Source organism: Tribolium castaneum, chromosome 1 (assembly GCF_031307605.1).
Source record: "Tribolium castaneum strain GA2 chromosome 1, icTriCast1.1, whole genome shotgun sequence".
Taxonomy (NCBI): Eukaryota; Metazoa; Arthropoda; class Insecta; order Coleoptera; family Tenebrionidae; genus Tribolium; species Tribolium castaneum.
The window spans coordinates 11,649,062-11,873,162 of NC_087394.1; the positions used below are offsets into that span (position 1 = coordinate 11,649,062).

At 30.1% G+C, this 224,101-nt stretch overlaps 5 protein-coding genes, 1 long non-coding RNA gene and 1 other non-coding gene across 28 annotated transcripts; 4 read left to right on the forward strand and 3 right to left on the reverse strand.

Annotated features, from left to right (window-relative positions):
- Nucleotides 1-1,610: 1,610 nt before the first annotated feature.
- LOC656503 (uncharacterized protein) lies at nt 1,611-3,248 on the reverse strand. Its single transcript, XM_963029.4, has one exon. The coding sequence runs from the start codon at nt 3,145-3,147 to the stop codon at nt 1,642-1,644; it is 1,506 nt and encodes a 501-aa protein (XP_968122.1). The 5' UTR covers nt 3,148-3,248; the 3' UTR covers nt 1,611-1,641.
- Nucleotides 3,249-8,427: 5,179 nt separating this feature from the next.
- LOC656419 (uncharacterized protein) lies at nt 8,428-50,149 on the forward strand. 6 transcript variants are annotated; one of them, XM_015978447.2, is made up of 19 exons: nt 8,429-9,019; nt 9,070-9,256; nt 17,209-17,374; nt 17,432-17,621; nt 17,674-17,849; nt 21,696-23,017; nt 23,072-23,412; nt 25,792-26,048; nt 31,046-32,788; nt 36,113-36,917; nt 40,460-40,638; nt 40,694-40,886; nt 40,943-41,116; nt 41,167-41,500; nt 45,821-45,973; nt 46,033-46,222; nt 46,742-46,753; nt 49,300-49,467; nt 49,517-50,149. In XM_015978447.2, the coding sequence occupies exons 1-19, from the start codon at nt 8,873-8,875 to the stop codon at nt 49,887-49,889; spliced, it is 7,110 nt and encodes a 2,369-aa protein (XP_015833933.1). In that variant the 5' UTR covers nt 8,429-8,872; the 3' UTR covers nt 49,890-50,149. The 6 variants fall into 6 exon arrangements, with proteins under 6 accessions (XP_064215995.1, XP_015833934.1, XP_015833935.1 ...); XM_015978445.2 differs by having other exon boundaries at nt 21,696-23,412; XM_064359925.1 differs by lacking the exon at nt 49,517-50,149 and having other exon boundaries at nt 8,428-9,019; nt 21,696-23,412; nt 46,668-46,753; nt 49,300-49,442.
- Nucleotides 50,150-50,194: 45 nt separating this feature from the next.
- On the forward strand, nt 50,195-60,237 carry Srp54k (Signal recognition particle 54k). The gene is made up of 7 exons (XM_962796.4): nt 50,195-50,403; nt 50,456-50,632; nt 50,681-50,910; nt 53,460-53,610; nt 53,660-53,808; nt 53,866-54,127; nt 59,700-60,237. Exons 1-7 carry the CDS (start codon nt 50,326-50,328, stop codon nt 60,177-60,179), a joined length of 1,527 nt encoding a protein of 508 aa, XP_967889.1. The 5' UTR covers nt 50,195-50,325; the 3' UTR covers nt 60,180-60,237.
- Nucleotides 60,238-63,653: 3,416 nt separating this feature from the next.
- On the reverse strand, nt 63,654-66,290 carry LOC107397628 (uncharacterized). The gene is made up of 2 exons (XM_015978425.2): nt 65,670-66,290; nt 63,654-65,624 (listed from the first exon to the last, which is right to left on the reverse strand). Exons 1-2 carry the CDS (start codon nt 66,238-66,240, stop codon nt 64,645-64,647), a joined length of 1,551 nt encoding a protein of 516 aa, XP_015833911.2. The 5' UTR covers nt 66,241-66,290; the 3' UTR covers nt 63,654-64,644.
- Nucleotides 66,291-88,339: 22,049 nt separating this feature from the next.
- On the reverse strand, nt 88,340-221,574 carry LOC656174 (ankyrin-2). Of its 17 annotated transcripts, none has more exons than XM_015978437.2 (31): nt 221,261-221,574; nt 184,617-184,724; nt 180,347-180,479; nt 180,002-180,165; nt 175,335-175,490; nt 174,953-175,279; nt 168,004-168,280; nt 167,785-167,945; nt 164,010-164,213; nt 163,662-163,952; nt 163,444-163,599; nt 158,993-159,289; nt 158,751-158,934; nt 154,883-154,975; nt 149,012-149,143; nt 148,836-148,956; nt 145,240-145,257; nt 144,761-144,985; nt 144,545-144,705; nt 140,889-141,100; nt 140,626-140,830; nt 138,121-138,132; nt 135,097-135,260; nt 134,748-135,047; nt 134,502-134,688; nt 128,975-129,430; nt 99,980-100,246; nt 98,494-99,684; nt 92,466-92,486; nt 89,085-89,160; nt 88,340-89,031 (listed from the first exon to the last, which is right to left on the reverse strand). In XM_015978437.2, the coding sequence occupies exons 1-31, from the start codon at nt 221,363-221,365 to the stop codon at nt 88,902-88,904; spliced, it is 6,534 nt and encodes a 2,177-aa protein (XP_015833923.1). In that variant the 5' UTR covers nt 221,366-221,574; the 3' UTR covers nt 88,340-88,901. The 17 variants fall into 17 exon arrangements, 16 of the variants coding, with proteins under 16 accessions (XP_015833923.1, XP_064215968.1, XP_015833920.1 ...); XM_064359898.1 differs by lacking the exon at nt 145,240-145,257 and adding an exon at nt 145,566-145,652 and having other exon boundaries at nt 89,085-89,157; XM_015978434.2 differs by lacking the exon at nt 145,240-145,257 and adding an exon at nt 145,566-145,652.
- Nucleotides 108,190-108,296, forward strand: Mir3868 (microRNA mir-3868). The gene has a single exon (NR_038722.1). It is a non-coding gene; the product is annotated as a microRNA mir-3868 (primary transcript).
- Nucleotides 151,393-153,800, forward strand: LOC135267931 (uncharacterized). Its single transcript, XR_010336338.1, has 2 exons — nt 151,393-153,089; nt 153,677-153,800. It is a non-coding gene; the product is annotated as an uncharacterized LOC135267931 (long non-coding RNA).
- Nucleotides 221,575-224,101: the final 2,527 nt, after the last annotated feature.

Sequence of the window (224,101 nt, forward strand, 5' to 3'; positions counted from 1 at the left end):
AAAAAGCTCATAAAAATGCCATACTATTATGCAATAAAATATTTTGCATTTGAAAAAATCAAGTTACCATTTTGTAATTTGTCATTTTCAGAAAATCTTAGTAGGCGATGGAATATCGATTCCGAGTTAGCCTTCATTACAAAAGATGCCCTAAAGCTTTAGGGAATCGACTGGAAAAAAATGGTTAAATTATCTTGAATGGTTCTGAAGTTAAATATTTTTATGGGTTTATGCTCGATGCTATTTTCACATATAAATTGACATAATAAGTCAAAAACTATGACAGATAAATTTAAGAAACCCGGGTGCGTCTGATCTTTCAACTTAGACGCGATTGTAAAAATAACAAAAATTTGAGGTTTTTATTAAAAAAAAACAGAACTTAGTTGGGTATTTTATTTTGGGACCCCTATATATAAAAATTGTCATATTTTTAGAATGTTATGGAGCTTGCACGTACCCCTGTATTTGTAGGAATTAATTTTTTTAGACGGTTTTCCAAAATTTTCTAGTTTTTTTACGTCCCTAGTTAAATTTGACGTAAAATTGTCATTTTATTTGACAAACATAAAAACCTTGTCAGGAAATTTCATGGCGACTTCGCAGTAATTTTTCAAATGTTTTTTTTTAACGAAAAGTTAAATAATTCTGAAACTAGTAGAGATAGATCCTTAATCCTTAGAATCTAATTATGCAAAAACATATAGGGCGTTTCATTTAAAAAAACATAATTTTGGTTCATCAGCTGTGTATAATATGTCAGTCTATCGGACAATGAAAATGGCATAAAATATTTTGCATTTGAAAAAATCAAGTTACCATTTGTAATTTGTCATTTTCAGAAAATCTTAGTAGGCGATGGAATATCGATTCCGAGTCAGTCTTCATTACAAAAGATGTCCTAAAGCTTTAATGAATCGACTGGAAAAAAATTGTTAAATTATCTTGAATGATTCTGAAGTTAAATATTTTTATGGATCAAAATAAGTCAAAAACTTTTAAAAATAAAAAAATTGGGGGTTTTCATTTAAACAAAAAACAGAATTTAGTTGGGTATTTTATTTTGGAACCCTCTATCTACAAATTGTCACATTTTTAGAATGTTATTGAGCTTGCACGCATCCCTGGGTCACCCTGTATTTGTAGGTATTCAATTTTTTTAGACAGTATCCCAAAATTTTCTAGTTTCCTACGTCCCTATGGTTAAATTCGACGTAAAATCCTCATTTTATTTGACAAACATTAAGGCTTTGTCAGAAAATTTTCATAGGGACTTCAGTTTTTTCAAATGTTCTTTTTTTAAAACGAAATAATTCCGAAACTAGAAGATAAAGTAATAATATTTTATAACTATAAAGTTACATTATTTTTTGCATAGAATTTAATTATGCAAAAACATATAGGTGTTCCGTTTAAAAAAAATATAATTTTGGTTCATCACCCTGTATACAAGACGCTATGTGTAATAAAAATATTTTTAATTTGTGGACTTTAAGTCAATCTATCGGATAATGAAAATGGCATGGCAAAATTTCAAATAGCAAAAAAGTTATAGACCGATTACATACCCCACCTGGGTCACCCTGTTTAATACAAAATTGAAATACAAGTTAAAATTAGTAATCCTTTTATTTACATTAATTACAACATATTGACACCTCCGACAATATTAACAACACGTCCTTTGTACCTCTTGGAAATATCCTGCTGCACCTCCTTTTGCAACTGCTTGGTTTTCTCAATTAGAAGCCTAATAGCAGGCTCAAAATTCTTAATTTCGCTTTGATACTTCTCGATCTGTTCCTTCAACACCCCAATACTCTGCCTCATCCTCTCGGTCAGCGTCAACTTTTGCTTCAAATTCGCGGTCAAAATATCTACATACTTGGGCGAATGCTTGATATTGTGCAAATGCAGCGTCCGCTTATTCATCAACTCAGCCAAAGCCACGTTCACACAATCGCTCATCGACGTGATCGACTCAACCGTTTGCATCTGAAGCATCGTTGGCGCATTTTGCATTTGAGACATCGCCAAAATATCGGAATCGTTCGATAACTCAAAGAGGCGCATTTTGAGGAACGAATCCAACTCGAGCAATTCATTTATGACCTGATCGCGCATTTTGGGGTTATCGAGGACAGTTAGGGCTTCGGAGCCCCTGGCCACCCCTCCGTCCATTCCCGACTTTTCAACGACAATTCCCGACTCTTCCAGGGATAAATCAACGTCGGTGTGTTCAACAATCTCGAACTCTTCGTCAGTGCTGGGAGTCCCCCAATCGATTTTCGACTCTTCGAGCTCGAAGTCGGGGTTTTCCCCGAAATCGATTTCATTATCACCGAAATCAATCTGTTCTTCACTCTCACTGTTCTTCTCAAGAGTGTCTTCCTCTAGCTCGATTTTGAGCGGTTTTTCCCCGTATGTGTACTCATAAGTGGTGGGGTTGCCTTTTTCGGCCACAAATCTCAACAGGGGAAGTACCTCAACCCCTGTGTCTTTCCCAGACAAGTACTGGTTAAAGGCAAGGTATAGCTCGATGGCCGGTTTAACCAACTTGATTTTCCCAGCTGCGTTTTCGTAAATTTTGGGTAGTTCCCCCAGGAGTTGGATTAGCTCGCTCTTGATGTTTTTGCCCGTGATTCCCAGCTGTTCGCACGACGTGTTGAACTCCTTAAGGGCCAGGGCTTCGTTCTTGGAATAATCCTTGATTTTTTTTTCGGCGTCTGTTTGGGATTGTTCCAGTTTTGCCACCTGTTTTTTTAAGCTGGGGATTTCGTAGCTGACGTTTCGGATCAGGATTTGCGCGGCTTCGGCCAAATAGATGTTGTCTTTTTGGTACATGGAGACGATTTGTTGCCAGTCTTTCATGCGTTGGGAGCCGTAACGGCCGAATAAATTCTTACTGTCCGCTTCAGTTTCTTTCAAGATCTCGATGATTTTTAAACAGTGGAAGTAGTTGATGTGTTGGCCGGATAGTAGTTTGATTATTCCTTCGTGGGCTGGCATGTCTTGGATCGCATTGTTGATTTTTTCGCGGACTTGGAGGATGCTGTTTTGCCAGTCTTTGGTGACGTGACGCCGACTCACCAACCAGTCCAGGAGCTTGTTGTTGTTAATATCGATTGGAATGTTCTGTTCATCCATTTTCAACAATTTCTTATTCCTAAAAATGATTAAACATATGTTGAATTATTTTGAGTGTTTTGACAGTTGTTTGACGTTTGACAGCACAACTGACACAACACGTGATATGGCAGTGGCACCACAAATGTTATACTATTTTTTTTGTTGCAAATGTGGCTAATAGTTTCTGGCCTACATTTTTTTTATAAACTAGGGGGTCATCGTTTGTATGAGTTGTATAAAAGTGCAGTAATTGTTATTTTAGGAATTTAATAATTTTCTGACACGTTAACTTAAAAAATAACTTTCTCTTAAAGGCATTGGGAACCTAAAAAAAGCTTAAAAAACCTTAGATTATAAAATAGTATGATAGTACTGAAAACGCTCATTTCAGTAGAAAAAATCGTTTCTCTGTATCTTTTTCCTAACTCAAGTTATTTCGATTTAAAGTTGGAATTATGGCGTCATAACCACCTCTGAATCGTTTGTTGGTCTATAATTTGGTCTAATTTTAAGATGAAATAGATTCACTGGCAGAATTTATCAAAATTTGACAAAATTTCTCAAATGTTTTTGCGAAGTTCGGGACAAAAAAGTCAAGAAACTTTCAACGGACTAACAATAGCTTTTTTTAAACTCAAAGTCCAGCTATAGAAAAAATGTTTATAGTGTATTTGTGAAATAATCTTTTCACTCGTAGATATGTCTTTATCGTCTTGTATAGTAAAAAACAATTTTTACTAGAAATATTTACTTTTCAGCCGGCCAAAAATTTTGGAATTCCCTGTATGCATATTTGTTTGGTTAATGATTTACCATGCGATTTTCAAATTTTTTTATCTAGTTATCCATGACAGTTACATTAACCCGATGTACATTACGGAAATAAAATTCCAACTTAAATTTTTTGTGTTCTTTGGTGAATATTTTAGACACATTGACAAATAAAGCGATGTTGAAGTTATTTACGCAATACATTTCACTGCTGAGGTAACTGTCATGGATAACTAGATCATGATTTTGAAAAATCGCATGGTAGGTCTATATGTTACATATTTAGTTTTTGAAAAGATGCGTTTCTGAATGTACACTCTGTTCAAAAATGGTTGTTCTTTAAAATTACCGATGAAATGCAAATGCAATGTGCCGCTTAATTTAAATTTTGCATGTTGTTATAAGTGAAATATCGGTCAAAATAATGCAAACAGGCAAACTAAAAAACGACAAAATACACAACAAAAATTACGGAAAATTAAATAAAATAAATAATACACCTGAAACAACTTTGCGGAAAATTGCAATTTTACTAAATTATTTTTTCAAATAATGTAGATAAAAATGTAAAATAGTTATTTATGATTGGATTTCTTATTGAAACTATAAATTACATTAGCTATTATTTTTTTAAAGTGCATAAATAATTTATAACAGTTAATTTTTAGAGAAAATGCGACGTTGGCGTTTTTATAGTTTTGAAACAGCTAATAGACGATGAACAATCATTTTTGACCAGTCTGTAATTTAAAATCGGATATCAAATATTCTAGAACATTGTTAATTTGAATTCAACACAAAAATCTTGAAAGCTAAAACCTTTATTGGTTGTAGTACGGTGAAATCTCTTTTAACGGACACCTTTGTTAACGGACATTTTTGTTAGCTAACGTATTTTAAATGGTATAGTTTTTCTTTTAAGCGGACACTCCAATGATTCGGATCAATGAAAACAAAAAATATCTCTTTTAAGCGGACAGTAGGTCATGCGCGCGATGTTATTATTACTTATTAGTTATTATTGTAACAAATCGGTAGAAAATTCAGGGAATCACATAAGCGGGTATACATATTTTGTTTCAATGTTAAACTGATTCATATTCAAATCTTTGAACGGGTTAAAGTTATACGTGTTATTATTGCACTAGTTCTTACTTGCTGTAGGTCTTACATGTCCATATGCATTTGTTAGTACATAATTTATTAATTTCATTCTTTATACATTGTTTATAAAGCATTTGTTAAAAGAAAAAAAATCTGGGTCAAAATAAACCGAGTGTACGAAATTTTCAAAGAAATAAGAAATAGGAAAATCCAATAAAGTAGCAAATGTTAAAAATAAAAATGAATTGGTGAAGAAATGGCGTGGAAGTGGAAACGTTTGTGAAAAGTTTTTTAGAGACTGACGAGATTGCAAAGGCAATTTAAAAAATTAAATTTTCTAAGGCAATTGAAGGTTGGCTAGGAAAATTAAAATTCGTTTTCATATAACTATTTTTATTTTTTCAAGAAATAGTTGATAAATGTTGATATCGTATCAGATAGTAAATTATCGTTTAATAAATTAATTTCATTTGTGACCATTATTTCTCTTTTAAGAGGACATCTCTATTAACCGGACAAATACCATGTCACCGTCGATGTCCATTAATTGCAGATTTCACTCTACTTCCACAGCATGAACACAAATTTAATCTTATTATCTACATTTAAACAAATAACTAATTGAAAAAGATTGGTGTCTATTATTACTTATTAGTTATTAACGAGATTATTCAATTTTCTACTTAAGCTGATTTGTAGGTTTTTTTACTAAACCTTCTTTCAAAGTATTGTTGAGTAAAGTTGATTTTTTACATCATACTCTAGTATTCCATGGTGACTGTGGGCGTCTCTTTGTCAATAATCCGCCCAAAGTTTCAGTCTTTGAACTTTTCAGAATAACGAAGTTACAAATACGAATACTTAAAGATTTCGCTAAGTAAATTGTTTTGTCTGAAGTTATTTGCTCAAGAAATGAGTTTCAGCGAGTGGACCTTAAAAATGGAACTGTATGTTTTTCAGATAGGTAGTAGATTCCTCAAAAAACTGTTGAGTCTTAAAGAAAATCAATAATGAAATGAATCAGACAAACGTCTTTGTTTTATACCTTGTAACAATTAATCTCACACCGATTATATTTTTTTGTTGGTGACATATTGTCACACATGTTACATTTTTATTATATTTAGTGTTAAAGATTTATTTATATTTAAGATTATTCACGGTAGTCATCGTATGATTCATTAGTTTTTGTTAATGCGTTACCTAACTGATATGCTTCGACCCTCTCTATCTGCGCGCTTTTTCCGATCACCTGAAGTTTTTTGTTAATGACGATTTATCGATATTCTTACAAAATTTAGCCAGTTTGTCGATCACCGTTGTCTCGAACGCGTACCAATAAAATTATCGAGTGAGAATAAATGCACAAAAATCAAAATTTTGCGGTTTAAAAGTTTCAAATTCGTTGACTGGTGGTGCGTGTGTTGTTGTGTGCTACTGGAAAAAATTACCTGGGTGAAAAGAAGACACCAATCCGAATTAAGGGTTAGTCTGCAATGCATTTTTTTAGAAAAACTGTAACATTTTAAATTAATTTAGTGACACATTATTGTTCTAATTTCATTGTTTTTTTATTTCAGTAAATCTGTTCAAGATGATGCGATGGGACTTGTATTTTTAATGGTGAGTGCATTTTTGTCTATTTTAGACTTAGTTTTTAATTTATTATGTCTTGTTACGTTATTTATTTTTTATATTTTTTAGAAACTGTAACAGAAAAAGAAATGATGGTACTTAAGTGCATTGTATTTTTTTGTTATTTTCGCTATTCAGTTGGCACAAATTTTTTGATTTTATTTTTAGTTTTTACAAACAGTATCCATAGATATGATTTATTTATTGGAACCTAGTACCAGTCAAATAGTTTGCAACCCAAAATTAGAGCCACATTTTTAAAATTTGAAATACGGGCAGGATAAAGAAACATAAAACACCTTATATTTTCATTGTTGAACAATCGTTTTAAAATTCTGTTAATTTAAAGGACACTTTGAAACTTTTAAAACCACAAAACCGAAAAATAAGGCAATGTGCAACGACTTCTGATTAATTTACTTTTTGTTTACACATGACGGACGGGACAAAAAAATCTTGTATGCGAAAATAGCTCTAGAATATTTATTCAGACAGGTTTTAATATTATTATATTATTAAAGTCTTTAACAATGTTAAAATTAGCAGTGGAATCAAAAAACTTTTGGTTTTGTTTAACAACGTAAGAAATACGAACAACTTTTTATGTTTGCGGTAACGGACGGGACCACAAAAGTTATAAAGATAAAAAATATTTTTATTTTCTAAACGACCAGAAACTAAAAAATTTTTTTTCAAAAATACTCAATAGTTTTGTAATACGTCATTGAATTTTAGAATCCAATGATTTACTTCAATTTAAATGATTTTTTATTTTTATTTTGAAAGAAACAACTACTAAAATAATTTTGAAAATTCGGTGTCATGTTTTATTTTTCTTGGAATGGCTGATTTATCGCTAAGTGAGTTGTATTTTGTATTAATGTATTTTATATACAGGGTGTTTTATAGAACTTTATGAGGCCTCTGCTTAATGTACCTAAATATACAAAAATCATAAAGCATTTAATACAAAAAATACACTTTTAATGATTTAATCATTAATCAAACTAATCACTGTCTTATTAATAGTCATGAATTGTTATTTTTTAGATTCTAATCTGAATTATTTGAATTATTTTTTTAAATAAAGATTGATAAAATTGTAAAACAGATCTTAATGATTAGGTCTCTCATTGAAAGTATAAATTACATTAGCTATTAGTTTTTTAAAGTGCATGAATAATTTACAACAGCTAATTTCGAGAATAAATGCGACGTTGACGTTTTTATAGTCTTGAGACAGCTAATATCTATCTTAATCACTAACTACCCAAAAACGTTGTAATTTTTTAAAGGGGTGAACAAACTAGAAGAGACTTATCTACATTTTCGAAATTTATAATCGAGTTCGTACTGGAATATATGTATTCTTGGTGGCAGAGGCTTCATAAAATTATGTGAAACACCCTGTATTTTTTTCTGACAAGATAGTTTTAAACTTTCACCTGGTTTTTGCTTTACAAATTAGCTATTAATTGCTGGTTGCATTTTGTAAGCGTTAAATGTAGATGAGATTCCTGACTTATCAGCATTTGAATATCGTAGATAATTTAAACAAATGAGTTTTTGGCTATTAAAAAACCAAATTTATTGCGAGATAACAAATGCGTTTTGGAAAAAGTTGTTTTTTTTTGCTGTATGTTCGAAGAAACATCTTTGTAACCGCAGTTGGAGCAGTTTTTTTATAAAAAAAATCACCAAATTAATATGGTGTCTAAAATTACGGCTGTAAAATGGATTTGAGTTTGAGAATCGCTGCTTTGCTTCGATTGTCATGCGCGCGTAAGAAAGAGACAGATGATTGTCATTTGTTGTGAAAAAGATGGCGAAATGTCATAATCACAATAAAGATGTGCGTTTTAACAATTAGAAAAATTTTAGTGCATCAACGAGCTTTAGTGAGATGTTACAGTGGTGCTAGTTTACTAGTTTAATGCCAAGACTAGGTTTGTGAGCGGTGAGGGTGTACTGATGCGACTTTAAATAGCACTCTGAACATAACCTCTCTCCGCTATCCCACTTATTTCATTTGGTGAAGATTGATTTTAACAAATGGTACCGAACCCGGACTTGTAAATAATTTAAATTGGTGTGGAATCATTTAAAATCGTCGACGGAATAATAATAGTTCTACAAATGTCAAATGTCAATTATTAATAACCAACAAGTGTGAATAGCAAATTGGGTGAAAAAATATCGTCTTTTGTGCGTGTTGTTTGTTAAATTGAGCAAAATGACGAGTACTGCGATGGAGGAGTACGAGCTGATGAAAGACGCCAAGTATCGCATGTATGTGGCTGCCATTGATAAGGCTTTGAAGAATTTTGAGTACACGTCTGAATGGGCCGACCTTATTTCGGCCTTAGGGAAGTTAAATAAGGTGCACAAGGGGCGCAAAAGTCGCATTTTGGTGCTAATTGTCCCTTTTAGGTGTTGTCAACTTATATGAAATTTCCTGTAATTCCTAGAAGAATTAAGATAAGCAAACGTCTTGCACAATGTATGCATCCAGCTTTGCCTTCTGGCGTTCATCTTAAAGCCTTAGAGACGTACGATATCATATTTAGATGCATGGGCACGAATCGGCTTTCGCAGGAATTGTTTATCTACAGTGCTGGTAAGCCCCTTTATTGATTATGCGAGTTATTACCAAAACTGTGATAACAAGGTAAACATCGTTATCTTGCTGTTTTAACTTATTTATTACAGAAATAGTTTTGGTTAATGAATGATTTATATTTACTGTGCTAAAATTATACAGCTTAAAAAATATTTCTTATTCAAATATTGTCATTCCGTGATAAAAATAATCCTGTAGTTTCAATAATACGTCCTTATCTTTGGGTTTATGAAATCGTTCAATATTTACAAGAGGGAATGTGCATCAGTGTTTCGATTTTTAAACCTTTTAGTATAACAGAAGTGGATTTGTTGTAATTTCATATTTATGATTGTAGGTGTTGGGTAATAACTCACACCAAATGGTTTTGAAACTTGTTTAATGAGTTAGTAAAGTAGACATTTATTACAGTTGGAAAATAAGTCAATTGGATCACATGGTTGAGAAAATATATTTAGATTTAATTGACAACACCTGTATTTATTTTTACTCACATGCTTTCATTTAAAGTAAATAAAATACGTTATTTTTGGTTATTTTAACGGAAAGTTTTACATTATATTTTTTTTTATTTTACAGTTTGGTGTAGTGTGCTAATTTAACGTTAATTATGCAATAATCATAATAATAACGAGCTCATAGAAATTATTACTGTGTAATGAATATGTGAGGCAATAAATTTTCACCAAGTGCTGGTAGCATGCAGTAGCGGTTCGTCAAAGCCGTATTAATTAATTTTAATAAAATATGTTATCATTGAAAGGTACATTAAACACACAGACTGCACCAAAAGTAAGGCAAGAAATTTATATTTTTCTTATGCGTCATAAAAAAATCTTATTATGTCGATTTTATTCGTTTTAAAACTATATTTTTACACTATTCGGAAATAAAATTAACTAGACGCCCTCTGGTGATGACTTTTGAACTATGTCGAAAACAGTAAAGAAATTTTCGTAATGCCACATTTAACTGACATTTAATGAATTGTTCAACAATTTTGCGTGTATAGTGTTAATTACTTACAACAGAAAGAATTACTTTAAAAGTACGTGGTGGTAAATACTAGCGTTGACTTTGGTTCTGTAGTTTTTCGTGGTATAAAGTGTTTATTGTTGGAACTAGAAAGTGGATAAAAAGTGAAAAATATTTAAATTTTGATTACAAAGTGTTATCAAACAGTTGTCTAATTAAAGATTATAAGTAATGGATCACAGCGAACACAAAGTTTGGCTCAAAAAACCAATAAATTAGTGAAGTGTTATGAATTTTAGGTTAGAATTTTCCACTGAAAAAATCATGAAATGCTGCGGTAAATCTACAAAACTACAATAAAGATTAACAACTGCTGATACATTTAAACGTAAATTATGCCAAAAGGTAGGCTTTTCAATGTCTTTGTAATAATTTTCCAATAAAGAAAGTGAACCAGTCATTCGTTATTCGTGTTTTCCTCGTCATCTCTCATTTGTCAACATAAGTTTCTTGCATCAAAGATGCAATAATCATTCCGCATAGGCAATGTAATAATTGTGAAGCCTCAAAATTCGTACAACGCTCAAAATATCCGAATAAACATTTTCCCGCCATTTATGGTTACTGTTTTCGACCTAGCTCAGTGGCGCCCCCAACGGTAATTTTATTTCCGAATATTGTCTGGCTTGTCTGGCGTCATTTGTTTTTGATTAATGACACCATTTTTAATTTTTTAAATGACAACTGACTTTCTGTTTAGACTAGAAAATTTAGAAAATAAAATATTTCAAAAAAATTAGGAAAACAAAATAAAATCATAAAAGTTATTACACAAACAGCTTTATCTTTTTGCTATTACTTTATTTTATAAGGGGTGATTATTTTTTGTTTGTTTTTGTGTTTAGGTGTCATATTAAGTGTTTTAATGTAAATTATACAAAAAAATATAAAAAACAATTTGTCGCTTATATATAAGTCTAGAAGAAAAAAAGTAAAGCCCAGTATGTTTAATTGTCAGTTTTTTTTTAAATTTCATTAAATTTATTTGTTTTCTTTCCTATTACTAGAAAGGTAAAGATCTGTAACTATCTAAAACAGTGAACAAAAATGTCGGTTGTTATTCAAAAAAATTAAGAATGACGTCACAACACAAACGAATGACATAAATTTCATTATAATATCAAAAAGTAACATTTAAAAAATAAAATTGACTTGTTTATGAATTTCGTGCATTACTATTGCTTAAGTCTGTATAAGATAACAAAATATTCTGTTCGTTTTAACCTTATTTTTAATTTCGTTGTTGGAAATTTTCCGCTTTATAGCAGGAATTTTTTTAAATCAAGTGAGTTTTTACTTCAAAATACCGTAATTTTTATGTTATTTCTTGTTTTCTGTGTGTTTTAACAAAATTTTGGAATAAAAGTTTCGCAAAATTTCACAAAATAAGTGAGTTTTTTTACCTATTCTTACGAAATTGTGACATTTTTCATTGACAAACTTGTTAAAACGCCCGAAAGAGGCCAAAGTAAAGTAAGTCTCGACATTCATTGGTAATTTATCGATGTATTTGTGCAAAATTTTGTGAGGAAAGTGATTTTTTGCTGAACAGTATGCTCAAAAAGTACATAATATAAATTTGAATCAATTAGGTAACTGTTCAGCATTTTTAAGCAATTTTGCAAAAATTATTTGTTACCTTATTAACGAGCTAAGTCCAGCACAACAGTCATAAATGACCTAATTTTCGATTTTTATTTTTTTTTGTTTTTTCGAAGAATAATTGAGTATTTATCTCAAAATATCGTATTTTTTGACTAAAGCAATTTTTGTCTGTTTTATCGAAAGCAAGCTTAAAATTAATCAAAACCACTTAAATTTCTATTTAATTAAATTAATAAATTTAATTTAATTTTCTTCTTTACAAAATTTGTTTCTTACTCAAAAGACAAAGACACAAAGTTACTAACGTAATTTTCAAAATGATGCTAGCCTAATATGCTCGTAAAAGGTGATAGTAAAAAATTAAATAACATTTTAAGTTTATTTTTTGGGAAAAGTGTCTTTTTAAAACTTACGAATGTGCTTAGCCGTTTGAAAAAAACAAAATAATGACTAAAGTTATTAAGAGAGTTTTCATCGTTCTTGAGGTGATTTTGCAATAAATAATTACTTTCTCTCTTATAAATCGAACTTATTAATTTAGCGAATCAATAAAATAATAGTTATTTATTTAATGAGTTTGAGTGTAAATCGGACGCTTTATTTCACGAGTGGATTTTTAAACCACGAGTGAAAACGAGTGGTTTATCATCCACGAGGCGAAATAAATGAACCGATTTACACAAAAACGAGTTGAATACAACATTTTATTCTTCGAAATAGACACAGGAAGGCTTAAAATTGTTTTAAATTTGTTAAAAATAATCTGACGTTTCGTACTGAGAAATGCCAAACAGTTGTCAAAACTTCCTTACACAGGAGAAAAACCGTAAATTTTGACAGTGTCGAAGAATAAATGAGTTTTTAGTTCAAAATGCTAAAATAATATCATTTTTGACTTTCATTTTTTGCTTGTGGTTTTTTGTTTAAAAAGGCAAAAATAAAGATTTTGAACAATTAGGCGACGTAGTTTTCTCACTCATAACAGTCATAACGAACTTTGGGGGAATTAGTTAGGTCAGGTCAGGTCAAAGTCGTTTTTGATTTAAACTGGAAAATTTTCTTCGTGTTAGAAGTGGATTTTAGTTGAAGAAAATATAAATTTCGACATTATTAGGTGATTTTTCGGTTTATTTTTTAACGCACTTAATTTTTTGGTATCAGAGATATGAATGGTTAAAAAGAAAAATTTGCTTTGTGAGTTTTGTTTAGTTTTTCATCTAGCTTTGAACCCACGAGCCGCTACTGAATCATGCAGCGTAGGTGATTATATCTCTGATTCGAAATAAAGAACTGTTTGATGTTTTATGGGTGCGTTTTAATCAAAACAAATATGAAAGTAATATCAAAGTAATTATAACCAAGACGTTTTGCCAAATAACTTTCTTATAATTATGTAACAACCAAAGCACAATTTGCGAAAACACGATTTTTCAATTAACGTAATAATTAGAGAGAGTTTTTATTATTTCATCTGTAATAAAAAAATACATATTTCAATATTTTCAATTCACAATAAATTGGAATACTGCAACTTTAATAATGTTTATAATTCATGTGCAGTCTTGATTACCAAGGTTTATTAAAGTTAATTGCTTGCTCGTTTTGGAAGTAATTGAGTGATACATACATAACACAAGAGGTATTAGTTGCTGACCTTATTAATCGGTTAGAATTTGCAACAATTTAAGTGTTAGCCAATCGAACGAAATCGCCCTTTTTTTCTATTAAATAATTTTTTTCCTGAGCTGAAAAGTTGTGTTTTTTTATAAATCGTTATTCTGCACCATTTTTATCGTCATAGCGTGTGTATTTACAATTTGCTAATAATTGTTTTGTTTATCTTTGATATTTACATAGTCCTAACACAAATGAGGAAATAAATTTCCGCTACTGCGGTATTTGCATGGTTGGTTTTTTATATAAGCATATAAGAACTGAATTATTTGTTAATTACTCGTACTAGCATTTTTTAATTTTTGAAACACTGTATTTAAACAAATAATGTGAGAATTAATTTTTAGAATTTTTTTACTTGGTCTCGATATTTTGAAACGGTCACGTTTTCTAAGTTGATTTATTGATATTTTATCGATTAGTAAACATGTGATAAATGATAACATAACAATAGTTGCAGTAATTAAGGTACTCATACCCCAAATCAAGTTAATTTACTTCCCAGAATGTAGTGAAATCAAATTAATTAAACACCTATTCCATTTTAACGGACGGAACACTTTGCACATATTTTTAGATTTTATTTTCGGTTTTTATGAACAGTATCAGTAGAAGTGAATTTTTCTTTGTAGGAACTTAGTGCCAGTCAAATTGTTGCAACCTGTAATTAGAGTCACATTTTTAAAGTTTGAAATACGAGCAGGAAATAAAAATACAAATTGGTGACAGATGGGACACAAAACATTTTCTCGTTGAACAGTCGTTATAAAATTCTGTTAATTTAAAAGGCACTAATTTCAACAACTATTTTTAAAGTAAAAGGTGGAACCTGTTGAAACTTTTGAAATCACAAAACCGAAGAATAAGGCAATGTGCAACGACTTCTGATTAAGTGATTTTTTGTTTACACATAACGGATGGGACAAAAAAATGTGTGTGAAAATCTCTTTAAAAAAATTATTCAGACAGGTTTTAACAAAATTAAAATTAGACAGTGTTTAACAATGTAAGAAATAAGAACATTATTTTATGTTTGCGATAACGGATGGGACAGCAAAAGTTATAAAGATAAATAAGTAATATTACTTATCAATTTTCTTACTGATTTCCATTTTCTAAAATGACCAGAAACGAGAAAAATATACTTTAAAAATATTCAACAGTTGTGGTACGTCAGTATTTTTTGTTATCGCCTACAAGGCAATGTATGTAAATTTTCCAATCCAATGAATTCCTTCAATTTAAATGATTATTCTCTTTTAATTAAACTATTTTGTTGAAAAATGCATTAAATAAACTGTATTTTGAAACAGACTTAACATTTCTAAAATCATTGCATTTTTCCTGGAACGGCTGTAAAACTTGATTGCATTTAAATTTTCTTCAAATTGTTTCTTTTATACTATGTTGAAACTTATTTTTACACAGTTAGTTTGTTAGATTTTACTGTTAATTTTATTTGGTATGTTTTCTTTAACCAAAAGAACTTTATACAGGCTGTTCCGTCTAAACCCTACATTAAAAGTATTGGGAGTTCTGATAATGATAGTCATCTGAAAATTCGTGTAAAACCATAATCTCTTAGGACCTGCACAGTGAAAATATCAACTTCCTTATTTTAAATAGAAAGCTATATTTTTAATGCGTTTTTGAATTACTAGAGTTATTTTAAGGTAGTCTTCATAAGCATTCCTTATACCTAAATTTAGCCGTTTACGAAATACTGCATGTCCGGAAAGTCGCGCACCGCCGTGACACTACATCATCGGCCGATGCCCTAGACAACCAGAAAAATGTTAAAAAAAATCTAAGTCTTTTATTGATGAAGATATGATGAAGTAAAGATTATAAATTCTTTGCTAAAAATGAAGGTGTTTGCACTACCACTTCGAATCCAAATTAATTTGTGGTATAAATGACATTACATAAAAGGACGTAGTAACAAGAACTGAAGAAACTTTCTCAGATTCTTTAAGAAATGTTAACAAAATTTTTGAGTCAACAATGATAATAAATCTGGCAACACTTGGCACAAACCATTGTTGTTCAGATGAAACCATGGTTACGGTGATTGCTTATAATGTCATTAAAATTTTTGTTTCTTCTGTCAGCGGTAATTTTTCAGTTTCAAACAGTGTCAGTGAAGGATTAAAATGTGTTCCTACTATGAATATTGTGAGTTGTGTTTGCTGTTTGGTGAATACGCTCGAAATGCAAGTGAAGCCGCTCGTCAGGATGCCGATCCAGACGAAAACGCGAATTTCCATTGACTGGACCAAAGAATGCGATCAACTGGTCGTTTGGATCTTTTACGAAGGAAACTTGGTCGGCCCAGAGTTACGAAAACCTTTACTGCGGAAGAAGCAATTTTAGAAGAACTCGTGAGGAGTTGGTGAACCGAAATCATGCCGTTAGTGCTACGATCACTCCAGAAACATTACAAACGGTGCAAACCAAACCTTTGAGCATTTGTTATAATTTTTTAGTGCATTGTTTGTTCGGTTTTTAAGTTGTTTAAAATATTATTACAATAAATAAAGCTGTTCTCCGCTCAGTTGCATTCAATAACATAATTAAAAATTACGATAATGCGCGAACTAATCTGACTAACAACAATGGCGTAACCATGGTTTTAAAGACTTGAAATTAAATATGTTCAACATCTTTTAATGGTATCCAAGACTTTAATTATAATTTTTAATGTCAGTTTTCACGTGTATCTTTGCGCAATGTTGCCTTTTTCCATAATTTGTTTAGGCTCTGATATAAAAACAGAGCATGTGGATTTCTTTTAAACATTTTTTTTGTACCCTGGGGGATTATCCAATTACCCCCCTTTAATGAGGTGCGCGACAATTTTTTTCAAATGAAAAAATGAAGTTTTATTTCACTAAATGGTAGAGAATTTAATTTTGCATCGATCTGTGTTAGCATTCCCTATACTTATGTTTAATAGTTTTCAAGTTACAATAACTTTTTGTTGGGATTGAGAAATGGGTCTATTTTCATATTTTGCCATGGAAACGAATAAAAAAATGTGAGAAATTATTTTTTTTTCAATCAACATTCAATGAAATTATTTTGTTTTTATAGGACGGACAACACAATTTTGAACAGGGTGTCGTTTAAGTTTAAACAGAAATATTTTTATGACAAAATTTTTGGGTTTATTAACTTCATTTTCAATTTTGAACACACTGAAGAACAGATATAGGCTTTCTCATTTAATTCTCCAATTATGATTTAGAAATTTCTAAAACTAAGCGAGTTACCGATTTTTTAAGTTGATAGTTGCTAATCCAAAAAATTTCAAAAAATTCAAAATATCTCAAAAACGGTTAAATTTGGGTATAGGGAAAGCTGATAAAAACTTTCTTAAAATAACTTAACTAATCCAAAGACGCAGTGAAGAACATAGCTTTCCATTTAAAATAAGAAAGTTAATTGCTACTTCCAGTATAACTGGAAGTGCTGCCATCTTGAAAATATTTATTTAAATATTTATTGAGCAGAACTCAAGGGATTATGTTATGACTGAGTATCAACTTTCAGATAAATATCTTTATGAGACGTTTCAATACTTCTAATGTGGGGTTTAGACGGAACAGCCTGTATTTATGTAACTTTTTTTCTAGGATTGTTTCCACTATTGGGTCACGCCGCCATGAATATTAGACCTACTTTACTAACAATTTACGAAACACACTTTGTACCTTTAGGAGAGAGGTTACGTCCAGCCCTTAGTGGTTTTCTTAGTGGCGTTTTGCCTGGTTTAGAGACGGGTTCAGATCATTTTGATAGGTACATTTTTCTATAATAGAATTTAAATACAAAATAATTAATAATTCATCTTTACAGAACTAACACATTACTAGAAAATATTTGCGATGGGGTTGGTTCTAAATATTTCTACACTTGCATATGGCAATGTGTTACCAACAACAGTCCGGTGAGATTACCGGCCATTAGTTACGTATTGGCCCATTATAGTAGAAAATTGCCAATGGATGATCAGTTGTATCTGATGGGACATGATATTGATCTTATGGTTTGTAATTTTTTTGTGTGTTTTTACAAAGGTATTGAATTGTGTTTTTAAGGTTTGTGGCTTGTGTGCCGCAGTTCAAGATTCGAGTGTTTTGGTTCAAAGATCGGCTTTAGATTTATTAATGGTATGCTTTCCTATGCATAATAAACAGCTCCTGTATGCGGATATGGTCCGGCTTGTAACTGCTGCTTTGTCAACGATACTGAGACGGGATATGTCACTAAACAGGTACGAAAACTTTTCATCTGGTTTTAGCTTTGAAAATATGTTTTTATTTGTTTATGAAAAGTATAATGCTTCAATGCCAAACATTTTAACACTGCGCTTAAAAATTCATAATTTCGGATCTGGATTGAGTCATGATTTACGTTACGATGGGTTGGAAGGCTAAAATTATAATTGTAAATACACGAAATTTGAAGAATACGATCTTAAAAGCTTTATGGTTATTTGTGGTATAATAAAAACTAAGATACTGAGACTTGCTTCTGGTGCCAAATAAAAGTCAACATTATGTGCAATCGCACAAACATTTTTAAGGATCTTATATTTTTCTATTTTTAAGAGGTTTTTAAGAAAGGGAGAATGTATTTCTAAAATATTTAATTGGAATAATAAACGACTTGTAAATTTGGTTGTTGTGAATTTTTATATTTTATCGTTTGTTATGAAATTTTGTTGTCTTATTGTTGTTTTTATTATCTTTATGTTTGAATTGATAAAATTGTTATTTTAATTGTTTCCAACTAATTTTTTTTTATTCAGGTCCACACAAATTTAAAGCAAGGTCATTGTACTTTTGATTTAGTTTGTTTTAGTTAGATTGTTCTGTCTTTAAAAAATGTTTGTTGTTTAATTACAAAAATAAATTATGTGTTTAGGGTGAATTAATTATGGTTTATTTCTGAAATTTTCAATTTTTATATTTTATTATGTTTTATTTTTTTATTGGATTAGGAAATTGTATATTATTATTAAGTTTTATAAGAAGTTCTATTGTGGCACGAATGAGTGCTCCAATAGAATGAGTGCCATAATTAAGTCCTCTAATTCGAGTGTATACACTATTTTTTCTACTTTCTATTTTTGTTTGTTTTTGTTTAGTTTCACTTATCAAAATTTGTTCAAATTATTTCCTCTTAATTTTGTTAATTATTCGAGGTTTATCAACGCTGTTGACAGATCACACACTAAATTACAGTGATGACTTATGACAGTGATGCTGATGACACTCAGCTCACCACTGCCAATACAACTCCTAAAAATTTACTAAACGGTAGCTAAAAGGTTACAAATGAACAATTTTGTGAAACCAAAGAAGAAAAAAAAATTTTTTGTAGTTATAACTGTTTTTCGTAGTTTTTTAAAACAAGGTAGTGTTTGTTTGTTTACTGAATGGCAACGTCATAACTCATAACTTTAGAAAAGACTTAGTAAAGTTAATTGATTAATGATTACTCAAAAGAATACGAAAAATTTTGTGTCTAACTTAATAACAAAAAAAATTACAACAACGTTTCATGCTGCTTAACGTTTGCATAAATATTTGCATTTTGACAAAACATAGACATGACCTGAAAATTAACTTTTGAATATTTAAATATCATATTTCAAGGATGGAATATACAATATATTTGTTTTATTTTGTTTTTGAAAGACTTATTATTTTTTGTTAAATGGTATAACTATGTTTGTCAATAACAATTAATTATTTTGTCTGAAAGATATGTTGTTAATAGATTCTTTTTCATGACAATAATTTTTATTGGGCAATTGTAAAGTCAAACAAAGTAAAAATGACGCCTCAATAAAAAAAGCTCTTTCTGTGGATTTTTAGTTTTCCTATAAAATTTATTTTTATAATTGTGATACTTTTACATTAAATGAAAATGTTTCGTTTTTTAAATAAACAATAAAAAATAATATAAATAAACAATTTAACAAAAACTATTTCATAAAGAGAAGTATGCATTAATAAGATAAATTGACAAAAAACAAATTATTATTAATATATTTTTTGATAAACTATTTTCCAAAATTAAATTAAGTAACATAATTTTTGTACGAAGTAGGCTTTCTTTATTTTAAACTTGATTTTATGTAAAACAATATTTTAAATTATTTATGAAAATTAATAACTTAATTAATTTCTTTTAATAGATTAATATTCTTTTTCATGACCTAATAATTTTTATAGTAATTTTGTTGTTTAAAAATTGTATTTCTGCTTTATTGGGCAATTGTAAAGTCGAACAAAGTGAAAATGGCGTCTCAATAAAATAGCTTCTAATGTGGATTTTTAGTTTTGCTACAAAACTTATTTTTTATACTTTATTGTAATATTTTTACATTAAATGAAAATGTTTAGTTTTTTAAATGGTAAACAAGTTAACAAAAACTATTTCTTGAAGAAAATTATGCATTAATTAAATAAATTGACAAAAGATAAATTATTATTAATATATATTTTTTGATAAATTGTTTTTAAAATTAAATTAAATTATGTGTCATAATTTTTGTACGAAGTAGGCTTCTTTTATTTTAAACTTGATTATATCTAAAGCAATATTTTAAATGATTTATGAAAATTAATAATTTATCTATTTTTATTTTCTGAAATTTTTAAAATGCAATTATTCAGAAGTTGTTTTTTAGGTTTGATATCGAAACAAAATAAATTTGAATCAGTTTATGTTAGATTTGTCACACTACAATGTGTTTTTAAATGATTCTCATCTAGTCGTCTGTGAATTTCCCATGTAAAATCAGAAATGCCGCTTTATAGAATTAAAGACAGGCATTTAGACACCGAATATTAATTACCATTCTCTACTTATTGAGTCTTCAATTCAGAAATAAGCTTCAACAATAAAAGTGTTTTCTTGCACTGTATAACAATTTAGTTGCATTTTAACGAAATTTTTAAAATTAATTAATTGACAGTTTGTGAATTCATAACTGACAGTTTTGACATTTATTGACAGAGACTTCTAATGACCAGAGCGGCACAATTTTTTTTACATGTAAACACATTGTATTATGTGGAAACTATAATTTTCAAACATTGATGAATAAAGATAAACACAAAAGATTGTATTATGATAATTAAACTTTTCATTAAAAAAGTTACATTTTTATTAAACTGAACGTTTGTCAATGCAAAATAAATGGCAACTTGATTCGAATTAGTTTAATTCTGAATTAAATTTTAATTTTGCTTTCTGTAAACTGATTTTTTAAGGAATTTATTTTGAAACTACGTGTAGTTTGCAATGCAATAATTTACAGTCCTGTTTGTGATTAAAAGGATTGGCATCCACAGAAGGGGCTGGTTTATAGAGGTGTCAATTTCATTTTGTTCGACTGTACATAAACGGTTAGTTGAGGTAAACAAATACCGCAGCTTCACTTACTTTACTTACACTTTTAATCACTTTAGAATCAACGACAACTGATTATTACCGAATTTTCACCGGTTTAGATAGAATGTGTTTTGATTTAGTATTGTTTTAAAATTTTGTCATCACAGTAAAAGAGAGTAGTCAACGAAAAAATGTAATCAAGTCGTTCGTTAATGGCGATTAATAATTTAATTTATTGATGACACTCATTCGCTATCGTTCGTTTGTGCTTTAATTTATATCCATTATTTCAATTAGTTTATTAAATAACTCTTAAGTACAATGTGTTTTTAAAAGAGTCTCATCTATTGGAATGTGAATTTCTCATATAAAATCAGAAATGCCACTTTATAGAATTAATGACAGGTGTTTAGTCACAGAATATTATCATTCTCCATTTCTCGAATTCGGAAATAAGCTTCGATAATAAGTGTTTTCTTGCACGGTGTAACAATTTAGTTACATTTTAACGAAATTTTTAAAAGAAATTAATTGAATTTCTCAACGGACAGATTTGACATTTATTGCCAGAGGATTCAATTGAGCAGAGCGGCACAAATTTTTTTATTTGTAAACCAATTTCGAAGTTAACTAGATGAGAATCATCATTAATTTTGTACCAAATTGTTAATGATTTTTTGAGCAATATTGAAATTGAGTCAATACTTTTCAGGCGTCTTTACTCCTGGCTTGTTGAAGGCGACACAAACACATCCAATCAAGCAGAAACCGAAAACACTTCACTAACCGAACCTCACAGTTCAATCGCTTACGATTTACTTAACGATGCTATTAGAATAATTTTACGTAAAAGTAGCACAGAGGTGCCCTTAGATATAAAACCTTACCGACTTTTAACTTCTTTATTCGACAAACCACAAATCGGACCTGTCATTTTAGACAGCATTTTATACGATGTCTTTCGAACCCTATACCTGTCCTGTTTACAACAACAAAAGCAAAAAAACAGCACCGTCAGGTGTGTCTCGTTCAATGGCGATTTGACGAGTCTAAAAAACACGGACGAAACCGTTTTAAACAAACAATTTGTGACGAAAAAGTGCCAAGAATTGGTAAAAAACGCAAATTTGTTATTCAACACCTTGCAGAATTATTACATCTGGTCGTACATTGAAAAATTGTACGCCAACGCGGTCGAGAATATAAAAAATTATAAAACGAGGGACAGGTGCCAAGTGAACGAAATCGGAGCTGGACCTCCGCATATTTTAGAAATTTGCATTCTGACGGAATTTTTACTGGAAGTTATCCCGATCGAGTCGTATGCCGAGACTACATCCAACATTTTACCGAATTTATTTAACAAAATTGTGACCACTCTTAAAATGAACATCGAAGTTGTGAATCAGCACGAGATCGAGCACAGTTTGCTCCTGTGCACGAAAATTTTGACGAAAATTCAACCAGTCACAGTGACACAAATCAAAGAAGTTGAGCTCGATCTGGAAACTTCGAATGTTGTCTCAGAAACGGAAAAATCACTTGAAACTTCGGTTGTTATTGTGAGTGAGGAGCCGAGAACAGCGCTTGAAAAAAGCAAATCAGACTCGAAAATCAACGAAAATCTTAATAAGAATGAGTTAACGATTGACGATTCAAGCCGCGAGAGGTCGTACAGTAACCAAATGTTGAAGAAAAAAGACAAGACTAGTCCAAAAATCGAGAAAAAATCCAAAAACAAAAAATCAAAATCCAGTTCAAAACTGTATGAGTTGAACAAGAGTGAGATTGAGTCGGAGGTGGCGTCGGAGGAGCCGCCCCCAGAGCCCCCGAAAATTATCAAAACTGCCAAAATCGAAAATAAGTATTTTTTGAGTTGTTTGGAGGAATATAAGCAGTTTTATGTGATTTTCATCGCGTCGAAAATTTTGCCTGAGGTCGAAATGAGCGCCTTTTTCGAGCACTTGCTCTGCGATAAAGATGAGAGAACGAATCGTTTGATAAAACTGCTAGAAGAGTGTTTGCAAAAGAACAGTGAGTTTAGTCCAGTTGATTTTAGTAATGTAATAACGAAAAACGAATTAACAGTGAAAAATATAGCGAGTGAAAATGCAACGTGCGAATACGAGTCGGCAATGAACGTTGCCTCGAATGTTTTGTTGGAGTTTTCAGCTTTTCCCAACTTGATTGGTAGTGATTTTGAGAGGGTTATGCCGCAGTGGTTGCAGGCGTTGATTGTGGCGGCTTGTTGTAAAGAATCTTCAAGGGAGATACAAATTACTGCGATGAGTACGCTTTTGGAGGTTTTTAGTTTGGCGAAAAATCAAAATTTTATGAAGAGGGATGATTGCAATACGAATATTGTCATCACGGGGATTTTGGAGTGTGAGCATGTGTTGTTCATTGAGGAGAATACTGTTGTGATAGAGGTAGGGGCGAAAATACAGGGTGATTCACAAGTGTCGGATAATCTCTCGGATGGTGATAAAGGGCATCAAATTGTATCAAAAGTTCCTATAACAAAAATTTGTTTAAGTTTTTTTCACGAGATATAGCTCTTTAAAGTTCAATTTTTAAGTTAACTTTATGCCATTGCAACATTAAACACAAACTTGTTACATATTACCAGTTAATGTCATACGATGTCCGGAAAATCGCGCACCTCATTGAAGGGGAGTAATTGGATAATACTCCAGGGTACCGAAAAAATGTTTAAAAAAATTCCACATGCTCTGTTTTTATATCAGAGCCTAAACAAATTATGGAAAAAGGCAACATTGCACAAAGATACACGTGAAAACTGAAATTAAAAATTATAATTCGGAAGTAAAATTACCGTTGGGGGCGCCACTGAGCTAGGTCTAAAACAATAACCATAAATGGCGGGAAAATGTTTATTCGGATATTTTGAGCGTTGTACGAATTTTGAGGCTTCACAATTATTACATTGCCAATGCGGGATGACTATTGTATCTTTGATGCAAGAAACTTATGTTGACAAATGAGAGATGACGAGGAAAACACGAATAACGAATGACTGTTTGGTTCATTTTCTTTATTGGAAAATTATTACAAAGACTTTGAGAAGCCTACCTTTTGGCATAATTTACGTTTAAATGTATCAGCAGTTGTTAATCTTTATTGTAGTTTTGTAGATTTACCGCAGCATTTCATGATTTTTTCAGTGGAAAATTCTAACCTAAAATTTATAACACTTCACTAATTTATTGGTTTTTTGAGCCAAACTTTGTGTTCGCTGTGATCCATTACTTATAATCTTTAATTAGACAACTGTTTGATAACACTTTGTAATCAAAATTTAAATATTTTTCACTTTTTATCCACTTTCAAGTTCCAACAATAAACTCTTTATACCACGAAAAACTACAGAACCAAAGTCAACGCTAGTATTTACCACCACGTACTTTTAAAGTAATTCTTTCTATTGTAAGTAATTAACACTATACACGCAAAATTGTTGAACAATTCATTAAATGTCAGTTAAATGTGGCATTACGAAAATTTCTTTACTGTTTTCGACATAGTTCAAAAGTCATCACCAGAGGGCGTCTAGTTAATTTTATTTCCGAATTACAGTTTTGGATACCATTAAAAGGTGTTGAACATATTTAATTTCTAGTGTTTAAAACCATGGTTACGCCATTGTTGCTAGTCAGATTAGTTCGCGTATTATCGTAATTTTTAATTATGTTATTGAATGCAACTGAGCGGAGAACAGCTTTATTTATTGTAATAATATTTTAAACAACTTAAAAACCGAACAAACAATGCACTAAAAATTATAACAAATGCTCGAAGGTTTTGCTTGCACCGTTTGTAATGTTTCTGGAGTGATAGTAGCATTAGCGGTATGATTTCGGTTCACCAACAACTCCTCACGAGTTCTTCTAAAATTGCTTCTTCCGCAGTAACGGTTTTCGTGCCTCTGGGCCGACCAAGTTCCCTTGGTAAAAGATCCAAACGACCAGTTGATCGCATTCTTTGGTCCAGTTAATGGAAATTCGAGTTTTCGTCTGGATCGGCATCCTGACGAGCGGCTTCTCTTGCATTTCCAGCGTATTCACCAAACAGCAAACACAAGTCACAATATTCATAATAGGAAAACATTTTAATCCTTTACTGTCACTGTTTGAAACTGAAAAATTACCGCTGACAGACGAAACAAAAATTTTAATGACATTATAAGCAATGACCGTAACCATGGTTTCATCTGAACAACAATGGTTTGTGCCAAGTGTTGCCAGATTTATTATCATTGTTAACTCAAAAATTTTGTTAACATTTCTTAAAGAATCTAGGAAGGTTTTTTCAGTTCTTATGTTACTACGTCCTTTTATGTAATGTCATTTATACCACAAATGAATTTGGATTCGAAATGGTAGTGCAAACACCTTCATTTTTAACAAAGAATTTTTAATCTTTACTTCATCATGTCTTCATCAATAAAAGACTTAGATTTTTTTTTAACATTTTTCTGGTTGTCTAGGACATCGGCCGATGATGTAGTGTCACGGCGGTACGCGACTTTCCGGACATCCTGTACAAAACATTTAAAAATTACGCATATTCGACATTAAATTAAATTAGGTATCATAGGAAGCAAAAGTGCAACAATTATCGCGTTGCTAAAGAAAACAAGTTAAAAAAATATATACCTAGCATTAAAAAATAAGTATCTGATTCTGTTTTTGTTCTTAATTGAACGTCTTTTATCATCATGCGATAGTTTCTTTGACACTTTTGAATCAGCCTGTATTATGTCTAAATGTTAATGTTTTGTGTTTTAGGAAATGGCTCAAATTTTGTGGAATTTGTTGGGGATTTTGAATAACCAGAAACAGCTACTTTTGTGTGTTACATTGTTGTATCAGATACATAACACTTTTGATAATAAGCCGTTTGTGGAGCAAGTTATTAGCAAGTATCTGACGAATGAGCATATTTGTACGGATTTTATGAAGAGGTTTTTCCTGTTGTGGCATTTGGGGAGAGACTTGAATATTAAGGTTTCACCCAATATGACAAATGTAAGAAATTTTGACAGGTAAGTAGTCTTTGAACTCTTCGGAGAATAAGGAAAATATGGGTGTTCGGTAAAAAGTCACCACACCAGATTTATTATTTCTTATAACTATTTACGGAATTAAGTTTATACATTATTTTACTTTGAAAAATGTTTAGAAAGGTGTTACGACACTGACGCTAACGAGTTAAGTTTATTATTTAAAGATTCATTAATAAAAGAAATCATATTTTCTACAATTACTTAAAAGTGCTTTTGATATTAAGCATGCAAAGCAACTGTTTTATTTTATTTAACGTGAGAGTTAATCCGTTTTTTTTTTGGCATAACCGAAGATGGAGGCTAAATTACATAATTTATTTATTTATTTAAAATGAATTATTCAGAATTAACAGCTACATGCATCTAAACATTAAAAAACTAGCTTTTCGACAGCTTTTTTTGTGTGGCTGAGAGTTTTTTTACCAAACATCTGTCCAAATAGCGTAAATTTAAAAAAAAGTGGTTTGTGTATTCATGTAGAAAATAAATTTTCTGTAATAAAGAATTGCAATTTTTACTTATAGTTAACAATTTATTCACACGTATAAAAGTTGCTTATATTTAGCAACACAAATACTTTGAATTTTCTTTTTTCATATTTCATACTTTTATTAAAAAAATTTTTATACTTTTAATTTGAGAGTTGAAGAATTTTTAAAACAATCTAAAGGTGAGTAAACGACGGAATAAACGTTTAAACTTTTTGGTGTCAATATTGGTATCAGTTTTATTCAGTGGTTACAAATCTTGTCTGTTCATCTAAAAAATAATAAATTAATCAATTATCTCCTTCAATTATTATTTTTAAGGGTGGTACTAATTTTAAGACTGCTTGACGTTGCTGTTTAGTCGGAAAGAATTACGAGTAGATGTTTGGAACACAGTTTCAGATTTGCTATTTTTTGAAATGAATCCAAAGATATTTTCCATTATAAAACAGAAATGTTACAAATAAAAATCCTACAACAAACTTCGCGATTAAATATTGAATGTCCGAAACGATTATTTTTAAGGTGAGAATATGCTATAACGTTCAGACACTCTAAAAGACAATTCGTTAATGATAAAATAATTAGCAGAAATATTAAACTTATTTGTTCACCCGATAAACGAAACCTTTTCGGCTTTTTGCTCTAGTGTAGCGTAACCTGCTATGATTGATTAGATCATAATTAAATCAGAAAATCTGACGTAAATGAGTAATGAAGTTATTTGTCTTTCATGGAATTTTTTAATGATTTTTTATACGTTTAATACGTTTTGGTATAATATAAAATGAATTGGGATTAAGCTAATCAGAGATTTAACCTGACATAAATTTTACATTGTTAAAAGAAAATTAATCACGATAATAAAATAGTAAAACAATGCTTTGTAACCTGTGTTATAAAAAATTAGCTTTTTATTTAAATGATTGTAATAAGAGTGTTTTTTTGCTTTATTAAGCTAATACAATAATAAGTACAAAATATTCGTTGTACAGGTTGAACCTGTTAAAAAGTTTTACTGTATCTCAAAAATTTAATCACATAGAAATCTTTTTTATTTTCATCTCTGTGCGTGTAAATTTTTTCAGAATTTTTCTACAATGTCTTGTGACAATAATTAATTAATTAATTAATTGAATTGTTTAAATTGTTTTAATGAAATTTTGAAACAAACAATGTTTAAATATTATCCTGTTCAAAAAATGTAAAAAAATGTCGTTAGTTTTTAATGGATTCAGTATATTTGTTGAGTAGTTCACATTTTTAAGCTCAAATTTAATTCTATAATGAAAATTATAGAATGAAATTCTGATAAATAATATTATAAATCAAAGTTTTTCATCTTAAAAAATTAAAAACTTTTTTCAGTACATAACTGTTTGATACGAAATAATTTTAACATCAAAATTTGAATTTAGAATTTTTTTAGTTATGTTATTACGATTAAAATTGATCTGTTACTACACATATTTCAATAGTGCCACCAACTCAAATTTGAAAAATTCAAAATAAAAACATGATCAAAACCTTCATATCTCATGAAATAAATTTCAAACAAATTTTTGACATAGGAATTTTAATTCATACCTTAGATCAAGAACTTGTTCGACACATCCTGTATATATTTTTCAATTTGTTTTTCTTAGCAATCGTGCTAATTTTCATTGTTCTCAAATTTAATTTAATATCGAGCTTGTGAGTATAATGTTTGATTCACCGTAAGTTAATAATTGGTGTTTTTTTTCAGTAGGTTACTGTTTAAAATGTTGTAAGATCTCTCATTTCTGCTAACTGCATTCAGAAAATATGATCTGAAGTTCCAAAAACTCCCCTTAAAAATTTTTGAAGAGCTGTATCTCTTAAAAAAAAGGCACAAATAATTTTTTGTTATAGGCACTTTTAATACTGTTTGATGTCTTTTATCACTACCCCATAGATGGTCTTTTGATGGACTTTTGCTTCACCTTGTATAAATTATTAAAAATTATTGTGCAATTATTTTAGGAATGGGTGATTATTATTTATGTAAAGTTGTTTATTACATAATTTTCTCACTCATTTCTTTCTTCTCATCCTCATTTGTTATAATTCTGCAAAAAAAAAAATTATACACGGTGTCCTACGAACGAGTGCAATTTTTTCAAAAAAAAAGTGTTTTCGATTTATTTATTCTCTTTAAAATGGCCCTCAATTTTTATGAAATTTGGCATGCGTACACTATTTTTATTTGTTATGTGACAGTGTAATATGCATTTATGTAGGTGCTTCCTTGGAATAAACTTTTTAGCACAAAATAGTTTACCTTTTGCCATTATTATCATTTGAAATCCTATTCAATTTAAATTTTTTTTGTCTCTTGCAATTTTTTCTTAGAATTAACGGTTTACGATTTTTAAAGCAAAGTTGATTAATATAAAGAATGCTTTATGTAGAATGACTAGAAAGAGTTCTGGATAACCTCATAGAAAAATAATGTCAAAACTCTTAAGTAGCTGTAACTAAAAATGTAATCTTTGACGCCTGATGATTTAAAAGCACAACTTTTATTGTAATGCAGTATACTTTTTTAAGAAACTGATCATTAAAGTGAAAGACACTTTGCTCCTGCTTTGAATAAGCGCTGATATGTCTTGTAATGCTGTTAAAAAAATTACCAGCTGCCGTTGCTTTTATAAAAGTAATTTTATAATTACCTTTTTAATTTCTGTCGTTTTAGCTGATTTTGCAATTTAAAAAATATGGATATCATGTTTTATTTGTTTATTTTTTACTTTATCGTTGATTTTGTGTAATAGTGATAGTTACATTACGTCGAAAGTTTCATTCTGAAGGTGATGAGTTATTTTTTAATTTTACTAGTTGAACTTTTATTGGGTGAACAAATAAGTTGCGATAAAATTATTTTATTTATTCGGCACTTTATGAAACTGTGATTTCGTACTTTCAACTATTAAACTGTAAATAAAAATGTAAATTTTGAGGTCTAATGATATAAAAGCACAACTTTTATTGTAATGCAGTATACTTTTTTAAGAGGCTGATCATTAAAGTGAAAGACACTTTACCGCCTGCTTTGAATAAGCGCCGATATGTCTTGTTATGCTGTTAAAAAAATTACCAACAGCCGTTGATATTATAAAAGTAATTTTTTAATTACCTTTTTAATTTCTGTCGTTTTAGCTGATTTTGCAATTTAAAAAATATGGATATCATGTTTTATTCGTTTATTTTTTTACTTTATCGTTGATTTTGTGTGATAGTGATAGTTATGTTACATTACATAGAAAGTTTTATTCGGGAGGTGATGAGTTATTTTTTAATTTTACTACTTGAACTTTTATTGGGTGAACAAATAAGTTGCGATAAAATTATTATATTTATTCGACAGTTTCTAAAACTGTGATTTAGTACTTTTAAACTTGTAAACTGTAAATAAAACGTAAACTTTGATGCCTGATGATTTAAAAGCACAACTTTTATTGTAATGGAGTATACTTTTTTAAGAAGCTAATCATTAAAGTGAAAGACACTTTACCGCCTGCTTTGAATAAGCGCCGATATGTTTTGTGACGCTGTTAAAAAAATTACCAGCAGCCGTTGATTTTATAAAAGTACTTTTTTAATTATCTTTTTAATTTCTGTCGTTTTAGCTGATTTTGCAATTTAAAAAATATGCATATCATGTTTTCTTTGTTTATTCTTTTACTTTATCGTTGATTTTGTGTAATAGTGATAGTTACATTACGTCGAAAGTTTCATTCTGGAGGTGATGAGTTATTTTTTAATTTTACTAGTTGAACTTTTATTGGGTGAACAAATAAGTTGCGATAAAATTATTTTATTTATTCGGCACTTTATGAAACTGTGATTTCGTACTTTCAACTATTAAACTGTAAATAAAAATGTAAATTTTGAGGTCTAATGATATAAAAGCACAACTTTTATTGTAATGCAGCATACTTTTTTAAGAGGCTGATCATTAAAGTGAAAGACACTTTACCGCCTGCTTTGAATAAGCGCCGATATGTCTTGTTATGCTGTTAAAAAAATTACCAACAGCCGTTGATATTATAAAAGTAATTTTTTAATTACCTTTTTAATTTCTGTCGTTTTAGCTGATTTTGCAATTTAAAAAATATGGATATCATGTTTTATTCGTTTATTTTTTTACTTTATCGTTGATTTTGTGTGATAGTGATAGTTATGTTACATTACATAGAAAGTTTCATTCGGGAGGTGATGAGTTATTTTTTAATTTTACTAGTTCAACTTTTATTGGGTGAACAAATAAGTTTGAGCTTTTGTATTTTGTATTTCATAGTTGAACAGGGATAAAATTGTTTAATTTATTCGAAACATTTTGAAACTATGATTTCGTACTTTTTCGAACGCTTCTTTATTATTAGAAGATTATTCTCTATACGAATATCGTTTAATCTCCTGCCAAAATTTGAATTATTTTCACCTAATTTAAAATTCATTTTCAAGATCTCTGATGAAGGTCCTCGACAATTTGCAAAACATCGAAAAACCCAACATCCAACTACTCGCCGAATCCTTCCTCACACACAGTCTCCTCCACGGCGACATCCCTCGCATTATCAACCCAATGCTGGTAAAACTATTGGCCTCCAACACTGCCCGCGTGTCCATACGTCACGTCAACATCAACGACTCAGACGTCCAAAGCGAAATAACAATCCCCGACAATCAAAAAACCGAAGAATATCAAACGAAAAAAATCTACGCAGTGAGCAGCCAAAACGGCAACATCATGTACCACCTAGCCAGCGATCAAGACCAAAAACCGGCCAAACGAAAATGGTTCACGTTCTCAAAAGGTGGCAAAAAATTCTCACCAACAGTCGTCAACATGACGACAAGCGTTGTCGACGATTTGAACGTCGTCACACGAAAAAATAAGGATTATAAAAACGTACGGACAACACCCAAGTTGGACAAAAGCGCCAAAGGCAACATGAAAGTGATCATAAACCCGTTAAGTTCGAAGGAAATTTACTCAGACGGACTCAACGGCTCGTACTCCAAGCTTGACGTTAATCGGTCGTCAACCGAAAGTTTGAGTTCGAGCAACGACGGAACCCCGGATTCGCCCTTCAAATCGTTGCCTCCGGAACCGGAACGGGACTCCGGGTACGAGTCGTTCGCCCGGAGCAAAACCCAACTCGATTTAATTTCGAATTCTTCGAACAAACTGCTTGAAAGTATCGAACCTATTTCGGACGGTATTAAAGACGATAGTTTGGTCAACGGTGTGACAACAAAAATCCCCAAATCGCAGAGTTTTGACGAGAAATGTTGCAACGGAAAAAGCGACGAAATGGAAAATTCGTTGGTACACAGTTGGTCGTACTGTATTTCCGACTCTGATAATTTAAACGCCGAGCTTGAAATAAGCACAAGTGCTGAGGAGTTTTTCAATAAGAGTGATAACGCGGTCGTTACGGAAATCCTGAACGAAGTGTTGGATAAAGTGTGCGAATTGATCGATAATCACACGCCGACTAGACCGACTGATCTCGATTTGAGATCGAAAATTAACGTTCATTCGTCGAAAAACTGTGTTTTGTATCCGATTCATTCACATATTTGTCTGTACTATGAAGTTTTCGACTCGAATCAAATACTTTACGCCCTCCAAACGCTCAAAAACTGCATCTTGTGTAACCCGCAATTATTTATCAAGTGTTTGGCGACGAGTGGTGTCAAAGATTTGAAAAACAACGATGTTTTGAATTTGCTAGCAAGACACCGAAAGTCAGTCTTGGGTTACAGTTTTTCCGGTAAATTGAACCCGGAGTATTTGAATTTTTACCGTGGCTATATGTTTCTGGACGTTGTTATTTTGATTTGTTTGAATTATGCGCGGACGTTTTATCCGCATCTGGATGATTTGAATGTGACCAGTGAGGATTTGGAGAGTAATTTTAAGATTCAGTTGGAGAGTTTGGAAATTTTGGATGTGATTATACGGAAGTTGATTACAATGGTTAGTGAAAATTCGAAGGGTTTTGCCAGTTATATAGGCGATATGTTGATTAAGTGTAAGTTGCAAAAGGTTGTGTTGCATTGTTTGTTGACTTCGGTGCGGAATTTTGACGAAGAGATGACGTTTGCCGAAGAAGTTTTGTTGTTTAATAATTTTCAATTGTATGATGCCAATCATAAAGTGGGGGATCATGTGGAAGCCTATCAAACGCGGCTTTTAAGGTGAGTACATTTTTTTTCATAGGGCCAACTATAATTAATTGCAATTCCAAAAAAATTTTACGCAAATTAAATTAAACGTGGTTGCATTTTTATTAATTAACTAATTATTTCATTTAAACTTAATTCTTTGTAATTCAAACTTAATTTTTTCGTAATTCCAAATTCCAGTATAATGTCTGTAATTTCGATAGTTAAAAGAAATTTATCGTAGTAATCTCGAATAATTCTAAAAGAAATTTTACTCATTCCAGAGAAACTCCAGTAGTTCATAAAATAGTCCCAAACAGCCAAATATTCAGTTAAATTAATTCCAAAATAGTTTTTCTATTTTCAACTTAAAATAACTTTTGTAATTCCAAATTAATTTCGATAGTTCGAAGAAATTTAAGATAATTTCCATTTAATCTCGAAACTTTTCAAAAAACTTACAGTAAACGTAAAAGAGAATTTCAGTTAATCCAATAATTCAAATTATTTGCTCTAATTCCAACAGTTTTCGTTATTATGAAATAATTTTTGTGAATAATTTTAGACCATTCCAAGAAAAAAACAGTAATTATAAAGGGCAATCCACTGATTCTTAAAAGAATTTTAGTAACTCTAAAAAAGTTTTAGCAAAATTCGAGTAATGCCAATCGTTCATAGTAACACAATTATTCCAGTTTAGTTCTAATAATTCCAAGCAGATAGTTACAAGTATAAGAATTTCAGTAATTTATAAAATTAAATAATTTCAGCAACCCCATAAATAATTCACCAAAATTCTTATAATTCCAAGTTAATTAATAATTTCTGTAAAGCCATATGAATTTTTAAATCCAAATGAATTTTGATAGTTACAAAAGTTTACCGTAATTTCCATTTCCTAAATAACAGCGTAGTGATCTCAAATTAATTCCAAAATAATTTCTCTAATTACAACTTAAAATAACTTTTGCAATTCCAAATTAATTTCGATAGTTCTAAGAAATTTGACATAATTTCCATTTAATCACGAATCTTTACAAAAAACTTTCAGTAAACTCAAGAGAGAATTCTAGTTAATGCAATAATTCAAATTAATTGCTCTAATTTCAACACATTATTCCTTATTACGAAATAATTGTAATTGTAAATTTAATTTTTTTCTGAATATTCTTAGGCCATTCCAAAAAAAATCCAGTAATTACAAAGGGTATTCCATTGATTTCTAAACAATTTCAGTAATTCTAACAAAAATTTTACCAAAATTTGAGTAATGCCAATCGATCATAGTAACACAATTATTTCAGTTCAGTTCTAATTATAAGCAGATAGTTACAAGTATATGAGTTTCACAAATTTAAGTAAAATTTCAGTAATTTATAAAATAAATAGCTAATAACTCAAAAAATAATTCACCAAAATTCTTATAATTCCAACTTAATTCTCGTAATTTCAAAATAATTTCTGTAAATCCAAATGAATTCTGATAGTTATAAGAAGTTTAACGTAATTTCCATTTCCACTAATTTTGGATAATTTAAAAAGAATATTAGTAATTTCCAAGAATGTTTCATTAATTTCAAAAATTATTTTTGAAAACTATTCCAATATTTTTGGATAACTTTATCAAATTTTACGACATACTAATAATCCATAGTAGTTCTAGATTACTTCCAATAATTTTAAATTAATTTCTTAACTTATTTTTCGTAACTTCTGTAATTACAAATTAGTTCAACTACATTCGATTCCCAGTAATCTCGATTAACTCAAAAAAAAATCTACAAACTCTAAATGACTTTTAGTAATTCCATCCAAATTCTTGTACAAATTTCAATAATTCATAGCAGTTCCAGATTATTTTTAATAATTTAATAATTCCAATTTACTTTCGGTATTTTAATCTAATTTTTGTAATTCCATAATCATTCTGATTAACAATAAGGTTCTGTATTTTATTTAGTATTTTTTATATACTACTATTAGTAGCACGTCATAAATCAGCGTTTGCTAGTAAATACTTAATTTTGCCTTCGAATAATGTAAATTTTTTTAAAAGTTTTCGACATTTTTTTAATATAATTGAAAATATTAACATATTAATTAATTGAATTTTTATTATTTCCAGTGTCATTCTAAAACAAATGGTGCCAACGTTTTGTGTAAAATATCTTTTAAAAAGTTGTAACAATCTCTCAATTGACGTTAATTTGAATGTTAAATTTTTACTTACCAACTAATAATTATTACCTTTTGTTCCTAGTGACATTTTTTTACGTGTTTTTTTTGAAGAAAACAATATTTAAGCATCGTTTGCTTTAGGACAATATTTTAGATGCAACGACTTAATACTATTTAATTAATTAATTTTTATTCTAAGAATTGAAAAATTGAGAAAAAATGTACATGTATTATTTTTTAAAAGAAAACAGACATATTTGTTTACTGTTTTTGGTAGTGCTATACTCTTTTATCTTTCTCATAAAAGATAGAAGTATAAAGTAAAAAAAAGTTTAAATAAACTTTACAAATCTCAAAAGGCTTTATTTTTCTGCTCTCTTAAAAAGGATGATTGTTTTTTTATTTATATTTATTTATATTTATATTTATTAAGTCTTTTAATTAAATATTACTTTTCAGAAAGTTAAAATAAGAGTATACTATCAAAAATTCTAAACAAAAATGTTTGTTTTTATTTAAAAAAATTAAAAATAACGTCAAAAACAAGGATATCATAAATGTTGCTATGGTGTCAAAATTTAGCATTTTTAAAAATAAGATCGACTTATTAGGATTTTTTTGAAAAATGTCTCATAACGTAAATATGAATTTTATTTGTTACTTTAAACTCACCCTGTACCCTCAAGAAAATAACGTAATTTCTATTCCTAATAATATCAGATAATTCTACAGAGAATTCCAGTAATTTACAAATAAGTCAATTTCTATAAATTCCAAACACAGTTTTAATAAATACATATTGATTAATAATTACATTTTAAAAATGTGTAGAACTAATTCCAGAGTTAACGGACCCTCGTTTTTAAATTCAAATTAAAAAAAAACACATTACATGTGTTACACAATGAGAAAATGTATCACATGTTTTTTGAGATATTTTTTTATCGAGCGCGTTTTAAATTATATTTTTTATAATTTTTTTCTGAATTTTTATGTTAGTGATCCTTTATTTTCATACTGACAGTGCTATAAAGTTGCATTTTTGTAACTGTTTTTTGTTAAAATTGCGCCACAAAAGTTGTAATCATGAAATAGAAAAAATTAAATTTGAAAACTGGCCTTTTGCTTTTAAAAAATTAAACTGCCAACACTACATAATTGGTGATTCTTTGGTTTCAGATTGATCCACTCGTTGATAATTTTGGAGTATCACGTTTTTTCATCCGCACCACCTGTTAGTAGTTCTTCCCAAGAATCAGTAACGCCCTCCACTGGCGAACACTTGAACTATACTCCAACAATCCTAATCCCTCAACAAAACATATTTCTATCGGCTGTAATGAGCGCTTTACGGCACACTCACATGAAAAATTTGCACGAAAAGTGGCTAAACATGATTACATGTTGTCTTCCCTACTTTGGCGAGAATATCAAACAAATTACGATCAGCGTGATTCACCAGATTTGCAACAATATCGAGGAGATAGCGTGCAAATATACACAATCAGAAATCCACGGTGAAATTTGTTCGGATTATGCCGTAACACAGCTCGAATCATTGACGATTTTATGTCACTATTGTTTGCTGGATTCGTCACAAACTGTGAATCAGTTGAATATTCCCGCCAGTTCGAGCACTCCGATCAGTAATCCGGGTGAAATTTTTAATAATTTGGTTAGTGCGTTTTTTGCTCCGGTTGGATTGGATAATTCAACATCGAAACAGAATTCGGATCATTATCAGAATGCGCGAAAAACGATTTTAAGTCATATGCCGAGGATTATTTCCAGTGTTGCAAAGTTGTGGCAAACTATAGTTAATTTGGAAAATGACAATAATGGTGTGTATGGGAGTTCAAAGGTTGTCAAGCAACAACTGTTGGAGTTTCTTAGTCCCATTTCTGTTAATCATGGAGCAAGTTTCTTGGCTGCAATTGCAGTGGCTTGGTACGAAAGGAGAAATCTTTTTACGAATATCAAAGCGGTAAGTTTTTTATTTTGTATTCTGAATCTGATGTTTTTTTTATTTGAACTTATATTAGCAAATAAAAAAAATGGAAGACAAGATAAAAGGTTTTGTATTTTGATCAGAAATAATATTAATGGCTTTGCTGTTTCAAAATATTTCGATCAGTTTACTAGAAATAAATTAGTCTTGAGACAACAAATAAACTGAAAATTTATTGTAGACTTTACAACTACAAGTAACCAAACTGCTTGTAATATTTAATGCTCTTACCTCAGGGATATAAATGTTATGCAGAACTGTTTTTTATTTATTTTTCGAGTCCTTAACTTTTTTGGTGGAAACAGAACTCTTGACCTTTTATTAAAATCTTGAAAGAATGCTTAATGTTGGATTAAGGAGAATGAAAAGAGCACTAATTAAAATATGATTTTTTTATGACATTTCATTAATTTCACTTAAACGAGTAGTTATTAATTTTGCCCGGCGCATCCACCATTTCGACATTTTCTCATAAGCATATATTCTAGCTTTGAAAAATAAACACGTGTATTTCAAACTCAATTTGTGGTGAAAATTTACACAAGTTATGTACGAGTACATTATACAAGGCTTTTTTTATACTTAAAAAAATAACAATTTTTCTTGTATTTCAAAAAGAGTCATTTGTAAATAGTATCATAATCAATCTTTTTTGAAATACATTTGATACTATGGTATACAACAAGTCTAGATTAATTTGAAAATTTTTAATTAACTAAGTTTTAATGATTTCCTACAAAAAAAATGTAAATTTAATTTGCCCATTTATTCGCACTTTCTTATGTTTCCGTTGCGTAACTTGACGGTTCTAACATCAAAGTTTTTCCATCTTTACCTGCTCTGTTGTTTCACAAAATTTTATGAATAAAATCACCAATAAGGTCTTCTCTTTTTTTTTGAAAAATTGTTACGACTAACCGTTTTTCTGTCCCTAAAAAATAAGTACTTCTAATTACCTAAGGACAAATTTTCATAGCGTAAATAATAATTTTAAATGCCCTTCAGTTATTTGCTTTATTGTTATTTAAAATTCTTTTGATAATATTCTGGAACTTATCTTTTTACTCCGATATTAGAACGATTAATAAAATAAACAAGGGAATGAATCAGCAAAGAAATGATGTAAAAATAAAATACATAAAATTTGACAAATTTATCCAACTCACAAAATACACATTGACAAAATTTTATTTTATTTCATTTACAAAAAAATGCGGAAGTTGAGATTTTTAGCTTCTTTTTGTCTTAACTATTTTAACCTAATCAGTAACTATTAATTTATGCAAACTACAGAAACACCATTAAATTTTTACCAAATTCAACTAAAAGTGTAATGGAAAATTAAGAATTATGCTGAGTTGAAAATCAAAATTTATTGATGCTTTAACGGAGTTAACATGATTTACTCAAATAATAATGGGTATATAAAAATTAACGGGAAATATAATTACATTTAAGAAACTCATGCGAGCTGTACAAAGCTTTTTCTAAAAAACCTAATTTTGATTTAAACATATAAAAAAAAATCTGTCGTCTACCGGTAAATCCTAAAAATTCTTTCATTATTTTGGGTACAAGTTTTTATTCTAGATATCCTGTTATACAAACGTACAATATTTTTATTTATTTATCATCGCACATGTTAATCATGATGACTTTTAGAAAGAATTTTTTTTTTCACCAAACAAAGTAAACCAAACAAATTGTAGCACGATTTTCTATTTAAATATATTTTATTTTTTCATGCAGATAAACAAACTGTCTTTAGCTGCGCTTTTTCAAATGGCAATATATAGTTGATTTTTTTTATAATCAACTGTCTAAGAGCCGTCAGGTTGGCATTATCATAAACAGTAATTTTTTTTGAATTAAGGTTTGTGTAATTTTTTACCTAGCAAATTTAACTTCCCAATTTTTCAAGTGGTCTCCAATTTAATACATGTACAACAACATATTTAGTTATTTTAGACCACCTTTTCGGAAATAAAATTAACTAGACGCCCTCTGGTGATGACTTTTGAACTATGTCGAAAACAGTAAAGAAATTTTCGTAATGCCACATTTAACTGACATTTAATGAATTGTTCAACAATTTTGCGTGTATAGTGTTAATTACTTACAATATAAAGAATTACTTTAAAAGTACGTGGTGGTAAATACTAGCGTTGACTTTGGTTCTGTAGTTTTTCGTGGTATAAAGTGTTTATTGTTGGAACTTAAAAGTGGATAAAAAGTGAAAAATATTTAAATTTTGATTACAAAGTGTTATCAAACAGTTGTCTAATTAAAGATTATAAGTAATGGATCACAGCGAACACAAAGTTTGGCTCAAGAAACCAATAAATTAGTGAAGTGTTATGAATTTTAGGTTAGAATTTTCCACTGAAAAAATCATGAAATGCTGCAGTAAATCTACAAAACTACAATAAAGATTAACAACTGCTGATACATTTAAACGTAAATTATGCCAAAAGGTAGGCTTTTCAATGTCTTTGTAATAATTTTCCAATAAAGAAAGTGAACCAAACAGTCATTTGTTATTCGTGTTTTCCTCGTCATCTCTCAGTTGTCAACATAAGTTTCTTGCATCAAAGATGCAATAATCATTCCGCATAGGCAATGTAATAATTGTGAAGCCCCAAAATTCGTACAACGTTCAAAATATCCGAATAAACATTTTCCCGCCATTTATGGTTACTGTTTTCGACCTAGCTCAGTGGCGCCCCCAACGGTAATTTTACTTCCGATTAGAACAACAAATTAACGATTAACACTGACGTCAAGTTTTCAAAAGTGTCAAATTTGGTGTTCAAAATGTCAAATACAGAATACAGCCAGTTTGAAAAGTGGTTGGACATGAACTTTTAGGGTGATATAGTCAGGTTTTTATCAGAATTTTGATACTGACAGTTGAGATTATATAAAAAAATTAACTATAAGTAATTTCAAAACCTATTTGAATAATAAATACTTATCCAAATATACTACAACTTGAACTAAAAGTGAATTCTTATCCGGCGTTGAAGTATTTAATCTCAAAAATTATGACTTTTCTATTAGTTTTCTTATATAAGTTATTTTCTAACAATTTCTAACACCTGGTTCCAGGCGATTGGTTCGTCTTTAGCGAATTAAAATATTTCAACATAATTATTAGGAAAAGCGATTTAAGTTATTCTCAATTTTGTTTAGGAGCAAGAAGTTGTTGAAAATCAGTGTAGGTATTTAAAAAACATTGGTAGGGAAATCAGTTTGAGTCATACTGAAGCGGTTTGGCTTTTTTGTTTTATTTAGTTTTTTTTTATTTTAAAGATCATGTTTATTCAAATCCCCTAAAGATTTTCGTAATCAAATGACATTAAAAGTTCAGAGCTTCAGAATTCTCACTTTAAAAATAGAAGATAATTGATGTAAAAATAATTTGAATACATTGCATATATTATTTTTGTGAACTTTACTCCTTACATTAGCCAATAAAGTCTTTGTTATTTTTGCAAACAACAAATATTTTATTTTAGGTTTTGCCTGAACCCAACGCCGGCCAGAATAATTTAGTTTACCTGATATCAGCTATAAGAGTCATTCCACTTGATAATTTAGTACAAACTGTAACTGCTGTGATAAAAAACCCTCCTCCCACTGAAGGTCTCAGTGCCGACATTTGTTTAGATGTCTCCGTTTTAGAATTGTTTTATTGGTAATTCGAATGCAACCAAACATTTTATTAAATCAACTAATAATAATTTCTACAGTTATATGCGCAATGCCTCACCGACTCAGTTAACAGAAGCTTGGAGTTCACTACTTGCCCTAATAAGAGAAGGTTGTTCATTGAGTCCTCCTGCACAGTTCCTCCTAGCTGCTTTATTACACGAATTAATGATAAAATGTTGTCCGCTTGAAGAAAGAAAAGATCAAAAGGACTTACAGGACGTCACAGCCAAAGTAATAACTCATTTTTACAACAAAAAAATATTTATTGTTTTTTCTTTGCATTTTAGTTGATCGAGTGTGTTTCACAAGTTTGTGGTTCCTGTTTGGAACAAACAACCTGGCTGAGGAGAAATTTAGCTGTAAAGGAACAAGATGAAGATTTGACTCCCGACACTAATAGTTTAACTGGATCCAGTTCTGATATTGTCGTTGGGAATAGTCACAGTGTTCAAGCACAACTGGTTTGTTCCTTTATTTTTCTTTTAATTTTTTTATTGCATTCAATTTGTAGGTTCTATCCGAAATTTTGGCTCCTATTTTAGATATTTGTTTCGGTTCTTCGGAAAAAGATAAAGTCGTAACAATTTTAACATCTCTCATGTATAACATCGTTCCGTATCTTAAGACACACACAATGAAAAATATGCCGAGTTTTCATGCGTGTTCCAAGTTATTGGCAGCTCTTAGTAGTTATCAGTATACGAGGAAGGCGTGGAAAAAAGATGTGTTTGAGTTACTTCTCGACAATTCGTTGTTTCAAATGGATTACAATTGTATAAAGTATTGGAAAATAATTGTGGATAATTTGATGACGCACGACAATACCACCTTCAGAGATTTGATGAGTAAGTTGATGTATTGTCTTTATTACACTGTATCTTTTATAACATATTAGCTGTTTCAAAACTATAAAAACGCCAACGTCGCATTTTTTGATCTGATCTGATCATTAATAACTATTTTATAATTTTATCAATCTTATTTAAGAAAATAATTTGGTAAAATGCAACGTTGGTTTTTTTATAGTTTTGAAACACCTAATAATATTATACAAAGTTGTAGTATGATCAAAACCTACTTCGAGATTTTAAATAATTAGTTAGACTACACGGCGATGACACTATACTTTAAAAATTTGGCTTCCAGATTATTTATTAATTATTACAAACACTTTACAATTCATCAACTTAACATTTTATTAAGTTTTCCAAAATGGAACTCATCAATTATTCATAAATTAGACGTTAATGTTTAATAAAGCTTCGAGACAAATGACAGAGACTTAACATAAACCCCATTGTAAAAAACTGATTTAAAATTTTCAAGTCGGAAGTTAAAGTCCCAAGTCCAAGTCATGAGAATATTATTTATTATTATTATTATATATTATTATATTCATATTATTATTATATCTGAATAATGATTCAGAGGTACCGTTTAAAAATAACATTTATTAGATTATTAGAAGTGTCGAAATTTATATTTTTTATCTCTATCTTGAACAATAACCGTGTTGTTTACTTTGTATTGGGTATTGTGATTCTTTCTTACTACTTTTGATAACATCTTTCTGTTAAGTATAAAAAATAAAGAAAAAACAAAGCAAAATAACTCAAGAATTTAAGAAAACAAAATAAAAAATTAAAATAAGTTGTCGATAATTCTCTATGTATTCTCTTGATTTTCCATTTTAGTTCTTCAAGAAGAAACTAAAGTATTGTCTAATTTCTATTGTCTTCTATTTCCGTAATCTTTGTTTGATGTTTAATTACTACTTTATTACGTTCAGATGTTTCTCTTGCCATATTACTGATTTTTAACGTTTTTTACTTTGTCAATTCAAAGAAAACGACAACTTAATTGAAATTAGTTTAATTTTGAATTAAATTTTAATTCGTAATTTTTGTAACAATTCTTTTGTTGTGTTGGAAATCTAAAGTGTGTTTATTAAAATAAAAAAAAAAAATCTTACTTAACTTAAAATCTCACACATCAATACTGCCGTGCTAAGCAAGAACGTCTAACTGACTTTTTTGTCAAATTTGAGATAACAAAAAATCTGAGATCAATAGTGCAATAACTTTGATTCTAAATAACTTTAATAGATATTATCCAGAAATTAATAAGTACGAAATACGTAAATAAAATTGACGTAAGTGGGGTTTGTGCAATATTACTAAGCAAGAAACTCGTAACTATAAAATGTATATGAAACCCACTCATTAATGAATCAAAAATTGTATATTTTCTAAAATTAATCAAAAACATTAGGTACCACCAAGTTTGGTTGATTACCAAGTCGAATTACAATTAAAAAAACAAAAAAAAGTGTATGACTTTGACGATTTTGTTAATTCGGTTGGATGGACGGGTACAAGAACTAAAATTAAACAAATGAAAATTGAAAACTTTTTCAAATGGTAAGACTACAGTTCACAGTACAAATTGACCAAAATTATTAATCGACCTTACCTAAGCGACATGGTTAACGTTACGTTTGAACGAGAAAAAAAAACATGAAATATAGATGCAGTTTTGATAGTGACTTTATAGAGTTAAATTTCCTAACATCAATAACATCATATTCAAAAAACCCACTCAAAAACACACAACAAATGGCATAGATACAGAAAGAAAACAGGAACTCTTAAAAAAATTTAAAAATATTCTACCAGAAAACCGATTGATTTTTTGGCAAAATTTGCTTTTATTTCAAAAGTATCGTACGCTAGGTGTAATTTCTTGGGTACATTTTTTTATAAATTTCCTGTTGTTACGTATTACTTAATTTGTTTAAAGCCGTTAATAAATATTTTTGTAGTTACGACTTTTTTACTTAGTTACTTTTACTTAATTAAAAAAATAAATAAAAAAATTAAACGTCGTATGTGGAATAACAGCGATTTGGCAAAATAATGGATACAATTGCATACATATTTCCTTTTTACAAATAAATTGTTAGGTTGACTTCAATATTCCATGTTACTAGCATTTAAAATAACAGTGCACTCTGAAAATGTAGAAAACAAGACATAACTCAAGATTCATATAAAATCAGTTACGACGTTCTTGCTTAGCACGGCAGAATACATCATCTAATTTACGTAAAACAGCTTTAACGAGTGAAGTAATAAAACTTTTAGGACTCGTTTACACAACATTTAATTGCAATGAAATTTTAATTTATAAATTAGGGCTCAGAAGCCAACCAGCATAATAATAAGTCACTTTTCGTCAAGTAACTTTTGTGGTTCAAAAGTCACTACATTATTAACTTTTTCCGAAGTCATGTCTTTCCATAATGATTCTGTTTTTTACTTTTGCAAGTTATGCTATATTTTTATTTTAATAATAAATATTTGAGAATGGTTAATTATTATCTTATTTTTTTTTACTGTGATTGGCTTCTGAATCTTTCATTTGTCATTGCAAATGACATCTTAGTTCAAACTGGTTATTTTCTCAGCTAAATTTTCGGTCTTCAATAAATCAGCTTTTTTATTAATGGACAACACAGCTAAACAAATAGTCAGTTGGAAAACAAAAAGAAGTATTTTTTAGGAAATTAAAACCTTAGGTACTTTACTTAAAAAAGCTGACACAACATAATTGTTTTTTATATATTTTTATGTAAAATTAGCATGAAAACATTTAATTTGACACCTAAACACAAAAAATGCATAGTGCGTAATTATTATCTTATTTCTATACTGTGATTCGCTTCTGAACCCTTCATTTGTCAATGCAAAGTAAATGACAACTTAGTTCAAACTGGTTAATTTCTCAGCTAAATTTTCAGTCTTCAGTAAATTAGCTCGTTTATTAATGGACAACACAGCTAAACAAATACTCAGTTGCGTTGGAAAACTAAAAAAAGTATTTTTAATTTAATTAGAAAATTAAAATCTTAGGTACTTCTACTTAAAAAAAGCTGACACATCATATTTATTTTTTATAAATTTTTTTGTAAAATTAGCATGAAATCTGACACCTAAACACAAAAAATGAACAAAAAAACCATCATTTCTTAATCTTAATAATCCTTTTGTGTAATACTCTCAATAACTTTTTTTAATTTTATTTTCTTTTTTTTTAATTTTTTGCTATATTTTTTTGAATTTTTTGAATTTTGAATACCAGAAAGATAACAATGTGTACTATCTAAAACACAAATGAAAAATGGCATGTGTAATTGCAAAAATTGTAGCATTAAAAAAATAAAATCGACATGTTTAAGGATTTTTTTTGAAAAATTATCAAAAAAAAACGAATTAAAGATATGAATTTTGTGTGTTAATTTTGGTTCAGTCTGTATATTCGGTTTCCAATCTTTCCAATTCCAATGTAAATTTTTATAAATATTTTTCTCTTTTATTTAATGAATTTTCATTGCACTAAATTTGCCCCTATGATCCAGAATAACCCATAACTATGCAATTTTTTCCTATTGGCAATAGCTGTTGGTGTTGTCATTTTTTCAATAGTTTGAAATAGAATTTTCATAATTATTGATGGACGCGATTTTCTTGGTACTAAATTTATCAGTGGGTTTCTTTTTAACATTTGTAACACAGAATTCTTCTATTATACATTATGTTTAAACTTGTTTCAATTTTATTCTTAAAAATGCAATTCCGTTGTTGCGGATGTGGACTGTAAAAATTATGTAAAATTATATTTGGAAGTAGCTATAGAGATGTTTTTATATTATTGTTTTTATATTTATTGTGACAAATAAATAATGAACTTTTGCACTATTTGAAAATTTGAAAAACGGAAATAAAAGAACTTAAAAAAATTATTAATGTAGACGGTACGTATTTTCAGAGCACGCTGCGAACACGGTTGAAGATTAAAAAATATATTTAGAACAAAGTTGTAGTGAATTAAATTTTATTTAAAAAGTCTTTGACATAAGAAATTTATTTTACTACATTTTTTTCCTTAATTTGTTTAATATCGTCCTCTGTATTAATATAGTTTTTGATACAATTTTTTGATTAACTTTATTTCCTTCTATTGATGCTTCATATGTCTGTATTTTTTTGTGCTCATGGTTACTTAAATTAGGTATTATAAATTAATCATGAATCGAATTGCAAATCTAATTTCAAAACTGGTTAAATTGAATTAAATCATCTTGACAAAAATAACAAATATTGTAGGTCGAGTGTCTTTGACCCAAAGCGGCAGCTTGAGTATATTTTCATCTCGAGAACAGGAGTATGAACAAAGGGCGCAGCTCTTGAAACGTCTCGCGTATGTGATATTTTGTAGCGAAATGGACCAATATGCCAAATACATGCCGGACATACAAGGTAACAATAATTTTTTTTCTAGTTAAAACTCGCTAAACCAAAATATTTAATTTCTTTAGAACAATTGACAAGTAGTCTAAGACTGAATGTGCCAGGTGTACAAGCACAAGTTTTTCTTTGTTTTCGTGTCATCCTGATACGTATGAGTCCAATACACATTACATCACTATGGCCTATTATCATAAGCGAAATGTTACAAGTTTTTCTCCAAATCGAGCAAGAACTGTTGACCGACACCGAGGAATTTAGGTGAGGTTTTTCAGTTTTTTTGTATGTTGGGTATTGGATTTTATGTTATTTGTCAGACATGTTCATTTGTTTTGTTACAGTAGAGGGGTAATTAAGTAGTCGAAAAAACTGTAGCTAAGTTGGCCATTCGGCAAAAGGTCTGTTTTTTGCAATTAACAGTTTTGATTATTTTGTAGAACTTTTGAGACTAACAAGTGTAGTACAGTAAAACCTCTATAGTTCGAATCAATTTCTGTTTCGTATTAATTTTTTTATTAACAAATAAAAAGTGACAAAAAAATTAATAAAAATAATTGTTTGGATTATAAGAGGTTCGGTAAAAGTCGTGTACTGTAGTAGTTTGACCAACTATAGGTTACATTTTTTTCGATTGGGGTTTTGTTGGGTTGTTTTCTTAGTGGTGGAATATTTTGTATCTTAGTTATGTCACTAATGAGGGCTTTAGTAGTTTTCTAGAAATGCTATTGGTATATTCTAACAAAATTTTGTTTGTTTGCAACATGTTGGCTGCGATCGCAGGACGGGCAACAGGTAATTAAAAATAATTGTAATTAATTAAAGCATGCTTTTGTGTACTAACATTTCTAATTAATTATTGTAATCCGTTTGCATGTTTTTGGATAAGGTTTTTTTTCAAGTTGAACAAAATTTGATTGTTTTTATTTATTTTTTCTTCTGTTGACTGTTAAGGCTATGTTTAAACTAAAAAATTATTTGTTCGTGAGATTTTGCTAAACCTGGCTGAAAAATCAAGGAATTACGTCTAAAATGATGTGATTTATGCTTTTTTGGGCATTCTGGCTTGTTTTTTATTGACAAACTTATAATTATATCGGGCAATTTCAGCTAAAAAAGCTGAAAAATTATTAATATTTTGTTGCTTTAAGCTTTTTCTGATTTTCCGCAACATTTCGCTGACTCGAACTAATTAGAAGAAATTACTAAGTTATATTGGACATAAAATTGTTGTTTTAGCATGTTTTTTTTTAAACTAAAACTGTTGAAAAAATTATTAAAAATGTGAAAAATGATTTTTCGAGAATTTAGCACATTTTTTCATCCAGAAATGCAATTATATTTTACGAAATTTTGTCGAAAATAGTTGAAAATTTAGCAAATTAGTTAGAAAAAGGTGTAATTTTTTTATTTTCAAATGGGCAAGTATGTTATCGAACTGAAAACCCGGCTTTTTCGAAATTTCGGCTAAAATATGTTACATTTTGTAAGTTTTGGTGCGTTTTTTAACTAGAAACGCAGTTTTTCAAAATTTTATTAAATGGACCAAAAAAGTTCTTAATTATTACTGATTTTGCGAACGCCATTAAAAAGTAACACAAATTGGTTCAAAGTGTCATGTTTTAATATTTTTGATCGACTGTTTTAGCATGTTTTTCAATTAGAAAAGCAATTATTAATGAAAATTTTGTTAAGAGTACATCAAATGATGGTAGAATTGGCTAGAAATCGTGTTGTTTTTCTCTTTTTCATGTGTTTTATTACGTTTTTCGTAGCAAATGCAATTATTTTAGGAAAATTTGCTGACGAAGTTGAGTCGCAAATAACATTATTTTGCTTTTTCAGCCTTTTAACCAGCAATACTCAATTAATGACTCATAATCTTTAAGGTTTTCGTAAAAAAATAAGCACTAAAATTAAGAAATTAGTTCGAAAGTGATTCTATTTTATCTTTTTTGAACGTGTAAGCACGTTTTTCACTAAAAACTGCACTTGTACTGGATTTGGCTAAAGAGTGTCCAAAAATTTTGACAACTACGTCTTCAAGCTTTTTTTCTTTTAGAGAATTGCTACGTTTTTCAGCTAAAAACACAATTACGTCGCGAAATTTTTAATTTTTTTGGAAACTACTGTATTTTTCTACAGTTTTTACAATTCTTAAAATTGGATCACAAATGATTTGATTTTTTTATGGTGGTGTTATCACAACCACTAATTTCTAGAAATTCCAGCAAAAATAAGCGGAAAAATTACTAAGTTATTAAGTTTATAACATGTCTTTTTCCTTGTTTTTTTTTTTCTCAAATAAGTTAAAAACATGTTCAGGCTTGAAATATTACATAAAGTTGGTCGTTCTCGAGAGTTTTTGTACGTTTTTTAATTAGAAACGCAATTATTTTGCAAAATTTTATTAAAAAGTATCCGAAAAACTTTTTAGTTACAAGGTTGAAAATAGTGTGGTTTAAGCACATTTTTAAACCAAAAATTAGCTCTTTGGCGGTATTTCGCTTAACTGTGCTGAGAAGTCACAAAATGTGGTTAAAAATGATACATACTAACCTAACTCATGTCGAAAGTGTTTACACTTTTTAGCCAGAAATGCCATAATATTATGTGTAAAAAAATTCTAGAATATTTTTCTTTTTAGTGTTGAGCGCGTTTTTGATGTCTTTTTCTGACATTTTACTAACTAGGCCGAAAATCACTGCATGTCCTAAAAGTGATATTATTTTGTTTTTATCGGCTGTTTTAGCAGATTTTTCACCTAGAAAACGCTTTTATTTAAGGGAAATTTTGATAAGAATGGGCCGAATAATCGCCGAATTGATACGAAAATCTTTTTCATGTAGTTAAGTTAAAAAAAACATATATTCGGTTCACTTTCATAAAAACCATTGTGGTGCAAATAGCATACCCTTGGCATTAAATTTTATATGAGTTGTCATGGTAACAGCTTAGTCATTTGCACCACAATGGTTTTTATTAAAGTGAACCGAAAATAGGTGCTTTATGAAATTTTTTATACTTCTCAAAAATCGGTTAAAAATGAAAATTACATTTTTCGGGATTTTTATTATGTTTTTTAGCTAGAAAGCCATATTTTGAAGAATTTCGTTAAGTTCATTAAATACTTCAAATTGGTGTTGTATTTCTGTCTACTAAACACCGTTACATTAACATTATTTAACTCTAAACTTTTCTTTCATTAAAAAAGGTTTTTAGAACATTGACGAGTATAAATCCTTTTTTAATAAGATCAGCATTTATCATCAGACTCCCATGGTCAAGCCTTATCCAAGAACATAATTTTAGTGTTTTTTATTATATTTGGATTTTTGTAGTTATCATATAAAGCTGTTATCAACCCTTGACGCAAGTTGGTCGACGAATAGCAACAACGGTTTGCACGCCTTGGGCCACCCTCATTGGTTGAGACTACAGTTGGCCACGGCTAAGTTACTAGATTTGGCGTTGTTGTTGCCAGCTGTTACTTTACCCCAGTTTCAAATGTAAGTTTTTTGTGTTTTTTTTCTTAAAACAAAAAATGATTTTTTTTAGGTATCGGTGGGCATTTGTGGGGGATGATTTAGAACGGCTCCACAGTTCGGCAGGGGCTTCATTTATCCCACACGTGGTCAGGATAGCCAACCTGATGGATAAAAAATTCACTGATACACAAATCGAAACTCTGCCAATGAAACGAAATGAATTATTACTAACTATGAACAGTATTAACCAACTAAAGGATCTGCACAGCTTTTTCAAAACTCTTAGTCTATGTTCTAATCGACATAGGACAGAATGTAGCAAAATAACAACCAGCGATCATCACACGTTAAATGATAGACAGTCTGATAAAAAATTGATCATGATCTTGGAGAAAATCGACAAAGTCATTGAAATGGATTTTCTTGATAAAATTCCGCGATAAGTGTAATTTTCAATTTCCAAAGAGTTCAGTATTGAAATGAGTTGTGGAAAATGTCGTGACGTGGCAATTATTTTTATTGTTTTGTTATTTATTGACTTGTTTTTTGTCTTTGTTATTGCGGGTGTAATTTTATTGTAAATATGATAGCATTTAAAAGATTGTGATTTTATATTGTGATGTAATAAGATGTTAATAGCATTGCCTAAATGTAATTATTTGTATTTAACTCTGTAGATAATTATACACTTTGCTACAATGGGTTCAAGCGCATTTCATTCAAATCTGGCGCCACACCCACCATTGCCAACCAATGCCAAGTTTTTTTTGGTGGAACCTTAGCCACATCCCACAACCAGCATGTCACCAACTTGTCAAAATTGTTGAAACATTTTTAACAACAAATAAAGCATTAACTGTGTGAAACGAAGCTTCCACGATGGTTTTAGCAGACTTAGGTCGTAAAATAACGACTGCTTTGCAGTCGTTAAGCAAAGCAACGATAATAAACGAAGAGGTAAAGTCTTCCAGATGGTGTTGAGGTTAGGTGAGCCCCCAATGTTTTGCAGGTTCTCAATGGAATGCTCAAGGAAATATGTGCAGCTCTGCTTGAAGCCGATGTAAATATCCGTCTCGTGAAAAAACTGCGGGAAAATGTGAGGGCGGTTATTGATTTTGATGAGATGGCAGGGGGCTTGAACAAGCGGAGGATGATCCAGAGTGCCGTTTTCAAAGAGCTCGTTAAAGTAGGAACAGTTTGTTTGTCGAATTTTGGTTATAAGTGGTGTTTATAGCTTGTCGATCCCGGTGTCAAGCCATACCAGCCTGTTAAAGGCAAACCCAATGTTATTATGTTTGTTGGGCTTCAAGGCTCAGGGAAAACCACAACTTGTACAAAGCTGGCATATCATTATCAGAAGAAAAATTGGAAGTCGTGTTTAGTGTGTGCGGACACGTTCAGGGCTGGTGCCTATGACCAGGTTAAACAAAATTGCACAAAAGCAAGAATCCCGTTTTACGGAAGGTAATGTTACAGATTTTTGCACTAAGGAATTTGTTTTAATCATTTGAAATATCAAGGTTAACTAGTTAAAAACATTGGAGTGACCTATAGTTTTTAAATTACGTTGGTAACAATGAATGAAATTAACACCTGTGTGATTGAATTAAAAAATGCGGTTTCGTTTTAAGAAAATTTGTTAAAGAACAATTTACACAAACTGATAATGACGACTTTATACTCAGTTCCAACAAAAAAATTAAGCAATATGACAATAATTATTGAAACCATTTGCAGAAAAATGGTCGAACTACGTTAATTCCAAACAGATAACACCACAGATTTTAACACTTAACACTGTCTTACCTATTACCTATTACCCTATGGTCATAAATTTATAAATAAGACTTGCATGTCATTAGTGGATAATTTTTCTTATTCGGTGTAACCGAATATGATGTTATTTCAATATTATTAACAACTTCAATGCTTCATGTGAAGATAAAATTTCTAATAACTTATGAAGTAACTACATGAACATGTAGATAATAAATTTATTATTTAAATAGGATATTTTTTCAAATAAACTGTAATTTTTTAATGTTATTCTTCTAAAAAAAAAAAGGTTTGAAAATTGGTTTATCTAATTACAAAGTTATAAGTTTGTGTTCCAGTATTTTTAAGCTAATAGAACTACATGTTTTCCAATTATAGTTCAGGACAGTAAAATCATTTGTAGAAAAGATGAATTGTAATTAAAATTAAGTATCCAAATAACAACATGTGTAACAAAAAATAGAAAATTTCGGTTTTTTTACACCATATACCTACTACAGGATGTTTGATTCGTTTTTTGTAGTTCAGTTATTATTTAAGTTAGATTTTTCATTTTTTGTAGTCGCTATTTGTATTCTAAGACACATTTCAGGAAAATATTTTTCATTATACAGATTGCCCTAAAAAACTGTGACATTTTTAATGGTATGCTATTAATTTTTGTGATAACTTTCATTTCCCTAAGAAAAATTCAAATCGGTTCAGGAATTCCTGTTAAAAAAATAACAAAAAATTGGTTTTGCACCCGTAATTTTAAAATATGGATAAAAAGTACAAACATTAAAGGTACCGAAAGAAAATTACAATCAAACTTGACTTGAATTACCATAGTGTTCACAATTAAGAAAAAAAGTTTGATTTTTAATTTAGCATCGAATGATAATAATTAAAAATAAACAGAATAAGTCTCATCTTCAACTTTTATTCAGTAAAAATCTGTCATTAAATTTTGTTTACAAATAACTTTGATTGTGTTAGGATTTACGGTAGGGTGGTACGTATTAAGAAAGTATGTTTGTTTCTTAATTCCGCATAAGCTGATATAAAAAAAAACATTCTTAAAAACTACTTAAAAACTAAAAATGCCTGAAGTTCAAAAAGTTCTATAGTAAATTATTATGTGGCATAAATACCAAAATCTTACCATAGAATATTTTTTTTAATTATTCTGCATAAACACAGATTGAGTACTTTAAAAAAATAATAATATAAGTTGCTTCCTAGATCTACCTTTGTGCATTTTTATCCATTTTTGACAGTTTGTTGGTCGTAACTTGTTGAAACTGTATTCAGTCTTTTTTGTCTAACTATTCATTTTACGAAAATTATTTATTATAATTATTTTAAAAATGTAATCTTTTTTTAAAAACTGATTCCTTTTATGTAGTTTTTTAATTATCCTAAAAAATATTTTAAATGCCAGAATGGCACCATACCACGACAATTTTTTTGGTTAAGTATGATACTCTAAAAATGACTTCTAGTTCATTAATACGAGTACTGATTAAATCAGTATTTTTTAAAATAAATTATCTAAGTTGCGTAATTCTTTTTTTTGTAAACACACCCTCACGTTATGACTTACGAGTTATGAGACTATTTTCATTGTGAATATCTTGATTTTTTACAATATGAAACATCTTCGGTCAAGTTCGAAAAATTTATGTGATGATTTCGGAACTAAACTTCAATAATTCATTATTTATCAAAAAAAATAACTCTGGTAATATTTTTATCTTAATTTTAACTTAAATCAAAACATATTTTTTTACATAAAAAATGATAATATTTGATAATGTATAAATTTTATTTTTGTGTAATTTGTGAAATTGTAATTTGGTTCCATACTTTTGTTCTGTAACTTTTGTTTTGTAACTACTCGAAAGTGTAATGTATAATTTTGGAAAATTTTTTCTAATTCATAGGTTTTAATAACTACTTAGTTTTACTTTGTATAGAATTACAGTTATAAACACATAATTTATGATATTTCTGTAAGATCCGATTTATTGATTTAATTTAATTCGCAATTAAATGTGTTATAATCTTTTAACAACGAATTAAATTTTAACAAAGCTTTATATAAACCGGTCCTAGTATTAATTAGTGTATTATTATTACTATAAAAACGAAAAACCTAATAACACGGGCATTTAACACACTAACAAAAAACACAGTATTGTGTACATCATTAAATATTTCCAACTTAGTTTCAAATCACAATGAATTAATTTTAGTTACACTGAGGTGGACCCAGTGGTGATAGCGCAAGATGGTGTCGACATGTTCAAAAAAGAGGGTTTTGAGATTATTATTGTGGATACGAGCGGAAGACATAAGCAAGAAGAATCATTATTTGAAGAGATGTTGGCAGTTTCAAACGCCATTGTATGTGAAAATTTCCAATTTAAATTTTGTGTAATTTTTGTGGCTTTAGCAACCTGACAATATTATTTTCGTCATGGACGCCACCATAGGTCAAGCTTGTGAAGCTCAAGCGAAAGCTTTTAAAGAAAAAGTCGATGTAGGGTCTGTAATTATCACAAAATTGGACGGACATGCCAAGGGTGGAGGCGCCCTCAGTGCGTAAGTCGAGTATTTTATTTTACAAAGACGGAAATTTTAATAGAAAAAATCAATCAGGGTGGCTGCTACCAACAGTCCGATTATTTACATTGGTACAGGGGAACATATTGATGATTTAGAGCCGTTCAAGACCAAACCTTTCGTCAGTAAATTGCTAGGAATGGGCGATATTGAGGGTCTCATAGACAAAGTAAATGAATTGAAACTAGAAGATAATGAAGAATTGTTAGAGAAAATCAAACATGGACAGTTCACACTTAGAGATATGTACGAACAGTTTCAGAACATCATGAAAATGGGACCCTTCTCACAAATTATGGTATGTACTTCTTTTAGTCATAATAGTCATAACACACAAATGAATTATTTTTTATTGCGTTTTTCACACCATAAATATGTACCATTAAAAAATCCTGAGTCAAAATGTATGTACAAAAATTTCGACGAAAAGCCGAAAAGTCACGTAATAGTTTTTCTTTTTCTTTTAATGCTTTAAGTTAGAAACGTCAATTTCGTGCGAAATTTGCTTACATTAGACAAAAATTTGCAGTGAAGATGGAAAATGACTTCTTTTTTGTTAGGACTACACTTTTCAGCAAAAAACTTACAAAGGAAGTCTCGGAAATTACATTGTTGTCTCCTTTCTAGTTAGATTTATCTTTTTGAGTGAGGAATTTTGCAAAATTTAAAATTGAATCAAAAATTACAGTTTTTTGGTGTGTATGGAATGATTTATGGCTCGTTTTTGCTAAAAAATGTGGGCATTTATATTTTTTAGACATTATTTTGAGGTAAAAAATTTCTTTTACGGTATATCCCTATAATGAAGATCGAAGACGAGATAATTATTTTTTTTTGATCATTTTTTGCACAAAAGAAACAATCTTATTTTGTGAAATTTTGGCAAAAGTTGCACAAATTATTATGTAGAAATTTAAGTACAATCACCCAAAATTAAAATGACGCGCGTCCTAGTTCGTCAAGACGTATTGTTACTTTGTGAGGTCAAAAAATTTGTTTGCAAACTTAATTTACTAAATAAGATTGATTATTTCAACTTATTTCCCTTGGTTTAATTTGTTTAATTTATTTTTGGATTAAATACTCATTTATTTTTCAAAATTGATCAAAAAATGACTAAAAACTACAAAAAGGTTGAAAAAAAACACAAAATTCTGTTATTAAAACGTGTTAACCTTTTCCTCCTAGTTAAAAAATCACAAAATTAGAATGGAGATATTTTATTGGGCTTATTTTTCTTGATTTAGCTCGTTTTTGAACAAGAAATTGTTGTGGAACTAAGTCTTCTGCGAGATTTCGCTAGAGGAGGCTCAAAAAGCGCCAACTTAAGTCTAGCCCTACATAATTTTTGTTTTTTTTGAGGGTTTTAGCACATTCTTAAATTAGAAACTTAATTTTGTTAAGATTAAATAAGCCGATAATGGTACTATTATTTTTATTTTTTCGAGAGTTTAAGCACATTTTAAGGTCACAACAAAAGTCTTTTAATCTTTTAATTAATTTCGCTAACAATGGCTGGAAAATCACGAAATGTTAATCCAAATTGATTGCAATTGCGCTTATTTGATTTGTTTCACGTGATTTTTCAGCGAAATCTCTTCGAAAATAAACCGAAAGAAATTATAAAGTTTTTTTAAGCTAGTAAACACGTACTGATGTTATATTTTTAGTTTCTTATTTTCTTTAGTTTTAGTTTAGTATTTAGTTTCTTTAGTTTAGTTATTTTTTAGTTTCTCATTTCTTTACAGCCAGAAACTATCTGCCACAGTTTTATAAAATACCAACTAAAGCTGGACTGAAAATTGTATAAATTCTGCGTTTTTCGTAGTTTTTTTTTTTAGAAAAATTTCGCTAAAAGTGGTTGAAATTTATATTTTTTCAACCAGTTTTCAACCAGAGATTTATTTACGGTACAAGTACTTATTACAACAACCAGTTTTGATCAAAGTAATGTTATTTCTACGTTTGAGCAATTAAGCACGTTTTAGAGTGAAATTTTTTTTTTGAGATTTTGCTAGAAGAGAGCGAAAAATCATCAATTATCTTATGTTATTAGCGCGTTTTTCGGTCAGAAATGCAATTATTTCACAAAATTTAGATAAAACACCGGAAACTCATCCATTTATACTGAAGTGGATGTTATTTGATTTTTCTCCAAGTCTTGTTGAGGTAACGTCTAGTTTTTTCTCGAAAATGTTGTCTAAGATTGGATGAAAATCACCGAATTTTTGTTATTTCTACTTGTCAGAACACACCGAAAAATTACAAAATAAATTTTGAGCGCAATTTCGTGAAGAAACTATAACATTTGGTCAAAAATCATGTTTTGTTTTAGTCATAAAATTTTATGTTTAGAGGTGTCGCTATAACAAACCGAAACATCACCAAAACAAATATAAAGTTACTTAATTTTTGCCATTAAAAAAACAAGTTTATGTTGTAGCTAATTTCATCCTACATACTTGAAAATAATTTTTGGTGAGTCAGTGGGTTAGTATGGACGATTTTCGTAAATAAAGATTAATTTTCAAACATTTAAAGGTCCATAATGGACTTTTCACATCGCTGGGACACACTGTATATTTTAACAACAACAGACTGTATACTTAAGTCAGTAGTTTTTACTCATTTAGAAAATAAAATCCCAGGTATTGAAGCCATGTTTCTAAAAGTTGGTATTTCTTGCTTGCCCAGTACAACTGCAACCGTCGATCAAGATCTTTTCTTACATCTTGAATTTCTTTTTCATAATTAACAGACTATTATAGTGACATGAAGTGGTCGCAAACAAGCACAGATTTACCAACTTCTCTTACTCCCTTAGTTAACTTTCTACCTAATACTCAAGCCTCACAACTTTTTAACTTGAAATTTATTAAAGGAATTTATTAGGTCATAGAAAAGGATGGGTAAATAAAGGTTATTTAAAAAGAACACAAATTGTTGAATTGAATTTGTTGAGTTCTGTTGCCTGTTAAAATTAAGACACGTATTTCTGATACACCCTGTATATTTGGGCCATATCACCCATGGTTAGTGTCAGGTGTTTGGCCCAACACCTGATTTTTTTGTTATTTTTTTAAAGAAAACTTTTCGATAATAATTTGTTATTTACCTGTATTCAATAGAACTGTAGTTACGTAAGAAATATCATATCTGTAGTGTCAAAAATATTTTTTTTTGTAAATTTTTTAAAAGGTATGTCATATCTCCCTGAATTACCCTAACGTCTTGATTTATTTAAAGTTGGACGCAAATGATAAACAAAAGACTTTATTACAAAAGACTCTTTAATAGGCAGATTATAAGCACAGTCGGTTGTGAACGTTGATTTTCAGTGGAATTGAAATACCATATTATTACCACCATTATTTTTATTCTAATTTTGAGCAAAATAGTCCCGACAGGAACTCTGCTCTATAATCTTTTATAATAATAATAACAAATCTTTTCCGGTCATATTTTCGGGGACATAAATGCCATTTCAAAATATTAGCTGTTTTAAAACTATAAAAACGCCAACGTCGCATTTTCTCTCAAAATTAACTGTTATAAATTATAAATTATGCACACTAATTATTAATAACTATTTTACAATTTTATCAATCTTATTTGAAAAAATAATTCGGTAAAATGCGACGTTGGTGTTGGTGTGTTGGTAACAAATTATACAGCGTGGCCCAAAAACAGGCGCACCAACTCAATGGTGTGTGGTAGAGAACTGGTTACATATAAAGGTAGAAATAGTAAAAAAAATTGTATTTGTAATTTGTATTCGGAAATAAAATTAACTAGACGCCCTCTGGTGATGACTTTTGAACTATGTCGAAAACAGTAAAGAAATTTTCGTAATGCCACATTTAACTGACATTTAATATTTTGCGTGTATAGTGTTAATTACTTACAATAGAAAGAATTACTTTAAAAGTACGTGGTGGTAAATACTAGCGTTGACTTTGGTTCTGTAGTTTTTCATGGTATAAAGTGTTTATTGTTGGAACTTGAAAGTGGATAAAAAGTGAAAAATATTTAAATTTTGATTACAAAGTGATATCAAACAGTTGTCTAATTAAAGATTATAAGTAATGGATCACAGCGAACACAAAGTTTGGCTCAAGAAACCAATAAATTAGTGAAGTGTTATGAATTTTAGGTTAGAATTTTCCACTGAAAAAATCATGAAATGCTGCGGTAAATCTACAAAACTACAATAAAGATTAACAACTGCTGATACACTTAAACGTAAATTATGCCAAAAGGTAGGCTTTTCAATGTCTTTGTAATAATTTTCCAATAAAGAAAGTGAACCAAACAGTCATTCGTTATTCGTGTTTTCCTCGTCATCTCTCATTTGTCAACATAAGTTTCTTGCATCAAAGATGCAATAATCATTCCGCATAGGCAATGTAATAATTGTGAAGCCCCAAAATTCGTACAACGCTCAAAATATCCGAATAAACATTTTCCCGCCATTTATGGTTACTGTTTTCGACCTAGCTCAGTGGCGCCCCCAACGGTAATTTTATTTCCGAATTAAAGTTACTGCACAGCTTCCTTGATTAGTGAAGGGAGGTACCCTTTACACGGCTGGTCGCATTGAACAAAAAAAGTGTTTTTTGAGATCTTACTTTATTGTAGCGCCATCTATTAGTTGCTGCTGAAAAATTCACTTGGTGTCAAACGTGACAGCCGTCATATTTTTTACAAATTTAAGTTTTCAACCTCTTTTGCACAAGATTTATACAAAATTTTGCTAATAGGAAGGCAAGACAAAGCTTAGTTTCATTTTTTTTCCACAAGTTTTAATCTAAATTTGAAATGCAAAGCATTTGGACACTAATTACATTTTGTACAGTTGGTTGCACATGCGTTCCAACACTCTTTTGATCATTTTCGTGAGCATAAAAATGTTTGTTTACCATTCGGCAAAATGTTCAAGTTTGTATGATGCTTTTTACGTTCGTTTTGTGTTTCGCAGTTCGCTCTTGGCATAGGCTGTTGGTCACTCACATGGCAACATGCGCTTTTGGTTCCTCATAGTAAAAACACGTGCCAAATGTTTGTAGAATACGTTTTCTGCAACTATACAGCTAAAACTAATGCGTTTTGCCTTAGAAATCTTCTGCACTGACAGCAGTGTGACAACACTTAACCTTACAACTGTCAGAATTGTTTTACTTTATAGTGGCTCCCTCTTAGAAACAAAAATATGCCAAGGAACTAAGCAATGCGGCCAGCCGTGTGAAGGGAAAGTCCCTTCATTAATCAAGGAAGCTGTGAGTTACTGATAAATAACAGATTTTAGATAAATGATATGTGGCAACGTTGTCTAACAGTCATGATCGCAATAGAATTTGAGCAACAATAAAAATAAATTATTTTTGAAACGGTTTCCTAGGAAATAATTTCCAGTGTTGGCACATATACACATTGTGATTTTTTGTATGAATTTTAATTTTTTTTAATTAAAACAATTGTTAAAGTCTGAGGGTAAATTTAAAAATAATTATTCATCGTTTTGTTACGGAACGATTACTTAGTGCGAAACATAAAAACATTAAAAAATAATGAAAACTGAAGAAGTTAACAAAATAAGTTTGTAGCTCCAGATTTTTTAAAATATGACTTTAGGAATTTTTTCAACATTTTTCCCATAATCTGCACTTGCTTCTCAATAACGTACCACTGAGTTGGTGCGCCAGTTTTTGAGCACCCTGTATTTTTGACCTCGCAAATAGATGAAATATCGCAACGAACATAAAATTGTTTTATGTGTTATTTGTACTATCTAATCATTTCCAACAATAAAACCTTGATTATCAATCGCCACTCTTACAACTTGAAACGTTTAATTCTTTTTTTTTAAACAGGGAATGATTCCGGGCTTTAGCCAAGACTTCATGTCGAAAGGCAGCGAACAAGAGTCGATGTCGCGTCTCAAACGCTTGATGACCATCATGGACAGTATGAACGACGACGAGCTCGACAGCAGAGACGGTGCAAAAATTTTCTCTAAACAGAACGGTCGTGTCGTACGAGTAGCCCAAGGCTCAGGCGTTACCGAACGTGAAGTCAAAGAACTGATCACCCAGTATACGAAATTCGCAGCAGTCGTCAAGAAAATGGGCGGTATTAAGGGCCTTTTCAAAGGGGGCGACATGGCCAAAAATGTCAATCCAGCACAAATGGCCAAACTCAACCAACAGATGGCCAAAATGATGGACCCCAGAGTATTACACCAAATGGGTGGAATGCCAGGTTTGCAGAACATGATGCGACAGTTGCAAGCAGGCGCTGGAGGAGGATTAGGTAATTTAGGGAATTTGATGGGTGGTTTCGGGGGAAAGTAATTTAGGGAGTTGTAACTATGTGAAGTTTTTATAAAAATAAATTTATCTTTTATTTGAGGGTTTGGGTTTTTGTAGTCCTGTGCTTTGAAGGTGAGTAAAAATCGGTTATTTTTCAAATAAATATAATTAATTATGAAGCAACCATTTCTACACTATGTATTTTATTCCAGACAAGCTTAATTATTTATATTAAATATATTAAAATCTATTTGTATAATAATCAAATCTTACAAGTAATCAACTGGTGGAAATGCTTAGTACCATAAGATAAAACAGCTCTGCTCTAAGTAACGAAACAAGTATTCAGTAAAATTTTTGCTCACATCAAACTGACTGTTTCAAGTAAAAATTCCAAGAATCTAGGCACTAGTCAAAAGCTAAAATAATTACATAACTGGAATTCAACTGCTCTTAAAATTACTTAAAGCAGGAATGCGTAATATATTACGAAACTTTAGTTTAGAACACTTTTTTCGCAAGTTTAACTCCTAATTATAATTATTACAACTCACAACGCTTAAAATTGGTCATTTCAACTGGAATTCTTTACACAATAAAATAAAATATCAGTGGATAAAATAACACCTGTGGGAATTTAAAAATGCCAATTTAAGTATCAATAAAATACCTAATTACTACTTGAAAGAACGCTCAATTAGGATTCTTTTCCTCAGACATGAACTGGTCTAAAACGTTTTGCATGGATTGGCGCATTTTTTGCTCACTCTTACCACCAGGTGAGGTCACAGTTTGAGACACAGTCCTGATAGTTCGAGTGATTCCAAAGTTGTTAAAAAATTAAAAATCGAACAGAAAATATGACAGGAAAATTCACTTTGCTCCAGTTGTTGGATCGATTTTTTCTGTTACAGTTTCGGTGCATAGGAGTTAGTTTTGTTGGTATAAATCTCTTACGGTAAGTGATAAAATCGACATAAATCATCATTTGAATAATAATTTGTGGTGTGGTTTATACCGTACATAATTTATGGATACAGTCGTTCCAGGAAAAATGCAACCTGACACTGAAATTTCAAAATGATTTTTGTAATGTAAGGAAAATCTGGAGAAGATTTAGAAAAGAATGAAAGAAGATTTCAGAGATTAAAGAGAAAAATCGAAATAAATCCACATAGAAGTTCAAAAATTTTTGGCGAAACTTGACTCAAAAATAATTTACAATTAAATTTCTGTTTTAATTGAACTTAAAACACAAAACATAATTTTAAGAAGCGTACGATGATGGGTAAAGTTGGTGTGTTTGCGTTTGTTTCGACTTTTAGTTTGGGAGTGGATTGGAGGTTTGTTAGTTGGTGGGTTATTTCTTCGAGGACTTCGTGGTTGGCGTTGGGTGAAGTGGTTCTGTTGTCTAGTTGATTTTCGTATTAGTGTTTTTTTTTATTGAGTTGGTCGCATTTTGTTAAGTGAAAAAATCTAAAATGAATGTATAAAATCTGCACCTTTTCCAATTGTTGTTCAGATACTAATTTCGGAAATTTTAGAAAGTATCAAAGTTTTTTAGATTAGTCAATTGTATTTTCGGTTTTATCTATTAAGTGTAGTTCAGTTCTGAAAAAATGATTTGTGTTTACAAAGGATTCTCTGAAATACTAACGAAAATTAATTTTTCTTAATACTTGACTTGACACTTTCTGCATTTTGTCATCATTTTGGAGTACGAACTTTGTAAGGTATAATTCATTACCAAGTCGCTCATCTTGATAACTTGGATATTTGGAAAATTGAGAATACGTAAAGAAATATGCAACTAATAGGTTTTTTCATGTTTTTCGTAGCAGCAAAATCCTTAATACAAGCAGCTAATTTCTAATAATCGGACCCACCATCTACATATTTTATTATTAATTATTGTTATTTTTATTATTTTGATCACTTTATGAAGAAATTTTTACACAATTTTGCTGAAAAAGGAAAGTTAAGAATAGAGTTTAGGAATATGTCTATATTACATTTTGCAAAAAACATTCATTACAATTCCTGCCATTCTTTTTTGCAATTTTCATGCAATCACAAGTTATCACGAGACTTATTTTATTCACTTTTCTTGTTAATAAATGCGAATAAGCATTTAATATAACCTTTATTTCAAAGTTTCCTACATTATGTTCACTTTGAATGATTTAGATTCCACTTTATTAACAGTTTGCATTTAATCAATAATTCAGCAAGTGTGGGGAGTAATTTACTTTGGGTACAAATTAAATGCACAGTAAAAATAATAACTGCAGAGTAAAAATAATAAATGCACAGTAAAAATAATAATTGCACAGTAAAAATAATAAATGCACAGTAAATAATATCATCTGAAAACTAGAGAGTGTAGAATTCCACATTTTGAGTTTTACGTTTTCAAGTTTAATCGTTCGAAGGGTATGTTTCCTTTTAGTTCACTGAGACCAAGCCCCAGCCTGCAAGCTAGCTACTGAGCGTTTATTATTTAAACTGTGCAAACTGAAACTATATACTGTGCTTATGCGATTTTTTACTGGGCAAATTTTAATAAAATACTGTGCGTGATTTACTTGTCATTTAAATTTTTTACTGTGTAAAAATGAATTAAATACTTATCTTTTATTATTTTTTACTGATCAAAATTACATTTATTACTGATCGCTTTATTACTACCCATTTATTTTATTGTTTTTGTAACGAAAACATGCTACTTTGAAGGTAAATTAGTTCTTCTTCAGAACTGTAACAAACGAAATTTCTCGCCAAAAATATCAACCAATTTAAGGAGGAAAAAACTGTGGGACCTGGAGATAACATTACACTACTGATTAATGGTTATTATAGTTGTAGGAAACTTACCAAAGGAGAATGAAACTGTACAGAAATTTGTCGACCTGTTATGTGTATGATGCTGAAGAATGCTTTCAAATTTCTTTATAAAGTAAAACCGCCCTTAATGTGCACCTCTGAGACACATTTTCACAACGGACATTTTTGTTGGTACATAACAAAAGCATTGGAAAATAATGAAAAAAAATCTTTTTACTACGGGCCCTCTGTATAGTGGACACGGACAAAAAAAAATCCTTAATTACCATGATATCATTTAAATTTACTCCTTACAATGGACGGATCGAAAAAATGATAGTGAAGTACGAGCATTTGTTTTAAGGATCTTGTAGAAATAGTGTATGAAAACTGTTTTAGAAAAACGTGATAAAAAGATTGTTGAAACCGATTGTGATAAAGAGAAAACTTGCCTTAGAACCACAGTAAACTCATGATGTCATATTATTTTGAACCTGTTAAAAGATAGCTGAAATTATGTGTCATGTAAAAAAATATTTCAAAAAACACGGGTTCTTAAAACAACCAAACAAAAAATAAGGATTTTAGGTAAAAAACTGTTTATTTCCTTATTTAATAATTTTATTTTGGAAAAATTCTTAGTTATAAAATACATACCTAAAAATAACAACTTTTTTTATTGGTACATTTTAAGCCTTCTTTTTAATATCTGAATATTAGATTATAAACACTGTTATAATAACACGCTTCCTATAGCTTCCTATAGCGTTTTGTTCAAACAAAAAAAGTTTTGAATAAGACTCATGCGAAAACGCTTAATGTTTTTGGGTGTTTATGCAACTCGCTGAAACTCGTTGCATCCCCGACACCCCTCGAACTTTAAGCTTGTGTTTTCGCACTACAAAAGTTATACAAACATATTTATTCATTCACTTATTAAAAAATTCTGCGTACGAGTAAAACATTTTTTTTGTTAAATATTTTTTTGCTGCTGTTCTAAATTTGAATTATTTAAAATCGTCCACCTCTCATTAGTGGACAACTCTCTACACCGGACAATTAAATATTTTCCACCGGTGTCCGTTATTGAGAGATTTTACTGTAGCAGAGTAGCATTTAGGTGAAATGGCATAATTATTAATTATTTAATTAGGTATGTGGAACCTCTTAAATACAATTTTTTGCAGATCAACCAAAACTTTTTGAAAAATCTGATTCTGAAAGGTGTTGCAATAAGTTGTTAGCCTCAGAAGGGACAAATATTTAAGGTTAATTTGACGTCATACTTAAACATTTTGTAATGCGTTTACAAACTAATGGATCAAGAATTATTCCATTCAACCACGTCAAACTTTTCTCAATTATTTAATGTGCCCCATCAAATATTAACTTCAATGAAAGAGAAAACTGCCAAACTTCTGAATCATAATATTAAAAAAACTAAGTTCCTTTAAACAGTTTCTATACTTTAAAAACCACACATACTAGAACTGAAACATTCTGCTTTATTTAATCATGTCTCTGTAAATAGATATTCTGCATCATAAAAATTTCAAGAGTTGTTCTGACCTACTTTTTTATTTTAATCCCTTTTTATCAACCTGGTGAAAGCAATAAATTTGAGCAACTGTGCCAATTTTGCCTAAGTAATGATTAAAAATTATACAATATCGACGAATGTGCTTTACTTTCTGTAGCGATGATACAAAACTTCAGTAATGAATACAACAATGCTGACTGTTAAACCGACCAAAAGAATACAAAACTGTATTGAAAATTTATCAGATTGTAAAACATTCGAAGAGCTTTCTCTTGCATATAATAATTTATCTTCAACCGTATTAAATGAAAGTTCATAGTGTTTCATAATACCAGCACTTTGCAGTCTTTGATAAACATCAACGAATCGGTCATACAAAGGATATCCTTTAGTCAAATACAAATAACCGTAATCAAACGCCACAGTTTCTTTGGTCAAGTAAACTAGCATCTTGTATCCTTGCTTGAGTAACTCTCTTAACATACCCCTAAAATATTTTTCTCTAAAAGTGGTTACAAGTTTTTCCCCTCGTAGAATTCTTTTTAAAATTTCAACTCGCTCAAATTCCGACGGTATAACCTTGCATTTGTTTACGTATCGACTCATATCGTTCGACAAAACGTAGAGTTGTTTAATATCTGGGTAGTCATAACACGGCAAATTGTATTCCAATAAATCATCAAGCGTTTCAATCTGATGTTCGTACACACGACTTGTGAAAACTCGAATCATTTCACTTTTATACACCGAAGAAAAAATCAGAAATATGATTAGTGTAACGCTGGCTAATACTCGCGACGAGCTTTTGGTAACTTGCAAAAGATGTGCATTGCTGTTTTCGACCAGAATTTGGAAGTGTAGTATTATAGACGCAGTCTTGAAATTTTTCTCAAAGCGAGTCCAAACTATCGTTAGGATGCAAAAAAATGCGGCGAATAAAAGCCACAAAGACAGGCCAAAGCACAGAAGAAACAGCTTCCAATAGGGGACAAGTGTGGCCTTTGGGACCACCCACAGTCGGGAATGCACCACATGTAAGGGGACAAGGTCGAAGTGAAGGTGTTGGTCTTCATTAAGCAAAAAATGATTAATACTTAAGGAAAAGTTCCGCGAACGTAAAGCGTCTGAAACCGAAAATTTGCTCCCAGTTTTGGACTTTGCACACTCACCTAAAGTTTCATTATTTGCACCAAAAGCCCGCCCATTTCCTTCTTGAATCAGAAAGCGAAAACCTAGTTTCTCTTGAACGATTTGGGGGCAAAACATTGAGTCATAAGTTCGCCCTTGTTTCTGGTGGTGCAAAAATAGACTTGCACGCAAAGCTGCAACTGTTGTGTTTCGCCAAAACTTTGGTAATTTGTTCTCAAAAAAAGTCTCCACGTGTTGGCAAGGCCCTAACAGTTTTGGTGTGGTATTTTCAGCTGACACATCTTCGTATTTGTAGGGATCATACCCATAAATGTTATGCCCATCATCTAGCAAAATTGTATTGTAGATAAAATATTTTGGCAATTGTGTAAAAATTTCTTTAGGATTGTGGTTGCTAAAAATAATGATAAATCGGGCCCTTGAGTTAAACAAATTGAATTTTTCTAAATATTGTAACACATTTTCCAGATTATCGTTTTTTATTTCAATGACATAGACGTCTGGTCGACTAAAGTCGAAAATTTTGATTCTGTTTTTAGAAGTAGAAATGCGAATGACTGGATAAGAAAGTCGCAAAGTTGTGTCAATCATAATGATTTGGTGTGTCGATGTGTTTGTTTTATGCAAAATTCTTTCAACACATTCACAATGCACATTTTCAGTGTGAGAAAGTGTCAACTTAGTGCAGCAAAGTGAAAATAAGTAAACGATTTTGAAACTAATTTTCATTTGAATGCACATTTGAGTGACTTTGTTACTCCTCTAAAATGAATGTTTAAAAGCCATTTGAAAGTTTTTTTGGGGGAAGTCGAACAATATAGTGGAAAAGTTGTATGTAATGTGTACATAATAAGAGTGGGAAGTTCCGAAGATGTATTTACTTATCTATTGCTTTTAAATTGCTATAAAGCTATTAGAAACATTTTAACTTTTAATGACATTTAGTTTTTGTGGGATTTTTTGTGGAAACACTAAGCTCACAAATAGTAAAAGGAAAACTAAAAATAGTTTTTGGTAAAACAAATTAGCCAAAAAATTGCTTAAGCAAAAAATGGAGTAAAAAGCAAAAATTGACACAAAAAGATGCTTGGATTACCAAAAAATGGAACAAAAAATTACTGGCGAGAGGAAAAAATGGAGCACTTTGTGCGAATTAAAAGTTAAAATTTAAGTCATTAAAAATGTACAGTTTAGTTTTTTGTTGAATTTTTTGTTAAATTTTGAGTTCACAAAAAAATTGAGCAAAAACTAGCTTGCGGAAGCAAAAAAATGGCTCACGGGAGCAAAAAATGCCACAATAAGTAGAGTGAAAAAATAGCTTGTAGGAGCAAAAATAAAAGGTTTTTTCGAAATTTGAAAACACCAAATATTCAAAATTTGTTGTAGTAGTGCATTCATTTTAAAGTGTAATAGTAGAGCTCAAATGAAGTGATAGTAATTCGACTAGCTTTGTCTTATCCGAATGTTTGTATAATGGTTAATTATTTTGATGCACAAGTATTAAGCAAATTAAGTAAAATTTTTATAATTAGTTTCTAAAAAAATATTAGTGTACTTATTGTAAGTATGATTTATAATACTTTATTTTAATGAATGTGTGAAAATAATCTTGTCCTCAGGTGTTTAGCGTAATAAAACTGAAAAACCAAAAACCAACATAAAAAAATCATTTGTTTAATTTTTACTTTAATTATGGTAGTTTTAGTCGTATGGAAACAGAGATTACACAGAGTTATTCGAAAATATGCAGCGATATTCTAACCAAAATAATAATACATCAACCACCACTCAAGTCAAAAAAAAATTAAGTGCCATACTAAACTATTAAAGTCTGTAACAAAGAGAACAAAGAGTAAGTAAATATTAACGTTAATTATGTATTCGACATGTTAACATCAAAATATTTTGAGTCATCTTGTATTTTAACTTACTAACCCGGCGCATCCACCATTTTTATAAAACATACAAAATATTTTAAGATCCAATTATCAAATGTTTTTTGTAGGGATAATTCACTTTATTAGTCGCGACTAAAATTAAGACTGTTACGTTTTCTGGTGGTCGACTGTTCTACAATATAGCAGGAAATATTTTGAATTAACTCCAAATACCTCATTGTGTGTAAAATAAGTTGTATTGTTGGTTGTTTCTTTAAAAAGGTTATTTGATTTTTGTAAAAATATAAATTGAGGCAGTAAACAATTTTTTTGTATAGTAACAGATTTGCAAAATTTATTGAGTAATTACAGCCGTCCAAGTAAAATTTCGCAATCGAGCGGTTGAGAATCTTCACAGAAAACATAGAGTTATTACTTTGATGGACAATAGTATATTAAGTATCAAGGAGAGTTTACCGATCGAAGAAAATTATCCAATTATTGTCTGAGATAGGTAATCCTTAACGTTCGTGATGCTTATGGCGTTTTTTGCACGATCCCTAAATTTTTTTAAAGATTTAAAACGATTTTAAAAAATAGCCTTTATTGCAATTATCAATGCAACCAGAATACAAGAACATGTAAGGAAAAAAAATACTGACATAACCAATACATTTTCTTCTTTCGCTTCCCATATTCTTACTTCCGGTCATTCCTTTTCGCTCACAGATAATGTCAAAATTCTTTATATTTGCAACGAAGCCCATTTTTAAATTTTTTTAGAAATCCTCAAATCCACTATGACCCATCTAAACTCGACCTTAATGATCAAATTACCTTTGTATGTCCAATTTTATCTCCACTTGTTTAATTTACATTAGTATTTTTGACTAGAACGTTTAACTCTCTTTCTTGCCCACTTACTTAATTTTTAATTTTTTATATTTATTTTGTAATTTTAATTCATTAACTTTTTATACCTCTTTTTACCTCTTGTTACGCCTCCCGTTAGAGGTCGGGATTAAAAAAAATCATATATTTCTATTGCTTATATAAAAAAACTACTACTCGATTAAACGCATTGTTTAATTTTTTACACTTCGGAAAATTTTAAGTAACTATATTATTTGTTATTTTTAGAAATTTTTGCGAAAAATCGAGAACAAACCACATTTTTTAGAGGTGGACAAGCAAAAAAAATATCCAACATTTCAAAAATTGTATTTGAGTTTGTATCGAACTATGTATTGTTGTCCGCATCTTATAGGTCTTCTAAAATGATGTTTAACACTCTGTATACAATTTTTATTAATTAAAATCAATCATAAGGAACTGTGGAAAAAGTGGTGCAACCTAAACTTTAGTGTTGAAAAATTCATCAAACAAAAAAAACAACATAAACGAAGTTTGCGTTTTGTTGAGTAATTTATTCCCAAAATAACGAGTTATACAGCGTGTTACGGAATGGTTTAGCAAAAATTTAAAGATAGATGCAGAATGGTAAGACAAATCGATTAAACAAAATTTATGTAAATTAGAAATGCATAGTTATCTCAAAAAATCGTTCTGAAATTTAAGTCTCAAATTTTGAGAACCGCTGAACTATAATTATAAAAATATAAACATGTTAGCCACAATTTTGAAAAATTCTCAAAACGCCCATGCGACACCATCTTCATTTTGTTGATGAAAAAAACAACTGCTAATAAACCACCATGACCACACAGTGGCTCTCAATAGGTGGGTTAATAAAAATTTCTGAAGAAAAGTACGCACTTTTGAAATAATAATATAAGGGTTTTTTTATCTTAATAAATTAGGCTAATGTTTCATTTTGCGTATCGTTTCAATACTTTAGAATTTACTTGACTTGAAAATTACTCCGTAAAGACGAGGTCCCTTAAGTGTTCATTATAAGTTACTGTACCTGATTATAATTCCTCTTTAGTTAAAAAAATGGTTAAGTAATAATTGCGCAAGGTTGATGAATAGTTAATTTATTGTTTGCTTATTCTTATAAGAAAAACATGCAAGTTCGAGGACAAACACGACAAAACTGATCACCAAACCTATCACAAGAATGTAAAACTGTACCGAAAATTTATCCGCGTTTAAAATATCAGACTTTTCCTCTTTCTCAAGTATGATTTTCTTATCACTCGCGTATTTTTGAAGACCGTATGAATACCTGATATACGTGGTAATACCAGAAGCTTGCAGTCTTCTCAAAATTTCGCGAAATCTATGGTAGAGAGGATAACCTTTAGTGAAGTAGTAATAACCATACTGGAACGTCACAATTTGTCTAGTCAGATGTACTGGAATATTTTTATGGCCCTTTTTACGCAAGTCATGCAAAACCCCCCGAAAGTGAAAATATCTGAACGTGGTGACAAGTTTCTTGCCTCTGATGATTTCCTCCACTAGACTTTCTCGCTCATTTTCCGAAGCTATGATTGTGCATTTGTTCACATAACGGCTCATTTCCTCCGACAAAATGTAGAGATACTTTATGTCTGGATAGTCATAGCAAGGCAGATTGTATTTTACCAAGTCGTCAAGAGTTTCAATTTGATGTTCGTAGACATGGCTGGTGAAAAATCGAATCATCTCGCTTTTATAAACCGTGGAAAAATTGATAAAACCCACGAGTGCAACTCCTGCCAAAACGCGAGACGATGTTTTGGTGGTGTTGAGGATAAAAGGATTGCTAGACTCGATCAAAATTTGGAAATGTAGTTCTAGTGAGGAAGTGGCGAAATGACTTTCAAACAAACCCCAAATAATTGTTAGGATACAGAAAGTCACAGCAATAAGGGTCCATAAAGTTTGTTATTTTTAAAAATCCATTTTTATCATCTTTACAGTTACCTTTGTAGATTAACACTAGAAGTATGGGTTTTTTCAAAAAATTATTCTGTTGAATAATGCTTTCTACTATTCAACAGTTTTAATGTCAGTTTTTTACAAGTTTTTTTTTACAAATTTTCAAAAAAAATTCTTCTCCTCTATGGCACTGACGAAAACCATTTTTTCCATCTGTGTAGCTGATTCCTTTTAAACTCTCATAACAGGCACTGATAATGAGACAGACGAAGTCTCAAAAGCGCTCTGTCCTTTCATACATGTAAATTCGATATTAATTAAAATTTGTGGGATCGACTTTGGTTTTTCACACTCTTATCACTTGAAAAAATTGGTCCACTTTGAAATAAAAGGATGTTTCCTTCGAATTACGCATTATTTAGTTAACTTTGAGTTTCTAAAATGATTGAATCGCCTTTAAATTCACTGTCGTTTCGTCAAAATAACTATTGGAGATTGTAACTAACTAGATGCCTTCTGGTGTTGTCATTTGACATAATCGAAACTAGGTGGTAAATAATTGCTTATTAAAACGCCTGTTTTAGCAAAATCAAGAGATAAGTAACACCACATTTGGCAAAATTTTGCCTTATTTTTGCAAAAATCTAGAACGAGCTACATTATTTAGAGTTGGACAAGCAAAAAAATATTCAACATTTCAAAATTTGTATTTGAGTTTGTACCGAACTATGTATTGTTGTCCGCATGTCACAGGTCTCCTAAAATGATCTGAAACACTGTGTATACAATTTTTTATTAATTAAATCCAATCATAAGGAACTGTGGAAAAAGTGGTGCAAGCTAAACTTTAGTGTTGAAAGATTCATCAAAAAAAATACAACGTAAACGAAGTTTGCGTTTTGTTGAGTAATTTATTCCCAAAATAACGAGTTATACAGCGTGTTAGGGAATGGTTTAGCAAAAATTTAAAGATAGATACAGAATGGCAAGACAAATCGATTAAACAAAATTTATGTAAATTAAAAATGCATAGTTTTCCCAAAAAATCGTTCTGAAATTTAAGTCCCAAATTTTGAGAACCGCTGAACTATAATTATAAAAATTAGCGTAAATTTCAGTATTTTTGACAAAACAGCAGAGGTAAATTACCTTCTTGCTCCACTACGATATTCTCTTTGTTCAACCAGTGTTTTGTTATTAAATTTTACGAACCTCCCACACAAATGATCATGTTAGCCACAATTTTGAAAAATTCTCAAAAGGCCCATGCGACACCATATTCATTTTGTTAATGAAAAAAATAACTGCTAATAAACCACCATGACCACACAGTGACTCTCTGTAGGTGGGTTAATAAAAATTTTTGAAGAAAAGTACGCACTTTTTGGAATAATGATATGAGGGTTTTTAATTCGTGTGATCATGACAAATTCACATACGAAATATTGCTAAGCCATTCCCTAACATCCTGTATGAATTAAATAAAATTTTATTTACCCTGCTATTTTTTGGTATACCAATGTAATTACGTATCTTAATAAATTAGGCTAATGTTTCATTTTGCGTATCGTTTCAAAACTTTAGAATTTACTTGACTTGAAAATTACTCCGTAAAGACGAGGTCCCTTAAGTGTTCATTATAAGTTACTGTACTTGATTATAATTTCTCATTAGTTAAAAAAATGGTTATGTAATAATTGCGCAAGGTTGAGGAATAGTTTAATTTATTGTTTGCTTATTCTTATAAGAAAAACATGCAAGTTCGAGGACAAACACCACAAAACTGATCACCAAACCTATCACAAGAATGTAAAACTGTACCGAAAATTTATCCGCGTTTAAAATATCAGACTTTTCCTCTTTCTCAAGTATGATTTTCTTATCACTCGCGTATTTTTGACGACCGTATGAATACCTGATATACGTGGTAATACCAGAAGCTTGCAGTCTTCTCAAAATTTCGCGAAATCTATGGTAGAGAGGATAACCTTTAGTGAAGTAGTAATAACCATACTGGAACGTCACAATTTGTCTAGTCAGATGTACTGGAATATTTTTATGGCCCTTTTTACGCAAGTCATGTAAAACCCCCCGAAAGTGAAAATATCTGAACGTGGTGACAAGTTTCTTGCCTTTGATGATTTCCTCCACTAGACTTTCTCGCTCATTTTCCGAAGATATGATTGTGCATTTGTTCACATAACGGCTCATTTCCTCTGACAAAATGTAGAGATACTTTATGTCTGGATAGTCATAGCAAGGCAGATTGTATTTTACCAAGTCGTCAAGAGTTTCTATTTGATGTTCGTAGACATGGCTGGTGAAAAATCGAATCATCTCGCTTTTATAAACCGTGGAAAAATTGATAAAACCCACGAGTGCAACTCCTGCCAAAAGTCGAGACGAAGTTTTGGTGATGTTGAGGATAAAAGGATTGCTAGACTCGATCAAAATTTGGAAATGTAGTTCTAGTGAGGAAGTGGCGAAATGACTTTCAAAGAAGCCCCAAATTATTGTTAGTATACAGAAAGTCACAGCAATTAGGGTCCATAAAGTTGGGTTAAAACATACGAAAAATAATTTCCAGTAGGGGATTTGAGTGGCTTTTGGTGCCACCCAGAAACGGTAATGAACCAAGTGTAAAGGGACAAGATCGAAGTAAAGATGCTCTTTATTATCGAGTAATAAATGGTGTACGATAAAAGATGAATTTCTTGCACGTAAATCGTCTAAAAATATTTTTAACCTCACGTTTTAACCCACATTGACTTACTCAAACTTTCGACATTTTTGCCAAAGGCTCGTGTCTTTGCTGCTTGAAATAAAAACTGAAATCCTAGTTTTTGTTGAACAATACTGGGAAAATCCAAGATTCCCGTTTTTTTCTTCGGTAAAAACTGGCTTGAACGTAATGCCAAAACGGTGGTGTTTCTCCACAACTGTGGTAATTTATTCTCGAAAATTTTCCCCAAACTTTGACAAGGTCCAAGCAGTGTTGGAGTTACCCCCCGACCTGTCACATCCTCAAACTTGTAGGGGTCGTAACTGTACGTGTTACCCTCTTTATCGAGGAAAATTGCATTGTAAATGAAATATTTGGCCAATTGCGAAAAAATTTCTCCAGGATTATTGTGTGGGCCTATAATGATGAATCTAGCTCTTGAATTGAAAAAATCAAATTTTTCCAAAAATTGCAACATTTCGTCAAGTGTTTTATTCTGTAAATGGATAACGTAAATGTCCGGTCGTCTAAACTCGAAAATATCAAAAGTGGGTTTTGAACTTGACTGGTAAACGACTGGGAGAGGTATTTTCACTGTTGTGTCCACTAAATAAATTTGTGCTTCAGCAGCACCGATTTTTTCAATAATTTTTTGAATGCATTTGTTGTAAAATGCGTCTTCATTGACTGTTGGTTTTGCGGAACTTATCGGAAGTAGAAAGAATGTTATAAAAATGTGTTTCATGTTCATGTGGCACTGTGAACACGAAATGAATGCAAGATTTTCTTTTAATAATCATGGTCCGAATTGGAAAGAAAAAAAATCAGATTACTGGGAGTTAACTTGAAGTTACACTTAAACGTTTTGTAATACATTTCGAAGCTAATGGAAAAATTGGGCTACATTAAGCACTTTAGGCTTAATACCTCATGAAATATGAATTCAAGAGCATGAGCATTTGGATTTGAACAAACATCTGAATGAAATATTAAAAAGATACTAAAACACTGAAAAATAGAAAAACGCATAGTCAAAAAAAACCTATTGGTGTTAGTTTTTTACGCTTTCATTAGCTGTTTTAAAACTAAAAAAACGCCAATTAGCTGTTATAACAATTATAAAATTTTACGACTTAGGACTGGTTTAACTAATGACAAATAAATCATCAGTTACATATTTGACTAATAATTTTTGTTTATTATTATTAGTTAAATAAATAATTTCGTTTCACCAAACTTCTGTTTAATATTATCCAGTTAGTAAGTTGAATACAATATTTTAGTAGTGACAGTACAAAAAAGATTTAAATTTGGAATTTGTCCGCGTTAATTTTCTTAAAAAGAATAATAATTAAATTGAGCAACAACAGCAAAAAAGAAAGTATTTTTTGTGATTTTAAAATAAAAATGTCAGAAATTGACAATCGAATAAAATTTATCGGATAATTATCTTACTTAAATGATAACAATACAAAATATTGCTAAGATAACACCCGGTATTAATTTGCTTTAAATTGTTACACAGATCTTAGAAATATTTTGTTTTTTGCTGATTTTGTAACAGAAAAAGAATAGAACAATAAAAACCATATTCATGATAAAATACTCCTATAATTACACTATAATACAATGAAATTTTTTAAAATTTTGATTTAGTTATCTATGACAGTTTCGTCAGCAATGAAACAAATTGCGTAACTAACTTCAGCATCGCTATTTATGTTCACCAAAGAACATAAAAAAATTACGTTGGAATCTTAATTCCGTAATGGACATCAGGTTAACGTAACTGTCATGGATATCTAGATCAAAATTTTAGAAAATCTCATGGTAGCTATTTATTAGTAAGGCACTAAAGCAGCTCTGTATTAAACAAGTTTAAAAACTGAGAGCCGAGGCGAGCTACCACACAACTTCCATAAAGACTTACAACTTAAAACAATAAACAATGTTCATAATTTAGAATACGTCACTAAGCAATTAAAAAAATATTCAGTGCCTAGGCAAAGTTTTGCTGCCTGTCCTTGAATACGGATGATAAAATACTACTTTAGAAAAATAAAAATAAATAAATAAATAACTAGTCCTACTCTTCTAACTTAAGCGAAAAATGGTGGAGGCGCCGGGCAAAAATTCTACAATTATTGTAAGTTTTTCAAAATAGTCTGTAACACGAACAGTGTTAGTTTAACAATTAACTGAAATATTCTAATATTGTTATACACCTAGCATATTAAGCATATTCAATGAGAGGTTTAATTTATCATTTTCCTATTTTTGTAAGAAAAATATGCAAGTTCGGGGATAAATACAACAAAATATTGTCTGCGTTTAGAATCCAAGATTTTTCTTTATATTCAGGTGTTACTTTCCTGCCACCTATGAATGTCAAGTGAGAAAAAACGTCTTCAGTGTCATTGTGAGAGCCTAAAATGATAAATTATGCTACAGTCTAATTTAACAACTGTAACTGTTTTATTTTGAATTGTAGAACATAAACGTGTAGAACTTTAACGCATTATCGTCATACAGAGTGTCCCAACTAAAATTTGCACCCCCTGAAATCTCCAGTCTCATCCAAGTTTGGAAAAAATGTTGAAATCGGTCAATTTTAGATTAAACTGAGATCAAATTTTATCTTAGTTTTAAAGTTATTTGTGCATCCCTCTTGAGCCCAGAGCTACCCCATAAAAAACTTTAAATGGCAAAAAGGGTCTAGTGACCCATCATTTTGAAGCTGCTTTCATTGTCAATGCAACCATGTACTTTTTTCAGTTTTGAACGATTTGTTTTTTGAGTATTATGATAAGTTCAAGTCTCAATAAAATTTTCAAAATTATCAATCCAAAATGCTCTCGCTTAGATTTTGAAGAAGTTTTTTGGTATAGATAGACTCACAAATGCTATCTTATCTGGACTACTGTTTTTAAAAATCGATGTACCATTTTTTGGAAATTGGGGGTGGACATTTTACCAATACATTAGTTAAAATGATTTAACTACTTTTATTTCCTCTCACAGCAATCTAATCAATCTTCTCTAAAAGAAAGCGTTTAAAAATGAAAAAAACATAGTATGCTATTTACATATTTCAATTTTTTAAATGGGTGGGTTTGTTACTTTAAAGTAACAATATTAGCGCAAATATTATTTCTGAATCTGTTCTGGGCAAAAAAACTTTCAAAATTTGAACGAGAGGATCAAGATTAACAATTTTCGAAATACCAACGATCACAAATCAATTTCGTGATTCTCGACAATAAATCGGTCAAAATTAAAAAAAAACTACATGGTTGCATAGACAATGAAACCAGCTTCAAAATGTTACCACTCGACGCATCTTGCCATTTAATTTTTTTGAAGGGATAGTTCTGGGCGCAGAAAAAACTTTGAAACTAAGATTAAATTTTGTTCCCCCTTTAAACTGAAATGAACCTGTTATAGCATTTTTTCCAAACTTGGACGAAATTGGATATATCAGGGGTGCAAATTTTAGTTGGGACACCCTGTATAGATATGTATTGCATTACGAAAATATATCTTTCATTTTGCACCTCAAAGTTTTGAATACGATCTAACGCAATGATTGAAATGTAGAAAAAAAACTGGCATAACTATTATGCTAGTAGAAAGCAAATTAATTACAATTTTACATTGTTGGTCCACGTTAGTCCAAATCAGTGTGTTAATAACATTTTGAAATGGCAAATAATGATGTCCATTTTGCGGTTGTTAAGAAAAAAAATGAGTTTTGAACAATGCTGCCCTGTTTCCCAACTGGTTATTCCATTACCATCTATTATTCGATTTTAGTATTTTGTTAGGCTATCAGTTTTATTGTTTTTTTTTTTCATTTTATAATGTGGTTGATCGAATATAATTTGCTGATGTAAATGCTTCATAAAATTAAAGAAATAAAATAAAAATGTTTTTGCGTAAGTGCCTCCTTGATTATCACACGCAGCTACTTCAATTATTAGAGGTTACAACAGAACACTCATTAAACATGTTACTTGCGAAAGTAGTAAGTGTTTTGCTCCTTTTCATAACAGTCTACGCAACGAGAAATCACTTTAAGTTAAATGTTGGACCAGTTAGTCCAAATGAATGTGTTAACAAAATTATGGAACAATATTACATCGCACCTTGGACAATAGTATTAATAGATACAGACATGCAACTTCCATATCCTTGCATTTATCAAAAAACATCACAAGAAAATTTTACAAAAATTATTCACCGGCCTGCCGACTTCTATATCATTACTCTGGCAAATCGATCAATTGAAAATATTTTTGACTTGCTCCAAGAATTCGACATTTTTGACCCTAGAGCCTATTTCTTAATAATTCTAGCAGAGCCTTACAATCCTTACATTTTTCAAATCCTTGCCCAATATTTTATTTACAAAGTTGTTGTCCTAACCCTTGCAGATGATTTAATCACTTACGATCCGTTCATTTATGAGGATGTTCGTGCAACTGGAATAGAGCCAACAGATTTGGGCAAATGCTCTACTTTTGATGTCTCAAAGAATATTTTTAATAAAACATTACCATTCTTGTGGAGAAATACGACAGTTTTGGCAACATACGTCACTCATTTGCCTTACATGTGGAAATTCCCGAACAGGCCACCAGATGGTCAATTTTACAGAGTTTTTAAAGTCGTAGCCAAAAAACTGGAATTTGAAACGGCCATCAACTCTATAGAGGAGACAACAAATAAACCTTATAATGTCATGCTAAGTAATGTTTGATTTACGAATAAGTTTAAAAAGTTTTCATCAGATTTATTGCAGAGTAAAAAAAGCCACATGATGTTAAACTTTCGCAATTTAGATGTTCACAGTTTTGGCAAATTTGATTTAATTGGAACTTATATGGTTTTTGATTACTACTGGGTTGTTCCGGGATGTAATAACTTGGATATTTGGAAAATATTTTTTGGACTGTTTGATTTTTTTTCAAACGTATTTATTTTAATATGCTTTATCATATTAAGCATCATTTTGCATTTCCTGTCAAATAACAACGACTTTACATTGGCCGTCATGTTTAATTATCAACTGCTATTGGAGTCTGTAACTTCAAAACTAGTCAAAATTAAAAAATATTCGACTCGTATTTTAACAACATTTACGTTGTGTGCTTTTTTGATTATTTCAACTCTTATCAAAAGTAAATTGATCGATTCTTTTAGGACTCATACAACCGAATGTCCCATCAATACTTTAGAAGATATCATGAAAAATAATTTTAAATGTTACGTCCGTGAAGATATAAAAGAGTTGTATCGCTTTGATGAGAGTTACAGTCATTATGTGTCAAACTGTGTAGAGCTTCAGGAAAAGAGTGTCTTTATGAATTATTTTAAAATTGCTAAACAAGTATCAATTGGTAGGGACTCAGTATTTGTCGCTGAGGCCGTAGACTACAAATTTTTAAATCGTTACCTTCAAGACTTACTTGGATTTACGGAATTTAATGTGTTGCATCGTTTGAAACCAAAAATCATATCCGAATTTTTGTTTGCGCATTTCACCAAAGGTTATCCATTACGTGACAGGTTTCAGGATATTATTCTAAGGATGTTTTCTGCGGGATTAATTCAGAAATTTGGGAACCCATTATATAGACACGGTACAACTTATCTTTTTCAAAATGAAATTCTTTTTTCGAAAAACATTACATTTCAAACAATCTCATTTTCTTTCTATATTTGGTTGATAGGGATTGTTGTAGGCTCTGTTGTTTTTTTTATTGAAATTGCATTCGCTAAACTACAAACAAAATAAATGCACTTTGCACTGGACAATTATTTATGTAATATGTGTTTCAAATGCTGAGAAATCATTGACTTTATATTAAATTTGTCACGTAAAGAATTAGGAACCACTGTATTTAAAAGGGACACTCGAAAATTTATTAATTATTTGCCTGGTCAGAACAAACTACTTTTAATTTTTGCAACAGTTCGAAATGATCAAAGTTTTGTTGTCAAATTGTGAGCCTTTTAAAAGCAAAATGCATAGCAAAATTTGAGAAATAAACTCATACATTTCTATAAATAAATTTAACATCTTGATCTTTATTTCATTTCTCTCAAGTGTCGAATTTAACTACATTATCCAAATGATAATTTCGATTTACACTCAAACTGGTTCAATAAATAAAATATTAATTTTTTTCGTTGTCTGTACAAGTCTAAAATTTTCGAGGAAATTTTCAATGTGGGCGTGCGGGAAAATGCACCAATGCCAGTAAAAATTCTACTACCGTAGCTGTCGGAATTGTATAAAAACGTCAATTAAAAATTGACAAGCCAAAAAAATTAAAAATAAACAACTTTCTTAATTAAGAACAAGTTACTAAGCACGTAATAAAATATTTTGTGTGCAACTGTCAAGAAACGTCACTTTCTTTGCTTGATTTTAAGTCGTGAAATAGCACATTTGTTATAGTAAAAAAACGCCTTAACAAGTTAAAAAAATACTTTTTTACGGGTCATGATATTCAATGAAATTACCTTTTATTAGATTATTCGAACGTTATTTATTAATATGTGGTTACATATTAATTACATATTAATAAGGCCTGCGCCCCGCCAAATAATATTCATTCTCAGAAAAAAAGTCTTACTTCACGGCCTTATAGCATAAATAACTATTAGTGCCTAGGCAGGCAAAGTTTCGCATTTTATCATTGAATAGTGACCACAATACCCTACTTTAGAAAGGAATAAAAAAAATAAGTAACTTCGGAACACGTGTTCACTTATCAAGGTTTTAAGTTAAATGAAAAATGGTGGAGGCGCCGGGAAAAGCAACTTCTGCAATTATATTGTAGCTATTTCATAAATAATATGAAATATCACACCAACAAATATGTTGTTTGGCATAGTATTAACTTAACATTTATTTCTTTATTCACATTTTATTTTTCGACTTGAATCTCTTATGTAACTGAAAAATACATATTTACATTTTAATCACATTTTAGGTTTAAATAATAATTCTGAAATAATTTTAAAAACAGGTTCAATTTATCAAAAAATATGCAACTTCGAGCATAAACACGACAAAACAGTAGTGAAAATTTCTCTGCGTTTAAAATCAAGAAATATTTTGTCTTTTGCTAATTTTGTAATAGAAAAAGTATGTCACAATAAAAACCGTATTTTGCTTTCTGCCATTGAATACGGACGATGAAATGCAACTTTATAAAAATATAAAAGTACTCCTTTTCCATCTTTCTTAGTTAAGTGAAAAATGGTGGAGGCGCCGGGCAAATAAAATTTTCCAATTAAGTTTTTGAAAATAGTCTGTGACACAAACAGTGTTACTTTAACAGTTAATTGAAAAATTTTAACATTTTTATACCTAATATATTAAGCATATTCAATGAGAGGTTCAATTTATCATTTTCTAATTTTTGTAAGAAAAACATGCAAGTTCGAGGATAAACACAACAAATCGGTACCAAAAGATTGGCAGCGTTTAATATCCTAGACTTTCTTTTTAATTCAGGTATGATACCTTCTTATCACCTGAAAGTCAATTGAGAAAAAATGTCTTCAGAGTTATTGTGACAGCCTAAAATGATTTATCATTTATTTATTAATTTATTAGGCTTTCTGAAATATCGATTTTTTCTAAACTGTACCTGTTTTATTTTCTAAAAATAAAAATGTAGAACATGAATGTCTGGCTAAACTCAAACTTTAGACTGTTCAAGAGAATTTATCGTAAAATAATCGGTAGTCAGTTATGTGTTAGTTATTAAAAAAGGAACAATACTACAAACTTTTATTTTGCGCCTCGAATTTCTGAATACGATCTACCGCAATCATTGAGATGTAGAAAATTGATTTTCATCTAGTCGTCTGTGAATTTCTCATGTAAAATTCGAAAATGCCGCTTCATATAACTAATGATAGGCATTTAGACATCGAATATTACCATTATCCATTTATTAAGTCTCTAATTCGGAAATAAGTTTCGATAATAAAAGTGTTTTTTTTGCACGGTGTAACAATTTAGTTGCATTCCAACGAAACTTTTAAAAGAAATTAATTGAATTTCTCAATTGACAGATTTGACATTTATTGACAGAGGATACAAATGAGCAGAGCTCATGAGAATTATTTTAAAACACATTATACTAGTAATAGTATAAAGCAATTTAATTTCTATTTTAACACTCTTGCTTCCGAATCAGTCCAAATCAATGTGTTATTATTATTAACGTTTTGAAATAAGTTTTAAAAAGATAACGATAACCATTTTGTTTAAAAACAAACGTTTGGTGTTTTTTTTCCTAACTTCTGTGTTGTTTTATTAAACAACAACACCAAGCGGCCAAAGACAAAAAGTGAAGTTTTGATCAAATAGGCACAACATTGACCTTATTTCTCAACTGGTTATTTCATTACAATGTATTACTCAATTTATGTTTTTTGTTAGGCTATCAGCTTTATTGTTTTTTTCATTTTATAATGTGGTTGATTGAATAGAATTTGCTGATGTAACTGCTTCATAAAATTAAAGAATTAAAATAAAAATATTTTTGATTGGTGTGTCTCCTAGATTATTTATTACACACAGCTACTTTAACTTTTAGACGTTACAACAATCCAGCATGAACATGTTACTTGCCAAAGAAGTAAAGATTTTACTTCTCCTGGCAACAGTTTACGCAACCAGAAATCAATTTAACTTAAATATTGGACCCGTTAGACCAAATGAATGTGTTAACAAAATTATGGAACAATACTACATCGCACCTTGGACGATATTATTAATAGATACAGACATGCAACTTCCATATTCTTGCATTTATCAAAAAACATCACAAGAAAATTTTACAAAACTTATTCACCGACCTGCCGACTTCTACATCATTACTCTGGAAAATCGATCACTTGAAAATATTTTTGACTTGCTCCAAGAATTCGAAATTTTTGACCCTAGAGCCCATTTCTTAATAATTCTAGCAGAGCCTTACAATCCTTACATTTTTCAAATCCTTGCCCAATATTTTATTTACAAAGTTGTTGTCCTAACCCTTGAAGATGATTTAATCACTTACGATCCGTTCATTTACGAAGATGTTAATGCAACTGGAATAGAGCCAACAGATTTGGGCAAATGCGCCACTTTTGATGTCTCAGTGAATATTTTTAATAAAACGTTACCACTCTTGTGGAGAAATACGACAGTTTTGGCAACATACGTCCCTCATTTTCCTTACATATACAGACTCGCACAACGTCAACCAGGCGGTCAATTTTACGACGTTTTTAAAGTCGTAGCCAAAAAACTGGAATTTGAAACGGCCATCAACTCTATAGAGGAGACAACAAATAAACCTTATAATGTCATGCTAAGTAATGTTTGATTTACGAATAAGTTTAAAAAGTTTTCATCAGATTTATTGCAGAGTAAAAAAAGCCACATGATGCTAACCTTTCGCAATTTAGATGTTCACAGTTTTGGCAAATTTGATTTAATTGGAACCTATATGGTTTTTGATTACTACTGGGTTGTTCCGGGATGTAATAACTTGGACATTTGGAAAATATTTCTTAAACCGTTTGATTTTTTTTCAAACATTTTTATTTTAATCTGTTTTATCATATTAAGTATCATTTTGCATTTCCTGTCAGATAACAACGACTTTACATTGGCCGTCATGTTTAATTATCAAATGCTATTGGAGTCTGTAACTTCAAAACTAGTCAAAATTAAAAAAGATTCGACTCGAGTCTTGACAACGTTTACGTTGTGTGCTTTTTTGATTATTTCAACTCTTATCAAAAGTAAATTGATCGATTCTTTTAGGACTCATACAACCGAATGTCCCATCAATACTTTAGAAGATATCATGAAAAATAATTTTAAATGTTACGTCCGTGCTGATATAAAGGAGTTGTATCGCTTTGATGATAGTTACAGTCATTATGTGTCAAACTGTGTAGAGCTTCAGGAAAAGAATGTCTTTTTCAATTATTTTGAAATTGCTAAACAAGTAGCACTTGTTAAAGACTCAGTAATTGTCGTTGAGACGGTAGACTATAAATTTTTAAATTATTTCTTGCCACATTTACGTGGATTTTCGTATTTTAATGTACCCACGTTGCACCGTTTGAAACCAAAAATCAAATTTGAATTTTTGTTTGCGCATTTCACCAAAGGTTATCCTTTACGTGATAGGTTTGAGAAAATGGTCCTAAGGATGTTTTCCACAGGAATAATTCAGAAATTAAGCAAACGACGCTACAAACGGGGTAACAGAGTTCTTTTTACAAATGAAATTATCACTTCGAAAAACATTACATTTCAAACAATCTCATTCTCCTTCTATATTTGGTTGACTGGGATTGTAGTAAGCACTGTTGTCTTTTTTATTGAAATTGTGAGGGCCAAAATACAAACAAAATGAGTGCACTTTGTACGGCAATTATTTATGTAATATTCGTTTCAAAATGATGAGAAAACATTTAGCTTGTAATAATTGTTGTCAGTCACGTAGAAAATTGGAACCACAAAAATTCTCCAAACACGTTATTTTCTTACCTGTACGTACAAATTGCCTTTACTTTTTGTACTTTTGTACTTTTGTAATACGTGGAAATGGTTGAAAATTGTCCTACTTAAAATGTAAATTGTTTAAAATTTCGTATAGAAGTTGATTTAATGGCTAACTTCAAATGAATAGCAAATCTCAGTATTTTAGTTAATCCAAAATTATTTTTCAACACTTTTTATCCAGTGATTACACGCCAAATTGTTAAAAATTTGACGAAAACAATGATTTGTTAGATCAAATCTTAATAGGAATGAGCACGTCATTTGATAAAAACAGAATATTTGTTACTGATTCTCCTAAGTTTCATCGAGATGTGGGAGCAAAACTAATAGAGCCTTTAACTGTACGTCATAGAAAAAAAGTAGTTTCGAGAGATATTACTTTTGAAAGAATATTATTCGCTTTCTATGATTGGTCACTAGGAGTCATTCTAAGCATTATAACTTTTTATTGAGATTGTTAGAATGAAGCTAAAGTAATTTTTGTACTGTATATACTAAGTTAATACGCACATCACCCAAATTCTTGGACCCCCTGTCTAATCCAAGAATCATTATTAAGAATTTCAAAACAAAATGTTTATCCTAAAGTATATTAAAAATAAGTAAATAAGTATGCCACCAGCTCAAAGTTTGCATTTATTTAATAACTTTGGTCTTCTCTGTTTGCGAACCGTTCCAATGCCCTTCATTATTAGAATCAAAATATTTGACTGGGGCCATATAACCTTATTCGACTGGGAATACAATACATCTGCTCCAAGTTAAAATGCAAGGTGGAAAAAAATTAAAAGAAATATTTGGTCAAAAACTTAATATTCAGTAATTTATTAAAAATGGGTAAAACCACACAAAAAAGTAAAACAATAGAATGTGTGTGTCTTCCTCTATTCTCTAACAATGCCATGATGCACCTAGGCATTGAATTAAATTGAATTAAATTAGATAGTCCTAGGTACTCTTAGAACTCTTCTAGATTACAAACTTTAATAATGAAGCCTTCGACTTCGACAGTTAACTCATTGTTACCTCAGTATTGGAACGATCTTTTTTCTGATGAAATACGGTTTGGATTAATTAGTGATTGTCGTCTTTTAAGAAGTCCGGAGAGCACCGGATATGCAAGAAAAACTTCGTTTTCCTAGAGAAGTAGTGTTAAGAGTTCCCCTCCCTTTACGCTACCGCGACAACGGGGTACCGTCGGTACTTTGTAAATATTGTAAATAGAGATTGAATATAGCTTCGTAAGAGTAAACAGCTTCCTTGTGAAATCCCCCTAAATTCAGTCTCCTGGTCCTTCGATATACATATTTTTGGTCCTTCGAGCCGGATTACTCAACCCTTCATTTTCTTCTTTAATTTTCTTTGGTGTTTTAAAACCGAATCCAGTGTAACTTTCTTCCTCCGATTCCGACTCTTTCTTCAGCACGCCATTGTTACCAACCACGTAACCGTTCTTTTTCCCAAAATTTGCCATACTTTTTTTTTAAATTATTTTAGATTCTTTTCAGCAACAACATTCTTCATTTTAAGATAGAATTATACACTGTCCACATGTGCACCATCTTAAATTAGTGTTCCGTCCATGGTTTGGGTTGTTAGTGTTATTCACAGAACATTTATTTTCATTATTCGAACACTCAGGTTCGTACTGGTATGGTTCAATTGCATTCATAGTAAATAGTTTTTAATAAGACAAAACAACAAGCCTAATCCACAGATCTGTATTGTACGCACACGTTCACACGTATAAATAAACAGATCTCAACTATCGGTGGCGCTCGTCTGATCTAGTTGGGCTTGAGTGACGTCACCACGGCGTGCAGTGAATTATAAAAAAAATATATCTTACCCATTTTTAAAGATATTGAAAAAATTCTTGCGCCATATAACTCCGAAAAGTTCAAATTTATCTCATATTAAAAAAAATTCATTTTGAAAGTTGGTCTCTTTAAAAAGAAATACAAAACGTTAATATATTAATAAATACATAAATGTTGGCCCTTTTCGATAATTCGCTACATTCAAAAAACGCTCATTATATAAAACGGAGTTCTGTATCAAGAACTCCAGAAAGTATGCGGAGAATAAATTATATGTTCCTCAAAATGCACTGCTACCATTGCTTGGTACAATACTGTAACATTCAAATACGCTGCATTAAGAAATTAAAATCATTTATCACAATCACTTTTATTGTTTTCCCATTTTAATCAAATTAAATTTGGAGTTTTTCAGTACGACTTAAACTGGTTTTAATTTATTGCGTCCTAAATTATAGTTATTATGCATAGACATTTTAACTGTAAACAGCTTAACTGAGTACTTATAAAACTGGAAAAGTTATATTTTTTTGTAAACCAACTTCAGCATGTATTTTGAAAATACAGTAAGTCTTTTGTTGCTTTTCACCGCAATTTATGCAACAAGGCATCAACTTTATTTAAATTTGGACACAAGTGGTCCAAGTGAATGTGTTAATAAAATTATGGAACAATACTATGCGGCACCTTGGACAGTATTATTATTAGATACAGACTTGCATCTTCCATACCCTTGCATTTATCAAAAAACATCACGGGAAAATTTTACAGAAATAATTCAACGACTTGCCGACTTCTACGTCATTACTCTGGAAAATCCATCACTTGAAAATATTCTTGATTTACTCGAAAAATTCGAAATTTTTGACCCTAGAGCCTATTTTTTAATAATTCTAGCAGAGCCTTACAATCCTTACATTTTTCAAATCCTTGCCCAATATTTTATTTACAAGGTTGTTGTCCTAACCCTTGAAGACGATTTAATCACTTATGACCCTTTTATTTACGAAGACGTCCTCGCAAATGGAATAGAACCAACAGATTTGGGCAAATGTGCCAACTTTAATTTCTCGTCAATGAATATTTTCAACAAAACATTACCATTTTTGTGGAGAAATACGACGGTTGTGGCAACATACGTTGAACATTTTCCCTACATACAAAAGCATCACACATTTGAATTCAACACGGACAACGAAACCCTATATGGCTCCTATGCGTCTGGGGTGTTTTATTCCATTTTTGAAATTGTAACCAAAGAAATACAATCTGAGACGAATTTAACGGATGTAGAGTATCAGAATAATTCTACTGAGGATATGCTAAGTAATATTTAGAGCTAGAAATATTTTAAAACTTTTAGACCAGATTTATTACAGCTCAAAGAAAAACACCTAATGTTAAACTACCGACAATTTGACGTTTACAGTTCTACCAAATTTGACTTAATTGGAATACACTTAGCGTTTGATCATCACTGGGTTGTTCCCCAATGTGCAGAGAAGGATGTTTGGGAAATATTTTTAGGGAAGTTCGATTTGTTTACACTTATTTTAATTTTATTTTGTTTGTTGCTATTAAGTGTCTTTTTCCATTTTCTAACACACACAACCGATTTTGAGCTTTCAGTTGTACAAACTTATCAAATGTTATTCGAATCAGCAATTTCCACATTGTCAACATTTCGCCAAAATTCAATACGAATCTTAATAGCATTTACATTGTGCGGTTTTTTGATTATTTCAACACTTATCAAAAGCGAGCTCATTGATTCCTTTACGACAAGTACAATCAAGTGTCCCATCAGCAGTTTACAAGATATTGTTGAAAAGCATTTACAGTGTTACATCAGTAACGAAATAAAAGAGTTTTATAATCAACTCGATAATATTGACAGTTCTTACACTTCAAACTGTTCAGAATTGGAGGAAAATACTGACATGGTAAATCAATTCGTATTAGCACTAATCATGATATATGAGAAAAATATAACATTTGTTACTGACTCACTTAAATTTGGATACATTTCTTATCTGACCGCAACTGAAGAATTTTCACTGCATCTTATCAAACCACAAATAAAATCTGATTTTTTGTATGCATATTTCACGAAAGGTTATCCTTTGTGTGACAGTTTTAACAAAGTGTTGCAAAGAATGAATTCTGCTGGCTTAATTCAGTTTCTTAGAGATAGGGAAATAAAAACAATGGAGCTTTTAGCTGTCCATACAGAACAACTAATTACGAAAGATATTACTTTTGAGAGAATATTATTTGCATTTTATGTGTGGTTACTAGGAATTATTATTAGTATTATAACTTTTTTTATTGAGATTGTTAGAGTGAAGCTTAAGCAATTTCTAATTGCTATTATTAGTATTAATTACTAGGTAAGTCACTTTTGTTTTTTCTATTCTGCTGCTGTTTCAAAGCTATAAAAACGACACCGTCGCAATTTACCGAATTATTTTTTAAAATAAGATTGATAAAATTGTAAAATAGTTATTAATTTATTATTAGATCCCTCATTGAAACTATAAATTACATCAGCTATTATTTTTTTGAAGTGCATAAATAATTTATAACAGCTAATTTTGAGAGAAAATGCGACGTTGGCGTTTTTGTTGTTTTGAAACAGCTAATACATACTCCTAAGGTAAATTTTGTTAAAAGGAAGGTTAAAATAAAAATGAGAAAATGGCACTTTTCAGTTTTAATTAGTCTTTTATTACAGACAGTTAATTCAGTGTATATCTCCATACAGAGTGACCTTTTTATAAAAATAAATTTATCTTTTATTTAAGGGTTTTGGGTTTTAGTCCTGTACTTTAAAGGGGAGAAAAAATCGGTTAAATAAATACACACCACGTTTATTTTTCAAATAAATATAATTAATGATGAAGCAACCATTTCTACACGATGTATTTTATTCCAGACAAGCTTAATTATTTATATTAAATATATTAAAATCTATTTGTATAATGATAAAATCTCACAAGTAATCAACTGGCGGAAATGCTTAGTACCATAAGATAAAACAGCTCTGCTAGAAGTAACGAAACAAGTGTTCAGTAAAATTTTTGCTCGAAACAAACTGACTGTTTCAAGTAAAAATTCCAAGAATCTAGGCACTAGTCAAAGGCTAAAATAATTACATAACTGGAATTCAACTGCTCTTAAAACTACTTAAAGCAGAAATGCGTAATATATTACGAAACTTTAGTTTAGAACACTTTTTTCGCAAGTTTAACTCCTAATTATAATTATTACAACTCACAACGCTAAAAATTGGTCATTTCAACTGGAATTCTTTACACAATAAAATAAAATATCAGTGGATAAAATAATACCTGTGGAAATTTAAAAATGTCAATTTAAGTATCAATAAAATACCTAATTACTACTCCAAAGAGCGCTCAATGAGGATTCCTTTCCTCAGACATGAACTGGTCTAAGACGTTTTGCATGGATTGGCGCATTTCTTCCTCACTCCTACCTCCAGGTGAGGTCACAGTTTGAGACACGGTCCTGATGGTTCGAGTGATCCTAAAGTTGTTAAAAAATATTAAATGAAGTGAAATTAAGACAAGAAAACTCACTTTGCTCCAGTTGTTGGATCGATTTCTTCTGTTATGGTTTCGGTGTATTGGGGTTGGTCTTGTTGGTATAAATCTTCTACGGCAAGTGATAAAATCGAGATAAATCATCATTTCAATTAATGGTTTCGTTTGTTTGGTACGCAATTTATGGATTACGAAAATATCACTTATTATTTTGGGGGCAAAATAGTGTGACATACAGGGTGAGTCAACAATAAACCAGCTGACGAAGTATTTCCCATAAAATTTATTCTGGGTATAATTTTATTAAATATTCAAAATCGAGAGAAGAAAATCTACTTATTAGAGAAGATCTAAAGGAAAGTAAATTTGAAGAAGAAAGAATCTAGTGACAATTTTGAGTGGAACATGTAACAGAACCTAGAGAACAATTTGGAAAAATGAAACAAAATCTCAAAAATAATTTTGAGAAATATTGTAAGTAACATTTCGAAAAGAATCAAGAGAATAGTGTAAAAATAGTTTCAAAGAAGAATACCTATAGAGAATTTATATAGTGAACATTTTAAGTAGAATCGAAAGGAAAATCTGGAGAAGAATTAGGAAAAGAATCAAAGAAGAATCTAGAAAGAGTGTAGAAAGTAATTCGAAAGAAGAATTCAGAGAAAAATCCAGAAATAAATAAATCCAAATTAGGAAATCATGCGTAGACTCTAAAGGGAATATTTGAAGAGGAATTTAGACATTTACAAGAATTAGAAGAATGTAGTTTTTTTTTTCAAGAAATTCCAAAATTCTAGTTCAACCGTTGGCTTTTATTCTGGCGATACTTGATTCAAAATTAGTTTAGAGAAATATCTTAAGAAACATTTCTAGGAGAATCGAGAAAAGAGAGAGAAAAAAAATCCATATTCTATAAACCAATCTTCACAAAAATGTATAGAAAAATTTAGAAAAGAATGAAAGAAGAATTGAATGAATAATGTAGTAAATAATTTCAATAGAGAAAAATCTACACATAAAAAAATCTAACTAGAATCCTATGGAACAAAGGAACATCAGAAGATTGTGAAAAAGATGGAAGAATCTAGGGAAGAGTGAAGAAAATATTTCGAAAAAAGAATCCAGAAAAAAATCAAGAGGCAAATAATGTAGAGAAGATTCTGAGTAAACTTAAGAGGAGGTCTACACAGAAAATTCTATATTCGGTCCACTTTTATAAGAACCACTGTGGTGCAAATAGCGTACCCTTAGCATTAACTTTTATGAGTTGTCATGGTAACAGCTTAGTCATTTGCACCATAATGGTTTTTATCAAAGTAAACCGAAGATAAGTAAAATCTTCAGAAAAATCTGCTAGAGAATTTGGAAAAGAATAAAAAAAGAATAGAGAGAATAGTGTAGTAAATAGATTCAAAAAAAATATAGAGAAAAATCTAAATGAAGAAGACTAACTAGAATCTTAAGCAAAAGAATTTGAAAAAGAATGAAAGATGTATCCAAACATAAATCAAGAGATAAATCAATCCACATAGAGAAGAATTTAAGTATACTCTAAAAGGAGAATCTAAAGAAGAATTTAGAATATAGAAGAATTTGACGAATTTAGCCTTTATTTAACAAGAAATTCCAAAATTCTAGTTCAAATATTGCCCTTTTTCTGGCGATACAGAGAAATTTCCAGAGAAAAATTTTCACAAAAATGTACAGAAAAATTTGGAAAAAAATCAAAGGCAAACAAATCTAGGGAGGAGTGTAGAAAGAAAATAATTCCAAAAAGAACCTAGACCAAAATAAAAAACAGATAAATACATACAGAGAAAATCCTGAGTAGACTATAAAGGAAATTCTCGAGAAGAATTTAGGTTGATTCAACATGAAATTCCAAAATTCTAATTCTGGCGATACTTGACCAAAAATTAATTTAAAGAAATATCCTAGGAAATATTTCTAAAAGAATCGAGAAAAGAGTGAGAATAATTAGAAAATAATCAAAGAATTGAGAGAGTAGTGTAGTAAATGATTTTAAAGAAGAAAATACAGAAAAATCTACACTGAGAAGAATCAAATTATAATCTTAAGAAAAATCAGAAGATTGTGAAAAGAAAGGATCAAGGGAAGGGTGAAGAAAATAATTCGAAGGAAGTTGCCAGAGAAAAATCAAGAGGCAAATAAATCCACATAGCGAAAGAAGATTTTGAGTAAACCTCAAGGGGAATCTACACAGAAGATTCTAAGTAGAATCTTACGAAAAATACGAACAAGAATTTGGAAAAGAATCTAAGAAGAATCCAGAGAAAAATCAAGAGGCAAATAAATCCACATAGAGAAAGAAGATTCTGAGTAAACTTTAAGGGGAATCTACACCGAAGATTCTAAGTAAAATCTTATGAAAAATCTGTAGAAGAATTTGGAAAAGAATCAAAAAAGAAACGAGAGAATAGTGTAGTAATGGCGTCAAAGAAGAATAAAGAGAAAAATCTACATAGAGAAGACTTTAAGTAGAATTCTTAAGGAAAGTCTGGAGAAGAATTTTGAAAAGAACCACAGAAGAATCCAAACATAAATCAAGAGATAAATCAATCCAAATAGAGAAAATTTGAAGTAGACTCTAAAAAGATCTGGAAAAATTAAATGAACTTAGCCTTGACTCCACAAGGAATTCCAAAATTCTAGTTGAAACATTGCCTTTTTTTCTGGCGACACTTGACTCGATAATAATTTAGAATGTTACGTAAGAAACATTTTTAGAAAAATCTAGAAGATTTTTCTAGAGAAAAATTTTCACAAAAGAGTACAGAAAAATTTATAAAAGAATCTTGGACAAACAAATCTAGGGAAGAGTGTAGAAAATAATCTTAAAAAAGAACCTAGACAAAAGTTAAAAGATTACGTGTACAAAGGGAATTCTCGATAAAAATTTAGATTTGTTTCAACAGGAAATTTCAAAATTCTGGTTTAAACATTGCCTTTTTTCTGACGCTCTTTGACTCACCCTGTACCCAACACGTTAGGAACAGTAGTTAAATAGGTATTTTATTAAACTGGAGTGTTAATAAAATAGACCTTAACCCATAAATTGTTATGTAAAATTATCGTATTATGTGTAAATATCACAGTCATGCTGAGTCTGTACGAAAAGAACTAAAACAGGGTAAAAGCGCAGTTTATCAAGCTTTAAAGCTGCAAGCGAGTAAAAAAAGTAAATAAGTATTGATAAGCGATGAAACTTTTCGAGCAGTTCTTTGCATACAGATATTGAAATGTTAAATGCAAGCAAGTCTGTAAGTGTCAAGTAATAACAATCATGCCTCATTTTAATACGCATCGACCAATTAATAGTTGAAATAGTTCCAAACAAACACTAATCTGGAAATTTTGCAGAGTCTAATTAGGAAGATTTTTGTAAAATAAACTTACCTAAGAAACGCGTGTTTCTAACTGAAAAAATTCGAATCGAATTTATTATATTTTCGAGAAATGATGGAATGATTCGAGACACCACTTCGTATGTAATAATGAATATGAATATAAGTGTAACTGCAGTGTATCGATGGTAGAAAAAATGCAATTTTTGCATACCGTGAGTCAGTCAGTACTGTGCGAGCAGTGCCAACACGATCATGCTGGTTGCCAATGCAACAACCGACCACACAAGAGGGGAAAGAACATGCCAGGTCTCTAAGGAATTTTTTGATGCTAGGTAATAACACAAAGTTAATGAAGTTGCATTATTGAAACCATCGAAATTAACATTAAACAAAACAAAAAAAAAACGCTCGACAAATGAGGCTCAACTCAAGGTAGTTATTGGTTTAGGTGTTAGAGTAAGTTGTAAGAGTTAATGTTAATTTTAATGGTTAGACAGTAAACAAAAGACATTTATTATTGTAAGAAGTTATGCAAACAAATGCTAATCATGCAACAAGTGCAATACGTCTATTATTTGGACACAAAGTGCTCCTTGGGCGACATTGCATTAATTCACATGTTGTTAATAAAACGATAAATGTTAAACATGCTTCCGTATCAAATAATTTTCTAATTTATAAATTTGCAATTTAAATATACAGTATGTCTTGCGAGGAAGTGCAAATATTTTAACCACAATTAAGGATTAAAAAAAGTATGTTTTTTCTAATAAAGGTTGTTTGTGGAATTATTAGCCACCAAAAGTTATCTTTATTTCTAAAATTTGAAAGACCACTCAGTGTAGAATTTTTTTGGATTTTTTTTGTAAAATGGGTCTATCGTTTTCGAGTAGTTTCAGCACAATATCACAGTGATAGAAAATGGTTTATAGAAAAAGATCTATAGCCAAAATATTTGCACTTTCAGGTGAGACACCTTGTATTTAAATTTTAGCTTTGTACACCCATATTTTTTTTTAATGAAACAATCTAAATATCTCAATGTTTTTGAAATCTTTGTTTAAATGTTCCTACAACTATTAGCGAACTCCTAATTGAGCAATGTTTATTTATTTTTTCATCCTTTTCTATTTTCATTAGCAACTTGTCATTTGTTTAAAACAAAAAAATTATTTGATTGCAATTTAAAACAGATGTTGGAACTACCATGCCTTCAATTAAATTTGTCACCAAAGTGATTTGTGGCTTTAAAATTAAGTTGGTAACACTTATTATGATAACAAAACGATTATATAATTGTAGACCGTTTTGTCATGATATGATTGTCTTCAGATTCCATTTCAAATCTTTAGAAAAAATACCAAAACTATTAAATTTTCGGGGTCAAAAAGGTTACAAATTTAGACTTTCTGTTTCTGTTATGATTGGATTCTAATGACGAATTTAGTACCGACCTATATATCAAGTAAAAGAAAAAAGGAATGCCAACGGACCTCAAGTTGGTAACCAATTTACAATAGTATTAATTTTGCAACCTGGACTATCAAATTCAAAAATATCAATAATTTTATACACAATTACTATCACTCACTTCTGATAAACAAACTTACTAGTTTAACTAGAAGGAAGGCCAATAACTCAGTGTTCCTAATAGATTTTTATCAAAATAATATGTCCCGTGTAAAAATTAAAAAAAATTGCAAATTTTATCTAGACATTAGTAAGTCTTAGGTCTAGTTTCTGGTAATATACTTAAAGGAAAGATAAATTTAAACCCCAGTTAAAACATAGCGACACCTATAAAATAAACATTGTTTTATTATTAAATGCGCTTTAACATTTTTGGTAAGGCTTTTATTGTTTTATTTATTTACTTATGTGGTCTTCACTGGTTAAGTGATTTCCTTTTGCAACTTGTAGTTATAATTGTAATGAGAAATGAGTTGGGTTATACATGTTACGATTTATTAAGTATGCATAATTTTTTGTTTTTTACAGTGGTTTTGTTGTGTGCAGAAGCATTTGGAATTTGCTTTAAATACAGGGTGTATCAGAGATAAGTGTCTTAATTTTAACATAACATAAAACATCTTTTCTATTTGTAATATTTCAATAAAAAATTCGCATATTTACTTAAAATATGGAAAAAGATAACATACTGAAACGTGTACCCGCCTATGGGTACAAAAATAAAAGAGCCGAACTATTTTCGTTGTGATAGAAACGGACAATTTAAACAATATAAAACAACAATAAAGATTGTTGCTATGAATATAAAACTGATCATTAAACATTGAGCGGCTAGTGTGAACAAAAGAAAAGAGGAAATAAAGGAAAATAATAATTAAGAATTTTGGAAAATGTTATACATAAAAGTTGTTGTATTTAATGAGTTTTATTACGTGGTGAAATTAACACAGGTATTTCTGATACACCCTGTATAAATCACATCTTCACCAAAAATTAATTTACTGCCACTTTTCTCATTGCATGTGGATATCAAAAATAAAAGAAGTTACGTTAAAAATGGTGGAGGCGCCGGGCAAAAAAATTTGGTATAATTTTGGAAACACTGTAAGTGTCTAGATGTCACACCAACGACAAGAGCGATAGTGTTATTCCAACATTTATTGTTTATTCATGTTTCATTTGTTGTATTTGATGAGTTTTATTACGTAGTAAAATTAACACAGGTATTTCTGATACACCCTTTAGAGCTTTATAGGTTTAAATAAGGACGCTTTGTTTGTATAAACAAAGTTGAAGCAAAATCAGATCAATTGAATGATAATAAACGTCAAAGTGTCAACTGCTATTCATTTAAAAGTTTCGTTAAGAAGCGACTAAAATATAACACTGCAAGAAAACACTTTTATTCTTCGACAATGTCAAAATTTACGGTTTTTCTCCTGTATAAGAAAGTTTTGACTGAACTATTTGGCATTTCTCAATATGAAACGTCAAATTATTTTTAACAGATTTAAAGCAATTTTAAGCCTTGTTGAGTCAAATTTGAAGAATAAAATGTTGTATTCAACTCGTTTTCGTAAAAGTCGATTCAGTTATTTCACCTCGTGGACGTTATCACTGGACGTTTAAAAATCCACTCCTGAAATAAAGCATCCGATTTACACTCAAACACGTTAAATAAATAACTATTATTATCGAAGCTTAATTTTTAACTATAGTCGATTTTTTTTATAATCAACTGTCAAAGAGCCGTCAGGTTGGCATTATCACAAATAGTATTTTTTTTCAATTAAGGTTGGTGTAATTTTTTACCTGGCAAATGGAATTTCCAAATTTTTCAAGTTGTCTCCAATTTAAAACACGTACAACAACACATTTAGTTTTTTAGACCACCTTTAGGCTTACCAATTAGCGATTAACACTAACGTCTAATTTTCAAAAATGTCAAATCTGGTGTTCAAAATGTCAAAACCAGTCTACAGCCAGTTTCAAAAGTGGTTGGACATGAACTTTTAAGGTGAGATAGTCTGGTCTTAATCAAAATTTTGACACTGACAGTTCATTATTTAAAAAAAATGAACTATGGTTAAAAAGTGGAGAATAGTAATATTCGTTGTCTGAATGCCTCTCATTAGTTCTATAAAATAGGATTTCTGATTTTACATGAAAAAATCGCAGGCGAAGGACACCTTGAATTTTTGAATCAGTTTAATTTTCGATATTACCAAATGAAGACCTCGATAAAATAAATTCGATTTTTTATTCCTCCAAAAATACATCTAACTTAAAAAATTCCAAAAGTCAAATTAGAAAAACGATCAAACGCAAAATTAAAAATTAACAAAATAAGTAAGACACTATAGAAATAATTGCCACTTTTAATGTGTTACTCGTGGCCGACGAAAATGACATTTCGCTTCACTCATGTGGCCGTTTCACTGGACATGAAATTTTGATTCAGGTCAGAAGGCCTTGAAGCCTCTACAGGGCAGTATAACGGAATAAAACCGTAAAATTCGAAAAATTCCACCATTACTTAGTTACTGTTAAATAATATACATTTGAGGGGCATTGTTGTGACTGTTCAGCTCTTGACACTTTTCAGGCACTTTTCTTAATTTCTCGGTCTGAGTTGTTTTTTTTTTTCGTTGTTTCTTGTAATTATGTTTTTCCTTACATTTTATTCAATGGTTAAACGTAAGTGCTTCGCCTGCAGTAACCCGAATAAATCTTTATTTAAAATCTCAACCAACTATGAAGATTGTAATAAATGTGTAATTAACTTTCTTTGCACAATACTGTGGTATTCTTATAGTTAGGTTATTACTTAGTAGAAACAACAATATACGAGGAGTTTAAATATAAACTGGAATTTGTTTATAGCTTTTTAATGAAACAAAATTTTAACAAAACCTTTTAAACTACTTTTCCACAAACTCTTCCTCTGCATCTGTGCACATACGCCATTTCTTTGATAGTTTCACAAAACCTTCTTTACAGCAATTTTTTAGCCAAGTACGTAAGTACGGCATATGCGCAAAATTTTGAAGCTCATCGTCATTGGGGAATATAAAACTCTACCTGGTGTCCCAGTGCCTCTTTGTAAAATCACAAGATGACAGATCAGGACTATAAGGGGGATATGGAGGAATCTTTCAGTGTACGTTTTCCAGAATCTTTGCCGTCAAAGGGGCAGTTTGCGGTAGGGCGTTTTCTTGCAACAAAATAACACTTCTTGCTGAAAGATTCTATCTTTTTGATCAAAATGAAGACTTAATTTCTAGATTAAAAGTAGTAAAGAGCATTCATTTGGACGTTTGGTTTCCAAAAAATCCCTGTATTTAACCCCATAGGTGTTCCAAAATAAAGAAATCATGTTTTTTCTATCTGAAACCACAACTTTGATTTATCGGCTTTAGAAAAATATGGGTAGTCACTTTTTTGAATTGGATTAGATTTATTTGAATTCTGGAGTAAAATGACAAATTCAAGTTTTATTGTACGTAATAATGAATTGAAAAAGTTCCTTTTGAAGTGTTTAAGTCCACTGAGAACATAAGAACCTCGGTAGAACCTCTTATACATAACTGGCAATGCACTAAGCCAAAAAACTTCAACAAAAAAGATATGAAACTACCAAAGGAATGGTGTATGTGCATGGAGGTAGAGGAAGAATACGTGAAAAAGTTGTTTGAAATTAAAATTCCAGTTTATATTTGAACTCCCTAGGTATTTTTTAATGTATTTTTTCTTTTAATCAAAGGCTTAACAGATTACGTAAACTACTAAACTTTGCGTAAATCATTTTCACAGCAAATTACTGACTACTTATGTCTTTTTTTCTGTTTTACTCATTGCAGTAAGTGTTGTACGTACTTAGTATTTACTCTTCCAAATCTTAGGCGTATTACATCAGTCACTGGAAAAGCTCATTATTATAGCGTCTCGGAGTGTGATTCTACGTACTCTTTATCGTAATGGGATTCAATTAGACATTTCCAAAAGAACAAATTTAACTTCCATCGCTGAAAAACTTCTTTGGAAGCTATTTCGACTCACCATCTTGGTCTTAACGCATATATGAGCAAATTATTTAATTTTTTTAACAGATAACATTTAGTATGACGGCGAAATGACAACGCTTGGCAGCTAAAATTTTAAACTCAAACGACGGTAGAGGTCGTGATCTGCCGTGAATTGGAAATGTCAAACAGAATCAATTTCAACAATGGAAACTAGGCTCAGTGGAACGGCCAAATGAGTGAAGCGAAATGTCATTTTCGTCGGCCACGGTGTTACTTGGCCGCCCCTTTTTGCACCCAGCAAGCAGGTCTTCAACAATAATTATCAATTTGTATGCTGCTAACTTGAAGTTAGTCAACAGAGAGTCAAAATTAGAGATACAAATCTGTTACCAACTTGGCAAAATAAATAAAGTTGCCAACTTAATTTCAATACACAGTCCACTTCACAAGAACCAACGGCTAATAATTCAGTATCTCTAAAACAGTGCAAATATCTCATGTTGGAGCATTAGTCGCAATAAACACAAGCCTAACTCTAACCTAGAAGAGCAAGAGCAAGCTTTTGACAAAAGACCAACATACCTGTCTCACTCTCACTCAATTCGGCGCCTTCTTCATGCAGCGCCACATCCGAACCGCTCGAACTCCCCACAGTCTTCTTCAAAATGCCTTTCAAAGGCGGACTCCTCGGACTATCTTCGTCCGAGTCCGAATCAAGCGTGCTACTCTTCGTCGAAATCTTCGACCCTGGCGAAACGACCGTCGTTTCGACGACTTGCGTCGGCGAAATAATCGTACGTTCGACGAAAGTCGTTGTCTCAGGCGACGTTATTCTCGTCGTTTCGGTTCGCAAAATCGGTATCTTACTCTTTGGAGACACCTCATAGCGTTCGGTGATCTCAGTCGGCGAGAGCGACTCAGTGTGAAGCACCGGAATCTTACTCTTTGTTTTTTCTACAACCGGCTCAGTGGTAGTGATGCGAGTGGGGGTGGTTTTGACGATGGGGTCACTGGTGATGTCGTCACTGTCGTCCCAGTTCACTTCCTGGGCCAGTTTGACGAACTCTTTAAGGGGGTCTTTCGAGTGTTTTTTAATCGTTTTGACTTTGCCGCCCTTAATCGGGATTTTGCTCAGCAAATCGTCATCGGTTGGCGACACTGACTCGCGCCCATTCAGCGAAAATAGCAAGTCTATATCTTTCTCTTTTTCGACTTTTCGTGGCTTCGCCACCGGGATTGCACTATTGTTTCTGTTCGATTTATCGAACTCTTCTGAAAAAGTTACGAATTTATTTGACTCGTCATGGTCTTTGACTGGTGTTGGAGGACTACTTATTTCGTTTTCAAGGAATCTGAACGCTTCCTGAGCGTTTGAAATCGAGTCGTCTTTCAAACTGTCCAAATTATCTAACGAATCTTCCGTCGCATTTTTACAATCGTCCAACAAACTGTCGGTTTTTTCGGTTAGTTCGTTGACCACGCATTCAGCCTTTTTAATAACGTCGTCCACTTCGCTTTCTACCACATTTTTCAAGTCGCTTTTCTTCTGATTTTTCAAATTAATGCTATCAAGGTTGATTTTACGCGAAATGTGGTCGTCTTTGCGACTCGGAATGATAATATCGTCCTCTGGTAAGAAATCGTTACGTTCCTGGTGCAAAAAAGTCAAAGTATCACTGACGTTCTTTTTAAGAACGGCGATTGGATCGACGAAATCGTCGCATTGATTCGTTGTTTTCAAAGGTGTGGAAGTTATGATTTCTTCGTTGACTCCTTTCGAAATAATTAAACATAGTACAATCTACGAGAAACTGAAGGCTATTTATTGGCTAGAGTTAAATGTGAATGCAAATTAAACAAAAGTGTGCTAATACAGTCTAAGCTAACCCCAGTGCAGAACGAGAGAAGCGAAATATTAAAATGGGCATGACTACGTGTTATTGTGACACGATAACGTATTAGACAACTCCTACACTTATTATGCGCCCAAATAAATTTCTGGAAATTTAGTTGGGCTTAAAACACAAAACATAATTTTAAAAAGCGGACGATTTGATGAGTGTGTTACCTTGGGTGAAGTTGGCTTCCTTGTCGAAGTGGAATTCGGCAGGGCTTGGAGGAGGTGTGTTTGCGTTTGTGTCGACTTTTAGTTTGGGAGTGGTTTGGAGGTTTGTTAGTTGGTGGGTTATTTCTTCGAGGACTTCGTGATTGGCGTTGGGTGAAGTGGTTCTGTTGTCGAGTTGATTTTCGGGTTTGTGGTCTTTTTTCATTGAGAGGTGGTCGCTGGTTGTGTCGGTGAGGTCTTTGTCGGTCGAATTCTGATTGTGAAAATCATCTGCAAGAGAAAAGAAAAATTAATACAAAGGAACGAAATTTGCGGGTTTTGTTTAAGTATCTATCACATTGCCGGTGATAATTCGTAAATTTTTTGTTTACAATTTATTATGTTGCTGATATCGACTGATAAAGACAAAAAAATTCTAACATGAATGGGTAAAATCTGCACCTGTTCAAATCCTAATTTCGAAAGAAAATACAATACTAGCAACTACATTTTAGGCACAAACTTTTAAGTCAAGTGATAACTGGTGGAGGCGCCAGGTTTTCAATTGTCAGAAAATCGTGTGTTAATTTTAACAAGTAACAGAGCTCAACAAATAAAACATTTTTTCTATTAGTAATTTATCAATAAAACTTTTATCTCAAATGTTGCTTAAGATTACTCAATTTTCGAATTACTTAGTGAATTTTTGGTTTATTTGTGACGCTATTTTGCTGATTATTCCTAGTTCTAGCCGAAAAATGTGCTAAAGACTTCAGCGATCGAAAAAACTTCCAGCAAATGCATGACATTTACAGTGCGTTGTTTGATTTTTTCGTGAGTTTTTTTTATCGTGGACGAAGTTTTTGAGATTAATTAGTTTTTTGGTAGGGGACGTAGTAAGAGGTTTGAAAAAGAGATAAACACTTTCATTTTTGATTGATTTTTTTATTCCATTTTTTCAAAATATTGCTAGAAACTTGTTCGTTCGAGCTCTTGGAAAAGGCAGATAACACCATTTCAACACTAATATTTGGTGTTTTTTTTTTAACAAAATTTTGCAAAATAACATGTTTTTCGAGCTAATTCAACTTATATTTTTGAATATTGTTGTATATTCGGTTCGAAACGAAAATTATTAAACATGTGACAAAACAATGTTTTTTCTGACCAAATTTACTGAATTTACATACATTTTTAGTAAAATTTGCACAAAATCTGCATTTATTATTTTTAACGTTGTCTAAAACTGTTTAATTTTGTTTAACTTTTTGGGGTAAATTTTCTGTTTATTTATAGTGAAATTTTGTTAATCAATTGGAGTTTCAGCTGAAAAATATGCTAAAAAAATGTACAAGTACATATTATGATAGTCAGAATCTGATTAAAAACTTTAGCGTTTTTAAATGTTCTCCAATAAAAAAAATCATACAGCTAGGAATTAATTAATTTTTGACTAAGAGTGGATTTTACAATCGTCAGATAAACCCCGGATAAGTTATTTCTAGTATAATTACTATGCTTACAACTGTTACAACAATGTATTTTTCAAAATTTATCCCCAGGATAAAGTTATCCTACGACTGTAAAATCCACCCTTAGTTTCTCAAATTAATTGCGTTCTTAACTGAGCAACGTAGTAGAAGATTTGAAACAGAAATAAATACTACAATTTCTGACCTAGTTTATTTTTTATTCAATTTTCACAAAATCTTATTATGAGACTTGTAGCTGTTTGAACGCTCAAAAGAGGCAAAAATAACAGCATTTCCACCGAATTCGATGAATTTTCGTATGGGAACGAAATTTTCGGGTTTTGTTTAAGTATCTATCACATTGGCGGTGATAATTCGTAAATTTTTTGTTTACAATTTATTATATTGCTGATATCGACTGATAAAGACAAAAAAATTCTAACATGAATGGATAAAATCTGCACCTGTTCAAATCCTAATTTCGAAAGAAAATACAATACTAGCAACTACACTTTAGACAACAATTTTTAAGTCAAGTGATAACTGGTGGAGGCGCCAGGTTTTAAATTGTCAGAAATACGTGTGTTAATTTTAACAGGTAACAGAGCTCAACAAATAAAACATTTTTTCTATTAGTAATTTATTAATAAAACTTTTATCTCAAATGTTCTTAAGATTATTCAATTTTCGAATTATTTAGTGAATTTTGGGTTTAATTGTGACGAAATTTAGCTAATAAGTTGCGGTCTTAGCTGAAGACTGTGCTGAAAAAGGTAAAATAAAATAAGTTTAAATCTGATCTGATAAAGAAGTTTAGCGTCTTTTTGTCCCGTTTAATTTTGACCAAAAAGTAACGATTTTTATTATTATTATATTATTACACATTTTTGCATTTATTATGTTTTGCGTTCATTTTAACCGAAAACGACGTTTTTCATACATGTTTTTCCGACGTACATACAGGGTGCATCATAAATACGTGTCTGAAATTTAACAGGTAACATAGCTCAACAAATAAAATATTCTTTTCTATTTATAATTTTTCAATAAAAAATCGCTAATTTACTTAAAATTTGGACAAGATAATATACTGAAACGTGTCCCCGCCTATGGGTACAAAAATAAAAGAGACGAACTATTTTCGTTGTGATAGAAACGGACAATTTAATCAATTTAAAACAATAATGAAAATTGTCGCTATGAATACAAACTGATGATTAAACAATGCGCGGCTCGTTTGCACAAAAGAAAGGAGGAAAACATTGAAAATTGTAAATAAGAATTTTGGAAAATGTTATATAGAAAAGTTATTGTATTTGATGAGTTTTATTACGTGGTAACATTAACACACGTATTTCTGATACACCCTGTATAAATCACATCTTTACCAAAAATTAATTTACTACCACTTTTCTCATTTCATGAGGATATTTAAAAATAAAAGAATAAGTTTAAGTTAAAAATGGTGGAGGCGCCGGGCAAAAAAAAAATTGTTATAATTTAAGTCAAAATTGACAACATAGTGAGGATATTTAAAAATAAAATAATTAGTTTTCCGCTACCAATTTAAAAAAATAATCAAGATAAAAATGGTGGAGGCGCCGGTCAAAAATCTCTAACAATTTTTAGATCAAAATTGTCAACACTGTAAGTGTTTAAATGTCACACCAACGAACAGTGCGATAGTGTTATTTTAACACTTATTTTTTTATTCATCTTCCACTTGTTAACATTATATTGCTCAAAAGCTGTAACTGTTTTATTTTGTAAATTTTGTCTAAACTCGTATCAAGAGAAAATTTTTTACACTGGGGAAGAAAACACTTTTATTATCAAAGTTTATTTCCCAATTAGAGACCAGAAAACTAGACTAGATGATTTCTAGTTCATTTCCCAATTAGAGACCAGAAAACTAGACTAGATGATTTTCATCTAGTCTAGTTTTCTGGTCTCTAATTAGGAAATAAACTTTGGTAATAAAAGTGTTTTCTTCCCCAGTGTAACACTGTAGTTGCATAATCAATTGGCAACATGTGAATTTCACAACTGACAGTTTTTACATTTATTGACAGAGGATTCAACTGAGAAGAGCGGCATATTTTTTTTATATGTAAACCAATTTCAGAGTTAACTATGAGAATTATTTCTTAATACTACTACTGATTATTATTTATTAGTATTAATTATATTATTTATACAATGTGTTTTTAAATGATTTTTATCTAGTTATCTTTGAGATTGGTTTACATGTAAAAAATATTGTGCCACTATGTTCAATTAAATTCTCTGTCAATAAATGTCAAACCTGTCAGTTGTAAAATTGACAAATTGTCAATTAATTAATTTTAAAAATTCCGTTAAAATGCAACTAAATTGTTACACTGTACAAGAGAACACTTTTATCGTCGAAACTTATTTCACAATTGGAGATTTAATAAATGGAGAGTAGTAATTTTCGACGTCTAAATTCCTGTCTTTAATTCTATAAAACAACATTTTTGATTTTACATGGGAAATTCACAGACTAGATGAGAATCATTTAAAAACACATTGTACTTTATACCACTGATCGAAAATAGGAACAACATTACGAAAATATCTTTTATTTTGAATTTCGAACTTCTTCATAGAACTAATGCAATTTCATTTCAATTTTGCTGACTTGGTTCAAATAAATGTGTAACGTGTTTTAAATAAAAACAACCGTTTGGTGTTTTTTTTTGGTGTTTAGTGTATGTTATTTCTTTTACAACACCAAGTGCTCTAAAGGGAAAGAGGATTAAATTAAATTCTAAAAAAATACTTCGCTACTTCTATTTCCCAACAAGTTATTTCATTATCAGGTATTACTAGGTTTCCATTTTTTCGTTACGCTATCAGCTTTATTGTTTTTTTTTAAATTTTGTAATGTTGTAGATTGATTATAATTTTGCTGATGTAACTGCTTCATAAAATTAAAGAAATAAAATAAAAACGATTTTTGAACAAGTTGGGTTTCCAAGATTATCACACGCAGTTACGTCATTTGTTAGATGTTCCAACAGATCACTTATTAAACATGTTACCTGCGAAAGTAGTAAGTGTTTTACTCCTTCTGACAAAAGTTTACACAACGAGAAATCAATTCGACTTAAATTTTGGACCCGTTGGTCCAAATGAGTGTGTTGACAAAATTATGGAACAATACTACATCGCACCTTGGATAATATTATTAATAGATACAGACATGCAGCTTCCATATCCTTGCATTTATCAAAAAACATCGCAAGAAAATTTTTCAAAAATTATTCAGCGGCCTGCCGACTTCTACATCATTACTCTGGCAAATCGATCACTTGAAAATATTTTTGACTTGCTCCAAGAATTCGAAATTTTTGACCCTAGAGCCCATTTCTTAATAATTCTAGCAGAGCCTTACAATCCTTACATTTTTCAAATCCTTGCCCAATATTTTATTTACAAAGTTGTTGTCATAACCCTTGACGATGATTTAATCACTTACGATCCCTTCATTTACGAAGATGTTAATGCAACTGGAATAGAGCCAACAGATTTGGGCAAATGCGCCACTTTTGATGTTTCAGTGAATATTTTTAATAAAACATTACCACTCTTGTGGAGAAATACGACAGTTTTGGCAACATACGTCACTCATTTTCCTTACATGTGGACATTGTCAAACAGGCCACCAAGTGGTCAATTTTACAAACTTTTTGAAGTCGTAGCCCAAAAAATGGAATTTAAAACGGCCTTCAACGCTATAGAGCAGACAACAAATAAACCTTATAATATCATGCTAAGTAATGTTTGATTTACGAATAAGTTTAAAAAGTTTTGATCAGATTTATTGCAGAGTAAAAAAAGCCACATTATGCTAAACTTCCGACATTTAGATGTCCACAGTTTTAGCAAATTTGATTTAATTGGAACTTATCTGCTGATTGATTACTACTGGGTTGTTCCCGGATGTAATAACATGGACATTGGGAAAATATTTCTTGGACTGTTTGATTTTTCTTCAAACGTATTTATTTTAATATGCTTTATCATATTAAGTATCATTTTGCATTTCCTGTCAGATAACAACGACTTTACATTGGCCGTCATGTTTAATTATCAAATACTATTGGAGTCTGTATCTTCAAAGTTAGTCAAAATTCAAAAATATTCGACTCGAGTCTTGACAACGTTTACGTTGTGTGCTTTTTTGATTATTTCAACTCTTATCAAGAGTAAATTGATCGATTTTTTTAGGACTCATACAACCGAATGTCCCATCAATACTTTAGAAGATATCATGAAAAATAATTTGAAATGTTACGTCCGTGCTCATATAAAGGAGTTGTATCGCTTTCATAATATTTACAGTCATTATGTGTTAAACTGTTTAGAACTTCAGGATAAGAGTGTCCTTGTCAATTATTTAGAAATTGGTAAACAAGTATCAATTGTTAAGGATTCAGTATTTGTCCTTGATACGCCAGACTATTTGTATTTAAATCATTACTTTCAAAAGTTTCTTGGATTTTCGGATTTTAACGTACCCGTGTTGCATTGTTTGAAACCAAAAATCAAATCCGAATTTTTGTTTGCGCATTTCACCAAAGGTTATCCGTTACGTGACAGGTTTGAGGAAATTATTCTAAGGATGTCTTCTATGGGATTCATGCAAAAAATAATGAACGTAAAGTACAGATACGGTAACACTACTCTTTCGCAAAATGAAATTCTTATTTCGAAAAACATTACATTTCACACAATCTCATTCTGTTTCTATATTTGGTTGATGGGAATTGTTGTAAGCACTGTTGCTTTTTTTATTGAAATTATAAGCGCAAAACAACAAACAAAATGAATACAATTATTGGCGATTATTTATGTAATATACAGGATGTCCGGTAAGTCGCGCACCTCATTGAAGGGGAGTAATTGGATAATCCCCCAGGGTACCAAAAAAAAATTCCACATGCTCTGTTTTTATATCAGAGCCTAAACAAATTATGGAAAAAGGCAACATTGCGCAAAGATACACGTGAAAACTAACATTAAAAATTATAATTAAAGTCTTGGATACCATTAAAAGGTGTTGAACATATTTAATTTCTAGTCTTTAAAACCATGGTTACGTCATTGTTGTTAGTCAGATTAGTTCGCGCATTATCGTTATTTTTAATTATGTTATTGAATGCAACTGAGCGGAGAACAGCTTTATTTATTGTAATGATATTTTAAACAATTTAAAGTACGAATAAACAATGCACTAAAAAATTATAACAAATGCTCAAAGGTTTGGCTTGCACCGTTTGTAATGTTTCTGGAGTGATCGTAGCACTAACGGCATGATTTCGGTTCACCAACTCCTCACGAGTTCTTCTAAAATTGCTTCTTCCGCAGTAACGGTTTTCGAACCTCTGGGCCGACCAAGTTCCCTTGGTAAAAGATCCAAACGACCAGTTGATCGCATTCCTTGGTCCAGTCAATGGAAATTCGAGTTTTCGTCTGGATCGGCATCCTGACGAGCGGCTTCACTTGCATTTCGAGTGAATTCATCAAACAGCAAACACAAGTCACAATATTCATAGTAGGAAAACATTTTAATCCTTCACTGACACTGTTTGAAACTGAGAAATTACCGCTGACAGACGAAACAAAAATTTTAATGACATTATAAGCAATCACCGTAACCATGGTTTCATCTGAACAACAATGGTTTGTGCCAAGTGTTGACAGATTTATTATCATTGTTGACTCAAAAATTTTGTTAACATTTCTTAAAGAATCTGGGAAGGTTTCTTCAGTTTTTATGTTACTACGTCCTTTTATGTAATGTCATTTATACCACAAATGAATTTGGATTCGAAGTGGTAGTGCAAACACCTTTATTTTTAGCAAACAATTTTTAATCTTTACTTCATCATATCTTCATCAATAAAAGACTTAGATTTTTTTAACATTTTTCTGGTTATCTAGGGCATCGGCCGATGATGTAGTGTCACGGCGGTGCGCGACTTTCCGGACATCCTGTACATGTTTCAAAATGTTGAGAAATCATTGACTTTATATTAAACTTATCACGTAAAGAATAAGAAAATACACAGCATTGAAGATTTCCCATTTATTTATTTATTTATTATAGGTAGTATTAATTATAGTAGGTAGTTACATGTGTAGATTAAACTGTCGTTCATTTAAAAATAAAAGGTTTGATAAAAAACTATGTTTTTGGGTCACTGGAGTCGTGGAAAAATAGTGTACTTGGGGTCGTTTGAAAAATAGTGTACAAAACTTGATGGAAAGTGTCTATCGTTTGCTCGTGAGCTCACTTTCCATACTCGTTTTGTAATATACCAATACAGGCTGGGTCATTTTTATTTATAAACACTGCGTTTAGCGTTTCTCCATGTTTTCAGGCCGTCCAAAAGTATGTTTTTAAAGAATTTTTAATTTGGTATTTTTCCAGCAAACCATTTCTTTATATTTAGAAACAGAAAAAAGTCGCTGAAGTTGAATGCATGTAGCATTTAAACATTTTTCTCATGAAAACTGTAAAGGTTATGTTATCTGGACGGAAGATCACTTTTTGCTTGGCCACTAGTTCGTAATTTCCATTAGATGAATTTATAATGTAATCAATTTCACTACTTTTTCATTTTATTGCTGTTTATCATTAACACTGAAAGAAAAATTGAAATAAAAACGATTTTCGAAAAACTGTTTTCAATTTATTGCAATTACTTCACTGTAAATAATTGAAACGAAACAGTAAACGGAATTAAAGTACCAGCACCAGTATGTATTTTGTATGCATTCTTTTTACAACAATTTATGCAACAAGAAATCAACTAAAGTTTAATTTTGATTCTGATGGTCCAAATAAATGTGTTAGTAAAATTATGGAACAATACTACATCGCACCTTGGACAATATTATTACTAGATACAGACTTGCAACTTCCATACCCTTGCATTTATCAAAAATCATCACAAGAAAACTTTACGATTATGACTGAACGACTTCCTAACATCTACATTATTACTCTGGAAAATCGGTCACTTGAAAATAGTTTTGACTTATTCGAAGAATTCGAAATTTTTGACCCTAGAGCCTATTTCTTGATAATTCTAACTGAGCCCTACAACCCCTATATTTTCGAAATTCTTGTTGATTACTATATTTCTAAAGTGGTCGTGCTGACACTTGAGGATGATTTAATCACTTATGACCCTTTCATTTACGAAGATGTTCGTGCAAATGGGATAGAACCAACAAATTTGGGCAAATGCGCCACTTTTGATGTCTCATCAGTAAATATTTTCAACAAAACATTACCATTTCTGTGGAGAAATACGACAGTATTGGTAACATTCGTTGACCATTTCCCCTACATAAATGAGGGATACGACAAGTGGAATCACTTATGGGAGGAAATCACCGGAAATTACACCACTTTCAACGCAAGTGGATTGTTTTATTTTATCTTTGAAATCGTAGCCGAAAAAATGCAGTTTGAGACAAATTTAAAAGCTGTAGAGTCTGCAAATAATTCGGCTGAGGATATGCTAAGTAATATTTAGAGGTAGAAATATTTTAAAACTTTACGACCAGATTTATTACAGCGTAATGAAAGACACGTGATGTTAAACTACCGATATTTTGACGTTTACAGTTCTAGAGAATTTGACTTGGTTGGAATACATTTGGCGTTTGATCAGCACTGGGTTGTTTCTCAATGTACTGAGAAGGACGTTTGGGAAATATTTTTAGGGAAGTTTGATTTGTTTAGTCTTATTTTAATTTTATTTTGTTTGTTGGTATTAAGTGTCTTTTTCCATTTTCTAACAGACTCAACCGATTTTGAGCTTTCAGTTGTACAAACTTATCAAATGTTATTCGAATCAGCAATTTCCATATTGACAACTTTTCGCCAAAATTCAATCCGAATGTTAACAGCGTTTACATTGTGCGGTTTTTTGATTATTTCAACACTCATCAAAAGCGAGCTCATTGATTCTTTTACGACAAATGCAGTCAAGTGTCCCATCAACAGCTTACAAGATATTGTTGAAAATAAATTAGATTGTTACATTAGTGACGAAATAATGGAGTTTTATGATCAATTCGATAATATTTACAGTGATTACACGTCGAACTGTTCAAAACTAGACGAAAATAATGACTTGGTAGAGCAAATCGTAATAGGAATAACCACGGCATTTGATAAAAACAGAACATTTGTTACTGACTCACTTAAATTTCGATACATTTCACATTTGACCGAAGTTGCAGCAGATAATAAGCTGTATCTTATTAAACCACACATTAAATCTGATTTTTTGTATGCATATTTTACAAAAGGTTATCCTCTGTGTAACAGTTTCAATAAAATCTTGCAAAGAATGAACTCTGGCGGCATAATTCAGTTTCATAGAAATCTGGAAGCAAAAACAATGGAGCTTTTAACTGTACGTCATAGAGAAAAATTAGTTTCGAGAGATATTACTTTTGAAAGAATATTATTTGCTTTCTATGCTTGGTTATTAGGAATCATTGTTAGCATTATAACTTTTTTCATCGAGATTGTAAAGGGTAAAATAATTTCTAACTAATTGCTATTATTAGGTATTAAAGTATAATTATTAGGTTAACAATAATAATATGTTATGCATAGAATTTAATTACATTTTGTTAAAAAGAAGATTAAAATGAAAATGTTACCGACTTTTTAGTTTTCATTTATTTTACACAGTGATAACTGTATATTGCAAAATACTGAGTTGCATTAAAAAAATGACTATGATCACTGTCACTTTTCTCATTACATGAGGATATTCTAAAATAAAAGAAATACTTTTTCATTATTTTTAAGTCAAGTTAAAAATGGTGGAGGCGCCGGGTAAAAATTTCTATAATAATTTTTAGATCAAAACACTGTGCGACTAAATGTCACGCTAATAAACAGTGCGACAGTGCTAACTAACTGCTATTATTATTAGGTATTGTAATACGTATCAATATGGTCTCCATAGAATTAAGTTACATTCGTTAAAAGGAAGAATAAAATAAAAATGTTACCCAGTTTTTTTTAGTTCTTTAGTGCAGATAAAGATTAATTACATACCTTTTAAAAAAAATTCGCTACAAGTAGGTGAAAATTAAATTAGTAATTCAATCAGCTTACAACCAGAGTTTTATTTATTGTACAAGAACTTTTTACAACAACAAATTCTGGCAAAAGTTACGTTATTTCTCCTTTTCTTGAGCATGTTAACAGTCGGTTTACAGAATGTGCAATTAAAATTTAATTTTGAATTCAACTAATTCTAATTAAAATTTCATTGCGATTAAGACGTTTTGTAACTGGCTACCCTAAATTTTTCTCTAGAAAAATTTCGCTAAATCTGGCTGAAAATCACCAAATTTGATCAAAATTGATGTTAATTTAGTTCGTTACATTCAAAAATACGCTTCTTATCCAAAAAGGAGTTCTGACTCCATTGAGTCTGCGCAGATTAAATTATACGTTCCAAAAATAAAGTGCGATCATTAGTAGGTACAAGCTTGTAACATTAAGAAATTAAAATTATTTGTCACATAATCAATTTTATTGTTTCCCCATTTTTATCAACTTGAACTTGGTGTTTTTCAGTAAGAGTAAAACTGTTATTAACTTATTGCGTCCTAGATTATTATTATTATGCATAGATATTTTGACTGTAAACAGCTGAAATGAGTACTTCTAAAAGTAGAAAACTTATATTTTTTGTAAACCAACATCAGCATGTATTTTGAAAATACAGTAAGTCTTTTCTCGCTTTCCATCGCTATTTATGCAACAAGACATCAACTTGATTTAAATTTGGACCCTGGTGGTTCAAATGAATGTGTTTATAAAATTATGGAACAATACTACACAGCACCTTGGACAATATTATTACTAGATACAGACATGCACTTTCCATACCCTTGTATTAACCTAAAAACATCGCAGGAAAATTTTACAAAAAATATTCAAAGATTTGCCGACTTATACATTATTACTCTAGAAAATCGATCCCTTGGAAAAATTCTTGACTTACTCGAAAAATTCGAAATTTTTGACTCCAGAGCCTATTACTTAATAATTTTGACTGAGCCTTACGACCCTCATATTTTCGAAATTCTTGTTCATTATTTTATTTATAAAGTGGTCGTTCTGACCCTTGAAGAAGATTTAATCACTTATGACCCGTTCATTTACGAAGATCTCTTTGCAAATGGGATACAGCCAACAGATTTGGGAAAATGCGACAACTTTAATTTCTCATCAGTGAATATTTTTAACAAAAGATTACCATTTTCGTGGAGAAATACGACTGTTGTGGCAACATTTGTCGAACATTTTCCCTACCTACATAAGGATTATCAGTCTGAATTCGACAATTTCTGGATCGAAAGCATGAATGGCTCCAAGTTAAGTGGATTGTTTTATTACATTTTTGAAATCGTAGCCGAAAATATACAATTTCGGACGAGTTTGCAGGCTGTAGCGTTCACAAATAATTCTGCTGAGGAGATGCTAAGTACTATCTACAGCAAGAAATATTTTAAAACTTTAGACCAGATTTATTACAGCTCAAAGAAAGACACGTAATGTTGAACTATCGACAATTTGACGTCTACAGTTCTACCAAATTTGACTTGGTTGGAATACATTTGGCGTTTGATCAGCACTGGGTTGTTTCCCAATGTACAGAAATGGATGTTTGGGAAATATTTTTAGGGAAGTTTGATTTGTTTACACTTATTTTAATTTTATTTTGTTTGTTGGTATTAAGTGTCTTTTTCCATTTTCTAACACACACAACTGATTTTGAGCTTTCAGTTGTACAAACTTATCAAATGTTATTCGAATCGGCAATTTCCACATTGACAACATTTCGCAAAAATTCAATACGAATCTTAATAGCATTTACATTGTGTGGTTTTCTGATTATTTCAACACTTACCAAAAGCGAGCTCATTGATTCTTTTACGACAAGTGCAGTCAAGTGTCCCATCAACAGTTTACAAGATATTGTTAAAAATAATTTAGAGTGTTACATCAGTGACGAAATAATGGAGTTTTATGATCAATTCGATAATATTTACAGTGATTACACGTCGAACTGTTCAAAACTGGACGAAAACAATGACTTGGTAGAGCAAATCGTAATAGGAATAACCACGGCATTTGATAAAAACAGAACATTTGTAACTGACTCACTTAAATTTCGATACATTTCACATTTGACCGAAGTTGCAGCAGATAATAAGCTGTATCTTATTAAACCACACATTAAATCTGATTTTTTGTATGCATATTTTACAAAAGGTTATCCTCTGTGTAACAGTTTTAATAAAATCTTGCAAAGAATGAACTCTGGCGGCATAATTCAGTTTCATAGAAATCTGTAAGCAAAAACAATGGAGCTTTTAACTGTACGTCATAGAGAAAAATTAGTTTCGAGAGATATTACTTTTGAAAGAATATTATTTGCTTTCTATGCTTGGTTATTAGGAATCATTGTTAGCATTATAGCTTTTTTCATCGAGATTATATTGAGTAAAATTAAACTATACTCAAACTAACTGCTATTATTAGGTATTAATTAATACTTATCAATATGTTCTTCATAGAATTATTATTACATTTTGTTAAAAGAAAGGTTAAAATAAAAATGTTACCCATTTTTTAGTTTTTAGTCATTTATTGCAGACAGTGATAACTGATGTATATTACAAAACACTGAGTTTCGCTATAAGTTGGTGAAAATTAGATTCAGCTTACAACCAGAGTTTCATTTACTGTATAAGAACTTGTGACGACAATAAATTTTAGCCGAAAGTAATGTTATTTCAGCCTTTCTTAAGCATTTTAAGCACATTTTAGAGGTAAAATCTCAGTTTTCCCCCTAGATTTCGCTACAAGAGCCCGAAAAATTACAAATTTCAATCAAAAATAATCTAATTTTCGCCTTTTTTACCTTAAACGTCGGTTTACAGAAAGCGAAATTAAAATCTAATACGATTCGAGCTTAATTGCGATTACAACGTTCCCGTCTTAAGTTTTTTTCTCGAAAAATTTCGCTAAGACTGGTTGAAAAATAACCAAATTTGATCGAAATGGATGTTTTTTTTTTAAACAGAAACTCATTTCTTTTGTCAGATTTTAGATCGTATCAAAATTATGAAAATAAAATGAGACAGATGTTACTTTGCCAGTTTCACTTAATTTCGTTTATATTTTAGTAAAATTTTGTCAATAAGCAGAAAAATGACATTTGCTCGAAAAAAAAACAACCCTTTTTTAAGCTGTTAACACATTTTCTGAGTTCTTTTGCTACAAAAATCAAGTTGAAAAATCACCACCTAACTGATTCGTAACTGAAAAATAATATTTTTCAATTTCTGCGTTTTTTAATGCATAAATCTAATTATTTCGCAAAAAATTTAACTAATATCCAATTTTGTTCATAAATTGAAATTGTATTCGAAGCACAATGAGATTCCATCAGTTATGCTATACGCCAAATTTTATTTGCATCGCACATTAAATAAACCTTCTCTTAAAATGTATAAACTTCTGACAAATTGTAAAATTGTTTTCTTATTTGTAATAACCAACGATTTCTAACAAAAAATCTTCAATCATTTCAATGAATAATAAGCGAAATGTTAAACTTTTCGTAAAATTAGTTTCCGATTTCTGATCGTTTGTGACAGGAGCTGGTCCTGATTAAGAGACTACCAGGTAAACGTGCATTGACGGGTGCGTCATTTTAATCTTGGGTAACTGTACACAGATAATTTTCCATTTTGGAGAAGTTTCAGTGTACCTATGCGTTTTGAAATTATAATTGGGTGAAGAAATTAGTTACCTGATATTAAAAAGAAATACAGAACGTTAAGTTATTAAGAAATTAATTTTTTTTTTCGATAGTTCGTTACATTCATACGCTCCTTATACAAAATGGAGTTCTTCTGAACCATTAAGAACTCCACTGAGTCTGCGCAAAATAAATTATGCCATCCAAAAAATATACTGTGAGCCTTGGAATCAAATATGCTGCATTAGCAAATTAAAGTTATATATTATAGAATGAAATTTATTGTTTTCCCATTTTAATCGAATTGAATTTGATGTTTTTCAGTAAGATTAAAACTATTTTTAACCTACTGTGTCCTAGATTATTATTATTATGCCTAGGTATTTTAACCGTAAACAGCCGACTTTGCTACTTCAAAAACTGAAACACATATATTTTTTGTAAACCAACATCAGCATGTATTTTGAAAGGACAGCAAGTCTTTTGTTGCTTTTCACCACTGTTTATGCAACAAGACATCAACTTGATTTAAATTTGGACACTGGTGGTCCAAATGAATGTGTTTATAAAATTATGAAACAATACTATGCGACACCTTGGACAATATTATTACTAGATACAGACATGCACTTTCCATATCCTTGTATTTATCTAAAAACATCGCAGGGAAATTTTACAAAAATTATTCACCGACTTGCCGACTTCTACATTATTACTCTCGAAAATCGATCCCTTGAAAATATTCTTGACTTACTCGAAAAATTCGAAATTTTTGACCCTAGAGCCTATTTCCTAATAATTCTAACAGAGCCTTACGACCCTTATATTTTCGAAATGCTTGTTTATTATTTTATTTGTAAAGTGGTCGTTCTAACCCTCGAAGATGATTTGATCACTTATGACCCTTTCATTTACGAAGATGTTCGGGCAAATGGAATAGAACCAACCGATTTGGGAAAATGCGCCAACTTTAATTTCTCATCAGTGAATATTTTTAACAAAACATTACCATTTTCGTGGAGAAATACGACGGTTGTGGCAACATTTGTCGAACATTTTCCCTACCTACATAAGGATTATCAGTCTGAATTCGACAATTTCTGGATCGAAAGCATGAATGGCTCCACGTTAAGTGGATTGTTTTATTACATTTTTGAAATCGTAGCCGAAAATATACAATTTCAGACGAGTTTGCTGGCTGTAGCGTTCACAAATAATTCTGCTGAGGATATGCTAAGTACTATTTACAGCAAGAAATATTTTAAAACTTTAGACCAGATTTATTACAGCTCAAAGAAAGACACGTAATGTTGAACTATCGACAATTTGACGTCTACAGTTCTACCAAATTTGACTTGGTTGGAATACATTTGGCGTTTGATCAGCACTGGGTTGTTTCCCAATGTACAGAAATGGATGTTTGGGAAATATTTTTAGGGAAGTTTGATTTGTTTACACTTATTTTAATTTTATTTTGTTTATTGGTATTAAGTGTCTTTTTCCATTTTCTAACACACTCAACCGATTTTGAGCTTTCAGTTGTACAAACTTATCAAATGTTATTCGAATCAGCAATTTCCACATTGACAACATTTCGCAAAAATTCAATACGAATCTTAATAGCATTTACATTGTGTGGTTTTCTGATTATTTCAACACTTATCAAAAGCGAGCTCATTGATTCTTTTACGACAAGTGCAGTCAAGTGTCCCATCAACAGTTTACAAGATATTCTTAAAAATAATTTAGAGTGTTACATCAGCAACGAAATAATGGAGTTTTATAATCAATTAGATAATATTTACAGTGCTTACACGTCAAACTGTTTAATTTTGGACGATAATATTGACTTGTTAGATCAATTCTTATTAGGACTAACCATGGCAAGTGATAAAAACACAGCACTTGTTACTGACTCACTTAAATTTAGATATATTTCTTACTTTTCCGAAAGTACAGATTTTCCACTGCATCTTATCAAACCACAAATTAAATCTGATTTTCTGTATGCATATTTCACAAAAGGTTATCCTCTGTGTGACAGTGTTAATAATGTCTTGCAAAGAATGAACTCTGCTGGCTTAATTCAGTTTCATAAAGATAGGGAAACAAAAACAGTTGAGTCTTTAACTAAGCATAAACAATTAGTTTCAAGAAATATTACTTTTGAGAGAATATTATTTGCTTTCTATGCTTGGTTGTTAGGAATCATTATTAGCATCATAACTTTTTTCATCGAGATTGTAAGGAGTAAAATTAAAATAATTTCTGACTAACTTGCTATTATTAGGTATTAATTATTACTTATCTATATGTTCTTCATAGAATTATTATTACATTTTGTTAAAAGGAAGGTTAAAATAAAAATGTTACCCACTTTTTAGTTTTTAGTCATTTATTGCAGACAGTAATAACTGATGTATATTACAAAACACTGAGTTTCGCTATAAGTTGGTGAAAATTAGATTCAGCTTACAACCAGAGTTCCATTTATTGTACAAGAACTTGTGACAACAATGAATTTTAGCCAAAAGTAATGTTGTTTCAGCTTTTCTTGAGCATTTTAAGCACGTTTTAGAGGAAAAATCTCAGTATTCCTTCCTAGATGTCGCTAGAAGAGTCCGAAAAATCACAAACTTCAATCAAAAATCATCTTATTTTCGCCATTTCTTCCCTTAAAGGTCGGTTTGCAGAAAGCGAAATTAAAATCTAATTCGAAAAATTTCGCTAAAACTAGTTGAAAAATGACCAAATTTGATCAAAATGGAGGTTTTTTTTTTGAACCATAAACTCATTTATTTTGTCAGATTTTAGATCTTGTCAAAACACGTATTAAAATTATGAAAATAAATTGAAACAGATGTTACTTTGCCAGTTTCACTCAATTTAGTTTATATTTTAGTAAAATTTTGTCAATAAGCAGAAAAATGAAAACATTTGCTCGAAAAAAAAACTTTTTTTAAACTGTTAAACACGTTTTCTGAGTTTTTTTTCTAAATAAAATCGAGTTGAAAAATCACTACCTAACTGATTCGTAACTGAAAAATAACATTTTTCAATTTATGCGTTTTTAGAACAGTTTTAAGGCAGAAATCTAATTATTTCACAAAAAAATTTAACTAATCTTCAATTTTGTTCATAAATTGAAATTGGATTCGAAGCACAATGAGATTCCATCAGTTATGCTATGCGGCAAATTTTAATTGCATCGCACATTTAGTAAACCTTCTATAAAGTGTATAAACTTCTGACAAATTGTAAAATTGTTTTCTCATTTGTACTAACTAACGAATTGTAATAAAAAATATTCAATCATTTAAAAGAATAATAAGCGAAATGTTAAACATTTCTTAAAATTAGTTTACGATCTCTGATCGTTTGTGACAGGGGCTGGTTCTGCTTAAGAGACTACCAGGTAGGCGTTCGTTGATGGGCGCGTTATTTTCATCTTGGGCAACTGTACACAGATAATTTTCCATTGTGGAAAAGTTTCACTGTACCTATGCGTTTTGAAAATTATAATTGGGTGAAGAAATTAGTTCCCTGATATTAAAAAAAATACAGAACGTTAAGTTATTAAGAAATTGATAATTCCTTTTCGATAGTTCGTTACATTCATACGCTCCTTATACAAAATGGAGTTCTGAACCATTAGAACTCCACTGAGTCTGCGCACAATAAATTAAGCAATCCAACAAATACAGGGTGGCTAAAAAGTATGGACACAGTTAAATATTATAAAAGCTATTCATCAAAACTTATTGAAATTTGGTGTATGCTAAAAAGTATATAAATTCTATTGTTTTAGATGTTCATTAAATTTCTATCTCCATTTATTCTTCGGATACAAGTTTAACTTCACTTTTTTTTTAATAGCAACAAGGGTCAAATTTAATATTTTTGAGAAGAGCATTTTTTTCTGATTCCTATGGTATAATATGGTATAATCGAAACTTAAAAATTTTGAAAAATGTAAAATTTTGTTAGCCTTGAAAATGTCGTCTTTATCTATCGTTAGCTCTCTGCTGTTTAAACATTGACCCAAAAATAAGTAAAAGTTAAAAGAAATTGTTTAAATATCACTATTAACTGAAAAAACACGTATTAATTAAAAAAAAATTAAACACGAAATACTTGATTTTTATGCTATAAAAGATGATCAACATGAGAATTTTTTTCGCTCAGTTTTACTTAAATGTACCATTAATTAAGTAATTCGTGCACCTAAGTTTAATTTTTGGCAAATAGACGAGTGACAGATATTGCTAATAACAGTATTTTCAAAGCTAACTCAGTTTAACTGATAAAATTTTTGAATTTTCATTTTTTTACCTTTTAATAAAAGTAAAGGTGGGTATTATGTAACATCAATGAATTTAGGAAAAAACGCTCTTTTAAAAATGATTAAATTTGACCCTTCGGGCTATTTAAAAAAATCAAGTTTAGTCTTGTATTTTCTAAATAAATGACAATAGAAATTTGAAAAAGCTCTCAAGATTCTCTGTTAAATCGTTCTGAAAATATTTAACTGTATCCATACTTTTTTGCGACCCTGTATACTGTGAGCCTTGGTTGGTAACAATCATATTTAACATATTAAAATTATATATTATAGAATCAAATTTATTATTTTCCCGTTTTAATCGAATTGAATTTCATGTTTTTCAGTAAGATTAAAACTATTTTTAACTTACTGTGTCCTAGATTATTATTATTCTGCCTAGGTATTTTAACCGTAAACAGCCGACTTCGCTACTTCGAAAACTGAAACATATATATTTTTTGTAAACCAACATCAGCATGTATTTTGAAAATACAGCAAGTCTTTTGTTGCTTTTCACCACTGTTTATGCAACAAGACATCAACTTGATTTAAATTTGGACACTGGTGGTCAAAATGAATGTGTTTATAAAATTATGAAACAATACTATGCGACACCTTGGACAATATTATTACTAGATACAGACATGCACTTTCCATATCCTTGTATTTATCTAAAAACATCGCAGGAAAATTTTACAAAAAATATTCACCGACCTGCCGACTTCTACATCATTACTCTGGAAAATCGATCACTTGAAAATATTCTTGACTTACTCGAAAAATTCGAAATTTTTGACTCTAAAGGCTATTTCTTAATAATTCTAACAGAGCCTTACGACCCTTATATTTTCGAAATGCTTGTTTATTATTTTATTTGTAAAGTGGTCGTTCTAACCCTCGAAGATGATTTGATCACTTATGACCCCTTCATTTACGAAGATGTCCTTGCAAATGGAATAGAACCAACAGATTTGGGCAAATGCGCCAACTTTAATTTCTCATCAGTGAATTTTTTCAACAAAACATTACCATTTTTGTGGAGAAATACGACTGTTATGGCAACATTTGTCGAACATTTTCCCTACCTACATCAAGACTATATGTTTGAATACAATTGGGACAACCTCTGGAATGAAACCTTAAATGAGTCCTTTAAAGCAAGTGGATTGTTTTATTCTATTTTTGAAATCGTGGCCGAAAAAATACAATTTGGAACGAATTTGAAGGCTGTAGAGTTCATAAATAATTCTGCTAATGAGATGCTAAGTAATATTTAAAGCAAGAAATACTTTAAAACTTTAGACCAGATTTATTACAGCTCAAAGAAAGACACGTAATGTTAAACTACCGATATTTTGACGTTTACAGTTCTACCAAATTTGACTTAGTTGGAATACACTTAGCGTTTGATCATCACTGGGTTGTTCCCCAATGTATTGAGAAGGATGTTTGGGAAATATTTCTAGAGAAGTTTGATTTGTTTACTCTTATTTTAGTTTTATTTTCTTTGTTGCTATTGAGTGTCTTTTTCCATTTTCTAACACACACAAATGATTTTGAGCTTTCAGTTGTACAAACTTATCAAATGTTATTCGAATCAGCAATTTCCACATTGTCAACATTTCGCCAAAATTCAATTCGAATCTTAACAGCATTTACATTGTGTGGTTTTTTAATTATTTCAACACTTATCAAAAGCGAGCTCATTGATTCTTTTACGACAAGTGCAGTCAAGTGTCCTATCAACAGTTTACAGGACGTTGTTAAAAATAACTTAGATTGTTACATCAGTGACGAAATAAGGGATTTTTATAATGAACTCGATAATATTTACAGTCATTACGCGGTAAACTGTTCAAAATTAGACGAAAATAATGACATCATAACTCAAATCTTAATGGGAATAAGCACGGCATTTTATAAAAACTTAGCTTTTGTTTCTGACTCACTTAAATTCAGATACATTTCTTATTTGAGTGAAATTGCAGCTTCGCCACTGTTTCTTATCAAACCACAAATTAAATCTGATTTTTTGTATGCATATTTCACGAAAGGTTATCCTTTGTGTGACAGTTTTAATAAAGTCTTGCATAGAATGGACTCTGCTGGCTTAATTCAGTTTCACAGAGATGGGGAGGCAAAAACAATAGAGCGGTTAACTGTAAATACAGAACAATTTGTTCCGGGAGATATTACTTTTGAGAAAATATTAATTGCTTTCTATGTTTGGTTACTGGGAATCGTTATTAGCACTGTAATTTTTTTCACTGAGATTGTAAGAGTAAAATGATATTTTTAGATAAATATTAATTAATAGGCATCAATATGTTTCACATAAAATTAAGTTATTTTTTTGTAAAAGAAGATTAAAATAAAAATTTTCCCTACATTTAGTTTCGAGTCATTTACTGCAGACAGGGATTAAATACATACCTTTTAGAAAAAATTCGCTATGAGTAGGCCAAAATAAAATTAGTTTTTCAGTCAGCTTACACCCAGAGTTTTATTTATTGTACAAGAACTTTCTACAACAACAAATTCTGACAAAAGTTACGTTATTTCTTCTTTTCTTTACAGAAAGCAAAATTAACGTACGGCCTTAATTTTTAGATCTTTTACCTATAATGCTGTTATACTTTATAATCATATCGAAAACTATTTGAAGTGAAAAGCCAGTAAACCTTTATAAAAAACAAACAAAGTTAAAGTTTCTATCACTTGAATAATTATTCTTTTGCTGTTTCGTTTTCATTTTGTATTATTACTTTTTATATTATTATGTTTTACATTTTTTCAATAGTATTCAAAATATATATTGCTAGTTTTGGTTTATATTTGAAAAATGTATGTTTTTGTTTTGTTTTAGAGAGGCTAAGTAGAGTAGCGTTAGTTAGACTTCGCCTCCTCACATTTTTTTCTTGAATAAAGGTTTATTATTATTATTATTATTATTTATTTATTATTTTTTATTTAATTGCGATTAGGACGTTCTATAAACCGCTCACCCTAAGTTTTTCTCTCGAAAAATTTCGCTAAATCTGTCTGAAAAACCACCAAATTTGATCAAAATTGTGTTAATGTTAATTTAGATTGTTCGTTACTTTAAAAATACATCCCTTATCCAAAAAAGGAGTTCTGACTCCATTGAGTCTGCGCATATTAAATTATACGTTCTAAAAAATAAACTGCGATCAGTTCAAGCTTGTAACATTAAGAAATTATAAGTATTTGTCACATAATCAATTTTATTGTTTTCCCATTGTAATCAAATTGAACTGTTTTTCAGTAAGACTAGAACTGTTTTTAACTTATTGCGTCCTAGATTATTATTGTTATGCTCAGATATTTTAACTGTAAACAGCCCGAACTGATTACTTCTAAAAGTAGAAAATTTATATTTTTTGTAAATAAACATCAGCATGTATTTTGAAAATACAGTAAGACTTTTGTTGCTTTTAACGGTAATTTATGCAACAAGACATCAACTTGATTTAAATTTGGACACTGGTGGTCCAAATGAATGTGTTTATAAAATTATGGAACAATACTACATGCCACCTTGGACAATATTATTATTAGATACAGACTTGCACTTCCCATACCCTTGCATTTATCTAAAAACGCCGCAAGAAAATTTCACAAAAATTATTCACCGACTTGCCGACTTCTACATCATTACTCTGGAAAACCAATCACTTGAAAATATTCTTGATTTACTCGAAAAATTCGAAATTTTTGACTCTAGAGCCAATTTTTTAATAATTCTAACCGCACCTTACAATCCCAAAATTTTCAAAACCCTGCTTCAATATTTTATTTATAAAGTTGTGGTCCTGACGGTTGAAAGTGATTTAATCACTTACAACCCTTTCATTTACGAAGATGTCCTTGCAAATGGAATAGAACCCAAAAATTTGGGCAAATGCACCAGTTTTAATTTCTCATCAGTGAATATTTTCAATAAAACGTTACCATTTTTGTGGAGAAATACGACAGTTGTGGCAACATATGTTGAAAATCACCCTTATCTATACACGGACGCGTATATCGCCCCCACTTGGGAACAAATCTACAACGGTACCGTAAATGACACCATTGCAACTCATGTTGAAGTACTTGGACCGTTTTATTCCATTTACAAAACTGCAGCCGAAAAATTACAATTTGAAATTAGTTTGGACGCAGTGGAGGGTAGAAATAACTCACTTCCAATTATGCTAAGTAATTTTTTTCGTAGTACGGGAACACTTAAACAACTTTGATTAGATTTATTGCAGCTTAAGAACAGTCACGTAATGTTAAACTACCGGCAATTCGACGTTCATAGTTTAACCAAATTTGACTTAGTTGGAATTCATTTGGCGTTTGATCATCACTGGGTCACTCCTCAATGTGCTCAAAAGAACGTCTGGAAGATATTTTTTGGGAAGTTTGATGTTTATTCCCTTACTTTAACTTTATTATGTTTGATCTTGTTAAGTGTCTATCTTTGTTATCTCTCTGACGACAAAGATTTTACAAGTTCTGTTATAGTAAACTATCAAATGTTATTCGAATCAGCAATTTCCACATTTTGGTCATTTCGAAAAAATTCAATTCGGGTCTTGGTAGCATTTACATTGTGTAGCTTTTTGATCATTTCAACACTTATCAAAAGCGAGCTCATTGATTCTTTTACAACAGGTGTAACGGAATGTCCCATTAAAAATTTGCAAGACATTATTAAAAATAATTTAACATGTTACGTCAGCAACGAAATAAAGGAATTTTATAATCAACTTAACAATTCTTACAGTCGGTATGTTAAAAACTGTGTTCAGTTTGACGAAGACAGTGATTTGTTCGCTCAATTGGACGTGGCTGAAAAGACAGCGTTGTACAAGAACGCGGCATTTGTTACCGTATCTCTCAAATATAAATTCATCGTTTTTTTCATGGTGGCTTCAAGTTCTTCATTATATTTTATTAAACCGCAAATCAAATTCGATTATTTATATGCATATTTTACCAAAGGTTATCCTCTATGTGATAGTTTTAGTAAAGTCTTTCAAAGAATGGACTCCGCTGGCTTAATCCAATTTTATTATAATCAGGAAGTGAACGCAATAGACCGCTGGACCCTAACTGTGAAACAGCTAGTTTCAGAGGATATTAAAACGTTTGAGAGAGTAATAATTGTTTTCAATGTTTGGTTAGTAGGAATCACTATTAGTATTGCAACTTTCTTAATTGAGATTGTAAGAGGAAAGATGAAATAAAATTTGTGCACGTCGTAGTTTTTATTGTTAATGTAAATGTAACGTATTTAGAAAAACAAGCATGAAAGTCGTCATTTTCGGTTAAAATTAGTGCAAAACAAACAACAAACGGGACAAAAAAACGCTAAACTTTATTACGAGATTAGATCTAAAATTATGTTGTTTTACCTTTTTCAGCACATTCTTTAGCTAAAACCGCAACTTATCACAAATAAACTGAAATTTCACTAAATAGTTCGAAAATTGAATAACCTTAAGCAACATGAGACAAGATTACAGTATTACTTTGCCTTTATCAGCTAATTTTTCAGATATCACTACGGTCAATTAAAAAAATCAATTATAAGATATTTCCCTGCCTTTTTCAACACTTTATTAGAAACGCAATTGCTTAACAAAATTCCATTACAAATAAACAAAAAATTAACCAAATACATAGTTAGCAGTTCCAAAAATGTAGTTTAAAAAAGGACAAAAAAATTCATCGAATTCGGTGGAAATGCTGTTATTTTCGCCCTTTTTGAGCGTTCAAACAGCTGCAAGTCTCGTAATAAGATTTTGTGAAAATGTTTCAAATCTTCTACTACGTTGCTCAGTTAAGAACGCAATTAATTTGAGAAACTAAGGAAGGATTTTACAATCGTAGGATAACTTTATCGTGGGGATAAATTTTGAAAAATATATTGTTGTAAGAATTGTAAGCATAGTAATTATACTAGAAATAACTTATCCGGGGTTTATCTGACGACTGTAAAATCCATCTTTAGTCAAAAATTAATTAATTCCTAGCAGTGTGATTTTTTTATTGTGAACATTTAAAGACGCTAAAGTTTTTAATCAGATTCCGACTATCATAATATGTACTTATACATTTTTTCAAAATATTTTTCAGCTGAAACTCCAATTGATTAACAAAATTACATCATAAATAAACAGAAAATTTACCCCAAAAAGTTAAAAATTTTTAGACAACGTTAAAAATAATTGCAGATTTTGTGCAAACTTTACAAAAAATGTATGTGAATTCAGTAAATGGGGTTGGAAAAAACCTTGTTTTGTCACATGTTTAATAATTTATGTTTCGAACTGACCTTATTTAATTCATCAAAAAATGTAAGTTGACTTAGCTCATTATTTTGCAAAATTTCTTTAAAAAAAAACGCAAAAAAACACCAAATAGTGTTGAAATGGTGTTATCTGCCTTTTCCAAGAGCTCGAACGAACAAGTTTCTCGCAATACTTTGAAAAAAATGGAAAAAAAATCAATGAAAAATTAAAGTATTTATCTCTTCTTCACGTCCTCTACCAAAAAACTAATTAATCTTGAAAACTTCGTCCACGATAAAAAAACTCACGAAAAATTCAAACAACGCACACTTTAAACGTCATGCATTTGCTGGAACTTTTTTCGATGAGAATTTAAAGTCACTGAAGTCTTAAGCACATTTTTCAGCTAGAACTGGGAGTTATCAGCAAAATATCGACATTAATAATCGAAAATTCACTAAATAATTTGAAAATTGAATAATCTTAAGCAACATTTTAGATGAAATTACGGTATCACTTTGCCTTTATCAGCGAATTTTCAGTTATAACTACGATTAATTATAAAAATTCTAAAATATTTCTCTGTCCCCTTTCAGCACATTATTAGAACCGCAACTGATTAATAAAATTCCATTACAAATAAACAAAAAATTAACCAAACAGTTAGCAGTTCGAAAAAATTAGTTCAAAAAAAGGCAAAAAAATTCATACGTTTGAAATGCCGTTATTTTCGCCGGAAACTACAAGTCTCGAAATAAGATAATGTGAAAATGGAATAAAAAAATTAATACATTAGATCAAAAATTGTAGTGTTTATTTCTGTTTGAAACCTTCTACTACGTTGCTCAGTTAAGAACGTAATTAATTTGAGGAACTTCGTCAAAAATAAGGTTAAAAAATAAAACAAACAAAATAATGAACACATTAAACGTCTTAATTCCTAGCGGTATGAAATGTTTTTCTAATTAGAGAACATTTAAAGACGTCAAAGTTTTTAATCAGATTCTGTCTACCATAATATGTACATTTTTTCAACATATTTTTCAGCTGAAACTGCAATCGATTAACAAAATTTCTTTATAAATAAACAGAAAATTTACCTCAAAGAGTTAGAAAAATTAAACAATTTTAGACAACGTTAAAAATAAATGCACGTTTTGTGCAAACTTTACTAAAAATGTATGGAAAATCAGTAAATTGGGTCGGAAAAAACATTGTTTTGTCACATGTTTAATGATTTTCGTTCCAAACCGACCTTATTTAGTTCATCAAATATAGATATAAATATAAATTTTAATTAACTCGAAAAACGTGTTATTTTGTAAAATTTTGTTTAAAAAAACACCAAATAGTGTTGAAATGGTGTTATCTGTCTTTTCCAAGAGCTCGAACGAACAAGTTTCTCGCAATAATTTGAAAAAATGGAATAAAAAATCAATCAAAAATTAAAGTATTTACCTCTTTTTCAAACCTCTTACCACGTCGCCTACCAAAAAACGATAAAAAACTCACGAAAAATTTAACAACGCACACCTTAAACGTCATGCATTTACTGGAACTTTTTTCGATGAGAATTTAAAGACGCTGAAGTCTTTCATTTTTCAGCTAGAACTGGGAATAATCAGCAAAATATCGTCACAAATAAACCGAAAATTCACTAAATAATTCGAAAATTGAGTAATCTTAAGCAACATTTTAGATAAAATTACGGTATCACTTTGCCTTTATCAGCAAAGTTTCAGTTATAACTACGATTAATTATAAAAATTATAAAATATTTTTCTGTCCTCTTTCAGCACATTATTAGAACTGATTAACACAATTCCAATACAAATAAACATAAATTAACCAAACAGTTAGCAGTTCGAAAAAATTAGTTCAAAAAATGACAAAAAAATTCATAGAATTCGTTTGAAATGCTGTTGTTTTCGCCTTTTTCGAGCGTTTAAACAACTACAAGTCTCGTACTAAGATTATGTGAAAATGGAATAAAAAATCAATAAAATGCGTCCAAAATTGTAGTATTTATTTCTGTTTCAAACCTTCTACTAAACTGCTCAGTTAAGAACGCAATTAATTTCAGGAATTTTGTCAAAAATGAGACCAAAAAATTAACCAAATAAAATAATGAACACATTAAACGTCTTAATTCCTAGCTGTATGAAAAGTTTTTCTAATTAGAGAACATCTAAACACGTTAAAGTTTTTAATCAGAGTCTGTCTATCACAATTTGTACATTCTTATGGCAATTGAAAATATCATCATAAATAAACAGAAAATTTACCCCAAGGAAATAGAAAAATTAAACAATTTTAGGCAAAGTTAAAAATAAATGCAAATTTTGTGCAAACTTTACTAAAAATGTATGAAAAATCCGAGGGAAAATCAGTAAACTGGGTCGCAAAAGACATCATTTTGTCACATAATGTTTAAAGATTTTCGTTCCGAACCGACCATATTCAGGAAAAGTTAATGAAATATAAGTTGAATTAGATCAAAAAACGTGTTATTTTGCAGAATTTTATTAAAAAAAAAAACGCAGTATTGAAATAGTGTTTTCTGCCGCTTCCAAGAGCTTGAAGGCACAATTTTCTTGCAATATTTTCAAAAATGAAAAAAACGGAAGATCAATCAATTATTAGGTCAAAAATTAAAGTATTTATCAGTTTTTCAAACCTCCTACCATGTCCCCTAACAAAAAACTAATTAATCTGAAAAACTTCGTCTACGACAAAAAACTCAAGAAAAAATAAAAAAATGCACACTTTAAACGTCATGTATGTATTGCTGGAACTTTTTTCGATGAGAATCTAAAGACGTTAAACTCTTCAGCACATTTTTCAGCTAGAACTGGGAATAATCAGCAAAATGTCGTCACAAATAAAGCAATCCTAAGCAATGTTTAAAATAAAAACACACGATTTTATGCAAAATATTATTAGAACCGTATGGAAAATTAATAAATGGGTTCCAAAAAAACATTATTTAATGTTTTTGATATTGCAATATATTCCAATGTCATTTTTTCTACGAGAAGAATTTAACAACGCTTAATTTCTTACTTAACCAAACACGGTCTCAGATTTACAAATATTACTCTGCCTTGAATTACAAATTTTCATAAATATACACTAAAAGTTTACCAATAATCAATTATCCATATTCCGGTGTAAGGGTAAAATCTCCGGAATAAATAAGAATGAGTGGATAAATGAGTAATTCTGAAAATCACAAGCAGAAATTCTGTATAGGTAAAAATAAAAGTACAAATAAGTATAAAAAATATTGTTAACTGCACTTTTCGGAGAAGAACCTTTTCGGTTGCAGATTAATGTTATTGAAATTTATAAAAGCTTTAGAAGTCATAACACTACGCTTCCAAAGCTTTTATAAATTTTAAGATCTTAACCTGTAAGCGAAAATGTTCTGCGATTTTGAATAACTTTATTAATTAATTAATTATATACAAGAAAAATTATATCGTTCAATTTAAAAAATTCCGTGACGACGTCATGACGCCGCCATACTGGCCGCCATGACTGATGTAGTTAGGTAAAATTTGAGCTCAATTAAAACGCAAAGTTACCTGTTTTTAATTTTTTTTAATTGTTGAAAAATAAAATAATTACGAATTTTATACGTTACTTTAAACTCACTCTGTATAATATCTAGCGACTTGGCTCATCGAAAACTATCATTTCGGACCAAAATAATTCAAATCTGAACATAACTTATTTGTTTTTAATCAACGCAATATAAGCATTTGCTTGTAGATTAATCTATTTTAGCCAAATAAGTACTCGTAAAAAAATCCCTGATTCATAATAAAATTTGAGCCATTTAGTCCACAAATCAGCCGATATGATCTTTTCCCAAGCGCTTTGATCCGTCTTTAAGCGAAATTCAATGCACTATTTAAAGGAAACAAGTGCAAAAACGCTTGTTTTCAGTCAAAATAAAACAATTACAGTAGATAAATAAATTATTACATAAAAAAAATACCAATTAAAACCGAAATTCGTTCTTTTCGTATTTTGTTCACTATTACTTCAAGAAAAGAAAGAGTACTTACTGCTTCTGTCGCTTTTGTCCAGCTCATCCTGGCTGCCCTTAGAATACTTGCTGAGGCTTGCGTTACGTTTCAGTGATGTATCCCTGGAAGAGCCCAGTTCATCCTTCAGCGTGTCAAATCCGGACTGATCCAGACGCACTTTAGCCAAAGCCTTCTCCATGTCATCGGTGACGAGCTCGACGTTGCAAATACATTTGGCGACGATATCAGGTCGTCCAATTTTCTTCAAAGCCAATTCCAGTTTATTTCCAGTGGCTTTATTCGCTTTTTGTCTCAACCACAACCGGAACATTATCATCGCTTGTTGGGGATTATTATTCGGATACTCCTCTTTTATCAGTGAAATATCGGTCGGAGTTATGTCGAGTTCGGCGGCAAGCTTTACCCAATCTTCGTCAAGTAGGTTACAAATGTCGGATATTCGGAAGTCAGCTCGATGGATTGTGTCGGGTTTACCTAAGAAAATTTTATTATGAGTGGAAGGAAAATAACGGAACTTCAATTTCGATTAGTGTGTCTTTAAGATCGAGAACAAATTGTTTCATTACACAAAGAGCTTTGCTTCGAAATAGCACTTTGTGTAATTGAAGTTTGAACTGAAGTTAAAATTATGGCAACTCATAAACTTGGCTACAGATGGGAGTTTAGAACTTCACTATTTTGATTAAAAGCAAAGTTGCTTGAATTTATATTTAAAGGATAACTGTTAACTGTTTATAAATTTATTCTTCGTTGTATCAGATCCAAGTTTAACCCACGATAAGATGAGGATTCGAGAAATAGGTCTTAAAGAAATCTTTATTAATTATTGAAAAATAAACCAAATGAATTATACAATTATTTAAAAATACCTACAAGGAATTTTTTATTAGAATACTTAGCTCAATGTACACTTTAAAAAACTGTTCAGTCAATAAAAAATGAAATTAAAACACTTTTAAAAGTTTTTACAAGCATACGTATAAACAACTCAACACTTCGTTTGTATTAATTGTAGATAATTAGACCGAAAAACTCGCCATGTTAATTCTAAAAAAAAATTTTAGTTAAAAATTAAACCCAACTGAAATGTCCTAAAGTGTCAAGTTGTGTGGACAAGCGGTTGTTAAAATAAATATTAATAACATTATAAATTATTTGTTGTAAATGTTTTTTAGACAAAGAAAAGGATTGTTTAACATCGGAATTGCTTAAGGGCATAAAATTAAAATACAACTAAATCGGGAATTTATATTAAAAACAGAATCAATCTATTTTAAACCATCTCTAAAATAGCCTAGTGTTTACTCTGAGAAGAAGTTGAATTTATTGTATTTATAGTATCATTTTATCGTGATTATTTTATCATAATATTTATGGTAATAAGTAGTTGATCAGTTACTGATGCATTATAAACACACTCTTTGGCTCACATGCTCTTTCTTACGATACTTTTTTATTTTGTAATTGTTTAAATGATTTCCAATCAAATAGTGCAAAAACTAAAAACATGGACAGTTCAGAATCGGAAATATTAATTTGAAAGACTGGGAATTTAAATATAAATTTAAAAATTCAAGTAATTCGAGAAGATTCTTTATTAATTATTAATTAAATTATTTAATTATTTTCATAAAAAAGTAAATCAACATAAAGCAACATCTACTAAATATATAAAAAATGATTAATTATTAATAATAAATGATGAAAAATTTATTCTTTGAATTTGAAGTGTTGGAAGAGAGATACATCTCTAATTTAAGTAAAACGGAATGTTTAAACCAATTTTAGTTTTTTATTTTTGAGATATTCCAAATTAAAAAAAATCATAAAATAATGTATTACAAGAAAAGAATGCAAAGAAAAATTAAGATACATTTCTTTCAAAATTGAACTCGATAGAGTATTTTTGAAAACTTTTTCCAATGTATCCAAGTTTTAAATTCAAATTAAAAATGTAACAGAGTGTAGTCAGGAAGTGACATTATTCATTAAAACTGCGAACACTACATTATCACTCGAAATTTTTAAACATTTTTTTAAATCTGTACTCATATAAATAGTTGAAGAAGATTTAAATTGCGATAAGTTTTCAACATACAATAATTAATAAAACTTTTTGATTGTAGATCGTAGAATACTCCAAAGCTCAGTCTTATAACGCTTCACGAATTACCTTTACAACATACCTAATCTCCATTTACAAAATTGATAATTTTACTCAAAATCAAAATAATATGGATGTAAAAAATTTGTCTCTTCTTAAACATTGATAAGGATCTTTACAACGCAAGGACCCAGAATATGAGTGGTTTCGTCTAATATCATTAACAATAGTTTTGAAAATGTACAGCGTTCTCAAAAACTGGCGCACCAACTCAATGGTGTGTGGTAGAGAACTGGTTACATATAAAGGTAAAAATAGTAAAAAAATTCTTTGTATTAAAGTTATTGATAAATAACGGATTTTAGATAAATGATATGTGGCAACGTTGTCTAACAGTCATGATCGCAATAGAATTTGAGCAACAATGAAAATAAATTATTTTTGAAACGGTTTCCTAGGAAATAATTGCCAGTGTTGGCACATCTACACATTGCGATTTTTTGGATGAATTTTAATTTTTTTAAATTAAAAAAACTGCTAAAATCTGATAGTAAATTTGAAAATAATTATTCATCGTTTTGTTACGGAACGATTACTTGGTATGAAACATAAATACATAAAAAAATAATGAAAACTAAAGAAGTTAACACAATAAGTTTGTAGCTCCAGATTTTTCAAAATATGACTTTTTAAACATTTATCCCGTAATCTGCACTTGCTTCTCAATAACGTACCACTGAGTTGGTGCGAAAGTTTTTGAGCACCCTGTATATGTCGTAGGCTAATTGTAAAATTAGGCGCATTATAAAAAGCCTAGTCATAGTGTAAACGACTGGGCAAATTATAAATGAATGAATAAATGTCGGGTTTTTACAATGCGACTGAAAATTTTAGGCGTATTATAAAACCGAATATATTTACTGAATTTTTTACAAATTTTTCCACAAATTGTCTAAGCGTGAGATTACACAAAATGTTAACGGTTTTTAATGCATAATACAGGTCAGAATTAAATTTATCGTTAACTGGGAAGAAAATTTTTCATAAGAGGATTTTACGATTGTTCGCAATTGATATTAAAAAATTTAGAGCAGATCTGACAAACTATATAACTTCAAAGTTAAGGTCATTGTGCATATACACGTGAACACACAACTGAATGTAAAAAATAAAATTAAAGAATTTTTAAAAATAGAAATTAAAATAAATACGAAAAACTAAATTAAATTAAATTAAATTAACTTTGTACTAAAATGTTACAAAAATTAAGAGATTCTTGAAACACAATTAATATGAAAACTTTTAACACCCAAAATGTTGTCTTTGAAGAGAGTTGTTAAAGACACGCTTGAACGTTTAGGGCTCTGATAATTACTGTCAATAAAATAAATCTACAGGGTGGTCCAACCCAGCTCCCGTCATCTGGAGCTCAATTATTAAAACGGTTGGACTTTTGATGTTTTATAGACGTTATTAATTTATACTGTACGACAAATTTTTTTTGGATATATTAAAAGGGTGTCCTAATGAGAACAAAAAATAACAGCGCGCCTTTAAAAAATATATTATTACGATATGATGTCAACTTTTTTTGAGATACTCTGTATAATCAAAAATATTTTCCTGAATTGCGTCCTAGAATATACGAGTAAGTATATACCGTAGAGCAACAACAACCTAAGTCCATTTTATTTTTTCAAAAAATAAATAATTAAAAGCGAACATTTAACACACTTTCTTTCCTTTTAGAACAATGCATAAAATCTTGCAAACATTTACATAAATCACAGATCTTGAAACTTTTTGGACTTTCGTAGCATTTATTTGAATTCTAAGAAAAAAGTGTGGACGTGGAAGCCAATTCATATTATCAGAAGTTGTTTGCTTTTAAGTAAGAAAAGCAGAGATAGGAAAATTATATTTTAAAACAAATTTCACAGAAAATTTTGAATTTGTATATTTTAGAAGAAAACTACGAGAGCTTTTAAATTTGTCACAATCACTTCTTCAACCCAAAATGAACGCAAATCTTTACTTTTTGTATATTGAAAAAAACTGTATATGTTTAGGGCGTTCAAGTATTAAGTCCTTTTACTGCCTTTTATTTCTTATAAATCGAATTGAATCAACTTTCTCTTTGTTAACATGCTAGATTCACTTACAACAAAAAGTTCCACAACAAAATAACCGCTCATAAATGTAAAGTGAAACTGTGTGTGTTACTAAATAAAAATTTCGGTCTTAAATTATTTCTGAATGTTGAGCATTTTGGCTGTTTTTGCTCTCAGATACAGAAATTATTAGAAATTGTAAAAATTTTAATGCGGATTCAATGAAATTCGAAAACTTTTTGACTTTCTTAGCATTTATTTGAATTCTAAGAAAAAAGTGTGGACGTGGAAGCCAATTCATATTATCAGAAAAATTTTGAATTTGTATATTTTAGAAGAAAACTACGAGAGCTTTTAAATTTGTCACAATCACTTCTCCAGCCCAAAATGAACGCAAATCTTTGCTTTTTGTATACTGAAAAAAACTGTATACAGCGTGCTCAAAAACTTGCGCACCAACTCAATGGTGTATGGTAGAAAACTGCTTACATATAAAGATAAAAATAGGAAAAAAATTCTTTGTATTTAAGTTATTGATGAATAACGGATTTTAGATAAATGATGTGGCAACGTTGTCTAACAGTCATAATCGCAATAGAATTTGAGCAACAATAAAAATAAATTATTTTTGAAACGGTTTCCTAGGAAATAATTCCCAGTGTTGGCACATCTACACATTGTGATTTTTTGGGTAAATTTTAATTTTTTTAAATTAAAAAAACTGTTAAAGTCTGAAAGGAAATTTAAAAATAATTATTCATCGTTTTGTTACGGAAGGATTACCTGGTATGAAACATAAAAACATAAAAAAATAATGAAAACTAAAGAAGTTAACACACAATAAGTTTGTAGCTCCAGATTTTTTAAAATATGACTTTAGGAATTTTTTCAACATTTTTCCCGTAATCTGCACTTGCTTCTCAATAACGTACCACTGAGTTGGTGCGACAGTTTTTGAGCACCCTGTATGTTTAGAGCGTTCAAGTATTAAGTCCTTTTAGTGCCTTTTATTTCTTATAAATCGAATTGAATCAACTTTCTCTTTGTTAACATGCTAGATTCACTGACAACAAAAAGTTCCACAACAAAATAACCGCTCATAAATATAAAGTGAAACTGTGGGTGTTACTAAATAAAAATTTCGGTCTTAAATTATTTCTGAATGTTTAGCATTTTGGCTGTTTTTGTTCTCAGGTACAGAAATACTCGTAACATTTAAGAAATACCAAAAGTCCAAATTTTATAAGAAGAAATCTTGATAAAATATAGCACATATTACAAGAGTTCTTCAAACAACAGAAAACATTTCAAGTAAATAAAAATGTCTTACTTATGCCTCCATGATGCAAAAAGCTGTTATCAACATCAAGTGAAAGCAAGTCCGACTGCGAATCCCGATCTGGGAGTATCTCCTTCGGCAGGACGAGATTAAGAGTACACAGAGGCGTCTGATTTGGCTCTCCTTTCGCCACTTTGGAATCACTCATGAACACAATGCGTCCGACAGGCTCTTCGTCCTAATTAAAACAATAAATAAATAAAACAAAAACACTACAAAAAAACCGCAACAACTTACCGGATCCCGGAGTCTCATAGTAAAAGCGGATCGATTCTCCCTGAACGCTTTAAACCCTAGCCTTGGCTGTTCACCGGATTGCAAAACCGGCACCAAATTCCCCGCAAATTCCATAAAAACGTCCTTGTTCTCGAGCACTTCAATGTCTCGGCTTTTGGCAATTTCGACAAAATGCTCCTGATGTTCGAGCGTTTTGTCCTCTTTATCGTCAGTCATGCAGAATACGCGAATTCTCGATTCGAAAAGACTGACGCGTTTGGCGAAAACTACGAATTTGGCCATGAATGGGACGTGGGCAGCCTGTAATTTTCGTCAGTAAGTTGGACAATTTTTATGAAAAAATCATCACCTGGTTGTATAAATCGGTGGCCATTCGTGCAGCATCCGATACGTTTCTACAATCCATCAGCCAGAAACGTGCAGATACTGTGGTTGTGAAAGATACGCAATCTTTGACGAATGTAAGAGGTGTTGAACCGGTGACATCCTCCCAAACTGCTTTATTTTGGCCGCCTGTGTTGTAAATTTATAAAATAGTTACTGGCGTTGAATGCATGCAAAAAGCGCCAACAAAAGTAAATATTGCGAACATAACTTTATTTAAAGTGAAGATTATTAAACGAGAAACATTATGAATATTAAAAAAAGTACACTGCTGCTCAAAAACATTATTTTTTTTTTAGTATTTGAATACTTAATTTATTTTTTGTGTAAATTTTACTCAATCAATCAATTAGCTAGTGTCATAAAGGGTTTAGAAGAAATTTTCATAATTACATTGTACTTTTTGGGGCTACACCAGCGTTAAACCGTTTTCCTGTACTTTGAGATAACGACCATAAATTCAATTATTACGTTTTTTAGCCCAGTCAAATTAGACAAATCGGTGGAAAAAATTCCTAGAGTTGGAGTTTTTTTAAAAGCTTGCTTTACACTTGGGTAGACATATATCAAAAATCCACAGGGTTGGGGAGCGAGCTCGAGGAGAGGGAGGGGGTTAAAGCGGTCTTTTTTTGGTTTTCTGCTTATATCTCGGAAACTGTTACTCTTATCAATTTTTATGTTCTTACCAAAATTAAACCTGATAAAATTTACTACAAAATAGTTATTTGCATTTTTTTTGTAGGACTAACCATAAGCGAGTTATAGGGCTGGAACGAAATAATCATTAAAAAAAAGTGCTTTAAAAGAGAATGTCTTGTGATTTGAAAAACTGACAATAAACCGAATTTATTGGGTCCAACACTTCATTAGAGGAGAAAGGGGGAAACATGGGGGTCACAGAAGTATTCAGAGTTGTCTTCATATGCTGCATTTTCGTCTTCGTCTCAAACATTGAAAACTGAATTACAGTCTCGTTCAGTAGAATATTGATAAATAGATGATTTAATATAGATGTTTTGAATAAAACTTATAAGAAATTGATTGCACTGAGTCCAACAGTTCATTCTATCATATCTTCTGGGTCATCTTCAGATGCTGAATTGTAGTCTTCCGCTGGAGAGCCCGAGGGAAGAAAGTATTTTTCTCCCTTATTTCCCACTCATAGCTTAGGTGGGAGACGCTTTATACACACTATTTCCATATAAATGCTTATGACATACTAATGTATAGTTTTATACAGTGTCCTGTAGACACCAAACTTCAAAAGCTAGTAGCTCGCTTACGGTTAGTCCTACAACAAGAAGGCTAGGACCATTTTGTAGAAAATTTTATCAACTTTAATTTTGGTAAGAAGATAAAAATTGATAGGAGTGACCGTTTCCGAGATATAAGCAAAAAAAACAAAAAAGGACAGCTTTAGCCTTCCTCCCTCTCCTCGAGCTCGCCCCCCACTTTTGGGGACTTTTGATGTATGTAAAGGAAGCTTTTAAAAAAAATCCAACTACAAATCTAGGAATTTCTCCACCGATCGCTTTATTTTTGTCCAATTTGACTGGGCTATTTTATCAGATAACAGTTTGGGAATTTCTTGGCAAAAGAAAAGAGCGTCCCCTGCTGGTGACGTCAAATAACTTAAGAGTGGCACTGGAGGAAAAATGTTCAAATTCTTCAAGAATAGATTACCACACCCATCCAAAGCAAGCCATATCGTTTAATAGACGTAATAAGAGCTTTTGGTAGTAGCACCCGTTAGTAATCTTAAATTAGTATTTTTTTACATTTTTTTTTAAATGTTAATTTCTTAAATATATTTTTTTACATTTTTTTTAAATGTTAATTTCTTAAATGTCTTCTTGTTTTGGTAACTTGTTGTTTCATTTTGTTTTTTCACTGCGAAGATGCTGTTTCTTGGTAAAACACAATATAAAAGTTTTCATAATTTTTCATGCACCACACCAGAAATTTTGGAAGTGTCCGGAATTTTTTGAACGGCAGTGTATAAGAAAAAACAATTCACACAAGTGGAATAAATATTAACTTTCCAATACTTGTAATAACTATTGTGTTGCAAAATGCTGTGGCAAAATGTCGCAATAAGAAATAAAATTGTTTCTTATCAGCCATTCCATTTTAACGGACGGGACACTTTGCACATATTTTTAAATTTTATTTTCAGTTTTTACGAATAGTATTAGTATGAGTGAATTTGTCTCTGTAGAAACTTAATGTCAGTCAAATTGTTTGCAACCTACAATTAGAGCCACATTTTTAAAATACGAACAGGAAAGAGAATACAAATTGATGACGGACGGGACACAAAAAAGACCTCACATTTTTATCAGTAATAAAAGAACAATCGTTATAAAATTTTATTATTTTAAAAGGCACTGACCAGAAGAATTAATTTACTTTTTGTTTACGCATGACGGACAGGACAAAAAAATTTTGCGTGTAAAAATAGCTCTAAAAAATTTATTTAGACAGTGAAATTATATTATTTTATAATATTAAAATTAGACAGTGCAAATTAACAACGTAAAAAATAAGAACAGCATTTTATGTTTGCGATAACGGACGAGACAGCAAAAGTTATAAATATAAAAAAGTAATACTACTAATTCATTTACTTAAAGGCTTTTACTTTCTAAACCACCAGAAAGTAGAAAAATACTCTTCCAAAAATATTCAACAGTTTTAGGACGTCATACAAGGCCATGTATGAAAATTTTAGAATCCAATGAATTACTTCAATTTAAAATCTCTTTTGTCTCAAAATACATTAAGTATAAACTGAATCGTGTATTTTGAAACATACTTAACATTACTAAAATTATTTTAAGTCCCGGAATGGCTGTTAAAACCATATCCGCAGCAATTTGCAACAGGTAATAAGCATTTGTAATAATTTCTTAAAGTAGATGAAATGGTGTAAACAACGATGCAAAAACATAGAGAAAAAGCTTAATAAAAGTACTGGAACTAAATTTACCTGATTTAGTTCCTTTAGAAGCAGGAATGTCAAAATAATAGTTTGCAACAATAAGGACACAACACTGACACATTAATATATTCTTATACATGCTTTTACACATTTTTTTAAATATAGAATGATTGATCTGTTGTGAGTAATAGCACCACATGGATCACAAGACTTACCCAATATTCTAATCTAAGGTGAAAACTACTTTGAAAGAAGTGAGAACTGAATCAAGTGACAAGAACCGCCCAAACAGATTATATTTTTTTTATTATCACTATTAATTATTAAATCAAACGACTTGTTAACTTGGATGGTGCTTATTACTTTGCTCAGTTGTTAGTAATTCTTTATTATAAAGAAATATGTAAGCTTTAGAACCAGCAGTGGCACGTCTGCTGAAGCACTAATATTCTAGGATTAACTTCAGAAGAGATTCAACACTTAAAAATTTTTTCACAGATCTCCACGCACTTTTACATATGCATGGAAAATGCTTAGTAGTTACTTAAGAACGATATATCGAAAATTATTTCCCGAAAAAAATTTCACACAACAGGTATTTCAAGATAGAAATAAAAAAATTATAATTTTTTCATAAATTGAGTCAAAAAATCCAGAGTGTACCTAGAATAATGGTTAATGTTCAAATACTAATAATTATTCTAATTTAAATGAATAAATGCATTTTGGTAATAAGTAACAGTCAGAATTTTTTTAAATTGTTTAAAATGTTAAAAAAATATTCACAACAGCTTTTTTTTATTCAAAATTTTTCAATTGGAATTATAATAGTTGATGTGTTGGTCACAAAATAAACAATAACATAAAATTTGCAAACTAATAATCATACAGCAATCAGCATTTGCTATTACGAGTACTTAATTTTTTTTCTATAAACGTGATTTTCCCAGAATTTTTCCACAGTTCCTTATAGTAGTTAAATTAATGAATCACTATTTTTTATTACTTCTGATGAATGATGAGTTGATGACATTATGAAACAAACGACGCTTGAAGTCGTATGTTGTTTTGTCCAAAAATTTGTTCGTAAAAATTTTTTCGCAAGCTACAAAAAACTATTGCCAGAGTAATTCACATTTTGCAGTTAGTTCTGGGCAAAGTAATCCATTTTTAAGGAATTCTTGCACAAAACAACATCCAAACATCATTTGTTTCAGTGTCATTAGAAAAGAGTGTGTAACAATAGACGCAGGTTTCTGTGTGATTAATATTTTTTAATATTCAATAAAAATATAGTTTTAGCCGACCCTGTATTTCGGAAAAAAAGAAAAAGATTTTTTTGTATATCAGAGTATCCTACAATTACTACTGAAAAAGTAACAAGGAAAGATTTCTTAAGAGATTTTATAACACATTAAGACTTATTAAAAAAAATAAAAATTTAATGGTATATAGAGAATGACAAATCGAATAAGCAAAATTTATGTAAAAAAATGCAAATGCCCAAAGTTACAAAAATTAGCGTAAATTTTAATATTCTTAACAAAACAACAGAGGCAAATTAACTTCTCGGTCCACTACGTTATCTTTCTATTTCAATTTATGTTTTGTTATTAAATTTTACGAAAAAAAAAACAAAAACTCTTTTTTATCAGGACCGGGATTCGAACCTCCCATACAAAGGAACATGTTAGCCACAATTTTGAAAAATTTTCAAAACGCCCATGCGCCACCTCCATTTTCTTTTATAAAAAAATTAACTGCTAATAAATTACCATAAGCCACACAGTGGTTCTCAACAAGTGGGTTAATAAAAATTTCTGAAGAAAGTCCGCACTTTTTGGAAAAATGATACAAGGGTTTTTAACTCGTTTGATCATAACAAATTCACAGGCGAAATATTGCTAAGCCATTCCCTAACACCCACTATAAACATTCAGTCTGCAGATGTTAATTACATTTGCATTATAACGGTTTTTTCGCCTTATTGCTAATCTGCTTAAAAATTTCGTTTTAATATTATTTTCTTCTTTATTTTTGCTGGTTTTTCAAAGATATTAAAAAATTAAAAGAAATTCGGTTGAACCTCTTCACATTTTCTAACATACATGGTCAGAGTGATAAAAAAAAGTTTGAAGAATCAATCAATTTTCAAGGCCTTAGATATTAATCTCGATCTGAAACATGTCTACACTTATAAACATCCTCGTAGATTAAAAGATTCAATAAATGTGGAAATACATGTGGTTAACAAATATTAAACTTTGACCACAATAATTTTAGAGTCCCTAGTATTTAAATTAAATAACAAAATTGCAAACAAAAGCAATTTGCTATTTCAATTATTCTAACCGGAAAACAAACAATAACGATTTTGAAAACTAATAAACTTTTCAACTAATCTTACTTTTTTTTCTAGACCTTGTATGTTGAAGAAACACTGCATTAACTCTAACAGCAACAATTTCTTTATGACAAATAGCAGAGGTTTTGTGCTTTTAAGGAAAAATGAATGATGTGATCGTACGAAAAGACCAATAAAAAATCACATACCTGTGATAGAACACAACAAGCGTAACGTCGGTGCTGATCCAGAATACTGATTTATCATTCCTTGAGAGTGTGCCCTTGGTGCCGGCATACTCAAAGTGATGGCTTTGTGGAACTTGCGCCTTCTTGGTTCCACTGTAACAATCGGTGAAACCGCAACACCGTGACCTAGCAGTTTGGACACCAATTCGGGCTCAATTGCTTGCGCCTGAATTACAAAAAAAAACGTATAATTCTTCAACAAATTGAGTTGAAGAAAAGCTTACTTGAAGTCCAACTCGGATTTTTTTCGTAAGAGCGTTGGGTGGGAAGACAGCTTGAACAAGTGGAACGGCGCTGCTTGACACAGTGCCGCCATCTGGACCGATGGCATGAATTTCTTGTCTAATTCTGGATACGACCGCGAAATAGTGCGGGAAGTCGTTGGTTAAGATTCGTGTAATTCGGTTCGTGTGAAGATCTTCGATTTGGCTCAGTTCTGAAAGAATTGCAAAAAAAAATCTACTCAAAATTCGATCAAATTGTAATGTCTCTTTCAATTCGTTAAATAATAAAAAGCATAGAATTATTAATTTGGTAGAATTAATACCATAAAGTAAAAACGGAACAATGACAATAAAATAAACGTTACTTCATCACTGTTTTTCATAGATTGTTACATAATTAAAGTTTTTCCGTATTCCAAGTCTTTCACCGTTCTTTCTCTACCACATTCACTTTTTCAATTTTGTCATTCATTCGTCGTAATTAATACATTACGTAAATAAGTTTTTTCACTTTTTTATTGAACCTGTGACAAAACCAATTGTAACGCACAAAATCCATATCATTGTTATGGGACATTTTTCAAAAAATTCCTCATACAGACTAATTTCATTTTGGTTCATTTTGCTTCGTTTTGACTCGACTGCAACGTTTACGACGTCATTGGTTTATGAGTAATGACGTCAATTTTAATCTTTTGAAATGACAATCCACAAATGTTTCTTTACTGTCTTTTATAGAACACTTCTTTAATTTCTGGTAATAAAAAAGCAAAAAAGAAACAAAATAAAAACGTTAACTAAATCATTGAAAATTTTCACATCTTTCTGCTTTTTCTAATGAGAAATCATTCTTTTTGTGTAATAACTTTATAAAATAGGGCAAGAACAAAAAGATAAAGCCTTTAATGTGTAATTTATCAGTAATTTGTTTATGTATTTTTTCATTTTTATTTTAATGTTTCGGTTGTTATTTAAAAAACAAAAAATTACATTATTTAAAATTAGTTTGACAATTTTATTTTTGCAAAAAGCTTCAGCTGAATTGACCTGTGCAAAGATTATTTTTAAAATGACCCAAAACCAAGATTTGGTAAATTATTTTTGGTGCAATCTATAATCTTTTCATTTTTGATATTTAGGACCAGTTTTATAATCAAATTTAAAAGAGCATTAAATTTAATGTTGTGAATAATGTGCTGATTACAATGGATTTGTTGACAAAACTTTCACATTCTAAATAAACATTAACTTTATTTTCGATTTCGATTATGAAATAATTGGCCCTACGGATGTAATTTGAATATTTAATTAATTTTTAAAACAAAAACACGAGTAATTTTTTAAAATAAGGGTGAAATTGTTTGTTTATTTATAATTCGTTTTAAATAGTTGCACCTGTAGTTGCGACTCAAAAGACGGTTCTCAAAATTCCGCCAAGAAGACTTGGAGATAATTTTTTTATTTTGTGTTTTTTTAATTTTTTGTTTTCCTGTACTTTAATTTTTTTATTTTTAATGAACAAAACTGTTCATTCAGCTCAAAACCAAATAATGTTTAATCTTCGCATGCATACACCAAAGAAAAAATCCAACTTAAAAATGGTGGATGCGCCGGGATCAAAAAAAAATTAATATCAAATAATCATAGGTATTCTTTGTCACTAATGGCCAAATAGTCAAAAGAACTATAAAGTAGTAGTTTTAAAGATTGTATCAAGCAAATCTCTAAATTCTGTGTACCTGAAACAGTCAAGATTTTTTTTATTTTACATACTAACAATATTAGAATAAAAGAAATAAAAAATCTTGACTACAGTTAGTAAAAACTAAAGTCTAAAACATGAAAAATCTATACATCCTCGTGGTTGGGCAAATAACTAGAGGATTTTAATGTTTTAATATTTGAAGGTGAAAAAGAAGCGCCAAAACTATTGTGTTAGTTTTTTTATTAATTTTAATATCTATGTTATTTCAAGCAAAGTTGGTGCAGGAAGAACAACTTTCGTATTTTATAAACACAATTCTTTGTTTATTTAATTTGTTTAAGACCCAGATTTTCTTTTTTAAATCTGATTCCATTTTGTTATGAAGTAGGCGCTAAAATGAGTTATTTCCTGAGCATTTTTCAGTATTTTTTTAATAATGTTTAAACTTTTTTAAACATAAAAAAGCAGAAAATAAAGAGGATGCAAATATGGTGGATGCGCGGGGATAAAAACACTAAATTAACCCCAAATCAATCATAGGTATTTTCTGTCACTAATGAAGAAATATACTCATAAGTACTGTAAAGTAATAGTTTTAGAGTTTGTATCAATCAAATATTTAAATGTTACAAACCCAAAACAGTCAAGATTTTTTTTATTTTACATACTGACAATAGTAGAATAAATTTTTTGTTAACTACAGTTAGTAAACACTAAAGCCTAAAACATAAAAAATCTATATATCCTCATGTGGGTGGGTGATTAAGTAAAGGATTTTCATGTTTCAATATTTGAAGTTGAAAAAAGAAGCGCAAAGACCGTTGTGTTATTTTTTTTTTAATTTTAATATCTATCTTATTTTAGGCAAAGTTGGTGCAAGAAGAACAACTTTAGTATTTTATAAACTCCATTCTTTGTTTCTTGTAATTTGTTCAAGACCCAGAAGATTTTTTAAAATCTGATTCCATTTTCTTTTAAAGTAGGCGCTAAAAAGCATTTTTCATTTTTTTTTATAATGTTTGAACTATTTTAAACAAAAAAAGTAGAAAATATGGTGGGTGCAAATATGGTGGATGCGCCGGGATATATTTTTTGGAAACTCAAAATACATTCTATTTTCAACCTTTAAACTGACAATTTCTATAATTATTTTTCGTTTCCAATTGGTGGATCCTTAATAAATCTTCCATTATGGAATCCAACGTAACACAGAATTTTTTTCTTATACAGAAAGATTAATATGTGACTAATTTTACCAAAAAATGTAAATGCAATATTAATATAACATGTTATCAAATTCCACGTTGATCCAAAGTTAAAACTGCAAAAATTGATTTTTTTCTCTCAAATTGTCAATAACTCTAATATTTTCTCCTAGCACTTTTTGATCGTATAATATTATAATCACTTGGAAAAATGCCATATTTACCACCTCGCTTGTAATACGAACTATTAAAAGAGTTAAAGATAATTATTGCTATTTTAAAATATTCACCTGTATTTTAAGATTAATCGTTTTACGAATGATAATTTTTACAGGATATAAAACCAGTACAACTCTAATCAATAAAAAAAAATCACAGAAAAACATAAATGATTTTACTTTTCATGGTTCTGCATACTTTCCGTAAAATTCAATAATACCCCTATTTTTTTTCGAACAGTAGCTGAAATCAGCTATTTTAACACCCATCAGAATATAATGAAAAAGTTTTTTTTAAGTTGGTTTAGATAAAAGTTCGAGATTTTTTACGTGTTTTGCGTAACTTGAAATAGACCAAAACAATGTTTGTAAATGTGAAAATATCGTAAAATATCCTCCGAAAAGTTACACAATTAAAATTAAGCCATTAGATAAAAATAATGTCAACTAGTAAATTTACAGTGATCAAACTTTCGTCGAAATACATATTTAGTAAAATTACAATAAAAAATTGATTAAACAGCGTACCTTCTCCGTCAAAACTGTGATTGAGTACGTCCTGAATCGCCTCTTCGTTGGCCTCTAAAGTATGTTCTTTCCAAGTCTCACCGTTGTCGGAGCGCAAAACAACAATCTCCCGTTGTTTTCCCCTCAAAGACGCAAAATGCGGTACTTCGATAATAACCGGTCTAAAATGACCGATTTTTCACATACCTACTAATTTCAAATTTGCATAAAACTTACCCCAAAAATTTGGCACCGACAGGTCCCAACTCCAAAAGTCTGCTCGCCAAAGCCTCGCCCTCCATCAAAGGGGGAGGATTGGGCGTCTTTTGGGGCCGAATATACCGACACGTGATTCTTGTGGGACTCGAAGCACAACGAGGAGGGACAATAACACGAACGCCTGAATGCCGACATCCTCGCATTGCACCTCCTCGTGCATCAACCAAGAAAGACACCAAGAAGCTGCGAATATGGAAATTAATTAGTTCGGGTTTTTGCGCCAGGAAGTGAGTCACCGAAAATTGATCAAGAATTTTGAAATTGCATTCGCTGTTATTGTTACAAAACCACTAAGTACTCCCAAAACATGCCTGATGAATCGTAAAGTGCAAATAATACGAAGAAAATTTTAATTTCGACTCTTCTGCAACTGTTAATCAATCTACGCTACATACAAGGTGAAGCACATAAATATGTACACTGTACAAGTAACTTACTTTTTCCAACTAGGTACACTGAAGACATAAACATCACAACAAACAGTTAGTTTAATTTTCCGAGTGATATTTTATTGAGAGGTACAGGTTATATGCAGAGCATTTGATTCTCAATAAAATATAAGTAGCCAAAGCACGCCCAAAATCAACTATTTACAAAATTATTGCTAAATCCCCTCCAATAATGTGATCAATGTTAAATGGACCTTTGAGAAAATCCCCGCTAAATATATTAGAAAAAATAAAAATAAAAACGCGCACACATGTTAGTGTGGTGCTGCATTCAGTGCATTAATCTGGTACTGTTAGTACCATTAAAAAGGTACCTTTCTCTGCATAGACCCGATCCTTGACTTTTGGGACCCAGAAGATGCAATGAGTATTCTAGATTGGACCACTCTTGTCTGCATAAGCTTTAAATACATACACACTAACTACTAGGTCATACTAGCATTCTATTGGGATAATCAACCGACAGACATCAAGACAGTTTGCGTACGGGAAGAGGCATTCAAAGTGAATAAAAATGACAAAATCGTCTGAAACACTTTGTATACCACTTGTCCGACGGTACGCTAAGAAAGGGACAAAAATCAGGATTCTAGAAACAGATACAACATTTAAAATTTCTAAATCAAATGGCCATGACAAGTAAACTTTTGATACAATTTTGGGGTCATTTTAAAAAGTGTCGACACATCAGATATATTTTGCATTTGGAATAAAATTAAAAACAGTTGCGTATTATACTAGAATTAATTGAAATTGTATACACACATACAAGGTGAGTCTATTAAAAGTATATTTTTGCTGTATCTCAAAAACTAATAACCACACAGAATCCAGCGTTTGCTATGCTTTGTCAGAAAAAATTTGAAAATTTAAAAAATGAAAAAATGTCCTTCCTGCAAAATCTGTTGAAATTTATTGAACAGAATTTTTTTATTAAATACAAATTTTAAAGCAACATTTTGACACCATAATTACATTTCTGATTTTTTATTTCTTTTTAATGACATTTGTGATTAGTGATTACTGTACTATGTACTATCTAAAATTTGTATTATCTTTTAGGTAAGTATAAATAATTAAAAAAATTAAGCAAAAAAATCTGAAAAAATAAAATAAAAAAGTTGTAATAGATATTGAAAGTATTACACAAAAAAGTTTTATCATTTCGTTCTTGCTTTATTTGATAAAATATGAAAGTTTTTTGTTTAATTTGAATGTTTAGATGTCGTATTAAGTGTTTTCATGCCAATTATAAAAAAAAATATAAGAAACAATTGCTGCTTATGAAATGAGTCAAGAAAAAATCATAAAGCTCGTTATGTTTAATTGTCAATATTTTATCTTTTAATTTTTTTATTATTAATTTAATTTTTCTTATTACAAAAAGATAAAGATGTTTACTATCTAAAAATTAAATTAAAATTAAAAAAATTAAGAATGGCGTCACAAAAATAAAATCAATCTATTCGAGGATTTTTTTGAAATGACTAATAACGAAGATATATTTTGTGCGTTATTTTTGGTAGAGCCTGTAGACAAAATTTTAAAAGTAATAATTAAAATTGACTAGGTGGGTTAGTAATATTTTTTCTATTTAAATAAGTTTTAATTAAAAGAAAGAATATCAGTGAAAGAATTCCAAATAAAATTAATTTTTTCTACAATCGCTTTTTTTGAATAGGAAGTAATAACAAAGTTATGAATTTTATCCGGTATTTTTTATTCAGTTTGTATATAAAATTTTAACAGCAAATTGAGATTGACTAATTGGCTTAATAATAAATTAAGTTTTAATTAAAATAAAGAATTCCTAATAAATTAAATTTTATGATAATTGGTAAAAAAAGTTTGGTTGAATTAAAGTTTTTGAACATATTGCTCCACAAGAATTAAGGAAGTCCAATTACTTTCCTTTTATCTTTTTGCCTTTATCTTCATTCGTTTTATCAGGATCCAAAGCTCGTGATAGAATTTGCTTGATATTAAAATAATTAGACTTTCTTAACTTTAGTGGAGCAGTTGATTTTAGAGATATTTAAGTAACATTAATAAATCGACAAAAATTAATTTAATTTTATTAATAAAATAAATGTGAATGTTAATAAAATTTTAAAGGTAATATCAATTATTTGTTTGATAAATATTTATTATTTTTTCGATAATTTTAATAATTTTATTTTTAGATTGAATTGAATAGAAATACTATTGTAAAATTCAATTCAATTCAATTAGTGCTTTGGGAAAAAATCTTTCTAAGACTGTTTTAATTCTCTAACTTTTGTGGAGCAGTAGTTGATCTAAGAGGTATTCAAGTAACATCGAGAAAAAATTATTTAATTTTATTGATAAAGTAAATAAGGACGTTAATAAAATTTATATAATAAATTTGTATTTATATTTATATAATAAATCTAACTCATCTCATATTTTAAAACAAAGTTTAAAGAAGTAAATGTTCGTAATTTAATGGTCGAAGAAAATGGATAATGTTTATAGTTTATTAACAGGCCCTTCTTTTTAATATCTGAAGCCTAGATAATAAACACTATTTTAAAACATTTCCGACAGCAACGTGTTTTAAATGAAAATATCCCAACAAAAAAAAATTTGAATACCACTCATGCGAAAACGCTTAAAGTTCTCGAGTGTCTAGGTGTGCAACTCGCATAAGATCGTTGCATAAAGAGAGCCCTCGAACTTTAAGCTTTAAGTTGTAAGCACTCGTATTATTAGAACTATTATTAATGTTTATATAAATTTATATAAATGTTTATATAAATATATTAGTAAATCGAAACAAATTAATTTAATTCAATTAATAAAGTAAATAGGGGTTATAAAAAAAATTTAAGAGTAAGCTGAATTTGTTTGATAAATATTTAGAGAATATTTATTATTTATTTTCGATAATTTTAATGTTTACATTGGATTGAATGTATATAATATTGGCATATATTTTTATTAATTCGTCATTAGGAAGAAAAAATTCAGGTATAATTTTATTAATATTAAGAATCAACTAATAAGTTCCCATGCATATAGAAAAAAGTAAAGTATTTAATAGCAAACGATGATTTATGTGTGTTTTGATATAATAGTAAATAATACTTTCAACAGAACACTTTCAAACCTAGTTACGTTTCTACGATTCGTTTTTAAAAAAATTTAAAACAAAAATTAAAGCGTATTTACTGTTGAATTGCTTTTTGTACCAAAAAATCACAAAAAATTGTATTTTAAAAACAAACAGCAATGCAGTACAAGACTAAAAACAATAAAAAAATTAATTTCAAAATTTTATTCGCCATGGCACAAAAATATTTGATACCCGAAGACCCAAACAACTTCCCTTTGCACTAACATTTTTCACTGAAATTTCTCCAAATTTTTAATTTTGAATAGACCAAACTGTCTTGATCCAAAAACACCGTCTTCTTGTTTTCATTGAACCTATTCGAGTTATTAACTTGAAAGCTCTCAATTAGGTTTAGCACACTTCTTACTTAATAAGCACACTGCATTAAAATCATTAAACTGGTTCAAAACAGCTTTTCAACTTCGGTTAGTAAAACTTTTAAACTTACCCAACTGTGATTGGTTGTCGGTTTATATCCACATTGTCAGGAGCTGAGAACGTATTGCTGGTGTAATATTCCTTCACATGGGCGGGATTTATTATAAGTTCATTGCTTATATGTGACGGAGCTGTTGAAAAAAATCACTGTATGAAACAATTACTCTTCGGATTCTGTTTATTTACCCATTGAGTTTCTATAATCACTTTTTTCGTCTCGTGTTACGTCCATACGCATTGAGTCGTCTCCCAGAGATTTCATATCATCCACTGTCATGTATTTGTACTGCTGTTGATCACCAAGTATTGGGTCATCGCCTAAACGGGAGATAAATAGTGTCATTTGTTGCAGTTTTGACCGGCTAATCTAACATTTTACAAAAATTAAACATGAAAATAACATACCATAATATTAAAACATGTAGTTAAGATAAGCTTCTTTTCACTAACTTAATCTGCCTAAAATCCGTCTGTTGTGTTCTAAAATCTTAATGTTTTGATGTGTAAAAAACAATTACGAAATGAGCGAGATGAGACTAAAATGCTAAAGATAAAACTTCTTTTTAAAAATAGAATATTATTAGTGGCTAGAGGTTACAAGTTCATGTAATGTGGTCTAATCTTTAATGATGTAATTAATTATTGATTGAATAATAAGCTTCACACTAGACATAATGCGTTCTTGAGACGAATTATAAGAAAAAATGTCTCAATTTAACCAATTGTATACAGGCTGTTCACATTAGAAGTGTTGAGAGTTTTAATAATAAATGATAGTCATCTGAAAATTTGTAAACAACCATAATCCAGTCCTGTTCAGTGAAAATATTTTCAATTTCCGACTTCTGAAGTCGTAATTAACTTTCTTATTTTAATTCCTTGGGGAAGTTGAGGGAGTTGACCATCTCAAAGTTAGGTTAAATTTTTTCAAAATGAATAAATGGATAACTTTAGTTAGGCTTCGACTTTAAAGTTATCCATTTATTCTTTTTCTTATTTTAAATAAAAAGCTATGTTTTTACTGCATTTTTGGATTACCTGAGTTATTGTAAGTGAGTTTTTATCAGCTTTCCCTATACCTAAATTTAGTCGATTTCGAAATATTTAGGGTTTTTTGAAAATTTTTGGTTTGCGTCTGGGACTTCAAAAAACAATAACTCTGTCATTTTTTTTAATTTCAAAATCTTTTTTGGCTTATTTGAAAAAGAAAGTTTAGATCTTTTCTTCGGTGCTTTCAAATTTCTTAAAGAAATTGACAAACTCCAAATTTTTAAGACTAAATTTGCAGAACTTGAAAAAAATAAATCAAAATTTTCGAATTAAATGAGACAATTTTTTTGAACTAAATGTTACAGAATTTAACTCTGCATGGATCTGTATTAACATTTCCTATACTTATGTTTAACAGCGTTCAAGCTATACGAAGTTTTTTGAAGATTGAATATTATTAATAGCTCTTTTCTCGCATAGGTTTGCCATGAAAATGTGAGTAAAATATATAAAAAAAAAATTTCAAATCTAAATTCAAAATTTTGAAAAGAACTTATTCTTTATCTAATGAAAAATTCTCCATTTTGTGGTAATTGTCCTTAAAAATACAGGCTGATTCATTTACGGCCTTTAATTTAGAAACTTTTTAATAAATTCTGATATAGCTAGAGCTTTAAGATTTTGTATACAATCCAAATCGACCATTCTAAGTTCAACTAAATTACTTTCGAAATGGTTAAATTTCCGGAACTACGAGTAATTGGCGCCAACTTTGAAATTGATTCAAATGTACCCTAGTTGTTAGTATTTATTTGTCACAGTTTTTGACGTATGTCAATTTTTTTATACAAATTTTCATTTGCAGTGGTTCATTTAAAATATTACAGCTCGTGAACCCTTTACAATAAGTGAATAATTCTTTTTGCACTTGATAGCCAAGGGTTTGAAGGGTTTTCCCAAATCTTCAGGATTATCATTTGTCAAATCGCAAGGCTACTATGATTTTTTGAAAATGATGATTAAAAAATGATTAAAAAACAGTTTTTTCAAATGTAATGACCCTGTTTTTTCAATGACAATCAAAAGAACATCAATTTTCACACAGACTTATATTAACATCTTCTATATCTATCTCTTATAGTTTTTGAAATAATCGCAAAAACTGAATTTTAGCTCATTATTTTCATTTTTAATCAAGTAAACTTTGGGAAAATACGATAAAATTGTGCTATTTATTTAAAGAAATGTTCGATTTGTTCTCCATTTTTATTCAAGAAGTTTAAAACTCCATGGCAGACTGACTTGAGTTACTTTACATAATTCATTTACTTATAATAAACTATTATAAAATTATTATTTTATTGCTTATTCAATAATTAACCAGCTAAAAACTAAATAAAACATTGAAGTTTGACCATTGTTGACCATTTTGCAAGGTCTACTTGATTAACTATAAAATTTACGAAGAAAAATCCGTTTTTTGTGATTTTTTTCAAAAACTGTAAGAGACAGGTATAGGACGTATTGATAAAAGTCACCGTAAATATCAATGTTCTTTCGATTGCCGTTAAGAAAATAAGATTGTTCCATGTGAAAAAACTAAGTTATAGCAGTTTTCTGATAACCATTTTGAAAAAAATCATACTGTAATAAAAATAATTTGTTAAATTAACATTCATGATTTCATGTACTAAATTTATTAACCAATGATGTGTTTGTGTTTGTGAATCACATTAGTTTGTGCGTAACTATATAAAAATTATAATAAACAAATTATATGAACTTCAATCCTGACAAAAGCAGAACGAAGGCGTAAATTTGGTGAGTGTGGTTCTCACAGAGTATTTGTAGTCAATATTAGTAATGTAGTAAAAACTAGAACGCGTACTATGCCATGTATCATGAACTCCGATCACGTGTTGTTATAAACCAGGATTAGGGATGGTTACGTCCAACCCCTATTGCACAATCTGGTAGAGTGAGTTATCATTAGGCCAGGGTCAGATTGGTGGATTCCAATCTATTGCACGATCTGGTTGTAATGTTATGAGGTGTGTCCCGGATGGAGTCAGGGTAGTGACTGCCATCCGAAGACCAGGATTAGGGAGACTGTAAAGTTGACCTATTGCACAATCTGGTGGAGGTTATCCAATACTAATCAAGGGATGGTGGATTCCACCCTATTGCACGATTGAGTATTGAAGGAGCTGCAAGATCAGGTCGGCGTGGAGGCTAACCAGGTGGGGTTTAGCGGGCTGACCATTGCACGATTTGTACAGTTCAGTGTGAGAGATCTGGCTATACATGGTTCTTAAGAGTTATTCTTGAGTTAATATTAATTTACCTTTAATGTTAAGTCTTGTAGTTGTTGACATAAATACTCAACAACCCTTTTTACTTCATTACAGAATGAAGTCTGAGCTGGTTGGTCTATCCGCTGGAACGGCCTGACGAAAGAACTTCCTGACTTGTGATTTCAATTATTATTGAAATGTAATTAACGCCCCAAATAAAAATATCTATATTACAAATTATCAGAAGTGGGATAGACCAACACCAGACACCAGATAAAGAATTGAAGTTCGTATTAGTAGAGATTTCCGTTCTGTTATTATTCTCGTTTAATAATTTTAAAGTGAATTTGAAATTTGAAAAATTAAAATTGACAGCGTCATTAAATTATATTTGAGTGATGGACTAAATTTGTTATAAGTGAGATGGAAAGAGTTGGTTTGAAAACAGGTTCAAGTGTATTACATCGGAAAGAGGTGTTTCAAAGCAAAGGTTCAAAGTTTATTGAAAACTATGTTCATTATTATTATAAGAAATTGTCAATGTTGAATGAATTAGAAATCTTTGGAAAACGAGATGTTTCGTGTATTATCGGGGAAGTTACAGATGTGTTAGTGAGAACTAGTGCTAATGCAGGCCAGTATGAAAGTCCGGAAATGCTCTTATGTTATCTTAGGTGTTTGACGGAAACGCAAATTTTGAATACAGGATTTCAGCGCAAGTCACAGGAGACAGTTATTTGTTACAATTGTAATAAGCCAGGGCATAAGACGTCTCGGGACGAGCCGAATTTCAGGATGGCCGAATGTAATAAAAATAATTTGTTAAATTAACATTCATGATTTCATGTACTAAATTTATTAACCAATGATGTGTTTGTGTTTGTGAATCACATTAGTTTGTGCGTAACTATATAAAAATTATAATAAACAAATTATATGAACTTCAATCCTGACAAAAGCAGAACGAAGGCGTAAATTTGGTGAGTGTGGTTCTCACAGAGTATTTGTAGTCAATATTAGTAATGTAGTAAAAACTAGAACGCGTACTATGCCATGTATCATGAACTCCGATCACGTGTTGTTATAAACCAGGATTAGGGATGGTTACGTCCAACCCCTATTGCACAATCTGGTAGAGTGAGTTATCATTAGGCCAGGGTCAGATTGGTGGATTCCAATCTATTGCACGATCTGGTTGTAATGTTATGAGGTGTGTCCCGGATGGAGTCAGGGTAGTGACTGCCATCCGAAGACCAGGATTAGGGAGACTGTAAAGTTGACCTATTGCACAATCTGGTGGAGGTTATCCAATACTAATCAAGGGATGGTGGATTCCACCCTATTGCACGATTGAGTATTGAAGGAGCTGCAAGATCAGGTCGGCGTGGAGGCTAACCAGGTGGGGTTTAGCGGGCTGACCATTGCACGATTTGTACAGTTCAGTGTGAGAGATCTGGCTATACATGGTTCTTAAGAGTTGTTCTTAAGTTAATATTAATTTACCTTTAATGTTAAGTCTTGTAGTTGTTGACATAAATACTCAACAACCCTTTTTACTTCATTACAGAATGAAGTCTGAGCTGGTTGGTCTATCCGCTGGAACGGCCTGACGAAAGAACTTCCTGACTTGTGATTTCAATTATTATTGAAATGTAATTAACGCCCCAAATAAAAATATCTATATTACAATACTAGCCATGAATTTTGACAGTTGACAAATTTTGAAAATTCGAGAAGACTCTTCAAACCTTCGGTTATCGAATGCAAAAAAATATACACACTTATCGCAAAGGATTCAAGAGCTATGATAACTTATATAAATCCTAGCAAATGAAAATTTTAACAAAAAAATTGACACATGTCAAAAACTATGACAGATAAGTACCAACAACTTGGGGTAAATTTTACTCAGTTTGAGAAGGTAAATTCAAATATGCAATAAACATGTATGGTTACAATTTAAAATTTTAAACTTGGGGCCAATTTTTGGAAGTTTCGGAAACTCGGGTATTTTGAAAATAATTTAGTTGAACTCAGAATTGTCGATTTGCATCTTACATAAAATTTTAAAGCTCTAGCTATATTATAAGTTGAAAAGTTTCTGCTGCAAGCCCTAAAAAACCACCCTGTATATTTGTATGCTTTCTTCGAAGATGGTATACAGGGCAAAGGAAACAAAATCATTAATTTCGTCGCGACAAAACTTTTCAAATAACCCTAAATATTTTGTAAACGACTTAGTTTTAGGGACAGCAAATGGAAATCACTTTGAAATAACTCGAGTTATATAAAAACTCAGTAAAAATATGTCTTCCCATTTTAAATTAGAAAGCTAATACCGACTTCCGGTATAACCGGAAGTGCCGCTATGTTGAAAATATTTTCATTCAACATTCAACATCAATTTTCAGATAATTATTATTATCAGAACTTTCAATACATATAATGTGGGCCTAATTAGACAGAACAGCCTGAATAAAGACGTGGCAGGTGGTCTTTCACTACTTAGTACTTTCTCCGTGCTCTTTAAAAGGGAATGAGTAGGATTGGTTTTCAGTTTAATTTAGAACAGAAACTGTCATACACTGTACCTAAATTAAAAAAAACAAATGTAAAAATACGTAATTCTATCAACAAAATAAAAGTACATTTCACAAAAATATGTAGAACATAACAAAAGCAAACAACGCAATGAGACAAACTAGACAATGACAAATCTACAGTTGAGTAATAAGCTAAAAGAAGCTACAAGTGTTAGAGAGAAGAGACTTACGTGTGTAGGTCATGTGTCCCTGGTAGAAGGGTAGATAGACGTGCTGAGCATGCGTTGGTCGACCGTAAGCCACGGGCGGTTCGTCCACTCCGCCTGCATGCAACAACCACCACCACCCTTAGCGCACTCACGCTCTTTTTTATTTTCTCCTATTTTCATATCCCCATATTCACATGACCCTCAATTAATATATACCCACCCGAAAAGAATTACCACAAAATTGCAAAGTTTAGTAGCAAATGATCGTTAATTCTACTTGAGCAAAATAACAAAACGCCAGCATCAAAAGGCAATGCAAAAGAATCATCCAACAATATGTATTTATACATTATATAGCATGTTCCAGCGAGCTAACAAAATATACAGTATGTTTTTTAAATCCAAAATTGGTGTTTTTTGCTTTGTAAAGCAATTTTTTTTTTAATTTTTAATAACTAAAATTTTGGCTATTGCAAAGAAGAAAGTACAATATTATTAGACAGTCACATTTTAAGCCCATCAAAATCATGAAGATAGAAATTAAAGAAGTTTAGCAAAAATTGAATAAGTGGGCTTTATTTTCATATTATAAAGAGAGGATCAATTTAAATAGAATTCATAAATCCAAAATGTTTATTGAAATAACTGTCTTTAAAATTAAGGTGACCAAACGTCCTGATTTAGCCAGGACATATTTAGATTTTCGATATTTTGACCTGTTCTATATTTGTCCTGAGTCTGATATAAACGAACCGAAATGTCCAGATTTTAGGATTCTACTGGATTCTGCCACAAAACCAAATGTAACACAAGCAATAAAAAATTCTCTTATTTATAATCAACTTCTCATACGTGTAGTTCATTAAAAATTTAAATAAAACACTTACCTTTCTTTTCAGCAAAATTTTACAGAAAAGAAAGAGAATCTAATCAGAAAAAAATATGCACTTAAAAAATACATATAACATACAATAAATGTATAGATATTTAGCAAAATTATGTAAATATTAAGTTTTTCAAACTGCTTTTAAAATCATTTTTAATTTTATGACAATATGTATTTTACACTATGTATTTTTGTTATTATTAATGTTCAGATTATGAATTTTTTTAAGTTATCTTATTAAAAATAAATAATTGGTCTTAAAGTCTTAAATACACTCCATGTATTAATCTGCAAAAAATAATGTCCAAAAATTTGTCGATGAACTAACATTAAACATAAAGTATAAAAATACTCCTAAAGAAAATAAAAATGAATAGACACTAATAACAAAAGCAGATAAATATAATTGTGTTGTTATCATAAAGAAATATCAATGTATTAGTAAAGTACAAGAAATAATTAGAAAGATTCAAACCATTTTTTTCTACATTAAATCAATATTCCATAATGCATCTCATTAACCAACGACAAAATTAAACATTTACCTATGAGAAATAATACTCATGAGACCTATTTATGTACCATACATATCATTCTCCTCCTGTATGTTTATTAATCAAATGGTTAACTGTTACACTGAAAAACACAACACAGGGTGTATCAAAAATACGTGTGTTAATTTTAACACATAATAAAACTCATCAAATACAACAAGTTTTCTATACAACATTTTGCAAAATTTTTATTTATAATTTTCACTGTTTTCCTCCCTTCTTTTGTGCAAACGAGCCGGTCAGTGTTTAATAATTAGTTTGTATTCATAGCAACAATTTTCATTATTGTTTTAAATTGTTTAAATTGTCCGTTTCTATCACAGCGAAAATATTTCGACTCTTTTATTTTTGTACCCATAGACGGGTACACGTTTTAGTGTTATCTTTTTTCAAATTTTAAGTAAATTTGCGATGTTTTTATTGACAAATTGTAAATAGAAAAGATGTTTTATTTGTTGAGCTCTGTTACTTGTTAAAATTAAGACACGTATTTTTGATACACCCTGTATTTTACTTTTTAAAAACGAATAAGCTGTCACAAACTCAACAAATCTAACAAAAAAAATTAATTCTATCTAATCGTTTGATGTTTTAAACCTTTTAGAGAGCCTTTTACCTTCAACAATTAAAAAGAAGTCATTTTTTAATAAAATGTTTTGTTAATCAATAATTCACTAGTTTACAAAAAAATTACCAAAGATAGTTTATACTGACTTTGTTTTCTGCTTACTCACTCACTGGTATGTCACACTTGTCTATCCGTCTAGTTTTTTTAATACCACAAGTTCAAAAATGGTTGTTCATCAAGTCGGCAGTGGCATTCAAATTAAATGTGCCGCTTCATCGAAATGACTCTTGTAGTAAGTACTGTCATGTCTGTCAAATCATTGAATTAACTTTTTATTCTATTTTTTGCATTTTTCGGCAAAGTTGTTTCAAGTGAAGGGTTTGTATTTTATATTTCCATGATTTTTGTTGTGTATTCTTTCGTTTTTTAAAATTCAAAGTCTTTTGCATTATTGTGACGAATATCTTTCTTTGACGGCATTCTTAATTTTAATTAAGCGGCACACTACGTTCAAATTTCATAGGTAACTTGGTAAACGACCATTCTAGAACACATTGTATATTCTCTAAAAGTTTTGAAAATTTGTTTCCAGTGTCAAGTTTGGCATACGTTGTTTCTGTGATAAACAAATTGTTTATTCAAACAAACAAACAAATTGTTGTTCAAATGAACGTAGATTAAGCCCAAATATTTTTTGTTTTGTTTGTGGTAAAATTATCGTAATAAAACCTGGGAATATTAAGCGATCAAATAGTAAACGTTGTCATCAAGATTTAGGGCCGGTTTACAGAAGATTTTAATTGCAATTAAATTTTAATCGCGATTAACTTGACATTTGTCAATGCATTTCAAATGGCAACTTAATTCGAATTAGTTTAATTTTGAATTAAATCTTAATTTCGCTTTCTGTAAACCGGCCCTTAAAGTCTTATGAAGAGATGTATTAAGGTTTTTGGGATAAAAATATATTATTTGTTTACTACTAGTATAAATTAAGATAAACCGTACCTGATAGTACAAAAGAAGAAGCAATCTGTAAAATTTTTGAAGTTGCAAAAATTGTTACTTACGAGTATAATAATTGCTGGTTTATAATGATCTGTGATAATAAATATTTAAAAAAACTTAATTTAGTTCTTAATTTTTTTTCGACTTCAGTATCAGACTTGGTGTTAATTATTCTACCCATACACATAGGTTTCATCTATTTGTAAAAAACGTTGCTAATTAGTGTTAAGCAAATTCCCTAGCGAATCAAACTTAGGTCTCACAAATAAAAAATTTTATTTGGTTGATCTTTTTTTTTTATTTAAACGCAAACCACACGCGCGATTTATTATACGATGGTATAATTTTCTAACAAAAAGATCTCTTACCCGTAGCCGATGACAAAATTTAAACCAATAAGTCAACAATTTTAAAATGTAAAAGTGCATTTGAATTAAAATTTAATTGGTCTTAAAAAATTAAAACTTCAATTTTGGATCAAAAATTGCTTTTAAAATATCATTTAATAAGAAGTCCTGTTTATTTATAGATACGCAAAAGCGACGTCACAATAAATTACTTTGTTTTGGCTTTGATAAAAATTTACACGTACAAGACATCTTGAAATATTTTAACATTTAAAGTTCAATAATGCATTTTACCAACTCGCTAGAACACGCTGCATACGAATACGGAAACTTCGCATTAAAATTTCGATAAATATGTGTACGGAGATAATATTTGTTAAAAATGCAAGGTCTCGTTGATAAACTTTTGCAAAACCGAATGAACTAAAACACTGCAACAGTTATTTCCGTTATTTTTTCTCTCAAACTAAATGCCCGAATAGGTATATAATAAACGAAAGCCCATAAAAACAAAACTCGTACAAACCTCCTTCGTCCTCGGAGTCCGACATGAACGTTTCCTGCATGGCTTCGGGCGCCATCACTTTGTATTTCTCTTCAATGTTTACAGTTGTGGTGGTTGTTATATTGGTCTCGGTCACAACTTTGAGTTCCTCGACCACACTGATGTACCCCAACTTATTCGCAATGCCCAACGCGGTTTGTCCATTCTGTGCCAACAAAACCAATCATTCGTTCGGTTTTTCGCACCCCAGTTATATTACATACCTGTGTTATTGCATTCGGATTGGCTTTATTTTTCAGTAAGAGACTAATAACCAAAACGTGGCCTTGTTGAGCGGCTTGATGCAAGGGTGTGTACCCTGCACTAGTGACGGGATTCACTTCAGCACCTTGTTCGATAAGTAATCGCACCATATTTACATGGCCGTGGTGGCAAGCGACATGAAGTGGTGTGTATCCAGCTTTTGTTTGTACATCTTTTTGCGCGCCTGCTCTTAGCAGTAATTGAGCCACGGCCACTCGGTCTTCTTGAGCACACAAGTGTAAAGGGGTGAGGCCATTCTAAAAAAAAACAACCAGAAACGTAAAAAAATTTTCTTGCAAACAGAACGCACAAAAGGAGAAATTGATCAAACTTAGAAGTGTCTACTTTTGTTTATTTTTAGATTATTCGATGGAATAGTCAATACGTATTTGTGACCATAATTTATTAATAAAAAAATCACTGCTGTTGTGAACAAAGTTTGGAAACCAAACACCCAATCAGACTATTGTAGGAGATTGTTGTAAACTTTTTCTGTGTCGCCGCTTTCTGAAATTATAAATAATGTTGTAACAAAAGTAATAAATGAATCAGACAAACCTCCTTATTCACAACATTGCCAAAAGCTCGTTAAAAAAATTGTACGACAAACGACTTTCGAAGGTAAATATATCTTCAGAATTACAACCGACTAATCAGAAATAGATATGATACTTTTTGGAATGCATGTGCAAAAGGTGTACTTTAGTACAAATAAATCTTTATAGCCATACACACGATTTTTTAAACTGATCCAAAATATTTAACTGACTTCGAATCCGAAGTTCGATTTTCTGATTGGAATTGCCTTCAACATGAAAAAGACGTTCTTGTCATTTTTGTGGAAATTTTTTAAAATTTAAAATTGGTCAAATTTTGTGTTTACATCGGTATATCTTCCTTCTGGATAAAGCTAGAATTTTTTTTTTTGCACAAGATTCCTCAATGAATGTGCGTTCTAACGAATAGAACACAAGTTTTAGTTTTGATAAAATAAAGTTGTTCTCCAAATCGAGAAACTAAACTCGGATTCAAATTCAGCAGAAAATTTTGCATAAGAATAACTAACTGTTTAGTAAACGTGTCCGTTTTTAAGGTAAGTGCTCCCCGGCCATAACCCACGAAAATGAATGTACCACACTGATTTGAAGCGAGCGCACGACAGAAAAATCGTTGATATCATAGGCCAGTACCGCAAATTCGTTTTGAGACTTTTACCAGTTAACAATTGACAATTTCAAGTTAAAACAAAAGCAGCTTTATTCCACTACAGGTGCAAAAGTAATTAATTTTCCATTTAACACACAATGTTGGTAGGAAATAATGTACAAAAATTACCGTTATTTTTCACTTGTCAGTTTTTTTTTCTGAATTAAATAAAGCACTTAGAGCATTTTGAAACACTTTCGCATCTTCAGCCTACGTAGAAGAATGTATCCTGTAAATAACTTTCAAAAACGTTACTTACAACGGCTGTAAGACTACGAAGAAAACATTTTGGTGTTTGCTTAGACCGTATAATTATAATCATTTTATTTTTAGAATTCTCAATTTATTCAAACGAACAAATTTCTTTTTTTATAAAAATTAATTTATTAACAAAAGAGCAAAAAGAATAATAATAATTAATTAAAAAAAAAGAAAAACAAAGAGGCAAATTATTGGTTGAATGCAATTTAAAAACATCAGTAATTGAAATAATTTAAAAAATTATATTCCTCAAATTTTGTTAACCGTGTTTCGCTGCTAAACGATGTGAATTTATAATTTATAATAACATTAATGCATTAAACTTAAAAGACGACATTTAAATCTCTATCGCTGGCATAATTCAGACTTTATTTTAAGTAAAAAAGGGTTTTGTTTGGCGAAAAAACCTATGTATACAAACAAGAAAAAGTTATCGACTTTTACAAACTTTTAGAAAATATGATTTTTTTTTCAACAATACCCTAAATCAATGCAACAGTTCTTTTTTCAGTATTAATATAAACAGTGACCAGCAAAATCATGTAATAATGTTTTTAAAACTGAAAATAACATGTGATCATTAATTGGATTAGGCTTTATTACTTTTTCTTCTATGAAAATGCTGATTCTCATAATTAATCAAATCGAAGAGTCAAATAACAAAATTTCGAATGATAATTTTTTTTTCTTTCAGTTTCAGTTTCTCTTTCAGCACTATAGTTTATCAATCACAAAAAAATTCTAATCTAATTTGATTTCATGGTATTTTATTTTGATCGAACTGTTCAAATTTTTTTTAAAAAAAACTCGATTTAAAATTATACACATAATCGACAGTTTTTGTCGAATTGCCGAAAACATAAAGTAAAAACCATAATTAATGGAAATAAATTGATTTTATCACCTACTATTTAACAAGTTAATTTTTCATTTAAATCAAATTTTAGAAGTACCAGCCAGCAGCCCCCTGACAATCATACTTTTTACAAAGAACTTTCGGAATAATAATTTTCAAATCTTCTAGATGTTGTAATCTATTTAAAAGAAAAACGTAAGATTAATTTATTTAATAAACTGAACAAACTGGTATTCAATAGTTTTGTGACAAAGAAATACGTTTGACAAAAAGAAATTAATAGGATTTTTTTTCGAAATAATAATAGTTATTTATTTAATGAGTTTGAGTGTAAATCGGACGCTTTATTTCACGAGTGAATTTTAAACCACGAGTGAAAACGAGTGGTTTATCATCCACGAGGCGAAATAAATGAACCGATTTACACAAAAACGAGTTGAATACAACACTTTATTCTTCGAAATAGAATTTAAGCAAGGCTTAAAATTGCTTTAAATTTGTTAAAAATAATTTGTCGTTTCGTACTGAAAAATGCCAAACAGTTGTCAAAACTTCCTTACACAGGAGAAAAACCGTAAATTTTGACAGTGTCCAAGAATAAAATAATAAAATTGTATAATAATTTTTTGTCATTATTCGAATTTACGTTGTTATGTAATATTTAAGATCTTAGTATTGCCATTTCGACAATTAAAAAAAAATAAAATAAAAATAAAATAAAAAAATACTCAAAAACTAAAAGGTGTTTTTTTAAATTTGGTTGAGAATGATGTATTTAAAGAAATTTACCTGTTCAAGGTTCCAGCATTTTCAAACAAAATATTTTCATTTCTATTAAATTTTAAAAAATAATAATTAAAATTGATCAATTTTTTAATGGATTTTTGCCGCCCACTCTATTTAAGAAGACACACATTGATATTTCAATTTTTGTTAATTACCTATTTTGTTTCATTTTTATTTTCTTAAAACATTTAGTTTTGTTACCAAAAATATTATAACCTGAACTCTTTTCTACAACATTAATTTCCTTTTTTTGTGATGATTGGGTCTACAGACCTTAAAATTTCGACACAGTTAACTTAAACCGCCTTTAACATTTGCAGCAATTAGTTACCAAAACAGAATATACAGGGCTGTTCGCGAAGTTAAGGCGTTCAATTTAACAGGGATTAAGAGGCATTGTTCTTATGTATTTTAGCCTAAAACACCTTAGTAAAATGTTGATAACAAATGTTATGTTGATAACAAACTTCAGTTTTTTGAACTTTTTGAAGTCGGCTCTTACCAAATTTGCGAACTGACAAAAAATCAAAAAGCCACTGGCGTTAAATTACTTAAAAAGTCTTTTAAAAAAGTTGCAGAATAAGGCGAACTAGCAACTTATTTTACCTGTTTTATAATTTAACTAAAATGGAAAATATCGTTTTATACCAGTAGATTTTTTTTTTTAATTTCCTGCAATGAAAAATAAGCGAGATAATAGCTTCGAAAGAAATAAATCATGACGTCACAACCGCCTCTTATCAGTCATCGTCACAAAATCTTCTTATCAATGAACCTTCTCAGTCACTAAAAATTTGACAAATGTTTGAAAATTTTTCACACCTCTTCCTCAAAATAAAAAATTGAAAAATCAATCTTGTCTTGAACTGTGCAAAAACAAAAGGATTGGTAAATTCGTCATTGTCATTTAAAAAATCTAAAAATATTTGATCTTAAAATTAGGCCCACTCCAACTTATAACTTGAGTTAGAGGAGATACCAAAAAACGATCTTCACGAGTGTAATAAGCGTTTTTCAGTACTATCATTAAAGTAAAGTTGTTTTTTTAAGTTGCCAATGCGTTTAAGTTGCTGCAATTTCAAGTATGCCAATAGAATGAGCCACCAAGAAAAATCGCAGAAAACGGAAAAACTCAATAATGTAACAAAGCAATGGATTAAAGAGTCAGTGGACATTTTTTTTTCAAGAAAAAAAATTAAATTTGTACTGCTTTGAACTAATTTAATGACACATTGTACTGATTTTAATGAAATAAATACTAAAAACTTGAAATGCTCTGTAAAAAGACAATTTATTCCTCACCTTGGCTGTATGATTCGGATCAGCTTGGTGTTCCAGCAGTAACGAAGACATGTCCGAATGTCCCTCCTGCGCACTGAGATGCAATGGTGTAAACCCGGCTTTTGACTCGGCATCTGCTTGAGCACCATATTCTAACAAAGTAGTAGCAATATCCATCTAACCAAAAAAAAATAAGTATAAAAAACACTCCAATAAAAAAAAACACCCGAGTCACATACCTGATTTTTCCTCGCCGCAATATGCAAAGGCGTATGCCCGTTCTTAGCCACCGCATGTGGCGAAGCACCTTTATCTAGCAACAACAAAGCGACAGGCTGATGGTCATAATGAGCGGCTACATGTAGAGGTGTAACGCCGTTTTTTCCCTGTGCATCGGCCGGAGCGTCCCTTTGTAATAATAATCTGGCCACATTCAAGTGTCCATACTTAGCTGCTAAATGTAAAGGAGTAAAGCCTTTTTTTGTTGTTGCCGTTAAATCAGCACCATGATCGAGCAAAACCGAGGCGACCTACGTCAAAATCAGTGTTTATTATTGTATGTGTGTGATTAATTAAATTTGCAGTACTTCTTCTTGGCCTTCTTTGGCGGCGATATGCAATGGCGTGTAAAGGTCTTTTGTTGTGGCATGGGGTTGAGCACCGTGTTGCAAGAGTAACATAACAATGTCGACGTTTCCAAGCCGGGAAGCAACGTGCAGAGGAGTTTGTTCTTCTCGAGCTTTAGCGTCTACAGCGGCACCGTTTCGTAAAAGGATTCGAATTATGTCGGTCTACAAAGGGGTTTAATGTACTAGCGCAATAATGGACAAGTCTTCCGATAAATGGGCGACGCTGATGGAAGTTTATTAACTTATTTTACTCCAACAATCAACGAAAAAGTTATTTTCAGCATTCACGAATTTCAGTCAGTCTTAAACTGAGATAAATAAAGATATTCATTTCGAAATAGTAACTACAGTAAAATACATAACATTTTGAAATGTATAATAAAAAGTAAAGCTCCTTATCTTTTCAGACTTCGCAACTTCTGAAGAAAACAAGACAGTTATAAAACTATTAATTTAAGATCACCTAAACATAAAATACTGATTTTATGGCTGAAACTGAAGTTTCATTAAAATAAGTTTTCTATGATAGCATATTGCGAAGACATCAAAGGAACTACCTAGGTGTATAATCTAATAGCAATCATGCTCAAGTTAATACATTGTATACGTTTATAGCCTCTAGCCTTCTTATGGCAGGGAATAATAAAAATAAATCGGATAATAAATACACTTAACAGCAACTCCAGTAGGACTAAGTTGACCAAACGTCCTGACTGAGCTAAGGCAGGTTTAGATTTTTGATGTTTTGTCCTGTTTTACCTTAATGTCCCGATTTTGATACAAACACACACAAAAGTCCTGATTTTAAAATTCTGATAAAAAAACGAAATGTAACTCAAACTGTGAAAACATTCTCGTCGTAAACACTATTAATCCCTTAAAAAACTCATCAAAATAGAACAGTCACGATCAAAAAGAATGATAACCCTATCAACCCAGCCGGATAGCAAAAGTCAGATAAAAATTTTTTAGCTAATAAATTTCAACAAACCATCTAGCTAGTTTATCAACTGTAATATACCGAAAAGATTTGTTTAAAAAATGTCATCCCTTTGGTCGTGACTGTATCTTTACAAAAAAAACAAAAGCATTTAAACAAGTAACCATTTAAAAATTGAAACTAACATAGAAAACATATTTTGTTTACAAAAATACTAAAATTTTATGTCAAAATGTATTCTACTTATTATTAAATTATTAAATAGGAAACAATCAAAACACCAAAAATATTTCGCTTTAAAAAATTAAGGCAAGACAACTCAGAACTTTGTGTTCCAAGTGTACAAACCATATACGGGGTGTAACAGCGAGTTGGTACAGTCCCTTAAATTTAATGTAAAATGTTAAACTATTTAAAAAGTTTGGAAAAAAATTTCGGACCAATTTTCGAATGGTAATAAAAGACGTTCAACAATCATAAAAATGAATACAGATTTTTTTCCTAAGCGATAACAGTAATTGTTCGTTTGTTTCCAATGTTTTCAGATTTAATTTATTGTTGAATCCACGAGTTTGTTAAATGTTTTTTTACATCAAAAAACACTAATTGGTAATTTTTTCAATTGGTGTACCTGTTTAATATGCAAGATCTGCCGTTTCCGACAACTTAGCTGAAAACAAGATGATCAAAAGTTAACTCAAAAATCTAAAAATTATACCTTGTGAATTTAAACAATTTTTTATCATATAAACCTTTTCTTCAGTTTAATTCAGTCTTTTATAGTCTTTTTTAAATAAGCCGTAACTTTTGAATAATCTAAAATTATATTCAACTGTATAAAGTGTTTCAGCTTGGTTTTTTATAAATTATAAAACATACCTTTTTTTTTACATATACATGTTTACATTTTAATACTAATCTTTTAAAGCTAATTTACTTTTATTGGTCGATGTTGAAATATTAATATGATTTTTTTGACAAAAACGCACTCTTTTGAATAACTCATTCTACCAAAAAACCAAAAATTATTAAAAAAATACATTTTGCCAGCTAAAAAATGAAAATGAAAAAAAAAATTGGTACTAATTTTTTTTGGAGAGTAGCAGACGAGCAGTTAGAAAAATGAAAAGGTCTCATCAATGTTGAATAATAACTTATTTTTTGAAATGAAACTAATATTTTTTTATTTTTGTATCTGAAAATCTTTAAAAATGTCTTTCTAAAACCATTGATAGAATTCCTTATTACTAATCAATAATCAATTAAAAAATATATAACTTTAAACATTTACACAAAAGTTCAATTTTCAAACTGATAAATAACTTCAATTTAAAGGCCATTATTGGCCGTTTATTGCAGTAAAATAATTCAATTTTTAATATTTATGGCGGATGTTCAAATTCCCTATTTAGAATTAATAACACTTAAAGTCTTTTTATTTATTAATTATCAACGTTATAGGCATTTGAAACTATGTTTTTAGAAAAACAATTTAAAAAACTATGCTACGAGAAACAAAATCAAAAATTAGTGTTCCCTTTAATTTTGTTAAGTTATCCAACTTTTAACAAACTTTTCCTTTTCTTAAATGCAACGCAATAAACAACTAGTTTTAAGTTTGAACTTTTTTACTCTTTAAATTGGTAAAAACCTTATTTTGTATATTTTTAGTTTTTGTATAACACATTTAAAAAAACTGTTGCGTCAATTTTTTTTTTCAAAAACTAAGTCTATTAGCGAATAGATCAAGACAAAACCATCAGTATTAAAAGCAACGTCCCAAAATGTAATAAAATACAGTATATTTCATTTAAAAAAAAACTAAGTTTATATAAAACTTCATTTCTGAAACACCCTGCATAGTACTTGAAAACAATTTTAAGTGATGTAAGGAATTATATCTATTAATTTTGCATTATTTTTTTTTAATTCTTTTAAAGGTCAGTAATGTACTATTTATGTGCTTACTTAAATGTGAGAAAAAAAGCCCTAAAAAAACCTTTCTCTGTAAAAACTGCTTTAAGGATGAATTAATATTACCTTTCTAGGTAATTCTATTTGTAACTTTATGTTTTTACACCCACAATTTAATAATCTCTGATAAGCAAAAAATAGGATGTCCTATTTATTTCTTAAGTTATTAACATAAATTTAATTTTATTACGTTCTTAATATTCGCAACAACTTAACAATTAGTACAGTTTTAAGTTTGAACATTACTCTTTAAAGTGCTAAAAACCTAATTTCTCTAGTACTTCTAGTTTTTGAGAAAATACGTTTTCCAAAAAACTCACTTTTCGTCAAAAAAATAAATTATCGCAAAATTAAGCAAGCTCGACTAATAAAGTCAAGTTCAAGTCAAAAACATAAGTACTAAAAGATACGTTCAGAAATGCAATAAAATATGTTTGTATTATAATTATAACTCATTTCTGAAGCACCTTTTGAGTACAATTTTACAATTTAAAGAACGATAATGTACTACCAAGTCGCTGAAACTCCCTCCCTGTATTTACAAAAGTACTAGTCAGTGTACACATTATTGTTCTTCTGTTGTCAGATAAATCAAAACAACTTTCCCAACAGTCATCATTTTTAATACAATAAAAACATATCACGATGCATTTATTCTTGTTCTTGCACGTTTGACAAGGCGAGAACTGTGATGATATCAAACAATTCTCGGAATTTAATCCGAAGCCCCGTGTTAAATAAACTAGCATTGTTATGTAATAATTTCCATCAAGGTCGCATTCTTGTGGAAGACCCTTTGAAATATATTAATTTCCATACCTGATTAGCTCTCGCCGCCAAATGCAGTGGAGTTTCGCCCCGCACCGTCGGAATGTCTGGACTAGCATCGTGTTGAAGCAAATAAATAACGATATTCATGCAACCCATGAAACTGGCGACGTGAAGCGGTGTCAGACCGCTTTCCGTCGTCGCACCTATACCTAATAATCGAACGGTTCTCTTGCAATTTTCACGCAAACCTATTAGTAAATAACGTACTTGCACCGTGTTTGAGTAGAAGCTCGACCATCTTGATCCTGTTTTTCTTGCAGGCGATGTGCAAGGGAGTGAAACCGTTTAAGGCTCGAGCATTGGGGTCAGCACCACGGTCTAGGAGCAATTTAGCGACCCGGACGTGGCCACAATGGGCAGCTACATGAAGGGCTGTTAGGTAATCTACTGTGACTTCATCGACAGGAGCACCGTGGTAGAGGAGGATACGAGCTGCGTCCACGTGTTCGCCCTGAGCTGCCATGTGAAGCGGGGCTAAACCATTCTAAACAGGAAAATGATCGAGGAGTTGATAAAAATAAGCATAAAAATAACAATAAAAGAATTTTCCAATGTTTTTCAGCACACAAAGGCTGTGGTCATCAACATTTATTGTATAAATTTACTTGTTAAATACAGGCTGTCTCAACTAAAATTTGCACCTCCAAGAATGGAGGAAATACTGAAGCAGGTAAATAGTTTAAAGAGTGATACATCATTTTAACGCTGCTTTCATTGGGTGATATTCATAAAAAATAAAACATATTTTTTTAAGTATATGCTTACATCTACTTATGTCGATTTCATAAAATAGAGCATGTACTTATGAAATCACTAGTCTGCTATTCGTTAGACTTATGTTTCTGCAGAAAAGCCAATTTACTAAAAAACGATATCTTTGCCGGACTAAGAACTCCAAGAAACTTTAAAGCTAGGCGAGAAAATCCGGCCGATCATGATTTCAGTTTCGGCAGAAAGTGTGCAATGGTTAATGCAACATTTGCTGATGACGAAAGAAAATGATAGTGATCTGGTGGCATCATTTATTATTTCAATTTTTTTTTATTAAAATTGATACAGCAATTTTTGTATTACGCTAATAGGCTGAAAACTGTCGGCTGTAAGTAACAGAGTTTAGTAGATTAGAAATTTTCTAGATGATTTTTCGTAAATTTCAGTGGGTTTTGGCTGTCTCAGGGCTCAACATAACCACACGAATAAGTTTGGGAGACATTTTTATGAACTATGATGTCCAAAACAAAACTAGAAATTCCGAATTCTACCAGACAGGGAAAACTCGAGTAAATAGCTGGAGTTACAGATTCGTCTGCAGATACAAACATTAAAAAAAAACATATTACTCAAACCATTTATCAGTCTCAGATAACACTCTCTAGAAACTCTAGATGTTTTAATTCCTTAAACGATTCTACTCGTACATAGAATTTTGTTAATTCCGGACTATTCCGGGCAATTACAGGCTTATAAAAAGTAGAGTTCCTTTATTGGGAGAGTTGGGACATTGAACGTCAAACCGAGCCAATTTTGTATTATGTGGATAAGGTATACAGGGTGTTTCAAGTTTTAGTGCTAGTGAAAAAATAATTACTTCTTGTTGCCTAAAACAAAAAACTTATACCGCAAACGATAGTTTCCAAGACGCTTCAATTTTATTAAAATTTTTGTTAGTAATATATTCCAATATAGAAACTCTACTAGATGCTAAAGTTCTTATATTGGGAATAAATAAAGGAACTCTAGTAGACACTTTTTAGCTGTTCTCGGTAAAAAGCGACGTTGGTCTTTTTATAGTTTTGGAACAGCTAATATATGATGTAAGTATGTGCCTACAAGAATAACCAACTCTTCAAATGGATTCAAGTATTTACTTTTAAGCTGAATTGATACTTTTAAATAAATGCTAATTCGACGCCTCTTACTATTTAATTTGGGGGGAAAGCTTTGTTACTTTAAAAACTAGAAACACTAGCGCTTATATTAGCTGTTTCAAAACTATAAAAACGCCAACGTCGCAATTTCTCTCAAATTATAAATTATTCACGCACTTCAAAAAAAAATAGCCGATGTAATTTATGGTTTCAATGAGAGATAACTATTTTACAATTTTATCAATCTTATTTAAAAAAATAATTTGGTAAAATGCGACGTTTAATAATTTAACATTTAATTTATACCAAAAAACGTTGAAAATTTGAACGAGACGGTTCTAGACTGACAATTTTTAAAATATCAATAATCATAAAACAATTTTGTGATTTTCACCAAGAAATCTATCAAAATTATAAAAAAGTACTTAGTTGTACCGGGTTCGTCAAGTTTTACACTCAGGCACTTTACACCTCTGAGAAGAGAGAAAAAAAAGATGAAATAAATATATTCCACTGCACTGATATCCAATTTCGCTATGGGGAAAAAACTTATTTTCTATTAATTTATTTGTTCAATAAAAAAGTAAAAAACCATTTGACCAAAAAATCACATTGGCTGTTTTTTACATCAATGGATCGGAAATGCGAAATAAAATTATTCTGGAAAAATTTGACTTGAAAAAAAATCGTTTGAATTTGATTAAAAGCCATTTTGATTATTCATCGGGAATTTCAGTCTAATTTATGAGGGACAAGATTGAGTAAATCTCCGCTACAAAAGGACCCACTACCTACCCCAATAACAGTAATGACTGCAGAAATTTTACAACTAGCGGCAAGGTCCCATCAGGCGGTTTTAAAGCCAGTACCGGAAAAAGCACACTAACATGTTAGAAATGTTTTTATTAAAAAAATACATCAGATGTTCAAATTGATGACTATTTTGGTCTAAGCACAAACGAATTCTTCGTTTACAATTCGCATGAACCCTTGCCGCAAGATTTAAAGATTAACATTCCATTTGCAATAAACAGATAATATAAATGGGAATCCGGGCCCGAAAAATTCTTACCAGCTGCCTCAACCTTTAGACTCAACAATGATCGCGTACCAATTTTACGACAAATGCAATAAATTTTTGAAAACCACCATCCTGATAGAAACCTTTTGTGGAAATGATTTACAATTCTACCAAAATTCATGGGAAAAAAGCTGTTCCAATATCAAAACGCAAATTAAAAATCAACGACATATTTTTTTGAAAATTTAATTAGACACTTTGATGCACTACTTCAAAATATACCTATAGACAAAAAATCGTTGACATTAGACTATAGTTAACTAAGCGAAAGTAAAAAAACACACCATAAAAGTAAACATTTATGAAATAAACATTTTAAAAATTGGTCAAAACGTTCTTCTATACAATAAAATCATATACAATTTTTTTTAGAATTTCAGATACATAATAAAGGGGTATAAAGTACCTGAGTGTAAAACTTGACGAACCCGGTATATACAATAAAAACAGCTTGAAAATGATGTGTAACTTTAGGTGCCAGAGAGATGCAGAAATAACTTTGAAACTAACATAAAATTTGGATTCCCTGTATTATGACTACAATACGCGTATTTTATTAAAGTTTGAATGAAGTTCCTATAATTGTGAAAAACTGACGGAAATGCGTAATGGTCCTGACTCTATTATTAAAAACTGCAACGGAAGCACTGCAACCGGAAGTTCACTAGATTTTATCTGATTTTCGTAATTATCATCTGAAACGGAATAATTTGAACAGAAATGTTCACAGCTTCAAAACTTTGATTTGATAAATTTTGTTTAAAAAATACAGAATTTTTGCGTTAAAACCTATCCTTCGTTCAAACCGAATATCGTCTTCACTTGAATTTCACGTGATCTGATTTAGAAGAAAATAAACATAATTAGTTAATTACCTACACAAGTATCCATAAGACAGTTTGGCAATTATTTTTGTTAGCAGTTGCTTATAATATTAGTACTAGTTCTTTTTTTGTATTTATAATATCTACCTGCTTCCAAGATACTCATATGTATCCATTTCAAAAATTTATAATTTAATCAGTGTTAAATATTTTGAAATACATAGTATTTGGGCATTAGAAAGAAAAAACTTATTAGCTGTTTCAAAACTATGTAAACGCCAGTGTCGTATTTTACCAAAATATTTTTTTTAATACTCGCAGGGTTGATAAAAATGAAAAATAGTTATTAAGCTCTCATTGAAACTATAAATTACATTGCCAATTATTTTTTTTTAAAGTGCATAAATAATTTACAACAACCAATTTTGAGAGACAATGTGACGCTGCGTTTACTAGTTTTTAAACAGCTAATAGAAACCCTAATTATTGTCATTTTACTGCAGACTGATCACGTGATCAGTGATCACCTTCTGTTCTGAGCTGTATTGTTGTAAGATTTATAACTTTACCATACCGGGTGCTCAAAAATCGGCGCACCAACTCAATGATATGTGGTAGAGAATTGCTTACATATAAAGGTGAAAATAGTAAAAAAATTCTTTGTATTAAAATTATTGATAAATAATGAATTTTCAACAAATAAAATGTGGCAACGTTGTCTAACAGTCGTGATCTCAACATAATTTGATCAACAATAGAAGTAAATTATTTTGAACTGGTTTCCTAGGAAATAATTTCCAGTGTTAGCACATCTACTAATTGTGATTTTTTTGATGAATTTTATTTTTTTTAATTTAAAAAACTGCTAAAGTCTGATAGTAAATTTAAAAATAATTATTCATCGTTTTATTAGGGAACGATTACTTGGTGTGAAACATAAAAACATTAAAGAATAATAAAAACTGGAGAAGTTAACAAAATAAGTTTATAGCTACAGATTTTTTAAAATACGACTCTAGGAATTTTTTCAAGATTTTTCCCGTAATCTACACTTGCTTCTCAACAACGTACCACTGAGTTGGTGCGCCAGTTTTTGAGCGCCCTGTATAATTAACATGTTTTAACTGTTAACAACAAAAAATATGTCATACAAGATGTTTCAAAAAAACAGCATCCATCCCTCTAAATGCACATACAATTAATTTTAAACATACTTATTAGAAAATTTTTAGAAAAGTTTTTTTTTAATAAAAAGCATAACGTAAAAAACTCGTATATTTATTTTAAGTAACATAATTCAAAATTTTGTGTACAGCAAAAACATTTGAACACATTAACAGTATTATAAATTAAAGCAAAAAGTATTTTTAATAGAAAATGTTTAGTTTAATAAAATGTGTGGTAATAAATCTAGTTGTTATCATCTGTACCCCCAAAATTATTCATTAAAGGACAGTATAAGACACTAGAATAATTTTATTGAGAAATTCTCGAAAAATATCTATTTCAAGTGGCTGTAAAAAGTATAAAAAACTAAAAAATTCGAAGTTGCGCTTTAGATAAAATTAAAATCAGTAAATCAACAGAACGCATTTATGATGAAGTCTTAACATTTTTCGCCAATTAAAAAAATACGTTACAGGTTTTCTAACGTTTGATTTATTTATTTGAAACTAAAAGTACCGAAATCTTTTTTTTTAATTTCCTTTCTTGATAACTGTTTCAATTCCCCAGTAAAGTTGTACTTTAAACTTTTTATATTCTTATATTGAATTGTATTCCACAACTAATTTCTTTAAATCGTATCGTGAAACACAATTTAAGTACAAAGTGTAGTTCTATGAAAGCAATTAATTACATACTAGAACTGATGAGATTTAGTTATGTCAAGATGGCATCCGATAAATTTTATCTGGTGACTCTTTTCTTCCAAAAGTCGAATAAACAATAAACTATTTGTAATAAATTACAGTGAAATCATCAACAGTGTTAAAAGTTAAAAAAGATACTCTGTCACAAAATGGGTTTTAATGAAGTATTTTATACGCACATGCATATTTAATAATTTTCAAAAAACGAGAAAATTACCATCTTGGTCAACCTGTAATTATAAAATATTCTAGCTTGTAAATGCAACCTACAATTAAGTAACTTAAGTAAATTGTTTCACCAAATTTTTGTTGATTATGCTAATAACCAATAAGTTATGAATACGATATTTTTCGTAGTAACAGTACAAAAAGTGTAACATTTGTGTGCTGCGACGTAATTTGTTAAGAAATATAAGACAAAAAATAGTAATTAAAACAATTAAATTGGCCACAACCGCAAATGAAAAAACGTAAAAGTGTCTTAGAAAAAATAAAAGAATTTCGTAATTATTGTAAAAAATGTCAAAAGCAACAACCTAATAAAAATCAATAATTATTTAATTTTTTTGACACACCCACAATGTAATTGTTAATAATTAATATAATATAGGTACTTGTCTTTAAACAGTTGGTATTTATAATGAACTAATAATTATTATTTGAAGTATCAATGTAACAAGTTATTTACCCATATTACCGTATACACATTTATTTTTGCTGTTTTGCTATTTTTTCTGAAAAAATCAAGGAAAAATCAGACTTAATTACAACGGAACAGTCACTCACACTGACAATTTTTTCTTCTTTCTTCGTTCTTATAGATCGATTTTTGTTGTTCAATTAACAAACTTGAATAAAAATCATTTTAAGAACCTTTGTTTTAACTAAGTTGATCAAGTTTTTCACAAGCAATTTCATTAAAGTTTTGTTGAGCAAATTTATTGTTTAAACAACTTAAATCGACCCGTGAGGATTAACGCCCTAATAGATAACAATTTTTCGATTAAATTACAAATTTATTATTAATAAAAAATAATAATAATTCCTTTTCGGTTCAATTTAAAGAACATTAAAAACAAACCATTTTCTCGGTCAGTAAACATAAAAAATGAATTGGTAAAATAAGTAATGACTTATTTTCATTCAGAAAAGGTGTATCTGGGACTTTAAACTTTGATAAAACGCCGTTGAGAAACTGGTTGAAAAAAAAAATTTTTTAATTACCTAGGTAATTCACTCTCTAAGCTCTATTAAAAGAATATTCAAATATTTATTCCCAAACACAGCATTTATGCAGGTTTTTAAATATTAAACGAGTACCTTAGAATTAATTAACACTTCAAAACATTGGGGAGCCTCCGCTCAACAAAATTTTTTAAACGAAATTTAATTTACTTTTTAACCATTATTTGGAAAATTCCCAAGCTATTTTTCCCTAATGTCTAGGTACTTTAAAAATTATCTTCCGCCGCAGACTTGCAATAATAATTTTAACTCCCTTTGTGGACTTACCTTCGTTTTCGCATGCATCGGGGCCCCATTTTCCAGCAACATGTCCACAACTTGATCATGTCCGGACCGTGCAGCGCAATGTAAAGGTGTAAGTCCATCTCTCGTCTTCGCCTGAATATCTGCACCTTTAGCCACTAGTAACGTAACCATATTATTTTTGCCCCACTTGCTAGCCACATGTAATGGTGTAATATTATGTTTCGCTGCATAATTAACATCAGCCCCCTTATCATACAACAATGATGCCACTTTATCGTTGCCATAATGAGCAGCTATATGCAACGGTGTGAAGCCGCTTTTGGACGTTACGTCTGGATTATGTTCATTCTGAAATGTTTATGCATATGAGATTTCGTTACAGTGAGGTGTAATTAATCATTACTTGTAATAATAAAGCTGCCGCTTTAACGTCGTCTTTCTTTGCGGCTATATGCAGAGCTGGGAGTCTTACTTTTCCTCTTGTGTCGTTCTCGAGTAAAACGGCAACGACTTTGTCATGGCCTTGTTGCATTGCTACAGCAAGCGGTGTAAAACCGTCCTGAAAATTAACAAGTGATTAGTAAAACAACAAAACGCAAGCTGGATTAAATCTTGGTCGCAATATAACGCCCACGAAACGTCTTTGATTTCCAGTTACTCAACATTTGTGTTTACTACGCTGCTATAAATAATTTAAATGTAGATGCTTCTGGTAATCGTTTAAAAATATCGTATTGCTTATTATTATTGTGGTGTTTTGTTATCGCTGTCTCTTAAACATCGCAAACAGTCGTAAATTTCGGTGGCAGTAAACGGGAAAATTTGGGAAAATGCAACTATAAAAAAGTAAAAATATGTAATGTTCTGACTTCTTCAAGTCATGATATAATAAATGCACACTAAAAATTATTATGTATTTAGTAATTACCACGACTGAATACAATACATATGAAGGTAATTTTGCACTGGAAAGATATTTTACGAGCATAAGTAATCCAAGGTAACGTTACTTCCCAGCCAATTGAATTGCAGGATGCGTTTTATGCGATACATAAAAAATATTGGCTAATAAAAAATATATTTCGCTCTTCTGAAATGTAAGCACAAGATGACAGTTTTTTCATACTAAGTATTCGATCATAACTGCCTTATTTATTTACGAGTATTTTTATTTAATTATACAGGGTGTCTCAAAATTTGCAAATTCCGAGTTCAGTGCATTGTAGAAAATCGCCTTACAAGTTCAAACACAGAGAAAAATAAGATTTGGAGTTTCCCTACAGATACGTTGAATTGAAGATCACTTTTTCAACTGTGTTTTCTTTAAATGTAGGCTAAAAGTTTCATTGTTTATTCTGATTTATGGTGAAGATGATTGTGGGAAATAATTATGTAAAACAATTCAACAAAAAAATAGCTTTATTTTAAAGTAAAAAAATCTTAAATTTTGCCGTTTCATTTTTTAGGAAAAACTACAAATACTTACGATTTTTTTTACTCCAAAATGAAGATAATTTTTCAATTGTTTTACATTACTATTTTCCACAATAATGTACATCATAAATAACAATAAACACTAAAATTTTTAGCTAGCACTTGAAGAAATCGCTGTTCAAAGTGTACCTTCAAACCAATGTACCTTTAGCCACTTAAGTGACTGTCCACAACGCTCTGAATTTGGAATTCGCCAATTTTGAGACACCCTGTACACTTGGTTCAAAGTTCATCAAATGAATTCCCAAATAGACAAAAAATTATTTTTTTTTTATGTAAACATCACTGACATTTACTAATGTGTGATCTGAACATAGTGACAATGCCTCCAAATTTTCATGAAAGTTAAAATTTGAATCTAAACGTGAATTAATACAATCCCTGTTTACATTTTCAGAACAATAAACAGATCAATAATTGATTATACAGTTATACATTGATATTTTAGCATTAAATTAAATACCTAATATTTGCTGTTTCAAATTAAAATATTAATAATTATTAGTTCACTTCACCCGAGTGTTTACGGATTATCAAATTATTAAACAAATAAAATATTGCACAAGATCTGAAAATTCGAATTTATGAACATTTAATTGCACAAATTTTAATCACTCTATGTTTAAATTTACCTTTGACAATGCAAAACAAATTTTAACTTAATTAGATAAAATTTTAGCTTACTTTGAGTTAATTATTCCTAAATAAAATATCGAAATAAACAAATTTTTATCTCCTTGGCGGATCTTTTGATGAGGAATAAAGCTATAACTTCGATATCAAAACAGAATTTACTCTTTCTTTCAATTCCATTTGAGCAGTAAATTGACAAAATTATAAAAGATTCCTACAGAATAATTCAGAACTGGATCCAGGATAAGGTGAATGTGGAACACTTGTCTCAGTTAATCAGTTAAAATAGGCGCCAAATGATAAAGGATAGTATTAATAAAATGATACAAATTTAAACAACATTCAAGAATCAGTAACATAATGTTATAAGTATATTTCAATTTATTTTCAAAATGCATACTGCAAAAAATACAGTGATATTTTAGCATTTAATTAAATAATATTTGTTTCGAATTAAAATTTTAACGATTACTACATAAAACTTGTCCACTTCATACGAGTATTTACGGGTTATCAGATTATTAAACTAATAAAAACTAAAACAAGAGATGTTTCCAGATTTCTGTGCGAAAAACTATTGCACAAATATCTGAAATTGCGAATTTATAAACATTTAATTGCAAACATATTTTAAAAACTTTATTGTAACTTAATTGGATAAAATTTTAGCTTTCGGTTGATTATTTCTAAATAAAATATCAAAATAAAAACTTAGCAAATTTTTATCTCCTTGGCGGATCTTTTGATTATGACTAAAGCTAAAACTTTGATATCAACACAGAATTTACTCTTTCTTTCAATTCCCTTTGAGCAGTAATTTAATAAAATTATAAAAGGTTCCTACAGAATAATCCAGAACTGGATCCAGGGTAGGGTAAATGTGGAACACTTACCTCAGATGATTAGTTAAAAAAGTGCCAAATGATAAAGGATAATATTAATAAAATTATACAAAGTATTAATAAAATTATACAACAAACTTCAAGAATCAGTAACATGATGTTATAAACATATTTCAATTTATACAATAGGGTAAATCTACTAAGTATATTTTTATTAATATCTCAAAAATAAAAATTCTGCGTTTGCTACGAAACACTTTGTGTTTTTGTCTATGCACGTGAATTTTTTCAGAAATTTACTATTTTTATTATTTTAACTCCTATAGTTAAAATTGATATTAATTAATTAATTATTAATTAACTGCAAAAACAATGTTATTTCTTGTATCATTTGAGCAATACTTAGATGTTGTTTTATGATAAAAATCCGTCAAAAAAATGTCTCTAGCCCCAAAGATAATTAATTAAGTAAAAAATGAAAATTCAAATCAACGTAATTTCGGTGCTAACAAAATTTTTAATTAAATAAATTTTAAAATAAAAATAAATTCATTTAAATAAATTTTAAATAAATTTTTGCTCGGAAACATTTTCAGCATCGTTTTTTTTAGACTAACTAGTAAATCATAAAATTTCAATTAATTAATAATATCATACTTTTGATTTTACTGATATTAATCTTCTTAACAAATTAATTTTAATTATAATGAAGGATATAGCAAAATTGTGAAAAATTCACATGCATAGAGAAAAATATTAAATAATATAAAGAGTGAAATATACTTCTAGCAGACTCACCCTGTATGTAAAAAAATGTAATGCAGCAGCGCTTAAAAAAACAAAAAAAAATTGACCGAAAAGTATGTGTAAAAGACAAAAAGTCGGCTAATTTTTTAAAAATCTAGTGGTAGAAAGGTGGAAAACGCCAAAAAAGCTAATTTAATTATACAGCACATTCAATGAAGTCATTTTTTAATCAGATTAAAGAAGGAGAAGTAACAAAAATTTTAATATTTTTATTACCCTACTAATTTGTGGAATCATTTTATAAAAAAATTTCTACCTCAAATGAAAGAAATTATGGCTAGATCCGACCCTGCCATTGTTATTAAACAAGAAAGCAATATATTTTAAAGCAAGCTGTAACTTTTGAAAGTCACTGATTCAACCAATAATAACCGAAGCAAGTTATATTTACACTTAAAAATCAATAAATTTTAATACTTTTATGCAAACTGCTCTATTTACACAACAAAAATAACAAATCTGGGAAAGAATGCAAATGCAGTAGTTTACGGTAAAATTATCACAATTAACTTCTACATCTTATATCTACGTATAAAAAAAATGAAAATGGACAATAATTTTTAATCAGCCAAAATTAACTTTGCTTCTTGTTACATTTTATTAAATTTCCACTCCAATTAACGCAAGAAAAACACTTTTCCACTTAAATGATTTCATATTTATCATTTTGTTATTACTTATTATTAGTATTACACAAAGAGCAGAGTATCGATCGAAGCTTAGGTACACCAAAAATCATCAAAAAGCAACGAACATTTTGTCTGCAATAAACTTTGAATAAATTTTTTTTACAACTCGTAAAGTAATGGATTATTCTTATCAACAAACATAACACAGAATTAATATCTATGAAAAGAATCTCACTTTTTATTCTTAATAATTTGTGTATGTTTGTACAAAATTGAAGTAAGTAACCGTGTAATTAGCAAAGTTTGAACAAACATTTACAAAGGGTTTTAAATTAAAAATTTCAATCTTGTCTTAAAACTTAAAAAAGCTGAATTTCCAGCTTTAATCCGTTTAAGAAAGTGTGTTTTCTGCATACTGTTAAAATAAAACCCAGTTTAAAATAAATTGCGTAATTTACCACATTGTAGCACATACATTATGCTGTTGTTTAACGTACCATGAGCCATAATTCACTAAAACATGAACCTATAATTGACCCAATAAAGCTGATTTAATAATGCCTATTATGCCACAATCTGTCTGCAGGTTTAAACAGCCACTGATAAATCACCGAATTGTATTATTAGTCGAAAAGTCCCTGAAGACAATAACTGATGTAAATTACCTCAGTAGCTAACGTCTGATTTGCTCCTTTCGATAGCAAATACTTAACAACACCATCGTGATTCTCTTGAGCGGCCATATAGAGTGGAGTGAATCCATTCTGTGATTGTACATTAAGAGAAGCACCATGCTGAACTAACAACCTCACGATTTCTTCTTGTCCCGCTGTAAAATAAATTCATCGTCGTCAAATAAATAAAAGTCACAATTTGAGTGCAAGCGCACTGTTGTTTTTATGGTTAAAATATCGCAATTACCGCAACAACCAGAGCGCAACTTCCTGTCTTTTTTAAGAGAACACTCTCATTGAAAAAATACATCATTCAAATAAAAAAGCAGCGCTCACCCAATGAAGCTATGTGAAGTGCCGTATTTCCCTTTTTGGTGGCAGCGTCAACTATAGCACCTCGTTTTAGCAGTTCTCGGGCAATCTCGACATGACCATCTTTTGCAGCCAGATGTAGAGCGTTCAGACCGTTCTAGAATACAGACAATGCATTTAAAAAATATTATTGGTTCCCAAACTCTCTAAATGTAAAACAGCACGTTGTAAATTTGAGATGTTATGCAAGGGAAAGAAATTCTCTCATGGTTTTTCTATTTACAAAAATATTTGTGCGACACTACTGTGAAGTTTCTGTGTTTGCATAGCAAAGTATTTCTTTCGGTTTGGGAAAAAACGTGATGTTCTTTCCAAATAAAACGCAAAGTTGGAATATGTGTCATCTGTTGACAAACTGAAACGACTGAGCCCATCAATAATAACACTACACAAATAATTGAACTAGAATAAAAGTAACATCAACAGATGTAGACCTTTACATAATTAATAGCAACCGAATTTTTGGAAAGTTTAAAAAAAAATAACTTCTAAAAAGGTTGTGAAAAAACAGAAATCAGGTATTAAAAATCTAGCAATTTAGTATACAATTTAATTTTTATTAATTCTTACAGCAGGAAAAATAAAAACATAATCTCCACTGCAATCAATTCCATTACAAAAACTAATAAAATGAAGTACGCTTTGTAAAAAATTTCAAATTCTCTATTGCACAAAAAAGTTAATAGATCGTTCAACCTAAATATTGTTCTAACTTTGGTGCTTTAAAATTACTTCGTTTTCCAAAAAAATGAACTTACTGTATGTATATTTCTAAATACAAAGTGTATTAAAATAATTTTCATCTATTTACATGTAAAAAATTGTCAAATTCAAATTGTCAGTTAATTACATTAAAAAATTTTGTTAAAAAGCAATTAAAATGTTGTAAGTACTGATCAAGAAAACAGTTATTATCGAAGTTTATTTGCGAACTGGAGACTTAATAAATAAAGAATGACGACATTCGATGTCTGATAAAGCGGCATTTCTGATTTTACGTAAGAAATTCAAATGAATTTGAATTAAATGAATGAAAATGACTAAATGAAAATCATTATAATACACCTTGTATATAGTACTAAAATCAAGCACCTCAGTATGACAAATATTGTTTTCATTCAATTAATAAAAAAATTATTTTCAGTAAATTTTTCCATCAAGAATGTTTTTGTACACGGGTTCCTTAGTTTGTCACTCATTTTTCCACAACTCCAGGAGCATTCTTAAAAAATGTACAAGTTAAACTGCTTCAGAAAGTGACTACTGTTTCTAGTTTTGTTATGTAAGCAATTTACTATAATTTCAAAGTGAGAAAGTAAGTCATTTTTCAAAAGAGCTTGACTAAAAAAAATCTCTGAAATAATTTTATGCTTTTACATAATTTAATACACAACTAGTACAATGTGTTTTTAAATGATTCTCATCTAGTTAATTTTGAAATTGGTTTACATGTAAAAAAAAATGTGCCGCTCTGCTCAATTGTCAATACATGTCAAAACTGTCAGTTGTGAAATTCACAAATTGTCAATTAATTAATTTTAAAAATTTCGTAAAAATGCATCTAAATTGTTACACTGTGGAAGAAAACACTTTTATTGTCGAAGCTTATTTCCGAATTGGAGACTTAATAAATGGAGAATGGTAATATTCGGTGTCTAAATGCCTGTCATTAATTCTATAAAGCGGCATTTCTGATTTTACATGAGAAATTCAAAGATGACTAGATGAGAATCATTTAAAAACTCATTGCATTTCCAACAGAAAAGTGAAAAAATTAAAAAGCTGACATTAAATAACTTTAACGCTTCGAAAATAAACAGCTAAAAGACAAAAAAACTTAAAAACACTGAGATTAAAATTCTGAAGAACTAAGTAACTGAAAAACTGAACAAGAACTAGAAAACAGAAACACTAACAAATTGAAACACTTGCATTATAATTAAAAAAACAATACACTAATAAGAGACTTGAAAGCTAAAAAACTTAGAAACTGAAAGACTTATAATTTTAATTTAAGTGAGAAATTAAAAAACTATAAAACTGAAAAACTAAAATTTATAAGATTATATGAAAATAATGAGAAGTAAATGAAACTATAAGATAGTGAAACTATAAAAAATTGAAAAATTTGGGAATATGAAAATGAAATGAAAAAAAAACTGAAATAAGTTGAAAAACTTAAAAACTAACAAACTATAAGATTGAAAGAATGAAAGTCTGTGAGAAACAGAAAATCTCTAGATGTAAAATTAAAAAACTGGTAAAATAAAACATCTCATGTATTGTTTTTTTAATAAATACAATACATACTAATAAAAAATAAAAATAGCTGAAAAATATTCTTTTTAAATAAGAAAGGTTAAACACAACATTAGGATACTCAAAACATATTTAAAATGCAATTTAGCAATTTAGGAAAAATAATTGTCTCAAATATTTACCTTTTTAAAAAACAGATTTATTCCAAGTTTCAAGAAAAACCCTTAAAAATTGAGAGTTAGGAAAGTCTCTTAAGATCCGATCTCTAACAATAATTAATTATAAATTGATAACCATTCTAACATAATTGTAAATATACAAAGTCGCCAAAAATATGGATACAACTAAATATTTTCAGAATAGATTAACAGAGCACCTTAAAATTTGGGAAACAATTAAAAGTTTTCAAATTATGTTTTCTGAGAACTTTTTCAATTCTTTATCAACATTTATTTTGAAAATACGAGTACAAGGCTGACTCGATTTTTTTTTTTAAATGGCACCAAAGGTCAAATGTAACATTTTTTCTTGCATTCAGTGTTGTAATTTATACCCACCTTCATCCTTTAATAGGTAAAAAAAATGTTTTTTTTCACTTAAATGTAATTATTAATAATTTTTACTTAATATCTGGTCAATGTTCAAGCGGCAACGAGCTAACGATAGAAAAGACAACATTTCCGAGATTAACAAAATTTTACATTTTACATAATTTTATTTTTTCGATTTTTTAAAATTTCAATTACATTAAGGTATGCATGTGTAACTATACAGAACTCAGAAAAAAATTATCTTTCTAAAAATAGTAAATTAAAAAATCACATTAGTCTCATATCTTTAGAACAAATTGAGATGGAAATACAAGTATAAGGATAACTTGATTTTTTTTTAAATGACACGAAGGGTCAAATGTAACAGTTTTTTGTTACATTCAGTGTTGTAATTTATACCCATCTTTATCTATTGAAAGTTAAAAAAATGGTTTTTTTTTTCAGTTAAACGTAATTATTATCAACTTTTTACTTAATTTCTGGTCAATGTTCAAGCGGCAACGAGCTAACAAGAGAAAAGACAATATTTCCGAGGTTAACAAAATTTTACATTTTTGAAAATTTTATTATTTCGATTTTTTTCAATTTTATTAAAGTATGCATGTGTAACTCTACAGAACTCAGAAAAAAATGATAATTTATACCCACCTTTACCTTTTGAAAGGTAAAAAATGTTTTTTTTCACTTTTTCTAATTTTAATTAAATTACGATATGCATGTGTAAATCAACAAAACTCAGAAAAAAATGTTATTCTTAAAAACATTGAATGTGACCCTTCTGCCATTAAAAAAATCAAGTTAGTGTTGTATCCTAAGAACAAATTGAGATGGAAATTTGATAAACATCTTGAAACGTTAGAATTTATATACCAAATTTCAATAAGTTTTGATGAATATTTTTTGTAATATTTAACTGTATCCATATTTTTTAGCGACCTTAAATATAAATTTTATTAAAATGACAAGAAACAGAGAATTTCCAATTCTGAAAAAAAAATTGCAACACAAGAATTCAATGACAACAAGGGTTAAAAATACCTTTAAAACCAGTTTAAAATGAAGAAATTATGGATAATGTCTTCACTAATTACGATATCCAAGTCTCATTTTTTGTGAACGTAATTGATGGCATAATCATCTCCGTTTATGTTTAATGCAACGTTTTAATAGCGCAAAGTGCCGGCATTTGATTTAAACCTGATTGATACATTTCCGATATAGCATAATGTTATTGCAAGCTGATTGAAACACAACGCCTACAATATTTACTTCCACAATTAAAAATCTTTTAACGAAACGTTCAAATAATCACAAAGAATAAGCGAATATGATGTAAATGTTTGCGTTATTAAAATAAATTCGCTTGAGACTCGCATTATGCATATCCTGTCCATTTACTCCAACTATTTATAAAATTAAATTACCGCATTTGACGTATTAATATCCCTGACTGTCCCAGAATCCAAATATTCTTGAATTTTGTCCAATTGATTGGCCCTCGCTGCCCTCAGAAAAGCTGTATTCGGGTCAGTCTGCAAAAAACACATTTCATTAAAATCACAATCATAAATATTATGGTTCCTAAAGTTAGCCGAATCGACGATTTTAAAATTAGATCTTTTCTAAAATTAAGTACTGGAGTACATTCACACAGACGTAACAAATTATTGCGACATGCAGTTTTCGTCTTCCTCCTAATTTAAACACATGGTTGCTGTAATTCCTAGTAAATAAGGAAATGAAACGGTTGCGAAATAATTTCGAGCTACATATTTTAGAAGTGAAACTGAAAACATGGAATTTATTGAAAAACTTGCAGATTTCTATGTGGTGACTCTCTGATTAAAACTTCTTTGAAACTGTTTTCCATTTAAAACTTTCAAAGCTTTTTACGTGACCTTCTTGGCCAAGAAAATAACTTTTATAAAGCGCTTCTAAAGGAAGAAAAAATCCCACTTCCGGTGACACATAAAAGCTGAAACTAGGCTTTGCATTAATGACATCGTTTTGTATCACAAATATTTTTCACGTGTAATAGAAGCTCAAAATAATTCATCAAAGAAACTTTTTTTTACCAACATTAAAGTCGAAAGGATTTCCTCTGAGATACCGTTAAGTGATTTGGCAAATCCGATGCCTACTTATGTTAGACAAATATTAAATACCTAACTGCATGCATAAGTACATGATGGAATGTGGAATACGATGCCAATAACTGAACAACTTTATTACACTCATTTAAAACTATAACGAAATATCTGTTTCTTCATACATTGATTTATCTCTTTGCAGTTCACCACCTCTGAATTCCACCACGATTTTTTAGGACACACCCTTCTATCCAATACAGTTAAATAACCAAGCGAAAATCACTACAATCGAATGTTTATTGTAACAAAACCTAAGTGAAGATTTTTCTGGAAAATTATTACAGGTCGAATTCGCTCAAGCGTAGCGACGAACTTCGTCAAATTGCAATTACTCTTCATTAAGTCAGACACAAATACAACTTTATGGCAAGTTTAACTAGATTGCAAACCTCGAGTACTTAGTTATTAAGCTGTAATTAATTTAGTTTCAATTGTACAAAATAGTTCGAGGATAGCATTTCGTATATAAATTAAAATGTGAGGAGATAATCATTATCTGATTCAAAAAATATTTTCTCCAAACACTTGCTTGTAACAAAGAAAATTTGCAAATTGCAAATTAGCCACTAATTAATCCAAGTCACTTCCGCTCGCAATTATAACTGATATTTCAGTAGCCGGGCACTACAAACAAATAACAAAAAAATGCTTAAGCTTTTCTCAACTTGTCCATAAAACCGATATTTAACCTACAAAAAAATCTGTGTTATTCATTTTATCTCTTATCTGACTGTTTTAAACAGTTAATTTCATGATCAGCTTGACCGCAGAACTGCTATGGGTTAACCATCCTTTTTCGGGTTAACTCCATACGCAGTGTCTACACTTTTCTAACTTTTTTTCTCATTGATAACATAAAACTTTACCCTTTTCTTGAATGCGTTCTAATTTCTGTTTAATTTTATGAAACAGAGAGATGTGGGTGTGTTTTATTTTTAATAACAACAAAAAAGCAAGAATAAACCACAAAAAAGTAGTTTCCACTAAACATACGCACAGCAGGGCAAAATTGTAGTTAAGAATTTTAACTGTAATTTTAACCGGTAATGAAATACGTAACTACGTTAAGAACTTACAAAAAATCTGAATGTATTAAACAGTTAATTTCATGATCAACTTTACCGCAGAACTGCTATCCGTGGTTTTCGTGTTAACTCCTTACACAGTGTCTACACTTTTCTAACTTTTTTTCTCAATGATATCATGAAACTTTACCCTTTTCTTAAATGTGTTCTAATTTCTGTTTATTTTTATGAAACCGAACTGTGGTTGTCAGTTTTATATTTATTAGCAAAAAAGCATAAATAAACCACAAAAAAAAAAGTTTCCACTTACATACGCACACCAGGTCAAAATTGTGGTTAAGAAATTTAACTGTAATTTTAACCGGTAACGAAATACGTAACTACGTTAAAAATAAAAACTTAAAAAGCTCGTTTACAAACGAGATGAACTGTTAACTTTGTTAACATTTATTGTTTTGCTATTGTTAATTGTCAAGTATTTCTCCAAAAGTTTGCTTGTTACAAAGAAAATTAGCAAATTCCAAATTAGCCACTAATTATTTCAAGTCATTTCCGCTCGCAATTATAAACGATATTTCCGTAGCTGGACACTACAGAATAGCAGAAAAATGTGCTTAAACTTTTCTCAACTTGTCCATAAAAATCAATACTTAAGACCGATATTTAACCTACAAAAAATCAGTTATATTCATTTTATCTCTTATCTGAGTATTTTAAACAGTTAATGTCATGATCAACTTGACCGTAGAACTGCTATAGGTTAACCATCCTTTTTCGGGTTAACTCCTTACACAGTGTCTACACTTTTCTAATTTTTTTCATTATTGATATCAGGAAACTTTACCCTTTTCTTGAATGTGTGCTAATTCCTGTTTATTTTTATGAAACAGAGAACTGTGGTTGTCAGTTATATAAGTATTTATTAACAACAAAAAAGCATGAATAAACCACAAAAAAATTTACTTTTCCATTAAACATAAACACACCAGGTCAAAATTGTAGTTAAGAAATTTAACTGTAATTTTAACGGGTAATGAAATACGTAACTACGTTAAAAACTTAAAAAGCTCGTTTACAAACAGGAACTGTTAACTTCTTCTTATAACATTTTTTTAACTGAGTGGATAACTAAACACTGCACATCTTGAATAGAAAATTCTTCAGTATTTGTAAAACCTTTTTTCTCATAATTTGTTGAAAATACAAAAATAATAAAAATGTTCAAATTTTTTATAAAAAAAATTTATAATATGTAAAGATACAAAGTATAAATATATGTTTATGGTTATGGCAGTAAAGGTTTAAACAAAAATAACTCGAAATAAAATGAAAACAATTCTTTTCTTTAAACCTAAAACTGAAAAATAAGTTAAAAAAGTCTCACAAGAAAAAAATTTTACGTCTCAATTTTTTTTACTACAGTTTACTAATTTAATTTTAAAAAGAACGTAAAAAGTTCTTATAACTTTCCGATATATCGGAAATAAGAAATACGAGGTATGGAAGATATGGAATGTATGGAAGCTTACTTCACGACCGATATTTCAGTTGCAGGTTAAACCAAAATAATTGTGGTCACCAAATTATATTCTAGTTTTTTTTCTTTTTTTAGGCGTATTTTAGTGCTTATAGTTACAATTTAATTTTCGTTAAAAATTGACCCATGAAAATATGTCAGTTAACACCCTTTTTTCAGGGTAACTCATACTCATACAGTGTTGCCAACTTGATGAATTTTTCGCAGTTTTGGTGAATTCTTATAATATTTGAAAAACTTTTTGACCCGTTTCGAATTATTCCAGATTTTTAGAATTTAATTTAATTAGCAAAATTCTAAACAAAATTAAAAAAAAAGAGGAGGGAAGAATTAAAAGAGAATTTGGACAATGTAGAATAAGTGTTTACAAAATAATGAGTATAGTCTGAAAAGAATTCTAAAAAAGAATCTAGAGAAGAAAACTTTAAATAATCTAAAGAACAATACAGAAACAATGTCAAAAAACAATTTAAAAGGACTCTAAACAAAACTACAATTTTCAAAAAACGCGGAGTAGAAAACTACAAGAAAATTTGAAAAATGTAGAAATAATGAAAAAGTTTTCATAAAAAAGTTTTGAGTAGAGTAGAAAATATTGTAAAGAAGTATCAGGACAAGAATTTTTAAAAGAATTTAAAGGCGGGTTTATAAACTAATAATCTAAACTCAAATCCAGAGTTTAGGAGTATCTTAAAGAAATCTAAAAAAAAATAAAAAACAATGCTAAAAAATAATCTAGAAAAATTCTAAACGAAACTAGAGAAGAATTTTAAAAGGACGCAGAAAAAAATCTGAGAAAGAAGAAAGAAAAAATCTAAATAAAAACTCAGATTTCATATCTACACAGACGGGTTTAGAAAAATTTTAAGAAAAAACTAAGAAAAGTACAGAAACAATGCTAAAAAATAATCTAGAAAAACTTTAGACGAAACAAGAGAAGACTTTTGAAAAATACGCAGAGAAAAATCTAAGAAAGAATTTGAATAATGTTTATTTTTTATTTACGCTGTCGTGCAATAAAGAAATATATGTCTTTTGCCCTTATTACTTTTTTAAGTTTCTAAAATCAATTCTTATTTAACTGTGCAGAATTATGGTGATTCTAAAACAATTCCCAGCATTCAGGGTTAAATACTTGGGTAAGATTTAACCGCGATTAACTTAAATCCTGTATTGAAATATTGGACATAAGTGAGTTAGGATAACTTGATAATTTTTATATGATTATAATTAAAACTCGTTTACGAGTTCGCAAAAATAAAAAAACAACAAAAACCATCAAACGCTTCGACAAAACAAAATCCGTAGACAGCTTTCGTCACCATTACCACGATCCATTTCATTGCTCACGACTTTCTTATGAAATAATTGAGTTAATGACCTTTATAATAAGAGGGTCAATAATTTTGCATGGCTCTGAACCTCAAACGGAAACACTCAATTGTATTTCTTCAGGACATACAATAATACGTCTCCAACCTATTCAATTAAGCTATAGAGAGCCTACATCAACAATTTTGATATTATACCAATTTGTAGACGAAAGTATTTTTAGATGCAAATTTATGCTAATCTAGAACATTTCTGATTATCAGACGTAAATTTTATATTTTATTACGCGTTACATCACTCCTATAATAAACATTATGACTAATTAAGTGTCACATGATGATGGCTATTACAGCCGCTCGTACGACCCAGTTGTAATCATCTTGATAAACGACTTTTGACAAGTGACTAGAATTACAAATTGTTGCCTTTGCACAGATTTCGAAAATTTTTCGGCCACGCAAACAGAATAAAACATGCAATTGGTTAATAAAACTTATCTGATAACATTCCATTTTTTAACTTTTCAGACGCCAAATTTTGAAATGTTGGGGACTCCTGAAAAATCACTTGACGGCCCAAAAACCCGATGCTATTGAAGAGGATGTCGGCAATGAAGCAAAAATGTCGCAGGCAGCAAGTGGAACCAATTATCCAACTACAGTAATACAACTAAACCAGCCAAGCTAAACCGCCATGAACTCGACACAGTTATGTTTTAAGTGAATAAAGCGAAAATTTGAGATGGAAAGAATGCTGGTGATTAATTTTTGACGAAAAAGCGCCTTTTAATAGCGCAAGCTCACAATGAATACACAAATTAAATTGCCTCAGGAATTCTCGTTGCTGCTATCAAATGGCTTTCGCATGCTCGTCTTTGTTGGTTCAGTGTGAGTAGGTAGAGATAAATCCGCCCAACAAAGGGATAAATGCTTATTAAAATTTTCTCGCGATTGTTTCACACAGAAAATAACTTCCCAGTCTTCCTCTTTAATGCAAATGCTTGGCCATATACATGTTACGTGCTAGAGCTGATAACAACATATTAAATTACCTTTAATTAATTACTGAATTGCTACTACTTGTGTGGAAATTTAGCAAATGCCAATAAAAACTCGCTAAACATTTACCCAAACTGGTTAAGAAAAGTTAGTCACGCAAACTTATTGGATCGTGAGTCTCTTCACAGTTAGAACTGGCCTAATTTCTCTATTTTTTAATCTAATAGTGCAGAATTGGAACTGGAAATTATTTGAACATTATTCATTTGTGAATGATTTGTTTCCTCTTTATCACCATTTCCTCCTAAAGGCAAAACTCCATTGACCAAAATAAGTAATTTAGTCGTAAGAAAGGCGAAAGCAGAGTTTTATTAAAGTGTAGTGTTTCCTAGAGCCTCCAGTATCCTTTTTTTAAGCTAATAATAAATCTAACGCGGCAATAAATTAATGAATATCCTGTGGCTTTAACCACGTGCATATTGCAGTTAACGGTACGTCGTAAAGTAACTAAGAAAAACTATAGACGGCGTAATTTATTACCAACTTACACACCTATTGACAGGTATTATTACCTACTTTACGCACGCGATACTTGAAAATTTTTCAAGATTTTATTCCATCGGCAAGAAACGCACCAAAGAAGACTAGAAGAACAAATAATGAGACAAAATAATGAACAGTTGGGTGTTTGTATCAACTCATTTAAAATAAAAGTTATCTATCAAGTTAGCAAAAGTTTCTCAAAGTCAAAAAATTTCACAAAAAAATATATTTTGTGATTTTGCATGTAGTACCTATACAGGGTTAGTCTCTTATAAGTATATCTTTACCAAATCTCAAAAACCAATAATCATACAAAACTCAGCGTTTGTTATTTAAATACTTTGTACCGTGAGATCGAAAATGTACTGAATCAAAGCAAGCCTTGAAAGGGAAATGTAACTTAAGCTACATTTCTTTTCGAAACATCGTGTTGCAAAAGACAGTAGAGGAGACTAAGGTTTAAAAAATTCTTAGAGAAATTTCTCCCAAATTCCGGTAGCCATCGTTCACGATTTGAATATTTTCACTCCCCATTTTTTTTACATGTTAAAATAGCGTTCTACAATGTAGGCATTTTGTTGGATGGTAAACACCATTTCGGAATAATTTAAATTAAGCAAGGAATCAGTTATTGAAAAATCCTGATCTGGCAATTTTTGACATGTGGTAGCACGATCTGCTCTAATTCAGTTTATTTTTGGTCTCATGTTATTTTTCTCTATCCATGTAATTTTTTCAGATATTTTAATACAGATAGTTGGACAAACTAAACCAAACCAAACCAAACTTTGAAATCAGGCGCTTTGTAGCTAAACTATGTACCTTACGAAAAAAACAATCAGTACATCATCAAGTACTTCAAGAATAATTTTTCTCGAAATTTCTTTTGGTTTTGGAGATTAAAAAGAAAGTGGTTTCTTTTAAATAACACCCTACTACGGCGATTTTTTTTTGTAAAAAAATTATATGCTGTAAAAATTACTTCTAATTGAACAACTCTGTTTTTAAACCAGTGGTTTCCTTAAAATAAATCAATAAAATTGCTTTCCGAGCTTATTACCATCCATGGATGTTTTTATTTGCGAATTTACACTAGAAAGTGGTTGTTAAGAAAGTGAACCGATTTTAAATTATTCCAAATTGAATTAATTAATATCATTGTACAAAATTATTATTTCTTATGTTGACATTTGACTGCTGTTTTGTTCAAAAAATTTGTAAAACATATGTTCCTTCCATAAAAAAGAATTAAATAAAAATCAATTATCAAAATAATTTTAGAGCTAATAACAGTAATAACAATGATATTACTATTACAAGAAGAAGCATTTACTTAAGTTTATTCATACAGCGCATTGTTTTTAAAGTTGTTTAAAATATCATTTAAGCGTTGTTTGTCTTAGAGTAACACAACAAATCACAAAATTTCGACTACATAACTAATATTTTAATATTTTTAGTTTTGTTAATACAGTAGAACTTCGATAACCACAATGTGTTCAAAAATGGTTGTTTATCAAGTCACCTATGAAATTTGAACGTAATGTGCCGCATAATTTAATGCCTTCAAAGCAACAGATCTGTCAAAATAATGCAAAGAACCTAGAATCCAAAAACAAAAAAAACGCAACAACAAAAATGACAAAAATATAAAACATAAATCAAAGCAAATCCTATACTTGAAATAACTTTGACGAAAAATGCAAAAAAGTGAGTAAAAAGCTAATTCAAAGATTGAACAAGAAAACTACAATAGTCATTTAAACGAAGCGGCACATTAAATTAGATATCCATAGTCGACTTGATGACCAACCATTTTTGGAAACATTGCAGAATAGGCATTGCCAGCAAAATAAATCTAGCGAAAAGAACAGAGTCAAAAATTTGAGATCTAAACAGAAACGGAAATTTATGGAATAAGCATTGTACGAAAAATTAATACAGTTTAACAAAAAAAAAACACTACATGCAAAAAATATTTTCTATTATTTTTTGTCATCATTCTAAAACAAACAATGATTAATTGTTTTGTGCAAATACGTAAAAAAATATTACACCTTTTCCAATTTTATTGTAGTTCAGAAAATATCAAATATATTTGAGATTAATCAATTGTATTTCATTACAAATGTATCATTTGTAGCTCAGAAAAGTAAAATGTATTCCAAAAAAGACAAATTGTATTTTATAAAATAATAATAATTGATTTTCAAAATTAACACATCGACAATACTTGAAGGAGAATCACGAAAAGGCACGAACGAAGTGAGTGTCATGAGGATGTAAGATTTTGCAAGTCCTCAGACTCTTTCCCAATTTACAAAAAAAAATGCATGAAGGACTTTATTAAAAAAAAACTGATATACAATTGGAGAAACTGTAGAATCAAAATATAAATGTTAGGGTGTGAAAGTTCGACTTAAAAAGACAAACTTTAGTCTAGAGATCGTCAAAAAAGTTCGAGATATCAAGAAATTCAAGAAGTTCTAGTTATCAAATAAGTAGTATTTACATGTAATTATAAAAAAACCCTGGAAACAATTCACATTCAAAACAGTAATAGCTCAAAGTAGTAGTAAAAAATACCTAAGTTTTAACAGACTCACCTAGTACATGAATTTCTTAATTTTCCTTTTAAATACAAATTTTTTTCTGCAAATGACTAAATAGTATATATACCGTATATACTATATATAGTAGTATATATAAGTTTCTTATACTAAATTTAGGGCTTCTTACAACAGTTAGGTGCCATACTACATAAAAAATCTGATACGATGTAGTAATAAAGTATGTAAATAACTACCACAGAACATTTGTATTTTATTTTTATTTTTTTAATTTAGTTGCACAGCACGAGAAAATAAATAAACAACACAATGTACGATGAGCTGTAAAGTGCGGGAGCATGGCTCCCAAGTCGACACTAAGAAATCTTTATCTTTACATAAACAGAAGTTACGCTTCTCAAGATTTGCCCCTTTTTCTCCACTAACCTTTTTAATAAAAACTTATGAACACCAATGACATTGAAGGTGCACTTGAGAATACCAAACATACGCCTACAAACTCGTCTGATAATAAGCAATGTCAGATTCTTATGTCATCAAGAAATATTTATTTTCCTTAAATTAAGTCCCTGACCTATTGTATTAACCTGATTCGAATACCCACTGCCATAAATTCCCGAAGAATAATTTTACATTTTTTGTTGTAAAAATCTCTTTTGTTTTTCAATCCAATTAATTCATGTTAATTCAATTAAAGATAAATTGCTGCTCTGATTTCAACCGTATAACATCCTCAATCAGTGTAATTAAGATGTCGTGACAATAAGACGTCTCATACAACCCCTCCTAACTTTAATAAAGTAATGTACATTCGCCATTAATCAAAACTTAATTAAAACATGAGGACCTAAATCAACCACCTCTAGATCGAGATAGTCATTGACCCAGCTCCAAACAAATATACAGGTGTGCTGAAGTTTACAATTTTTCAAACTCGTACCGTACTTTCACTACTCATTCTACATCGCCTAGCTGGAAGCCGTACGTGATTCTCCGCAATTACAGAATTTTATTTAAAACCTTGAAATATTTACGACGGCACTGAAATTATTGTCCCACATTTATTATAACAGTAATGTCAATATCGGTGACTTTGTGCACGTTCCAATTTATCAGATTTGGAGACAGAGATAAATCGGCTTTTTGGTATTTTTCATTTCAAGTAACGCAACCAACTGTGAAACAGATGAAACTTGTACAAGCAATCCGTTCATGAATCTATGACAAATAGGCAAAACATTTATATGTTTACACGGGAAGACAGCATTGCTGTGTGGCGATGCAAACACAACATTTCCGACATTTCAAAATCCTTATTTGACTTACTCGAGTTATGGGGAGCATTGAGGAATATGGAAAGCAAAAGACTCAATTTTTAACAATATTTTAAAGACTCTAGAAGAACAAATTAACAAGTACCAAGCAATAATGTATACTGATTTTCTTTTCTGCTTACTCACTTGATAATCAAAATAGATGTCACATTTGTATATCACATATAGTTGCTTTAATACAATGTGTTCAAAAATGATTGTTCATCAAGTTGACTATGGAATTCAAAATCATTGTGCCGCTTAGTGCAAATGACTCGTAATTTTTCGGTCAAGTCTTTGAACTAAATGTTTACTCACTTTTTGGCATTTTTCGGCAAAATTTTTCAAGTGTAGGGTTTGTCATGATTTGTGTTTTATATTTTTATATTTTTATTGTTGTGTATTCTTTCCTTTTTGAATTCAAAGCTTTTTTGCATTATTTTGACGGATCTGTCACTTTAACGACATTCACAATTGAAATTAAGCGGCACATTTCGTTCAAATTTTAAAAGAGACTTGATGAACAACCATCTTTGAACACATTGTATATTCACTAAAAGTTTTGAAAATTTGTTTCTGCTTTCTAGTTTGGCATTCGTTCTGTGATAAACTAATTGTTAAACATTTTATTTGCTTCAAAATATCGTCAAGTGAATGTACATTAAGCCCAAACAACTTTTGTATCCATTAAGATTTAAAGTCTTATGAAGAGAGGTATTAAATTTTTAGGATAAAAAAACATGTCATTCGTTTACTACTAGTCAGTAGCGTGTTTTCGTAGAAGCCTAAGAAATCCGGGCTTGGGGCGCAAAAATTTGAATGAGCGCAAAAATGTTCAGAAAGAATTTTTTTCTTCAAAGAAATAAGAAGCAAAATAAAATTATGGTAATTATTTTATTTAAATATTTCCAATTTTTGAGCTCCTTGTCAGTTACGGGAATAAAAAAAATGCCCAAAGTCGGTTCAAATTTACCAAGATCTTAATCATAACTTGGAAGGCGAATTTCTCCAAGTCATAGACATATCGTCTTTCAACTAATTGTACGTTTACATCTGAGATTTCTCTCTAGACATTTATGTCAAGTGTCGGACAAAAAATTTACATTCCGATAGAAATATCTTGAATTTCTGTCATGGAATTCTGTCAGACATTTTTCAAAATGTATTTTCAGCACTAAATAAACGTTTTTCAACAAGTTTTTCTAGTCATTCAGACTGATTTTGTGTCGCAATTCTGTCTTGTTTACATTATGACACTTCAGTGACTGACATAATACGTGTACAGATGTAGTAACTACACCATAATGAACACTTGGACTTACTAAAAAATTGAAGATGAATAATATTGATACAGACATACAATTTTCGATTCTTGTAATTTTGTTGAAAATTTTCGCTTATAAATAATAAAGACTACCGCAGATCTACACTATCTGATCTTAATTAAAGGTTCTATTGCAGTAATGTGCATCAGAAGTAAAGTGCTTATTGTCTTCAGTTTTGACAAAATTATTAACACAGCATTTGCTAACAAGAAAGCCAGAAGAAACTTTGAAGACATTGTTGTTTTTTTAAATTTTTTAATTATGTATGAATGTTTAGTAATTATTATAAAGAGACAATAAGCATGTATTAGTGAACAATTTTACAATCATTGTAATACCTTCTCACCATTACTATTAGCAAAATTAATAAAAAAAAGCATCAACGAATGATATATCAATTAAAAAAGTATACCTTTTAAAAGATATAGAGGAAGATTCTACTCTACCAAATATATCTCTAAAACTAAAATTCAGCGTTCTTTTTCAAATACTCTATTTTACTACAAGCCTGAATTTTTTTTGATTTTTTTCTACAATTGCTTATAATTAAAATTAATTAAGTATAGCTGCAATAAATTGATTATTACACCTTATTGTGTCATCTGTAAACAATCAATGCTTAAGTAAATGTTGTTTTGCCATCAAAATCCGTAAAAAAATGGCGCTAGCCCCAAAAAAATAGTTAATAAAGTCAAAATTCAAATAAACACTCTGTATAGAAACAACGAGCGGAGCGAAATTTTCTTAGGGCTTTCAGCGCCAAAATAGGTTGATACACCACTGCTACTAGTCTACATTAAGATAAACTAACCCTGATAGTACAAAGTAAGAAGCAGTCTGTAATACTTTTGCTCTTGCAAAAATTGTCAAGTACTGATACTTTACAATGAATATTTAAAAAACTTGACGTCCTAATTTTTTTCCACTTCAGTATTGAGCTCCTTGCTAGTTACGGGAATAAAAAAAATGCTCAAAATCAATTCAAATTTACAAAGATCTTGATCATAACTTGGACGGCAAATTACTCCAAGTCATAGACATATCGTCTTTCAACTAATTGTACGTTTACATCTGAGATTTCTCTCTAGACATTCATGTCAAGTGTCGGACAAAAAATTTACATTCCGATAGAAATATCTTGGATTTCTGTCATGGAATTCTGTCAGACATTTTTCAAAATGTATTTTCAGCACTAAATATACGTTTTTCAACAAGTTATTCTAGTCATTCATTCTGATTTTGTGTGGCAATTCAATTGTTTACATTCTGACACTTCAGTGTCTGACATAATAAGTGTCCAGATGTAGTAACTAAACCATAATGGACACTTGGACTAAAAAATTGAAGGTGAATAAAATTGATACAGACATACTATTTTCGATTCTTGTAATTTTGTTGAAAATCTTCGCTTATAAATAATATAATAAAGACTACCGCAGATCTACACTATCTGATCTTAATTAAAGGTTCTATTGCAGTAATGTGCATCAGAAGTAAAGTGCATATTGTCTTCAGTTTTGACAAAATTATTAACACAGCATTTGCTAACAAGAAAGCCAGAAGAAACTTTGAAGACATTGTTGTTTTTTTAAATTTTTTAATTATGTATGAATGTTTAGTAATTATTATAAACAGACAATAAGCATGTATTAGGGAACGATTTTACAGTCATTGTAATACCTTCTCACCATTACCAAAATTAATAAAAAAAAGAAAAGCATCAACGAATAATATATATCAAACACTAAAATTTAAAAAACCTTTGGTGTGATATACAGAGAGATTCTACCAAATATATCTCTGAAACTAAAATTCAGCGTTTTCTCTATTACATACTCTATTTTCCTACATGCCTAAATTTTTTTCGAATTATTTCTATAATTGCTTATAATTAAAATTAATTAAGTGTATCTCCAATAAATTGATTATTACACCTTATTGTGTCATTTGTGAACAACCGTTGCTTAGGTAAATGTTATTTTGCCATAAAAATCCGTAAAAAATGGCGCTAGTCCCAAAAAATAATTAATGAAGTAAAAATTTATAGTATAAAAACAACGAGCGGAGCGAAACTTTCTTAGGGCTTTCAGCGTCAAAATTTGATACACCAGTGCTACTAGTCTACATTAAGATAAACTGACCCTGATGGTACAAAATAAGTAGCACTATGTAATATTTTTAATGTTACAAAAATTGTCAAGTACTGATACTTTACAATGAATATTTAAAAAACTTGACGTCCTAATTTTTTTTTGACTGCAGTATTAAGCTCCGTGCCAGTTACCGGAATAAAAAAAAATGAACAAAATCAATTCAAATTTACAAAGATCTTGATCATAACTTGAAAGGCAAATTACTCCAAGTCATGGACATATCGTCTTTCAACTAATGGTACGTTTACATCTGAGATTTCTCTCTAGACATTTATGTCAAGTGTCGGAAAAAAAATTTACATTCCGATAGAAATATCTTGGATTTCTATCATGGAATTCTGTCAGACGTTTTTCAAAATGTATTTTCAGCACTAAATATACGTTTTTCAACAAGTTATTCTAGTCATTCATTCTGATTTTGTGTGGCAATTCAATTGTTTACATTATGACACTTCAGTGTCTGACATAATAAGTGTCCAGATGTAGTAACTAAACCATAATGGACACTTGGACTAAAAAATTGAAGGTGAATAATATTGATACAGACATACTATTTTCGATTCTTGTAATTTTGTTGAAAATTTTCGCTTATAAATAATATAATAAAGACTACCGCAGATCTACACTATCTGATCTTAATTAAAGGTTCTATTGCAGTAATGTGCATCAGAAGTAAAGTGCTTATTGTCTTCAGTTTTGACAATATTATTAACACAGCATTTGCTAACAAGAAAGCCAGAAGAAACTTTGAAGACATTGTTGTTTTTTTAAATTTTTTTAGTTATGTATGTATGTTTAGTAATTATTATAAACAGACAATAAGCATGTATTAGGAAACGATTTTACAATCATTGTAATACCTTCTCACCATTACCATTAGCAAAATTAATAAAAAAAAGAAAAGCATCAACGAATAATATATATCAAACACTAAAATTTAAAAAACCTTTGGTGAAACTAAAATTCAGCGTTTTCTCTATTACGTACTCTATTTTCCTACATGCCTAAATTTTTTTCTATAATTGCTTATAATTAAAATTAATTAAGTATAGCTCCAATAAATTGATTATTACACCTTATTGTGTCATTTGTGAACAACCATTGCTTAGGTAAATGTTATTTTGCCATAAAAATCCGTAAAAAATGGCGCTAGTCCCAAAAAATAATTAATGAAGAAAAAACTCAAATAAACACTCTGTATAGAAACAACGAGCGGGGCGAAACTTTCTTAGGGCTTTCAGCGCCAAAATAGGTTGATAAGATAAACTGACCTTGATAGTACAAAATAAGAAGCAGTCTGTAACATTTTTGCTGTTGCAAAAATTGTCAAGTACTGATACTTTCTAATGAATATTTAAAAAACTTGACGTCCTAATTTTTTTTCGACTTCAGTATCAGGCTTAGGGTTAATTATTCATTGGTCTCTCTGGTGTTATTGCAATGTTTGCTTTAAATCAGCCATTATTTGCATAAAAGTGAAACCACTGAGTGATTCAACGAAGAGAGACAAGCTGACGTAATCCACACATTTACAGCTAAAACCACCATCAAATTTGAAGCGACCTTCACCGGCAATCAGCTCGATAATTTACTTTTTTTGCATGTATTATAACCGTAGTTTGATCCTTTGACAAAGTCTATTTCGATAAGTTTAGTTGGTTTTTCCAAAATTAAAAAAAAAAACATTTTTCTGATTTGATTAGTTAATACATTTTTTATCGATAAAATCAAGTGATTCCAGGTCTAAATGGGGCACGTTGGAAACTAGGTTAAAGAGATAGCCAGGTCAGGATGAAGGGTAAGAGTGTTACGGATCGATCCATTTGAATGACTGAGGGAAGGAGAACCGATTTTCCGGGATGTATGAAACTCGCTCTCGTTTGGAATGAATAAAACATGGATCACTTTACAAGCACGAAATTTCGAATGCTGCAAGCACCATTTTTAATGCGACATTTACAAATATGTAATCATTAAAAATCATAATCAATATAAGGTCAATTCAATTAGCAAATATGAGGTCGTTGCGTCACTGTTTATGAATATGACATAAGTATTCGGGAGATTATTAAAACAAAAATATGACAGAAATGTGCGAAATTTCAACGTAAATATGTAGTTTTTCACAGGAAAAACACCAGCTTTACCTCAAGTTTATACATAAATAATAAAGGGCGCAGCAACGAATCCATACAAGCAACCCTATATTTGGTGCGGAAAGAGTGTCCAAAATTATTTCCTGTCTAAATAAAAGGGGACTATTAAAAAGTTACAAATTTTGATTAGAAAAGAATTCAAAACTAGGCAGCTCCTTTATTGAACACAAAATTTTGTTTCTACAATTAAAGAAAAAAATACGACCATGTATGTTACAGTATTTGCTATTGAATTGTGCATATTTTATTTTTTTGTTTATACAATGAATTATTTCATAATTTTTCTACAATTCCTTCTAATAAATAATATTAATTAAGAATAGTTATTTCTTATACAAGACGATAAAAAGATTGTTTATCTACGAAATCCCGAACAGTTACCCAATCTTTATCTTCGTGTATAATACAACATTTCTTTCTATAGCAAGACTTCACGTTTAAGAGAAGAAAGTTATTTAAATCCTTTAATTTAATATGTTGGAATTTGTAATTTAATTGAATAAAACAAATTGAAAACATTTTATTTCCTTGCGGTTAAGTGCTAAAGATAAAAAATAGTTCATCTGTTACACAGACTGAACCAAAAGTAAGACACAAAATTCATGTTTGTTATTACGATTTTTCAAATAAATCCTCTAACAGGTCGATTTTATTTTTTCAAATGTTACATTTATAATGTCATTTAATTTTGAATAGACATTCTTAATTAATTTTAACGAGTTTTTTGTTCACTGATAGTACACGTCTTTATTTTTCGGGTAATAAAAAAAATTAAAATAAAAATAAAAAAACAAATTTAATAAAATTCAAAAAACATTGACAATGAAACATAATCTTTATGTCTTTGATATATTTTGTAAGAAGCAATAGTATTTTATATTTTTTTGTAAAAGTATCATGACCTCTAAATACAAAAAATAAACAAAAATATATAAAATAAAGCAAGAATGAAAAGGTAAAGCTCTTTATGTAATACTCTCAATAATTTTTATAACTTTTATATTATTTTATTATTATTTATTTTTTTGCTTTATTCTTTAGGATTTTTTATACTTACCAGAAGAATAAAGATGTGTACGAGTTAAAACAATAATCAAAAATGTCAGTTATCATTTAAAAAAACTTAAAAATTACGTCATTACTCAAAAAAATGTCATCAGAAATGTCAATATGGTGTCAAAATGTCGCATTTTTCCTTCGCATTTTTTTTTTAAGGACTCATAAAGATATGAATTTTGTGTATTACTTTTGGTCCATATATATATATAAAAAATAATTCATATTCATAAAATAAAAAATAATAAATACTATATATATTAATTAATCGAAATTTTATGATTTACACTGTTATTCTAAATCAACAAAACTTACAGAATGTTTAGAACAAAAAATCCTTAATAAAACTGTTGCTAGACCCAAAAAAATTAAAATGAAAAAATCATTTTTGCAACTTAATACAGAGTCCTGTGCCTTATAAAATTACGCACCCCAATAAACAGTATAAATACAATTAAATATTATATAAACTATTCATCAAAACTTATTGATATTTGGTATATGCTTAAAAGTAGTATTAAAGTTCTATTTATTCTGTTCTATGTTTATCGAACTATCTCCATTTGTTCTGAGGAGAAGAAAATGACAAGAAGGCTCAAATTTAATATTTTAAAATTATACAACTAATAAAATTTTGTTATCTTTGGAAATGTTGTCTTCATCTAACGTTAGCTCTTTGCCGCCTTTGACCAAAAAATAAATAAAAGTTAAAAAATAAAGTTAAAATACCACTTTTAAATAAAAAAACACGTTTTAATAAAAAAATAGTTAGATCCATACTTATTAGCAACACTGTATAAAAGTCACAAAACATTAGATATGGTATATAGGTATTATTATTTATTTTTTTAAAACTCAACAATTTTTTGAAGGAGTAAACAAACTAGAAAACAATCCAATTTTTCAAAATTTGTAATCGAATTTGTTTCGGAATATATAATATTTGTTGACTGCATTTTACAGACCTCATAAAATTATGTGAGACACCATGTTAATAATCACGAAATACAAAAAAATATGGACAAATTCACATGCATATCTCGTAATACTATAAGGTGTTTAATAGCAATCACTGAATTCTAAGCAATTAATAGTTTTTGAGATACCTATAGTAAAAATATGGGTACTTTTAGTAAACTCACCGTGTATATCATTCATTCTTTTTCCTTACGCAAAATTTTGAAACACATGTTACCACAATTACAAAAATTCAGTAGTACATATTTAAAAAAACACTCATCAAAGCATCATTAATGTTTTGTTTTTTAAAAATTACGTTATTTTTTATATATTGATTAAAAGATTATTTAAACAGTAACTGAAAGCTGAAACAGAACACTTACCAAAAACCCTCATTGTCACTTTCTTAAATAAAACATAGCGCAGAATATCTATTTCAATATCCATAATAAAAATACAGGTAAAAGTAAATACGGATAATTTAATTTGATTGCAATCATGATTGCTCCCCGATTTACGTAAGTTATTTATATTTATAGATATTTTTATTCTAAGAAACGTTTGCTGAGGCTCTGCAAGGTGCATTTACGAGTAGTACTATCACCATGTGAAAAGCAAGTTTAAATAATTGGAAAACACTGTTTTCACTTTGATTTATTTTTATTTTTTCCCTATTAAAACTTTTGTTACAGTTGAATAAAAAAGTCGTACAAATAAATTTAAAATTATGCAACGGTTATAACATCCGATATAATTTAGGTCCATTTGAATACGAGATTATTTAAATTGTCAACCAACACCAACGTAAAATAAGTACAGTTGAATAACTTGTTGAAGCCCACGCATGAAGACGTTTTACTACATTTTAGTTTCTTCTAAAAATCGCCACACCTGCGACACTGCAATGAGACCGTAATAGAAATTTATTTATAATACTGCATCCATAAAATATAAATAAACTTACAGTCGAGAAGGAGAAATAGAAATAAATGGCACTACCTACACCACCAACAACATATTTCTCCGGTAAAAAATATATCAATAATTATAACTAATGTATTTGATTAATAATGCCCTCGATTATACCAAATAAATTTTCACCAAAAAAACCTAAAGTTTTTCTAAAATAATAATAGTTATCAATTTTACGTTAGACTGTCATACTTATGCCATAAATTTTAGTTTGTTGTGATCTTGATGATTTTTTACTGATGGGTTGGTAAGGAAAATTTGTGGTACCAAGTTGTTTTACTCGAATTATTTGTACAATTTTGACTAGTTTGCCACAAAATCTTGCTTAGAAAGAAGTGATCAACAGTAAAAAGAGTTGCAAGTCGTTTTACATCAATTTCAATTTTTTTATATTTCTTTATTTTTTTAGTAGATTTGAAAAATTAAAAGCGACCCTAAGTACTTCGTCAAGAATCTCCAAAACTACGAATTATAGAACAAAAGTAAAGACAGATTTAGAATCCTAGAACAATTTTACGTTAGATCGGCTTACTTTTAACACAAATTTTGGGCTGTTGTGATCTTGGTAGTTTTTTTACTGATAGGTTGGTATTAAGAATAATTAGGACCAAGTTGTTTTACTCGAATTATTTCCACAATTTTGACTCAGTTGCCACAAAATTTTGTTTAGAAATAGATAACTAAAAGTAAAAAAAAATAAGTCGTTTTAGATAAAGACAGATTTAGAATCCTCGGACAATTTTACGTTAGACCGGCTTACTTTTAACATTTTTTTATTTATGGTTTCATTTTTTTTATTTATGGTTTAGTAAGGAAAATTTGTGATCAAGTTACTTTACTAGAATTGTTTGCACAATTTTGACTCGATTGCCACAAAATTCTGTCCAGAAATATAGTTAGAAGCAAGTAGATATGTAATTAATTTCTGCATTAAATGTAGAAAGTAATTCACTTATGTCAAGTAATTTTAATTAACAACTTAAAAAACTGAAAATTCTTCAATTTATTATCGTAATAGAAATTTATTTATAATACTGCATCCATAAAATATAAATAAACTTACAGTCGAGAAGGAGAAATAGAAATAAATGGCACTACCTACACAACCAACAACATATTTCTCCGGTAAAAAATATATCAATAATTACAATTAAGGTATTTGATTAATAATGCCCTCGATCATACCAAATAAATTTTCACCACAAAATAACTTAAAGTTTTCTTAAAATAATAATTATTATCTATTTGTCCCTAGGAAAATCAACCGGAAAAACGATTCCGGTGAAAAGATTTTTGTGTGTTTAACATTTTAAAAATCGACCAAAAACTGTGACTTTTCCTCTTCCCTTAAGCTGGATATAAAAGTAAGCTCAAATGTAAACTCTAAAAGATATTCGGCAAATATTTGACTAATATAAATCCAAGATTTTATGAACTAAGCCTCAAACATGAGTGCAAACAGTTCTGACTGAAAGCAAAGAAATAGATCCACCCGCCAGTTTGTGAGATTATTGATTTAATCCAGAACCATTTGGCTACTTCAAAGAAATAGGTGTTATTTGGACGAAGAATTTGAAACAAACTTCCACGTAATAATAATGCACCCTAATTTTCGTAGCTGCCGAGTAAGGCTATTATAACTCGATTTGGAAATAAGCGAGACCATTTTCCCTGCAACGACAACGAGAAAATCCAAAACTTTGTCGAGATTTATCACTTCTTTGCCAAACAACCCGAACTAATCAAATCAGCAACAAGGAAATTGACTGAAAACCTCTGCACCGTTGAGTGTAATCATGCAAATATCCTCATTCTCCCCTTTACAGACAAATTTTGATTGATGACTGTTCGATTGCTCAATCATCGATTAGCTTTCAATTAACAGACCCCGTCATAAAACAAGACACTCAAATTGGAAACCATAACTTTGAACACATGTCACGTAGTCCGTGTGTACACACACACATAAATGCGGCTAAAAATTATTATATCAAGACCTATAAAACTATACGATAACTATAAATAATGGAGGTCGTTGGATTGCACTAAAGTGAAAGTCAGTTTTTGACACTAGCCGAGAAAAGGGGCATTAGCCCCATCCGTAATTCCACAAGTGTTATATATAACATGCGTAAAGCCGGCTCACTTTTAGTTTCGGAACGAAACGAGACAATTCCATGACAAGTGAAATTTATACGAAACAATAGGATAATTTGTTTGCAGTCGTAAAGCCAACAGGAAATGAATGAATTAATGAAACAGGTAATACTTCCGTCATCAAGCATTAACGCACGTAATATGCAACCAATCAGTGATGTTAGAATTACTTTACAACGCGTTATTAACAAACTAAAACTAGTACGTAATTAATTAGTAAAAAGGACACAAGTCGCTTTAGATCAATTTCTATTTTATTTTTTATTTTTGGTGGATTGGAAAATTAAAATCGACCATATTCCTTCTAATATTTCCAAAACTACAAAATATAGACCAAAAAATACAATTTGGAATTCTCTACAGTTAATGGCTTTCTTTTGACTAAATTTTTGGTTATTTTGACCTTGATGATTTTTTTACTAATTGGTTGGTAAGGAAAATTTTTGAGCATGCAAGTCATTTCCCCAATTTTGACTCGATTGCCACAAAATTGTGCTCAGAAATATATAACTAAAAGCAAAAGGGGTTGCAAGTAGTTTTAGATCAATTTTAATTTTTTTATATTTTTTTTAATTCTTGGTAAAAAAATAAATATAAATATGCGTATGGTGGTAATGCCATCACCCAAGTGCCAGAGTTTTCAGGTCGCATCTACGAACAAAAACAAAACAAAAATAGAACAAAAATAAAGACAGATTTGGATTCCTTAGACAATTGTACGTTAGACTGACATACCTATGCCATAAATTTTAGTTTGTTGTGATCTTGATGATTTTTTACTGATGGGTTGGTAAGGAAAATTTGTGGTACCAAGTTGTTTCACTCGAATTATTTGTACAATTTTGACTAGACTGCCACAAAATCTTGCTTAGAAAGAACTGATCAACAGTAAAAAGGGTTGTAAGTCGTTTTACATCAATTTCAATTTTTTTTATATATCTTTAATTTTTTAGTAGATTTGAAAAATTAATAGCGACCCCAAGTACTTCGTCAAGTATCTCCAAAACTACGAATCATAGAACAAAAGTAAAGACAGATTTGGAATTCTCGGACAATTTTACGTTAGATCGGCTTACTTTTAACACAAATTTTGGGCTGTTGTGATCTTGGTAGTTTTTTTACTGATGGGTTGGTATTGAGAAAAATTAGAACCAAGTTGTTTTACTCGAATTATTTACACAATTTTGAGTCAATTGCCCCAAAATTTTGCTCAGAAATAAATAATTGATTAAAAATGAATAAAAGTAAAAAGAGTTGCAAATCGTTTTAGATCAATTTCTATTTTTTTAATTTCTTGAATTTTTTGTAGATTTAAAAAATTTAAATCGACCCCATATTTCGTCAAATATCTCCAAAACTACGAATCGTAGAACAAAAATAAAGACAGATTTGGAATCCTGAGACAATTTTACATTGGATCGGCTTACTTTTAATGCAAATTTCGGACTGTTATGATCTTGATAGTTTTTTACTGATGGGTTGGTATTAAGAAAAATTAGAACCATGTTATTTTACTCGAATCATTTGCACAATTTTGACTCAATTGTCACAAAATTTTGCTCAGAAATAGATAATTAAAAGTAAAAAGGGCTGCAGATTGTTTTAGATCAATTTCTATTTTTTTTATTTCTATAATTTTTTGTAGATTTAAAATATTTAAATCGACCCCATATTTCGTCAAGTATCTCCAAAACTGCGAATCGTAGAACAAAAATAAAGACAGATTTGGAATCCTGAGACAATCTTACGTTAGATCGGCTTACTTTTAACACAAATTTTAGGCTGTTGTGATCTTGATATTTTTTTATTGATGGGTTGGTATTAAGAAAAATTAGGCCCAAGTGTTTTACTCGAATTATTTGCACAATTTTGACTTAATTGCCACAAAATTTTGCTCAGAAATAGATAACTAAAAGTAAAAAAGAGTTGGAAGTCGTTTTAGATCAATTTCTATTTTTTTATTTCTTTAAATTTTTGTAGATTTAAAAAAATTAAATCCACCCTATTTCTCGTCAAATATCTCCAAAACTACGAATCCTAGAACAAAAATAAAGATAGATTTGGAATCCTCAGACAATTTTACGTTAGTTCGGCTTACTTTTAATGCAAATTTCGGGCTGTTATGATCTTGGTAGTTTTTTATTGATGGGTTGGTATTAAGAAAAATTAGAACCATGTTAATTTTACTCGAATCATTTGCACAATTTTGACTCAATTACCACAAAATTTTGCTCAGAAATAGATAACTAAAAGTAAAAAACGTTGCAAAAAATTCTATTTTTTTATATCTTTAATTTTTTGTAGATTTAAAAAATTTAAATCGACTTCATATTTCGTCAAGTATCTCCAAAACTACGAATCGTAGAACAAAAATAAAGATAGAATTGGCCCAAAATTTTGCTCAGAAACAGATAATTAACAGTAAAAAGAATTGCAAGTCGTTTTAGATCAATTTCAATTTTTTTATAGATTTTTTATTTTTGGTAAATCAACCCCATCCTCAGATAATTTTACGTCAGACGGACAAACCTTTGACATACATTTTGAGCTGTGATCTTAGTAAGTTTTTTATTGATGGTTTGGTGAGGAAAATTTGTAACCAAGTTATTTTACTAGAATTATTTGCACAATTTTGAATCGATTGCCACAAAATTCGGCCCAGAAATATAGTTACAAGCAGGATAGATATGTAATTAATTTCTGCATTAAATGTAAAAAGTAATTCACTTAGGTATAACTTCAAGTAATTTTAATTAACAACTTAAAAAACTGAAAATTCTTCACTTGATTATCGCAATGTTATTTTGAAGATCGGAATGACGAGCAAGGAAGTTCCATCACGCAAAACACGCCCACTTTACCATTAATACATGTGAGATGAATTATTTATCAGCGATTGTAAAAATGTTTGCGGTCAAGTACAAACGCACAATGGGATCATCATGACTCACATTTAGCTCAAATTTATTAATACAAAATGATGACCCACATAGTTACTGAATTGCTGTATCTAGTTTATGACGAAAACAAAAAATTCGGACGGTTTTATTTATGGGAAATCGGCGATTTTTACTACTGACCCGATTCTGATCTAATGTCCCGACACTTATTAATGTTTGATGAATATCGATCAGGTTGGAATAATTCAATTTGTGTCGCACTTTGGGAAAAATAACTCAACATCTCGTTAAATGATCGTAATTAACCCGTTTCTGAACTCTCACAAATACAATTTTAATTTTTGTCGAGTTTTTGTTGCGTAGGAGCTAAATTTTTGGCACAAAAACCTCCACCAACTAAAAATGTAAACACAATCTCAACGAAAACGTTACTTTTAAAAATAACTAACGCTTTTTAATAATCGCAAATATCAGGCGAATCAACTTACCTCCCAATGCAAGTTAGTTCAAAAATGTCTTTTTTTTTCAAAAAATGTACCATTTTTTATTTTTTAAAGTTGTTTTTCCTTAATTGTTGCTTTTTTGTTACCAATTTTGTCATGTAAAAAGACTTAAATTTTTTTTTTGTTATAGGAACTTTTAACGCAGATGGATGACTTTTGTCACTATCCAAAAAATGGTCCTAGAATTTTAAATCATTTTACATACAGGGTGAGTATTTTTACTATATTTAAAAAACTAATAAGTGGCAGAGAAATCGGACTTTGCTATTATGTAGTTTTTAATATAGTAGATGTTAAACAGTTTCTTTATCAACTCTTTTGAGTAGATAAAGTAGCACTTTAACCGCAAGGATAAATAAAATGTTTTAAATTTATTGTATTCAATTAAATTTACAAATTCCAACATATTAATTTGAACGATTATCATGTTAACAATACCTTTTTTCTCTTAAACATAGAGCCCTGCTATAGAAAAAATTGTTGTACTATAGACGACAATTAAGATTCTTTATCTACTCGTGACTTCGTCACTCTTTTTACTCGAAGATAAACAATCTATTTATCGTCTTGTATAATAAAAAACTATATTTATATCTAATGCTTATACTGTTAATTCAAAAACTCCAACCAAAAATTCCTCGATCGTGTCCACCATTTTCCAAAAGCTGAATTTGCTCAGAATTGTGGTGACAAAGATGACCCTCACAGAAAAAGTCATTCGGTCCCATATCAAAATTTGCGATTTAAAAAAAATTAAATTCGTAATTTGAAATTAATTTATCTGTTTTTATCAAGTTATAAAAGACACAAGACACTCATTTATGCTCGTTTTTCTGACTTTGTTTTTCAAATTCTCTGAATGAAATGAAACTATTCTGTTTCTACATTTTCTATAGATCCCAACATCAAATTTTATAAACAGAGATTCTTATAAATTGATAAAGGAAATTGCAAAATAAAAATTTTGTTGTATTATTTTTGCGATATTTTTAAATTGATGCTATCACAGGTAAGTCTCCTATTGTTTATAATTCATTTACTAATAATCATACAAAAACATTGTTTACTATTAAAGACTTTTATAGTTTTCTCTATGTATATATTTTTTTCAAAATTTTTGTACAATTCCTTATAATAAACATTAAAAATCTAAAAAATACAAGTGTGGTGAAATGACTTTAGTTGTCTATGAATTTCTTATTACAATTCATAAAACTAATGACAGATGTGTAGATATTGAATATTGTCACTTTCCATTTATTAACTCTCCACTCCAGAGATAAGCTTCGATCATAAAAGTATTTTCTTCTACAATGTAACATTTTACGTGCATTTTAACAAAATTTCTAAATGTAATTAACTGCCAATATCATAAATGACAGTTCTGACATATACTGACAGCGAATTCATTTGTGAAAAGCGCACAAAATTTTATACTTGTAAACCATAATCTCAAGATAACTACTACATAAAAATAATTTTAACACACCTTGTACTATTAAAATAACAATGAATCAAAAATTTTCATTCTAAGACAAGCAATTCTTGCATGATATTTGGAGCAAAAAATTCTGAAAAAAACTGTCAATATACCCAAAATTACATTTATCTGAATTTTTTATTTTCACATTATTATTTTTTCAAGTTGGTGCATATTTTTACACAAAACAACATTGAGGTAAACGTTGTTGGTTCAAAGAGAATCAAGAAATAATATCTATTGTTTGCAGCGACTTTTTTATTAATTACAAGAATATAAAAAATATATAGTATTTAATAGTAAAAACTGAATTCGTTGCAATTTTTGGTTTTTGAGATATACAAAGTGATTCAAAAGTGTCGGACCAGTTCTCAAATGGTGACGTGACGTTCATTAAAAAATGAAGCCAGATTTTGTTTACAAGCAACTTGATTCTTTATATAATTATTTCATATGTTTTCCTTAGTAACCGTTTTACTTCTTGTGCTTTTGTTTTCAATAATGTCATTTAATTCATTGTCTTACTGGCGAGTTTATTAAATGTTTGGAACATCATAAGGCACTAATTAAATTAAGTAATTAAAAATATCTGTTTAATGTTGCAAAATTTATCGTTTCCGCTAAATAATTTCAGATCAAAAGTCCCAAAAACTTTAAACTGAAAATCTAACTTTGAAGAGCGATTATATCTCATAAAAAAACTCCAAAAAATTTTGATATAGAAACTTTTAACTTTAACTTAGTTTGAATTCCTTTAACACAGTCAAAAGTTTTTTTTTAATACAGGATGATTCAAAAGTACGGGACCATGTCTTGGGTAGAATTTTGAATCACCGTGTGTTAAAAACACACTGTTAACTAACTCATCTTGCATAGGACTATTCAGTAAATGCACCGCAAAACACAATACAATAATTATAAAAAATTAAAGTTTATCTTGTTTTGTTGATTTTAATGTCGAACATGTGCATAACAGCATCATCCACATTTGATACGCACTAAGCACAATGTGGTTCAAATTACCCTTACTCCAGCATGGCAATTATTACAATATTCTCACTGATTGTTCCGACGTTTGAGTGAAAATCCAATCATATTAGCTATCAATTACAGTATTCATGAAACGTTGAATCTTTGCAATGTAATGAACATCAGAATTAATCACATGCTGAGTGCTTTTTCCACTCATAAACAAAGCTCACTCGCAACCCAATCAACTCATGAAAATTCCGTTACGAGACGCTTTCAAGCTGCAATAAAACCTACAATTCAAATGAGAACGAACGCGTCTGAGACACTCCCATTTAAATAAGCTTTAGTTTCATATGTAATTTTCTATCGGTGTGTAGACACCTGTCATACGACACCCACAAGTCAATTCAAAATGTGGTGACAATGTGTTCCTGGTTATTGAAGACCTCCCATTCATTCACAAGTATTGAAATTGTTCTTCGACCCGCATAGACAATCAAAAACAATGGATAAATTCCCAGCCAAAGAGACTCCACAATAAGAAACACTTGTTTAAATGAAGACGCCTACGAGTGCTTGAGATGCATTTATTAAAAATATTTCCCTGCCCACGTTGGGGTCAAAATGCAGGTAATTAACGCAGCAAGCTCAAGACTAGATAAAACATCAAACTAGGCACTGCGTATGTTAATAAAATTTTTATTAACTCGTGTTATGCACTCAAATAAAAGTGCACGTTAAGACCAACCGCTTTCTAGCTGACTGTGTAAATACAATTTTAATACGAGTAAAACGCCTAACATCTGTTGAACATCGTGACCGTCTTTTTTATAAATTAATGAAACAATGTTCATTTAGCACGTAATGGGGTCGCTATAATATTAACGATGATTAAAAGCATCACACCCCATTCGTGCCCAAATTCTCCACAAAAATACAACCAATAAAAATGCAATCAAGAACGTGTATAAAATTAACAAATTGAATTAATCGCATTTTACAGCGGTTTCTGACTGATGATATAATTACATTATCGGAGCTATCAAAAAGTAATTATTCATTGCGTAAAAATAATAAACAGAGATCCCATTACACCCGCTTTAAAAATAACAAACCGACATTGGATTATTTATAGGAGTAGTGCCGTACAAGTGGTAGCAGCTATTATCATTTTAAAATGTTAATTTGTTGTTTGCAATGATGTCACCGCGACAAAGTGCATAAAATTCGCATTATTGTTCTAGTGTCAGGTTATTTTTATCTATTAGCTAGAAACTGTTACATTTCGCAGTGGAAACCTTGACACGCAGATTTTAGTGCTTTTTCCACCCAGTAATTATGTAAAGTGCTTGGTAAGTGAAGCTTCAAGTAAGGTCATGCATGCGAATTTTTGCTCATCTGAATGAGCAAAAATTTATTTTTGAAATAATGTTCTGAGTCATTTCAGATCCTAACCTTTAGATATTCGTATTCGGTAACAAACTTAAAAAAGTCCAAAGTCTTTTTTAGACCAAATTTTGTCAAAATAAATAATAAATAAATATATAATAATAAAAGCGAGTAAAACAGGCAAAGTAACTTAAATTTCATTTATTCTTCGACACTGTCAAAATTTACAGTTTTTCTCCTGTGCAAGAAAGTTTTGACAACTATTTGAATAAATCTGAAGAATAAAATGTTATATTCAACTCGTTTTCGTGGAAATCGGTTTATTTATCTCACCTCGTGGTTTAATATTCCACTCGTGAAATAAAGCGTCCGATTTACAGTCAAAGTCGTTAAACAAATAACTATTAATTTTTGTGATTTTAAGGCATGTTTCAACAAGATGTTACAAAATAAATGAACTAAACTGACTGAAATAAGACACATTTTTTGTATAGATTTTGATCAAATTTGGTGATTTTTTAGCCAGTTTTGGGGAAATATTTCGAAAGAAAAAACTAGGAGCCGGTTTATAGAAGCGTCATTAATTAAATGTGTAATTAAATGTGTGAATATAATAACTTATAATAATTACAATAATTAATATAATAACTTTTAACAACGAATTAAATTTTAAGAGCTATCTATAAACCGGACCTTAGTGTGTTAACCACTCAAAAAAAGCAAAAATAACAATTCATTTCGGTCTAATTTTGTTAATTCTTCGGGTTGGTTTAAATAAATCAAGCAAATATTTCTGTTTCCAGCTGAAAAAAGTTCAAAACACTAAAAAGGCAAAAATTAAGTACTTTTTCATTTAATTTGGTTATTTTTCGATTTGTTTTTTTTTGGCGACATCCCAAAACTTACTTTTAACTCGAAAACAGAATAAGATTTTCGACTTAGTTTGACAAAAATCTAACTCAAAAACAAGCTAACTCTAAAAAAAACCAACAGATTCCAATTCTTTTGTGATTTTAGGTGTTCTTGTAAAATAAATCAGTCTCGACCGAAAAAAGATAAGATAATATGAGTTCTGATATAAGAAGTGATTTTTCATACAAAAAAAAACTTCAGACCCAAAAAAATAATTTGGTCACTTTTCAGCCTAAAAAAAGACTAATTTTGGGCTTGACTGCCCAAGAAAGGCAGAAATAACATTAGTTTTGACCAAAATTTATTTTGCAAAAAGTTTTCGTTGATTAGATGAATCTCTGAATCTATTAAATGAATCTTGAAATAATCTAATTTTCACCTACTTTTAAGAAAGTTTTTCAAAAAAACATAGTTTTTAATTCAAAAAAAATCGAAAAAACGCAAGAATTTACACAATTTTCGGTCTGACTTAGGTGCTTGATTAAATTTCGATTAATTTTTCATAAAGTTTTGTAAGATAATTCCTTTACTGGCTGTAAACCGTATTAGAACATTCTGAGAAGGAAAAAGAATATTTTATTAGTGATTTTTCACTGTTTCTCACAAAACACTGATAATATAACTGCAAAAACGTGTTTACGTGTTTGAAAAATAAAATACATAAAACTTTTTTCTACCAAACTAAGTTTTTTGGCGTATCTTTGAAAAAATTCGCTCAAAATTAAACTAAATCTAGTGAAACAAATCAAATAAAGCTTTAGTATAATCTTGCAAGATAAAGTTAACATACTATTAAATCGCACAAAATAAGCCAAAATAATGTGGATTAAATTTCGTGATTTTCTAGCTAATGTTTAATTAATTGAAAAAAAAACTAAAATAATTCCTATTTTCGACCTATTTTGATGCTTTTATGGCTTGCTCTTGACTAAATTTTGCGAATTAATTAGTTTTTTGGTTGGAAAATGTGCTAAAATACGCGAAAAAAATCAATAATTATGTACTGCTAAACTTAAATATCTGCTTTTTTCTTCGATAACGAAGTCTCGAAAGAAAATTTTTTGTTCAAAAACGCGCTAAGTCGAGTGAAGTAAGATAAATTAATTCTTAATTTCGAGATTTTTCAGCAAAGAGGCTTAAAAAGCGAGGGTACCACCATTATTAAACTAAGTATTTTTGGTTTATTTTTGACCCAATTGAAGTAAAACAATTAAAATACCACCAATTTCGTTGGAACACTTTTTTAAATGAAACTTTGTATCAATTTTCCAGGTGTCCGGAATTCGCCCAGAGCGCACCGGAACCGTAAAATTCGTTTGCTCACTTACATTAGTTCAAGACCACCAATGGATAAAATGTCTTTTTCACTCTCAGTATAAATAGTACTTACTTTCTGAACTTTACCTACCGGTAGAGAAGCTTTTAGCGCTCTGTAAATATAACCAGTCACTTTGTTACGATCGTAACTGTAAAATATTCTGTGAAGACCAATAAACGGCGAAAAAACTGATACTTTATTAAAATAAGAAATAAATTCGTTTTCTTGTTGTCAATACATGAAGCTAGAAATAAGTTCTTTCCCATCCAAAATTCTCATTAAGATTCAAATTTGGAGCTCAGGCTTTTTCAATTTAATGCAATTGAACTTTTTCGTGAAATTAAATTCCAGACATTTCATACGCGAAACAGCTTGGCTTAATACTGTCATAAATACCCTTTATGAATAACTTTTATTTAAACTCATAAAAGATTATGAAATTTATCTCGCAACAGCAAGAATGGTTGATGAAAAGTTTATATGTTTATTGTACTGTCTCCTCCAACATTTTATGACACATCTTTCAAGGTTAATTCAAATTCCTGTCTATTTGTTTACGTAAATGTTGCAGATTATCCATAAAATTGCATAATAGACCATAATTATGCACGGTTTTAATAATAGTAGTTATAAGCAAAAATAAACCCGTTGAAACGCTATAAATAATTACAAAAACTATTTCTCCTGAAAAAGACAACGTCATTGACATTCTTACTGTGGTCGCTTTCGCAAATTTAAACGATGAGTTATGGTTACCTTCATTTAAAACACACATATGGTCATGCAAATATTTTATCAGCAATCTAAAAAGAACATCTGTAAAGCGAAATTTCTTTCACCACAGCAATCCCCAAAAACCGCACTGCGGAAAAACCTTATTCTCAAAGAATCAAACACTGGATTGTGCAGACGGAATACAATTGAAAGAAAAGTATTTGCATGTATTGACTAGTTTTACATTAACTAGATATCGACTCAAGTTCAAGTCCAAAATCCCTTACAAACAAACAAGACGTTTTGTCGTATAAATCGATTTTCCGTTCAAAAAATGCAAATCATGGGCACACTATCGCTCTCTGAGAAGTTTCAGTTCATCGATGGACAAATAAGATAATACATTATTGTGTTTCAAGTCGTCCAAAAATATATCCATTTATAGTTTACAACTGCAACATACTCTATGTCGAGGATAACTTCCTTATACGCTTACTGAACCATATTCAATTCAAATTAATGCCCTAATAAGCGCAAAATGTTACCGTGAGTTCACATATTCAAAGGTATGTGTCTCGTAATTAGCATACACAAATTACAACTGTTTAATTGCATCAAAACTACAAAAAAGCCCAGTAATTAACTAGTTGCATGCTATTACTAATAATTTACTGTTATTAATTATCTCACACTCATTACTACAAAATTTATACAGGGGGGTTCATGCAAACTGAACCCATGCCTTGACGTTGACAGTGACATTCAAAATTTAGTTTCGTCATTTGATATTTAAATGACTGAAGAATTACTAAATTAGTATTCACGGGCGGTTACTTTGGTTATTTTAGCTGAATCACCTTGTATGTGTACAAAGCAGGCTTTCTTATTAACCTGTGCCGATTTTTCAGATTCAAAAAATTGATTACATGCTGAATACGATTGATTAATAATAATACAAAAAATACAAACCGGTTGAATTTCGATTTCGTTCCAAGGTTGGATTAGTGAAAGTTTGAAAAATGTTCGACACATTGATTAATAAAACAGAAAATTTATCTACCTGACGAGTAAAATTTACGACATAATAAAATTTAAATGCCAAAAATTATCTAAGATCTCAATTAGTTTTAATTAATTAATAATAATAGCCATGCCAAAGACGTAAAGTATAACTAAATTAAATTAAAAATTAATAAAACAGTCTGCGTCCGCAATAAGTGAACTAATGCAAAATTTGAAAGCATTACAATTAACTTTGTCCAATTAGTTGTAACATTTTAATTGGGTGTATGTAGTTTCAGGTCGTTCACATTGAACTATTATTAATTATTTCGTTAGTGACCTGTTATACCCTATGATCAAAAGTATATTTAGTGTAACTACAAAAGTAAACATTTTCATTTGTAAATTAAGTAAGATAATTGACAATGACGAAGTAGTAGTACACAACGTTTTCCCACTAAGGTTTAGCAATCAATAAGTCAACGAATCAACGCACTTACAAAACAACAAGTGCGTGTATTGAAAAAACGAAGTAATTAAAAGAATAAAATCTACAACAGACAAAAGTTTCAAGTTGGAATTTTACGATTATGTTGGTTGTAAAAATGAAGATTTGAAATTAAGATAGTGGTAAAGAAGAAATGATTTAGCATTTCATTTTCAAGAGCCATTCAAGCTATGTATCTTTTATTTTTACAAGGAACATTAACGTCCCATGTTTCACTGTTTACCAAGATTATTAACTTTCCGGTTAAATCATGCGCAATGTCCATACTTTTCTAACTCTACTTTTTTATGATACCACACAAGTTATTTTTGCAACTTTTTTTAAATGCTTGGTGGTAAAATGTTATAAGAAGAACAAAAAAAGATTTGTAGTCTTTGACTTGGTCAACGTATTCCTTTTAAATAAAACCTCAGATACACTGAAAATTCATACTTATTCATTGATTTTATGTGTGAGCAAATTTTATCTTATTGGTGGTTGTAAAACAATAATGTGATGTAATAAATGACTAAAGACAGTGACAGAAAATTTGGAAAGGAAGTAGAGCAACCGGAAATTAACCGGAATTACCGTAATTTCCAAAAAATTGCATAATTCAATTAGTAACCATACCAAATTCTATAATATTCGGTTGAACGGTTCCAAAGATATTAAAAAAAATAGCACAATCAACTTACGAGAGTTGCGATTTTTTTATCAGTAGGTAAAGTGGTAAAGATATAGATCACAGATTCTATAGTTTCATTATGAAACGAATTTGTAATACATACTGAATTATTATATGATACTTATTTAACTTTAGCATCACAGAAAACCAAGAATTTTTGTAACATCCCTAATACGTGTAACAAACATGATAAATTCAGTCAATTGAAATATAAACAATTACGGTTATTTGGCGGTTCAACTTTGCTAAGAAAATTGGTATTTATCTACTTGTTTTTGTTTGTTTAAAATAAATGAAAAGTGCAAACAAATTTTTTAATTCAACTTTTTTATTGTGTTAAAGTTTATAATTTCTATTTTGATGGAATATTATTGTTTTATCATGTTTTGAGACATCATGGTTCATGAACTTAAACCTAATTTTTAAGCTATTTATCAACTCTAAAGAAAAGTAAAGCAAAAGATAGAAAACAAGAAATCTTATAATAATAGATTATTTAGTTTTTTTTTTTTTGAATAGACACGACAGTCCTTAATTTTTCCCACCAGGTGACTTCAATACCTGAAAAAATTACATTCTTTCTTTTTCCCCTGTAGTTTTCAAAAACGTAAAAATTTTGATTTTTATGGATCTAAAAATAATAATTGCTTTCTGTCTCATTCATGTTAATTTTCGTCAATTTTGCGCTAAAAACTAGAGAATGTGTAGCCAGGGTATCTAACCGTGGTTAACACTTCACCAAAATTTTAATTCTTTGTGCTAAGATTTGATTTAGTACAAACTAGATTCCATAACCCGTTCCTAGAATGTCATAGGCTGGTGAAGTCGAAAAGTAGAAAAAATCACAAAAAATCACAAAATAGTACAACACGAAAAACATAAGTGTAGAAGAAGACAAAAACGATGCATGAGTTAACTAATCGAAAAAATCTAACCTCCCTCTCAGTCTTTACGCCTGGTATTTCAGTTGATATGACGGTTAAACCAAAAATAATTTGGCTACCAATTTATTTCCTCAGGGTTAATCATACTCATGTACAGTGACCTCATTTTTTAACCTACTATTTTGGCCAGATATCGCGCAATTTTGTCACTTTCTGCGACCCGTTTTTGGAGGCGATGTAATAATTATTTTATATAAAACATGAGTGGTGTAGATATCTATTGCATTTTAAGGAACAATAAAAAATCACCAAGAAATCAAAAAGCTGGGAATTTAACCCAATTTCTACTAATGCACTGAAATACGCATTCAAAGTTAAAATCTTGGGTAAGATTTACCATCGGTTAGTTACCAAAGAATTTACCCAAACGCTGAAATACCGAGCGTTATTACTTCTGGTTGGATTTTTTAGGCGTGGAAATTAACTTAAAAAGGTTTAAAAATTCGACACACCAGATGTTTATTTGAAACACGACGCGTTTCATCCTCAGGTGACAATATTATATCAAGTTAACCACCGAATTAACCCCGGTTAAAGCAACGAAATACCCCAAATTAAGAAATAAAATGGCAATCGTTTAACGAACTTTTTGCTGATGTTTAATATCATTTGTTTTAACTTTATTTTTTATTTTTTAAAGTAAGTAATGCAAAAACCGAAGCCTCCTTTTATTAAAACTGTCGCTAATGAATTTGTTAGTAGGGTCAATATGACATTACATCTTAATTAATTCATTCTGGTGCAGAATATTTTAACAAAGCATATTCAATTAGTAAACCCTGACTTTGAAATTAAGTTAGCAACATTACAACTCTTCTGACTTTACTCAATTATTGTGTAATAGTGATAGACAGGTTTACCAGAAATTTTTAGTTTAAATGTAAATTCATTGTTATTTAATGTAATAATAATAATAGCTTTCAGATCCTTTATTAAAACAATTAATATATTTATGGATGTTTCGGCATAAAGCATGTCATCGTCAGGTATTTTTCTTACAAAATATTACAGAATAGATTTTTCTGTACAAAAAAGAAAATTAATTTTGTAACTTTGTAAAAAAAACTTTATAAAAAAATAAGTTTTATGACAAAACGTCCATAAATGTACTCAATGCTTTAAACAAAGCATCTGGAAGCCAGAATTACATTACTGAATAACAACATAACAAACTAAACTATATGTATAGTCACAATCAAAAAGAATGTCACTCCAACCAACCAGGCTACATAGCAAAAGTCCGACTAACATCTTTTCCGTCATAAATTTTAACAAACAGGTGAGTTTACAAACTGCCCAGCTAGTTAGTTTATAAACCAGCCAAACGTACACATATTATTAACCGTACCACATCAAAAAGACTTGTAGCTGCGGTTTCAGGGGTGTCATTCTTTTTGATCGTGACTGTATATCTTACGAAAAACTAATTAGCACATCAAGTGCTTTAAAAATGTGATCATTTTTCAAGAATATTTTTTTAAAATTCTTTTTAGCTTTAAGTTATTCAAAAAAAAAATAATAATAGGCTGGGGCAATTTTTTTGGTTATGCTTTAAATTGACTTCTAATGCAATAATATTGTTTTCAAACCCGTGGTTTTATTTTAATAAATTATTATTAAAGTTGGGTTCCGAACTCATTACGAAAATTTTTGGAACTTGGTCAAAGTGGTTGTATTCATGGATGATTTACAACCACTTTGGTCAACTGCCACAACTCGAAAAAAGAATTTCGAAAAAAAAATTAGCATATTTTTCGTGATGATGTTCTAATTAATGTTTTCGTAAGGTAAACAGTTTAGGCACAAAACGATTGGTTCCATACTTTTCCCAATGTCTGTATAGATCCAAAATTGAACGCAACAAACTAATTTTTTTTCTCGTAATTAACTAAATTACTGATTTGTTATATCACACGTATTATTAAAATGCCAATAGTTTTACCTGTACGGAAATAAACAAACATCAAAGTGAAAATTCTTATCTAACTGATAACAAAACTGTCACAATTGTCTTACTTTTTTGCATTCATAATATTCATGATAAGGGTACAAAATACAATTCAAAAAAAAGCCATAGCCAACTAAAATACAAAAAAAAATATTAGTGATCATGTGACCGTTGTTAACACAGGTCACGTGTAACAAAAAGAGTAAAACCAAGAAAACCGACCTTGGCCGCGTCAAAATTGGAAGAGCATGTTTATTTACATCAATCATTAATTAATGAGACGCAAATATAAACAGCCATTTAAAATATTTGAAGCTGGTAGTGTAATAATTCGCGATCGTAAAACGACTAAAATCGCACGTTTATTTTATAGATCAGGAGCCACCGGCGAACTGGTTATGCCATTATTATTTAAATCTCTTTTTTCGCCCCGGTATGACACACAAATTACCAATTCGAAAAACAAGTCCATAAGCAAAGTTTACGTAATCGTCCATTTATGGCAGCAATTAACGCGTTAGCGCGCTTGGCCGCTTCTTCTCTGGAACATCTGTCTTCGGTTACCTGTTTTCCAGCCCTCGGAAGCGTTTCCATGTTGGTGCCATTGACGACGGGGGCCTTCTCCTGGGTAACACCCCCGTTCGGAGTGCTCCCGTTACCCAAAGCCATTATGACTCAGACCACTTTAACTTTGTCACTGTGGAATTTCGCTCACCGGTCACAAAACACTCAAACCATCTCAACTCGCGCCTTATCACTAATTAAATCACTCTGCCGATAAGTGAAGCTTTGCTTTGACTACACCCGACACAGCACAACTTCGAAGAACGAAGCAAACGCGTCGAATACCAACTTTGATGTGACGATTTTTTACCACCGGTCGCCGCATTAGATTAGAAAACGCGTAACAGTTATTCGCTGTCTTTGTCGCGCTTGTGGCGCGCTATGGTGCGAGCGTCTGTCGGGGATTTAGTGGTGCGGGTTGGAAGGAGCGCAAACGCGTTATTTCAGCGGTTCTCAACAAGTTTTTCATTGTGGGGGATTTACTTAAATTATTATTTTCAATAAAATTGGCAAACATTAATCGTTGAAACACGTTTAATTAAATTTTGGAGCCAAGTGGCTTTAATTTTCAGTGTTGCCGTAAATGTGTGACGTAAATTATTTGAATAAAACACACGGTGGAATAGAAATAAGTAAATAATAATAATTTACTAGAATAATTTTTTAGTTTTATTATAACACAAGTCAATTCCACTAACAACCACATTCGTTTTTGTCCACCTTTGAATAATAGATAATAGACGATTTGATGGATACGTTGCAGTTGTAATAATTATTCTTATTATCTGTGTTATTATGTTATTAAGTATGAATAATTTATTATTGAACAGTAGAAAATTAAAATTAGTCAACACCTGTAATTTTTTGTCTAAGATAGTCACGTAAAAAAATATGAGAAAACTGAGAAAGCTACCACTTTATTAAAGTTAACATGGTTGGTCTGTCTGAAGATGTCTTATGTTTGTAAAAAATGTCCATATCTAATCTCAATTTTTAATTATACCTGATACAACCTTTCGTTTTACGACAGAATATAAAAAAAATATTTCAGTGACGATAAGACGAAGCGTGATTTAATTTTGAATCGAAAAAACACAGTTTCAGTAAAATGAAAAAAAAAACAAAAAGTGTTTAATAAAACATTTTGCAAATGTGTGCATTTATAAAATTTAGAAGATTGGATACATATAGGTATTCAAATTCTTGCTAGTTACACCTTTCAAAACTACGTAAATGTTCTATTGTACATGTAAACATACAATACGTTATTAGCTAAGTTTTGTTTTAAAATAACAATTTATACATCAATTTCCAATAAGCTAATGAACAATTTAAGAAAGATTTTCTTCAAGTCAAATTAAACCTAAGTTTTAAAATTCATGTGGTATTTTATCATATATCACAATTCAGTTTTAGGAAAATTTATGGAACAAGTTTTTAAATCTGAGGTAAAAAATCCGGAGTTTTCTCACAAATGAGTTCAATTTAATAATGGCACACATACAGCGTGATTCTTAAATAGATCGACAAAATTTTATCACAGCTTTCCAAGGATAAAAAGAGACGATCTGTAGCATATTTAAGTTTTTTTTCCGAAGGGGTAAAAATCCTTTAATCAGTGCCATGAGTTTAAATGAGTTGTATTGGAAAAAAATATGCCCGTTTTCATCAAGAAAATCGATAATACACAAAGATCACTGTTGCATTAATCAAGTATCAAGTACATTGTCATCAAATAATTGTTATGCTTTTTACTAACTGTGCTAATACTACTTACGAACACATCAGTGGCGTACGGTTTATCTCCAAAATAACTTAAAAAAATTGAAAAAATTGAAAGCGGTTATACAATAATTTTTTTACTATTTTTCCCAGCATGTACTTATTTGATACTACCATGGGCAAAGCTGTGTTGGTCTATTTAAGAATCACGCTGTATGTAAACTGCTTTTGTTTTATTAAATATGTTTTTTGTTTATTTTTTTTTCACGAAAACTTCTAATTTATTGATTTAAAATTAAATCAAACTGAAACTAATTTTTTTCAAAAATCGTCGATGAAATATGTTTATTATTTTATATCCTGTCGTAAGCAGAAAGGTATCAGGTATAATTAAAAACTGATAGTAGACGTAAATTTGGACATTTTTTTAAACATAAGACATTTTCAGACCAACCGTGTTAAGTTTATTTATTAAGTTTAATTTTATCAATTTAACTACAAAAATATTCATCTGGATGCAAATTAATTACTATGCATATTATACAAAAGATGCAAAGACGGACTTCAGTAGGTATCTTTTACTGGTAAGCAAAAACCAATAATATTTTATACAAGATGTTTCACACTTTACGAGACCTCCGTCCGTAAAATGCCACCAAGAATACATATTCCTATACGAACTCGAGTAAAAATTTTGAAATCCCCTCAAAAATACGATTTTGGGTAGTTAGCGATTAGAACACATGATAACTGTTTCTGAAAAATAGTAATTTATAACCATTAATGAGACAGTGATAAGTTTGACAACTACTGTCATAGGTTTCTAAAAATAAAATAATTAAATGTATTTTTTTGTATCTAGTATTTTGTGACTTTTTTATATTTGGGTGCGTACGTACATACATTACGCGCAGGCCAGGTAAAATTATGTGAAACACCTTGTACAGTTATATATCAAATAAAATACGTAATCCTGAGTTTATTATTATTAACTAGGATTAACGTCAGCTTTTCTATCAAATCAATGAATGGTTAAACCAAAAAAAAAATTCTGTTATTATTATCTTACATATCTGAAAAGTAAAAAAATCATTTTCTAGACTCTATAAAAAGAAATTA

Coding starts and splice junctions, on each gene's coding strand:
- Srp54k (XM_962796.4), top strand. CDS start 50,326: ATGGTTTTAGCAGACTTAGGTCGTAAAATAACGACTGCTTTGCAGTCG. Junction 50,633..50,680: donor TTTTCAAAGAGCTCGTTAAA/GTAGGAACAGTT, acceptor TGGTGTTTATAG/CTTGTCGATCCCGGTGTCAA. Junction 50,911..53,459: donor AGAATCCCGTTTTACGGAAG/GTAATGTTACAG, acceptor AATTAATTTTAG/TTACACTGAGGTGGACCCAG.
- LOC656503 (XM_963029.4), bottom strand. CDS start 3,147: ATGGATGAACAGAACATTCCAATCGATATTAACAACAACAAGCTCCTG.
- LOC107397628 (XM_015978425.2), bottom strand. CDS start 66,240: ATGATTGACACAACTTTGCGACTTTCTTATCCAGTCATTCGCATTTCT. Junction 65,625..65,669: donor TGCAAATAATGAAACTTTAG/GTGAGTGTGCAA, acceptor TTTCGGTTTCAG/ACGCTTTACGTTCGCGGAAC.
- LOC656174 (XM_015978434.2), bottom strand. CDS start 221,365: ATGGCTTTGGGTAACGGGAGCACTCCGAACGGGGGTGTTACCCAGGAG. Junction 180,480..184,616: donor ATATTAATACGTCAAATGCG/GTAATTTAATTT, acceptor TCTGTATTCTAG/AACGGTCTGAACGCTCTACA. Junction 154,976..158,750: donor GGACTCCGAGGACGAAGGAG/GTTTGTACGAGT, acceptor TGTTGCATGCAG/GCGGAGTGGACGAACCGCCC.
- LOC656419 (XM_015978445.2), top strand. CDS start 8,873: ATGACGAGTACTGCGATGGAGGAGTACGAGCTGATGAAAGACGCCAAG. Junction 17,850..21,695: donor CGGGATATGTCACTAAACAG/GTACGAAAACTT, acceptor AATACTTTTCAG/GCGTCTTTACTCCTGGCTTG. Junction 49,468..49,516: donor ACTTTACCCCAGTTTCAAAT/GTAAGTTTTTTG, acceptor GATTTTTTTTAG/GTATCGGTGGGCATTTGTGG.